Source organism: Pelophylax lessonae (assembly GCF_965119305.1).
Source record: "Pelophylax lessonae genome assembly, chromosome: 2".
Taxonomy (NCBI): Eukaryota; Metazoa; Chordata; class Amphibia; order Anura; family Ranidae; genus Pelophylax; species Pelophylax lessonae.
Window position 1 is genome coordinate 610,014,539 of NC_138769.1, and position 249,034 is coordinate 610,263,572.

Consider the following 249,034-nt stretch of genomic DNA (forward strand, 5'->3'; position numbering starts at 1 on the left):
TCTGCATAAAGGGGGTCTTGTGAGGAAAGGAAGTCCTCCTCTTCCTCCTGCTGTTCTGCCTCAAGTGCCCTGTCCATGATTCCATGAAGCGTGTGCTCCAGCAGGTAGACTAGAGGGATAGTGTCACTGATGCATGCATCGTACTGGCTCCCCATCCTTGTGGCCTCCTCAAATGGTGACAGGACGGTGCATGCATCCTTTATCAAAAGCCACTGGCGTGGCGGAAAAAAGCTAAGCTCCTCTGAGCCTGTCCTTGTGCCATACTCACACAGGTATTCATTGATGGCCCTCTGCTGCATGTGCAGCCACTGCAGCATTACCAATGTTGAGTTCCACCTGGTGGGCATGTCACAAATGAGGCAGGTGGTGGGCAGGTTGAATTCCCGTTGAACGTCAGATAGCCGAGCACTGGCATTGTATGAATGCTGGTAATGGCCACAGACTTTTCTGGCCTGCCTCAGGAGATCTTGGAAGCCCGGGTATTTGGTCAAGAAATGCTGCACCACCAGATTCAGGATATGTGCCAAGCATGGAACATGTGTCAAGTGTCCCTGTCAGAGGGCGGAGAGAAGGGTGGTGCCATTGTCACATACAATCATTCCTGGCTCAAGCTGTCATGGCATCAACCATGTCATCAACCATCTCTGAGCCTGCCCCTGCAGAGCTGACAGAATCTCTGCCTCGGTGTGACTCCTATCCCCTAGACAGACCAACTGAAGCACTACATGGCATATTTTAGCCTCACTGCTTGCGTAGCCCCTTGAATGCTTAGGGAGCACTGCTGCTTCAGAGGACAATTCAGCAGAAGTGGACATGGAGGAAGAAGAAGAGGAGGAGGTGGTGGAGTAGCCAGATGTGGCAGAACCAGCACCAGCTTTTTGGAAGCATGGTGGAAAAACAAGCTTCAGCACTGAACCCTGTCCTGCATCCTTCCCAGCTGCCAGCAGAGTTACCCAGTGTGCCGTGAATAAATGTAACGTCCCTGTCCATGCCTGCTGGACCAAGAGTCAGCAGTAATGTGAACCTTCCTGCTGACTGCTCTGTCCAACGAGGCCAAAACAATATCTTCCTCATGATGGTAGAGAGCTGGAATGGCCTTATGCGAAAAGAAATGCTTTTTTGGAACCCTTTCACTGTGGTATAGCATATTCCACTAATTTGCGAAAGGGAGCAGAGTCTACCAGATGAAAAGGCAGCAATTGTAGTGCTAGCAATTTGGCCAAGCTAACATTAAGATGCTGAGCATGTGGATGGCTGGGAAAGTATTTCTTTCTACGATTCAGCAACTGGGGTAGTGAAATTTGCCTGCTGCTCAAATCAAGCAGTGGTCTACTGCTAGCAGATTGGGTGCAAGTCTCTGTGGCACTCATTGCTATACCATTATCCCTCTCAATGCAGGTTTTTGAGAAGACATGAGGTATAGTAGGGTTAGAGATCCCAGATGAGGAGCAAGGTGAGGTATGCTTTTTTGATCTTGTGGCTCTTTCAGATGCTGTTGCCAACAGACTGCATGGCAGTTCCTAATATGTCTTGTCAAGCATGTGGTGCCTAAGCAGCTGGTGTTCTGGCCATGCTTGATCCGCCTCAGACAGATGTTGCAAACATCAATGCTGCGGTCTGCTGCACATGTGTCGAAAACAGCCTACACTAATGAACTTTTTAAGGTCCATGGGGAGTTTGCAACACCCTGCACCTGTGGAGCTCTGTGGTGTGATGCAATAGGTTGGCTACTCCTATGGCAGCCCCTGGAGCACATCCTGCCTCATTGGAGTTCTGCTAATATCTCCTCCTCCCCCTCACTTTCCTCCTCTCTCCTGTCAGGCACCCAAGTACAGTCAGTGACCTCATCATCCCCTCCCTCATCACCACTGGAGCAAACTTGCCAGTATGCTGTAGATGTGGGAACATGACTTCTCCGTCATTGTCACCCCCTCTCTCTAGGCTTACGTTATTCTCTTCATCAACCTGGGAACCAGCATCACAGTTTTCAAATTGCTGCACATCCTCCAGAAGCATGTCACTGACACTATGATTGAATAGTTCAGGTGACTCCTCCGTGCATGATGGTGGGGCGACAGAAGGAGTAGCTGTGGAGAAGGAGCCTGTGAAATGGGCTGCTTTGGCAGCTGCGATGGAAGGCAAACTAGTATGAGCCTGGGTGACAGAGGACGAGGAGGATGAGGACGGCACCATTATCCACTCCACAAACTCTTCTGCATGTTGTGGCTGAATAACTCGGCCAGCGCCATGTTTGTGACCACCACTTTTCACTGTGAACACAGAGGCTGCTTGCCCTCTTCTCGTGGCCTGTGAGGATCTGCCTCTCCTTGTTTGCCTTTCGGACATGATGTCAATTTTGTGTTTTTTTTTATTACTAGTTGATCAATATATATATATATATATATATATATATACACAGTATATATATATATATATATACACAAATAATGCACTGCTGATATGTACTGAACTGACCGATAGATACTGAATGGCCTGATATATACTCAAGTGGCATATATATATATATATATATATATATATATATATATATATATATATATATACATAGTGGTGATCGAAAGTTTGGGCACCCCAGGTAAAAAATTGTATTAATGTGCATAAAGAAGCCAAGGAAAGATGGAAAAATCTCCAAAAGGCATCAAATTACAGATTAGACATTCTTATAATATGTCAACAAAAGTTAGATTTTATTTCCATCATTTACACTTTCAAAATAACAGAAAACAAAAAAATGGTGTCTGCAAAAGTTTGGGCACCCTGTAGAGTTAATATCTTGTACTGCCCCCTTTGGCAAGTATAACAGCTTGTAAACGCTTTTTGTAGTCAGCTAAGAGTCTTTCAATTCTTGTTTGAGGTATCTTCCTTACAAAAGCCTTCCAGTTCTTTGAGATTTCTGGGCTGTCGGTCCCGTCATCCACCAGGCATTTTGGCAGCGGTCATCCTCATGTGCGGCTGTGAATACTATCCATATCTTGAGCTGGCTGGTGCCCTGACACTGATCACAGCTGCTTGGTCTCAGGTGTTCCCTATTCATGCTGTTTCATGCTAACTTCAATGTAAGTGTGCTGCCTATTTTAATAAAGTGATTTTTATTTGATACTAACCTAAGTGCCCTGCTGTTAGTTTTCTTCTGAATTGAGGGGATCCTACCCAGTTCTTCTGCGGGAGCTGCAGAGGTTCTCAGTCTCGGTCCCTTCTCCTGCTCATCCATCCAGTTGCCTCATTCTTTCCTCTACCCTGTTGATGGTCTACAGATACAGATGAAGGCTCCAATGGACTAAGTGACTCTGCACTTCTCCTTAGAGTGCGTACAGTGGGGATCGAAAGTTTGGGCACCCCAGGTAAAAATTTGTATTAATGTGCATAAAGAAGCCAAGGAAAGATGGAAAAATCTCCAAAAGGCATCAAATTACAGATTAGACATTCTTATAATATGTCAACAAAAGTTAGATTTTATTTCCATCATTGACACTTTCAAAATTACAGAAAACAAAAAAATGGCGTCTGCAAAAGTTTGGGCACCCTGCAGAGTTAATATCTTGTACTGCCCCCTTTGGCAAGTATCACAGCTTGTAAACGCTTTTTGTAGCCAGCTAAGAGTCTTTCAATTCTTGTTTGAGGTATCTTCCTTACAAAAGTCTTCCAGTTCTTTGAGATTTCTGGGCTGTCGGTCACGCACTGCTCTTTAAAGGTCTATCCCTAGATTTTCAATTATGTTGAGGTCAGGAGATTGTGAAGGACATGGCAAAACCTTCAGTTTACGCCTCTTGATGTAATCCCCCATGGATTTCGAGGTGTGTTTAGGTTCATTATCCATTTGTAGAAGCCATCCTCTCTAACTTCAGCTTTTTCACAGATGGCATCAAGTTACCATCCAAAATTTGCTGAAATTTTATTGAATCCATTTTCCCTTCTACTAGTGAGATGTTCCCTGTGCCACTGGCTGCAATACAACCCCAAAGCATGATTGATCCACCCCCCATGCTTAACAGTTGGACAGAGGTTCTTTTCATTAAATTCTGTGCCCCTCCTTCTCCAAACGTACCTTTGCTCATTCCGGCCAAAAAGTTCAATTTTAACCTCATCGGTCCACAAAACTTGTTTCCAAAATGCATCAGGCTTGTCTATATGTTCATTTGGAAAGTTCAAACGCTGAGTTTTGTGGTGAGGACGTAGAAGAGGTTTTCTTCTGATAACTTACATGAAGACCATATTTGTACAAGTATCTCTTTATAGTGGAATAGTGTACCACAACTCCAGTGTCTGCCAGATCTTTCTGGAGGGATCGTGTAGTCAAACGTGGGTTTTGAATTGTTTTTCTCACAATCCTGTGAGCTGTTCGGTCTGATATTTTTCTTGGTCTTCCAGATCTTGCTTTAACTTCCACTGTTCCTGATGACTGCCATTTCTTAATTACATTCCGAACAGAGGATATTGACATCTGAAAACGCTTTGCTTTCTTATAGCCTTCTCCAGATTTGTTAGCGTCAACTATTTTCAGTTTCAATTTTCTAGACAACTGCTTAGAAGATCCCATGGTGCTGATTGTTGGGACAAGGTCAGATGAGTCTGGGTATTTAAAACCTTTGAGATTGACATCAAATGGTCTTCCCAGATGATGATTCAGAACAATCCATGACACTGGCAGGTCTCAGCCTTGCCAAAGGGGGCAGTGCATGCTATAAATTCTGCTGGGTGCCCAAACTTTTGCTGACGCCATTTTTTTGTTTTCTGTAATTTTGAAAGTGTAAATGATGGAAATAAAATCTAACTTTTGTTGACATATTATAACAATCTCTAATCTGTAATTTGATGCCTTTTGGAGATGTTTCCATCTTTCCTTGGCTTCTTTATGCACATTAATACAAATGTTTACCTGGGGGTGCCCAAACTTTCGACTACCGTATATATATATATATAATGGAAAATTGTTACCAATACTTACCGTAATTTTCCTTTCCTGGCTCTGCGTCATGCCATCAGACTACGGGTCAACTCTGCCCCTTTGACCCCCATAGGACATCCCTGAAATAGCATAAAAGGCAGGCAGTACCTGGTGGAGGTGTTCTGTAAGAGCTTGTGATGGACCAGGGAGGGTTTGTGCTGGCATGACGCAGAGCCAGGAAAGGAAAATTATGGTAAGTATTGGTAACAATTTTCCATTTTCCTGGCTCTGCGTCATGCCATCAGACTACGGGACTTAACTAGCCAAAACACAGGGTGGGAAGAATAAATTACAAACACCAGGTACTGCTGCAAGAAAACTAATTTTAATATCTTGATAAAGCAGAAGACAATCCTGAAGCTCCCATCTGAGCATACTGGGATGACATCACATCCAGCTTATAGTGTTTTATGAAGGTATTAGGAGATCTCCAACCTGCTGCCTTGCAGACCACGTCTGCCGATACTTTGGACCAAGCTGCCCAGGAAGATGACACCGCTCTTGTGGAATGTGCTCGGATCTCCTGAGGAGGGGGGAGGCCTTCCAGGGAGTAAGCTGTTTGGATTGCTTTAACTATCCATGTCAAGAGGACTCTTGGAAGGGCCGGCATACCCATCCTGGGACCCTTTGGGAATACAAAAAAGAGCATCTGTTTACTGGAACGACACCGTTCTGGGCAGCTATGTCTGTAGGAGAGACTTCATATCTAAATCATGCCATCTAGGCTCCTCCAAGGCTGATTGAGAAGGTGAAAAGGCCGGGAGAACTGATCTCCAATTAAAATTAAATTCCAACGAGACTTTAGGAAGGGACTTCGGAGAAGGTCGTAACACCACGCTGTCTGGAAGGAAGGTGCAGAACGACTCTTTGTAGGAGAAGGCTGCAATGTCTGAGACTCGTCTGGCTGAGACCAAAACTGTCAAGAAAACAGTCTTTGTCAGGTACCATAAAGGACTGTCCGAATCTGGGAAAAAAAGGGTGCTTTTAGCAACCCCGTTAATATTAACGGTAAATCCCACTTTGGAAAGAAAAGGATGAAAAGGCTGGGATTATCTTGATACGGAGGAATCAAACTACAAGAGACTTCCTTGACCATGCGGTATTGGTAAGGACCGAAAGTGCTGAAATTTGTACTTTTAGCACGTTGAAGCTCAGTCCCGAGTCAAGGCCGTACTACAGAAAATCCAATATATTCGCCACTGAGGGGAAACGGAAAGAAAATCCCTGTTGGACTGAGAAAGCCTCGAACCTCTGCCACACTCTATAATAAGTGGCTTTAGTAGATTCTTTCCTGGATGACAGAATGGTGGACATTACTGAGTCAGAAAGATTCAGGTTCTGGAGCTTGCTCCTTTCAAATTCCATGCAGTCAAGGCCAGACAGGCCGAGTTGGGGTGAGTGTGGCCGTTGCAGATGAGAATGTCCCTGACCTGAGGGAGCCTTATTGGAGGACACCCTGCCAGACAACCAAGAAGGGGAAACCATGGCCTCCTCGGTCAGAATGGAGCTATCACAATAACGGGTACTCCCTCCTCCATGATCTTCACCAATGATTTGAGGATCAATAGGTAGAAATAGGTAGACCTGCTTGAAGCCCCACTTCTGATAGAGAGCATCCTGGGCCAGAGCTTGCGGGCAGAAGAAGTGGGAAAAAACTTGCAGAAATATGTCGCCATTAAGTCTAACTCGGGAACCCCCATTGCTCGACAAATATTTTGGATTTAGCATCCATCCTGTGTAGTTGGCGAAGTTCCTGCTCAACTGGTCTGCAAGGGTATTCTGAGGGCCCAGGAGACACGATGCTGAACAGTCAAGCAAGTGGGCTTCGGCCAAGAAGAAGAGCTCCGCAGTTACCTGGTGAAGTTACAGACTTCTTGTCCCCCCTTGTTTCACAATGTACTATACTGACGTCGTATTGTCCACGAGAAGTCTGACTCTCCTGCCTTGGATTACGGGGCAGAAAAGTCTTCAGCGCCTCCCTGGCCACTGTTAGTTCTAGGAGATTCGAGGAACATGGCAAACTCTGGTCCCACACTCCCTGCACTTTCAGTTGTAGGCAATGCACCCCCCAACTCTGGAGACTGGCATCCGAAGTAATCGTGATCCAGTCTCCAGGGCTGATGGGCCCGCCCAGGGAGAGGTTGCTCCTCTTGGTCCACCACAGAAGGTTGTTGGAAACTAAGCGAGGAACCTGGAATCTCTGGCTGAGAGAACTGTGGCACCACTGGCTTAGAGGGCAGAACTGAAACCTTCTCCTGTGCCACTGTGCCCAAGGCACTGCCAGGATACAGGCCATTAGGAGACCTAAAAAACGTATGCCCCGACGAACCATGATTTCCTTTGAGGACCTAATCCCCTTGGTCCCCGCACAGACTCAATCGATCTTCTGTCTTCACAGGAAAATCTTGTATTGGACTGTACTGAAACCCCTGCCCAGGTAGGTTAGGCATTGGGACGGAACAAGTTGGCTCTTCTGCACATTCACCATCCACCCAAATTCTGATAGGGTCTGCAAGACATGGTCCTGGTGGTCTTTGAGAAAATCCCTGGAGTGAGCCAACATCAGGATATAGTCCAGATAATGCTCAGGATCCCAGGCCCCAGAAAGATTGGCATGACCTTAACTAGCACTGAACAGCGATCTAGGAGTAAGTAGACTAAATTCACTTCTACTAAAACTTGACAAGAGGAAAGCTCTCGAGAGTCCTGCAGGCTAAGGCGTTAACTAGCAGCAGTGCTCCTACGTCGCTCTAAGCAGGATATCACTGAGGAAACGAATGCCCTAAGGATAGATAGTACCTCCAGAATGTTTTTGGGGCGGGTGCCGTGACCAAAAACATACCCAGACCCAGAAGGATGGACTTGACATTCGCTTGCAATGAACGGCGATCCAGGACTTAAGTAGACTGGATTTGAATCTACTAAAAATTGACAAGATACTCCAAGATCTAGAGGGTCCTGCAGGCTAAAACGTTACTTAGCAGCAGCACCCCTATTTCGCTATCAGCAAGATATCACTTGAGGAAATTAATGCCATAAAGATTGATAGTACCCTCAAGAGGGTTCTGGGGAGAATGCCAACCAAAAAACATACCATGACCTAGGCCAAGTCCTCGTCTGCTAAAAAAAAACCTGAGAAGTGCTGGCGAACCCAGACTATAGGACTATGTAGACTAGCATTTGCTAAGTCCAGAAAAGGGCACCAGCCTCCCTTCCTTACCACCAGAATAATGGTTTTCCAGGATTCTGTCAAAGACAGGAACCTTCATAAATACCTGCACGTGCTTAGCACTAAGATAAATCCAAAAGCCATCTGATATTTGCGACCCGAGAGAGGGAATGAATATTCGTGCTCCACCTCTGCGTCCGTATCGAAAGAATGCCCTGAGCCACAAATCACTCCTTAAAACTGTTGACAGATTGGTGGAGCATGGGAGCTATGGTAAGGAAGCAGGAAACTGCTGCAGGGATGAGAACATTAGCTATCATTGATCCTCAAACATTTAAAAAGGTCTTCCAGGGTATGGGAGGTAATGCAAACGGGTATATGTGCTGCTGTACAGAACCCAGTGTTCCCAGGTGGTCCCCCATTCATCCACTAACCAGGTCTAAACTTGCTTAGCTTCTGAGGTCAAGCACATACAGGGTGGTGTGGTGTGGCCATAGTCTAGATCCACTAAGGCAACTCTGATGCTGTAGTCCTGGGCCATCTCCCAGGCTTCCCAACCAGAGCCCTTTCTCCTCCACTCATGGAGAATCTTATATGCTCTAAGCAATAAGGGTTAATAGGATAGCCACATGCTGCATATAAAGTGCCAGCTTATGCTGTTGTCTGTCACCTGCAAACAGAAGTAACCCTGTTGTTGTCTCTGTAGCAGGTAACAACAGTATGGTAAAGCAGCGCAAGCTATACGCAAACACTTGGGAATGGTAACTACATCCAGCGTTCACAGTGACTTTGAGGCTATAAATAGTGGACAGAAGAACCTCTGACTACCCCATTAAGGCATAGACACATTCTCCTTCCAGACAACATATCCTCCCAGCACCTCATTGTGCTAAGCATAATGAGAGGAAGATCCTTGGACTTCCTCCTTAAGGTATTGCTGACATATCCTCCAAATTAGTGATAAGATGATGTGAAGCATTCGCCGTGTCAATATTTCAGTATATGATCTCCTGGGGAATTAAAATCAAAGTTGCAGGGTGCTTAGTTCGCATTCATCCCCACTACACTGTGGCTCCACACTCGATCAGATCTATTCGGAGTGACCAACTGAGGAAAATTTATTCCGTCCTGGCCACATACATTGCTCTCTCTTTTTTTTCTTTTTTTTCCAAAACAAGATAAAGAAAAACAAAAACGCATTCCTTCCCCAAAAATCTTCAGTGCTTTGAGGCTGGCAGCAGCTTTAGACAAAAATGTTCCAAGCTTCAACACAGGCAAAGTAGACCAGGATGTTCATGTACTCACAGTGAGGGCAGCAGAGACCCAGTTACACACAGTGTATTGGCCACAGAGGAAAAGGAAGCCAGCGGCTCCTGCAGACTGCCTCCACTGATTAACCAACAGCTGCATAGTGATCAGAGGAAGCCTGGGCTGGCCACCCCCCCCCCCCCCACGCTGGAGCATGCAAAACCACCATCCCTAGTGAACTACAAGAGCCTGCAAGCATGTTTAATGGGAGAAAAATACATTAAAAAAATCACCAGCCAGCTTCATCATTCATACTGTAACAAAAGCGAGAAAAGAACCTCCACTGGAATACAGCATCTGTGGCAGTTTTAACTGTCAAGTAATGGTATCAGTATGAAATGCAGCAATTTATACTGCAATGTAACTTACCCCCAGCACCAAGGGGAACCCACCATCGAGGGAGATTTACAGCCCATAAGAGGGGGTCTTTTTGCCCAGGAGAGAGGCTGAACCTGGGAAGGCCACAAGGAAGGATAACATTTTTTTTTTCAAGGTGTCCGGAGCGAGGACGAAAAAACACCTCCACCAGGTACTGCCTGCCTTTTATGCTATTTCAGGGATGTCCTATGGGGGTCAGAGGGGCGGAGTTGACCCGTAGTCTGATGGCATGACGCAGAGCCAGGAAATATATATATATATATATATATATATATATATCAAAGTATGGTCTATACTGAACTGACCGATTAATATCTATATCTATTTATCTATCTATCTATCTATCTATCTATCTATCTATCTATCTATCTATCTATCTATCTATCTATCTATATATATATATATATATATATAGCAATCAAGTATCTATCGGTCAGTTCAGTATAGACCATACATTGATATCTACATGTAAATATAGATAGGGCAATTGAGTGTCTATACTGAACTGACCGATAGATACTCAATTGCCCTATAGATATAGATATTAATCGATCAGTTCAGTATAGATCATACATTGATATCTACACATGGCAACAAAAGTGAGTTCATCCCCCAAAGTCAAAATGTCCAAATTGGGCCCAATTAGCCATTTTTCCTCCTCTGTGTCATGTGACTTGTTAGTGTTACAAGGGGAGCAGGTGTGTTAAATTTGGTGTTATCGCTCTCATTCTCTCATACTAGTCACTGGAAGTTCAACATGGCACCTTATGGCAAAGAATTCTCTGAGGATCTGCAAAAAAGAATTGTTGCTCTACATAAAGATGGCCTAGGCTATAAGAAGATTGCCAAGACCCTGAAACTGAGCTGTAGCATGGTGACTAAGACCTTACAGCGGTTTAACCTCCCTGGCGGTATGATTCTTTCCGATTTTAGGTGCTGAAAGCGGTACCATTATTTTGCATGTAATTCTTAAGAATGAGCAGCCCAAACCAACTATTTACATATGACTTTTTTTTTTACTGTGCGTTCTTCTTTACAACATCTTGGGTATGATAAAGTTTGAAACACAAAATCATAAATTATAATATAATAAAAAACTATAGATAAGCTAAAGTATGTATGTATATATATATATATATATATATATATATATATATATATATATTTTACATGTTTTACTGTACTTTTTATGTGTGTATATATATATATATATATATATACGTGTGTGTGTATATATATATATATATATATACACATGAAAACCACAGTAAAACTGCAGGAAAGGGCACTGGGGGGCAAACTAATTTGAATTTATTTTCTCTTGTAATGTATCAGTGTGTTTGGTGTGTTTTACATTTGAATTTGCCGCTGGTTCCACCCCCCTGCGAACGTCACGTCGCAGGAGACGGAAGTCGGGGCACACAGAGCATCGGGAGGAAGATCCACCGCCACACACCGCCGGGATACATCGCTGTATCCCGGTGACAAGGTAAGTAACCCCTCTACCAGGATCCAGCGATGCTTCTGGCGGTACCCCGAGTGTGGCTCAGGGTTACCGCTTTTGGCACTGAAATTTAACCCCAAGCCACACACGGGAATACCGCTCGGAAGGTTAACAGGACAGGTTTTACTCAGAACAGGCCTCGCCATGGTCGACTAAAGAAGTTAAGTGCATGTGCTCAGCATCATAACCAGAACTTGTCTTTGGAAAATTGATGTATGAGTGCTGCCAGCATTGTTGCAGAGGTTGAAGGGGTTGGGGGTCAGCCTGTCAGTGCTCAGACCATATGGCACACACTGCATCAAATTGGTATGCATGGCTGTTGTCCCAGAAGATAGTCTCTTCTAAAGATGATGAACAAGAAAGTCAACAAACAGTTTCCTGAAGACAAGAAGACTAAGGACATGGATTACTGGAGCCATGTCCTTTGGTCTGATGAGACCAAGATAAACGTATTTGGTTCAGATGGTGTCAAGCGTGTGTGGCAGCAACCAGGTGAGGAGTACAAAGACAAGTGTGTCTTGCCTACGGTCAAGCATGGTGGTGGGAGTGTCATGGTCTGGGGCTGCATGAGTGCTGCCGGCACTTGGGAGCTACAGTTCATTGAGGGAACCATGAATGCCAACATGTACTGTGACATACTGAAGCAGAGCATGCTCTCCTTCCTTCAGAGATTGGGCTGCAGGGCAGTATTCCAACATGATAATGAGCCTAAACACTCCTACAAGATGACCACTGCCTTGCTAAAGAAGCTGAGGGTAAAGGTGATGGACTGGCCAAGCATGACTCCTGACTCCAGACCTAAACCCTATTGAGCATCTGTGGGGCATCCTCAAATGGAAGGTGGAGGAGCGCAAGGTCTCTAACATCCACCAGCTCTGTGATGCCGTCATTGAGAAGTGGAAGAGGACTCCAGTGGAAACCTGTGAAGCTCAGATGAACTCCATGCCCAAGAGGGTTAAGGCAGTTCTGGAAAATAATGGTGGCCACACAAAATATTGAAACTTTGGGTCCAATTTTTTAATTTTTATTTAGGGGTGTACTTATATTTGTTGCCAGCGGTTTAGACATTAATGGCTGTGTGTTAAGTTATTTTGAGGGGACAGCTAATTTACACTGTTATACAAGCTGTACACTCACACTGGCAGGGAAGGAGTTAACACTATGAGTGATCAAGGGGTTAAATGTGTACCTAGGGCAATTGAGTAATCAAAGTATGGTCTATACTGAACTGACTGATCAATACTCAATTGCCCTATATATATATATATACATACAGTATACATATATATACAGTATACATATATACAGTGGGTACGGAAAGTATTCAGACCCCCTTAAATTTTTCACTCTTTGTTATATTGCAGCCATTTGCTAAAATCATTTAAGTTCATCCTTCTTCCTCATGAATGTACACATAGCACCCCATACTGACAGAAAAACACAGAATTGTTGACATTGTTGCAGATTTATTAAAAAAGAAAAACTGAAATATCACATGGTCCTAAGTATTCAGACCCTTTGCTCAGTATTTAGTAGAAGCCCCCTTTTGATCTAATACAGCCAGGAGTCTTTTTGGGAAAGATGCAACAAGTCTTTCACACCTGGATTTGGGGATCCTCTGCCATTCCTCCTTGCAGATCCTCTCCAGTTCTGTCAGGTTGGATGGTAAACGTTGGTGGACAGCCATTTTTAGGTCTCTCCAGAGATGCTCAATTGGGTTTAAGTCGGGGCTCTGGCTGGGCCATTCAAGAACAGTCACAGAGTTGTTGTGAAGCCACTCCTTCGTTATTTTAGCTGTGTGCTTAGGGTCATTGTCTTGTTGGAAGGTAAACCTTCGGCCCAGTCTGAGGTCCAGAGCACTCTGGAGAAGGTTTTTGTCCAGGATATCCCTGTACTTGGCCGAATTCATCTTTCCCTCGATTGCAACCAGTCGTCCTATCCCTGCAGCTGAAAAACACCCCCACAGCATGATGCTGCCACCACCATGCTTCACTGTTGGGACTGTATTGGACAGGTGATGAGCAGTGCCTTGTTTTCTCCACACATACCGCTTAGAATTAAGGCCAAAAAGTTCTATTTTGGTCTCATCAGACCAGAGAATCTTATTTCTCACCATCTTGGAGTCCTTCAGGTGTTTTTTAGCAAACTCCATGCGGGCTTTCATGTGTCTTACACTGAGGAGAGGCTTCCGTCGGGCCACTCTGCCATAAAGCCCCGACTGGTGGAGGGCTGCAGTGATGGTTGACTTTCTACAACTTTCTCCCATCTCCTGACTGCATCTCTGGAGCTCAGCCGCAGTGATCTTTGGGTTCTTCTTTACCTCTCTCACCAAGGCTCTTCTCCCCCGATAGCTCAGTTTGGCCGGACGGCCAGCTCTAGGAAGGGTTCTGGTTGTCCCAAACGTCTTCCATTTGAGGATTATGGAGGCCACTGTGCTCTTAGGAACCTTAAGTGCAGCAGAAATCTTTTTGTAACCTTGGCCAGATCTGTGCCTTGCCACAATTCTGTCTCTGAGCTCTTCAGGCAGTTTCTTTGACCTCATGATTCTCATTTGCTCTGACATGCATTGTGATCTGGAAGGTCTTATATAGACAGGTGTGTGGCTTTCCTAATCAAGTCCAATCAGTATAATCAAACACAGCTGGACTCAAATGAAGGTGTAGAACCATCTCAAGGATGATCAGAAGAAATGGAAAGCACCGGAGTTAAATATATGAGTGTCACAGCAAAGGGTCTGAATACTTAGGACCATGTGATATTTCAGTTTTTCCTTTTTAATAAATCTGCAACAATGTCAACAATTCTGTGTTTTTCTGTCAGTATGGGGTGCTATGTGTACATTCATGAGGAAGAAGAATGAACCTAAATGATTTTAGCAAATGGCTGCAATATAACAAAGAGTGAAAAATTTAAGGGGGTCTGAATACTTTCCGTACCCACTGTATGTAGATATCAATGTGTGGTCTATACTGAACTGACCGATAGATACTCAATTGCCCTATATATGTGTGTAGATATCAAAGTATGTGTCAGGGTCCGGACTAGCGGCAAGTAACGGCACTGGAGGTGGATCCTCTGTGTCAGTGAGGGATTGGCGTGGACCGTACCAGGGGACCGGTTCTAAGTTACTACCAGTTTTCACCAGAGCCCGCCGCAAGGCGGGATGGACTTGCTGCGGCGGTAGCAACCAGGTCGTATCCTCCGGTAATGGCTCAACCTCAAAGACAGCTGATTCAGGCGCGGTACAGAAGGACAAGGCAAAAGCAAGGTCAGACGGAGCAAAAGGTCAAGGCAGGCGGCAAGGTTCGTAGTCAGGGGCAACAGCAGGAGGTCAGATACACAGGCAGGGAACGATACACCAAAAGCTTTCTCAAGGCACAAAAGGCAACAAGATCCGGCAAGGACAGGAAGGGGAAGTGGGTTTTTATATGTTTTGGTACTGATTGGACCAGGCACCAATTAATGGTGCACTAGCCCTTTAAATTTCAATGCAGCGGCGCGCGCGCGCCCTAGCGTGTACCGAGCGGCCGGGATGACGGGACCCGGCGGGTAAGCACCGTAGATGCGGGGGAACAGCCCGCGGGACGCCTTGAGTGCTCCGGGGAAGCCACGGGACCCGGAGCACTCGGCGGCGTTACAGTACCCCCCCCCCCTTAGGTCTCCCCCTCTTTTTGGAACCCAGGTACCTGTGGATGAGCTCCTTGTCGAGAATATTGGACTCGGGCTCCCATGACCTCTCCTCAGGACCACAATTCTCCCAGTCAACTAAAAAATTTTTTTTACCTCTGACGACCTTGGAGCCGAGGATCTCTTTCACTGAGAAGACGTCAGAGGACCCAGAGACGGGAGCAGGAACGGTGACCTTGGGGGAAAACCGGTTAAGAATGAGGGGTTTGAGAAGGGATACATGAAAGGAGTTAGGAATACGGAGAGAGGGAGGAAGATGGAGTTTGTAAGAGACAGCATTAATTTGGCTTTTGATTTTAAAGGGCCCGAGATAACGCGGACCCAATTTGTAGCTGGGGACCCCGAAACCGGATGTATTTGGCAGAGAGCCACACTCTGTCCCCAGGGGAAAAGACAGGAGGAGTTCTTCTTTTTTTTATCTGCATGTCTCTTCATGCGAGAAGCGGCCAGGGTGAGCGACTTTTGAGTATCTTTCCAGATGGAGGAGAAGTCCAGAGTCAAGTCATCAACGGCAGGAACCCCAGAAGAAGTGGGAATGGGGAGGGGGGGCAGCGGGTGACGGCCGTACACCACAAAAAACGGAGATTTGGTGGATGACTCAGAGTCTCTAAAGTTATACGAAAATTCGGCCCAGGGCAACAGGTCGACCCAATCATCCTGACTGGAGGAGACGAAGTGTCGCAGATAGTCACCAAGGATCTGGTTAACCCTCTCCACTTGTCCATTGGACTGAGGGTGGTAGGCAGAAGAAAAGTTCAATTTGATTCCTAATTGGGTGCAGAGAGCTCTCCAAAACTTAGAGATAAACTGAACGCCTCTATCGGAGACGATGTGTGTTGGAAGGCCATGAAGACGAAAAATGTGCAAAAAGAATTGCTTCGCCAATTGTGGCGCAGAAGGGAGACCAGGAAGCGGGACAAAATGTGCCATTTTTGAAAACCTGTCAACAACCACCCATATGACTGTGTTACCATGGGATAAGGGAAGATCCGTGATGAAGTCCATTGCTATGTGGGACCAAGGCTGTTCAGGCACTGGCAGAGGAAGGAGAAGACCTGCAGGCTTCTGGCGGGGAGTTTTATCACGTGCGCAGACAGTACAGGCCCGAATGAACTCCGTTACATCTTTTTCAAAGGAAGGCCACCAATAGTGTTTGGCAATTAGCAGTGTCGTCTTTTTAATTCCAGCGTGACCCGCCAGGTGAGAGGAGTGACCCCATTTGAGAGTCCGTAGGCGAAGACGTGGGGGAACAAATGTTTTCCCTGGAGGGACTGGTGCCAGTGAAGCAGGAGCAGTTGAAATTAGACACTCAGGGGGAATGATGTGTTGAGGAACGGTTTCATCTTCGGAGGCATCGGTGGAACGTGATAGGGCATCCGCCCTAATGTTCTTATTAGCAGGACGAAAATGGATTTGGAACGTGAATCGGGCAAAGAACAATGACCACCTGGCCTGCCGCGGATTAAGGCGCTGGGCAGACTGAAGGTATGAGAGATTTTTGTGGTCAGTGAAGATGGTGATTGGATGAAGGGATCCTTCCAGAAGATGTCTCCATTCTTTTAGTGCCAACTTAATGGCTAGTAGTTCACGGTCCCCGATGGCATAGTTCTTTTCAGGAGGGGAAAACGTTTTTGAGAAGAAGCCGCAGGTGACGTTTTTCCCTTTAGCAGACTTTTGAAGAAGAACCGCTCCGGCTCCAACAGAGGAGGCATCTACCTCCAGAAAAAATGGTTTCAGAGGATCGGGCCTATTTAAGACTGGAGCGGAGGCGAAGGCGGTTTTAAGGCGAGTAAAGGCTTCTTCAGCTTGGGGAGGCCAGGATTTCGGATTTGCTTCTTTCTTGGTTAGTGCCACAATAGGTGCCACGATAGTGGAGAAGTGGGGAATAAACTGGCGGTAATAGTTGGCGAATCCAAGGAAGCGTTGAATGGAGCGAAGTCCTGAGGGGCGTGGCCAATCCAAGACTGCAGAGAGTTTGTCGGGGTCCATTTAAAGACCCAGTCCAGAAACTAGGTATCCCAGAAACGGAAGACAGCTACGCTCAAAAAGACATTTTTCCATTTTGGCATAAAGGTGGTTGACACGAAGGCGCTGGAGCACTTGACGAACATGGCGACGGTGTTCCTCCAGGTTGGGAGAGAAGATTAGAATGTCGTCAAGATAGACCACTACACAAGTATACAACATGTCCCGGAAGATCTCGTTGACAAAGTCTTGAAAGACTGCAGGAGCGTTGCACAGGCCAAAAGGCATGACGAGATACTCAAAGTGGCCATCTCTGGTATTAAAAGCGGTTTTCCACTCATCTCCTTCACGGATTCTGATGAGATTATAAGCGCCCCTGAGGTCAAGCTTAGTGAAGACCTTTGCTCCGCGCAGACGGTCAAAGAGCTCCGAGATGAGAGGCAAAGGGTAGCGATTCTTTACCGTGATCTTGTTAAGACCACGGTAGTCAATACATGGACTTAGTGACCCATCCTTTTCGGCGACAAAGAAAAATCCTGCTCCGGCAGGAGAAGAAGACTTCCTGATGAAACCTTTCTTGAGGTTTTCCTGAACGTACTCCGACATGGCCTTGGTTTCAGGAATGGAGAGGGGGTAAATCCTGCCATGGGGTGGTGTGGTACCGGGAAGCAAATCAATGGGACAGTCATAGGGTCTATGTGGTGGTAAGACCTCCGCCTGTTTCTTGCAAAAGACGTCAGTAAAGTCCTGATAGACCTTAGGAAGGCCGAACACTGGTGAGGAGATGGAGACTTGTCTAATAGGTACCGACTTGAGGCAATGAGTGTGGCAGGTAGACCCCCATGATTTAATATCCCCAGAGGTCCAGTCAAGGGTAGGAGAGTGGCGCTGGAGCCAGGGCAAGCCAAGAAGGACGTCAGACGTGCAATTCGGTAGAACAAAAAATTCAATGGTTTCTTGGTGGAGGACCCCTATGGTCATGAGCACGGGTTCTGTGCGATAACGCACGGTACAGTTCAGATTTTCTCCGTTAACAGTAGTAATGAAGAAGGGCTTGACGAGACGGATCACAGGAATGCAAAAGCGGTTGATGAAGGAGGCTTTAATGAAGTTTGCCGCAGAACCAGAGTCCAAGAAGGCGTCTGCCGGGAAGGAGACTTTAGCAGCAGAAGAAATCCGTACCGGAACAATCAAGCGTGGAGAGGAAGAATTCACACCCAGCGACGCCTCTCCCACGTTCACTAGGTGCGAGTGTTTCCCTGATGCTGAGGACGAACTGGACAGTCCTTTAAGAAGTGTTCGGAACTCGCACAGTATAAGCATAAATTCTCGTTCCTCCGGCGAGACCTTTCTTGCTGGGTCAGGCGAGCCCGATCCACTTGCATGGCCTCCTCGGCGGAAGGCGCAGCAACCGGCTGCAATGGTTGCTGGAAGAGAGGTGCCAGGCGTGGATAACGCCTGTTGCGAACAAGATTCTTTTCTTGGCGAAGTTCCTGGCGTCTTTCAATGAAGCGCATATCTATGCGAGTAGCCAACTGGATGAGTTCCGTCAGAGAATCAGGTATCTCTCGTGCGGCCAGAGCATCCTTGATATGGCTGGATAAACCTTTTTTAAAAGTTGCGCAGAGGGCGTCGTTGTTCCAGGTCAGTTCAGAGGCCAGAGTGCGAAACTGTATAGCATATTCGCCTACAGTAGCGTCTCCTTGGACGAGGTTTAGCAAGGCCGTTTCTGCTGACGAGGCACGGGCAGGTTCCTCGAAGACACTGCGGACTTCAGAAACGAAGGACTGGACGGAGGCAGTGGCAGGATCGTTGCGGTCCCAGAGCGGCGTGGCCCAGGCCAAGGCCTTCCCAGACAATAAGCTGACCATGAAGGCCACCTTAGATCGTTCCGTAGGAAACTGGTCGGCCAACATCTCCAGGTGCAGGGAACATTGGGACAAGAATCCCCGGCACATTTTAGAATCCCCATCAAACTTGTCCGGGAGAGACAAACGGATTCTAGCGGAGGTGGCGGCCACCGGCTGCGGAGGTGGAGCGGAAGCAGAAGCAGGCGGCTGCTGCCGTGCGCGAAGAAGCTGTTGCAGCATGGCAGTCAGCTGTGCCAACTGTTGACCTTGCTGAGCAATCTGCTGGGACTGCTGGGCAACCACGGTAGAGATGTCAGCGAGAGTAGGCAGGGGCACATCAGCGGGATCCATGGCCGGATCTACTGTCAGGGTCCGGACTAGCGGCAAGTGACGGCACTGGAGGTGGATCCTCTGTGTCAGTGAGGGATTGGCGTGGACCGTACCAGGGGACCGGTTCTAAGTTACTACCGGTTTTCACCAGAGCCCGCCGCAAGGCGGGATGGACTTGCTGTGGCAGTAGCAACCAGGTCGTATCCTCCGGTAACGGCTCAACCTCAAAGACAGCTGATTCAGGCGCGGTTCAGAAGGACAAGGCAAAAGCAAGGTCAGACGGAGCAAAAGGTCAAGGCAGGCGGCAAGGTTCGTAGTCAGGGGCAACAGCAGAAGGTCAGATACACAGGCAGGGAACGATACACCAAAAGCTTTCTCAAGGCACAAAAGGCAACAAGATCCGGCAAGGACAGGAAGGGGAAGTGGGTTTTTATATGTTTTGGTACTGATTGGACCAGGCACCAATTAATGGTGCACTGGCCCTTTAAATTTCAATGCAGCGGCGCGCGCGCGCCCTAGGGGGCGGGGCCGCGCGTGCCGGGAGGAGGAAGGCACCCGGCGTGTACCGAGCGGCCGGGATGACGGGACCCGGCGGGTAAGCACCGTAGATGCGGGGGAACAGCCCGCGGGACGCCTCGAGTGCTCCGGGGAAGCCACGGGACCCGGAGCACTCGGCGGCGTTACAGTATGGTCTACACTGAACTGACCGGTCGATACTCAATTGTTTTATATATATATATATTTATTTATTTTCGTACATCACGGGACACAGAGCCATAATCATAACATATGGGTTATATAGGCCACCTATATACTCCCACACAGGAAGTACCTCCGTTTTTTCGCCAGTGTCTAAAAGGTGAAGGTCGCTGTGGAGAGGTGCTCCACATGTTTGTTATGTTTCAAAGATGAAGAAAGAAGATTATGCTATCCTACCCCAATCAAAGATCAGTGAATCTAAGGGGTTTGCTATTGGATCCATCCAAAACAGTCAATGGACTGAAAGGATAGTGCCAGAGCCTCGGGAAGCAGATACAAGGTTTTGCCGGTAACGCTGTCCTTTTTAGGCGCTGGACCCTGGGATCCGGACCCTTGGAATACCAAACCCCAAAGGCGCTCCCTGCAGGGTGCTCCACAGGTCCAAGGTCGCGGCCCCTCAAATATAGGGGACCCTGTCCTTGAAGGTCTTTAAGACTATGCTCACCGTGAGTAGTGAAGATTGGAATCTTGCTTATAGCATTTCCCTGCGGCAGGACTGGTGAGTCCATTTTAAATATTTACACAGCCAACAAAAAACCTTCAAGGGTTAAAAATTGGAAAATTGTAAACATTTTATGCACTGTTACCTTTATTAAGATTACAGAGACTTGTGCCAAGTGTATTACTGCTTGTATTCACATTGTAGCAGATTGTTCAAAGTATGTTTAAAATTTGCTTAACCTCCCTGGCGGTATGATTCTTTTGGATTTTAGGTGCTGAAAGCGGTACCATTATTTTGCATGTAATTCTTGTGAATGAGCAGCCCAAACCAACTGTATACATTTATTATATATATTATATATATATATATATATATATATATATATATATATATATATATATATATATGTATGTATACATATATTATGTCTACATATATTTTATATATATATATACGTATATATATATATATATATATATATATATATATATATATATATATATATATATATGTATACAGTTGGTTTGGGCTGCTCATTCACAAGAATTACGTATATATATATATATATATATATATATATATATATATACTGTATATATATATATTTACATAAAAAGTACAGTAAAACTGCAGGAAAGGGCACTGGGGGGCAATGTAATGTGATTTTATTTTATTTTGAATGGTATCAGTGTGTTTGGTGTGTTTTACATTTGAATTTGCCGCTGGTTCCACACCCTAGCGGACGTCACGTCGCCGGAGACGGAAGCCGGGGCTCGCAGACGATCGGGAGAGAGCTCCGCCGCCGCATACCGCTCGCATTCTTCGCTGGATCCCGGAGAAAAGGTAAGTAAAACCTCTTCCAGGATCCAGCGATCTTCCTAGCGGTACCCCGAGTGTGGCTCGGGGTTACCGCTTTTGGCTCTAAAATCTAACCCCGAGTCACGCTCGGGAATACCGCTAGGGAGGTTAAACCATATTGTTACACTGTCTTTCTTACCCTGTGCTGATTATCTCAAAAGCTTCAGCTGTGACAAACAAGACTCAGCCTAAACTGCTCTCTCCCAATTTGTTTGTGTTAGCCCTGACACATAAGCGTTTGCATGGTCGCCTCTGCTGGACATTGTAGCAGGTTTATGCAGAGTATGTTTAAAGTATGTTTAACCACTTTAAGACCGCACACTGTGCTACTACTACGGCACTGCGGCTCCCCTTGGTCCAGCAAAGAAGACCTACGTCGCTGGACTCCTAGTGGTCTCGGTGGCGCGCGCATGCCGCCAGAGGCTCGCTGGCGCTGTGTTTAGACACAGCGGGAGTCGGGCCGGAGGAGGAGAGGCGGTGATCGCCGGGCGCTGAAGTTCTGGACACCCAGACTTCGGGGTCACCCTGTCAGGGTGCAATCCGACAATGCCACCGCCGTGGCTTATGTCAACCATCAAGGAGGCACAAGGAGTCTATCAGCCCAGAAAGAGGTGGATATCATCCTTTCCTGGGCAGAGAAGTTTGTGCCATGCCTGACAGCAGTATTCATTCCAGGAATAGAGAACTGGCAGGCAGATTACTTGAGCTGTCAACAGATGTTTCCGGGGGAATGGTCCTTACATCCCGAGATTTTTCAGTTGATCTGCCTACGCTGGGGGGTCCCAGATGTAGATCTGTTGGCATCCAGGTTCAACAACAAATTGGAGAGATTTGTGTCCAGGACCAGGGATCCACTGGCAGTCGGAGTGGGTGCTTTAGTGGCTCCTTGGGAGGAGTATTCCCTGATCTATGCCTTTCCTCTGGTACAGCTGATATCGCGTCTGGTTCACAGGATACAGCTGGAGGGCAAACCAGTAATCCTGGTAGCTCCTGCTTGGCCGAGAAGGATTTAGTATGCACAAATACAGAGGTTGGCAGTGACTATGCCCTGGGTCCTTCCACTGCGTCCGGACTTGCTCTCTCAAGGTCCAATATTCCACCCTGCTATACAGTGTCTAAATTTGACGGCTTGGCTATTGAAGCCTTAATCTTGGAAGAGCAGGGTGTGTCTGGCCCAGCAGTTCATGCACTGATAAACGCCAGGAAGCCAGTCTCTAGAAATATTTATTACAGGGTCTGGAATTCCTACATTGCCTGCTGTGAAGCTGGGAAATGGCATCCCCGCACATATATTATCGGGAGAGTTCTATCCTTCCTGCAAGCAGGGAAAGATATGAAATTAGCCCCAAGCACAATTAAACTGCAGATTTCAGCTTTATCATTTTTTTTCCCGGGAACCGATCGCTTCCCATTCGTTGGTTTAAACCTATAGATACTCAATTGCCATATATATATATATATATATATATATATATATATATATATATGTATATGTGAAATTGAAAATGATAAGGTGTGCTAAAACAAATATATGAATCCAACTCAAGCAAAATAAAATTGCAATCAAACATGTATATTGGATAATAGGTGAATGGTGTATTTTAAAAGTCCATAATAAATCAATCATAAGTGCCCATATGTGATGAATTCGAACTGGTGATCCACAAAATAAATAGTTTCTTCAACTTCAGTGTGAAAAACCCACCACCAAGTGAAATTCCTCCTTACCAGACAGGAATAAGGTGCACGCAAAAATACAAATCTACTGATGACCCCAAATCATAAGTGCTTCCAATCTCCAGGTGAAACACCCAAAATTGTCCCTTACCAGACAGCAGGTAATAAGTGCTTGTAATTCCACTGATATCCACTGCCTCCTCCTCCGTATCCAGCCTACAGCACGGTAACTCTCAGACCACAAAGTCAGTGATTTCCAAGCATAGGATGTAAAAGGATAAAGCAGCCAATAGTGTGATATCTTCTACACAGTTTATTTGAAAAAAAACAATATTGCACTTACAGGAGATGAATGGTAAATCAGCATAGATGGTGTTATTGCCGGAATTCCTTAAGCTAGGCTCGCGTCCGGGAGCAGCACGGACCACGAGCAATCTCTGACGCGTTTCTTCCTATTGGACTTCGACCGAGATAGGAGTCTTTTTTTAATATATATGTATATGTGTGTGTGTATGTATACATATATATACAGTATATATATATATACTGTATATATAAATCAGTTCAGTATAGACCATACATTGATATCTACATATATATATATATATATATATATATATATATATATACAGTACAGACCAAAAGTTTTGACACACCTTCTCATTCAAAGAGTTTTCTTTATTTTCATGACAATTCTGGAAGAAAACCTGATGGAGTCTGCAAAAGGCCTGAGACTGGGACGGAGATTTGTCTTCCAACAAGACAATGATCCAAAAGCAAAAGCAAAATCTACAATGGAATGGTTCACAAATAAACATATCCAGGTGTTAGAATGGCCAAGTCAAAGTCCAGACCTGAATCCAATCGAGAATCTGTGGAAAGAACTGAAAACTGCTGTTCACAAACGCTCTCCATCCAACCTCACTGAGCTTGAGCTGTTTTGCAAGGAGGAATGGGCAAAAATTTCAGTCTCTCGATGTGCAAAACTAATAGAGACATACCCCAAGCGACTTACAGCTGTAATCGCAACAAAAGGTGGCGCTACAAAGTATTAACTTAAGGGGGCTGAATAATTTTGCACGCCCAATTTTTCAGTTTATTATTTGTTAAAAAAGTTTGAAATATCCAATAAACTTCGTTCCACTTCATGATTGTGTCCCCCTTGTTGATTCTTCACAAAAAATTACAGTTTTATATCTTTATGTTTGAAGCCTGAAATGTGGCAAAAGGTCGAAAAGTTCAAGGGGGCTGAATACTTTCGCAAGGCACTGTATGTATAGATATCAATGTATGGTCTATACTGAACTGACCGATAGATACTAAATTTCCCTATATATATACCGTATTTTCCGGCGTATGCGACGACTTTTTAACCCCTGGAAATCTTCTCAAAAGTCAGGGGTCGTCTTATTAGCCGGGTATCGTCTTATAGGCCAAAACTGGAGAATATGCGGTGGAGGGGGGGCTCAAAAACATCCGCGGTATGCCAGGGGTATGGAAAAGAGAGAGCGGCGATGTGACCAGATGTGTCGGAAAAACATGCCTCTTTCACCCGTCTGACCCGCCTGCCCTTGTGTACTATTACTCTACCTTCTTCTCTGCGTCCCTGCGTCTCACTCCTGAGGCCAGCTAGGTCTCCTTGTGAGAGTTGGTATCCCTGCCGCAAATTCGCATGCGCTGGATTTTGGCAGAACAAGCCTAGCGCTGAGCCGATACAGCCGCATATTAACCCTTGGATGACGGAGCTGCATGGATGGATGGCTACAGCGGGCGGAGAGGAGAGGAAGGTGAGCGGTGTGGAGTACGGGGAGATGGACACTGGATCAGCATGCAGGGATAGCAGCTTTCAGATAGTAGCTTTCATGGGGATACATAGCTTCATGGCTACAGCAGGGCATAGAGGAAAGGAAGGTGAGCTGTATCGGCGCTCGGCTTGTAGTCTTATACAGCGAGTATATCCCAAACTCTATATTTTAACTGGAAAAGTTGGGGGTCGTCTTATACGCCCATTCATCTTATATGCCAGAAAATACGGTATGTAGATATCAATTGTAGCACCACCCCCGCAGGAGCTGCTGATTATATTATTGGGTCTACACCCTGCCTAACAACCCAATCAAATTGGCTCGATCCCTCCTCAGGCACAACTGACCCAGAATAGGACTGGACTATCAAATAGATACACAGGTTGGAATACAATACTTCACTATGCAACAATACCTTGTTACCTTCTTGAATAGTAGTCCTTCTGGGTGACACAATGGAACAACGCACAAGATTGTAATTAACCAAACTTAATTTACTATATATCAAATTGAATAGGGGAGATACAATACAATACAATACAAGTCCATAAAAGGTTATTTAAAACAGCTTTAAAAAGGTAAAAGAATACCCCCACACTCCTCCTGCATTAAGGCTAGACACAGTACCAGGTAGGTGGGCCTATCTGAGTCCCTCCCCCAGAGTTCTCTTCTTTCTTGTTGATCTTCGCTAGCAAGGTTATTGAATAGAGCTCATTTGTAATCCAGATTAGGAATAAAGATCAAGAGAGAGAAACCAACGAGCTGTTAGTTGTCACCGCAGGGTGTCTGCGTAACTGAGCAATAACTTCTGCGAGAGAGATAAGCCTCTGGCGACTCCTTTACAGACCTTATTGTTTGTCTATGAGTCTCCTGAGAGAGTATGGTGATAAACCCCGGGGTTTTATCACCTCCTGCTGCGCTACCGCTATCTGTAGATAAAACTGTCTCTTCAGCAGATAAAGTCAGTTATTGGGCATGTGCCCTCTCACCAACAGAAGTTTCTCCTTCGCGCGCTTCCACTGCGGTCTCAGTCCTTTGGCTATATGCCAGCCGCGCGGGGTCCTTCTGGCGGATGACTTCCGGTCTCGGCAAACAGCAGTATGACCTCCAGGAATGTGCCTCGTGCTTGAGATGGGACGGTTCCACGTCGTCCCTCCAGGCTAAAAGGCTCTGGCCCAATATCCAGTGTCAGTCCTTCACTCTCGCTCGCTGGTTCCTCAGAGTCCAGCGCAGAAAGGCCCCCCCCTTCGCGCGCTTCTCTCTTCCTTTAAATAACCTCCCCCATAGTGCCGTGCGGTGCAGCCGTGCACCCTGGATCTTGCAAAGCAGCCTGGGAGATGTAGTTTCTTCATCTTGTGAAAAGGAAGTCACAGCCCGGGAAATTCCATGCAGCTACCACTAGAGGGAGCCTAGTTCCTGGATCTTGCAAAGCAGCCTGGGAGATGTAGTTTCTTCATCTTGTGAAAAGGAAGTCACAGCCCGGGAAATTCCATGCAGCTACCACTAGAGGGAGCCTAGTTCCTTCCCACATATCAAACAGTGTCTTTAGGCATGTTTAACCCCGCTACACACTCCCCCCACTTGAGAAACTTTGGTCCCCAAAGAGGTCAACAGTATGTACCCTAGTGCATAGGTTGGCATTATACAACAAAAACATTAACATTTTGCTGAAATAAGTCAATCTGAATACATCCAATTTTGTATTCTAATAGCAGTGCAACAGTAAAACGATAAAGTGCAATTAATAAGCAAATAAGTGATTTCTACAGTGTTAATATAGTGCTGATTTCTAGTGCTTTTATATAGTGCTCCTTTAAAAAAGCACATGTGCCTTTTCAATTTCTTAAACACTTACATCTTAAAGTTTGTGTTGAAAAAAAAACATCAAAAGGTGAGAAAAAGAAAAAAACATATAGTGAGGTCAGAGCAACAAAATGTGCGCAAACATTAACTCACAAAGTAAACCAAATTGTGAACATCAAAAACTGTGCTTATTATAATGGCCAAACCCAATATCCTTATGTACAAACTTAAATGCAAACGTTTTCTACTTCAATACTTTGTTCTCATGATCTCTCACAGACCCCCCAAAACTTGGGTGGCTTGTACAGTTGTGCCTGGGGGTGAGCTAGGGTTGTCCCCCACCAAATCTACAGTGGAGGAACTAGGCTGGTCAGGAGATCTTTTGGAGGTAAAAACAGCTTCTTCCGAACATTCACCCAATTGATCATAGGTCAGTCTCTTAGGTGGGTGAATGACTCTCCTTTCCCTCTGTTCCCGTGGAGGCATGCTCTCAGAGGTGCTAGGATCAGGCACTTCTGAGGATTCTTCAATGTCCCCCTCCTCATGTTCCAACACAGAGGAACCTGATGGTTCAAGAGAGGTCAGTTCTTCTTCAGAGAAGGGTGCAACCTCCTCCTCAGGATCTTCATCCTCAGCTGCTTCTTCTGGAAGCATATGAAAGGGTATGAATTCAGGGGCTTCTGCCCGAAGGGCTCCTCTATCAGCCAAGTCAGATGAAGACAGGGAGGCAGGTGTGGGTTCTGGCAACTGAGATGACCACAACCAGTCGGGTACCTCCTCTTCATCTTCCAAATCTTCAGATGGAGAACTTCCCTCTCCCTCATCTGGGAGCGTCGTCTGAGATCTGGTAACTGGTCTGGACCGGCGAGAAGTCGAAGGGGCCTCTGACACGTCTTCCACAGGGGGCATACGAACCGCTTCAGAGAGAGGCAGCAAATGGTTCCGATGCCAAGCCTTCAATGGACCCACACTTCCTTCAGGCCGAATTTGGTACACAGGAAGGTTTGGCAGTTGCTTGCAGATAACATAAGGTTGGGACTTCCAGCGGTCTGCCAACTTGTGTTTTCCCGGGACACCCAAGTTTCTCAACAAAACCCTGTCCCCTGGTTGCAGGTCATGGATCCGAACTTTTAGGTCGAAATTTTTTTTATTCCGCAGTCCACGTTGATCAGATGTGGCCTGAGCCTTGTCATAGGCCGCTTTCAGACTCTTCCGCAGTCGGTCCACATATCCTCTATGCGATGCTGAAGAGGTATGATCAGGCGAAATGCCAAAGGCCAAATCCACTGGCAACCGAGCCTCCCTTCCAAACATCAGCCGATAAGGGGAATATCCAGTAGCATCACTGACAGTGCTGTTGTAGGCATGCACAATGGCAGCTACGTGCTTGCCCCAATGCTGTTTCTTCTCTGAGCTCAAAGTCCCCAACATATCCAAAAGAGTCCTGTTAAATCGTTCAGGCTGGGCATCCCCCTGTGGATGGTAGGGAGTGGTTCTAGTCTTTTGAATGCCTAACATATCTAACAGTCTCTTGATCAGTCTGCTTTCAAAGTCCCTTCCCTGATCAGAATGGAGGCGTTGTGGTAACCCATAATGTACAAAGAACTTCTCTACAAGAACTTTGGCTACCGTTGAGGCCTTCTGATCCCTTGTTGGGAATGCTTGAGCATATCTGGTAAAATGGTCTGTTACCACAAGGACATTCCCCTGGCCACTCAGATCAGGCTCTAAGCAAAGGAAATCAATGCACACCAGCTCCATGGGTCCCTGACTTTGTAGATGGCCCATTGGGGCTGCTTGACGTGGCAGAGTCTTCCTCTGTATACACCGGACACAAGAATGACAGTATCCTTCAACTTCGGCCCTCATACAAGGCCAGTAGAACCTGTCCCTGACAAGCTGAAAGGTTCTTTCGGGCCCCAGATGGCCATGATTATCATGAAGAGCGGCCAGAACTCCCTCTCTGTATTTAGCTGGTAAGAACAGTTGCCACTTCTCCTCCAGATCTTCAGATGGACCTCTCCGGTAGGCCACTCCTTCTCTGATCTGTAACCGGGTCCACTCTCTATGTAACAGACGGGCCCCCTGAGGGGAGTCAGTTAGAAGCAACTCAGGGCTCTGGATCTCCAAGGCTTCCAAAAGAAGTTTTCCCAAAGGGTCTTCCAACTGCTCCTTCCGCAAGTCCCTTTTGGACAGCCGGGGCAAACCCTCCCCTTCAACCTGGGTCACCTGGCAGTAGCATTTGGGTACTCCGATAGCCGAAACCCCAATCTCTTCTGCTCTTGACCCTCCTCGGGATCGAAATTCAGTTCCCTGATATAGGGCACGCACCCCTTCTGGAGCCAAATGAGTCCATTCTTCCGCAGGTTCCTGTGGAACATGCAACCTTCTGGATAGGGCATCTGCATCCCTATTTCCGATTCCTGGCCGATACTTCAGGCTAAAATTGAAGCTAGAGAGGGCAGCCAACCATCGATGTCCTGTTGCATCCAGCTTGGCCGTAGTCAACAGATAGGTGAGGGGATTATTATCTGTCTTGACAATGAATTCAGCTCCGTACAGGTAGTCTTTCAATTTGTCAACCACTGCCCACTTCAAGGCCAAGAATTCAAGTTTGTGAGTAGGATAATTCCTTTCAGCAGGCAGTAGGCTTCTGCTCACATAGGCAACAGGTCGCAGATGACCCTCATGCTCCTGATAAAGTACCCCCCCCCAGCCCATCTCGGCTGGCATCAACATGCAGTTCATATGGTTTTGTGGGGTCCGCATAGGCCAACACAGGGGCAGTGGTTAGGGTTTCCTTCAGCTGGACAAAGGCCCCTTCGCATTCCGGGGTCCACTGATCCTGGATGGATTCCTTAGCCTTCCGGGGGCCCATGGTGGACTTCGCCGGCTTTACCAACTCAGGGACATCATCTTCTTCATTCTTCAGGAGCTCATTTAGGGGTCGGGCAATCTGGGCGAACCCCTCCACAAACCTCCTGTAATAGGAGCAAAAGCCCAAAAATGACCGGAGTTCGGTCACATTTGTGGGTCTCGGCCAGGAAGCAACAGCATCCAGCTTGTCCGGGTCAGTGGCCACCCCTTCTTCAGACACGATATGGCCCAGGTAATGGACCGAGGACTGATAGAATTGGCACTTCTCAGGAGAAAGTTTCAGACCTTCTTCATGTAGCCTCTTCAAGACCTTTTCCAACCTCTCCTCATGTTCTTCCAAAGTTCTGCCAAACACGATAATATCATCCAAGTATACCAGTACCTCTATCAAATTCATATCTCCAACGGTCCTCTCCATCAGCCTTTGGAAGGTAGCAGGGGCCCCGGACAACCCCTGAGGCATGCGATTGAACTCAAAGAACCCCACAGGGGTGATGAAGGCTGTTTTCTCCCGATCTTCAGGGTGCATGGGGATCTGATAATACCCACTCTTTAAGTCCATCACACTGAACCACTTCGCCCCTGACAGACTCTGTAGGGCATCTTCGATTCGAGGAGTGGTATACTGGTCTGGGATGGTTCTTCTGTTCAGCGTTCGGTAGTCGATACAAAGCCTCAAAGATCCATTTTTCTTCCGGACTACCACTATCGGGGAAGCATACGGGCTCCTGGATTCTCGGATAATCCCGATCTTTTTGAGCTCTGCCAGCTGTTGACGTAGATCTTCTAAGTCACCTAAGGGGACTCGCCGGACTCTCTCCCTGAAAGGCTTGTCCTCACTCAGGCGGATCTTATGAGTGGCGCTCCTGGCACATCCCACGTCAAACTCGTCCTTAGAGAATATTTCCCTCCATCGAGCAAGTTGTGCCTTGGCCCTCTTCACCCATTCCGGCAGGAGGGCAGCGTTTCCAGAGCAAAGCTCCTCTATAACCGCTTCACCCTGTTCCTTTTCTTTGAAATCAATGGGGGCAACTGGGGTAGCCGGGTTGACTTGGCCCAGGAGCACTCTGGCCGGTACCTTCACTGGTGTAATAGAGGTGTTTCTGACACTCACTAAAACCCTTCCACGGTTTTCCTGTAACACCTTCAAAGGGATCACCTCAGGGATCACTTCTATCCCTCTCTGTCTCTCCTTTTGACCTGATTCAAAGATAATGAAGGGACCCGGCTGTTGCCATGTGAGTTTAACAGAAGCCTTAAAACAGGCCACCTCTCCTGGCTGTAAGACCTTTTCTGCTCTATCCAGCTTCCAGAGTCGTCCAACTCCTTCTGCGGGGGTCTCTTGCTCCAACACTAATCGTTGGTAGGCCTGCCGTAGCATGGGATGGATCCTTGGCGCCTGAGCATCTTGTCCCTGGACCAGTTGTATCAGAAGGCGCCTTACCAGGTCAGTGTTTGTTCCTACGATGAGAGAGCTTTTGTTGGCCCCTGGTGGACGAGGACAGACCACCGCTAAGGTGTCGAAGGTTTCCGCTTCACCAGCCACTGATGGATCAAAGGTCAACTTGATTGGCAGATACCCGTCATAGGGAAAACTTTGGGTCCCAATACCCCATATCTCCAGATCTTCCAACTTCTGCAAAGGTAGATGGGTAAGATATTTATCATAGAAGTCTCTATACAAAAGAGTCACCTGGGCCCCTGTGTCAAGGAGGGCTCTTGTGTAAATTCCTTCCACCTGAACCGAGACCACTGGGGAGGGCCCGACCAAGTTAGTTGGGAATTCTCTTGATGTAGCCTTGTTATCTGATTCAGTTCTCTGTACCCTGGCCCTCTTCTCCTTTTTCTTCCTTGATCTAGGCCCCCGCCGAATCCGGTGTGCATTGACTTTCCTTCCCTCAGTAACCCGGAGTCTAGAACTGGGGGTGTTATATTTGGGTCTGACCCCCTGACTCAGTTTCCCTGATCCTGCACCACTTCTGGAGTCCCTTAAGACTGGCGGACACCCGGTTGACTCCTTCACCGGTGTCCTCTGAAGTTTCCCGCTGGCTCGCGAGGTTTCGCGGCAGCATTTCCTGAGCTGGGACATACCCTTCTAACATGCCCAACTCCCCCGCAGTTGAAACAAGTTAACAATCTTGCAGGCCGTGGCTCTGGATCTGTGCTGAGACTAACAGGTTCATCTGGCCTCTCCGATATACTCCCCTTGGGTAGAGTGGATACCTGACCAGTCAGGATGGACACCATTTCTATCAACTGAGACACTTGGGTCTTTAGGAGTTCAACTTGAGAGTCACCCTCTTCCACACTTATCACTCCAACCCGGGCAGTTGAGTCAAACTGCCGACTTTTCTTCTTGTTGTCCAACATGACCTCTTCCTCTCTGACCATTCGAATCAGATCGGGGTATTCTAGAATGCCGCCATCTCGACGAGTTCGTAACAGTATGGCAATGGGATCTAAAGGTTGAGCCCCTTTCAGAACCTGTCGTGCACGAGTCTCATCTATTTTCCGGGGGTCTATTCCTTTCTTTAACAGAATCTGGTGGATAATCCTATCCAGACGTTTAATGAATTCGGACAACTTCTCCCCCTCTTCTTGATAACAGTGGTCCAACTGGTAGAGAAGTTCAGCCGCGTTCTCCGTCCGACCAAACACATCTTGCAGAATGTCCAAATAATCCTGTGCAGTGCAGTTCTTCTTGCTAAGCTTTAGATTACGTACAGCCTCTAATGCAGGTCCCCTTAAACTCTCTGTGATCCTCTGCTTCTTGTGCTGTTCTGGTACCTCCCATTCCTCCAAAGCCTGAGTGGCGGTATCTAGCCACTCTTCGAACCCATCTTCTGCTGAAGGCACAGGCTGTTTCCCAGAGAATGTCCGGAGCTTCCTATATCCAGTCATCAGATAGCTCGAGGAGTCCCTGCTACATTTTGCCACAATCTCCCCAAGAACAGCACACAGTTCTGAGCTAAAAGTCGACAAAGGTGATGACTCAGGATGCCCTTCTTGGACACCTTTTTCTTGGCTGGATACCCCAGGGGTGGTGGATGAGGGACCCGCAATAGGAACTCCTGGATGTATCAGGAAAAGTTCTGTTTGGTCAGTAGTTTTTACACTGTTTCCGTTGAAATAATCAGGGACCCCCTTCCTCCACTCACACAGTGCATACGTGTGTGGGGCAGTGGTGTCAGTTTTTATGTCAATCACCCAGAATTTCCTGTCTGTGGATAGTGCCCTTAAAACAGGGAGGAGCTTTTCTTCAGTCCAGGCTTCTCCCTTGATTTCAACCACCAGGCCATTTTCCACTATGACATTCTCTTCCTTGCACCACTCAGCAGCAGCGACAGGATCCATTTCTGCGTGGGAGGGGATTCTGGGGCTGAGAGGGTTGTGTTGCAGGACTGTAGAAATCCCGGACGAGCCCCCACGTGTAGCACCACCCCCGCAGGAGCTGCTGATTATATTATTGGGTCTACACCCTGCCTAACAACCCAATCAAATTGGCTCGATCCCTCCTCAGGCACAACTGACCCAGAATAGGACTGGACTATCAAATAGATACACAGGTTGGAATACAATACTTCACTATGCAACAATACCTTGTTACCTTCTTGAATAGTAGTCCTTCTGGGTGACACAATGGAACAACGCACAAGATTGTAATTAACCAAACTTAATTTACTATATATCAAATTGAATAGGGGAGATACAATACAATACAATACAAGTCCATAAAAGGTTATTTAAAACAGCTTTAAAAAGGTAAAAGAATACCCCCACACTCCTCCTGCATTAAGGCTAGACACAGTACCAGGTAGGTGGGCCTATCTGAGTCCCTCCCCCAGAGTTCTCTTCTTTCTTGTTGATCTTCGCTAGCAAGGTTATTGAATAGAGCTCATTTGTAATCCAGATTAGGAATAAAGATCAAGAGAGAGAAACCAACGAGCTGTTAGTTGTCACCGCAGGGTGTCTGCGTAACTGAGCAATAACTTCTGCGAGAGAGATAAGCCTCTGGCGACTCCTTTACAGACCTTATTGTTTGTCTATGAGTCTCCTGAGAGAGTATGGTGATAAACCCCGGGGTTTTATCACCTCCTGCTGCGCTACCGCTATCTGTAGATAAAACTGTCTCTTCAGCAGATAAAGTCAGTTATTGGGCATGTGCCCTCTCACCAACAGAAGTTTCTCCTTCGCGCGCTTCCACTGCGGTCTCAGTCCTTTGGCTATATGCCAGCCGCGCGGGGTCCTTCTGGCGGATGACTTCCGGTCTCGGCAAACAGCAGTATGACCTCCAGGAATGTGCCTCGTGCTTGAGATGGGACGGTTCCACGTCGTCCCTCCAGGCTAAAAGGCTCTGGCCCAATATCCAGTGTCAGTCCTTCACTCTCGCTCGCTGGTTCCTCAGAGTCCAGCGCAGAAAGGCCCCCCCTTCGCGCGCTTCTCTCTTCCTTTAAATAACCTCCCCCATAGTGCCGTGCGGTGCAGCCGTGCACCCTGGATCTTGCAAAGCAGCCTGGGAGATGTAGTTTCTTCATCTTGTGAAAAGGAAGTCACAGCCCGGGAAATTCCATGCAGCTACCACTAGAGGGAGCCTAGTTCCTGGATCTTGCAAAGCAGCCTGGGAGATGTAGTTTCTTCATCTTGTGAAAAGGAAGTCACAGCCCGGGAAATTCCATGCAGCTACCACTAGAGGGAGCCTAGTTCCTTCCCACATATCAAACAGTGTCTTTAGGCATGTTTAACCCCGCTACACAATGTATGGTCTATACTGAACTGACCAATAGATACTCAATTGCCCTATATATGTATAGATATTAATGTATGGTCTATGCTGAACTGACCTATATATATATATATATATATATATATATATATATATATATATATATATATATATATACAGTATATATATATATATATATATATATATATATATATGGCAATTGAGTATCTATCGGTCAGTTCAGCATAGACCATACATTGATATTAATACATATATAGGGCAATTGAGTATCTATCGGTCAGTTCAGTATAGACCATACATTGATATCTATATGTATATATAGATATCAATTGAATATCTAAGTATGGTCTATACTGAACTGACCGATAGCTACTCAATTGCCCTATATATGTATAACTATCGGTCAGTTCAGTATTGACAAAACATTTATATCTGTGTATATATGTATATATATATATATATATATATAGGGCAATTGAGTATCTATCGGTCAGTTCAGTATAGACCATGCCTAATGTCTAAGAACGCCGCAGAAACTGTCCCAGACTCCCAGTGCGTGGAAGCGCGTGTTGCAACATACGCAATGACATCACGGCAATATCGGTAACCGCCGGGGTTGATTCCGATATATCAGGGAAAGTGCATATTGGCCCCCGATATATCGGTGTTGCCGATAATCGGTCGATCCCTGGTATAGACCATACATTTGATACTCAATTGCCATATATATATATATCAAAGTATGATCTATACTGAACTAAACGATAGATACTCAATTGCCCTATACATATATATATATATACACAGATATCAAAGTATGGTCTATACTGAACTGACTGATAGATACTCAATTGCCCTATATATGTATAGATATCAATGTATGGTCTATACTGAACTGACCGATTGATATCTATATATATATTTATATATATATATAGGGCAATTAAGTATCTATCAGTCAGTTCAGTATAGACCATACATTGATATCTACATATACCGTATACATAGGGCAATTGAGTATCTATCGACCAGTTCAGTATAGACCATACATAGATATTTGATTGACATATATATATATATATATATATATATATATATATATATACTGTGTATAAATAAATAAATATATATATATATTTATAGCACCCTCCTAGACAGGTGCCAGGCAAAGCCTGATCTTTTAGTTATGCCTGCGCTCAGTGTGCATTCATTTGGTCTGAGGGAGTGTCCCCACTGCATCCAATAGGGAGGCCTGTTGAACAGTGGAGGAAACCTGGCCAATGATGCACAGGCTTTTGTGGAGTCCCAGTGGGAGAGAACCACTGCAGTGCATCCTGGGATTGACCTTAAAAGCCGAGAGCCTGAAATCTAATACTGTACTGTAGGAGATGACCTCATGTCGTTGTCGCTTAACCTTTTAACCGTGTAACTGTTTATTGCTTAATCGTTTAACCAACTGCTGTTCTACAACTGCAATTTGTCCAGTCCTTACTGCTGTATTTTCATTGTTTTATTTTGCCTATGTATCCACCTTGTATGTTCCAAAAGTTTGTATTTATTACCTTGTTTATACCAATAAAAATGATTGCAACAAAAAGCCGAGAGCCCATGAGGCAGGGGGTCTTTGGCGGGAAGCAGAGTCCCAGGAGGAGGGTGACGGCTGTCTCTCCTTCTGTATGCTGAGGAAAGTGGCCACAGGCAGTCGGCCTAGTGAGCCAGTTGTGGAGCTGAGCCATAGAGGTCCTGGAGAAGCTGACAGTGGAGCTGCAGGCAGAGCTACCTGGGAAAAACAGTGTCTGTGAGTACCAGGGGGCTTGCCAAGGGGTCTGCCCAGGAAAGGGACCACTCCAGTGAGGTCAGTGGACAGAAGGTCAGTGCACACAGTCAGTGAGTAAAGGGGGTGCCAAGTAGAACCCTGAAGAGTAATTTACCAAGTAAAACAAAATTGCAGCGCTCAAATATGATGCAGTGCAGACGAATTAAAGTGCATAACAATGTATATAACAATAAATATCGTGTCCCAATGGTGGGTATATCAAAAATAAATGTGCATAAAAAGTTCATTAGAAGTATCCCAGTGAGAGGATATATCTTAAAGGTCACACGTGTAGATGAGTCCACCACCGTGTAAGTGAATTTCAAACTCACCAGAGCCAAATGCTGTCTAAGTTATAGGACAGCAATAGGGTGTGTAACAGTCAACTCCATGATCACTTGAAACCTGGATTAATGGTGACACCCAGCCAAGAGGACATCCTCCAGCAGGTTTAACAGCTCAGCACATCATATAGGAGAAGGAGAGTTCAAATAAAAAGAAACGGCTCATGGTGTAGTATGAAATAAAAACTGATTTTAATTAAATGTCGTAACACTGAAAAAAACAGTACAGCGTACATAAGATAAAACGATAACATCAATAAAAAGACACACATCAAAAGCCACCCCTTCAAATTTGAAGCGATGGTTAAACCTTAGGTATAGAGGTAACAGCTCATTAGCTATGGTTGCTCATGGCAACGTGAACATTCCTGTCTAGGGTTGAGCGAACACCTAGATGTCCGTGTTCGACGGGTTCGGCCGAACTTTAAAAAAAAGTCCGGGTCCGTGTCCCGGACTTTTACCGAACTTTTCCCGGACACCGAACCCCATTGAAGTCAATGGGGACCCGAACTTTAAGGCACTAAAATGGCTCTAAAACACCAAAGGAAAGGGCTAGAGTGCTGCAAATGGCAGCAAAACGTAATTAAGAGCATGGCAAGTGCTCTGCAAACAAATGTGGATAGGGAAATAACTTAAAACAACAAAAAAAAAACAGAAAAATAAAACAATGTTCTTCTTCATCTCTGAAGGACGAGGCCCATATGGAGTAGGAGGGAGGTTGAGGTGGTGGTGGATGTGGCGGTGACATAGGCGTGCGCACAGGGTGTGCTGGGTGTGCCTGGGCACACCCTAATCACCTAGGGCACATAGCATTGCCAGTGAGGAGATGGGAAAGATCTCCCTGGGACCTGCTCTGCTCTATTTCTCCTTGCCTACAGGTACATGGCCCCGATACATTACTCTCCCTGCTGGCAAACACATGCATGTGTATTTCAACTTTGGGGTGCACACCTTAATGCAATAGGCTGCGCACACCTATGGGCGGTGTAGGTGGAAGCGGCGGTGGAGGAGGACCAGGGCCGGATTAACAGCATCATGGGCTTGGTGCTGAGGATTTTGAAGGGCCTTAAGGGCCGTGCCTTGCCATGCACCCAGAGGAGGAAGGGTGCAGCCATGCATGCCTAATTCAACATGGGATGCTGTCTCTGAAGCCCATAAACACATCCATGCATCGCCAACTGTCCCTCCTTGTCCGGCCTTCACGCTGTGTGGGGAGGTTCTGAGGGTGCTGCCTGGGGAAGCGAGCATAGAAGCCAGACTTCTGTGTTTACAAGTGACAGAAGAGCGGTAACAGTGAATATGGCCAACCCGGGGCCTATATAAAAGGTAGGGGCCTGGAGCTGCAGCTCCAATAGCCCCTACATTAATCTGGCCCTGAGGAGGAGGACGAGGTAGCCAACACTGCTTCTTTTCAAAAATTTTAAATGAGGGTACACCCCAAAAGAGTGAGAAAGAGCAAAAATGGAACAATGGGTGGGTAAGGTCGGTATCCATTGCTATTCTGCATAAGGTACGGAAAAGTCCCGTGGGATCCATGCCTGGTTCATTTTAATGAACGTGAGCTTGTCCACATTGTCTCTGGACAGGCGGCTGCGCTTGTCTGTTATAACGCCCCCAGCCGTGCTAAATACCCGTTCAGATAATACACTGGCTGCAGGGCACGCCAGCACCTCCAAGGCGTAAAGGGCAAGCTCAAGCCATGTGCCCAATTTGGAGACCCAGAAGTTGAAGGGGGCAGACCCGTCATTCACTACATGTAGGCGTGTGCACACATACTGCTCCACCATGTTGGTAAAATGCTGCCTCCTGCTAAGACGTTCCATCTGAGCTGCTGGTGCTGCTGTTTGTTGTGGCGTGCTGACAAAGCTTTTCCACATTTCGGCCATGCTAACCCTGCCTTCTGAGGTGCTGGCGGTGCCCTGGTTGCGTTGGCGACCTCCTCCTCCTCCTCCTCTGCCTTGTGCTTCCACTGTGGCCCCGCTGTCAGATGGGAATGCCAGCAGCATGGCGTCTACCAGCGTGCGCTTGTACTCGCGCATCTTGCGATCGCGCTCCAGTGAGTGAATTAAGGACGGTACGTTGTCCTTGTAACGGGGATCCAGCAGCGTGGCCACCCAGTAATCAGCACAAGTTAGAATGTGGGCAACTCGGCGGTCGTTGTGGAGACACTGCAGCATGTAATCGCTCATGTGTGCCAGGCTGCCCAGAGGCAACGAAAGGCTGTCCTCTGTGGGAGGTGTATCGTCCGTGTCCTCTGTATCCCCCCAGCCACGCACCAGTGATGGCCATGAGCTGGCCTGGGTGCCACCCTGCTGTGAACATGGTTCCATCTCCTCCTCCAGCTCCTCCTCCTCCTCATCCTCCTCATCCTCCAGAACTGTGCCCCTGCTGGACAATTGCGTCCCTGGCGTTTGCGTGTGCAGGAACCCACCCTCGGAGCCCCTTGCGAATGACTGCCCTGAAAGCCTTGGAAATGTTACCTCTTCATCCTCCTCCTCCTCCTCATCCTGTGCCACATCCTCTTCCATCATCGCCCGAATTGTTTTTTTAAGGAGGCATAGAAGTGGGATAGTTAAGCTGAGAACGGCGTCATTGCCACTGGCCATGTTGGTGGAGTACTCAAAACAGCGCAACAAGGCACACAGGTCTCGCATGGAGGCCCAGTTAAATTAAATAGCGGAATAGAAAATATGATCCAAAAAAAGTGTATGTATATCACACGTACACAACCACACTGGGCCCCAATTACTATTGTTTGTACCCCTAAAAGGCTAGATGAGGAGTAGGGGGAGTATGGAACAGGCAGCACCCTCAAACCTTCAGAAGTATGAGATGAACCCCAACAACTTGGAAAGGTGGATCTCTCTCACACGTACCGACACAGACTATCCCCCAATTTAACTGATCCCCAAAGGTTTTTGATTAAATAGCGGAATAGAAAATATGATCCCAAAAAAGTGTATGTATATCACACGTACACAACCACACTGGGCCCCAATTACTATTGTTTGTACCCCTAAAAGGCTAGATGAGGAGTAGGGGGAGTATGGAACAGGCAGCACCCTCAAACCTTCAGAAGTATGAGATGAACCCCAACAACTTGGAAAGGTGGATCTCTCTCACACGTACCAACACAGACTATCCCCCAATTTAACTGATCCCCAAAGGTTTTTGATTAAATAGCGGAATAGAAAATATGATCCAAAAAAAGTGTATGTATATCACACGTACACAACCACACTAGGCCCCAATTACTATTGTTTGTACCCCTAAAAGGCTAGATGAGGAGTAGGGGGAGTATGGAACAGGCAGCACCCTCAAACCTTCAGAAGTATGAGATGAACCCCAACAACTTGGAAAGGTGGATCTCTCTCACACGTACCGACACAGACTATCCCCCAATTTAACTGATCCCCAAAGGTTTTTGATTAAATAGCGGAATAGAAAATATGATCCAAAAAAAGTGTATGTATATCACACGTACACAACCACACTAGGCCCCAATTACTATTGTTTGTACCCCTAAAAGGCTAGATGAGGAGTAGGGGGAGTATGGAACAGGCAGCACCCTCAAACCTTCAGAAGTATGAGATGAACCCCAACAACTTGGAAAGGTGGATCTCTCTCACACGTACCGACACAGACTATCCCGCAATTCAATTGATCCTCAAAGGTTTTTATTGAATAGCGGAATAGGAAATATGATCAAAAAAAGTGTATGTATCTCGCACGTACACAACCACACTAGGCCCCAATTACTATTGTTTGTACCCCTAAAAGGCTAGATGAGGAGTAGGGGGGGTATGGAACAGGCAGCACCCTCAAACCTTCAGAAGTATGAGATGAACCCCAACAACTTGGAAAGGTGGATCTCTCTCACACGTACCGACACAGACTATCCCCCAATTTAACTGATCCCCAAAGGTTTTTGATTAAATAGCGGAATAGAAAATATGATCCAAAAAAAGTGTATGTATATCACACGTACACAACCACACTAGGCCCCAATTACTATTGTTTGTACCCCTAAAAGGCTAGATGAGGAGTAGGGGGGGTATGGAACAGGCAGCACCCTCAAACCTTCAGAAGTATGAGATGAACCCCAACAACTTGGAAAGGTGGATCTCTCTCACACGTACCGACACAGACTATCCCCCAATTTAACTGATCCCCAAAGGTTTTTGATTAAATAGCGGAATAGAAAATATGATCCCAAAAAAGTGTATGTATATCACACGTACACAACCACACTGGGCCCCAATTACTATTGTTTGTACCCCTAAAAGGCTAGATGAGGAGTAGGGGGAGTATGGAACAGGCAGCACCCTCAAACCTTCAGAAGTATGAGATGAACCCCAACAACTTGGAAAGGTGGATCTCTCTCACACGTACCAACACAGACTATCCCCCAATTTAACTGATCCCCAAAGGTTTTTGATTAAATAGCGGAATAGAAAATATGATCCAAAAAAAGTGTATGTATATCACACGTACACAACCACACTAGGCCCCAATTACTATTGTTTGTACCCCTAAAAGGCTAGATGAGGAGTAGGGGGAGTATGGAACAGGCAGCACCCTCAAACCTTCAGAAGTATGAGATGAACCCCAACAACTTGGAAAGGTGGATCTCTCTCACACGTACCGACACAGACTATCCCGCAATTCAATTGATCCTCAAAGGTTTTTATTGAATAGCGGAATAGGAAATATGATCAAAAAAAGTGTATGTATCTCGCACGTACACAACCACACTAGGCCCCAATTACTATTGTTTGTACCCCTAAAAGGCTAGATGAGGAGTAGGGGGGGGTATGGAACAGGCAGCACCCTCAAACCTTCAGAAGTATGAGATGAACCCCAACAACTTGGAAAGGTGGATCTCTCTCACACGTACCGACACAGACTATCCCCCAATTTAACTGATCCCCAAAGGTTTTTGATTAAATAGCGGAATAGAAAATATGATCCCAAAAAAGTGTATGTATATCACACGTACACAACCACACTAGGCCCCAATTACTATTGTTTGTACCCCTAAAAGGCTAGGAGTAGGGGGAGTATGGAACAGGCAGCACCCTCAAACCTTCAGAAGTATGAGATGAACCCCAACAACTTGGAAAGGTGGATCTCTCTCACACGTACCAACACAGACTATCCCCCAATTTAACTGATCCCCAAAGGTTTTTGATTAAATAGCGGAATAGAAAATATGATCCCAAAAAAGTGTATGTATATCACACGTACACAACCACACTAGGCCCCAATTACTATTGTTTGTACCCCTAAAAGGCTAGGAGTAGGGGGAGTATGGAACAGGCAGCACCCTCAAACCTTCAGAAGTATGAGATGAACCCCAACAACTTGGAAAGGTGGATCTCTCTCACACGTACCAACACAGACTATCCCCCAATTTAACTGATCCCCAAAGGTTTTTGATTAAATAGCGGAATAGAAAATATGATCCCAAAAAAGTGTATGTATATCACACGTACACAACCACACTAGGCCCCAATTACTATTGTTTGTACCCCTAAAAGGCTAGGAGTAGGGGGAGTATGGAACAGGCAGCACCCTCAAACCTTCAGAAGTATGAGATGAACCCCAACAACTTGGAAAGGTGGATCTCTCTCACACGTACCAACACAGACTATCCCCCAATTTAACTGATCCCCAAAGGTTTTTGATTAAATAGCGGAATAGAAAATATGATCCCAAAAAAGTGTATGTATATCACACGTACACAACCACACTAGGCCCCAATTACTATTGTTTGTACCCCTAAAAGGCTAGGAGTAGGGGGAGTATGGAACAGGCAGCACCCTCAAACCTTCAGAAGTATGAGATGAACCCCAACAACTTGGAAAGGTGGATCTCTCTCACACGTACCAACACAGACTATCCCCCAATTTAACTGATCCCCAAAGGTTTTTGATTAAATAGCGGAATAGAAAATATGATCCCAAAAAAGTGTATGTATATCACACGTACACAACCACACTAGGCCCCAATTACTATTGTTTGTACCCCTAAAAGGCTAGGAGTAGGGGGAGTATGGAACAGGCAGCACCCTCAAACCTTCAGAAGTATGAGATGAACCCCAACAACTTGGAAAGGTGGATCTCTCTCACACGTACCAACACAGACTATCCCCCAATTTAACTGATCCCCAAAGGTTTTTGATTAAATAGCGGAATAGAAAATATGATCCCAAAAAAGTGTATGTATATCACACGTACACAACCACACTAGGCCCCAATTACTATTGTTTGTACCCCTAAAAGGCTAGATGAGGAGTAGGGGGAGTATGGAACAGGCAGCACCCTCAAACCTTCAGAAGTATGAGATTGTGTTCACTGTACCCCACAAAGATTGAGTTCACTGCACCCCACAATGATTGTGTTCACTGCACCCCACAAAGATTGTGTTCACTGCACCTCACAAAGATTGTGTTCACTGTACCCCCCAAAGATTGTGTTCACTGCACCCCACAAAGATTCTGTTCACTGTACCCCACAAAGATTGTGTTCACTGCACCCCAAAAAGATTGTGTTCACTGCACCCCAAAATGGATGTTGTTCACTGCACCCCAAAAAGGATGTTGTTCACTCCACCCCAAAAAGATTGTGTTCACTGCACCCCACAAAGATTGTGTTCACTGCACCCCAAAAAGATTGTGTTCACTGCACCCCAAAAATGATTTTGTTCACTGCACCCCAAAAAGGATTTTGTTCACTGCACCCCAAAAAGGATGTTGTTCACTCCACCCCAAAAAGATTGTGTTCACTGCACCCCAAAAAGATTGTGTTCACTGCACCCCACAAAGGATTTTGTTCACTGCACCCCAAAAAGATTGTGTTCACTGCACCCCAAAAAGGATGTTGTTCACTGCACCCCAAAAAGGATTTTGTTCACTGCACCCCAAAAAGATTGTGTTCACTGCACCCCACAAAGGATTTTGTTCACTGCACCCCACAAAGATTGTGTTCACTGCACACCAAAAAGGATTGTGTTCACTGCACCCCAAAAAGATTTTGTTCACTGCACCCCAAAAAGATTGTGTTCACTGCAGCCCAAAAAGATTGTGTTCACTGCAGCCCAAAAAGATTGTGTTCACTGCAGCCCAAAAAGATTGTGTTCACTGCAGCTCACACACAGAAAAATGGATGTGGATCACTGACACCTGCCTATCTCCAATCCCACACCACACAGCAATATCGATTGTAGTTTGTAGAACACAGTTTCCCTAAAATTCAGCAGACTCTGTCCCTAACAGGATTGAGAAGAGATCGTAGATCAGGATTGAGTGCAGACCCCACCCCCCACACAGCAATATCGATTGTAGTTTGTAGAAGACACTGACCCTATAATTCAGCAGACTCTATCCCTAAAATGCCTACAACTCGCCCTGCCTAAACACTCCGACCTGTCCCTCAATTCTATCCGGACACAAATGGTTTTTTCCTGCCTATCTTTCCCTAATCAGCAGCCAGCACGTTGATGTGTGCTCTGTCCCTGAATCTAAGCAGCATAATGACGCCGCTGCGGCTGCCTCGAACTTATAAAGACTTGGTCACATGCTTCAGACGGCCAATCACAGCTACTGAGACATTTGCAGGCATGGCTGGGATGGCTTAAGGCACACCAGTTAAACGATTGTTGATTGGCTGTTGAAAGCCCGCCATGAAAAGAGCGCCAAAGCATGCAAAACCCGGAAATAAAACGACCGAACACGGATTTTTACCCGAACATACAGTAAAGTGTCCGTGTCCGTGTTCGGGTACAAAAAATCCAATTATTCGGTACGAACACGAATAATACAGTCCGTGTTCGCTCAACACTATTCCTGTCAGGATCGCAAGCTGTTAATTCAAGTGATGAAAAATTCCTGTCAGAATCGTAAGCTGTTTATTCCCGTGATGTGCTGAAAGGCGGGAGAAATGCATCTTTCTGTGAACATGGACTATATCTGCTTAACAGTAAATGGTGCAAGTGTGGACAGAGAAAATGGCGGCCCAGGGCACGTGGATCAGTATGCCGGGGGCCGTGTGTGTGCCAGAGCTATACAGAAAAGTGTTGACCGTGCATATGATGACAGCAGGACATTCTTTCAATATAGTGGCAATGTGGATGCTGTAAAGAATTCTGTTAGCCATGCATTTAATGACAGTGGGACATTTTTCAAATACAGTATGGTGAATCTTGCTTGTACAAGTGCTAAGAAGAGAAATGTTGGCCATGCATATGACAGCAGGACAATTCAACAGACTAGCAAAGAGGGTCAGCTGGCTCAGAGTGATGGAGGTGCAGTTGGAGCCCTGGTACAAGTAAAGAGAGCCGATGCGTGCAAGCTGAGAGGCACGGTCCGCTTTACAGTAACTTCCATGCAGGCTGAGCTGAGAGAGAGTGGCATCGAAGGTGTTACTGTACCACACGGGAAAGCGCACGCTGGAAAGTTCTGCCTAGCAGGAGGACCCAACGCCAATCTGGAGATGTGGGCAGAGACGCCGCTCACGCACAGCCAATTGAGAGCTGGAAGGAAAGTCTATATATTACTTCCGCCTCCGGGTGTGGCTGAGAGGGAGACCTGTGTGGAGGAGCAAGATGGTGAGTAACGGAGAGAGCCGGAGTGCAGAGGCTAATGCCCCATACACACGTGCAGATTATCTGCAGACTTTTGTCTGCAGACTTACCAAAACCATATAATATGAGGTCAAACCTAAACACTTTCAATTTGTATGCAATCCGGCAGGCCCTTGCACTACATAGAAAAGGTAAGTCTGCAGACAAAAGTCTGCAGATAATCTGCAGGTGTGTATGGGGCATAACTCACATGTTCACAGAGAACCTGCGGAGCAGACCAGAGAGCCAAAGATGTTCACCCTGTGGGATACAGGGGTGCGGATGGTGCCCGACGGAAGACTGGCGCTGTGCACTGGAGGAGGCGTGGAACATTTGTGCCTGGTATATCCTCAGTGTCTGAATGTGACCATGCGTGTGCAAGCTTGGAGCCAGTGTGGGCATTACGGCAATCTGCTGCTGTGGGCAGAGAGGAGTGAAGGTCGGCCCAAGAAGTTGAGTGTGATATGGGAGACCGGGGTCACTCGTGCCTTGTCGGCTGCGGAGTCTGGGCCTCTCCTGGGCCGTGGAAGAGGAATGCTGCGGCTCATGATGCAGCTGGAGACCATGCAGCCTGTCTGTTGTCCAACATGCACATGAAAGGAGGCCCGAATGTCCGAGTCAGGATGCATGCAGGTAGTGCGGGCCGGAGATTGGCCACCTGGTGCAATGAAGACTGCAGCGGCAGAGACCAAGTCTGCTCCTATACATGCAGAGAAAAGATGACCAGCGGTGACTGGGGCTGCTGGAGTGTGTGTCAGCAGCGAGGAAGAGGTAAGGGTCATCAATTTGTGGGGTCTCCTAGTTTTCAGAATTGATTCGGGTCCTTGGAGGAAGGACTAGATGTCTGGAAGTCTGAGGAGGAGACTGAATGGGACTGGGGGTCCGAAGAAGCCAGTCTTGATGTGCCAGATGAAGAGACTAGGGATTCTGTGGTGCGAGGAGAGTGCGCCAGAAATCTGGGGTTCTGTGAGGCCTATGTCAATCGGGTCCCAGCCTCAGAATGAGGCCTACAACTCTCTCATCAAAAGGGAAGAGACCCCATTTTCTCCAGCTGGGAGAGGAAACCAGAAAACCCTCCCCAGATTTTCAAGGATGCAACAGTGGTTGCAGAGGAAGGTGGCCTTGGAGTATGGGTATGATTATTGCTATGCTCCACAGGAGGTCATGCTCGAGATTGAGGCCAAGAGAGAGTCCTGGTGTGATGAGGCCATATGGGACTTCCTCTTTGTCCCCAAACCGCATTGGAACCAATCCAGGATGGATTTGTGGAAAACCTTTCTGTCCTTCAGGACTCAATGGAATCACGGGCAGTCCATCTACCTGGACCGAGTGGAGGTCCGCTGCCTAGATGGATTTGGCTAGGTTTGGTCAATCCGCATATGGGATCAGGATGGGAAGCTGGTTTGTATTCCCCATCCAGATGTCTACTGTTGAGGAAAATATCCAAATTCAAGTAAGGCTGGCTAGCCTGTGTTTGTGAACTGAACCAGAAGGAAGAAATTTCAAGCTCAGTTATTGTTAGGGCTTATGCCCCTTTCCATTACCCCTTCCCCTTCTATCCTTGTAGAAGGAGTTGGGAAACTAAGAGACATCCACAGTGAATGGACTTATATCAGAGGGCCGACCCTCTCAGAAAAACTTAGAAAAACTTCAGTTTGTTATATACATAGTTACATACATACATACATGTATGTACATAATACATACATTTGATATATATAAAGATATCAAAGTATGGTATTTACTGAACTGACTGATAGATACTGAATAGCCTAATATATACTCAATTGCCCTATATCTATATATACATATAAATGTATGGTCTATACTATGGTATATGGTCTATGGTATGTACTGCACTGCTGAATATACTTCACTATCTGATCTCTTAAATTGTAAAAAGCACAAATCTCTCTCCCTGCCTAACTGACTGCTACTAGCAATGTCTTAATTAGACTACTCTGCTGACTACACTGCCCTTTCCTCTCCCTGCCGCAACCACTTCCTATCTCGCCCGCACAGTCACACACTACACGCGGCTGCTGTGTGAGCATCCTTTATATAGTGTGAAGTGTATACTTAGCCCCTGAGCCATGATTGGCTAAAGACAGCCTGCCTTTGTCCAATCATGGCAGAGATAATTTGATTGGCCAAAACATGGAGGTCAGGGTGCATGCTTTGGGCAATCACATAATGCACTGCACGAATGCGCGCGCAGTGCATTATGGATGGGCGCTCAAATTTCCCGTGAAGAAGCACATTTGTTCGTCATTCTACAAACGAGCGAACAGCCAATGTTCGAGTCGAACTTACGTTCGACTCAGACTCTAAGCTCATCCCTAATTCTTATACGTAATCTTGCAATAATTTTTTCTTCTTGAGATCTGTCATGAATTAAATAATTTGGTGGTTGAATTCTCTATTTTGCTCCCACCTGTCTTCTGTGTGTCAATTCACAGTCTGCTCTGCATGTCCATTCAGACACGAAGCCATGGCTCGGCCCATCCCCTCTCTCTCCTGATTGGCGCACTGACTTTGACAGCAGGCGCTGTCTCAGCCAATAAAGAAGGGGGAGTGCCGGACAGCCAAGACTCTTGTGCGATAGCGCTGGATCGTGATGGAGCTCAGGTGAGTATTAGGGAGGCTCCTGCACACATGCTTTTTTCTTAATGAAAATAATGCATTGAGATAAAAAACCTTCTGACTTTAGAATCACTTTAATGCAACATATATATGGCAATGCAGCTGGGCATTTGCACATTGCCTAGGTGTAAAGTCAACTTTCAGATTGATGATTTACAATTTTGCACATTTTCAAATTTCACATGTAACCCTGTGGAGTTACACAGGCTGTATTATCTGAAATGCCCAGTAGATGGCAGATGGACTCAGTATGCTGTTAATAAAACATTGAGCATTGATCACAGGACTTGCTGCCTTTTCAGTCACATGGTTGTAACATCATCGCAGGTCCTGGAAGACTTCTAGAGGTTACCTCATTGCTCAGTCAGAGAAAGGACATGCTACTAGCTGGGAGAGACTGCAGCACAGAGATAGAATCCTGCTGAGAGAACTTGCTTCACCCAAGACCACACCAGCTGAGAGAGGGACCGCTGGCAAAGACAAGCACTGAGTCCAGACATCTGGTGAATCCAGTGAGAGGAGACTGCAGCGGACTGACCTGGTTAACCACTTTACCCCCAGCCCTATTTCGGACACTTTTTGTTCACAAGTTAAAACCAGTATTTTTTCCTAGAAAACTACTTAGAACCCCCAAACATTATATATATTTTTTTAGCAAAGACTCTGGAGAATAAAATGTCGGTCATTGCAAAATTTTTTGTCACGCGGTATTTGCGCAGCGGTCTTTAAAACGCCATTTTTTTGGAAAAAATTTGAAAAATCACATTTCACTAATTTTAAAAAATACTAAACAGTAAAGTTAGCCCATTTTTTTTGTATATTGTGAAAGAACATGTCACGCCGAGTAAATAGATACCAAACATGTTACGGTTTAAAATTGCGCCCCCCCGTGGGATGGCGACAAACTACGGTCAATAGAGATCTCAATCTGCGACGCTTTAAATTTATTTAACGGTTACCAGTTTAGAGTTAGAGTGTAGCTCTTTTTTTAAATTATTGCCCACGCTCTGGCGATCGCGGCGATACCTCACATGTGTGGTTTGAACAGCGATTTCATTTGCGGCTCGACTTGCATATACTTTTTTTTGTGCGCGAGCTAACGGTGACGGGGGCGGCTAAATTTCTTTTTTTTTTTTTTTCCTATTTATTTTTTCTTTTTTTTTAACTTTATTACAGGTTTTTAAAAAAAAAAAAAAAAAATCTGATCACTTTTATTGCTGTCACAAGCAATGTAAACATCCCTTGTGACAGCAATATGTGTGACAGGTACACTTTATGGAGGGATCGAGGGTCTAAAAGACCCTAGACCCCTCCACTACACTTCCCTGTATGCAAAATGCCAAAAACGGCATTTTTGCATACAGCCGTTTTTTAAATCTGCCGCCTTTTGCGGCACAGTAACCCGGATGTGACGTCATGGACGCTGCCTCCGGGTTACGTCATCGGAGATCCGATGAATGCCGTTTCCGGCATTCATCGGGACTCCATCCAGCCGGCGGACGTGCCGTCTGGGTGCTCGGGGCTCCCGGTGGGACGGGAGCCCCGAGCAAAGCCGCGGAAGGCGGCGGGAGGGGGGGGGACGTCCCCTCCCGCCCCCCCGGGTAACGATCGAGCGGCTCCCGAGCCGCATCGATCATTACCAACGGAAAGCCGACCGCCGGCTTCAAACAACGGTACCGGGATGATGCCTCTAGCTAGAGGCATCATCCCGGTATAACCACTCAAAGTCAGCCGACGTAGATCTACGTGGCTGGTCGTTAAGTGGTTAATTGCGTTGTGAGGGTAAGCCAAGCCTCTCCCTGTATCACCACAGGGAACCTGTCGCCTCACTCACAGTAAAGACTCTGAGGTCCAGAGTGGACATTGCACAGCTCAGGCTGCTTCAGTGACCCTGCGGAGCAGGACTTATAAGGGCCCCAACTCTCCTATGTGCACCAACGGCCACTAGGGCGAAGATAAGGGGGTGGGACGCAGGTGTGCTAGTGGGTGGGTGAGGAAAAATCCACATTGCATTGTTATCTGTGTTACTCTATTGTATTTTCCCATGCATGTTGGTTCATTTGCTACTTACTATATAAAGTTAGTTCCAGTTAGGCTGTGTCAGTCTCATTGCACCAAGTATGTTCCCAGTGGGACCCCACATCCCTACCCCGGATGCCCCACTGGGTGGAGGCACTGCTGCAGACATGTACTCCAGCTCCCAGATAGGCTCAGGATCCGCCTGTCAGGCATAGTGAGTTAACTAGGTTCAGGGACCCCAAAGACACTAGGGGGCGCCCTCAAAACCCCGTTACATATGGAGGCACTGCTGAGATTTATTGGGGTACAACCTGTGAGAATAGGTTAAGTCCTCAGGCCACTCCCTCCTTTGCAAAAGAGTGGGCCCAGCAAAGAAATGTACCATTACAGCAAGCTGTGATGTTATGCAAAGTCCCCTCCTGCTGTGAGATGAATCACGTCATCTTGTGTATAGAAATTCGACTGGGAATAGAAATGGCGACCATCAGGGATATCCTGCAGGATTCTGAAGGCTAAACTTACATGTTAATATATTGTCATACGGACTTGGGAGACCATGAGATGCCTACCAACGTTCATTTATATGGAGCCCCGGATGAAGAATGCTCCTTAGTGTATGCTCTCCTTGATAACAAAGAAAGGGTCTCACTGCAACCACCCTTTAAATTGGAACAGAAAGACTATGTCACAGAAAATTATTCTAAGCTCCTGACTCCCATCTCCGGAAAGGCCGGAGCCATTCCTAAACAAGCTGCCCATCCCATTACAGGACAGGGGATGATTACTCCTAAAGCAGAATCTCATCCATATACAGCATTACTGAAACCAGACAACCCTGAAGTACGCACCCTGCCTACAGGAGGTAGTGATGTATCGGACATACTACAGAAACTCTCAGAAGCCATAGTGATGGCAAACCACACCCATAGTTACCGCAAACTAAAGGTGTTTTCTGGGAATCAGCCTGTTCCTGCAGGAGAAGAGCCTTTTGAGGTCTGGAAGGATAATGCTATGCAGTTGTTGAAGGAATGGTCTTGTACGGATACCATAAAGAAACAGCGGTTGGTAGAGAGTCTTCGTTTTCCCGCTACAGACATGATAAGACTGTTCAAGGGAGTAAATGGGCAAGCTACTGTGCACGACTATCTACAAGTCTTACAGGATGCTTATGGGAAATCAGAAGATTTGGATGATCTGTTGGTTAAGTTCCTAGCCACTAAGCAGAAGGAGCATGAAAAAGCCACTGACTATATCAACCGGTTACAGCTATCGCTAGGAAAGTTATTCCATAAAGGAGCAGTCACTGCCTCTGAGTTGCATGCTCGGCTATCTAAGCAAATTCAGAGAGATGGTTTGACCAATAATCCAGTTATGATTCTGCTGAGAGCCAAGTTGGATGATAAAGTTCTGCCTTATTCCACATTAATAAATACAGCCAGGAGATTGGAAGACCAGACGTGTCCACCCCTACAGAAGGAGAAAGAGGATACAGAACTGTCAGCTCTTAGGAAGAAGGTGGCTGAATTGGAGCTCTTATGCAAATCACCACCAGAGAGAGCAGATCCTCCCCCTGGAAGTGGGGGGCAACACAGGAAGACTCAGAAAAATCTGTTTCCTGAGGATTCACCCCGCCGAGGGGACTGCTTTAAATGTGGAAAGTCAGGGCATTTTCAGCGGGAGTGCCCTGTGAATTCCATGGAGGTGGATGTGGAGGTGCTGGCAACCGAGCTCGAGGAGACTCAAATGACCAGGTCTTACAAGCGAAGGAAGACCCGGCCTACATATAGTCTATCTGTTGGGGCCAAGATTGGGCCTAAATCTTTGATACACGTGCAAGTAGAAGGAATTCATGCTTCAGCGTTGCTAGATACAGGTTCTCAAGTCATCATTATCTACAGAGACTTCTATGAACGTCATTTGAAACACATTCCTATGGAACCTGCAGGAGTAGAGGCGGCTCTTTAATTAGGCAGATTAGGCGGTCGCCTAAGGCCTCGCGCTCACAGGGGCCTCGCGGCCGCCTAATTTGCCTAGTTAAAGAGCCGCCTCTGAGGCTGGCAGCAGGGATCTCGCTGCCATCAGCACAGTCCCGAGTCCCAGGCGGTCTGTAAACGGTACAATCCGCTACGATTCGGGGCTGTGATCAGGAGCAGCTCACCGGGGGGATAGGAGCTCACTGACAGCTCTGGATCACAGCGATGCGCTGACAGCTTCCCCTCCCCCACAGACCACAGATGGGGGAGGAGAGAGAACTGCTTCTGCTCCTCCTCCTCCCACCCTCTCCTCCTGTGCTTGCCCCACCCACACTCCCCGGCAGTTTTCTCCTCAGAGAAGAGGATGCGTGGGCGGGAAGATTGAAGACCAGCAACAGGAAGAGGAAAGATGGTGCCTAATCCATCCATCCCATCCATCCCTTCTCTCTTCTGCCTCCCAGTGAGTACTCTGTGGTAAGGGGCACTCTTCCTTCCTTCCTCCATCTCTCTCCATTCCTTCCTTTCTCCATCTATCTCCATTTCTTTCTTTTTTCTTTCTTTCTTTCTTTCTTTTTCTTTTTTTCTTACTAGTGCAAAGGGGGTGAGTGGGGCCTCATGTCTAAATGTTGCCTAAGGTCTCACAAAGCCTAGAGCCGCCTCTGTGCAGGAGAGTTTCAGCTATGGGGCGTTGGGTCTCAAGCTTAACCTGTGGAGGGATGCATAAAAGTGACCATAACTATTCCCCAGTTAAACACCGGGATGATATGTCCTATGGAGCTGGAAGCTTTGATATGCCCTGCAGCCAAGAAAGTGTGTGCCCCAATAATATTGGGTACTAATGCAAAGATGGTACACGATGTATTCAGGGCCTATCTGACAGAAGTGGGAGATGTCTCCTTAGACCGATTGATGGAGGTTAGCCCTGTCCTAGGAAAAGAGTGTCAACGACTAGCCCTTGAAACAAAACCAGGGTTGTGCCACTATTCAGGAACAGAACCTGCATTTGTGAAGCCTGGTGAGACCAAAACTTTACAAGCCATAGCCTCAATGCACCACGAAATGTTGGGGGGAACTGGACAATACCTTATTGAGTCTCTGCCTGAAGAGGATCAGAAGAAGGGCTGGACTCTCATACCTGAGGTAAAAGATTGGCGAAAAAGGTGGTGTCGGAGCTTTCCTGTGATGGTACAGAATTTAACCCCCACAGAAATCCGGATTGATCGTCATCAGAAGATTGGTGTGATACACCTTTTAGATCAAGTTTTGTCCATCATGTCTGTGAGTGCAGAACAGAAGGATCATGTGAAAACACCTTTAGATTTTGATCTAGAAGATTCTCCTCTACCACAGCAGTGGAAAGACAGCCTTTGTTCAAAACTGGCCACCCGAGAGGGAGTGTTGTCCAGAGCAGAGATGGACGTGGGGTGTTCTAAGAGTGCCACCCATGCTATAAGACTTGCTGATTCTACTCCTTTCAGAGAAAGGTCAAGAAGAATACCCCCTCGAGATGTGGAAGATGTCTGGGACATACTCCAGCAGATGGAAGGTGCAGGCATCATCACAGAGTCCCGGAGCCCCTATGCCTCACCTATTGTGGTAGTGAGGAAAAAGAATGGTTCAGTTCGGCTATGTGTGGACTACCGTACTCTGAACAAGAGGACTGTGCCAGATCAGTACACTTTGCCCCGGATAGAGGATCTCCTGAACGCCCTATCTGGCAGCCAGTGGTTCAGTGTGCTTGACTTGAGGTCTGGATATTATCAGGTACCCATGAAGAAGGAGGATCAGGAAAAGACAGCTTTCATCTGCCCTTTGGGGTTCTTCCAGTTTACCAGAATGCCACAGGGAGTCACAGGAGCTCCTGCTACTTTTCAGAGGCTGATGGAGAAAACTGTGGGGGATATGAATCCCAAAGAGTGTTTAGTGTATCTAGATGACCTAATTGTTTTCGGGAAGACGCCAGAGGAGCATGAACAAAGGTTGCTAAAGGTGTTGGATCGACTTCAAGCTGAAGGCCTGAAGCTATCAGTGGACAAATGCCGATTTGCCCAAAACTCTGTCACTTATGTGGGGCACATAGTCTCCGCTGAAGGAGTAGCCACAGATCCTGCTAAAATTGAAGCAGTGTTGAATTGGCCAAGACCAAATAACATCAGTGAGTTGCGGTCCTTTCTCGGATTCTGTGGTTACTACCGAAGGTTCGTGAAAGACTACTCAAAGATTGCTCGAGAGTTACATGACCTGCTGAAGATTACCTCTGACGTAAGGGGTGCTAAGGCACCATATCCTAAAGACCCCTTTGGAGAGAAATGGACTTCAGAATGTGAAGACGCCTTTCTTACATTGAAGAAGAGACTTACAGAAGCTCCTGTCTTAGCCTATGCAGACCCTGAGAAACCATATATCCTCCATGTGGATGCCAGTATGGAAGGCCTAGGGGGTGTACTGCACCAAAGTTATCCAGAAGGATTGAGGCCGGTGGCTTACATAAGTAGAAGTCTTACAGGTACAGAGAAGAACTATCCAGTTCATAAATTGGAATATCTGGCACTCAAGTGGGCCATCGTGGATAAGCTGCATGACTATTTGTATGGAGCAACATTTGAAGTAAGGACTGACAACAATCCACTTACCTACATACAGACTACAGCTAAGCTGGATGCCACAAGACATAGGTGGTTGGCTGCCTTGTCAAGCTACAGTTTCAGCCTGAAGTACAAGCCTGGGCCCAGGAATGTCAGCGCAGATGCCCTGTCCCGCAGACCTAGACTCCCTCCTCACCGAGAAGAAGAGGAGTGGGAAGAGATCCCTGGGCCAGGGGTAGGAGCCTTTTGTCAGATGTATGTGGTGGCCGAGAGTCAAGAAGAATTTGCCGAGCTAAGAGGGATAGACTCCATTAGCCACTCTCCGGAAGCTGTGCCTGAGGTGTTCCATGCTCCAGTCATGCTTCAACAGTGGTCCAGTATAACCACAGAAGACAAGAGGAAGGCTCAAGCACAGGACTGGTATATTGGGATAGCTATCAGAGCAATAAAGACTAAGAATCCTAAATTGCTGACTTCTCTACTTGTGAGTCAAAGAGAATTATACCGAAGAGAATGGAGCCGACTACATCTCGAAGATGGAGTACTCTATAGGGTCGTGAAGTATCATGATCACCCTGACAGAAAACAATTGGTACTACCGCACAGATACCGTGGCATGGTCCTGAGAGCTCTCCACGATCAACATGGGCATCTCGGGGTGGACAAGACCTATGGCCTAGTACAAGATCGGTTCTATTGGCCTCGCATGAGGGAACATGTCGAGCAACATGTACAGACATGCAGGAGGTGTATCCAGAGGAAGACCCTGCCTGTGAGAGCTGCCCCTATGGGTCATCTGAAAAGTACGGGACCCATGGATCTTGTGTGCATGGACTATCTTTGCATTGAGAACGATACAGCGGGAATTGGAAATGTGCTGGTGGTAACGGACCATTTCACCAGATATGCTCAAGCCTTCCCCACTAAAGATCAAAAGGCTGTGACTGTAGCCAAAGTCCTTTGGCAGAAGTATTTCATTCACTATGGACTACCCAATCGGATACACTCTGATCAAGGTAGAAACTTTGAGAGTAAGTTGATCAAGGAGCTGTTGGACATGTTGCAGGTGCAGAAGTCCAGAACCACACCTTATCATCCGGAGGGCGATGCACAGCCAGAACGGTTCAATAGGACCCTCCTAGATATGCTAGGGACTCTCAAGCAAGTCGAGAAGCGGTCTTGGAGTAAACATGTGGAAGCCATGGTCCACGCATACAACTGTACAAGGCATGAATCTACAGGGTTCTCACCCTATTTCCTAATGTTCGGAAGAGAAGCTCGATTGCCGATAGATGTCCGTTTGGGAGTGTCTCCTGATGGAACAGATTCAACTTCACACTTTCAATATGTGAGGAACCTCAAACAAAACCTTCATCGGGCCTATGAGTTGGCCACCCAAGCTGCAGCAAAAATGGAAGAACAGAACAAAAGAAGGTATGATGCTAAGGTGAGATATCGGGAGATTCAAGCAGGGGATAAAGTTCTTCTCCAGAATCTAGGTGTGCCTGGAAAACACAAACTGGCTGACAGATGGAAAGATACCCTGTTTGAGGTTGTGTCCAAACTGGAAGGGCTGCCAGTGTACAACATTAGGGGCCCGGAGGGCCGAATAAAGGCTTGGCATAGAAACCATCTGCTTCCAGTTGTGTATGCTGATGAAGAGGAGGAGAGTAGTGAAGAACTGAGGGAAAACCCAGCAGAGAGTCCTGGAAATGGGGCAGAGGAGACCCCGGGAACTCCCAGTGCAGAGGATCAGTGGTGGTCATCACCCGCTAAAGAAACACAGCAATTGCCTCCTTTAACTCCTGTGGTTTCACAAAGTTCTCCAAGGTTGAATCCAGAAAGTCCATGTTTTGTGCCTGGAACTTCCCTTAGAGACTCTAGTTCGAGGGCAGGAGTCGAAGTTCCACAGTTGATGTCCCAAGATCCTCTCCCACAGCGAGAACTGAGACACAGCACCAGAGTGCGGCAAACCCCTAGGGCCCTAGTTTATGATAATATAGGAGAGCCCAGTTATGCCCCGCTGACACAAGCGGCATCTAAAATGGCCACTTTCCTACATGCACTAGCTGAAGTGGTAAATGTTAGTGACTCTTTACCCTAGATAACTAGCTAGCTAGGATGTTACTGTGCTAACTGTACTGTATGTATGCTAAACCTTTTTCTGTTGAATTTTTGTTAAGCCCCCTGGCTAGGACTTGCCAGTGGAAGGCAAGTATTTTTCAAGGGGGAGCATGTAACCCTGTGGAGTTACACAGGCTGTATTATCTGAAATGCCCAGTAGATGGCAGATGGACTCAGTATGCTGTTAATAAAACATTGAGCATTGATCACAGGACTTGCTGCCTTTTCAGTCACATGGTTGTGACATCATCGCAGGTCCTGGAAGACTTCTAGAGGTTACCTCATTGCTCAGCCAGAGAAAGGACATGCTACTAGCTGGGAGAGACTGCAGCACAGAGATAGAATCCTGCTGAGAGAACTTGCTTCACCCAAGACCACACCAGCTGAGAGAGGGACCGCTAGCAAAGACAAGCACTGAGTCAAGACGTCTGGTGAATTCAGTGAGAGGAGACTGCAGCGGACTGACCTGGTTATTGCGTTGTGAGGGTAAGCCAAGCCTCTCCCTGTATCACCACAGGGCACCTGTCGCCTCACTCACAGTAAAGACTCTGAGGTCCAGAGTGGACATTGCAAAGTTCAGGCTGCTTCAGTGACCCTGCGGAGCAGGACTTATAAGGGCCCCAACTCTCCTATGTGCACCAACAGCCACTAGGGCGAAGATAAAGGGGTGGGACGCAGGTGTGCTAGTGGGTGGGTGAGGAAAAATCCACATTGCATTGTTATCTGTGTTACTCTATTGTATTTTCCCATGCATGCTGGTTCATTTGCTACTTACTATATAAAGTTAGTTCCAGTTAGGCTGTGTCAGTCTCATTGCACCAAGTATGTTCCCAGTGGGACCCCACATGCCTACCCCGGATGCCCCACTGGGTGGAGGCACTGCTGCAGACATGTACCCCAGCTCCCAGATAGTGGAGGCTCAGGATCCGCCTATCAGGCATAGTGAGTTAACTAGGTTCAGGGACCCCAAAGACACTAGGGGGCGCCCTCAAAACCCCGTTACACACAAAAGGTACAATTTACAAAGCTGGTAACTCAATACAGGCTTTTAGTAGGAATCTGGTAGGTGGTGTCTGAGCACTATTTTTTTTTTATATAAAAAAAGATTTGTGCAGCTTTTATGGGACCTACAAATCAGTTGCACCTACTTTTGTTATAATCAAAACGCATTTACAAAAGTCTCTACATTTGAAGAGAATACATCTTTAGATCTTTTCTGGAATCCAAAGTGAATCTTGTGACTGCTTGTGCATATTGGTGATTAGTTAGGATTAGGGCAATATCATATTGAACCATCTTTTGAATTTCAGTTATCTCAAACCCCAGGAGAACATACTCCAGTCTTCCTGCCCAGTAACTTGAAATTTGATTGGTTACTGGGCAAGATTACTATGCTCCAGTTATGAATGAACACAGTGAGTGATCATTCAGAGAAGGAAGGGGATGGTAAATATGACATGTTTACCGCCGCCCCCCTTTTTTTTATCCTGAAACGATTTCCTGTAGCAGCTGGCTAAGGAGGAGAGGAAGCTGGCAAAGCTGTGGACTGGGTGAAGTTGCACACAAGGGCGCCCTAGCAGTATAGGATGGGGTGATTGGTCCTACCGGGGGGTGCATTTACCGGAACGTCACATGTTTTTATGCATGGTAAATTGCTAAAGGAACAAACAATGATGCTTTTTTTTTTTCAATAAACTTGCATTCATGTTTATTTATGTGTATTGTGTCGTGATAAAATGCATACATGTGCAGTGTGGTCCACTAAAATGCCACATGACACCAATGTTGTGGTGTGAACGAGACACACAGAAACAATTATTTTCTATATGTCCTCGCAGTGACCTGCAGTTTTCCCATGCTGTAAAAGGCAGATCACTGCAGTATGTGCGAAAGCCATGTAAAGGATTATCTGCAACATATTTTCCTGGTGCCTCCATGGCAGCATACCATTGATAGAGCTCTGCCTCTACTCCGTCTTCAGGACTAGTGAATAGCATAAAAGAAAGATGCCCCCTATTCCCAGCATTCTCCTGTAATATAGAATACCGAGGGAGGGAGCGGATGCTGCCATGGATAGGCACCAGGAAAGGAAAATTACGGTAAGTATGATACAATTTTCAATTTTTTCAGCATTCAGGACATCTGTCAATTAGTGGTTTTCATTTTTCAAAAGGGACCTGAGAATCTCATGTTGTGCATTTTATGCAATCAAACCACAAAAGTATCATCTTCCAGTTTCCAAACAACAGCTTTTTTATTGTGCTTTGCTTTATGTCCTTAGTTCTTCTATCTATCTATCTATCTATATATATACACATATACATATATATGTGTCCTTAGTTCTTCTATCTATCTATATATATACACACATATACATATATATACACATATACATATACACACACTCTGTGTTCTGCTTCTCCAATATAAACACTAAACTGTGATCTATTACTGATCCAGTTGTGGCAAGATAGCTGTACTAGTCTCAGTAAAACTCAGTACTAGTCTCAGTAAAATAGCAGTGACTCAATCCAAATGACATCTTGCAGATAGCAGAACGTTTTTATCCAAAACATGCAGATCTTAATAGATGAAAATCAGATATGGCAGAAAATCATAGTATGTCTAGCTCCAGCAATTCCATGTGCTCAGAACAAAAACGAAAGACACACTGAAAGCATACCCTGAATACCCTGCATTTGTATGTATTGCGGTGTATATATAGGTTTTCCTAACTGCTGTCATGTTCCATTTGCGAACCACACTGGTATACGGCTAAACAGAGACCCGGGAATACAACAGCGAAGAGATGGTAAATATTTTTACATAAAGATATTCACTGAGAAAGCCTTTATTCCTGAGATTATTTCATCTACATTTATCCTTAAATGTTATGATAGTCTGCACTGATACCATAACATGTAGAAAGGATGCAAAGAACAGTCAGAAAGCAGATCCATCATTATTACTATTAAATGGAGACACTGTTTTCTATTTCACGCGGGTCCAGGTAGGGATAAGGCAGACTCATGGTCTTGTTCCTCACCTGGATGCATTTGGAGATGTCAGACAGTTGATGTTGGAACTTCTTCATGAACTCTTGTGGGTCCTTCTCTGTAAAACGTTCATCAGGGTACTCTCCTAGACGCCTCTGTAAAGAAAAGAGACCTTGTTGTGATTTTCTTTACAATACATCTGTAGCACTGTAGGGATTGCTGTGTGATGACTTCTTGGGCCTCCACTGATTACCTGCAGCCAGTCACTTAAGGACAGTTCACACATCCATCCTTTCTCCCAATGGCTCAATATAATAAACAGTCCAGGGATTTTTGTTTTATATTTATTGTGGAACTTGGATGGGAGAAGGGAATAGTGGGATACTCCAACTGGAACTATTTGTAATTGATAAGGCCAACTCTCACTTGGCCTCACCAGGTTACCTGTGGAAGCAGTCACACTGCTTTAACCATACCGCCACTTGTATAGAAGGGGTTTAGTCTTCTTGCTCTCTCCAGCAGCAGACTTGATGCAACTACATTATCTTCAGGACACTCTCTAGCATCCCCTTGACTGACACCTGTCCATTGACTCTTCTAGCTGAAGGGATGGCCCTCTCAAGACAGGCCCCATGACACAGATCTGTACTCACTGTATGCAGAATCAGATCTTTCCAGTGTCTCCCTTCCAGTCAGCTCTGCACAAACCTCTGAGTTCAGTTCCTCTCTAGCTCTCAGGCCGACCACCTGAGGCCACATGGCAACTTCTACAGAGGAGGGGCAGCCGCCCCTTCCCTCCGGGACCCCGCTTTCCAGCTGGAAGACCCCGAGCACATGTGCCCTTGGCAGTTATACAGTATCCCAGAATGCACTGAGGCACATTCCTCTGCCAATCAACAGGGCTGTACTAAACAGCTGTGCACTCATTTGTCAGGTTTCCTCCCACTGTCCAATATGCCTCCCTATTGGATCAGCGTTAAACACTTCAGATAAAACTGAGCTGCACCTGAGCACCATGAGCAGACCTTTACTAGCGGATCCTGCTGTCTGGTAGGCAGAAAACAGTTTAGATTTACCTGGCAATCTTTCTAGTAAGCAGAAAAGATCCAAAACTATATTCTCTCTCTGTCACCTACTTTGGAGGGTGCTACACATCTATTCAGTATTAACCACTTTCCGACCGGTCACGTTGACCGTACTGCGGCAAAGTGGCTCGATTCCGTCCAGCGACGTAGACCTACGTCGCTGGACTTCTAGCCCTGTAGGCGGCGCTCACGCGCCGCCGGAGGTGCGCTCCCGCTGTTTTCAGTCACAGCGGGAGTCGGGCCAGGGGAGGAGCGGCGGTGATCACCGCTGCTCTTCCCCGATCGTCGGGGAATCCAGTTTGGAGATCCGCCCGCTTGTGTAAACAGAGCGGGCGGATCTCCTAAGTGACACAGAGTGACAGATTGCAGTGTTCAGCATAGCTGAACATGCGATCTGTCCCTGTGTCACTCAGTCACCTCCCCCCACACATGTCAGTAAGCACCAGGCATACATTAACCCCTCCCTCTCCAATAAAATTAACCCCTTCCCTGCCAGTATCATTTTTACAGTAACAGTGCATATTTATAGCACTGATTACTATAGAAATGTCACTGGTACCCCCAAAAGTGTCAAAAATGTCAGTCAAGGGTCCGATCTGTCCACCGCAATGTCGCAGTACCGCAAAAAAAATCGCAGATCGCCGCCATTACGCGTAAAAAAAAAACACCAAAAAGGACACAAATCTTTCCCTTAGTTATAGTTAGTAAACGCAATAACTTTTGCGCAAACCAATCAAAATACGCTTATTGTGATTTTTTTTTACCAAACATAGGTAGCAGAAAACAAATTGGCCAAAAATGTAAACAAATTTTGATTTTTACATTTTTGGGGGGGGGGGGAATTTAATATAAAAAAAATGTTAAAAATATTGTTATTTTTTCAAAATAAACACTCTTTTTTTGTTTATAGCGCAAAAAGTAAAAATCGCACAGGTGATCAAATACCACCAAAAGAAAGCTCTGTTTGTGGGAAAAAAAGGACATACATTTCGTTTGGGTACAGCATCGCACGACCGCGCAATTGTCAGTTAAAGTCGCACAGCGCCGAATCGCAAAAAGTGGCCTGGACGTAAGACAGCAAAATCCTCCGGTGGTAAAGTGGTTAAATAATCACTACATCCTATAGCAGACTCTGGAAATGCATTCGATTGACAGACTCTATTTGACATAGATCATGTGTTATACAGTTTTAAAGTCCAAGGCTTATTTATGTAATACTTCTCACTTCTCTTAATTCCAGGCACTCACCTTATCCACAGACTCGTTGCTGAGAACCCACACAGCACTTATACCAGTAGTTGTACTGTTTACATCCGGCAATGCTTCCAAAATAGTCTCCATTGTAGTGACACCTTTGGTGCTGGGTGGGGGGCTTTTCATGGTGGTGGGGCCATTAGGCATCCAGGAATAGAAGTTAAACTGCAGGGGAGGCAAACACAAATGAAAACATAACAGATTAGGATTCTACGAAGTGTACACCAAATACAGTATATATGGAAGCTGCCATTGCTTACTTCCTCATAAATGTTGCCTGCCTGTTTCACTGACCCTTTGGATTCAATACGTTTTAATGCACTCACCAATAACAAACTAATAGGGATAGTCATGAGTCCCTATATGCACACTTGCACTAGCAAAGTAACTTAAACATGTTGGCGAATTTGCGCACGCAAGAACAATGTTTGCGACATGGCGCATCATTAAAATAAATGAAAAACAGCTGCGACTTGTGCCGGATGCGCAGAATCATTTTGCGCACTAGCGCAGAAACATTCTTAGGCCCCTTTCACACATGCTGTCTGTTTGTCCGTTTTTCATCCATCCGTTGATGGATGAAAAACGGACATCAATGTATCTCTATGTAAAAACGGATGACAACGGATGATCATCAGTTAACATCCGTTTTCATCCACTTCCGTCTATGTCCGTTTTTTTTTAACGAAAGCAGCCATTCCTTCAGAGCGCATGCGCCGATTATGTCATCGGTGCATGCAATGTAAATATCTCCTGAACAGTGCAAGTTTAGGAGATATTTTCAGTACCTATAGGTAAGCCTTATTATAGGATTACCTATAGGTACAAACAATAAAGGTAATTTTACAACCACTTTAAAGAAAATCAAGGAACATCTATGAATTTCCAACTTAAAAATTAATATATTGACCACTTCAGCTCCAGAAGGTTTTACCCCCTTAATGACCAGGCCATTTTTTGCAATTTGGCATTGCGTCACGTTAACTAACAACTGCTCAGTCGTGTGACGCTGTGCCCAAACACAATGGATGTCCTTTTTTCCCCACAAATAGAGCTTTCTTTTGGTGGTATTTGATTACCTCTGCGGTTTTTAGATTTTGCGCTATAAACAAAAAATTGGTGACAGTTTTGAAAAAAAAAAACACAATATTTTTTACTTTCTGCTATAAAACATTCCCAATAAAAAAATGTAAAAAATCAAATCTTTTTTATCAGTTTAGGCCAATTTGTATTCTGCTACAGAGCCCGGAGCTCTGCATCGCCTCGGCACCTTAGCCCGCCACACAACGAACAACGGACACAGACCCGGGAGTCCTCGGCAGATTTTTACAGGGGGAAGGCTCCTGGAACCAGCGCATGTTAAAGAGACCTGGTCTGGAGGGACCTCCAGCGTCATTTCGCACACAATACCAGGCAGGCCTCACCTAAGATGGCGGCCGCGTCCCTCACAGGAGCTAAAATGGAGGAAGGAGAAGCGACACAGGGCCTCCATCTCACCATGGGCAGCAACCAGCTATATCCCCCGGTAACTGTAAGTAACCTCATCCCTCAGGACCCTTCTCCAGTATCCACAGAGTCACTTTTAGGCCAGGCGATGGAAGATTTCATGCTTTCCACTATGGCAGGCGCCCCAGCCAGCATTCATTATCACATAAACACAGAGAAGGCAAACCACAACGGGCAGCTAAATAGTGATGAGCTACTTCTAAAACTCTCTGCTTTATTAGACTGTGGACTCTCACAAATAGCTGCAAAAATCACGGGGGATCTAAAGGCAGACTTCCAGAATTTGGGATCCAGAATGGATGCTATTGAAAAGAAACTGGGCACTACAGTAGCTAAAACCAACCAAAATACAGGCCTTATCCAGACCCTACAGGATCAGCTGGATGCTGCACTTTTAAAATAGAGAATCTGGAGAACAGATCAAGAAGATATAACTTCAGACTATGGGGTCTCCCAGAATCAGTCACAGATGTACATAAAGCTGTACAAGATCTGATCAAAGATATGATCCCCAATATTCCATCACATAAACTTGAGCTAGATCGAGCCCATAGGGCTCTGCCCCACCCAGAAAAGGTGATCCCCAAGAAACGTGGTAATGAAACCTCACTTCTACCACAATTGTCCTGTCAAGGCCACCCAGTCCAGATTTTTGCTGATCTTTCCCCCTCCACCATCCAAAGGAGAAGAACCTTCAAACCTTTTCTATCAGTTCTATCGCAAAAAGAAATAAAATACTGGGGGGCCTTTCCATTTGCTCTCAAATTCACATTCAGAAATAAAACCTACGCTTTTTCCAACCTGCCTGAGGGGGAAAGAATCCTTCAACACCTGAAGCTCATTTCTCTCCCACCAGAGGCGACTTCTACTACTTCCAGCTCAGGATCAATAAAACACCCTAACCCAACCAGCCCTATCCCCCCGTGTTGAACAAGACCAATTACAAGCAATCCAAGGACAATATCCTCCTTGAACCTTTCTCGATCATTTATTACAGGAATTATCAGTACAAATGCTCCTCATCTGACATTCCTTTATGAACGCAGTTTTTCTTCAATTGCCCGTACTCCTGTACAATGCAATATAACCGGATCTGACTTCTTCAACATTTTAGGGATTCACCCTAAATGTTTCTTAAGACTATGTGGACCTCCCTGGACTGTCAAGGGTTAGAATAAGCATCCAGCAAACAATACAGGTCCTCCTTCTGAAGTCAGACTCAGGACAGTATCCCCTCACCTACTAAGACTCATCCTACCATTAATCCTCACCTTTTTCGAAGCACGTGGGACTCACAATTTGAATCCCTCCTTCTTCAACATCCAACCCCTTAATCCTCTCCACCCTCCCTACCCACCCCTCCCCCCTAACCCTTCCCATGTACCCCACCTTCCCCTCAGGCTCATCCATATATAGGGGACTCAAAATTTTTCAGTATTTGTCCATATTTGTCAATTTCACATTTGAAATTTATATCTGTTTACTCGCATGGGACAGGACAAATTGTGGTTTTGCAGTTGGGGAGGATCAGGCAACCCCCCAACCCCCAACTGAGTCCTGTTTGGACCATGGCCTATTTCTCCTCTATTTTCTCCTTACTTTAACATCTTTTCCCCTACCTTCTTTTTCAGCCAACCTCAAGCGAACCTTGAACCAGCAGCCTCTCCAAAGATGCCCATACCAGACTAAGTGCTCCTTATTGGCTCACTCTATGCGTTTTGGTGAGGTAAGTGATGATGGATTTAACATGCTTTCTTCCCCTAGGCTCCATGGCTCTAAAGCTCCCACACCATCCGAGAGTAGGTTACCACAATACCCAGGGACTAAACTCCTCTGTTGAAAGGCATAAAGCCTTTCAGGAATATCATAACCAGAAAGCAGATATTATCCTATTACAGGAAACACACTTTCCAAAGAAATACAACCCATCTTTTTTACATGCAAAATATCCCACTTTCTTTCTCGCAAGCGCGGAGGATAAAAAACACAGGGTGGCAATTCTCTTTTCTAAATCCTGAAAATTCTCTCCCCAAATGGTACATAGGGACCCGGAGGGAAGGTTTTCCTGGTCAAGGGTACTCTGGATGAACATTTATACACGTTCATCTCATATTATGCCCCCAACCAGGGCCAGGCTATATTTTTTTAAAACATGTTTAGCAGTATACTACCTCTTTAGAGGGCACTATAATTTGTGGAGGTGACTCCAGCATAACATTTGATCAGAGGGTTGATAGATCAAGGCCCCATGGCTCCCAAGTTATAAGACCGCCCAAGTGTAGCTCTAAAATAGCCAAATTAATCTATCGGTAAGGGCTGGTGGATGGTTGGAAAGAACTGAACCCCACCAAGAGAGACAATACTCACTACGCTCATGTAGACCACATCTTTGTCTCGAATAACTTGACCCATCTCTACTCAAAACCTCTATTAAAGATGTAGTATGGTCGGATCACTCCATGGTTTTACTCCCACTTACTAGATGTAGGAAGCACATGGGCTCCTAGCATTGGAGACTTAATGAGTCTATACTTAGTGACCCAATCAGAGTCATAGAGATTGAACGGGCAATAATAATAATAATAATAAAAGAATATTTTCAGCTGAACAATACAGGTGGAATCTCAGCAGAATCCCTTTGGGCGGCACACAAAGTAACGATTAGAGGGAAACTTATACAAACGGCCACTCAAATCAAGCGGAAAAGACGCATAGACATTGAACGCCTCAAAAAGAGTACACCTCCTTACGCGTTCAACATAAAAGAGACCCTAAAACAATATCAAATTCTCAGTTGGATGATGCCAGACTTCAATTAAACCTAGCTTTAACAGCTAAAGCAGAGAAAAATATACGTTGGAATGGGGCCACATTTTATCATCAGAGGGACCTTATAGGGCCCATGTTAGCAACAAAATCAAGGCCTCAATATTGAACCCATGCTCTCCCCAAAATCAAGATCCCTGGAGGCTCCCAGACACAAAATCCAAAATGCTTAATGCAAACTAACTTTTTATTCCTTTTTTAACAAACTTTACAGTGCTGACCAGGATAAGGTAGCTCCTCAAATAGACTCATTCCTAAAGGGTCTACCTATTCCTAGACTTGAGAAAGACCACAGAGACAGGGCTGGAAGCTCCCATCTCCTCTGAGGAGGTAATGCAAGTCATTAAAAATACTAAACAAGGCCCTGATGGTTTTTCTGCGATCTACTACAAAACATTTTCAGCTCTTTTAGCTCCCTATCTAGCCAATTGGGGCAACTCCAAAAGGAAAGGAACCCCTTTAAAAACACTTAAACTCAGCCTACATTACGGTGATACCTAAACCCAATAAAGACACAGGAAAGGTGGGCAAATATAGGCCTATTTGTTTTATAAACAATGACATGAAGATTCTGACCAAGATCCTAGCGAATCATATAGCATCCTTCATCAACTTATATATCCACTCAGCAGCCGCTCTGTCGTCATTCCAGCGAGCAGGAGGGGACGTCCCATCCCCCTCCCGCAGCTCTGCCCGGGTCTCCCAGGGGAAGCTAGCCGGCACGTCCGCTGGCTGGTTGGAGTCCCGAACAAAGCCAGATTTGGTTTCGATCGGCTCTCCGATGTAGTAACACGGAAGCGACGTACAAAAAAATTGGGCTAGCTTTACTGCTTATTTTTTTTTAAATCCGTGAAATGTACTTTTCCCCAAAAAATTGCGTTTGAAAGACTGCTGCGCAAATACCGCGTGACAAAAAATATTGCAACGACCGCCATTTTATTCTTCAGAGTCTTTGCTAAAAAAAAAATATATATATATATATTTACAGTATCTCACGAGTACACCCCTTACATTTTCGTAAATATTTTATTGTACCTTTTCATGTGAAGGAATGACACTTTGCTACAATGTAAAGTAGTGAGTGTACAGCTTGTATAACAGTGTAAATTTGCTGTCCCCTCAAAATAACTCAACACACAGCCATTAACGTCTAAACCGCTGGCAACAAAAGTGAGTATATATATATATATATATATATATATATATACACTATGTGGTTAAATTACTAGTTAACCCCTTGGAGTCGGGGGGTTCCGGCCCCTTAAGGGATTTTACATGCCTGGAGGCAATGCAGGGCTTATGGTCATATGACCGCCGTGATTGGCTGTCATGGCGCTCACGCGATCCGGAATTTCCAAATCGCATATAGTGATCGAGAGTTCTTCGAATCCCCTCTGTTCATAGACGTCCTGTCTTTGGTGGAGGCCATGCCAACTTTATTATGAAACTCACTCCTCCACCTAGCAAAGGATCTTTAGACACTTTAATCTGGTTGCTGTTTTGAATGGCAAAAATGTGGCCAAATGCTTGTAACTGGCTAAACTTATGTCATTCTGATTCTATCTTGGCAATTAATTTGCCTACACAATAAAGACCGTACCAATACTATTATACTCACCTGACCACTATTGACAGCTGCATGCTGAGCAGAACATCTGAAGATCACCATGGTCAGGTATTTGATCAGAGAAGCTCTGGTTCCGAAGGAATAGGGGACTTCTGTCATGAAAGAGAGAACCAAGTTTTAGTAGAAAGTGATTTCCTCTGCTTATTCAGCATGGATAGAAGGCAATGTGCCAAATACTTTGGAGAACAATTATATGTGCATGCATGATCTAACGATCTTTCAAAATTTTGCAGGCTCAGATTTTCCTCTAAACAGGAATGCTGTAGAGACATGAATGTTCCTCTTTAGGCAATGGCAAAAGGAATAGTGAACAGCTTATTAAGGAGCACCAACTTATCTCAGGGGGAACAATAGCATGCATAAAGGTTTTCTAACATGCTGATTTGCTAAAGCGGACCATGGAAGGGTAGAATTTCAAATGCAAATTCTTATGAAAAGAATGTTCTAAGAAAGTTTGTTCATTTTTCTAATCATTTGTGGGTCAACTTGGAACATATTGAGGAAACCCACAGGGACAACAACAAGATACCTCTTGCTCTGTGTTTACATTAGATAGAAGGCTGCTAGTAATAAACAGCTGGGAGGGAGAATGGGGTGGGAAGCGGTTAATGAGTCACTTCATTGAAAGGGTAGCAGGGTGAACTGAGCTTCTGAAAGAACCCCTTAATTGCAGTACTTCTGCTTTCTCCTGTGAAATTTGAAGATGAATTGCTCCATAGTGCCTAAGGCTACACATGTGATATTTATAGTCCCATTGCTGCTTTTTAATAAGGCCCCTTTCACACTAATGATCCGATCAGATCCACCTGTCAGTTTTTCAGGCGGACCTGATCGGATGCCCCATGCATCCCTATGGGGCAGTGGATGTAAGCGGAGACATGTCCGCTTACACCCGCTGCCATCCGATCCGATCCTGTCCGGGAAATGCGGACGGATGGAAACCCTATTTTCCATCCGTCTGGCGGATCGGATGGGATCAGATGAGAACGGACCGTTCTCATTCGATTCCCCTATAGAGGACAGCGGGGATCTGACAGCTCCATCTCCGCACACAGAGTAGAGACGGAGCTGTCATCCACCTGCTCAGCGGGGATCAGCGGATCGATCCCCCCTGAGCAGAACAGAGTCCGTCGGCGGAACGGACAGGTATGAAAGGACCCTAACGTATAAATATCTGAGTAGGCTGGTCGCAGGTTCAATTTAACATCAGTTAACATGCATTTACCACAAAACATGACAAAACATTACATATTTACTTTCATGTATAACACAGGTAAAGATGTTGCGCTTAGAAATATGAAGTTGCTACCTAAATGCAATGTAAATTCAAAAACATAGTGGTGGCATGTGCATTCATGTTCCACCTGCTCAACTTTTCTTCACCAGCAGATATGTAATGTAGGCAAGAGGCAAAAACAAGCAGCTCATCAATTTAGAATAATCAAAATAGTGCAAGTGAGAGGGGCAATTCACTATAAAAGTATGAAGCTTTCTACAATATTCTGTCATTTCAGCTAGCAAATAAGGATGATCGAACTTTTGAAAAGTTCGGTTCGACCAGAACACCCGAATTTTCCAAAAGTTCGGTTCGGATTTCAGAACCCCATTGAAATCAATGGGACCCGAACTTCGATAATCAAAAACACCATTTTGAAGCCCTAAATCCCAATAAATGCCCCTAAAAAGTGCCTAGGGTTCTGGGTCATGCCCCATTAACTATCAATCACACAAAAGAAAGTTCTTAAAAATTGTCATTTTTGATAAAAAAGCCAATTATTAAAAAAAAAAAAAAAAAAAAAAAGCGAGCGATTTTTTGATTTTTACTTTGGATTTAGTATATGGGGGGTCTAAAAGGTGTGCATGTGAAGTTTCAGCTCTGTAGCATGTCCAGAACCATGAAAAAACAAAAATTCAGTAGAACAGGGATGTGGGTCGGGACCCTCCCTTAACTTTAACACCTATATGATCTTTTTTTCTGGTTCTGGACATGCTACAGAGCTGAAACTTCACAGGTACACATTTTAGACCCCCAGACACAAAATCACACAAAAAAAGTTCTTAAAAATTGTCATTTTTGATAAAAAAGCCAATTATTGAAAAAATTAAAAAAAAAAAAAAAAAAAAAGAGATTTTTTGATTTTTACTTTGGATTTAGTATCTGGGGGGGGGGGGGTCTAAAAGGTGTGCATGTGAAGTTTCAGCTCTGTAGCATGTCCAGAACCATGAAAAAAAAAGATAATTTTTCAGTAGAACAGGGATGTGGGTCGGGACCCTCCTTTAACTTTAACACCTATATGATCTTTTTTTCTGGTTCTGGACATGCTACAGAGCTGAAACTTCACAGGTACACCTTTTAGACCCCCCAGACACAAAATCACACAAATTGTCATTTTTGATAAAAAAGCCAATTATTGAAAAATTTAAAAAAAAAAAGAGATTTTTTTTATTTAGTATCTGGGGGGTCTAAAAGGTGTACCTGGGTGTATCTGGGGGGTCTAAAAGGTGTACATGTGAAGTTTCAGCTCTGTAGCATGTCCAGAATCATGAAAAAAAAAGATCGTATTGTATTTCTGACAGGGGGTTTGCTTCGCTCCTGTAACACCTTGCCGGTTTAATAGAAGGCATTTTTTTGGGATATTTGCAGTCAGGAAAAACATCTGAACTTGTGTATAGTGGTACTGTGCACAAGTTCTGATGTTTTGCCTGCCTCCAAAAACCCCCAAAAAATGCCAGCAAAAACACACCTGGGCATTTTTTTTTTGACGCTAGCGTTTTTTTTGGCATTTTTTGGGGTTCTTTTGAGGCAGGCAAAACATCTGAACTTGTGTATAGTGGTGTATATACACACATCCATATATTTATATACACACCTAGACATATATAGGTGTGTTAGTAGCAGAAATATATGCTTGCGCTAATGAAATCATTTACAGTAATATATTTCTGCTACTATCACACCTATATATGTCTAGGTGTGTATATAAATATATGGATGTGTGTATATATACCACTATACACAAGTTCAGATGTTTTGCCTGCCTCAAAAGAACCCAAAAAAATGCCAAAAAAACGCTAGCGTCAAAAAAAAATGCCCAGGTGTGTTTTTGCTGGCATTTTTTGGGGGTTTTTGGAGGCAGGCAAAACATCAGAACTTGTGCACAGTACCACTATACACAAGTTCAGATGTTTTTCCTGACTGCAAAGATCCCAAAAAAATGCCTTCTATTAAACCGGCAAGGTGTTACAGGAGCGAAGCAAACCCCCTGTCAGAAAGTTTTCTAATACAAACGATCTTTTTTTTTTTATGGTTCTGGACATGCTACAGAGCTGAAACTTCACATGTACACTTTTTAGACCCCCCAGATCTGAAATCCAAATCAAAAAATCAAGTTCAGCTGTTTTGCCTGCCTCCAAAACCCCCTAAAAAATGCCAGCAAAAACACACCTGGGCATTTTTTTTGACACTAGCGTTTTTTTGGCATTGTTTTGGGTTCTTTTGAGGCAGGCAAAACATCTGAACATGTGTATAGGGGGTATATATAGACATATATGTCTGAATATATACCCTTAGACATATATAGGGGTGATAGTAGCAGAAATATATTACTGCAAATGATTTCATTAGCGCAAGCATTTATTTCTGCTACTATCACACCTATATATGTCTAGGGGTATATATTCAGACATATATGTCTATATATACCCCCTATACACATGTTCAGATGTCATGTCTGACATCAAACATCCTCAAAAAATCACTGGCAGTGGCAGCCCCTGCAGCATAAAAAATGCTTGGCTGGTGAGAAGCCATATGGGTGTGATGAAGCTTTTCAGAGAAAAGATCATTTCTCTATAGCAGTCACCCTGCCATAGCAGTCACTGCCAGTTAACCCTACACTACACTACGGTCCCCTTACACTTAACACTTTCCCTACAGAAACTGAATTTTTGAAGCTAACTAAAGTGTAAAGGAGCACTCTAACTACACTAGATATCCCTTTCCTCACACTAAAAATAGCTAAATGACACTTTTAAAGTAAAATTCACAGAACTGCTTCCGCTCTCTTCCATGTCCAGTATAACAATGCTAGGAATATGGCGGGGGCGATCTTATATACTGGGGGGCGTATTCACTAATGATTGGTCTAGGGACCCCCTAGTCACTCCAATCACATTCCTAGCATTCTCCTGCCCCCTCAATTGGCTTTTGCTAATGGTTCTGGTCCAATCACGGGCTTTTAAAGCCCATTTCCTGAAGCATTGCATTTTGGGCGGTTCTGGTTGCCGAATTCCGAACTTTTTGGGCAAAAAGTTCTAAATTCGGCCGAACCTCGAAACACCCAATGTTCGGGCCGAAACCGATGGTGGACCCGAACCGTTCGATCATCCCTACTAGCAAAAGAGTTTAAAACCTTTATTTTTACCAAACTCACAGAGACTGAATGGTTCTGTGTATCACATCTTTACTTGCACATAATATGACTAGAGAACACCGGATTGGAAATATACCTGAAGACTTATTTTGCAGGAATCCTTCCTTGAAAATCTCAGCTACCCAGGCCTGAAGTTCAGGGTCTTCCTTGACCATCTCATCACTTGTATAATAGTAATTAATTATTTTGGACACAAAGCTAAAGAAAAAAAAATAATAATGAAGAAAAGGCTACTGTCATGGAGGAGATGAACATCAAAACTTAAAGTGTTACTAAACCCAGGACCCTGAATTCACTATATCTGGTCTCCCAGAGTACACAGAACATGGTAATGTAACTATTTTAGCAAATATAAACTGCTAAATACCTTCTCATCAACAATATATAGCAGTCTTGTGATTCTATCAGTATCTGGTTAAAGCTTGTAGGCAGAGTTTTCATTCTACTCTTACGATCCTATGGGGCTGCAGGACCCCTGACTTTTGGTCTGGACAGTACTGATTGATCCTATGCTGATTCCCAAGAAAAAGAAAACACTATCTAGCAATATATATCAAACGGAGCATGTGCAGAGTGACTCCAAAGGCTCTGTCTTATCAGGAGATGGATTGGGGACAGTGGAAGGGAAAGATCAGAAAAGACAGGATCAAACAGCCTTTTTACACAATGCAAGAGTATTAACCCTTTAGGTTCCACAGTGAGTAGAACAAACATGCTTTACTGCATACTGTATTTATACAGACTGATTTTACTGTTGTGGGTTTAGTAACACTAAGTCCAAACAGATATAGATGAATGCAGAATTGTATTCATTAGTACATTACATTTTATTTTATTAAATTTTTTCAAATACATACAGTGTAAGATTTTTGGCACTTGTATCTTTATAGTGCCATAGACATGTGCAAAACAAAAACGTTTCACTTCGATTTGTTATTTAACTAATTTTGTTTTGTTAGATTCCTTAAGAGCCGGTTCACACGGAGGCGACACGACTTCGGGGGGCGACCTGTGAAGTCGCGTGCACCGCGACTTCGGAGCGACTTGCAGGGACTTCACATAGTGGAAGTCTATGCAAGTCGCTCCGAGGTCGCCCCAAAGTAGTACAGGACCCTTTTTCTAAGTCGGAGCGATTTGTGTCGCTTCCTATTAGAACGGGTCCTGTACTACTCAATGGACCGCGACCGACCGCGACTTGTCAGGCGGACAAGTCGCCTGACAAGTCGCGGCAGTGTGAATGGGCTCTTAATGAGTTTAATTTGTTTTCAGAATTTGTTTTGTTTACTCAAATGTGTTTCGAATTTTCTGAGTTCAACCAAATTAAAAAAAATGCAACCAAATTCAAAGTTTTCCAATTAAAAATTTTTTCTAATTTGAATTCAATTTTTTTTCGAAATTCGAAGTTGATTTTTTTCGGTTTTCACATATTTGAATGTTTTCAGCTTTCACGTCAGATGTTGATGGGACACCAGCATTACTGAGGTTTTTGTGCAATGGTACACTGACAGATGTTTTGGTGTGCACTGGTACACTGAGACAGATGTTAATGGGACACTAGTCTTATGGATGTTTTTGCACACTGGTACATGTCTGTGACAGCTGTTTCGTTCCACTGGTAAACACACTGGTAAACTGAAAGATGTTGAATGGACACTACTACTACTACTACATGTTTTTGGGCACAGGTACACTGACAGACAGGGACGTAGATAAGGGGGGTCAGCAGGGTTCAAACCACCCCAGAGAGTCCATCAACACCCCAGCAGCAAGGCTAGTGTTGCCTTTCAGCTGTAGAGCCTCTCTACCAGACACCAGCCTGTATTAACCACACTGCTGATAGGCATAAAGAACATAAGCCTCGAGGGGGGGCCCACTATGCTCTGGAGACAGACCATACATGGTGATGTCTCAGGCACTGCAGCTCCATCTGTCTCTACCCATTGCCGAGCTCCCTCAGGCTCGGTTCACACTATTGCGATGCGGGAAGGCTGCGAATTCGCAGCCTTTTCCCGCATCGCACACGCACCCCCGGCAGTTCACACTGCCATATGCGATCCGCTGGGGGTGTCAATGTAATCTTAACGACACCCCCAGTTTGATCGCATATCGCAGTGCGATCGTGCAGTTCGCACAGGATCGGATCGCACAAGTGTGAACCGCTGTGCGATCCGATCCTGATGCGGCAGCAAAAATGCCTCCTGTGCGTCTTTGCTGCGGGTGCGGTGCGAATTTAGCCATACAAACTGTATGGCTAAACTCGCACCGCACAGCTGATCGCATGTCATGTCGGAGCAGTGCGCTCCGACATTACATGCGAACCCGGCACACGCAGAAGTGTGAACCGGCTCTCAGGCTCAGACACAGATTCTCCCAGTACCCAGGAGCTGCAGGTGTGGGGCGATGATATCTTCCTCATCACAGGGAGCCCGGGTAAAAGGAAATGACTCATGCTGCTAAAGTATGTCTGAGGTGTGTGAATTTAGGGAGGAGGGAGGAAGGGGGGGGGGTGCACACTGAGAGACTGAGGGGGGAGGGAAGGTGTATTAAATGTGCTGGGAGATAGATTTCTGCCCCCCCCCCAAGTAAATTGCCATGCTGTGCCTGCATTTCTGTACCTTCCATGTAACCTGCATGGCTGTGCCTTCCATGTAACCTGCATTGCTGTGCCCTGCTACCCCCCATGTAATGTGCCTTCCTGCCCCCGCGTACTATGCCCCATGTACCTCCAATAGGCTGTTTTGCTGACTGCTATACTGGAGCGGGTCTGATGTAGAGAGAAGACTGCACTCTTGCTGCTGAAGTGCATACAGTGAAGCTGTTACAGTGATTGAGGTGAGGGAGGAAAGAACAGGAAAGTGTTGTACCACAACAAAAAACGAAAGGGAGCTGCTATAAGTGCCTGTGCCAAATTCATTCTATTAAAAATTTGAATATCTGAAGACAGTTAAATTCTACTTTACTCTATTCTATTGTTTTTTCTATTTTATACTTTTATGTTCTATGCTATTATTTTCTATTCTATTATAATTTATTCTATTCTTTTATGTTCCCAAAATGTGTATTCTATTTTTTTCTATCCTTTTATTTTCTATCCTATTCTGTTCTGTTTTACTCTATTTTCTTCTACTCTACTCTACTACTTATCCTTTAATATATTCTTTTCTATTCCAATCTATTCCATTCAAATTAGAATTTATTCTATTCGAAATTTTAAGAAGATAGTTAAATTCTTTCTATTTTATTGAATTCTAATCTATTCTTATCTATTCTAATCTAAGTTATTCTATTAGAAATTCAAAGTTTCGGAAGATGGTTTATTTTTGAAATTATTCATTTCTATTTTTTTTTTCAAGTCTAGTATTTTTGTCTATTCTATTCAAATTTATTCTTTTTGAAATTCCAATTTTGGAAGTTGGTTATATTCTAATTTATTCTATTCTATTGTTTTTTTTCTTTTCTACTATTTTTTATTCTATTTACTAATCTATTATTTTCAAATTCTAAATTATTCTATTTGAATTTCTAAAGATGGTTAAATTCTTTCTATTTTATCCTTTTCTAGTCTATTGTTTTTTCTATTCTATTCTTTTCTATTCTGTTCAATTTTATTTTCTGTTCTATTCTGTTCTGTTTTACGCTATTCTATTCTATTCTTTTATTTTCTATTCTTGTTTTCGATTTCAAATTTAAATTTATTTTCTAATTCGATTCAAATTTGAATTTTACCCAAATTTCAGCCGGATTTTGTTTCGTTATTTCATATTCCTTTAAATTCATTACTATTGTATTTCCGAAACTCGGATACATGCAAATCATGAAAAATTTGTCTGAATTTCGATTTGGAACGAAACTAACCATATATGTTTATAGTGCCAACAGTATGCACAGCACTGTACAACCTAAAGGGATACAGTACAGTTGTAATACAATAAAATACAAGAGAGTATTAAGGGCTCTGCCCTTTTAGCACTTACAATCTTATAGGGAGGGGCACATGGTACAAAAGGCAATAAATGTGGGTGATGAGCTTATGGAAGTGTTAAAAGTTCAGTTGTTCGTTATAGGCGTAATAAGCTTTCTTGAAGAGATGAGTTTTCAAGGTTCACGTAAATGTGGCAAGAGTAGGAGATAGCTGGACGGACAGATTGAGGTAGAGAGTTCCAGAGGATGGGCAAGGCTCTGGAGAAGGCCTCGAGACAAGCATGGGAGGAGGAGGAGGCAAAAAAGGTAGAGGGCAAGAGGTCTTGGAAGGAACAGAAAGTAAGGTTTGGGCTATATTTGCAGACAAGATTGGTGATGTAGCTCAAAGCAGAGTTGTGAATGGCTTTGTATGTTAGCATTTTGAATTTAATTGACTGGGTAATCGGAGGCTAGTGGAGGGATTGGCAGAGAGGGATGGCAGACACTGAGTGGTTAGTAAGGTAGATGACCCTGCCAGCAGTATTCATGAAAGACTGAAGATGGGATAGCCTATGGAGAGATAGGCCTGTGAGAAGGGTGTTGCAAGGGTCAAGGCGAGAGATAAGGCAGTGAATGAGTAGCTTGGTGGTTTCTTTAGTTAAAAAGGGGCAAATTTTAGTGATGTTATGGAGATGAAGTCTACAAGCGTTTGACAGCAATTGGAACTGGGGCAGAAAGGTCAGATCAGAGTCTAGAGGGAAGACAGCGCAGCGCCTTCTAAGTGCAGCAAGACATTTATTGAAGTATGTGCAGCAGTATTACACTCACATTTAGTCGGTGAATAAGATGCAGTTAGTCAAGTAATGTTGATCATCAGGAGCATCACTGGAGCGGGTCCTGGTGGTGGAGGGAGTGGATCCCGGTGAGAGCGGCAGGGGGTTCCTCCGTGTGTACAGGGATGGCCTCGGTGGTGTCCGTGGGCTCCTCATCAACTGGTGGAACGCTGGCACTCGTGGGTCCTGGGATCCTGAAGTCACTCCTGGCGGTGATGCGGGATGCTACGGCGACGCGTTATCGGAGCATGCGCTCCTTCCTCAGGCCGTGGATGCACCATGTTTGGACAGGGTATTTATGCAGTGATAAGGACGGTGGCTCAGGGGAGGCAAAAAGCATGGCTTGAAAGTCTGCAATAGGTGGAATATTGGTGTTTGGCCACTAGGTGGGGTGTGTGGGTACACAAACTGATGTGGTTAAATGCATGGGGAGGGGAATAACAGACCATGTGGGAAACTATAGTGTAATAGGACCGTAGTTGAAAACTGAGAAGAGGGGGGGGTTTGTTTTGGGGTTTTTTTCACTGGGAGGGATGGAGATGACAAGGGAGGGGGGGTTTTGGGGGGATTATGTGTATAAGTGTCACGGATATGTGTTGCTGTATGTATGGTGCTATGGGATAAGAATAGGGTACATGGTTTGGGCACGGGGACATATTGGGGGGGGGGGGGAGGGGAAGGACATGTAGGGTGTTGGGGGGGTGGAGGAGGAGAAGATGTGATGTAAAAAAAAAAAAAAACGCATGTACAATAACTGGGGATGGTTATGGTTGTAGCTGTTTTGGGGGGGGGGGGGGGGGTTTGTGGGGGTTTTTGTTTTCACGGGCAGTTTAATCCAGGGGGGGGGGATTGGAAGGGTGGTGTGTTGTCTTAACAAAAAAAAAAAAAACGCAAAAATCAATAAATATCAAATCCGAACTTTTGCAACAGGCGATGGGGGGGGGGGGGGGGTTTATGGCTGGGGATGGTTTTGGTTGTGGTTGTTTGGGGGGGAGGGAAGGGTTGTGGGGGTTTTTTGTTTTCACGGGCGGTTTAATCCGGGGGGGGGGTTGGGTTTAGTGGGGGGCGTGGAAAGAAGGTGGATGGGGTGCATGGAGAAGCATTACAGTAAGGTGTTGGTTTCTATTTCCTCGTTAAGGCCTCCAGGCGCGAGGGTGTCAAGTGTGTAGATCCAGAACGTTTCTCTGCGACAAAGTCGCTTGTAACGTTCAGTTTGTGGGAATGAGTTGGGAATGGACTCGATGACCCAGACACGCAGACCTGTGGACGATTTCTCATGGTGTTCGGCAAAATGTCTGAGCACACTATGTTTGTCTTTTCTGGCCTCGACTAGGCGGCGGTGTTCGCCAAACAACCCCCCCTCCCTTGTCATCTACATCCCTCCCAGTGAAAAAAACCCCCAAAACAAACCCCCCCCCTTCTCAGTTTTCAACTACGGTCCTATTACACTATAGTTTCCCACATGGTCTGTTATTCCCCTCCCCATGCATTTAACCACATCAGTTTGTGTACCCACACACCCCACCTAGTGGCCAAACACCGATATTCCACCTATTGCAGACTTTCAAAGCCATGCTTTTTGCCTCCCCTGAGCCACCGTCCTTATCACTGCATAAATACCCTGTCCAAACATGGTGCATCCACGGCCTGAGGAAGGAGCTCATGCTCCGATAACGCGTCGCCGTAGCATCCCGCATCACCGCCAGGAGTGACTTCAGGATCCCAGGACCCACGAGTGCCAGCGTTTCACCAGTTGATGAGGAGCCCACGGACACCACCGAGGCCATCCCTGTACACACGGAGGAACCCCCTGCCGCTCTCACCGGGATCCACTGCCTCCACCACCAGGACCCGCTCCAGTGATGCTCCTGATGATCAACATTACTTGACTAACTGCATCTTATTCACCGACTAAATGTGAGTGTAATACAGCTGCACATACTTCAATAAATGTCTTGCTGCACTTAGAAGGCGCTGCGCTGTCTTCCCTCTTGTCTCCCCCCAGAGATCTCTTCTGTCTCTTCCGCCGGCAGCCGCTACAGTGGACAGCTACCCCCTGAACTGTTTGGGGGTCCCCCCATCCCTGGTGTTTCCCTTCTCCCCCGGGTCCCAGGACCAGACTTTTTTTTTTTTTTTGAGACCTCTTCTTGCGCCAATTCACCACCAAACCAGAGTCTAGGACTGCACCTAGTACCCTGGCATGAGGGGAGGGACTGTTAGTCAAGTTAGTAATGTGAGAGGAGACTAAAGGAGTGAGGTGAGGAGTAGAGTTAGATTTGGATGTCGTTGTAGAGATGGTATTGGAAGCTGTGGGAGGTTATCAAGTGACCAAGAAAGATGGTGTATATAGAGAAGATAAGGGGTCAAAGAGCAAGGCCTTGGGGGGGCCCCTACAGAAAGAGGAAGTGGAGAAGAGTAGACTTGAGCGGACAACTGGATGTCCGTGTTCGGCGGGTTCGGCCGAACTTGAAAAAAATGTCCGGGTCCGTGTCCCAGACTTTTTCCGAACTTTACCCGGACACTGAACCCCATTGAAGTCAATGGGGACCCGAACTTTCAGGCACTAAAATGGCTCTAAAACACCAATGGAAAGGGCTAGAGTGCTGCAAATGGCAGCAAAACGTAGTTAAGAGCATGGTGAGTGCTCTGCAAACAAATGTGGATAGGGAAATAACTTAAAACAACAAAAAAAAAAAAACAGAAAAATAAAACAATGTTCTTCATCTGTGAAGGACGAGGCCCATATGGAGTAGGAGGGAGGTTGAGGTGGTGGTGGATGTGGCGGTGTCATAGGCGTGTGCACAGGGTGTGCCGGGTGTGCCTGGGCACACCCTAATCACCTAGGGCACATTAGCATTATCGCTCTGTTTGCCAGTGAGGAGATGGGAAAGATCTCCCTCGAACCTGCTCTGCCATAAGAGAAGTGCCACACACTTCTATTTCACTTTGCCAGCAGGGAGAGTAATGTACCGGGGCCATATACATGTAGGCAAACACATGCATGTGTATTTAAACTTTGGGGTGCACACCCTAATGCAATAGGCTGCGCACACCTATGGGCGGTGTAGGTGGAAGCGGCGGTGGAGGAGGACGAGGTAGCCAACACTGCTTTTTTTCAGTCATTTTAAATGAGGGTACACCCCAAAAGAGTGAGAAAGATCAAAAATAGAACAATGGCTGGGTAAGGTCGGTATCCATCTCTATTCTGCACAAGGTACGGAAAAGTCCTGTGGGATCCATGCCTGGTTCATTTTAATGAACGTGAGCTTGTCCACATTGTCTCTGGACAGGCGGCTGCGCTTGTCTGTGATAACGCCCCCAGCCGTGCTAAATACACGTTCAGATAATACACTGGCTGCAGGGCACGCCAGCACCTCCAAGACGTAAAGGACAAGCTCAGGCCATGTGCCCAATTTGGAGACCCAGAAGTTGAAGGGGGTAGACCCGTCATTCACTACATGTAGGCGTGTGCACACATACTGCTCCACCATGTTGGTGAAATGCTGCCTCCTGCTAAGACGTTCCATATGAGCTGCTGGTGCTGCTGTTTGTTGTGGCGTGCTGACAAAGCTTTTCCACATTTCGGCCATGCTAACCCTGCCTTCTGAGGTGCTGGCGGTGCCCTGGTTGCATTGGCGACCTATTCCTCCTCCTCCTCTGCCTTGGCCTTGTGCTTTCACTGTGGCCCCGCTGTCAGGTGGGAATGGCAGCAGCATCGCGTCTACCAGCGTGCGCTTGTACTCGCGCATCTTGCGATCGCGCTCCAGTGAGTGAATTAAGGACGGTACGTTGTCCTTGTAACGGGGATCCAGCAGCGTGGCCACCCAGTAATCAGCACAAGTTAGAATGTGGGCAACTCGGCGGTCGTTGTGGAGACACTGCAGCATGTAATCGCTCATGTGTGCCAGGCTGCCCAGAGGCAACGAAAGGCTGTCCTCTGTGGGAGGTGTATCGTCTGTGTCCTCTGTATCCCCCCAGCCACGCACCAGTGATGGCCATGAGCTGGCCTGGGTGCCACCCTGCTGTGAACATGGTTCCATCTCCTCCTCCATCTCCTCCTCCTCATCCTCCAGAACTGTGCCCCTGCTGGACAATTGTGTCCCTGGCGTTTGTGGGTGCAGGAACCCACCCTCGGAGTCACTTGCGAATGACTGCCCTGAAAGCCTTGGAAATGTTACCTCTTCATCGTCCTCCTCCTCATCCTGTGCCACATCCTCTTCCATCATCGCCCGAATCGTTTTTTGAAGGAGGCATAGAAGTGGGATAGTTAAGCTGACAACGGCGTCATCGGCACTGGCCATGTTGGTGGAGTACTCAAAACAGCGCAACAAGGCACACAGGTCTCGCATGGAGGCCCAGTTATTTGTGGTGAAGTGGTGCTGTTCCGTAGAGCGACTCACGCGTGCGTGCTGCAGCTGAAACTCCACTATGGCCTGCTGCTGCTCGCACAGTCTTTCCAGCATGTGCAAGGTGGAGTTCCACCTTGTGGGCACGTCACATAGGAGGCGGTGAGCGGGAAGGCCGAAGTTACGCTGCAGCGCTGACAGGCGAGCAGCAAGGTGAGAACGCCGAAAGTGCGCACAGATGGCCCGCACTTTCTGCAGCAGCTCTGACATATCGGGGTAATTTTTAAGGAACCTCTGCACCACCAAATTCAGCACATGCGCCAGGCAAGGGATGTGCGTCAAACCGGCTAGGCCCAGAGCTGCTGTTTTTCGCCCGTTATCGCACACCACCAGGCCGGGCCTGAGGCTCGCTGGCAGCAACCACTCATTTGTCTGCTGTTCCATGCTCCTCCACAACTCCTGCGCGGTGTGTGGTTTTTCCCCCAAACAGGCAAGTTTTAAAACTTCCTGCTGTCGTTTACCCCTGGCTGTGCTGAAGTTGGTGGTGAAGGTGTTACGCTGACCGGATGAGGAGGCGGTAGAGGATGAGGAAGCGGAGTAGGAGGAGTTAGGAACAGGAGGCAAACTGAAGCGCCCTGCAATCCTCGGTGGTGGAAGGACATGCGCCAAATTGCTATTCGCCTCAGGCCCATCCGCCACTGCATTTACCCAGTGTGCCTTTAGGGAGATATAACGCCCCTGACCGTGCTTATTGGTCCACCTATCGTTAGTTAGGTGGACCTTGGCACAGATGGCGTTGCGCAGTGCACACCTGATTTTTTTCCCCCACTTGGTTGTGCAGGGAAGGGATGGCTTGCCTGGAAAAGTAGTGGCGGCTGGGCACGACGTACTGTGGGACAGCCACCGACATAAGGCTTTTAAAACTGTGCGTCTCCACCAGACGGAATGACAGCATTTCAAAGGCCAAGAATTTTGAAATCCTGGCATTCAGGGCCAGGGATCCCAGGTGGGTAGGGGGGTACTTCCTCTTCCTCTGAAGTGTTTGGGAGATGGAAAGCTGAACGCTTCCACGGGACATTGTGGAGATGGTTGGTGACCCAGGTGGTGGTGTTGCTGACAGATCGTCTGTTTGCGGGGTGGCAGGTGCTGGTATCACTACAGAGGTGGATGGAGAGGCCGAGACTGCAGCAGAAGAGGAAGCAGGAGGAGCCAGAGACCTTTCTTGGTTTTGAAGGTGTCTACTCCACTGCAGCTCGTGCTTTGCACTTAGATGCCTGATCATGCAGGTTGTGCTCAGGTTGAGAAGGTTTATGCCTCGCTTCAGGCTCTGATTGCACAGGGTGCAAACCACTCGTGTCCTGTCAGCACATTTTCTGAAGAACTTCCACACTAGAGAACTCCTTTGAGCTGGCTTTGGTGTGCTCAGTCCCTTGCTGCGTTGGGCAGTAGCAGGCATAGTGTCTAGGGCACGGCCGCTCTGCTTCTGCACCCTGCTCCCTCTTCTGCTGTGCTGGTGGCTCTGTGCGACCACCGCCTCTTCCTCCAAACTACTCAGGTCACCTGCATGACCTTCATTCCATGTGGGGTCGAGGACCTCATCGTCCTCCACATCATCTTCCACCCAGTCTTCACCCCTGCCCTCCTTGTCGGTCTCCACAATTCTGAGTGCCGCAGCAGTTGGCACCTGCGTTTTGTCATCATCGGAGACATGCTGTGATGGTCCTTCCATGTACTCATCTTGAGAAATAAGTGGTTGGGCATCGCTGCACTCAATCTCTTCCACTTCTGGGGCAGGGCTAGGTGGATGGCCCTGGAAAACCCTGCTGACAGAGTCAGAGACTGCTGCATGACTTGGGGCTCAGACTGCTTGCCTGATTTGCAAGGGGGTGAGGTGAAAGACGGTTGGACATTGGCTGCAGGTGCCAACTCTGACCTTTCTGCAGTAGACTGGGTGGGAGACAATGTGAAGGAACTGGAGGCACTGTCAGCAACCCAATCTACTATCGCCTGTACTTCTGGCCTCATCACTTCTAGAGGCGCATGATGCCCTACCAAATACTGCTGCAGGTTCTGTCGCCTACTCACACTTGAGGAAAGTGTTTCACTTGTGCGTGTAGCTGGCACAGATCGACCACGTCCTCTCCTTGCAACAGGAGCTCTACCAGCAGCACCACGACCCAGGCCACGGCCCCTATTTGTCTCCTCATATTTCTGTAATTTATGATCTTGCCCTAGAAAGGTGTTTATTGAATAGCGGAACAAAACAACAGTATCGCACGGGTGTATCTCACAGTCAAATATGCAAACAATGCCGCAATTAAATTTTTTTTACCCCAAAAGGGTGTTTATTAAATAGCGGAATAGAAAAACCGTATACAAATACAACTGGTGTATCTCACAGTCAAATATGCAAAGTATGACACAAATTTAATTTTTTTCACCCCAAACGGGTGTATATTGAATAGCGGAATATAAAAAAGTATATAAAAACGGTGTATCTCACACGTACAAAACACAGACTAGGCCCTGATTACAATTTTTTGTACCCTAAAGGGAGGATGAGGAAGAGGAATAGGAGGTGTTCGGAACAGGAGGCAAACTGAAGCGCCCTGCAATCCTTGGCGGTGGAAGGAGATGCGCCAAACAAATTTAAAAGGTATATCTCACACGTACCGATACAGACTATGCCGTAATTTAATTTTTTACACTCCAAAAGGGTGTATATTGAATAGCGGAATAGGAAAAATGTGATAAAATGGTGTATCTCACACGTACAAACACAGACTAGGCCCCGATTACAATTTTTTGTACCCTAAAGGCAGGATGAGGATGAGGAAGAGGAGTAGGAGGAGTTCGGAACAGGAGGCAAACTGAGGCGCTCTGCAATCCTCGCGGTGGAAGGAGATGCTCCAAACAAATTTGAAAAGGTGTATCTCACACGTACCGATACAGACTATCCCGCAATTGAATTCTTTTTACCCCAAGGGCGTAGATTGAATAGCGGAATAGAATATATGATATCAAAAGGTGTATCTATCTCACACGTACAGACCCAGACTAGGCCCTGATTACTATTTTTTGTACCCCAAAGGCAGGATGAGGAGTAGGAGGAGTTCGGAACAGGCAGGAGGCAAACTGAAGCACCCTGCAATCCTCGGCGGTATAAGATGCGCCCCAAAAATTGGAAAGGTGTATCTCACACGTACCGATACAGATTATCCCGCAATTTAATTCTTTTTTCCCCAAAGGGTGTAGATTGAATAGCGGAAAAGAAAATATGATATCAAAAGGTGTATCTATCTCACACGTACAGACCCAGACTAGGCCCCGATTACTATTTTTTGTACCCCAAAGGCAGGATGAGGAGTAGGAGGAGTTCGGAACAGGCAGGAGGCAAACTGAAGCACCCTGCAATCCTCAGCGGTATAAGATGCGCCCCAAAAATTGGAAAGGTGTATCTCACACGTACCGATACAGATTATCCCGCAATTTAATTCTTTTTTCCCCAAAGGGTTTAGACTGAATAGCGGAAAAGAAAATATGATATCAAAAGGTGTATCTATCTCACACGTACAGACTCAGACTAGGCCCCGATTACTATTTTTTGTACCCCAAAGGCAGGATGAGGAGTAGGAGGAGTTCGGAACAGGCAGGAGGCAAACTGAAGCACCCTGCAATCCTCGGCGGTATAAGATGCGCCCCAAAAATTGGAAAGGTGTATCTCACACGTACCTATACAGATTATCCCGCAATTTAATTCTTTTTTCCCCAAAGGGTGTAGATTGAATAGCGGAAAAGAAAATATGATATCAAAAGGTGTATCTATCTCACACGTACAGACCCAGACTAGGCCCCGATTACTATTTTTTGTACCCCAAAGGCAGGATGAGGAGTAGGAGGAGTTCGGAACAGGCAGGAGGCAAACTGAAGCACCCTGCAATCCTCAGCGGTATGAGATGCGCCCCAAAAATTGTAAAGGTGTATCTCACACATACCGATACAGACTATCCCGCAATTTAATTGTTTTTACCCCAAGGGTGTAGATTGAATAGCGGAATAGAAAATATGATATAAAATTGGTGATTTTTCAATAGCACATGTGAACACAGCAGTATTGATTTGCAATATGGTCTGCCTCTGAAGGCATCCAGCATGCTGGCACTTTTTCCTCCATTTGAAGCACAGTGCACTCATTGTATTATTCAATGTCATTACATACGTATACTGAATGGTTATATTTTATGTGGATAACCAAGGCTTATAGCTGTACATATATATATACATATATATATACACACATATATATATATATATATACACACACACACACACACACACACACACACACACACACATTTTTGTACTGAGCCAATTTATACATACTCCCTCTGAACTGGTAGCGCCATACACCAACACCACACTGCATATCCTTCTGATCTATTGACAGCCCATCCCATTGACTAAGGAAGACAAATGCTGTCTCCAACACTTCGTACACAGATCTTCATTTCTGGAAATTTGGCGGTTTGAAAAACTGCTTGACTTATTCAGGTATAAAATACTACTCCAAGATACTTCATTGATTAAGGGGTTACCTGCTTTCATTGTTTGCTCACTAGTCAACTGAACTTGGACAAGGACTTCTAGGACAAGGTTGTGATGCTTTGCTGGCTCATTGCTCACACATGCGACAATCAAAAGTCATCCAAGTAGTGGTGGAGATTTATCCCCAAAGACGAATTACCACTGCCAACAAAATTTATGAAAAGATTCTTGGCACGAGTCTAAAAATGGAAGACACCTGAACTGTTAGTGACTTACGGTCACTGCAAATCTCAGATGTCTCTGGTGTTATGCACTGATTAATACATGAAAGTATACATCAGGCAGATCGATTGACACTAACCAGTCTTCATGCTGAACTATCCCCATGACTGCGCATGGACTCCATCTTAAACCTTTTGGTGTGTGTATGTACCCATTTGATTTCTTTTGGTGTGTATGTACCCATTTGATTTCTTCAAACCTAGACAGTGGAGAAAGCTCTTGATGCCTTGGGTACTAGAAGAATGAAGAAACCTTCAGATTCTGTTCTGGTAGCACCAGCACTCTGGACTCGTTGCAGTACAATTCTTATACATAATCTTGCAATAATTCTTCTTGAGATCTGTTGAGTGAAATTATTCCGTGGTCAAATTCGCTATTGTCCTCCCACCTGCCTTCTGTGTGTCAATTCACAGTCTGCTCTGCGTGTCCATTTAGACACAGAGCCATGGCTCGGCCCTGTCCCCTCTCTCTTCATTGGCTCACTGACTTTGATTTACAGCAGTGGGAGCCAATGGCGCTGTCCCAACCAGACAGGCAAGACTCTCGTGCAATAGCGTTGGTTCGTGATGGGGCTGCTGCACACAGGTTTTTCTTAATGAAAAGAATGCATTGAAATTAAAAACCTTCTGACTTTAGAATCACTTTAATGCAATACATACATGGCAATGCAGCTGGGCATTTGCACATTGCCTAGGTGGTAAGCCAACTTTCAGATTTCTGAAATTTTGAAAATATGCAAAATTGTAAATCATTAAAGGCACATTTACAAAGCTATTAACTCAATACAGGCTTCTAGTAGGAATCTAGTAGGGGGCGTCTGAGCACTATTTTGTTTTTAAAAAGAAAAAAAAAAAAAGTGTGCAACTTTTTTGGGACCTACAAATCAGCCACACCCACTTTTGTTATAATCCAAACACATTTACAAAAGTCTCTACATTTGAAGAGATCGTTAGATCTTTTCTGGAATCAAAAGTGAATCTTGTGACTACTTGTGCATATAGGTGATTAGTTAGGACTAGGGCAATATCTTGAACGAGCTTTTGAACTTTAGTTCTGTCAAACCCCAGGAGAACATACTCAAGTGTTCCTGCCCAGCAAATTGAAATTTGGTTGGTTACTGGCCAAGATGACTAGATGACTATGCTTCAGTTATGAACACAGTGAATAATCAGAAGGAAGGGGCCTGTAAATAGGACATGTTTACTGCCCCCTCCCTTTCCATCCTGAAAGCCAGCAGCTGGCCAAAGAGGGCCCCGGCAGTATAGAAAGGGGGATTGGTCCTGCTGGGGGGGGGGGGCGGTGCATTTACTCCAACGTCATGCTTTGACACGTTTTGTTGCATGGTAAATTGCTAAACAAAATAATGAAAAGATTTTTTTTTTATCCAATAAACTTGCATTCATGTTTATGTGCATTGCATCGTGATAAAATGCATACATGTGGCATTTTAGTGCACCGCACATGACACCAATGTTGTGGTGTGAACAAGACACTGAAAACAATTTTCTATATGTTCTCGCAGTGACCTGCAGTTTTCCCATGCTGTAAAATGCAGGTCGCTGCAGTATGTGTGAAAGCCATGTAAAGGATTATCTGCAACATTTTTTCAGCATTCAGGACATCTGTTAATTAGTGCTTTTCATTTTTCAAAAGGGGCCTGAGAATCTCAGGTTGTGCATTTTATGCAATCAAACCACAAAGTATCATCTTCCAGTTTCCAAACAGCTTTTTGATTGTGCTTTGCGTCCCTAGTTCTTATATGTACTGTATATACTCAGTTTTGCTTTTCCAATATAAGCACTGAACTGTGATCTCTATTACTGATCCAGTTGTGCCAAGATAGCTGTACTAGTCTCAGTAAAATAGCAGTGACTCGATCCAAATGACATCTTGCAGATTGTAGAAAGTTTTTATCCAAAACATGCAGTGACTCGATCCAAATGACATCTTGCAGATTGTAGAAAGTTTTTATCCAAAACATGCAGATCGTAACAGATGAAAATCAGATAGGTCAAAAAAAAAATAAAATCATAGTATAGCTAGCTCTGGAAACTCCTTGTGCTCTGAACGAAATCTAAAGACACACTGAAGGCAGGGTGGAACTAGCTATATGGAGCATCTCCTAGCTGTGGAGTGAGGAAGGGACAAAATAATTTAAAGGCAAACAAACAACGCATGTGTAATGATACCCTGAATTTGTATGTATTGCGGTGTATATATAGGTTTTCCTAACTGCTGTCGTGTTCAGTTGCGAACCACACTGGTATACGGCTAAAGAGACCCGGGAACAGTGAAGAGATGGTAAATAAATTTACATAAAAAGATATTCGCTGAGAAAGCCTTTATTCCTGATATTATTTCATCCACATTTATCCTTAAATTTGATAGTCTGCACTGATACCATCACATGTAGAAATAAAGATGCAAAAAACAGTCAGAAAGCAGATCCATCATTATCAATATTAAATGGAGACACTGTTTTCTATTTCACGCGGGTCCAGGTAGGGATAAGGCAGACTCATGGTCTTGTTCCTCTCTTGGATGCATTTGGAGATGTCAGACAGCTGATGTTGGAACTTCTTCATGAACTCTTGTGGGGCCTTCTCTGTAAAACGTTCATCAGGGTACTCTCCTAGATGCCTCTGTAAAGAAAAGAAACCTTGTCGTGATTTTCTTTACAATACATCTGTAGCACTGTCCCCGTAGGGCTTGTCCTGTGTGATGATTTCTTGGGCCTCCTCTGATTACCTGCAGCCAGTCAGTTAGGGACAGTTCACACATCCTTCCTTACTCCCAATGGCTCGTTACTCAACAGTCCAGGGATTTTGGTTTTATAATTATTGTGGAAATTGGATGGGAGAAGGGAATAGTGGGGTTCTCCAACTGGAACTATTTACAGTTAAGGCCAACTCTCACTTGGCCTCACCAGGTTACTTGTGGAAGCAGTCACACTGCTTTAACCATAACCCCACTTGTATGAAAGGGGTTAAGTCGTCTTGCTTTCTCCAGCAGCAGACTTAGTTAAAGGGATGCTAGAGTGTCCTAAAGATAATGTAGTTGCATTGACACCCATCCACTGACTCTAGCTGAAGGGATGGCTCTATCAATACATGCCCCATGACAGATCTGTACTCCGTATCAGGTCCTTTCCAGTGTCTCCCTTCCAGCCAGCTCTGCAGGACCTCCAAGTTCAGTTCCTCTCCAACCCTCAAGCCCTCAGGTTGACCACCTGAGGCCGCATGGCAACTTCTACAGAGAGGCAGCCGCCCTCTCCCGCTGGGACCCCACTCCCCAGCTGAAAGACCCCGAGCACATGTGTCCTTGGCATTTATACAGTATCCAAGCATGCACCGAGGCACTTTCCTCTGTCAATCATCAGGCCTGTACTAAACGCCTGTGAACTCATTCATCAGGTTTCCTCCCACTGTCCAATATGCCTCCCTATTGGATCAGAATTAAACACTTCAGACAAACTGAGCTGCACCTGAGCAGACCTTACTAGCAGATCCTGCTTTCTAGTAGGCAGAGAACAGTTTAGATTTACCTGGCAATCTTTTTAGTAAGCAGAAAAGATCCAAAACTATACCCTCTCTCTCTAGAACCTACCTAGGAGGTTGCTACACATCTATTCAGTATTAAATAATCACTACATGCTATAGCAGACTCTATAACACATGATCTATGTCAAATAAAACCTGCCAATCTAATGCATTTCCAGTTTTAAGGCCCAAGGCATATTTATGTATTACTTTTCATTACTTCCAGGCACTCACCTTATCCACGGGCTCATTGCTGAGAACCCACACAGCACCTATATTAGCAGTTGTACTGTTTACATCTGGCAATGCTTCCAAAATAGTCTCCATTGTAGTGACACCTTTGGTGCTGGGTGGGGGACTTTTCATGGTGGGGGGGCCATTAGGCATCCAGGAATAGAAGTCAAACTGCAGAGGCGGCAAACACAAAAGAACATAACAGATTAGGATTCTACGAAGTGTACACCAACTATACACAAGGTGCCATTGCTGACTGCCTCATAAATGTTGCCTGCCTGCCTTACTGACCCTTTGGCTTCAATACTTTTTAATGCACTCACCAACAAATAGGGGTAGTCAAGAGTCCCTATATGCACACGCGAGACCCTATCTGCACACTTGCACTGGCAAAGTAACTCCGTGTTGGAACAAAGCGTGACAGCCAGGAAACATTTCCAGAATTAAACCTTAATGGCAGCCTCAGTTTTACTCAGGAAAGGTTTCCTTAATACTAGTCTAAATAACTGACCTCAACGTATGCATTGAATAAAGACCAAATGCTTTTTATGCATAATTGCTTTGAGCCTGTGACTCAAACATTTAACTCTGAGGGGGTGTGGCTACTACCAAGAGGGCTGGATGTTTCTGAAGAGAGCTCTGCTCTCTGCCTTTAGCATCCAACTGCATCCTGCAACTTACCAGCAGCTCCTGCTCTCCTGAAAGAAATAACTTGCTTGACAAGAAAAATGGCGCTCGCCGCCCTCCACACATGAGCAGCAGCAGCAGCTATACGGCCTCCAATGCCCAGAGAACTAGCATGCCTGTGGACAAGCCTTACAAGCTGACACTGAAGCAAGTGAATACTTAGCTACTCAATGCTATCACCACCTGCAACACCACTCAATGCTATCACCACCTGCAACACCTCTCTAACTGGTAAAGCCCCGTACACACTTAGCGATTGTCGGCCGATTGTTGGCTTGTTAGTATGATGCTTCCGACAACCGACTCAGACTTTTCGGCCGAACGGAATCGGGTGTGCAGGCATTAAAATTTTTGTTGGCCAACACCAGAACGGCCGATTGTTCGCCAGTCAGTACAGAATTCGGCCGACAAACAGCCGATTAGCAAGACTGGGCATGCTCAGAAAAGAAAAAACACACAGAAAGTTAACCATCACATGACATCACTTCTGCAGTCGGATGTTGTTGGCCGACAAAATTCATGTGCAGTCTTTTGCACTTTTCAGCCGACAGCACAGCACCGGACAAAAGACGGCCGATCGTTCGGCTGACATTCGGTACGTGTGTACGGGGCTTAAGAGGGCCCTATCCAATCTGAGAATGTGGCAGTTTCACTTTTTCCTGATTTTAGGAAAGCTTAGACCAGCTGTTGAATGTGACTCCTCAAATTAGTTTACTCCTGCGACCTGCTATGGCATTACTCCTGCAGAACTGTGGACCCATATGCATCTTCGGCCATGTACCAGGAACCTATGTTGCTGTGACTTACCTTAGGCTGAGGTGTACAGAGGACAAATCGGTCCTGGAACCTTGAATTGATTTCAAATATTTTTATTAATTTTAGAATGATGAACAGTGCAGTGTGATAAAAGACGCATCACACTATCACACTGCTCTGTTCATCGTCTGTTTAAATGTGAGTTTTACTATTTTTTTAAATAAATTGATCAAATTACTACACCATGAGAGGCCTTGCATTTGTACCCCCATGCTGAGAGGTCCTCAGGAGTAGCGGAGAACACGGCCCCGTCCCTATCCATAGGACCCCAGGAGAGCCCCGATCACAGGACCCCAGGAGAGACCCATACCCCATAAGAGGTCATTCCAGTGCCAGAAACCTATAAGAAAGTGGCAGATAGCAAACGCCAGGAGAGGGAACTACCCAAGACCCCTGGAGACATAACCATACCCCAAGGCTTTTATACAAGAAAGTGACAAGTGAGAGGCCAACCACAGTCAGGGGACACCCCACTGTTCATCACCTGCACTTTCTTCTGTGATACCTGGTAATGCTTAAGCTGCATGCTTACCTTGGATAGCTATCACCAGAAGCACCCAGCATTCAGTTTAGAAAATACAAAAACCATCATAGGACTACATGTGAAGAGACCCATTTTGGAATCACCTATATCACCCCACCTTGCACCTTAGATAAATAAGCGGCCATTTTGTAGTGTTTTCACTGTATTAAGGCATATAGCTTTTGGCTCCTATCACTTGGGACTATATTTGTTCACAAGCCAAATTTGTGTATATTTTTTGGTCACTGACCACACCATTGCTTCTGCACTTTATATACCAGCACAGGTATTGGAATATTTTTTGGAATATATATTTTTTCATATTTATTAATGAGCCATCTTATTGCACTAGTCACCTTTGGTTCAATAGCAATTTGCACCTATTCTCCAGAACCTTATTGTAGCACATTTATTATTTTTGGATTATTTTGTATGTAATATTTATTTTCGTTTATTTGTATTACACTTTGCCAGATGTTTAAGCTCTATTTATTTATAAGGATTCTTTTGGCAATTATCTCTAAAAATACCTATTCGAGAAACACGTTTTACTGATTTCCCCATTCTATTTAATCGCACATTGCTCAAAGAGGTAGGGCAGCACTACCCCAAATCCAATGGCGGCCTGCCCATAGTGGGCCCCCCCCCCCCAAAGAAAAGAGGAAGTAAAAAAAGAATTAAAAAAAGTATATTTTTTGCCCACTAGGGGCGCCGGACTTCGTGCTGGGTATGGGGGGGTGGGGTTTTTGACCACACTCTCCGCTGACAGAGGCGCTGATTGGCGCTCTTCTGGGGGTCATCGGGGCGCAGAGCAATGCGCCCCGACACACCCCACTTTAATGATGTCCGGGCTGTGATTGGTCCAGAGTCCAGCCTGGACCAATCACAGGCGGACATGGACCTGGTGACGTGACGCCTGGGGGCGGTGCACCGCCCTGGCGTTACGATCACCTTGCGTTCCCGCCCGCGGCCCGGCGCAGAGAGAGAGGAGCGACAAGAACCGGCTGCTCGCTTGGCTGTGTAAGTTGTCGCTGAGTCCCGGGAGCAGTGCTGTACACCACGGAGAGGAGACTGAGGAGAGGACTACACCGGACACCTTCCACCCCCAGACATGCAGCCGCCCCCGTCCAGGCTGAGGAGCAGCAGGAGGAAGAGATGAGGCTCTGACCGCAATGGCACTTTCCTGACTCTGCTCGCCTTCTGCAACGTCCTCTCCCTGTCCTGGTACAAGGCGTTCAGCGGGCATAAAGGTGAGAACCCCCTGGACGATCTCTGCCACTGACTAGTGAGGTAAGTGACAGACAGTGTTCTGACACTGTCTGCTTTGAAGGGGACACGTACACTGGTCACTGCATTGAAAGGGGGCCTGTACTGTGGGGTTTGTGCTAGGGGGACCTGTACTGTGGGGTTTGTGCTTGAGAGGTTTGTGCTGGGGGGTTCTGTACTGTGGGGTTTGTGCCACTCAGTCTGTGTATCCCATAATAGGATGTCTCTCACAGTATATCCCATAATAGTAAATGGTGTAGCGCTTGTAATGTTGAATTGAACTCCACAGTCCATATAGAAAATAAATTCAACGGATGGAAATCAAGTCCTTTCAAGAAAAACGTGCTCCCAAAGGTATTGCCAAATATTCCACAATCTAAAAGCTCAGTGCATAGAGACCACCACCAAGAGAAAAGATGGCCCCTTACCGCAATATATTGATCCCCCACTACAGAGATCAATTCCAGCCCGTATCACACATCAACAGACCCCTGCAGACAGTATCCCGGCTTGTAGCGATCTCCAAATCAGCTCCACTCGGTATAGGTACAGGTATAGGTACATGTGTGAAAGAAGGGAACAACTCCCATAGTGAAGTACAGTAGTAAATTTCTTTATTGATGCACTAGCTAAAAATGGCAACTCACATTTAGTAGCAGACAATACAGCGTGTCTCTCTCAAGTATCGCCTTCGGGACCTGGTTTCCAACCTAGAAAATGGCCGCCGCGTCCCCTCCTGTATCCCAGCGTGGCGTGCCGCAGGCTCGGAGGAGCCTGCGGCACGCCACGCTGGGATACACGAGGGGACGCGGCGGCCATTTTCTAGGTTGGAAACCAGGTCCCGAAGGCGATACTTGAGAGAGACACGCTGTATTGTCTGCTACTAAATGTGAGTTGCCATTTTTAGCTAGTGCATCAATAAAGAAATTTACTACTGTACTTCACTATGGGAGTTGTTCCCTTCTTTCACACATGTACCTATACCGAGTGGAGCTGATTTGGAGATCGCTACAAGCCGGGATACTGTCTGCAGGGGTCTGTTGATGTGTGATACGGGCTGGAATTGATCTCTGTAGTGGGGATCAATATATTGCGGTAAGGGGCCATCTTTTCTCTTGGTGGTGGTCTCTATGCACTGAGCTTTTGGATTGTGGAATATTTGGCAATACCTTTGGGAGCTCGTTTTTCTTGAAAGGACTTGATTTCCATCCGTTGAATTTATTAATTTGTATATGGACTGTGGAGTTCAATTCAACATTACAAGCGCTACACCATTCACCATTACATGTTTTTCCCATGATCTGTATTTTCTAATTTAGGATGAGGTGTTGGCAGCTGTATTCAGATTTTCATGGTTTTAGCTGATGTGATTCATCTTCACACAGTAGTTCATGTATTGTAGAATACTTTTACTATTTATATTGAAATTAATGTTTTAGCGCAGCAATACCCCCATTTTTTATATCCCATAATAGGGCCCCTGCTCCCTATTATAAGATATACTAGTACTAATGGACCCCTTAATATGTGATCTATTGAGAGAATTTGTTCACGCAAGCAAAATACAGGGGACAAAATGGGTGGAGTCTATAAGGGATGGGGCTTCTGAGAAATGGGAGGGGTCAAAATGGAAGAACGGGGTCTTGCACCCCACCATCTTAAAACTTCACCAGCCGCCACTGCCCAAATCTCTATTTTCTGCTAGCTAGGTACTTTTTCCAATGAGACAAATTATTTTCATATCTGGGTCCCTTCCCATTTTTGTACGCCAGAATTTTTTCATATTCAGCTACAATATTGATCATGCGAGTGATAACTTCTCGGAGGCTAGGGGGTTCCTGTGTCTTCCATTTGTGCATGACGGCTGATCTTGCAGTAAATATGTGCATAGCTATGGATCTAGCTATTCTATTTATTTCCGACACACCAATACCCCTGGAACCCTGAATTTTGATGACATTTCACTTTCAGGGCTTCTAAGCTCTGTATAGCAGGGCAGTCTACTCCGCATAGCAGTCCTTCTCTTGAATGAGACTACTGCGACCAATACAGTTCAGTGACTTTATGCTACTATTCAGTTGTCTATTAATACAGCCCCAGGAATATGTTCGTTTTGGTGGGTATACTATATACCAGGATCTGCCTTATTTAGTCATCCGTTTCCAGGGAGCGTATAAGGCAGATGTACCTATGTATTGCCTCCTCATTTGCTGATGCGATGTGCGGGCAATGCCCTGTTGACACTACTTTGTTTTCATGTTTTTTGTTTAATTGTATATAGGTCAGCTGACCCCCTTTGTACTATGGTTGGACGCCAGTCAGTACACTGGATCTATTCAGTTATACCCTTCCTGGAATCAGAGTTGGATGCACCTAGGTCTAGATATACCCACTGAGTCCAAATTCTTGCCTGACTTTTCTTATGTAGCACTACTCCCTTGGGAGCTGCTGGTTAGATTCTCCTGGGTTACCCATAGCAACGACTAGACAAAATAGCATATTCTAAGTGAAGAATTTAATGAACTGCACTGTATTGTGAAGCACTCTTCAGAGTCCTACTTGGCACCCCCTTTGTCCCTATTCTTCAGGGTTCTACACGGCACCCCCTTTACTCTGCAACTGTGAGCTAGCCCCTTGATCCGCTGACTTCACTTGAGTGGTCCCCCTTTCTGGGCAGGCCCTTTGGCAAGTCCCCTGGTACTCATGGACACTTTCCCAGAAGACTGCCGGCAGCTCCACTTGATCTTCTGCAACTCAGCTCCACACCTGGTTCACCAGGCCGGCTGCCTAAGACCACTTTCCTCATACAGCAGGAGGAGAGACAAGCAGTCCGCCTCCTCCTGGAACTCTGCTTCCCACCAAAGACGCCCTGTCACATGTCCCCCCCCCCCCCCCCCGGCCTTTATGAGCAATCCCAGGATGCACTGCAAGAATGCCCTCCCACTGGGATTCTCACAAAAGCCAATGTGTCACTGGCCAGGTTTCCTCCACTGTCCAACAAGCTTCCCTATTGGATGCAGTGGGGACACCCCCTAAACCCAGTGAATCACACCTGGGAACATGTAACAGGCAAATAGATCAAGCTCCCCTGATAGGCAGATGGAGCATACAATGCTTTGAACCTAGCACCTAACTAGGAGGGTGCTACACTTATAATGGCTAGGAATGTTTAAGATCCCAGAGACCCAAGTGCTTTATCTCTGAAGTTTACTCACACATTATATACTACACACTGTAAAAAACCATTGGAAGTTCAGTATCAATGGCAGACACTAATACCCAACCTCTCAAACGAGGACTGGGAGGAAGTCAGTGTCTCATGTGGCTGTAAATACGTTCCTACAACTTTACATGCTTCATAAATCTTATCAGACCCCTGTTATGAGCATAGGTATGTGGTGCATTGCATAGTCCTGCTACAGTATGTGGTTATGTCAAGTGATTGCCAGGTATTGGAAGCAAATTGTGGATCTTCTGTCTGCAGTTTTGTCTTTACCTATTCCCCTCACTCCTCAGATATTTATGGGAGGTTCTAGGTGAAGTAGTGGCCTAGGTACACCAATTTTGCATCTCCCAGGGGCCATTGCATCTGGACTTTGCTGCAACATCAGGGCACATCTCCATTTATACCTACACTATATTACCAAAAGTATTGTGACGCCTGCCTTTACAAACGTGAACTTCATTGGCATCCACTCTTAGTCCATAGGGTTCACTATTGAGTTGGCCCACCCTTTGCAGCTTTACCAGCTTCAACTCTTCTGGGAAGGCTGTCCACGAGGTTTAGGAGTGTGTCTATGGGAATGTTTGACCATTCTTCCAGAAGAGCATTTGTGAGGTCAGGCACGGATGTTGGACAAGGTCTGGCTCGCAGTCTGCGCACTAATTCATCCCAAAGATGTTCTACCGGGTTAAGGTGGGACTCTGTACAGGCCAGTCAAGTTTCTCCACCTTAAACTTGCTCAGCCATGTTATGGACCTTGCTTTGTACACTAGTGCGCAATCATGTTGCAAAAGGACAGGGCCATCTCCAAACCGTTCCCACAAAGTTGGGAGCACAAAATTGTCCAAAATGTCTTGGTATGATGATGCCTTAAGAGTTCCCTTCACTGTAACAAAGGGGCCAAGCCCAACCCCTGAAAAACAACCCCACATCATAATCCCCCCTTCGCCAAATGAATTGGATCAGGGCACAAAGCAAGGTCTTTAAATATATGAATAAGCGAGTTTGGGGTGGAGGAACTAGACTGGCCTGCACAGAGTCCTGACTTCAACCCAAAAGAATGCCTTTGGGATGAATTAGAGCGGAGACTGCGAGCCAGGCCTGCTCATCCACATCTGTGCCTGACCTCACAAAAGCACTTCTGGAAGAATGGTCAAACATTCTCAGACACTCCAAATTCTTATGGACAGCCTTTCCAGAAGAGTTGAAGCCGTTTTAGCTGCATAGGATGGGCCAACTCAATACTGAACTCTACAGACTAAGACTGGGATGCCATTAAAGTTCATGTGCGTGTAAAGGCAGACGTCCCAATATATTTTTATCATAGCATATATTACACATATACACACATACCTGGCTAAAAATGTACTATTTCACTAGGACCCTTATCGGATCCCTTGCTGATAATATGTGTTTGTACATTGGATGTATGTACTGTTATTAATTTCTTTCTATATAAAGCTTGTGTTATTTATACACTGGTGTGCATCTATATGCTTATGGTTAATGTAATATGCTGATTGCAGTAGTTTTTCTGCTCTCATTTACTTTGTTTAAATTACTAGTTAACCCCTTAGAGCCAGGGAAGCTGGCCCCTTAAAGGGGTTTTACATGCCGGGAGGTGGGGCTGGACTTAAGGTCATGTGACCGCCGTGATAAGCTGTCACGGCATTCACGCGATAAGAAATCTCCTGACCGCATGGAGCAATCGGGAGTTTATCAGGCGCTGGTAACTGAGGCCCCAAGGAGTTTGATCAGAGGAGGATTTCCTTCCTAGGAAACTTAGAGGTCCTGTCTTTGGTGGAGGCCATGCCAACTTTGCTAGGTGGAAGAGTAGGTTTCATAATAAAGGATCTTGTTCGGTTATTTACCTGCAAGTTTAGTGCAAAATTCTGTTTAAGGAAGGCCTTTTCTTATAACTCCCCCAAAAAACAGGGCTAGACACTTTAATCTGGTTGCTGTTTTGAATAGCAAAATGTGGCCAAATGCTTGTAACTGGCTAAACTTATGTAATTCTGATTCATTTGCCTACACAATAAGACAGTGCCAGTACAATTATACTCACCTGACCACTATTGACAGCTGCATGCTGAGCAGAACATCTGAAGATCACCATGGTCAGGTATTTGATCAGAGAAGCTCTGGTTTCAAAGGAATAGGGGACTTCTGTCAAAGAGAGAACCACGTTTAGTAGAAAGTGATTTCCTCTGCTTATTCAGCATGGATAGAAGGTAATGTGCCACATACTTTGGAGAACAATTATATGTGCATGCATGTGACTATTTTTCAAAATTTTGCAGGCTCAGATTTTCCTCTAAACCGGAATACTGTAGAGACATGAATGTTCCTCTTTAAACAATGGCACAAGGAATAGTGAATAGCTCATCAAGGAGCACAAACTTATCTCAGGGGAAACAGCATGTATAATAAAGGTTTAACATGTTGGAATTGCTAAAGCGGACCATGGATGGGTAGAATTTCAAATGCTTAGGAAAAAGAATGTTCTAAGGAAGTTTGTTCATTTTTCTATTCATTTGTGGGTCAAATTGGAACACCGAGATAACCCACAGGGACAACAAAGATACCTCTTGCTCTGTGTTTACATTAGATAGAAGGCTGAAAGGCTGCAAATAAACAGCTGGGAAGGAGAATGGGGTGAGAAGCTAGCTGTTAAGAGTCACTTCATTTAAAGGAGTAGCAGGATGAACTGAGCTTCTGAGAGAACCACTTGATTAATTGCAGGAATTCTGCTTTCTCCTGTGAAATTTGAAGAAGATGAATTGCTCCATAGTGCCTGCAGCTACACATGTAAATTTTTATAGTCCCATTGTTGCTTGTTAATATATAAATATCTCAGTAGGCTGGTCGCAGGTTCAATTTAACATCAGTTAACATGCATTTACCACAAAACATGACTAAACATTACATATTTACATGTAGCGGGTGCCTCATCTCCTGCGCCATGCCAAGCTCACCGAGGCTCTCACTGGGATAGAATGCTTGTCAGTTTCTGTGGAGGATTTCTCCCCCCTCCTCCTCCCTGACACGGTTTGTTCGGCTACCTCATTGGCAGGGAGGAGAGGAACCACTCAGCAAAGCCTTCTGGGGCATGTAGTCCCCACCAGAAACGGCTCCATAGACTTATGACAGAACTACACACCCCAGAATTCTCTGGCAAGAGGAGAAGAGGCATCCATCTTATCTGCTAGGCAGTTCAGTTCACCATAAGGCAGGAGAAGAGACTGGATGCAAAAGAGGTGCTATCTTCCCAGTCAGCCCACTGCTGTGTTCCAGACATCCAGCCTGGGAATCCCAGGTGCATATCCAGGTGCACCTGCATCGGCTGTGTGAAATGTATCCAGGGTGATGTGGCCAGTTGAGTTACCAGAAGAGCCTGCCTATTCCAGGATGCTCGGTTTGGCCCCCTAAACTGCAGAATTGGTGAGGGCACCCACTTGATTAGAAGAATCTGAGGTTGATATGCTCTGTGGGGCAGTGATTATCTGCTTGATATAACTGATTACTCACACCATTCAAGAACCTTCTATTCATCAAGGCCTCTCTGGATGTACTCTGTCCTTTCACCCAAGAAAACCAGCAAGTGCGCCACCCTAAAGTAATCTAAAGTCTGAAGGGCCCTGTCTATACTTGGGACTCTAGTCTTTATACGATTAGGTTTAAGTTGCGGGCTAACTCAGTGCACCGAGTCAGGTACTATGTTCAAGCTGGTCATTTGGGACGGATTCTGGTGTGAAGGGAGAGAACTGACCTAGAAAGCAAGGTCATTCCTCCGCCCTCCTCCTGTCTGGACTCATATAGCCCACCCCTAGTAGAGTTGGCAGTCACTGAAGTAGTATTCACTATATACAATTTGTTGCCTTGTGTGTTTACCTCTGCTCTCAGGGTTATTTGACTTAAAGGAGTCCCCTGGAAGCAGACGCAGTTCATTTTTTCCTTGATAGCCTTTATTTCTTTTGTTTCATTTGTATTGTGCTGTTACACCAATATGCAAGATATAATGCATAGTTACAGTAATGTCTATATATTTGGTCATTACACTGCCATTTTGTGGTCATTTCAGTTGTTGCACTGCCTTTCCCATCTGTTCCTTCCTGTCCCCTCCCATTCAGGATGTATTTCTTGTTCCGGCTTATTTATTCTTGTGGGAATAGAGATGGCCACATCTGTCTAGGCCTTTCATACAATCCGCTTGCATCTGGTAACACATTACCATGTTTTAACCTGCAGATACCATCCTTCAATCTGCTACATTTTGTCTGCTATACCTACTGATTGCAATAAAACCTACATGGATGGAAAGAAACTGTCTGGGGAGTTCCGCTGATAACGATTTTCTGCAGTGATTGTATCTGTTTATACAGGCCAGAAATAGAGAATACAAAAAGCAGCGCTAAATCCTCAGAAAAATGATAGCGCTCTACTGTGACTCTCAATAAATGCACTTGGAAATTTAAATAGGGATAATGTCATTCCATAATATATAAATCAGAAACCATATTTGCAAAAGATAAAGGTTAGTGTATAATGGAATATATCCATAAATAGCTATATCCATAAATAAATCATGGCAAGTGCGAACAGTGCAAAAAGTGCTAATGTGCAAAGAGGTGCTGCAGTGCAAAAAAAGTAAGAATTATTATGAAAGTCCTGGCAAAATGTTCACAAAAACTAAGTCCAGAAATTAATCCCATGTGCAAAGTGCCAATAAAGGTAGCAACCAACTGGTATGACTTCTAAACGTGCAGTGATGGTGGCACCCTCCAAACACCGCCAAATAGGAGAAGTACAAACTCACTGGAAGGAGTTGATCTTTGTTGGCATATGTCAACAAAAGATCATAATGCGCTTTATGGGTCTTCGCGGTCTGGAAACATGGACCCTTGTGGATGAGGTTCCTGCAAACAGTCTCAGAGGACACAAACCAGATAAGTCAGACTCCTTATTGTGTAGTAAATTCGGATGATCCAAGTTTATTTCAAATTAAAACTTTGTACAAACATGCAAAATTGTTCAGATTAACAGACCCGCAATGTCTCCCATAGAACGATGGTCACCCGCAAAGTGTACAGAAAGCTGTGCCGCTTTAGGAAGGGTTTTCCAATCGGCATGCGTTCCAGAGCGGGTTCAGAACGAGCTTCCGATGACGTCCGATGTTGTGACGAAGCACGTCTAGCTGACACGCTGTCTCGTTCTGAACCCGCTCTGGAACGCATGCCGATCGGAAAACCCTTCCTAAAGCGGCACAGCTTTCTGTACACTTTGCGGGTGACCAGCGTTATACGGGAGACATTGCAGGTCTGTTAATCTGAACAATTTTGCATGTTTGTACAAAGTTTTAATTTGAAATAAACTTGGATCATCCGAATTTACTACACAATGAGGAGTCTGCCTTCTTATCTGGTTTGTGTCCTCTGAGACCGTTTGCAGAAACCTCATCCACAAGGGTCCATGTTTCCAGACTGCGAAGACCCATAAAGCACATTATGATCTTTTGTTGACATATGCCAGCAAAGATCAAGTCCTTCCGGTGAGTTTTTACTTCTATTTGGCGGTGTTGAGGGTGCCACCATCACTGTTTGCATGTTTAGAAGTCATGCAAGTTGGTTGCTACCTTTATTGGCACTTTGCACATAGGATTAATTTCTGGACTTTATATTGTTTTTGTGAACAGGAATAGGTATAATAGGAATAGGTCTCAGCAAGGGATATGTCACAATATTATATATATACACATATATATACACACATACATACATACATATATATATATATATATATATATATATATATATATATATATATATATATATATATATATATATATATATATATATATACATACACACACACACACACACACACATACACACACACATATACACACACATATATACACACACACACACACACACATACACACATACACATATACACACACACACACACACACACACACACATACACATACACACACACATATACACACATATACACACATATACACACATATACACACATATACACACATATACACACATATACACACATATACACACATATACACACACACACACATATACACACACACACACATACACACTCTATAGCTTCATTTTCCTCGTTAAGCAAACAGAGTAAAGATAACTTCTGTGTTCATTTTAACCTGTGTCCATTTTCTTCTGCAATTACTCTAACAGTTACCCAGGTGTGCCAGTGGGGTTGGAGAGGCAGAGTGTGGAACCCAACTTAAGCAACTCCTACGGGGGTAGCGCTACAACATATTTGCTTCCATGTACAACACAGGTAAAGATGTTGCACTTAGAAATATGAAGTTGCTACCTAAATGCATTGCAAATTCAAAAACACAGTGGTGGCATGTGCGTTCATGTTCCACCTGCTCAACTTTTCTTCACCAGTAGATAGGTCATGTAGGCAAGAGGTGTAGGTCATGTAGGCAAGAGGTGTAGGCAAGAGGCAAAAGCAAGCAGCTCAATTTATATCAAAATAGTGCAAGTGAGAGGGGCAATTCACTGTAAAAGTAGGAAATATTCTCTAGTATTCTGTCATTTCAGCTAGCAAAATAAATCCAATTTAACATTTTAACCAAACTCACAGACAGCTGAATAGTTGTGTGTATCACATCTTTACTTGCACATAACATGATTAAAGAACACCAGATCGAAAATATACCTGAAGACTTATTTTGCAGGAATCCTTCCTCGAAAATTTCAGCTACCCAGGCCTGAAGTTCAGGGTCTTCCTTGATCATCTCATCACTTGTATAATAGTAATTAATTATTTTGGACACAAAGCTAAAAAACAAAAAAACTGTCATGGAGGAGATGCACATAAAAACTTAAAGTGTTACGAAACCCAGGACCCCAAATTCACTATCTGGTCTCCCAGAGTACACAGAACATGGAAATGCAGCTATTTTAGTAAATATAAACTGCTAAATACCTATTCTCATCAATATATAGCAGTCTTGTGACCATCAGTGTCTGGTTAAAGCTAGGAGTTTTCATTCTACTCTGACTTCCTATGAGGCTACAGGACCCCTGGCTTTGTCTGGACAGTGCCGATTGGCCTAGTGTGGATTCCAAGAAAAAAAAAAAATCTATCTAGCAATACATACCTAACTGAGCATGTGCAGAGTGACTCCAAAGGCTTTGTCTCATCAGGAGATGGATTGGGGACAGTGGAAGGGAAGGATCAGAGAAGACCGGATCAAAGCCTTTTTACACAATGCGGGGTATTAACCCCTTAGGTTCCACATTGAGTATAACAAGCATGCTTTACTGCATACAGACTGATTTTACTGTTGTGGGTTTAGTAACACTTGGAAGTCCAAACAGATACAGATGAATGCAGAATTGTATGCAACACATTACATTTTTTTCAAATACAAGCAGTGTAAGATTTTTGGCACCTAAAATGGCTCCTATGTATTTATTATTATACACGATTGATATAGTGCCATAGACCTGTGCAAAACCAAAATTTTGTTTCCTTAGATTCATTAAATGATTTTAATTCGTTTTCAGGTTTCCTTTATTCAAATTCAATTCCAATTTTCTGAGTTCAACCAAATTCAAAAAAATTCAACTGAATCCAAAGTTTTCAAATTAAAACTTTCTATATTTGTATTCAAATTTTTTTCTAATTCGAAGTCAAATTTTTTTCGTTTTTCACATTTGAATGTTTTCAGCTTTCACATCAGATGTTCATGGGACATCAGTATTACTGATGTTTTTGTGCAATAGTACACTGACAGATGTTTTGGCGTGCACTGGTACACTAGTCGTACAGATGTCTTTGTACACTGGTACATGCCCGTGACAGCTGTTTGGTTCCACTGGTAAACTGACAGATGTTGAATGGACACTAATAGTATAGATTTTTTGGGGACAGGTACACAGACAGGGATGTAGATAAGGGGGGGGGGGGGGGGTCAGCAGGGTTCAAACCCGCCCAAAGTGTATCAACCCCACAGCAGCAAGGCTAGTTTAGCGTTTCAGCTGTGGAGCTTCTCTGCCACCACACTAGCCTGTATTATCCACACTGCTGATGGGCAGAAAGCACACCGGCCCCAAAGGGGGCCCACTATGCTCTGGAGACAGACCACACGGAGATGTCTCAGCCCATTGCTGAGCTCCCTCAGACATGGATTCTCCCAGTAGCCGGGAGCGGCAGGCATGGTTTGGGGGTGGGGCAATGACCACCTCCTCATTCATAGGTAGCCCGAGTGAAAGGAAATGTCTCATGCTGCTGAAGTTTGTCCAAGGCGTGTGAATTTAGGGAGGGAGGGGGGATGGTGCACACAGAGACAGAGGGAAGGGAAGGTGTATTAAATGTGCTGGGAGATAGACTGCTGCCTCCCCCAAGTGCTGTGCCCTCCACGCAACCTGCATGGCTGTGCCCTCCTGCCCCCCGCGTACTATACCCTATGTACTTTCAACAGGCTGCTTTGTTATACTGGAATGGCTCTGCTGCAGAGAGAAGACTGCACTCATGCTGCTGAAGTGCATGCAGTGAAGCCGTTACAGTGATTGAGGTGAAGGAGGAAAGAACAGGAAAGTGTTGTACCCCAACAGAAAATGAAAGGGAGCTACTTTAAGTGCCTGTGCCCAATACATTCTATTCGGAATTTGAATATCGATAGAGGGTTATAGTCTATTTAACGCTATTCTATTGCTTTTTCTTTTTTATACTTTTATGTTCTATTCTAATCCATTTTCTGTTCCTTAAATTTGTGTTCCATTTTATTCTATTCTTTCCCCTCATTTTATATTCCAATCTATTCTATTCCCTTATTTTATATTTTATTATTTTTGAAATTCCAATTTTGGAAGATGGTTATATTCTAAATTTAGTCTAAATGTATTCTATTCTATTTTTTCCATTCTATTTTCTATTCTATTAATCTATTCAAATTCTAATTTATTCTATTTGAATTTCTAAAGATGGTCACATTCTATTTTATTATTTTCTAGTCTATTGTTTTCCATTTTGTTCGATTTTATTTTTTATTCTATTCTTTTTTTTATTCTTAATTTCTATTCTATGTTTTTATTCTATTGTTATATATTCTATTTTATTCTATTCTTGTTTTCAAATTTAAATTTTTCTAATTTGATTCCAATTTGAATTTTGCCCAAATTTCAGCTTAATTTTGTTTCGTTATTTCGTGTTTTTAAAATTCATTACTATTGTATTTTGGAAATTTAGATACATCTGAATCTCCGAATAATTAAAATTTTTTCTGAATTTCAATTTGTTACGCAAATAATCATACATATCTATAGTGCCAACAGTATGCACAGCACAACCTAAAGGGATACAGTAAAGTTCTAATACAATAAAATAAGTATTAAGGGCTCTGTGCTTTTAGAGCTTACAATCTTTATAGGGAGGGGCATGTGGTACAAATGGTAATAAATGTGGGGGATGAGCTGATGGAAGAGGAAAAAGTTCAGTTTTTTGTAGGTGTGATAACCTTCCCTGAAGAGAGGAGTTTTCAAGGTTCACATAAAAAAGGTGGCCAGAGTAGGAGATAGCTGGACAGATTGAGGTAGAGAGTTCCAGAGGATGGATGAGAAGGCAAACCGGTAGAGAGCAGGTCTTGGGAGGAGGAGAGAGGAAGGTTTGGGTTATATTTGCAGACAAAGTTGGTGATGTAGCTCGAAGCAGAGTTGTTAATGAGCTTTGTATGTTAGTATTTTGAATTTAATTCACTGGGTAATCAGGGGTTAGTGGAGGGATTGGCAGAGAGGGGTGGCAGACACTGAGTGGTTTGTAAGGTAGATGAGCCTGACAGCAGCATTCATGATACAATGAAGAGGGGCTAGCCTATGGAGAGATAGGCCTGTGGGAAGGGTGTTGCAGGGGTCAAGGCGACAGACAAGCCTACCACTTTACTCCAGATGCGGTCGGACCAGAGTTTTATATTCTGTCCAGTTCTGGTCGCCAGTCCTCAGGAGGGATAAGTTGGAGCTGGAGAGAGTCCAGAGAAGGGCAACAAAACTAATTAGGGGATTGGAGGACCTTAATTATGAAGAGCGTCTGCAAGCGCTTGATTTATTCTCCCTGGAGAAGAGATGCCTGAGAGGGGACATGATAGCAATTTATAAATGCCTCAATGGTGATCTCAGCATAGAAAAAAAGCTATTCAGTCGAAAGGATTGCATGAGGACTCGAGGGCATACAAGACGATTAGAGGAGAAGTGTTTTAACCTCAGGCAACGCAGGGGGTTCTTTACTGTTAGGGCTACAAGCAGTGCTGTATTTTGGCCTAGGCCAACAAGGCCGAGGCCTAGGGCGGCACTTTGTAAGGGGGCAGCAAAAAAGCCGCCCCCCTCCACCTGAGACTCTTTTGGCCACTGGTTGCTAGAGCCTCCTCTCCCACCTCTCTCTCCCAACCCCCCTCCTCTCTCTCGGCTCTCCTTTGTCTCACCTCTCTCACACACCCCCCTCTCTCACCCCCCCCCCCTCACCCCCTCCCTCATCCACCCCCTTCTCTCTCTCTCCCACCCTCTCTTACCCCCCCCCCCCCGTGAGATCTCAGGGGTTCATGCTGGGACTTTGACTCCAATTTTGGAGGGAGTCATATCCGTTAAAAAGGAAGGAGTGGGGCAAATTTACATAGGAGTCGGAAAGGAGGGGCGCCCAATTTTAGTCTTGCCTAGGGCAGCACAAAACCAAAATACACCATTGGCTACAAGATTGTGGAATTCTCTACCACAGGAGGTGGTTTCTGCGGGAAGTATGGTTGCTTTCAAAAGACACTTGGATGTACATCTCAAGGATCAGAACATTCAGGGGTACGAGATGATTACGGCCACACACCTACACAGGTTGAACTGGATGGATTATTGTCTTTATTCAACCTCAACTACTATGTAACTATGCAAGATAAGGCAGTGATTGAGTAGCTTGGTGTTTTCTTTAGTTAAAAAAAGGGGCGAATTTTAGAGATGTTATTGAGGTGAAGTCTACAAGCTTTTAAAAGCAATTGGATTTGGGGCAGAAAGGTCAGATCAGAGTCTAGGATTACACCTAGTACCCTGGCATGAGGGGGGGGGGGAGGGGGAATAATAGTTAAATTATTGATCTTGATGGAAAAGTCGGGGGGGGGGCACACATGTGGGGTGGCTTATAAGCACTATTTTGGAAAGATTTTGTTTTAGGAAGTGGTGTGACATTCATGTTGATATGTTAGTCAGTTAGTAATGGAAGAGGAGACTGAAGGAGCAAGGTGAGGAGTAGAGCGATAGATTTGGGTGTCAGTTTAGAGATGGTATTGGAAGCTGTGGGAGGTTTTTAAGTGACCAAGAGAGGTGGTGTACATAAAGAGAAGGGGTCCAAGAACAGAGCCTTGGGGGGGCCCCTACAGAAAGAGGACGTGTAGAAGAGGAGACAGTTCTAGGAAACACGGAAGGTGTGCGGTATTAGATAGGAGAACCAAGAAAGGGCAGAATCTTGGAGGCCAAGAAAGTGGAGTCTATTAAGAAGGAGCAGGTGGTCAACAGTATCAAAGGATGAAGAGAGGTCTAGTAATAAAAGTATGGAGTAGTGGCCATTGGTTTCAGCAGTTAGTAAATAATTTGTGAATTTTATTAGGGCAGTTTCTGTGGAGTGCTGCAAGCAAAAGCCAGAATGTAAGAGGTTAAGGAGGATGTTTTCAATGAAGTAGGACCTCAAATGGTTGTAGACTAAGCATTCTAAAAGAATTTGTTTTGTCTTTGAATACGGAAGATCTTTACCTCTTTACAGCTGCCCAAATCTTCATGCCATCATCCCTATACAAGTAGTTGTGAATGTCCTCCATTCCTCTCCCCTTTATATCATCAGGGAGACAAAGGCTGCTATAAGTCATCTCAGCCGTTGCTTTCTTCAGAAGTACTGGGACCCCTCCTTTCCCAGTCACCAATGCCTTGTGAGAATACAGAAAAACAAAATGTAAAAACATCGTCACGTAATGAAATCTAACAAGAGTTGATGAAAAGGCTATAGAAGTGCATGAAGACCATATGTACTTAAAGTGGAACTTTAATGACAAAAATAAAACAAACCGACATGTCTCTTCTGCATTAAAGTTGCCTACCTACCTTTCCACCACTGTACACTGAGGTGCGTAGATTTTTGTAAATGCCAAGCTGACTGCACTCCTGTGTATGCATTGGAATATCATCATCTCGGCCAATTAAAACAGCCAGGATCAATACCCAGAAGCCACCAGGCAAGGTGCTCCGGGAGATCATGGTGCTGGAGTATAGGCGAGTATTGTTCTTTAAGGAACTCAGACTGGTACCAAGAGCAAAACTAAAGCATAGCATATGCTGTTTCCCAGTTTCTCTTTGGGGTGTGCTTTGTAGGAATCGCTGGACATTTAGAAAGATGCAGACTCAGATTATTATTTTTTTGTTTATATGATCCGTTTGGGATTGCTTTTTTTGTTAAAATTAAATTGCATGTTCGGCCAAAACTTTTTCCTTTTGGTTTTTTGGATGTAGTGGAGAAGAAGGAGTAGACTCCATCAGGTTTTAATCCTTTCTGGGAGCGCAGTTGGAGAGATCTTTAACTCATTGTCATAGTGTCACCAGCTTCAGCAGAGGGGGAAGTGGGGCAACATCTGCAACAGGAACCTTCTCCAACCTCAGTAAAAACCCAATGGGGTTCTAATCCTTCCTAGCTTTCCAAAAAGATTGGACAGGTCATATTCTCTAAAGAATTTATGCACTAATATAATACACTGGGTAAAGATGATATTTTTTTTTACATGGGGAAAGTGTCTGTAAACATTACATCTACATTTATTACACTTTTTTGGCCCTTTGCACATGGATGTCAATTTTCTAATGGTTATATTCAGGATCTTGGGAGAAGCGGCTCAGACACTGACCGCCAAGAGGGGCATAGACACTGACCGCCAAGGGGGGCACATTGCCACCCTCACCCCTTCCTGCTCCCACCAGGGTCCTTACAGCCGCCTCCTCTGGCTACCCTCCATGTAAAAAGCACCCGGCAACGCACCTGTGCTTTTTCTCACGTGTGCTTTTTCTCACCTGTACGTGTGAATCAACTAACAGGTGGCTCCAACCACATGAACAAACCAGTCATTCATGTGGCCAGAGTATCTGTAAGAATGAGCCCTTAGTGGGCACCTGGCTTTGGCTCACTTAATTCTTATTGATTGACCTAGAACACCTGCTTCTTAGCTTTCAATTTCCTGGTTTTCAGTTGTTTTCTGACCGTAGATTTCAACCTGTAGAGGTTTATTGTACCTATCCTGTCCGCATCCGTTACATGTATCCTTCAGTTACGTCTCTCGCCTGCGTTGCAGGGCTTTATGTGAATCTGACATCAATGGCCTACAACTGTATTGTTATCCTATTATACATATAAGTCGCGCTAAATATATTAGATGGAGATGTGAAGTCCATAAAAGTCCAAAACAATATTATTGATAAATTCCAGGACCAAACTCCCTTAAGGGTATGTGCTTACCAGATGAAGGTAAGGAAAAGGCAGTCTCGCTGCGTGGAAACTTGTCACCTTGACAGTAGATCCAAGCTTCTATGATCGATCAACTCAGTGGACATGGGATCATGAAAAGCAAAAAAAGTACCGCAATAGCGTAAAACCCAACAAACAAATTGTGACTATCACCATAGGTGTGGGTAAATGAAAATTGTGATGTGATATGACCTCCACCACAATAAATGAAATAAATAAATCATGCAAAAATATAGGGAACTTAGGGTGAATAACCCCTACCAGAGAGGTTAAGGGTTGATGCCTTGAGTGATTAATGTGTATCGGTTGGAGTAGCCTCTTACCAAACAGAAAAAATAATGACACAGTGAAGAAAACGTTGAAAAAAAGTAATCGTGCTGAACCACCACCAGCTGAATTCGCCTCTTACCCTGGATAGATATAGATTAGCCAAAGTGCACTAAACAAATCCAGTGTACCACTCAGGAGCCAGCAATTTCACACCTGTGAGAGTTGCCTCTTACCACATATGAAGTTGTATCAAGCCTGTAGGGTAAATCAAGTGGCCAAAGACCGACCCCAAATTGAATCCAAGCCTGTGTGTATACGAATAACCAGGGGATCCGACCAGAGGTGTAGGTAACTGGGTCTAGGTTGAGTTCATGGGACAGTCACCAACTGCTCCTAAATCCTGAATGATAATCTGAACTGAAGGGGTTCAGATTATCATTCAGGATTTAGGAGCAGTTGGTGACTGTCCCATGAACTCAACCTAGACCCAGTTACCTACACCTCTGGTCGGATCCCCTGGTTATTCGTATACACACAGGCTTGGATTCAATTTGGGGTCGGTCTTTGGCCACTTGATTTACCCTACAGGCTTGATACAACTTCATATGTGGTAAGAGGCAACTCTCACAGGTGTGAAATTGCTGGCTCCTGAGTGGTACACTGGATTTGTTTAGTGCACTTTGGCTAATCTATATCTATCCAGGGTAAGAGGCGAATTCAGCTGGTGGTGGTTCAGCACGATTACTTTTTTTCAACGTTTTCTTCACTGTGTCATTATTTTTTCTGTTTGGTAAGAGGCTACTCCAACCGATACACATTAATCACTCAAGGCATCAACCCTTAACCTCTCTGGTAGGGGTTATTCACCCTAAGTTCCCTATATTTTTGCATGATTTATTTATTTCATTTATTGTGGTGGAGGTCATATCACATCACAATTTTCATTTACCCACACCTATGGTGATAGTCACAATTTGTTTGTTGGGTTTTACGCTATTGCGGTACTTTTTTTGCTTTTCATGATCCCATGTCCACTGAGTTGATCGATCATAGAAGCTTGGATCTACTGTCAAGGTGACAAGTTTCCACGCAGCGAGACTGCCTTTTCCTTACCTTCATCTGGTAAGCACATACCCTTAAGGGAGTTTGGTCCTGGAATTTATCAATAATATTGTTTTGGACTTTTATGGACTTCACATCTCCATCTAATATATTTAGCGCGACTTATATGTATAATATTTATTAGGGTGTGGTCACACTTGAAGTTGCTGCTGTTCTAATTTATCTGTTCCTTTAGCGCGGTTATTATTCCCTTATTCCACATTGTTATCCTATTGTTCAAAACTTCATAAAACACAGACAGAACTTTACTCCCCTTCTCTCCAGTGCTGCGATGTCCCGCATCTCCCTGCTAGCCTCTGATATCTTGACACCAGCAACTTGTGGGTATCCGTCTCTGGCTGTTTTCATTGACCGGGCTGAGATGACATCACCCCCTTGTATGTGTGGGTTCAGTCATCTCGGCATTGGTAAAATTGTACACTGGGCTGCGAGTGTGGACAGACAGGTAGGAAAGAAACTTTAATGTAGAAGCCAGTAGTGCTGCAAGGGGGTGGAAATCGGAACTGCAGGAAGAGGAAGGTCAGAAAGTGAAAGTGGTGATCAGAGTGCAAGGAAGGGGTGTGGGTGGCACAATTATTGGAACCAATCCCCCTGCGGCTCTCCCTGCAGCAGCTGGCAGGAGAAAGGAGGAGAATCCAGCAGCACTGCGAGGAAAGGGAGCACACAGGGAGATCGGAGCTATGAGCCTCAAATATCAGAGGAGGCTGTGGCAGGAAACCTGACAGCCAGTGCTCTAATTTATGTCTATACACATGTACCCTCATGTGCATGTACTTGAGTATACAGGTTTATAGATTGTAGCTAAACTGTCAATTTTCCTTTTTTCTTGGCACTGTACTAAGCGCTACTGTACTGATCTTTACACAACAGTGAACATTGTGTCAAACAATGCATCTCTTTACAGATCCTTAAGAATGGCGGCGTTTTTTGCTCCCATGTGCAACTGACCTTATCTAGCGATCATGGTTAAGTGAGCATATATCTATTTGACAGCATTCAGTTAAAGCATGAAGATGACTGTACAATATACAATCTGATTGTACAATCTTTTAAATATACCAAGTACTAATACAGGGGCCTGCACAATTGGTTACAACTTGGATGGTTTAGATATGTGCTCATATTTCATAGTTTTGGTAAATTTAAGGTAGATTGTACAGATATTGTATTATCAGATTGTAATGTCCATGGCCACCACTAAAACAATTAATTTCATACATGTATTTTAGGAAGTAATGGCTTCAACTCTATAGATTTATCTATAGGGCCATTTTAAAATCTCTATACAGTAAATCTATATAAAAATTAGTAATTAGCTTTATTTTGCTGTAAGGAGATTGTACTGTGGTTCATTCAGGATATTTGTAACCTATGACTAATTTTTAGGCCTTTTGTCCAAAAACCCCACAAAAGACTGGGTTGGAAACTGATCATTACTTTAAAAAATGAATAGGGTGATCTCAACATACCCTTTTTATTTACTTTGTTTCTGTAGCGAGAAACAAACTTATTTCTGTGACATGGTTGCCAGGCTTATAAAATTCTGGCTGAAAAAAAAAATGCTTATAAAGGGTTAGCTGGAGTTTGGTGTGAATTTGTGTATAGTGTTGAGCGAACACGGACTGTATTATTCGTGTTCGTACCGAATAATTGGATTTTTTGTACCCGAACACGGACACGGACACTTTACTGTATGTTCGGGTAAAAATCCGTGTTCGGTCGTTTTATTTCCGGGTTTTGCATGCTTTGGCGCTCTTTTCATGGCGGGCTTTCAACAGCCAATCAACAATCGTTTAACTGGTGTGCCTTAAGCCATCCCAGCCATGCCTGCAAATGTCTTAGTAGCTGTGATTGGCCGTCTGAAGCATGTGACCAAGTCTTTATAAGTTCGAGGCAGCCGCAGCGGCGTCATTATGCTGCTTATATCAGGGACAGAGCACACATCAACGTGCTGGCTGCTGATTAGGGAAAGATAGGCAGGAAAAAACCATTTGTGTCCGGATAGAATTGAGGGACAGGTCGGAGTGTTTAGGCAGGGCGAGTTGTAGGCATTTTAGGGATAGAGTCTGCTGAATTATAGGGTCAGTGTCTTCTACAAACTACAATCGATATTGCTGTGTGGGGGGTGGGGTGAATCTGCACTCAATCCTGATCTACGATCTCTTCTCAATCCTGTTAGGGACAGAGTCTGCTGAATTTTAGGGAAACTGTGTTCTACAAACTACAATCGATATTGCTGTGTGGTGTGGGATTGGAGATAGGCAGGTGTCAGTGATCCACATCCATTTTTCTGTGTGTGAGCTGCAGTGAACACAATCTTTTTGGGGTGCAGTGAACAAAATCTTTTTGGGGTGCAGTGAACACAATCCTTTTTGGTGTGCAGTGAACACAATCTTTGTGGGGTGCAGTGAACAAAATCCTTTGTGGGGTGCAGTGAACACAATCTTTTTGGGGTGCAGTGAACAAAATCCTTTTTGGGGTGCAGTGAACAACATCCTTTTTGGGGTGCAGTGAACACAATCTTTTTGGGGTGCAGTGAACAAAATCCTTTGTGGGGTGCAGTGAACACAATCTTTTTGGGGTGCAGTGAACACAATCTTTTTGGGGTGGAGTGAACAACATCCTTTTTGGGGTGCAGTGAACAAAATCCTTTTTGGGGTGCAGTGAACAAAATCATTTTTGGGGTGCAGTGAACACAATCTTTTTGGGGTGCAGTGAACACAATCTTTGTGGGGTGCAGTGAACACAATCTTTTTGGGGTGGAGTGAACAACATCCTTTTTGGGGTGCAGTGAACAACATCCTTTTTGGGGTGCAGTGAACACAATCTTTTTGGGGTGCAGTGAACACAATCTTTGTGGGGTACAGTGAACAGAATCTTTGTGGGGTGCAGTGAACACAATCTTTGGGGGGTACAGTGAACACAATCTTTTTGGGGTGCAGTGAACACAATCTTTGTGGGGTGCAGTGAACACAATCTTTTTGGGGTGGAGTGAACAAAATCATTTTTGGGGTGCAGTGAACAACATCCTTTTTGGGGGTGCAGTGATCAAAATCCTTTTTGGGGTGCAGTGAACACAATCCTTTGTGGGGTGCAGTGAACAGAATCTTTGTGGGGTGCAGTGAACACAATCTTTGGGGGGGTACAGTGAACACAATCTTTTTGGGGTGCAGTGAACACAATCTTTGTGGGGTACAGTGAACAGAATCTTTGTGGGGTACAGTGAACACAATCTTTGGGGGGTACAGTGAACACAATCTTTTTGGGGTGCAGTGAACACAATCTTTGGGGGGTACAGTGAACACAATCTTTTTGGGGTGCAGTGAACACAATCTTTGTGGGGTGCAGTGAACACAATCTTTGGGGGGGTACAGTGAACACAATCTTTTTGGGGTGCAGTGAACAACATCCTTTTAGGGTGCAGTGAACACAATCTTTGTGGGGTGCAGTGAACAACATCCTTTTAGGGTGCAGTGAACACAATCTTTGTGGGGTACAGTGAACAGAATCTTTGTGGGGTGCAGTGAACACAATCATTGTGGGGTGCAGTGAACTCAATCTTTGTGGGGTGCAGTGAACACAATCTCATACTTCTGAAGATTTGAGGGTGCTGCCTGTTCCATACCCCCCCTACTCCTCATCTAGCCTTTTAGGGGTACAAACAATAGTAATTGGGGCCTAGTGTGGTTGTGTACGTGTGATATACATACACTTTTTTTGGATCATATTTTCTATTCCGCTATTTAATCAAAAACCTTTGGGGATCAGTTAAATTGGGGGATAGTCTGTGTTGGTACGTGTGAGAGAGATCCACCTTTCCAAGTTGTTGGGGTTCATCTCATACTTCTGAAGGTTTGAGGGTGCTGCCTGTTCCATACCCCCCCTACTCCTCATCTAGCCTTTTAGGGGTACAAACAATAGTAATTGGGGCCTAGTGTGGTTGTGTACGTGTGATATACATACACTTTTTTTGGATCATATTTTCTATTCCGCTATTTAATCAAAAACCTTTGGGGATCAGTTAAATTGGGGGATAGTCTGTGTTGGTACGTGTGAGAGAGATCCACCTTTCCAAGTTGTTGGGGTTCATCTCATACTTCTGAAGGTTTGAGGGTGCTGCCTGTTCCATACCCCCCCTACTCCTCATCTAGCCTTTTAGGGGTACAAACAATAGTAATTGGGGCCTAGTGTGGTTGTGTACGTGTGATATACATACACTTTTTTTGGATCATATTTTCTATTCCGCTATTTAATCAAAAACCTTTGGGGATCAGTTAAATTGGGGGATAGTCTGTGTTGGTACGTGTGAGAGAGATCCACCTTTCCAAGTTGTTGGGGTTCATCTCATACTTCTGAAGGTTTGAGGGTGCTGCCTGTTCCATACCCCCCCTACTCCTCATCTAGCCTTTTAGGGGTACAAACAATAGTAATTGGGGCCTAGTGTGGTTGTGTACGTGTGATATACATACACTTTTTTTGGATCATATTTTCTATTCCGCTATTTAATCAAAAACCTTTGGGGATCAGTTAAATTGGGGGATAGTCTGTGTTGGTACGTGTGAGAGAGATCCACCTTTCCAAGTTGTTGGGGTTCATCTCATACTTCTGAAGGTTTGAGGGTGCTGCCTGTTCCATACTCCCCCTACTCCTCATCTAGCCTTTTAGGGGTACAAACAATAGTAATTGGGGCCCAGTGTGGTTGTGTACGTGTGATATACATACACTTTTTTTGGATCATATTTTCTATTCCGCTATTTAATCAAAAACCTTTGGGGATCAGTTAAATTGGGGGATAGTCTGTGTTGGTACGTGTGAGAGAGATCCACCTTTCCAAGTTGTTGGGGTTCATCTCATACTTCTGAAGGTTTGAGGGTGCTGCCTGTTCCATACCCCCCCTACTCCTCATCTAGCCTTTTAGGGGTACAAACAATAGTAATTGGGGCCTAGTGTGGTTGTGTACGTGTGATATACATACACTTTTTTTGGATCATATTTTCTATTCCGCTATTTAATCAAAAACCTTTGGGGATCAGTTAAATTGGGGGATAGTCTGTGTTGGTACGTGTGAGAGAGATCCACCTTTCCAAGTTGTTGGGGTTCATCTCATACTTCTGAAGGTTTGAGGGTGCTGCCTGTTCCATACCCCCCCTACTCCTCATCTAGCCTTTTAGGGGTACAAACAATAGTAATTGGGGCCTAGTGTGGTTGTGTACGTGTGATATACATACACTTTTTTTGGATCATATTTTCTATTCCGCTATTTAATCAAAAACCTTTGGGGATCAGTTAAATTGGGGGATAGTCTGTGTTGGTACGTGTGAGAGAGATCCACCTTTCCAAGTTGTTGGGGTTCATCTCATACTTCTGAAGGTTTGAGGGTGCTGCCTGTTCCATACTCCCCCTACTCCTCATCTAGCCTTTTAGGGGTACAAACAATAGTAATTGGGGCCTAGTGTGGTTGTGTACGTGTGATATACATACACTTTTTTTGGATCATATTTTCTATTCCGCTATTTAATCAAAAACCTTTGGGGATCAGTTAAATTGGGGGATAGTCTGTGTTGGTACGTGTGAGAGAGATCCACCTTTCCAAGTTTTTGGGGTTCATCTCATACTTCTGAAGATTTGAGGGTGCTGCCTGTTCCATACTCCTCCTCCTACTGCTCAACCATCCTTTTAGGGGTACAAACAATAGTAGTTGGGGCCTAGTGTGGTGGTGTACGTGCGAGATACATACACTTTCTTTTTGATCATATTTTCTATTCCGCTATTCAATTAAAACCTTTGGGGATCAATTCAATTGCGAGATAGTCTGTGTCGGTACGTGTGAGATCCACCTTTCCAAGTTGTTGGGGTTCATCTCATACTTCTGAAGATTTGAGGGTGCTGCCTGTTCCATACTCCTGCTCCTACTGCTCAACCATCCTTTTAGGGGTACAAACAATAGTAATTGGGGCCTAGTGTGGTTGTGTACGTGCGAGATACATACACTTTTTTTGATCATATTTCCTATTCCGCTATTCAATAAAAACCTTTGAGGATCAATTGAATTGCGGGATAGTCTGTGTCGGTACGTGTGAGATCCACCTTTCCAAGTTTTTGGGGTTCATCTCATACTTCTGAAGATTTGAGGGTGCTGCCTGTTCCATACTCCTCCTCCTACTCCTCATCCATCCTTTTAGGGGTACAAACAATAGTAATTGGGGCCTAGTGTGGTTGTGTACGTGCGAGATACATACACTTTTTTTGATCATATTTCCTATTCCGCTATTCAATAAAAACCTTTGAGGATCAATTGAATTGCGGGATAGTCTGTGTCGGTACGTGTGAGATCCACCTTTCCAAGTTTTTGGGGTTCATCTCATACTTCTGAAGATTTGAGGGTGCTGTCTGTTCCATACTCCTCCTACTCCTCATCCATCCTTTTAGGGGTAGAAACAATAGTAATTGGGGCCTAGTGTGGTTTTGTACGTGCGAGATACATACACTTTTTTGGATCATATTTCCTATTCCGCTATTCAATAAAAACCTTTCTAGGGCAAGATCTTAAATTACAGAAATATGAGGAGACCGTCAAATAAGGGCCGTGGCCTGGGTCGTGGTGCTGCTGGTAGAGCTCCTGTTGCAAGGAGAGGACGTGGTCGATCTGTGCCAGCTACACGCACAAGTGAAACACCTTCCTCAAGTGTGAGTAGGCGACAGAACCTGCATCAGTATTTGGTAGGGCATCAAACGCCCCTAGAAGTGATGAGGCCAGAACAAGTTGAGGCGATAGTAGATTGGTTTGCTGCTGACAGTGCCTCCAGTTCCTTCACATTGTCTCCCACCCAGTCTACTGCAGAAAGGTCAGAGTTGGCACCTGCAGCCAATGTCCAACCGTCTTTCACCTCACCCCCTTGCAAATCAGGCCAGCAGTCTGAGCCCCAAGCCATACAGCAGTCTCTTATTCTTTTTGAGGACTCTGTCAGCAGGGTTTCCCAGGGCCATCCACCTAGCCCTGCCCCAGAAGTGGAAGAGATTGAGTGCAGCGATGCCCAACCACTTATTTCTCAAGATGAGTACATGCAAGGATCATCGCAGCACGTCTCCGATGATGACGAAACGCAGGTGCCAACTGCTGCGGCGTTCAGCATTGTGGAGACCGACAAGGAGGGCAGGGGTGAAGACTGGGTGGAAGATGATGTGGAGGACGATGAGGTCCTCGACCCCACATGGAATGAACGTCATGCAGGTGACCTGAGTAGTTTGGAGGAAGAGGCGGTGGTCGCACAGAGCCACCAGCACAGCAGAAGAGGGAGCAGGGTGCAGAAGCGGAGCGGCCGTGCCCTAGACACTACGCCCGCTACTGCCCAACGCAGCAAGGGAACGAGCGCACCAAAGTCAGCTCAAAGGAGTTCTCTAGCGTGGAAGTTCTTTAGAAAATGTGCTGATGACAGGACACGAGTGGTTTGCACCCTGTGCAATCAGAGCTTGAAGCGAGGCATAAACCTTCTCAACCTGAGCACAACCTGCATGATCAGGCATCTAAGTGCAAAGCACGAGCTGCAGTGGAGTACACACCTTCAAAACCAAGAAACGTCTCTGGCTCATCCTGCTTCCTCTTCTGCTGCAGTCTCGGCCGCTCCAGCCACATCTGTAGTGATACCGGCACCTGCCACCCCGCAAACAGACGATCTGTCAGCAACACCACCACCTGGGTCACCAACAACCATCTCCACAATGTCCCGTGGAAGCGTTCAGCTTTCCATCTCCCAAACACTTGAGAGGAAGAGGAAGTACCCCCCTACCCACCCGCGATCCCTGGCCCTGAATGCCAGCATTTCAAAATTATTGGCCTTTGAAATGCTGTCATTCCGTCTGGTGGAGACGCACAGTTTTAAAAACCTTATGTCGGTGGCTGTCCCACAGTACGTCGTGCCCAGCCGCCACTACTTTTCCAGGCAAGCCATCCCTTCCCTGCACAACCAAGTGGGGGAAAATATCAGGTGTGCACTGCGCAACGCCATCTGTGCCAAGGTCCACCTAACTACGGATACGTGGACCAGTAAGCACGGTCAGGGGCGTTATATCTCCCTAACGGCACACTGGGTAAATGCAGTGGCGGATGGGCCTGAGGCGGATAGCAATTTGGCGCATGTCCTTCCACCACCGAGGATTGCAGGGCGCTTCAGTTTGCCTCCTGTTCCTAACTCCTCCTACTCCGCTTCCTCATCCTCTACCGCCTCCTCATCCGGACAGCGTAACACCTTCACCACCAACTTCAGCACGGCCAGGGGTAAACGACAGCAGGCAGTTTTACAACTTGCCTGTTTGGGGGACAAACCACACACCGCGCAGGAGTTGTGGAGGAGCATGGAACAGCAGACAAATGAGTGGTTGCTGCCAGCGAGCCTCAAGCCCGGCCTGGTGGTGTGCGATAACGGGCGAAATCTCATAGCAGCTCTGGGCCTAGCCGGTTTGACGCACATCCCTTGCCTGGCGCATGTGCTGAATTTGGTGGTGCAGAGGTTCCTTAAAAACTACCCCGATATGTCAGAGCTGCTGCAGAAAGTGCGGGCCGTTTGTGCGCACTTTCGGCGTTCTCACCCTGCTGCTGCTCGCCTGGCAGCGCTGCAGCGTAACTTCGGCCTTCCCGCTCACCGCCTCATATGTGACGTGCCCACAAGGTGGAACTCCACCTTGCACATGCTGGAAAGACTGTGCGAGCAGCAGCAGGCCATAGTGGAGTTTCAGCTGCAGCACGCACGCGTGAGTCGCTCTGCGGAACAGCACCACTTCACCACCAACTGGGCCTCCATGCGAGACCTGTGTGCCTTGTTGCGCTGTTTTGAGTACTCCACCAACATGGCCAGTGGCAATGACACCGTTCTCAGCTTAACTATCCCACTTCTATGCCTCCTTGAAAAAACAATTCGGGCGATGATGGAAGAGGATGTGGCACAGGATGAGGAGGAGGAGGAGGATGAAGAGGTAACATTTCCAAGGCTTTCAGGGCAGTCATTCGCAAGGGGCTCCGAGGGTGGGTTCCTGCACACGCAAACGCCAGGGACGCAATTGTCCAGCAGGGGCACAGTTCTGGAGGATGAGGAGGATGAGGAGGAGGAGGAGCTGGAGGAGGAGATGGAACCATGTTCACAGCAGGGTGGCACCCAGGCCAGCTCATGGCCATCACTGGTGCGTGGCTGGGGGGATACAGAGGACACGGACGATACACCTCCCACAGAGGACAGCCTTTCGTCGCCTCTGGGCAGCCTGGCACACATGAGCGATTACATGCTGCAGTGTCTCCACAACGACCGCCGAGTTGCCCACATTCTAACTTGTGCTGATTACTGGGTGGCCACGCTGCTGGATCCCCGTTACAAGGACAACGTACCGTCCTTAATTCACTCACTGGAGCGCGATCGCAAGATGCGCGAGTACAAGCGCACGCTGGTAGACGCCATGCTGCTGGCATTCCCATCTGACAGCGGGGCCACAGTGGAAGCACAAGGCAGAGGAGGAGGAGGAGGAGGTCGCCAACGCAACCAGGGCACCGCCAGCACCTCAGAAGGCAGGGTTAGCATGGCCGAAATGTGGAAAAGCTTTGTCAGCACGCCACAACAAACAGCAGCACCAGCAGCTCAGATGGAACGTCTTAGCAGGAGGCAGCATTTTACCAACATGGTGGAGCAGTATGTGTGCACACGCCTACATGTAGTGAATGACGGGTCTGCCCCCTTCAACTTCTGGGTCTCCAGATTGGGCACATGGCCTGAGCTTGCCCTTTACGCCTTGGAGGTGCTGGCGTGCCCTGCAGCCAGTGTATTATCTGAACGGGTATTTAGCACGGCTGGGGGCGTTATAACAGACAAGCGCAGCCGCCTGTCCAGAGACAATGTGGACAAGCTCACGTTCATTAAAATGAACCAGGCATGGATCCCACGGGACTTTTCCGTACCTTATGCAGAATAGCAATGGATACCGACCTTACCCACCCATTGTTCCATTTTTGCTCTTTCTCACTCTTTTGGGGTGTACCCTCATTTAAAATTTTTGAAAAGAAGCAGTGTTGGCTACCTCGTCCTCCTCCTCAGGGCCAGATTAATGTAGGGGCTATTGGAGCTGCAGCTCCAGGCCCCTACCTTTTATATAGGCCCCGGGTTGGCCATATTCACTGTTACCGCTCTTCTGTCACTTGTAAACACAGAAGTCTGGCTTCTATGCTCGCTTCCCCAGGCAGCACCCTCAGAACCTCCCCACACAGCGTGAAGGCCGGACAAGGAGGGACAGTTGGCGATGCATGGATGTGTTTATGGGCTTCAGAGACAGCATCCCATGTTGAATTAGGCATGCATGGCTGCACCCTTCCTCCTCTGGGTGCATGGCAAGGCACGGCCCTTAAGGCCCTTCAAAATCCTCAGCACCAAGCCCATGATGCTGTTAATCCGGCCCTGGTCCTCCTCCACCGCCGCTTCCACCTACACCGCCCATAGGTGTGCGCAGCCTATTGCATTAAGGTGTGCACCCCAAAGTTGAAATACACATGCATGTGTTTGCCAGCAGGGAGAGTAATGTATCGGGGCCATGTACCTGTAGGCAAGGAGAAATAGAGCAGAGCAGGTCCCAGGGAGATCTTTCCCATCTCCTCACTGGCAATGCTATGTGCCCTAGGTGATTAGGGTGTGCCCAGGCACACCCAGTGCGCACGCCTATGTCACCGCCACATCCACCACCACCTCAACCTCCCTCCTACTCCATATGGGCCTCGTCCTTCAGAGATGAAGAAGAACATTGTTTTATTTTTCTGTTTTTTTTTGTTGTTTTAAGTTATTTCCCTATCCACATTTGTTTGCAGAGCACTTGCCATGCTCTTAATTACGTTTTGCTGCCATTTGCAGCACTCTAGCCCTTTCCTTTGGTGTTTTAGAGCCATTTTAGTGCCTTAAAGTTCGGGTCCCCATTGACTTCAATGGGGTTCGGTGTCCGGGAAAAGTTCGGTAAAAGTCCGGGACACGGACCCGGACTTTTTTTTAAAGTTCGGCCGAACCCGTCGAACACGGACATCTAGGTGTCCGCTCAACCCTATTTGTGTATCTAAATCTGCTAGTTCATCTAACACTCCTCCTCCTAGACTGAATGCAGCTGACTGACAATGCTGCTGTCCAAATGTGCCCCTTCATCCAGAGTGTTTATTTTAAGAATCCAAACCCTTTGGGGAGTTTTTCTCTACCTGTAAGCTCATATACATGTAAACTCCTGAAAATGCCTATAGTGTGCATGGACACATCAGCTAACATTAAGAGGAGTTTCCAGGCAGAGTGCTTTCAGGCGTTTAAGCTTTTTTGAGCTTTTATTACAGTTTCTTTAAGCTTCTTTAAGCTGCAATGTGCATGAGCTCTTAGGGACTCCTGCACACTGCAGCTCAAAAGCTGCTCCTACAGGCTTTTGAGCTCTTTTTTTCTGCCTGGAAACTCCCCTCCATGTTAGCCAATGTGTCCATGCACGCTATGGCTTTTTCAAGAGTTTACAAGCAGAAAAAATCCCCAAACTCATTTATGACAGGAGCTTTCGAGCAGAGAGACACCCAAGTGCCCAAAAAAGCACAAAAAAGCATTAAAAAGCTAAAAAAAAAATTAATAAATTAAAAATAAGCTTAGGAGAGGGTTTGTAAAAAAAAAAAAAAAATGCTCATGCTCAAAAAAGCTCAAAAGAGCTCAAAGAAGCTCTATAAAAACATGGAAAGGAGCCCAGAAAAGTACAAGCTTCTTCAAACTGAAATAAAAGCTCAAATGCCGGTAAAAGCAGGTGCGTTACTGGCCAGATCACCAGGTGAGAACAGGGAAAAAAGCCTAAAGAAGAAACCAATGCAGCCACCACATCTAATAATTTGTAAGCTGCAATATATGAAATCTTTGTTTTAGGGTTTATTACAATTTTAAGAGAGGGGAGGTACAAATAAGACTGAGGAAGCTTGTTTGGCAGTATGTATGTGATGTAGATTGCAATCATTTTATTTAGTTCTGTTCAGTAACTATTGTGTACAATTGTTTAAAACAAAAGGGATAGAACATAGTCTTACATGTGCCTAGGCAGAATGGACTGAAAATAAAGCCCTAAATATACTGTAAGTTCATTAAAAAAATAGTTCTGGACAGACATTGGTGCAAAGAGCAAGGATTGCTAGTCTATCCACAAACCCTTCTGTACCCCTACCCCATCCCCCAACCACCACTTTTACAGTTTTAGCGATAAGAATAATTTCCAGAATAGTAAAGTTTTTTTTCGTATTTTCCATTTCAATATTAGCTTTAATCAATTGAGTGCTTTATTCTTGGAGAACAAAAGGGAATTGTGTATTTTACTGATTGTGATCCGTTATTGACATCACTTTGCTCGGTCAATAATGGAATAGGCTGACAAGCAAAATGTAGCCTCTGATTTGGTTCTTACTTGATCAAAGACACCATTAGGTCCAATGAGCTTCGTCCTTGCAAAGGCATTTATTTCTAGAGAATAGCGAAGATGTGGAATAATCAGCTAGGAAAAAAAAAAAATCATTAGCCTCATGTATCAAGGCACATGGAGCAATCTACTCATACAATGTAACACTTCTCATATTATGTATTATTGTACCCATAGGATACACTAATTCCAAAGGATTGTACACTGGTAGGGCAGCAGTGTACAATTCTATGGGCAGTGTAACACTGCCCATAGGACTGGCTTTACTTCCATAGGTTTGTACACAGAGATCAACTGATCATCGGCAACACCAATATATGGAGGGCCGATATGCACTTTCCCCGATGTATCTGTAGCGACCTTTGGATTTACCGATATTTTCGTGACCTCATTCCGTATGTTGCGCGCAAACGTTCTGCCTTCTAACACCCCCTCCCATGCCTGCGCGGCCCGTACGCGATGCCATTTCACAGCGCACACTGCACTTAAGACCGCCTCACACAGCCTCGTGTTACAGCCAGCTGCAGTCCGGTCGCGCTGCCAGCCATCCACCCACAGGCCCTGGCCTCAGCCACCCACCACAACAGGGTGCCAGCCCAGTGAGCAAGACAGGCCAGGGTGAGTGACCCCAAGCAAGCCCCCCCCCACCACAGTGTTCCAGCAAGCCACCAGTGTTCCTGCAAGCCAGCCACCCATCACAGTGTTCCTGCAAGCCAGCCACCCATCACAGTGTTCCTGCAAGCCAGCCACCCATCACAGTGTTCCTGCAAGCCAGCCACCCATAACAGGGTGACACCAATCCAGCCACCCACCAAAGTGCTCCTGCAAGCCAGCCACCCATAAGCAGTATTGCACTGACTGCAGTAGTTGCAGTGAGTGCCATACTGCAGACAGAGGTAGTCCTCCACTGTCTCCAGTCCATCCAATCCACTGTGTATTGTGTAGCTGTTGCCTAGCTTTTTTTCTAGCTGTTTTGCACTGACTGCAGTAACATATTGCAGTGTGTGAGTCCACTAGTGCAGCACTTTATTATGCATTAATGCACAATCAGATGTGAAATGCAAAGCAAATGTCCCTGCAATTTAAGTTTTCATATTAGTTTTTATGCAGTTGTGTGAAGAACGAGCACTTAATGTTAAAAAAGTTAATAAAGATTAACATGTTTATTAAGAGATTTGTCGAATTGTGTTTTTTTGGGTAATTTTTACATGTGTGAAAATATCGGCCGATACCGATATGCGATCGGCAAAATATCGGTATCAGCTACGAAATGATATCGGTTGATCACTAGGACACAGGCTGTAACCTCTCATTCGACCATGTCAACTCCATTACTCACCTGTGGAGGCGGCAGAAACACGCCCCCACTCACAGGACGCCATGGAAACCCAGTGCTGGGCCCCTCCCACCTACGTAGCACCGTCCTCCGGGCCCCTCCAGCCACCTATGTAGCGCCATCCACTGGGCCCTGATGTCTCAGACATCAGGCAAACACTTTAGGTGATTTCATTCTGTACTGGATGGTGGGCCCCCCTTCCCGGCCGGGCCCTCGGACCATGTCTGAATTGGCTGACCGCTTAGTCCGCCCCTGGCGGCCGGTGAATCATGGGCTCCTCCCACCCCTATAATGGGTGAGGGCAGACCTTCATGCTGAAGTAGTCTTGTCTGCTGGTCCGGGGAAGATACGTCTAGGCTTACCAGACCAAGGTTGCTTGGAACCTCCCAGGGAGGATTAAAAAGATTTTCCCTTATTCTCCGTCCCAGAAGCATGAAAGAATTTTCTCCATCCCAGAAGCATGAAATAATTTTCTATGGGCTGAGAAGGGAGGGTCCCAGTCTGTGGCGAGGCTCCTTGCCTTTCCTTAACTGTGGCAGGAAGGTACTCTTCCCACCTGTGATACCCTTAATGTCGTCATCAAGTGTAGCCCCAAACAAGTGATAGCCTTGAAATGGCAGGTCAATGAGAGCTTCCTAGAGGCTTGGTCTATGGACCAATTCTTAAGCCACAGCATGTGCCTAGTCTACACTGCTGAAACAAAGCACAGGAGCTGTAATCTCCTGCATCACAAATAAACTGCAGCCCATGGATCAACTGGTCCACTAAATCGACATAAGCAGCAAGGACCTGCTCACCCCCCCCCCCCCCCCCCCAGGCCCTGGTGCAAAAGCTTGCCCCATTCAGTTAGGGTCTGAGACAATGGGGCTGAGGCAAAGAACCAGCCATAGTAAACATGCTGCGGACCGCAGCCTCTGCTTTCTTGTTAGCGAGGTCCTTAAAGGATGGGGATTCCCCTACTGGGGTGATGTTTGCTTTATTCAACCTGGAATCAGGAGGGTCAACCACTGGTGGACTAGTCCCCTTTTTTAAAAGGGACTCCTCAAAAAGGGTAACGTACAGCAAAGTGTTTGGGGACCACAAAAGGGTAATTTTGGTTGTTCCCATTCCTTACAGGAAAACCGGTCAAAATAAGGCACATAAGGAAACCCCTTTGGAGTACGATGAGACTTCTGCGTACCAAGCGGCACAGTCACGTGGCTATATCAGCCGCATCCTCCATTTTTAAATTCTCATGCACTGCAGTGATAAGTGCATCTACCAGCGTTTTTTTTCATTGGCTGCTGTGACCATGGAGGAATCATCCTCCCCATCGGATGGATCAGGGGGTGTGATATTAAGTCCCCCTAGACGGCCCGCGTCCACGGAAGCATCAGGCTCAGAATCAAATGAGACTGAGCAGGGGAAGGCGGGGGGACGCTTCCTCCAGGGCCTTTGCCCACACGCCACTTCCACCCAGGACACTAAGGACCGCAGGACCGCCATCAATGGGAATCTGGGGTTTCCGAGGGACCTGCCACCTCCATAAGGTGGGTCAGTGGGGGAGATGTCCATAAAGGAAAGGAAGACCTTCAAGTACAAAAATTATCTTTTGGCACCACTAAAGGATCCCCTCAAGGCTCAGGGTACCTATTAGCAGAGAGTTAACAGTGACCCCCACAGACTCTACCGACCGGGGGGGGGGGGGGGGGAGCGCCAAGAATTGGAACCCAGCATCATGGACGCTATCCCTAGACATTTGTCCCAGGCACAGGAAGAATAGAACTATAGAACTGAATAGCAGTTGCTGTGCTGTGTCCCTCAGACTAAAAGTCATACCTCATCTCATGTCATTGCAGGTGCTGCCAAAAGGAGAGTGGAGGTGGTAACAAGATTCCCTATTTAATCCTTGAAGTCTCAGCCTATGCGGGTATATATATCCTTGAGGAAATGTATCCATGCTCAATACCTATTTCCATCTGGTAAGAGGCTTGTTTAATATGTTTCACCCGAGTGCAGTGGAGCACCAAATCACTGTCACAACATAGGTCACTCGAGAGGAGCTATTTGCACTTAACCACTTCCGTCTGGTAAGAGTATAACTTGGAAGGTGGTGGGATTTAAGCACCAGCCACATGGATAAATGGATTTTATTTTTTAATTAATATCACGTTCATCCTTATTTACTTTTGAAGATTCACTGAATCATATGGACTTTGGGATTTATCACTTTGTACATATGTCATCATGGTGTGTATCACATATATTATGATTTGTGTTTTTGCACATCAGGATTATTTATTTTAATTTAGCACACCGGATCATTTTTCACATATATTTATTATCCAATCAGTTTATTGGACCTTTGGTAGCAGCTTTATTTTATTCAATCAGCTCACCTTTTTTCTATTCACCAGGAAGTAGCTAAGGAGGAAGAGGAGGAGCTTAGGCATCCCTACAAGGCTTCAGTTGTCGCCAGCATCTCCCAGACTAAGGGAAAATGGCACCTGTGACATCATCCGGCTACACAAACATGGCTGCCAAATGGAGACCAGCCAGACTAAAGCCCCGTACACACATTCCGATTGTCGGCCGTAAATATTCGGCCGACGACCGATCGGCCGATTGTAGGCTTGTTAGTATGATGCTTCCGACAGCGCACTTTCGGCCGAAAAGAATCTGTCGTGTAGGCATTAAAATTTTTGTTGGCCAACACCAGACCGGCCGATTGTTCGCCAGTCAGTACAGAATTCGGCCGACAATCAGCAGATTTGCAAGACTGGGCATGCTCAGAAAAGAAAAAACACATGGAAAGTTAACCATCACATGACATCACTTCTGCAGTCGGCTGTTATTGGCCGACAAAATTCGTGTGCAGTCTTTTGCAGTTTTCAACAGACAACAGCCCTGGACAAAAGATGGCCGATTGTCCGGCCGACGATCGGTACGTGTGTACGAGGCATAAGGGAAAATGGCCACCATCAGCTAAAAACACTGAGGCATGCTGCCAGGATCTTTCCTGCACCCTCTGCAAGGTGACCCCCCCGGAGTAATAACACAATTAGGGGAGACTCCACTGTTAACTCTGTACTGGGACCCCCCTGCACTATACCCACACTGCAAACAGCAGGGCAAGCACCTAGGGGTCTCCTACACTGGGACCCCTTCAGACTACCAGGGTGGGACACTATCCTAGAACCCTTAGAGTGGAGATAGCGGGGCAGTCCCCATGGGTCCCTGCTGCATCCTCTGCCCTGGGACTCCCACCAGACTCCAGGTCCAGACGGGGGGGGGGGGGGAGCCCAGCTCAGTGAGGGATTTACGGATGTGGAGCCTGTCCTGCCGTCACCGTCCCTGGAGAAAACCACAAAAAAAAAAAAAAAAAAAATGGGGGGGGGGGGGGGACTGTACTTACCCTTCCATGGTGTGGGTAACGCTCCAGACAGAACTCCGCCACTGAAGTAGGGGAGCTGTTTAACTCGCGGGCCAGCCTCTGTCCATGAGGCTATGTTGTGGCCGACCTAGCGTGTGGCTGCTGACTGCACGCTCTCACTTGCTTGGCTGGGGGACCACTGGATCTAGATTATCCAGCCCATCGCCCAGCAGTTGATTGTAGATCGCCCCAGAGAAAAAACAAAAAAGATGTTCTGAAGGAGAAAATTGCTAGGACCAGAGATCCCAGCCGGGAGCCTAGGTCCTTACTCCTGACTAGACAGATTAAAATACGGATTACCTAGTGCAGAGAGGGGTGTTATATACCAGCTGAGGACAGCCCATGGGCATAGCCAGGTGTTTTTTGTTCTGCCTAGTCCTACTCCTGGAGGCGGCAATATTACTCACTAGTTATAATTTATGGAGCGATGTGTCCGTCAAGCGAAAGAAATGTTTAAATTGTAGTGTGTGAGATATAGGACAATGATAAATATATCTATGACATGGTATCCAAACTATAGAACATGAAGACCATAATGAAAGATTTGAGACTTTCTGTAAAGTCTTAAATTATTGCATAGTTCTCTCAGCTCAAGACAATCTGGGAATGCAATTCAAACACCACTACTTAATGCGGTCAAATGAAAAATGCATTTCTGCCACTAGGGGGCATTGCAGGGGAAAGGCTCCAGTTTAGTTTGCTTTCGGCTCCATCTTGCACCTCCTACAGTTGGGTGATTGTTGCGATACAGTAGATAGTTTGTCCTCTTGTGCCTTAGTTGACAGGTAAGAGGGTACATGTGTCTTAATTGACAGGTAAGAGGGTACATTTTTCAAAGTGGTCTTTATCTTTATAACCTTTAAATTATTCCATTTCATGTTCACCACCATCACAGTAGAAGGTTAACCTATACACTTTAGTCTGGTCGGTAAATTGTTTTTTCCTCCTCTCAGTAAAACTGAGACCAACATCTAGGGGTTTGGGAACATTTCCACAGGACAAAGCTGCAATATGCAAATCCTTCTCCACAGCTACTCTTCTGTCGGCCCCACCATCATGCACGGAGGAGTCACCTGAACTATTCGATGGTGTCAGTGACATGCTGCTGGAGGATGTGCAGCAATTTGAAAGCTGTGATGTTGGTTCGAAGGTTGATGAAGGGACTAACGTGAGCCTAGAGAGGGGGTGACAATGACTGACAAGAAACCAGAAGTCATGTTGCCACAGCTGAAGCATATTGCCAAGTTTGCTCCAGTGACGAGAAGGGAGGGGATGAGGTCACTGACTGTACTTGGGTGCCTGACAGGATGGAGGAGGGGGGAGGGGGAGGACGAGGAGGACGCACAACTCCAACGAGGCAAGATGTGCACCAGGGACCGCCATAGCCGTAGCCAACCTATTGCGTCACAGCACACAGCTCCACTGGTGCGGCAAACCCCCTGCAGACTCCCAAAAGTTCAATAGTGTGGGTTTTTTTCAGCACATGTGCAGTAGACTGCAGAGTTACTGTTTGCAACATCTGTCTGAAGCGGATCAAGCGTGGCCAGAACACCAGCCACTTGGGCACCACTGCCATGCAGTCTGTTGGAAACAGCACCTGAAAGGCCAACCAGATCAAAACAAGCATACATCACCTTGCTCCTCATCTGTGATCTCTAACCCTACTATACCTCATGCCTTCCCAAATAGCACCATTGAGAGGGATGATGGTATAGCAATGAGTGCCACAGACTTGCACCCAATCTGCTAGCAATACAGCACCGCTTGATTTGAGCAGCAGGCAAATTTCACTACCCCAGTTGCTGAATCATAGAATGAATGATACTGTCCCAGCCATACACATGCTCAACGTCTTCATGCTAGCATGGCCAAATTGCTAGCATTACAATTGCTGCCTTTTCACCTGGTAGACTCTGCACCCTTTCACAAATTCGTGGAATGTGCGGCACCACAGTGGCAGGTCCCAAAAATGCATTTATTTTCATGTAAGGCCATTCCGGCTCTCTACCATCATGTGTAAGGTAGTGTTTTGGCCTTGTTGGACAGAGCGGTCAGCAGGAAGGTGCACATTACTGCTGACTTTGTCCAGCAGGCATGGCCAGGGACATTACATTTCGTTCATGGCGCACTGGGTAACTGCTGGCAGCTGGGAAGGATGCAGAACAGGGTTCGGTGTTGCAGCTTGTTTTGCTACCATGCCTCCAAAAACCTGGTGCTGGTTCTGCCACATCTGGCTACTCTACCACCTCCTCCATGTCCTCTTCTGTTCAATTGTCCTCTGAAGCAGTTGTGCTCCCTAAGCATGCAAGGGGCTACGCGAGCAGTCAAGCTAAAGATGCCATGCCGTGCTTCAGTTGGTCTGTCTAGGGGATAGGAGTCACACCGGTGCAGAGATTGTCAGCTCTGCAGGGGCAGGCTCAGAAATGGTTGACGCCACGACAGCTTGAGCCAGGAAAGGTTGTATGCGACAATGGTACCAACCTTCTCTCCACCCTCCGACAGGGACACTTGACACATGTTCCATGCTTGGCATATGTTCTGAATCTGGTGGTGCAGCGTATCTTGAGCAGATACCCAGGCTTCAAAGATCTGAGGCAGGCCAGAAAAGCCTGTGGCCATTTCTGGCTTTCATACAATGCCAGTGCTTGCTTATCTGATATTCAAGAATTCAACCTGCCCAACAACCACCTCATTTGTGACATGCTCACCAGGTGTAACTCAACGTTGGCAATGCTGCAGCACACGCAGCAGAGGGCCATCAATGAGTACCTCTGCGAGTATGGCACAAGGACAGGGTCAGGGGAAATTGGCTTTTTTTTGCCATGCCAGTGGCTTTTGATAAAGGATGCATGCATCATTCTGTCACCATCTGAGGCCGCCACAAGGATGGTGAGCTGGGACGATGCATGCATCAGTGACACTAGCCCTCTAGTCTACCTGCTGGAGCACACGCTGCGTGGAATCATGGACATGGTACTTGAGGCAGAACAGCGGGATGAAGAGGAGGACTTCCTTGCCTCACAAGGTCCCCTTTATGCAGATATTCCTGCAGGGCTACAAAACACACAGGAGGAAGAGAAGGAGGATTTTGGCAGCATGGGTGTAGAGGATAGCATACAGCAGTCAAGGGATTGTTTTGATTCCCCAGAAACCCCAGAAGTTGTACGTGGTTGGGGAGAGGTTGCTCCAGCTGACAATGTCATCCTTAGTGACCCAGAGGACTCAGAAGCTCATGCCTCCTCCAACTTGCATTGCATGGGCTCCCTGATTCTGCAAAGCCTGCGAAAGGAACCGAGAATTCGTGCTATCAAGGAGAGGGATAATTACTGGTTGGCAACCCTTCTTGATCCACCTTACAAGGGTAAAGTTGCAGAGCTCATCCTGCCTTCGCAGAGGGAGCAGAGGATAAAACCTCTTGAGGCGGCCTTGAAAAAAAATTTGTGTACCACCTTTCCAGACACTGGGAGGTCAACATTCTCTGGACATGTTTCTGAGGCATCGTTTAGCCAAAGGAGGAGCGGTGGAGAAGGCGGCCAGCTGACCGATGCCTTTAAACAGTTCTTTTGTCCTCAGCAGCGCTCAGGACTGTTAGGTTTAAGCAATTGGCAGTGTCTCCATCATATGGTGCATGATTATCTAGGTGCAAGAGCAGACTTGGAGACCTTTCCAGCTTAGCATCCACTGGGTTTTGAAGATGGACCAGCGCTTTCAGCGGACGTTCAGTGCTGCTGGAGGTTTTGTGATGGACAAAAGAGTGCGCCCGTCCACAGACGGTTGACCAGCTGACTTATCAAAATGAACCAGTCCTGGATCAACTAGAGCTATCAAGCCCCTGATGCTGATGTAACAGATTGAATTTGCTAGGGGTCTGCCATCCCTTGAAGACTGTATATGCTGCCTATCCTATTCCTCTACCATAATTCTGCTAGCTTCCAACAATGTTTTTGGTTTAGGTCACTACCAACCCCCAAGGCCTAATTTTTCTGCACTTGTAAGACATGTGCATACAATTTAAATGTCATATGTAAATTTTTAACAGCAGGCCCTGTCCCTGTGCCCTGCTGAGGGGTTACAGTGTTCAGGCACCAACACCAAAGGCCCAGTTTTTCTGCACCTGTATGACAAGTACATGCGATTTCAAATTTGTATGGATTTTTTAGCAGCAGTGTCCCGTTCCTGCACCCAGCGAGAGTAGCTACGAGGGGATACGGTGTTCAGGCACCAACAACCAAGACCCAATTTTCTGCACCTGAATGATAAGTACATGCCATTTGAAATTTGTATATTTGTACATGACATTTTTTGCTTTAGAAATGTCAGTATTGCTGCAGCAGGCTACATACATTGTAGAGATGCACTACTTTACAGGCACATTCAGGGGACCCCCCAGGCACGATATTTGAAGGAATTTTTCATTTTTACACTTTTGGAGCAATAACTTGCTCTTCAAAATGAGGCCGTTTGATTTGAGGTTCGAGTCCCATAGACTTCAATGTGGTTCGTTTGTTCGACCAAACTTTACCTCTGTTCGCGGTGTTCTGGGGCGAACCGAACCGGGGGGTGTTCGGCTCATCACTACTGTTGAGGTGGTGGTATTGTAAAAAAAAAAAAAAAATATGCACCAAAACAAATCTGTTTTACCTATACACAATGAAAAAAAAAGATTGGAGCCTCTAAACCTTTACCAATATTTCTGCGACCAAATTGGATGATCTGCCTCATTTGCTGGCAATTCTAACAGCAAAATATCAAGTCATTCTCCATAAACAGAATAATTTCAGACTCTACCTTGTACACCGGGTGTCCCATTGGAAGTTGCCTGGTAGTTGCAATCGAGAAGACCTCGGCTAAGAGATGGGTACGGAGAAGGTGAGTGTCAACTTCATGTACCTGAAAGTCAGCACTACGCACCCAGATCTTGGCCAATATCCAATCATATTCCGAATCACTGGGCAGGAAGATGGGAACATTTTTTCCAGGGGCCTGAGATATCTGGAATATAAAACAGATCATGGGATTTATTTATTGGCCATACAATTTACCAAAAGTATGGTACAGCTTTAATCTGGTTTTATTATATTGCATGAATGGCTTTTATAATGGTTCAGACATCACAACCTCCGAAAACTTGTTTTCCTTAACAAAGGCGAGTCATGCTGCTTTTCCTCTTAAGTGCTTGCAAAGCATGCACGTGTAATTGAATGCACAGTCTGTCCTGGGAAGAAGGGGAGTATGGAACTAAATGTGAGGAGGCGTCTGGAACAGGGTAGCCTGGGTAAAAGGTGGATAAACCATGAGTCTGGAGCAGAGCAGCCCAGAACAGCCTTGGGGAGGGGGGGGGGGTTAAAGAGAGCAGCCTGGGAAAAGGGGAGCCTAGAACAGATCAGCCTTGGTAAAGCAGGGCCTGGAACAAGAGGGGGCTCAGGAAAGTATTAGAGGGGCTTCTGCACACAGGTTTTTTACCTTCATGCATAGAATACATAAAGGTAAAAAAATAAATAAAAATTGTGTGCCTATACAACCACTTTATATTTGCTCCTCCTGACTGTATTTAACTCTGTATGCTACTTCTGTGCTGTGGTTGGGGTGCACCTACTGTGTCCCTCCCTGCTACCCAGCACATGTAAGTACAATTCCCACCACACACCTTTCAATAAAGGAGGTAGGGCAAGAGGACAAGACAACTTGAACTATAAGTTTAGAGCTGGGACTTTTGAGGGGAGGGAGGATGAGGGAGAAGGTTTGTTTATTCCACCTGTAACAAAAAGCAAACTCTTCACTAAAAAAACAACTTGAGTTAAAAAAAAAAATATGGAGGTAAAAAACCCCCAAAGCTGCATACTTTTTTATACTAAGTGGTATATTAAATTGAGTAGGATTTCTGACATTTAACAGTTTATGCTTTTGCTGGCTTATCAATGTTCGTTGATTTCTCTTATTTTCCAGAATTGCTTTTTAACAAGAAATGCCCCTCATTACTTCAGGCTGTATGACATGTAAAAGAAAAAAACTGTTTCCAGTTCTGAGATTTACACAACTGCCACAGCACAGTCCTGCCTGGCAAGGAAGGGAAAGGGATCTGATCTTTCTCTGCTTCACTTTCACTTCCAGGTCTCCTCCCTACCCACGCCCCGTGACTAATGCCTCGTACACACGTACTGATCGTCGGCCGACCGATCGGCCGTCTTTTGTCCAGGGCTGTCCTGTCCGCTGAAAAGTGCAAAAGACTGCACACGAATTTTGTTGGCCAACAACAGCCGACTGCAGAAGTGATGTCATGTGATGGTTACCTTTCCCTGTGTTTTTTCTTTTCTGAGCATGCCCAGTCTTGCAAATCTGCTGTCTGTCGGCCGAATTCTGTACTGACTGGCGAACAATCGGCCGTTCTGGTGTCGGCCTACAAAAATTTTAATGCTTGCACGACAGATTGTTCGGCCGAAAGTGCGCTGTCGGCTGTCGGAAGCATCATACTAACAATCCTACAATCGGCCGGTCATCGGCCGAATCTTTTCAGCCGACAATCTGCACGTGTGTACGGGGCATAAACCATGAGAGGAGTAGCAGCACACTGTTGCGTTAATCTCTGTCCCTCTCATTTACCCCTATCAGCATGCCCCTTGTACTGTTCAACTTATTGGCTCCTTGAGCCGCTTCTGCCACCATTCTGAGCTATGCTGTAGAGAAAGAGGCAGAGTTCCATTAAAAAATACATTAGGGTTGTATTAAAGTGTATGTAAACCCAAAATCCATTTTAAATATGTTTGGCTTCAAAGTATTTTTTTTGTAAATCTGTTGCAGACATCCTTACCTGGAGATCATATTAGTAACAGCACTTTATATTGCAGGCTTGTAATGCTTAGCCACTGTTTCATAATCAGCAGCAGCATTGTCACTTTACATTGTGTACTCCTACAATTAGCCATTGGGCTGCCTATCAGGTCTAACAAATAGGTATCCCAGTTGCCAAGTGAAGGAGTGCACACAGCAGGCTGACAATGCTGCTGCGAATTACAAGTCAGTGACTGAATGTTGTCAGCCATCTAACGCATTTGTCACACCAATACTCTATTCCTGATATGTGCCTGCTTTACCATGTACTTGTATGACAGTCTCCTGTACACTCTGTATTCTTCCAGCCTGTGGAGTCTTGAGTAAGCCAAACAAAAAGTTGGGCTCCTGTGGCTACAGCAGAAGCCCCATACTAAAATTTACCTCAATATATGTAGGCGGGCGCTACTTCTGACCCCTAAAAAAAATATAAATATAGGCCCTGTCCTCATGGGCTGGGACACGAAAAGAGCTCTTGAACAAGAGTGGAGTATCCTGCGATTATCAAGGTCGAGTAGGGAACATCATAACAATTTTTATATGTGGCATTCCAACATAGTAAAGGATTACTCAAACAATGTAGCATTTGAACGCAAAGCACATACAGCGCAAGTCGAGACTGGTGCCAAGTTGTATCAGGACCAAATCAGATGTCAGGATGTGTATTCATGTATTTAGATGTCAGAGCTCTAACTGGGTAGAGCCCTACTTCTAGTCAAAAACATGATTAATGTATTCAGATATGTATCCAAAAATGCTAACGTTGATTGCTATTCACCTGCAAGAGAACAGAGTTAATAAAGCACAGACTTTACTTGCATTTGTATTTCCCCTAGTGGCCAACTACCAAATTGCCCCTAGTGGGCCTAAATGCAACAGACGTGTAATATTCTCAACACCGGTTGATTTACTAAAACTGGAGAGTGCAAAATCTGGTGCAGCTATGCATAGTGGCCAATTAGCTTTTAACTTCAACTTGTTCAATTAAGATTTGGTGAAAAAACCTGGAGGGGCCGATTTGTTTCTTTGCACAGCAGCACAACATTTTGCACTCTCCTGTTTTAATAAATCAACCTCTTTGCTTTCTTCCAGAGCCCTGGAATGAAACTAAACAAAACATAGTTCTAACTATTCTAATCCCTATCCAACACATATCCTGCTAGGATAAAGCAATGATAGCAGCAGAAGAGCCAGACATTCCCGACTCCCAATTCCCTTAGTACATGGCTGGTGGAATGTTATTGGGTAAAACATGCTGTACTAACCCTGCATGGACTGCTGAATTTTAGAACAGGTTCTCAAATCAGTGCAGGGCAGCCAGGCACAGCAGTCATCCACCCACTATGGTTCAGTAAACAGCCTAGGAGTTTTCTTATTGTAAATGTATTGCTAGTAGAACTATGGAGGGGATCTGGGAGTAATGCAGGATACCCCAAAACAAAGCAGATTGCTAATGGAGGACACTTCTATCATAATAGCACTAGTAATTCTCAAGGTAATAATCAGCTAAGGCATTCTATTTATGCACACCTGTGGACCATGCATCAAAAAAGTAGCACAAATAATGGAAGAATGAGGTAGTCCAAGTTTCAATGCCTGAGGGCAAGAGAACTCCAGTTTAGAAGAAATTTTAATCACAGGGTCCAAAGAGCGTACACAAAAGTGCTCCAGGGCAAAACAATCTAAACCCTCACATGAGAAAGAACCGTTTCCTCTGCACTGCAACCTATTTAACAAGAACCAATCCACCATCTGTGTACACCTCCCCAGGGTTTGCAAGGGCCCTACTAAATATTCAGGCCAGGTATTTGCATCCTCTTGCCCTAATCCTCAGAAGCTTCTCTTACAGTCTGGGGAAGGTAATCAAATTCCCAGCCTGTAGAGTCTTGAGCAGACCAAAACGACATTCTGGCTCCTGTGGCTACAGCAGAAACCTCGTAATAAATTTACCTCACAGTTAGGGTTGAGCGGACACCTAGATGTCCGTGTTCGACGGGTTCGGCCGAACTTTAAAAAAAAGTCCGGGTCCGTGTCCCGGACTTTTACCGAACTTTTCCCGGACACCGAACCCCATTGAAGTCAATGGGGACCCGAACTTTAAGGCACTAAAATGGCTCTAAAACACCAAAGGAAAGGGCTAGAGTGCTGCAAATGGCAGCAAAACGTAATTAAGAGCATGGCAAGTGCTCTGCAAACAAATGTGGATAGGGAAATAACTTAAAACAACAAAAAAAAACAGAAAAATAAAACAATGTTCTTCTTCATCTCTGAAGGACGAGGCCCATATGGAGTAGGAGGGAGGTTGAGGTGGTGGTGGATGTGGCGGTGACATAGGCGTGCGCACAGGGTGTGCTGGGTGTGCCTGGGCACACCCTAATCACCTAGGGCACATAGCATTGCCAGTGAGGAGATGGGAAAGATCTCCCTGGGACCTGCTCTGCTCTATTTCTCCTTGCCTACAGGTACATGGCCCCGATACATTACTCTCCCTGCTGGCAAACACATGCATGTGTATTTCAACTTTGGGGTGCACACCTTAATGCAATAGGCTGCGCACACCTATGGGCGGTGTAGGTGGAAGCGGCGGTGGAGGAGGACCAGGGCCGGATTAACAGCATCATGGGCTTGGTGCTGAGGATTTTGAAGGGCCTTAAGGGCCGTGCCTTGCCATGCACCCAGAGGAGGAAGGGTGCAGCCATGCATGCCTAATTCAACATGGGATGCTGTCTCTGAAGCCCATAAACACATCCATGCATCGCCAACTGTCCCTCCTTGTCCGGCCTTCACGCTGTGTGGGGAGGTTCTGAGGGTGCTGCCTGGGGAAGCGAGCATAGAAGCCAGACTTCTGTGTTTACAAGTGACAGAAGAGCGGTAACAGTGAATATGGCCAACCCGGGGCCTATATAAAAGGTAGGGGCCTGGAGCTGCAGCTCCAATAGCCCCTACATTAATCTGGCCCTGATGGAGGAGGACGAGGTAGCCAACACTGCTTCTTTTCAAAAATTTTAAATGAGGGTACACCCCAAAAGAGTGAGAAAGAGCAAAAATGGAACAATGGGTGGGTAAGGTCAGTATCCATTGCTATTCTGCATAAGGTACGGAAAAGTCCCGTGGGATCCATGCCTGGTTCATTTTAATGAACGTGAGCTTGTCCACATTGTCTCTGGACAGGCGGCTGCGCTTGTCTGTTATAACGCCCCCAGCCGTGCTAAATACCCGTTCAGATAATACACTGGCTGCAGGGCACGCCAGCACCTCCAAGGCGTAAAGGGCAAGCTCAGGCCATGTGCCCAATTTGGAGACCCAGAAGTTGAAGGGGGCAGACCCGTCATTCACTACATGTAGGCGTGTGCACACATACTGCTCCACCATGTTGGTAAAATGCTGCCTCCTGCTAAGACGTTCCATCTGAGCTGCTGGTGCTGCTGTTTGTTGTGGCGTGCTGACAAAGCTTTTCCACATTTCGGCCATGCTAACCCTGCCTTCTGAGGTGCTGGCGGTGCCCTGGTTGCGTTGGCGACCTCCTCCTCCTCCTCCTCTGCCTTGTGCTTCCACTGTGGCCCCGCTGTCAGATGGGAATGCCAGCAGCATGGCGTCTACCAGCGTGCGCTTGTACTCGCGCATCTTGCGATCGCGCTCCAGTGAGTGAATTAAGGACGGTACGTTGTCCTTGTAATGGGGATCCAGCAGCGTGGCCACCCAGTAATCAGCACAAGTTAGAATGTGGGCAACTCGGCGGTCGTTGTGGAGACACTGCAGCATGTAATCGCTCATGTGTGCCAGGCTGCCCAGAGGCGACGAAAGGCTGTCCTCTGTGGGAGGTGTATCGTCCGTGTCCTCTGTATCCCCCCAGCCACGCACCAGTGATGGCCATGAGCTGGCCTGGGTGCCACCCTGTTGTGAACATGGTTCCATCTCCTCCTCCAGCTCCTCCTCCTCCTCATCCTCCTCATCCTCCAGAACTGTGCCCCTGCTGGACAATTGCGTCCCTGGCGTTTGCGTGTGCAGGAACCCACCCTCGGAGCCCCTTGCGAATGACTGCCCTGAAAGCCTTGGAAATGTTACCTCTTCATCCTCCTCCTCCTCCTCATCCTGTGCCACATCCTCTTCCATCATCGCCCGAATTGTTTTTTCAAGGAGGCATAGAAGTGGGATAGTTAAGCTGAGAACGGCGTCATTGCCACTGGCCATGTTGGTGGAGTACTCAAAACAGCGCAACAAGGCACACAGGTCTCGCATGGAGGCCCAGTTAAATTAAATAGCGGAATAGAAAATATGATCCAAAAAAAGTGTATGTATATCACACGTACACAACCACACTGGGCCCCAATTACTATTGTTTGTACCCCTAAAAGGCTAGATGAGGAGTAGGGGGAGTATGGAACAGGCAGCACCCTCAAACCTTCAGAAGTATGAGATGAACCCCAACAACTTGGAAAGGTGGATCTCTCTCACACGTACCGACACAGACTATCCCGCAATTCAATTGATCCTCAAAGGTTTTTATTGAATAGCGGAATAGGAAATATGATCAAAAAAAGTGTATGTATCTCGCACGTACACAACCACACTAGGCCCCAATTACTATTGTTTGTACCCCTAAAAGGCTAGATGAGGAGTAGGGGGGGTATGGAACAGGCAGCACCCTCAAACCTTCAGAAGTATGAGATGAACCCCAACAACTTGGAAAGGTGGATCTCTCTCACACGTACCAACACAGACTATCCCCCAATTTAACTGATCCCCAAAGGTTTTTGATTAAATAGCGGAATAGAAAATATGATCCCAAAAAAGTGTATGTATATCACACGTACACAACCACACTAGGCCCCAATTACTATTGTTTGTACCCCTAAAAGGCTAGGAGTAGGGGGGAGTATGGAACAGGCAGCACCCTCAAACCTTCAGAAGTATGAGATGAACCCCAACAACTTGGAAAGGTGGATCTCTCTCACACGTACCAACACAGACTATCCCCCAATTTAACTGATCCCCAGAGGTTTTTGATTAAATAGCGGAATAGAAAATATGATCCCAAAAAAGTGTATGTATATCACACGTACACAACCACACTAGGCCCCAATTACTATTGTTTGTACCCCTAAAAGGCTAGGAGTAGGGGGAGTATGGAACAGGCAGCACCCTCAAACCTTCAGAAGTATGAGATGAACCCCAACAACTTGGAAAGGTGGATCTCTCTCACACGTACCAACACAGACTATCCCCCAATTTAACTGATCCCCAAAGGTTTTTGATTAAATAGCGGAATAGAAAATATGATCCCAAAAAAGTGTATGTATATCACACGTACACAACCACACTAGGCCCCAATTACTATTGTTTGTACCCCTAAAAGGCTAGGAGTAGGGGGGAGTATGGAACAGGCAGCACCCTCAAACCTTCAGAAGTATGAGATGAACCCCAACAACTTGGAAAGGTGGATCTCTCTCACACGTACCAACACAGACTATCCCCCAATTTAACTGATCCCCAAAGGTTTTTGATTAAATAGCGGAATAGAAAATATGATCCCAAAAAAGTGTATGTATATCACACGTACACAACCACACTAGGCCCCAATTACTATTGTTTGTACCCCTAAAAGGCTAGGAGTAGGGGGAGTATGGAACAGGCAGCACCCTCAAACCTTCAGAAGTATGAGATGAACCCCAACAACTTGGAAAGGTGGATCTCTCTCACACGTACCAACACAGACTATCCCCCAATTTAACTGATCCCCAGAGGTTTTTGATTAAATAGCGGAATAGAAAATATGATCCCAAAAAAGTGTATGTATATCACACGTACACAACCACACTAGGCCCCAATTACTATTGTTTGTACCCCTAAAAGGCTAGGAGTAGGGGGAGTATGGAACAGGCAGCACCCTCAAACCTTCAGAAGTATGAGATGAACCCCAACAACTTGGAAAGGTGGATCTCTCTCACACGTACCAACACAGACTATCCCCCAATTTAACTGATCCCCAAAGGTTTTTGATTAAATAGCGGAATAGAAAATATGATCCCAAAAAAGTGTATGTATATCACACGTACACAACCACACTAGGCCCCAATTACTATTGTTTGTACCCCTAAAAGGCTAGGAGTAGGGGGAGTATGGAACAGGCAGCACCCTCAAACCTTCAGAAGTATGAGATGAACCCCAACAACTTGGAAAGGTGGATCTCTCTCACACGTACCAACACAGACTATCCCCCAATTTAACTGATCCCCAGAGGTTTTTGATTAAATAGCGGAATAGAAAATATGATCCCAAAAAAGTGTATGTATATCACACGTACACAACCACACTAGGCCCCAATTACTATTGTTTGTACCCCTAAAAGGCTAGGAGTAGGGGGAGTATGGAACAGGCAGCACCCTCAAACCTTCAGAAGTATGAGATGAACCCCAACAACTTGGAAAGGTGGATCTCTCTCACACGTACCAACACAGACTATCCCCCAATTTAACTGATCCCCAAAGGTTTTTGATTAAATAGCGGAATAGAAAATATGATCCCAAAAAAGTGTATGTATATCACACGTACACAACCACACTAGGCCCCAATTACTATTGTTTGTACCCCTAAAAGGCTAGGAGTAGGGGGAGTATGGAACAGGCAGCACCCTCAAACCTTCAGAAGTATGAGATGAACCCCAACAACTTGGAAAGGTGGATCTCTCTCACACGTACCAACACAGACTATCCCCCAATTTAACTGATCCCCAGAGGTTTTTGATTAAATAGCGGAATAGAAAATATGATCCCAAAAAAGTGTATGTATATCACACGTACACAACCACACTAGGCCCCAATTACTATTGTTTGTACCCCTAAAAGGCTAGGAGTAGGGGGAGTATGGAACAGGCAGCACCCTCAAACCTTCAGAAGTATGAGATGAACCCCAACAACTTGGAAAGGTGGATCTCTCTCACACGTACCAACACAGACTATCCCCCAATTTAACTGATCCCCAGAGGTTTTTGATTAAATAGCGGAATAGAAAATATGATCCCAAAAAAGTGTATGTATATCACACGTACACAACCACACTAGGCCCCAATTACTATTGTTTGTACCCCTAAAAGGCTAGGAGTAGGGGGGAGTATGGAACAGGCAGCACCCTCAAACCTTCAGAAGTATGAGATGAACCCCAACAACTTGGAAAGGTGGATCTCTCTCACACGTACCAACACAGACTATCCCCCAATTTAACTGATCCCCAAAGGTTTTTGATTAAATAGCGGAATAGAAAATATGATCCCAAAAAAGTGTATGTATATCACACGTACACAACCACACTAGGCCCCAATTACTATTGTTTGTACCCCTAAAAGGCTAGGAGTAGGGGGAGTATGGAACAGGCAGCACCCTCAAACCTTCAGAAGTATGAGATGAACCCCAACAACTTGGAAAGGTGGATCTCTCTCACACGTACCAACACAGACTATCCCCCAATTTAACTGATCCCCAGAGGTTTTTGATTAAATAGCGGAATAGAAAATATGATCCCAAAAAAGTGTATGTATATCACACGTACACAACCACACTAGGCCCCAATTACTATTGTTTGTACCCCTAAAAGGCTAGGAGTAGGGGGGAGTATGGAACAGGCAGCACCCTCAAACCTTCAGAAGTATGAGATGAACCCCAACAACTTGGAAAGGTGGATCTCTCTCACACGTACCAACACAGACTATCCCCCAATTTAACTGATCCCCAAAGGTTTTTGATTAAATAGCGGAATAGAAAATATGATCCCAAAAAAGTGTATGTATATCACACGTACACAACCACACTAGGCCCCAATTACTATTGTTTGTACCCCTAAAAGGCTAGATGAGGAGTAGGGGGAGTATGGAACAGGCAGCACCCTCAAACCTTCAGTATGAGATTGTGTTCACTGTACCCCACAAAGATTGAGTTCACTGCACCCCACAATGATTGTGTTCACTGCACCCCACAAAGATTGTGTTCACTGCACCTCACAAAGATTGTGTTCACTGTACCCCCCAAAGATTTTGTTCACTGCACCCCACAAAGATTCTGTTCACTGTATCCCACAAAGATTGTGTTCACTGCACCCCAAAAAGATTGTGTTCACTGCACCCCAAAAAGGATGTTGTTCACTGCACCCCAAAAAGGATGTTGTTCACTCCACCCCAAAAAGATTGTGTTCACTGCACCCCACAAAGATTGTGTTCACTGCACCCCACAAAGGATTTTGTTCACTGCACCCCAAAAAGATTGTGTTCACTGCACCCCAAAAAGGATGTTGTTCACTGCACCCCAAAAAGGATTTTGTTCACTGCACCCCAAAAAGATTGTGTTCACTGCACCCCACAAATGATTTTGTTCACTGCACCCCACAAAGATTGTGTTCACTGCACACCAAAAAGGATTGTGTTCACTGCACCCCAAAAAGATTTTGTTCACTGCACCCCAAAAAGATTGTGTTCACTGCAGCCCAAAAAGATTGTGTTCACTGCAGCCCAAAAAGATTGTGTTCACTGCAGCCCAAAAAGATTGTGTTCACTGCAGCCCAAAAAGATTGTGTTCACTGCAGCCCAAAAAGATTGTGTTCACTGCAGCTCACACACAGAAAAATGGATGTGGATCACTGACACCTGCCTATCTCCAATCCCACACCACACAGCAATATCGATTGTAGTTTGTAGAACACAGTTTCCCTAAAATTCAGCAGACTCTGTCCCTAACAGGATTGAGAAGAGATCGTAGATCAGGATTGAGTGCAGATTCACCCCACCCCCCACACAGCAATATCGATTGTAGTTTGTAGAACACAGTTTCCCTAAAATTCAGCAGACTCTGTCCCTAACAGGATTGAGAAGAGATCGTAGATCAGGATTGAGTGCAGATTCACCCCACCCCCCACACAGCAATATCGATTGTAGTTTGTAGAAGACACTGACCCTATATAATTCAGCAGACTCTATCCCTAAAATGCCTACAACTCGCCCTGCCTAAACACTCCGACCTGTCCCTCAATTCTATCCGGACACAAATGGTTTTTTCCTGCCTATCTTTCCCTAATCAGCAGCCAGCACGTTGATGTGTGCTCTCTGTCCCTGAATCTAAGCAGCATAATGACGCCGCTGCGGCTGCCTCGAACTTATAAAGACTTGGTCACATGCTTCAGACGGCCAATCACAGCTACTGAGACATTTGCAGGCATGGCTGGGATGGCTTAAGGCACACCAGTTAAACGATTGTTGATTGGCTGTTGAAAGCCCGCCATGAAAAGAGCGCCAAAGCATGCAAAACCCGGAAATAAAACGACCGAACACGGATTTTTACCCGAACATACAGTAAAGTGTCCGTGTCCGTGTTCGGGTACAAAAAATCCAATTATTCGGTACGAACACGAATAATACAGTCCGTGTTCGCTCAACACTACTCACAGTCTATGTAGGAGGGTGCTACTATCATAAATATACAAGTGAAAATACCTGGATGGCAATTGGGACAAGCTGATCCTGAGGATTCTTCCACAGTAGACACATAGGGGCTGCAATGTATTGAGGCTTTCCATTGATAGTATTAGCAGGAACACCCTGGAGAATTTCATAATCTGCCAGGAAAATGTGACCATTCTGAAAGGTAACAATTATGAAATCTGATCAGCTATTAAATGAATTTAGTCTAGTCATACAGAAAAGAATGTTTATTTTGTTACATCGGACCAAACCACTGAGCTAATTTAAAGTGGATGTAAAGCCAAAACATTTTTATTTTGGATAAAATTCACATTGAATAGAACCTCTATGAAGTTTCAGCTTTCTTCTCACTTTGAGCAAATCTCCCCATTGGTACACAGCAAAAAGTAAACAAAGGTTTCAACCCTTCCCTATTGTATTCAAAACTTAAAAAGTGTTGGCTGCACATACACTTAATACCAGTTCATTTTACAACCCCAATTCCAAAAAAGTTGGGGCTCTAAAATCTACATAAAAACAGAATGCAATGATTTGCAAATCTCGAACGCATATTTTATTCACAATAAAAAAATAGAAAACATCAAATGTTTAAACTGAAAAAATTTACCATTTTAGGAAAAAAAGGGAATTTTAAAATTGATGGCAGCAACATGTCTCAAAAAAGTTGAAAGACCAGGTTTCATGCACCAACATTGCCTCTTATAGCACTCTGCAGCAACTGGTCTCCTTAGTTCCCAGGTATTTTCAGTTTTGGCAAAAGGAAAATTGCCCCATTCTTGCTGGATATAGGATTCTAACTGCTTAACAGTCCTCAGTCTTATCAAATTTTTTCTTTCAAGATGCGTCAACTATTTTCAGTTAGTGAAAGGTCTGGGCTGCAGGCAGGCCAGTTAAGCAGCCAGATTTTTCTACTAGAAAGCCATGCTGAATTATCCAAGACCTTCCCTGAAAAAGATAACATCTAGATGGAAGCATGTGCTGCTCTAAAACCTGGATATATCTTTCAGCATTGATGGTGCCTTTTTAGAAGTACAAGCTGTCAATTCCATATGTACCAATGCACCCCCATACCATCAGAGATGCAGGCTTTTGAACCCTGTGCTGATAAGCCAAAAAGGTCCCTCTCCTCTTTAGTCCAGTAGGCGCACCACCCATGGTTGCCAAAATGAATGTCAGATTTTTATACATCTGCCAACAGAACAGTTTTCACTTTGCAACAGTACAATGGAATTGGACAGAGGGGCCCCAAACTTCCTTTCCCCAGGTCCCCTCAGCAGATTGTGGGTGCAATTTCAGGCTCCTGCAGAAACTCAGTACAGCGTCTGCCTATATCTCCCATAAAGGCAGATCAATGAACTTTGAGAGTGCACACCAGCGCCCTCCAGGTTAAGAGCTAGAAGCAAACTGCCGCGGCAGCTGACAGAACTCTGAATGAATGACAACTGTGGGCGGAGCCCTGCACAGCCATGCTGTTTTTGAATTGTGACAGTGGATACAGGGAGAAGATCTCTCGCTTGTTGACACAATTGGGGGGGGGGATCAGGTCGAGGTGTGGCCAGTTGCTTTGATGACATGTTACACCCTGAATATGGGTGTAACATGTTACCAGAGATGAACTTCTTTAATGCAGTGCTGTCTGAGGGCCCAAAGATCACAGTATTGTGTTTTGGCCTTGTCCCTTATGCACAGAGATATCTCAGAAGCTTGATATTATGTACTGTAGATATTTAAATCTTTCACAATTTTAGGTTGAGGAACATTCTGAAATTGTTTGACAACTTTTAGACGCAGCTTTTCACAGATTGGTGAACCTCTGCCCAGCTTTACTCCTGAGACAGTGACTCTCAACATGCTTTTTATACCCAATCATGTTACTGACCTTTTGCAAATGTTCTTCCAGCTCTTCCTTAGAACCACTTTTGATGCCTTGCCTCAACTTTGAGATGTGTTGCTGCCATCAATTTCAAAATTACCTTATTGTTTCTTAAAATATTATATTTTCTCAGTTTAAACATTTGATGGGTTTTCTATTGTGAATAAATTGTTTTTATGTAGATTTTACACAGCGTTCCAACCATTTTGGAATTGGTATTGAATGATTAAGATCCATATTTCCACACCAGATAACTTCACCTGCAGTTCTTTCTGTAGGTTTGTGCAAGCCCCCAGGGATGTGGCCACCATGTGGTCAGTAACTGGGAAGTTCTCTGGAACGTTCACACATTTCTTGATCAGTGTGGGGTTAATTCCATTCAGATATTGGCTTCCAAAGAAAGAATCCTCCTTCCATAGGTTACTCACTATAGCTGAAATACAAGAGTTTTAAAAAAATTAAGATATGCTTTATTAAAGAAGTAGCTACAGAGAGTGGGTGGTTAAGTATACAAGTGGCTTAATGTAGAATTCCCATCAATGCTCGAACAGTCCAATGCCTGCGAGGTCCCTCGCTGGCACAGGCATTTTCTCCCTGGCTTTCTGAATGCCAGTCTACAACCATCTTGATTGACTGTTGGGAAATGAGGTCACTCCTGTGCATGCGTGGAATGCAATCATCCTGGCACACAATGTGCCAGAATTCAAACTAAGCTGCACATGTGCAGCTTCGTGTACATTCTACAGAGGATCGTAAACAGGGAGGTATTACTGAAGAGATATTCAATGTTTCTTCTGAAAAACCTGACCCCCTTAGGACATACTGCAGCAGCCTGATGTTCCTGCAAATCTGGTCAATTTGTGTGAGTTAATATGTTATGGCCATTTGCCTTCATACACCGAAAATAAAGTACATGTATTTGGCCTGTATACTCTTCTCTACTTTTACTTTAATTATTTAGGCATGCTTCACCAGAAATCCCCTGAAGATTGTTCACAATTGAAATGAGTTAGAAAGATCAGTGGCAACACAAATTTCCATTTATGGTGTTTGTAATTGTTTCCTTCCAAGAGGAAAGCTGATCACAATTTGCACTTGGGAGACCCGAGCATTTTATGTATATTGCTTTTAACCATTTTTTGTACTAAAACTGTCTACTTTAAAAAAAAAATATTGTTTAGAACATAAATTTTATGGCTGCAATAACATCCCATGGGAGATGCAATCATACATATACTCACCTTAATTCACAAATGTTATTAGGGTGATTAAAACACCCATTCTCCCACCTGGTGATTCAGGATGTTAATCTTCAGAATGAAGTCAAGATTATGATGCAATGAAAATGTGTATGAAACAATATACCTCATCTCCCCCCCCCCCCCCGTGGGTTTTTCTGACTGGCAGGATACCACTGAGTGTGTTTCAAGGACAGGAAAGGGTGAATCCAATGACCCCCCTATGAAACAGGATTTGGTGAAAAAACAGGTAGAAACTGACATTTCTTTATTCTTTACAATGGATAACATTTTGGAGAAAAAAAAATAAATAATCATACCTTTGGCATATCAAGACATTCGAGAAATATTCTAAGAACAAAATAAAATCCTATAGGTCTACAGATTCAAATTTTGCTCAATATAGAGCAGGTATTGATTGTAAAAAAGAATGGGAGGACAATTTATGTGCCTGTTTACATACAATGATGTGCATCTTAAGCTGGGTTCACAATGTGTGTGGACACGGCTCACAGCAGGGGATCTGGGGCATCCCTGTTCTTAGTTTTAGAGATGAATCTGGCCCGAATTTTTGCCTGAATTCGGACCTGACATGGAGCCAAAGATGCACAGGATCCTTGCGCAATGCGCTTCGCAGCTGCCCTGGAGATGTGAACCGGCTCCATTTAGAGCCAGTCTGTCATACGAATTGGATGCGGAGGAAATCCGTATCCAATTCGCATTAGTGTGAACCCAGCCTCAAGTACAGAATACAATAGACAAACAAAATTCGACAATGACAGTGGCTTTGGAGAGAACTTCATTCAACAGGTATCCCTTTTATAAGGAATGTGAAACTAAATTGAAGTCAGTCTAACCGTGTATAATTAAACATTTTACAAATTAAGGAGAACAAATTCTGGAGGGATAAGCTAGCTTTCGATGAGGGTCGTGCCTATAAATTGTTAACCAGAAAAAACCAGGGCAAATCCATTAAAAACGTACACATTACAATGGAATCACTTTGTTCTGGTTTTCCTCCACATTTAACTCTGGTCAAAGGCCCTCCAAAGCAAGGCCATTATCGTATTAAATTAAGCTATCACATTGGAACAGAAAAAGCACTTGGTTACTTCAGAATACTCGGGACATAGTTTGCACGTGGTGATTTGCACTACTCTCCCACAACAGGGTATGGACAAGGTGAGGTGATGGGTCACTGACTCCTCTTTGACACCATTAGTATTAACACTCAAGACACATTTAGGTCTTCGGATCAACACGCATAATCTTACGCCATTCAAGCCATCAGATCAAAAGAATCCTTAAACATTGACCCATTTGGGTAGATGACATGCTGCTAAAACAATTTGCCAATGACAAACCAGCTATTACGTGCAAAAGAGCAGCTTTACTGAGAGAAAGTGAATTTCTTGGTGACAGGAAAGGAGACTCTTGCCGATAATTAGGCACTTAGTCATGCGGTGGATGTTCTTATTGTGTCTACATATTGGGAAGCAATATTATGCTCCCCAATGGTGAACATTATAGCTTTAAACATTTTGTGAACTGCCGCACCAAGGGTGTGGTCTACAGTAAACCCCCCTCCGTTGCAGGGGTTACGTTTCGGACCCAGCCGCGAAACTCTGCCCACAAACAAATTTCCCAAGATTAAATTCACAGCAATTAATTTGCATTCCAAATAGCAAGCAATTGAGCTGCAAGTTGGAAAATGACTTGCCCAGCTATCGCTAGACTTGTCAGGCTTCACATGGTTGCACAATTACAGCAAGTCTGCATTGCATGACTCCAGATCAGCTTTCTTTGCAAACATTTACAAGTCTGCTGCAAGTTCTGGTTCAGTTATGTTGTGCAATAGTCATCCCACCACAGGGGTCACTGTGGCTGAATTTTCAGGCTATAGACTCACCACCTCAACTTTGCTCTTGCTAGAGACTTGCCATGCAAAGTTCCTACAAATTGGAAAAGTGTCAACTATAACTTGTTCTTCAAGTGCTCTGTAGGTATATAACTTACCAGTGAAAATGTGCAGCAAGTAAACAAGACATACAATTCAACACTGCCACAAATTTGTGGCAAGTTATCCTTGCCATCTGGGAAAGTTGATCTTAATGGCAAAATTCTATGGCTATCATTTGGAGTATTTAGAAACGAAACTCAAGCAGGCTCTTGTGACTTGAGAGGAAAGCAGAATTAGTTGGCATAAAAATTAACACTGTCCTGGAGATGCCAAACTTTCCACACTGTCCTGGAGTTCACAAACTTTCCACGGCCTTATGCTGTCCCCTACTTTGAACTGTACAGACTGTAAAATGTTTTGCCAGTTAGTAGTGTATCTTGTGGGAAAAGATTTCCAGCACTGAAATAAAATCCTATTTGCGTACAATTACAGAGGAAAGGCTGTCGGATCTTGCCACTCTAGCAAACGAGTTTAAGCTTGCTTACAAGATAAACATGGATCAAGTCATTGTTAGGCTTACATCAATGCATAAAAAAAATGTATAAATCTATATTAAGCTACAGTATACAGTGCATCCGGAAAGTATTTACAGCGCTTTACTTTCACATTTTGTTATGTTAGAGCCTTATTCCAAAATGGAATAAGGAAACCATATACATTGGTTTCCTCAAAATTCTACAAATACCCCATAATGACGTGAAAGTTATTTATTTTTTATTTTTTTATAAATTTGCAAAGATTTCAAAGAAAATGGAAAAAAGACATGTACATAAATATTCAGTCTGCCATGACACTCAAAATTTACCTCCTTGAGTTTCTACAACTTGATTGGAGTCCACTTGTGGTAAATTCAGTTGATTGGACATGATTTTGGAAATGCACACACCTGTCTATATTAAGGTCCCACAGTTAACAGTGCGCATCAGAGCACAAACCAAGCCATGAAGTCCAAGGAATTGTCTGTAGACCTCGGAGACCGGATTTTATAAAGGCACAGAAGAATTTCTGCAGCATTGAAGGTCCCAATTAGCACAATGGCCTCCATCATCCATAAATGGAAGTTTGGAACCAAAAAGGACTCTTCCTAGAGTGGGCCACGCGGCCAAACTGAGCATTCTGGGGAGAATGGTCTTAGTCAGGGAGGTGACCAAAAATCCAATGGTCACTCTGACAGAGCTCCAGTGTTTTCTGTGGAGAGAGGAGAACCTTCCAGAACCACCATCTCTGCAGCGCTCAACCAATAAGGCCCATATGGTAGAGTGGCCAGACAAAAGCCACTCTAAAAAAAAAGGCACATGGCAGCCTACCTGTAGTTTGGCAAAAAGGCACCTGAAGGACTGCTACCATGAGAAACAAAATTCTCTGGTCTGATTTAACAAAGATTAAACTCTTTGGCCTGAAAGGCCAGCATCATGTCTCAAGGAAACCAGGCACCGCTCGTCACCTGGTAAATACCATCCCTACAGTGAAGCATGGTTTACATTTTCCCCTGTAGCTTCAGAGGTCATGTACATTTTAATCGTCCCGGGGCTTGCACATTTTTGCAGGTTTTCTACCCCCAGCTTTAGCAGATTTTTCCATTTTAAATCTACTTTCCTCCTCACTGCCCACACCACTAGTATACACCAATATATTTCAAGATGTGGCTACCGCAGGTTTGCAAATAATTCTATCTCCACTGCCTTTATTTCACTCCAGATACTGCCTTGGTTTTTTTATAGCAGGTTATGGCAGATTATAACAGACAAACAGGTTATAGCAGATATATATCAGATAATCTTTTATGGAATAGTCCTGTGTCTGCACTCTTCCTGTAACTCCTTTATTTTCAACAGTCTCTGGATATCTTAGTACTTCTCTATACAGAGTCTCACAATAGGGGTATTACTTCACTTTTGTTCGGCATTTGAGTATATTTGAACCTTTACGGGGGGGGGGGGGTTCCCCTCTCACCTCGTCCTTCCAGGCGGCTCTGGCACTCTCCCACACTGCTTACTCTTCGGCCTCCCTACTGACCGACACGCTGTTTGGGAGGGGGTGTCTTCCTGGAGGCTGTGGCTCTGTGTACTAGGCACCGGGCTCACGTTTCCTCCTGGCATCTAACAGCCACTGCTCCCGCTCTCCTCTCCTCCCTCTTCCTGGAGCCTGTAGCTGTCACGAGCGATCCGGCTTCTGACGAGAGGTAGAGCTGAGGCTGGTGGGGGCTGGTGCAGGGGTGGACGGGTTAGCTGCTTGCGGTCGATCGGGTCATTATCTCCTGGGTTCGAGCTCCCTGGAGATCAGCGTTCACTCTCTGGCTGGTTCCATAGTCAGGCTCCTCCCCCTTCACTCGGCTCCTGATCCGACAGGTGTCAGCAGACACCTGTCCTTTGACATCCGCTGCTCCATGCAGAGCTATGGATGGTGCGATTAGGTCCGCCTGTAATACTGACAGGTGGACCTGATCGGTCTGCCAGTATGAAGTGGGCCTTATAAATGCTCTTTGACAATCCCATTTTGAAATTTTTTTTTTTTTTTTAAACAAAAATGTATTTGAGTATAATGCTACAAGCTTGGTACACCTATTTTTGGGCAGTTTCTCCCATTCGTCTTTTCAGGACCTCTCAAGCTCTATCAGGTTGGATGGAAAGCATCAGTGTACAGCCATTTTCAGATTTCTCCAGAGATGTTCAGTCAGATTCAAGTCTGGACTTTGGCTGGGCCACTCGAAGACATTTACAGAGTTGTCCCGTAGCTACTACTTTGTTATCTTGGCTGTGTGCTTAAGGTAGTTGTCCTGTTGGAAGATGAACCTTTGCCCCAGTTTCAGGTCCAGAGCTCTCTGTAGTGGGTTTTCTTCGTGGACGTCTCTTTACATTGCTGCATTCATCAATGACTAGACTCCCAGTTTCTGCCACTGAAAACATCCTGAGCATGATGCTGCCACCACCATGCTTAATTGTAGGGATGATATTGGCCAGGTGATGAGGGGTGTCTGGTTTCCTCCAGACATGACACTTGCCATTTAGGCCAAAAAGTTCAATCTTTGCTTCATCAGGCCAGAGAATGTTTCTCTCTCATGGTCTGAGAGTCTTTCAGGTGCCTTTTGCAAGCTCCAGGAGGGCTGTAATGTGCCTTTAACTGAGTTGATTCCGTCTGGCCACTCTACCATACAGGTCTGACTGGTGGAGTGCTGCAGAGATGCTGGTTTTTCTGGAAGGTTCTCTCATCGCCATGGGGAGCCATCTACATCCAAACCATCCTCTGTGAATCAAAGCTCTGGACCATCCTGGCCTCTTTAGGTGATGCTGTAATAAATCCTTGATACCCATTATTTGGCAGGGCCAATGAATGAGAGCCACTTTAGGCAAGCCATCGGCACCCAGCTGGCAAGGATCTCCAGCAATCGGTGATATCTGAAAAAAGGGAGTATAGCACGACAGACAACGAGCCCATGGCAAAAAGTCAGTGGAATGACAGTTGCAGGTACCACACACAGCCCATAGGGTATCCTGACCATCTATGCAGCAGTGTCTCAGGTGCCTCAGACCAGATCAGTTTTCCATACCCTACTTCAGAAGCTGCTTCTTCAGACCCATATACGTATCTTCCTCTAACCCAGTCCCCTTGTGTGTTTGTTCTGATACGCTGTGGGTGCACCTATTTAGGAGCCTTCACATCAGGCAAAGTAAACAAAAAAGGTATTCTCCAGAAATGGTAGTTTCTGAAGTACAGTTCTCAAAAGTCATTCTCAACATAGTTTCTAAACATTCTAGATTCCCATAAAGTGTGTGTGTGTATGTTGGGCTGGAGTCCATACAGCAATCGCTTTTAACGCAAGAGAACATTTAGGCAATAACCCGCTAGAGGTAGTGCAAGTCCCTTAGAGTCAATGATTGGCAGTAAACCATAAGAGAAGTCCATGATTAACAGCTACAGGTCCATGAGGGTCTCCAGACTCAGGACCCTCATCAGGTACCTTGATTGGGCTCCAATCACCCCCCCCCCCAAAGGGGGTGATCACCCCAGCAGAGAAACAGGTTACATTCACTTAGGGGCTTGGAGTCAGCCCCTTTTACGTTGTTTAACCTGTAGGAGGGGAGCCTTGCTGAAAATGGCAGGAAAAACATTAACCTTTACAGCATGGCTACCTCCAGCTCACAGGTCGGCCTGAGAACACACTGCAACATCAAGACGTTTTAACATTGTGCATCCGGCAGACTCCATTAACATGAGTGCATGAGCCAGGACAGGGAAAAAAAAAAAAAAAAAAAAAAAAAAAAAAACTTACACAAGACATTTTAACCCTCTTGTATGCACCTGCCTTTAGATCCTTTAGAAAAAAAAAAACACTGAATTTTACTCGTGTAGGCTGCTTTGATTAGCTTGCAGGCAAAAGCTTGAAAAAAGGAATCTAAAAACAGAAGCTACTGAAAGAATCTGTAGCCTATCTCTTAATGTACTTACCACCTCCATTTTACTTTATACAATATTGACCTTTGCAGGCACACCTTCCATATCCCACATCCAGACATGGAACTTATGGGAGCAGTGCAAGTCAGACACAGAACGATGCACTATTCTATTTTCCGGTACTTCTGGCTGGTCGGTACTTCTGTCGAAGTGTGAGGAGCGGCGCAGAGCCGATGCTTCCTGTAGCTCATCTCTCCTCTCCCGGGCAAAGTGCATTTGATATCACTCTGCCTGTGACAGAACAGAGCCAGAACTACACAGGAAGCATCAGTCCCATTCTGTCAGCTTATCTGGGACACAGAGCGCTGCAATAGACAGACATCCCAAGTCTCTGGCATGCGGGCTGCAGTGTGTCAGACACATAGAACACTGAGAATCGTAAACACTCTGGATTGAGATCATGGGGGGTTAAATCGAGATTGCGATTCCCATACGATCAATTGTGCAAGCTCTACACCAATCCCTCTCCCACTCAGGAGCTAAGTGATAGCAAATGGTACCACAGCAAAGGTATACATTACTTGTTAAAATGAATAGTCTGGCATATTTCCAAAGATCATTTTAACCTGTAGTAGAAAGCGTCGCCAATGCTTTAAAATCAGTATGATAAAGGGGATGGTTACTATTAGTCATTGATAAAAAGGGTCAAAGAATATCAGCATTTGTGTAAATAGAGGCTACATTTTCAGCTTAACCAATAAAAGTTACAAATTCACAGACTACACATGGGCTTGTTCTTATCTAAATGGTCTATTCTAAAACCCCAATCAGCACAGTACATCTGGGGAATTACATGAAAAGGCACTAATTGATTTCTCTCATTTTCTGACACTTCTGAAACTCACTTGGGGTGTTTTGGGTTTGGGGCTTAGATATGCTCTAAGTGAATCTTCCCCAGGTGTAAAGATCTGATAATTCTGAGAATGCGGTAGCATACAACTCATTCCCTTTGCCTGAATTTGGCTGGTGGTCTTTGCTGGTTGGTTTGGTCTTCAGCCCAATCCTGTCCCAGGGGTTTTGGGAGTAAATCATCAGCAATGTTTGAACTTAAAGACGCAAGATTAAGCTGGCTAAAGATGGATCAACATTTGGTCAGTTGAGCAAGGACAGGCTGAATTTTGATCCATGTGTAGCCCTTCCCATTCGACAGTCGATAGTTGGATTAACTTCTGTTGGAACGTGAATGTTGGAAAACTTTTCCCAAGCAGCAGCTGCAGCTACTGATCAGTGTATTCAGATGACAGAGTCCTCCTGTCAGAATATAATGACCTGGTGGAGAAATCCTTCGCCCACCTCTCTTGGGAGGATGCAAGTGGACAAAAAACAAATCTATAGCAAGCTTTCCACAAGGCTAACTCTTTGCTCCTGTTGGCTAAAAAGGGTGGTTAGGGAGAGCGATGGTGAAGGTGAAGGTGAATGTGTGGGGGGGAGGATGAGTGAACTTGTTGCTTTGCCCTCAAGAGCAATGCAAGTTTAGGGATATGTTTTTACAGACTAAGTTTGAATGAATTTGTTTGAACTTCATACCATAGATTCCGAAGCAAATTTTACACACCTGAATATTGTGATCTTCGAAGAGAGGACACTAGTTTGATGTCTTCCAGGTTATGCCATGAATCAGTGTTGGATGCATATCCATTCAGCTTTACTTCTAAGCCACTAAGAGAAGAGAAAATAGGACAATTATTATTAATATCCATGTTATGGATGGTTAATGCTGTTACACAAGTCTGTACCCATTAAATTCCACACAATGCCCAGCCTTTCCCTACAGATCATTTAAAGGGTCAGAACTACCAAGCTATAGACTACAGACCATTAACCAAACATGCCATGCAACAGCCACCCTGAGGATTAGACAAGGGAAATTAAACACTTTTCAACCACCCAATAGCACATTTACTGCTACAGGGCAGCCACGCTGCGTAGGATCACAATATATATATTATATATACACACACACACACACATATACATATACATATACACACACATACACACATGATCCTGCACTTCCAGGTATAGGGCAAAAGTGCTACACAGCAGGAGCTGATCCCCGGGACCCCCCGATCGTTCAGTACACAGGCAGAACAGCAGTCTGCCTATGTCAACAAGGCAGTTTGTTGCTCTGTCAGTACAGAAGACATGGATATTGTCAAGCATGAATGCAGATCCATGCCTTCCAGTAGTACAAGCTCCTCCCCACTACACTGAATCACCAGGCTAGGCACACATTTAACCATTTGATTGCCCCTGATGTTAACCCCTTCCCAGCCAGTGTCAGTACAGTGAGTGCATATTTTTAGCGCTGATCACTGTATTCGTGTCACTGGTCCCCAAAAAGTTTCAAAAGTGTCAGGTGTCCAACTTGTCCGCATGTTTATAGCGCAAAAAAAAAAGTGATCAAATACCACCAAAAGAAAGCGATTTGTGGGAAAAATCGTATCATCAGTGTCGCACAACCCTACTATTGTCACTTAAAGTAATGCAGTGCCGTATCACCACAAATTGTCTAGTCATGAAGGAGAGAAAACATTCCAGAGTTGAAGTGGTTAGGAAGAAACCTTGCTTTGGGCAAAAATATTGGCTTGTTGTGGTCCTAAAATTCCTCAGTGAGAAGCACCAAACTGTATGCCAACTGTATTTTTAGAAAAAAGTACACTCCAAAACAACTATTATGGATTGTAAACTTAGGATGCATTTGTTTTATGGTTATCTACAGCATCATATTTGTTTATGTAGTCCAGCACATGGCTACACTACAATATCTAAGGAGACCTTGTCCATTATTCCCTCCAGTCGGCAGGGGGAGAACTATAGCCAGGAAAGTCCAGAACATCAAATTTAGCACAAGACTCATGAACCCTGGCCCTACTGTTCCAGATGACACTGAAGCAGGGGGAGTGGTGGAATAGCTTTTACCAGACTTCTACCTCTTTGCAGCGCGGGAGTCCATGTGAGCACAACAGCCTGTGTGCCCAGCTGGGACTGGAGATTGAGGTCTGAGACTGGAGGTACAGGCAGTAGCGCTGCACAGACCATCTCATTCATCTTGCCCTTGCTGCAGGGAGAGTGGAATGTCTTTCCACTCTCCCCTCTTTCACGTTTAATCACTGGATCCATTAGCACAAGCCAAGAGGCCCCTTTCCTACAGTAGGAATCTACCACTGCAGCGCAGATAGTAATGAGGGCTCACTGGCCACCATTCACGTACTGAAAGCAGTACATTACATAGCACTTACACTGCATGCCAATTCATCAAGACTGCTGATAAGTGCACCAATGCTACTTTTGGGCCTAACTATAGCCGGCAGAAGAACACAGAGCTGCCCCCCTACAAAGCCATTCTAATAGCCTCTATTTAAAGGGTACCTCCACCCAATTAGCCTATGAATATTTAAGAAGCTGTGAATGGTCATAAAATCAAAGAGTTCCATGTATGATTATTAGTTACATTGATCCATACCTGAAATTCTTTAAACCCTTGTTTTGTGAAACTCAAATCATCATGTAATAACTGGTTTGAGCAATCCAATTTACGATAATCCTTCCTGTTTGGCATAAGACTGCGTGGAATTTCTTTGAGTTGACTTTTATGCTGGACCCACCAATAATATGGCTCTTCAGTGTACATACCACATGAGTGGATATTAGCTGGATTTTCCTGGTGACAACAGTGGCTTAGCATAACATTTGGATATTTACCACATGCAGCAAACTGAGACCCCACTGCAAACATTAAACATCAGTGTATGATCAGCTTGATTGGTTCATGGGCCGTGATAAGGGAGTGAACATTTCACATGTTTGCCCACATAAGGTACACGATAAAATATTACTCACAATGTTTATTTACCTTTTTAAATTTAGCAAACGAGCCTCACCATCTTTCTGGGGGGAGGGGGGTTAGTGCTCTTCCTCTAAAATACAGTTGTCCATTTTAATTTCCACCAGTCCACAGTGACATCTTTTGTAAAAGAAAGTAGCACTGCTTCACAGTGAATGTGGTCTTTGTTTAGTGAAAAAGGTAAAGTTGTGAAAAAGGTAAAGTTGTGAAAAAGGTAAAGTTGTGAAAAAGGTAAAGTTGTGAAAAAGGTAAAGTTGTGAAAAAGGTAAAGTTGTGAAAAAGGTAAAGTTGTGAAAAAGGTAAAGTTGTGAAAAAGGTAAAGTTGTGAAAAAGGTAAAGGTGTTTCCCTCAAAGCAAACATTTTTAAACTTCCCTTGTAATTATTGCATATTGTTAGAGAACATATGCCTCAAAATATTTACAAGGTTAATGTAATAATGTCAATCATACCTTCCAACTTTTTAAAATTGGAAAGAGGCGATACCTGTTCTACCTTATAAGCATGTCAGACCACTCATTCAGGGGGCCAATATCCATTTGCCAATACGATCTGCACCTCAGAATTTGATTTTGATCTTTTTTGTAGCAGTGTATTATAAAGCCTTATTTGTCCCTTCTTGGATGTTGCTGTTGGACTTCGGTTAAGAATTGTGAATGTAATAAACCCAAGGCAACTGTCTAAACTGGTCTTCGATGGCATGCATGAGCTGTAAATATTGGAAAAAACTTCCTGCAGAGTTTGAAAAGTTTTCAAATGCTGACCCTGATATGGTTGCGAGGATGGAACAAAGGTTTTTTTGTTTTGCATTTTTTGTGTGGTAGACAATATTGTAGGTAGTACACCAGTAGTTGAGGAACTAAAGTTAGTGGGAATTAATGGAGGGGGTTGTCACAGATATAAATGGGGCAAAAGGACATATTGCACTGGGAAAGTTGAATAATTCATCAATAAGTACATGGAATGTTGTGAAAAATATGGAGAATATCTCGGATGTTTGGAGAGTCTTAAAAAAATTGTGCATTTAGTTCATGGGGAAAACTAAATTTGTTGTACTATAATTTAAGAAGTTTGAAGGGATTGGGTCTCAATAAGCCAAATGGAACCTGTGTTTGTTGATAAAGATATATGTATTTATTGTAGGCTATGAAATATTTTAAAACTAAGAACTGGGGGAAAATTTTGGTGAATGTGAATTGTGCGTTTTGCAAAAATGGAAAAGAAAATAAAGAGGATAAAAAAAAAAAAATGGTACTGAGGGACACCTATTTTTTACCACTGCTATTCCTTTAGATTGGCTTTTAAAATTTACAAATGCAGCAATTTAAAAATTGGATGAAAGGTTTAGCACTAAGAAACACTTCTTGAAAGTGCATTTTATATACAACTATATGGATCAGACCAAAATGAGGGACAAATTAGGTATTAGGGACAGATGGACTTTGTTCCAAATCAGGGACAGTCCCTCAAAATAAGGGACAGTTGGGAGCTATGATGTTAGTGTGTAAAGTCTAGTCAAATTGGAAGCCTTAAGCTACTCCCACCCCCAATCTAAGACCATTGTATCTACCCTGTAAAATAAAATATATGTCTATACTTACCTATTCTGAGGGCACTCTGATCCAGTCACAAGATCGGGTCCCAGTGCCGGCTTCATTGTAGAGGATAATATTAATATTGAAGTCTTGTTTATACCACCTGCACAAGAAAATTAGCAGTTCTCTGCAGACTGGAGTCTGGGCCATACGGGCTTTGGGGGTTGTCTAGCATTTTTATAAACGTGAAGCACTGTTTCCTAACTAATTTCACTAAGTGATGTTTTATTCATACCCATGTACCACAGCTCTGCTGCCAGTGGCGAAACTACCAGGGTCACAGAAGTCACACTTGTGACCGGGCTCTGGAGTTCCTAAAGGAGTGTTGCTAGCCTCCCATTCTCTCATTGACAATTATCTCGGTGTGGTGCAGAAAAATGCAGACATTCTTCAGATTTACACACCACACTGCTTCACACCTGCCGCCTTCATTCTAATGTGAACAGGACACAGAAAACAATTTTCTGTTTGAGATTGCAGAGACTGAAAAAAAATGTAGCTCTCCGCAAGTGAACGAGCTCTTAGGACTCGTTCTTATCAGATTAGGGAATCATGTGTTTAGTGTTGGGTTAGGAAGCAACACAAACTGGACTAGAAGCATTTTTTTTTTTTAAATAATTTCATCAGTTAAAGAAAATGTCAATACAAAAATCATTGATAGTGCACACAGCATTGGCATAGAACAGTACAGATTGACATTCCCTACTTAAAAATAATGGAAGAGCCCAACACTTCTACATCCTTCAGAAAGTTGATGAGACGAGCAGTGATCACATTTACAGAAAACAGAGCTAATGTGTGTTTCCACAGGTTGTGTGGCAGGTTTTCACCATTAATGAACATTCTTCCTACCACTCAGTTATGTAAATTTGGATGGCATGCATACAGTCTGAAAAAATTCAAATTCCTGCAACTGATGTCTCCCTGTTGTGTACCTTTTTGATTGGATACAAGGCCCCTTTCACACGGAGCAGTGGAGCTCAGTGGGGGATATGTCCGCTGATCCCCACTGAACAGAGGGATGACAGGTGTATGCTCTGCTATGCAAAGCAGACACGGACACAGCATGCTCTTCTCTAGGGGGGGGGGGGGTCGGATGGAAACTGACAATCCGTTTCCATCCAATGGCCAGTTGATCTGCCGGATGTATCCCCATCCGTCTGTTTTTAGCAGACCGGATGCGGGTGGGTGACAGCAGACACGTCCGCTGACATCTGCTACGCCATAGAGTACAATGGGCGGTCCGATCATGAAAATGGCCAGGGGGACCCGATCATTCCGTTTGTGTAAATGGGGCCCAATGGTTATAGATAAAAAGGAAGCAAAAAAAGAAGAGGCATAGTAAGTTTGTGAGGAGGGTGGGACTGATGAGTAGGGGTGGCTTGTAGAGAAAAAAAAATTAAAGTTTACTTACTGGTAACGTCTTTTCCAGTAGTCTTTCAGGACAGGCACTTCTGAGAGAACCTGGCTCCTCCCTTCATAGGAAATACCGCCCCAATCAAATAGATTTAAGCCTCCGTCTAGCTGGCTGCCTCAGTTCAAGAGTACCTCCGGCCACTGGGGAGAAAGATATATCATACTTACCTCCATCCTCTGATCTTCCATTCAGACCTTCTTCGGGTGGGTATTAGTGCTGTCCTGAAAGACTACTGGAAAAGACGTTACCAGTAAGTAACTTTAATTTTCCATTGTCTTTCAGGACAGGCACTTCTGAGAGGATAAGCGAGTACTTACTTTCAAGGTGGGACTACCGCTTGCAGGACTTCGCCCAAAAGCCTTGTCCTTAGTGGATAGTAGGTCCAGTCTGTAGTTTTTGGAAAAAGTTGTATAGCTGGACCAGGTTGCTGCCTGACAGATCTGCTCCGGGGTAGCCCCAGCTCTTTCCGCCTGAGAGGCCGCCATTGCTCTAGTAGAATGTGCCTTGATACCCATAGGAACCTCCTTCCCGGAAAACCTATAAGCCTCACTAATAGCTAGTCTAAGCCATCTGGCTATTGAGCGTCTGGACGCTTTAGTACCCTTATTTGAACTAGTAAACAAAACAAAGAAGGAATTTGACTTTCTGAACTCCCTCGTGATGGCTAAACATTGCAGAACACATCTGACATCCAACTTGTGGAAATTTCCTGTTCCTTCACAGGGTTCGAACAAAAAGTAGGTAACACTATTTCCTGGTCTCTATGGAATTTAGAGACCACCTTAGGAAGAAACGCTGGATCAGTCTTAAAAATAATTTGATCTGCAAATACCTGTAAAAACGGTGCTTTAACTGAAAGGGCCTCTAGCTCATTGACCCGTCTAGTGGTAGTGATTGCCACAAAAAAAAAAAAAAAAAACAGGCGTAAGGGTTAAGGTTCTCACCGAACAAGACTCCAATGGCTCAAATGGTTCTCCAATGAGAGCCTGCAAAACTACAGACAAATCCCACATTGGAAAAGGGAGATTTCCTGCCGGTCTTTGTCTATTCAAGGCTTTAAAGAAATTGATCACCCAGGGATCCTTTGCTAAAGGAATTTCTAGGAACACACTAATGGCCGAAACTTGGCTTTTTAGGGTGCTGACGGCTAACCCCTTGTTTGCCCCCTCTTGCAGAAACTCAAGTACTGACGTTGGGCTACTTGAGTCTAAAGAGCTTGCTTTGCACCAACCCTTGAACTTCCAAGTTGTTAGGTAAATGCTCTGTTTTTCTGCTTTTTAGCAGAGTTAGCACCAGCTAGTCCGAGAAACCCTTGCTCCTTAACAGTTCTTCAGAAGCAAGGCTGCAAGGCTCCAAAGTTGCCCCCGAGGACAGAGTACTGGGCCCTGATGGAGAAGATCTTCCCTCACTGGTAATAACCAAGGGGGTTCCACCGCTAGATGTTTTAGGATCGAGAACCACGGTCTCTTTGGCCAGTGTGGTGCTATGAGGATTAGCGTAGTACTTTCCTCCTGAACTTCCTCAGGACTATTGGTATTGGCACCGGCGGCGGGAAAGCATAAGATCTGGGGAAAACCCAAGGTTGAGCCAGAGCGTCTACTCCTAGAGCTCCATCCCATCTGCTCAGGGAAAAGAATTGAGGTGACTGTTTTGCCACGAGGCAAAGAGATCGATGTTTGGTATTCCCCATCTCTGGGTAATCCAATCGAACACTTCCTAGTTCAGAGTCCAGTCGCCCTCCCTTACAGTTCTCCTGCTGAGAAAGGTCGGCATGTTGGTTTAACTCTCCTTTGAGATGAACCACCGAAATAGAGAACCTGGACTTCGGCCCATTGAAGGATCCTTTCTGCCAATACCCACAGGAGATTGCTCCTGGTTCCACCCTGCCTATTGACATATGCCACCACTGTGGCATTGTCCGACTGAACCTGGATTCAGCGTCCCTGGAAGGCTCTGAGGGCCAGCTCTACTGCTCAGTTCCCTCCAGTTTGAGGATTCGCCTCTTCAGATCCCCAAGCCCCCTGAGCTAGCTTGGATCCCAGAAGGGCCCCCCAGCCTGTGCCAATTGCGTCCGTGGTGATAATGGTGGAAGCTATCTGGACCCAATAGAGGCCTTGAGATGGCCTTTCTCCACCACCACAGAGATCTCTTCACTCCTGTTGGGATGCGGATTAGAGCATCCAGGGAGTCCTGACTGTGATCCCAAGCTTCCAGGATGAACAGCTGTAAGGGACAGGAGTCTATTTCATAGCCCAGGAACAATATCCTTTGCATGGTACTAGGGAGCATTTTTCTAGATTAGTAGCCAACCTAGACTTTCCAGAATCAGTGTTGCGTCTCGGAGGTCCCTGGACAATTGTTTCCGAGAATGGGCGAAAAGTAGCAGGTCGTCTAGGTAGGCGATGACCAACAAAACCTGTAGGCGCATGAATGCCAAGGTCTCTGCCATGACCTTGGTAAATATTCGGGGGGGGGGGGGGAAGAGGATAGACCAAATGGGAGGGCCTGAAATTGCCAATGCTGTATGCCCTCCCTTGTTTTTACGGCTAACCTCAGGAACTTTTGGCCCCCCTCTGCGATGGGAATGTGCAGGTAGGCGTCCTTGAGCTCTATCGAGATCCATCTATCAATTCCTCTTGGGAATTGGGGGGTCTGCTGTCGCATTCTTCCCCCTGATATTCAGAGCCCAATGGTGCTTCCCCACTTGAGGGTAGTACCTGCGGGATTGGAGCAATTTCCTGCCATGCCGACTGGGGGGGGGGGGGGGGGGAAACTCTGCGGAAGCAGAATGTTAGCGAACAAATCCTTAAAGGACTGAAAAGTGCTAGCAAGCTCCTTAACAGATGTGGGCAAGTCTGAGTTTTGACTTTGTGTGCTCCCTGACTAAACTATCCAAACAATCCTTGCATAAGGGTTTAGTCCAGGATTCCCCCATATTAGCTTTGCAGGAAGGGCATCTCTTTGCATTATGGGCTGCCTTTGCTTTTTCAGAGGCCTTATTCTGAAAAAATAAAAAACTTTGTAAAATATACACTCTCACTAGTGCCCACAGCCCACACAGCTTGCTCCAACAGAGGGTGTTACTAGGGATGACCATCTCCAAAGGATCCCACAGTGTAACCCTCAAGCCTCCCTAATCCCCTTAATAGAACCTCTAGGGGAAATAAAGTGGAGCTAGTGGGAGAAGATAAGGAAGTACCACCCCAGGTTTCCTTACCTTATGGTGGCTGGTGCTGTTCTCCCCTGGAGCAGTCCCTGAGGCCTGTGCCTCTGACATGGCTCTTGGAGTGGCTCATGAAGCTCTTTCCAGCAGCTGTCTCCCAGCAGTTGAATGCACCAGCTCCTTTATCTGGCCCGCTCACCGCTGCGACCCGGAACCGGAAGTCGCGGTTGCCGATGGAAGTGCCCACCCCTACCGGAAGTGACGTCCCCCGTCATCCGACCCGGCTGCTCCATACCGGCCGTACAGCGGGGGCAGTGCACGATCGTCAAACGCTCTCCGAGTGTAGAGAGCAGGCCCCCCAGCCTGAAAGATACCCTGAGCGGGGCTGGGGTGATAGTGATGTCCTCGCGGCCGACAGGTAGGCGGGTCCCCCCCAGCGTTCTTTCCGGCCGCTTCAGAGACCACCTGACTTCCCTGTAGCTTCAGCCTCGCAGCCTCAGCTATGGCTCCTCTTAGACCGTCTCCCCACTGGAGGAAACACCAGAACTGAGGCAGCCAGCTGGAGGGAGGCTTAAATCTATTTGATTGGGGCGTGTTTCCAATTAAGGAAGGAGCCATGTTCTCTCAGAAGTGCCTGTCCTGAAAGGCAAAGGTGGACTGGGAAGGAGGGCAACCCCTCTCTGCAAGAGTTTTATGGGTCCTAGCAAAAGCCTAACATATCATTGGGTAATAATGCAGCTTTCAATTTACAAGATGCCAAGAGGTCCAGATTTGTAATTTTTAGTCTCCCTGGTTCTTTATGGCCAGGGTAAGATCACTTTAGTTCTAGGGAACCATTGTGTTTTTGTAAAGCCTTTTCAGTGCAGCTTACCAGAACGCACAGGTTTTTACATCTGTGGAATGTGGTGCACTACAACACAAGTGCATTGTGTAGGTGCTTTGGGATACCATTCAAAATGTATGGCACTGTGCCACATCATACTGTACTTGATTTGTTACCATGCACAAGATGTGCAGGTGACTCGTACATTGGTATAAATCCACCCCAAATCCCCTTTGTATTTTTTCTGAATTGTTTAGCTGTATTTGTGAAGTCGGCACTTTGTTAATGATTGACCTTACAGTCCTCTACCGATCCCCTGCCGAACTGTACATTGGCACTGTGCGGGAGCTCTGTCAGCTTCAAAAGGGAAAGTAAAGTAAGGAGGAATGTGCTGTGCTCTATTTCCCTCTACAATGCAGTACCCAGCTGAACGAGAAAAAAGGTACTGTGCTAGAACGTTTTAAAAGGGCTTTATACATGTGCTCACTTATGTGCCTGTATTTGTGTGTACATGTGTCTGTATATGTGCATATATTCATGTGCGTGTATATGTGCCACTTTTAATCCTGATCCCCCCTATTCCTGTACCATTAGAAATGCTTTAGGGCTTGTTTGTGATAGCAGCATCCATGGAAAGCATCCATGCTCAGATTGCTTTTCAGAGGCATTTGGTAGGCGCTAAAGAGGCAATATGTTGCCTCCTCGCCACCCGTTTAAAGCCTGTAAATGCGGCATCACTACACAAAACCGTGCAATGCTCACAGTTGGAGAAATTTCAGTGCAGCCCCATTCACCTTGGGCATACCTCCATCTGCAGCCAGTGTGTGTACACCCCCAGCCGCTACCTCTGCAGCTAAAGGGAGAGAAGTTGGGGGTGGTAAAAACAGCTCAACCATGTGGTTTTACCACCCCTCCAACCTGACATGTGAACAAGCCCTTGGTTCACATCTGCATGGCTACATGCAGGGAAGCCTATTAATTTCAATGGGCTTCCCTACCTGCAGAAATGCAGGGAAGGAAGTCCGACTTTTTTTACAAAAAACGCAGCACCAAAAGCACCCCATGTTTTTCAATGTGTGGGGTACCATTAAGAATTTTTTGCACCCCCTAAAGAGCAGAGCATTTGTCTATCAGGAGCGAGTGCGATTTTGCTTGCATTCAGTGACATACAGTAACGTAAACTGAACCTTGGACAGGGGTGCCTCAAGACTGAAAATACTTTCCAAGGGTGCCCTGACTGAAAAAAGGTTGAGCAACACTGATTTAGACAGTATTAGACAGTAATAATTAGCTGGAAATATTTCTGAAACAAATTATTGAAGAGCATGACGCTAAACTGAAGAATTAGCATATTTTTTTATCACAAGAGTTAAGCAGGCCATAGATGATGCGATCTTTCCTGCGAATACAGGTTTCAGGAAAGAATTGCTAAATTCCCCCATCAACACAGTCAGTGTTCATGGTGGAACGCCTCCCACTGGGCCATTTTGTTCTCCCAGCAGGGGGGCACAGGGAGCCGTCCCTGCCCAGAGAACACAGTGAATATTGCTAGCAGCTATAGCCACTCGCAATAATCGCATGTAAAAATCTGGCACGCTTGTTTTATCCAAATTGATCAATGGATCAACTTGGATACAATCGCCTACTCATTGATGGTTCGAATCTCAGCCAGTCCGTGCTGAACAGGTCGAGAGTCAAACCATCTATGGCCGGCTTTAGGGGATTGGAAAAGCAGACAGCCTATAATGTGTCAGTAATCCCCAATTTTTTGTGATCACTAGCGCTTTTCCTAACCTTTAATCAATGTACATTACCATTATTAGTAATTACCTGATTGATCCTGCCTTTGCCATGCACTTCTGTTGTTCATGTCAATGCTGTAGCAACTAATCCTCTAGCTTCTGCATTGCCGCTCAGTGTGCATGCTCCCCCAGTTCCCTGTAAAGAACCTGGTTTCGCTTTTAGAAGTGACTTTTCATGGGCTTGTGGGGTGACTCCAGTATTACGAGTGACATGGGCTCCCTCTCCCCTGTATCTGTCCACATGTGTGGGATTGCAAGTGGCTTACAAGTGTGACAGGGGCTGTCAATCAGAAATAAAATGTACCTTCTCCATTGTAAACAGGATTTTTGTCTTTTTAACATTTAAAAAATTGCTCATGTTTATTAAGTATCATTTCAAGGTTTTTCTTCCCTACCAACCCACATGACCACAACCGCGCCAATCAGCCCTGTGCAGGCACAGGAAAACGAAGGAGCTTTCCTGCAGTGGTGTCTGCTGTATGCATCAGATATTTACAGATCTCCGCTCATTGATCTCACAGGATGATACGCAACAAGTCACATGACTGCAGTATATGTATACTGCAGAAAATAAGTTACTAGACAAATATTTTCATGTTTTCTACAGACTGTAGCTTATATTGTACCAAATCAATGGCAGTGGGTTTACTGAAACATTAGAAAAGTCAATTAGACATCAATGTTAATTTTGTATTGTCTGGTGTTTCTTTGCAGGTCAATAGATGCTTGATACATACGTGGAATATGATGCAGAACCAAAACTGGCCTGCTTCTGGAAGGAGTAATGGTCATTAGGAGGCAGATTCTGTGGATCATCATTGGCTAAATCAATGCAGCGAGGGACACCATCTGCATAAACTTTCCACCTACAAAATAAAATTATTTTACTAGAACCAAGTGTTTTGTTATATAAACACAGGACCTTACAAATGTACACAGGACTTTGCAAGTAACTATATCTAACATTTCTAATTTCAAATCCTGATGAGATCTGCTAGCACCGTACACATTCCCATACAAATGTGCATAAATATACAGTATAATTCAATACATTTGCTGTGATGTCCTCCCCAAATAAATGTATGTTCCTGGTGTAATAAATGATATACCTTCCGTGCATATTACATCAGTAATGTAGCCATTACATTAACCACTTCCATACAGGGCAGTTACACCCCCTTTCTGCCCAGACCAATTTTCAGCTTTTAGCGCTCACACTTTGATTGGGTACAGCGTTGCATGACTTATTATTCCAATTTTTTCTCCTTTTTCCACACCAATAGAGCTTTCTTTTGGTAGTATTTAATCACCACTGGGTTTTCTTTTTTGCGATATAAGTGAAAAAAAAGTGAAAATTTTGAAAAAAAAAAAAAAAAAAATCATTGTTTTAGTTTCCATTATAAAATTTTGCAAATAAGTAATTTTTTTATAAATTTGGGCCAAAATTTATACCGCTACATGTCTTTGGTAAAAACCCAAATTAGTGGATATTTAGTCTGTGAAAGTTAAGAGTCTACAAGCTATGGTGCCAATCATTGAAAGTTACACTCAACACGCCTCTCATTTGAGGCCCTGAAATGTCAGGACAATACAAACACACCCCAAATGACCCCTTTTTGGAAAGTAGACATTCCAGGGTATTTAGTAAGAGGCATGGTGAGTTTTTTGAAGTTGTAATTTTTCCCAACAATTCTTGGGAAAATAATTTTTTTTGTTTTACACAAAATTGTCATAAGTTATTTCTCCCACACAGTATATGCATACTTGCAATTACACCCCAAAATATATTCTGCTCCTGAGTAAGGCAATACCATGTGTGAGACTTTTACACAGCCTGGCCACATACAGAGGCCCAACATGCAAGGAGCACTGTCAGGTGTTCTAGGAGCATAAATTACACATTTCTTAAAGACCTATCACTAGGCATGCCCTTACGGTTCACCAGGTGGTCAGTTCGCAGCGAACTTTGCATGTTCGCAGTCCGCCGGTTTTGCAAACATAAGGCGTTCGCGACGGCCATATTAGTTTACACTTTGACCCATGACATCAGGTGGTACAGGACAGCCAATTGAGACATTTCAGCACATGGACATATCCCCTACCTTATAAATAGACCTGACGGCCATTTCAAATTCTGCTTTTTGTCAGTGTAGGGGGAGGTTGGCTGTGTGCACCAGGGACAGATTGTCAAGAGACACAAATCGCTGTTAAGGTCCACAAAAGTCCTTAGTCCTAAGGACTGGTATTTGGTATAGGTGTACTATTCTTTGATGTGCAGTGCACTATATAGGGGTGTAATACACTTCTAATATACTTTCTAATATACAAAAGCATATTATAGTAGATTTGTATTGTGCACTGTGCAGCATTGTGACTGGTGTGGTGAGCGTTTCTGAAGCAATACCACAAACAGTGACAAAAGCACTTTTAAAAAAGTATTACTGGTGTGATAGACCAGTGGCCCCCCAATACCACAGATTGAAGTGGGGTGTTCTTTAACAGTATACTTTTATAACCGTGTATTTTAGTCCTGCAAAAATTTGGCCTTTTTTGCTGCGTTAACTGTGCTACACAGTGACAACAGTTACTGGCCAATTTTTTATAGAACTGGTGTGATAAACCAGTGGCCCCTGAATACCACAGATTGAAGCGGGGTGTTATATACCTTGTTCCACATATACTGCGCTTATCTAGAGGCTGTCACAGGGTAATTTAAAAAATGATAAGCAGAGGAAGAGGCAGGCCCTTACGCAGGGGTGGTAGGGGTAGGGCAGGAGCAGTAGGCCGGAGCCAAAGTGTGAAGTTTCAGAAGGTGTGTTCGATTACGTCAAAGGAAGCACCAGACATGGTGGAGAGCTCACTCAGCCTTCCTCTTCTGCCCCCTCATCCTCAGTCTGCACCCTCTTCCCTCTCTGCTGTGTGCACCCCCAAAGACACCACCACCACTATATACCCTCCGCTTGAGTCACTGGATTTTCCGACCACCACAAGACATTTATGATGCACAGCCATTCTTGGCATCGGATTAGGAAGGAGGTAGCAACAACCGCCACCCAGTCTGGCAACCGTACCCAGATCAGCCCAAGGAGGTTGGTCCCGGCTGTTGCTGCCTACTCAGAGATCGCAAATGTTAGTGGTTGGGAAGGTGATGTCGATGAGGACGTGTCTATGGACGTCATATAGGTGCCCACAAGAGAGGAAGAGGGGAGTTCAAAGGGAGAGACGGACCAGCAGATAGGGAGAAGAACCAGGCGGAACTTGCATTGCACAGGAGGTACAAAGCAGATTGCAAATGTATTAGGAGCAAGCCATCAACCATGTACAGTCACATCTGGCGCTCCCAGGACGCCGACACATAGCTCCATAGTGTGGGATTTTTTTAAAGTGTCCGCTGCTGACAATAGTGTTGCCATCTGCAGCCTTTGCAGTCAACGCATAAGTCGCGGTAAGCCCACTCACCTAGGGACGACTGTCTTAAGAAGGCACCTGGACTCCCATTACTGAGCCCAGTGGAAGCCACGCCATCAGAACCCACAAAGCAACACTCCAGGCTCACAGCCCAGCCTCTTCTCTCTCCTCACAACTGTCTTACACTCCACCTTCCATCATGCTGTCCTCACATTCTGGAAAAAAGCAGGCTTCCATGGCCCAAATGTTGGAGCGTAAAAAAATGATTACGCCGAATAACCCTCTTGCCCAATGTTTGACTGCTGGCTTTCGGAACTGATGGCCTGCCAACTACTGCCATATCAACTGGTGGACTCTGATGCCTTTCAGAAGTGTGTGGCTATTGGACCACCACAATGGAAGGTCCCAGGCAAGAAATATTTCTTGCAGAAGGGCATTCCAGAGCTGTATGGCCATGTTCAGTGGCAAGTGAATGTATCTCTGGCACAGGGTCTGTGCCAAGATGCATCTGACCGGGGGCGTGACCGAGCAGCGGATGTAGCCGGACATGTGTAGCTCCCGCTCCACCAAACATCCTGTAGGACACCCGATCGGCTTGCAATTTCTTCGGCACTAGCTGCTCCGTAGCCTCCTGACCGCCCGGATCACCCGGTGAGTCAGTCATCCTCCCCCGCTGATCCATGTCTTCGTCAGACGACCAGCCGCCAGGCTTCGGACAGGCAGATCCAAGATGGCGCCCAGCCGCAGCGTGGCTCGCAGAAGCCATCCTACAAAGAAGCTGCCCAGAAACTCTTCTCCAAGCCTGCCGCTAAATCTGCTCCGGTTGTGGCGACCACTTCTGCTGCCTCCCCTGCTCCCCAGTCGGATGCTGATGACACTGCCCCGCTGGGTGACATTTCTGCACAGCTCTCTGCCTGGGACACTGCAGGTAATCCTCAGCCCCCCTCTCCTGTGATTGATGCTGAGCCCACCCTGAGGGACATCATGGCCGCTGTTACTGCCTGCAACACTTCTATTGCTGCACTCACTGTGGAAATGAAGGGAGTTAAATCTGAAATCACCTTCCTTAGGCATGACATGCAAAAACTTAAGAGAACGTACTGTGGCTGTGGAAGGCAGGGTTGGCTCCATTGAGGATGATATGCCCCCTCTTCAGACTGAGGTTAAACCTACTGCGCTCCTGGCTGCTCAGCAGGCAGCCAGGTTGGAGGATCTCGAGAACAGGATGAGACGCAATCATTTTAGAGCTATTGGCATCCCGGAGCGGGCTGAGGGGAAAAACCCTGTTAGCTTTATTGAGAAATGGTTGCTAGAGACTTTGTCAGGAATCCTTTACTCCCATGTTCTCTGTGGAGAGGGCGCATCGAGTTCCCATGCGCCCCCTTCCCCGAGGAGCGCCTCCCTGCACTGTCATCTTCAAATTGCTCAATTACAAAGACAGCGATACTATCCTGACCAAGGCCCGGGTCCTGCAAGACAAATTGGTGATGGACAACTCAAAAATTCCCCTTTTTCCAGACTACTCGGCGGAAGTGCAGAGGCAGAGGGCGAAGTTTGGGGAGGTGGGTTTTTGAAGCCATGCTTTATCCTTCTAAGCTTCGAGTGGTATCTCGGGATGGTGTGAAATTCTTTGATAACCCGACAGCTGCGGCGCAGTGGGTGGAAGTGGAGGTTAGGGCGCAGTGCCCCCGACCTGTCTCCACGACCGGGGATCCCTGAAATTTACCTTTTGGCATAACTTTGCGCTGTTGCCATCGTTGCTGATCGGGTGTCCCCTGTGGCACCCTTTTATGGGCGGAAGCTGCCCTATATGCACAGACTACCATTATTACCCTTGTTGTTTCTGCACGCTGTTCCTGTGGAGACTGCTGAGACAGCTGCGTCTCCCACTGTTTTCCCCCCTATGGGTCCTGGTTGGACGAACTTTGGAGATAACTGACTCTCACCTGACCATGTTGGCGGTGTTTTCTGTTGCCCTCTGGCACCCCTGTTCTTCCTTATTTCCACCCTCTTCCTATCCACTGGAGACGACTGCTGCGACCTTGCTGTCCCATGGAGGGCCTGCTTTACAGACAACTGAAATTTCTTCTATGCCTGCTGGAGCCTTGGATTGCCCCTCTCTTTTCGAAGTACCTGGCTGGTGCCCTTTTTTGGATGTGCCTTTTTGCCCCTCTGTGGGTTAATGGGAGGCTGTGCCCTCCATTATTCTGAACTCCTTCACTGTCCCTTTTGCCCTCTGATCTACCATGGCTGATACTTTGTGCATCATTTCCTGGAATGTGCGTGGACTTAATCCATTGAAGAGAACTGCTGTCCTTCAGAACCTGGAAAGACTACAGGCGGACGTGGTTTGCCTGCAGGAGACCCACTTGTCCTCCGATTCCCCCCCCCCCCCCAGTATAGCCCCTGCCTTGTACCCCCACAAAGTATCATTCTATCTTTTCTACTTATTCCAGAGGTGTAAGTCTGTTGGTACGGCGGGGGGGTCAATTTTACCTGCTCATCTAATTATGTGGATCTGAAGGGTAGATATGTGCTCTTATTGTGTAATGTTGGGGAACTGTCATGTGCGATACTTGCAGTATATGTGCCCCCGCCTTTTTCAGATGGGGTAATTTGATTGCTGGCAGCAAGGATCGCTGGCCTTTCCGGCGGTTCCTCTGTTGGTAATTGGTGATTTTAACGCCACCCTGGATCCCCATTGGGACAGGTTCACCCCTCGCTCCAAGCCCCCTCCGCCGACCGGCAATGGGTCTCCCTTTGCTTGGTTGGTGGGGGATGGGGCATCCGGGCGACCGGGTGTATTCTTGCTACTCGGCTGCACGATCGGGCCTCTCCCGTATCGATTTGGGGTTTGGTAACAAGGCCCTCTTACCTCTGGCGGTTGGTGCCGAGTACGGGCCGAGACTGGTCTCGGACCATGCTCCGCCCCGGATAAGACTGTCCCTGCCGGCTAAATTGGTGAGACCCCTCTGGAAATTGAATCCTTTTTGGTTCACCCCTTTTCCTAGTCCCGACCCCATACACGATTTACTAACTTCCTTCTTTGCAACCAATTTGAACACGGCTGAACTGGGGGTGGTGTGGGACGCTGCGAAAGCCTTTCTGCGAGGGCAGTTTAGCTACCCGATTAATAACATTAAATCCTCTCCTAAGGTGTGGGAAACTACTGTAATGGCTGAGGTGACAAAGACGGAGGCGGCTTATGTTAGTAACCCTTCTGAGGAATCTCAACGCTCTTGGTTAGCAGCTCAGTCCCTCTCCAAGACAGTGGCGTTGCAGCTAGCTGGAAACAAACGGTTTTTCCTTCAACAAACATTGAGGAGGGGGAAGAGTACGGGTCACGTGCTGGCTATGTTGGTTCATTCACAGCAGCTTTTATAACAGCACTTCGGGACCCTTTGGGTGTCCTGTGGAGTACCACTCCTGAGATCTCTGGGGCTCTGCGGGAGTTCTACTCGGATGTGTACTCGTCCAAGGTGTCAGCCCCCCCGCAAGTGGTGGAGGAGGACTTGGACGCATGTGACCTGCCGGTGCTCTCTGCCCGGGAGGCGGAGGGCCTGGATGCTCCTTTGACTGAGGATGAGCTCCTCACAGCATTGAAGGCCGCTCCGCGGGGTAAGTCCCCGGGAGTGGATGGCTTGCCATCAGAGGTGTATGGGCGGTATTCTGAACAGCTGGTCCCCGTCCTCTTGCAGGTGTTTAATGACGCTATGTAGAAAGGGTCCTTGCCTGATTCTATGAGTGAGGCAATCGTAGTCCTGATCCCTAAACCTGGTAAGGATCCACTGCTAGCTGACTCGTATAGGCCCATCTCCCTGTTGACATCGGACATTAAACTCTTAGCCAAAAAATGTTAGCCTCTAGACCAGTGGTTCTTAACCTTGTTGGAGGTACTGAACCCCACCAGTTTCATATGCGCATTCACCGAACCCTTCTTAATTGAAAAAATAAAATATGATTTTTTCAAATTCAAAAATTCCATAGCTCAGGGGTTAGAGCACTGGTCTTGTAAACCAGGGGTCGCGAGTTCAAATCTCGCTGGGGCCTCCCTGCAAGTGTTGGCGACTGTATCTCAAAAAACAAAACCATTAAGAACAAAGAACAAAACCATTAAAACATGGGGTGTCAGGAGGGCACACACTGGGGTGGGGGGGTTGGGAGGGCATACCATGGGGTGTCAGGAGAGAACACACTGAGGGGGGAGGTGTTGGGAGGGCATACTATGGGGTATCAGGAGGGCACACACTGGGGGGGGGGGGCTGGGAGGACATACCATGGGCTGTCAGGAGGCAACACACTGGGGGGAGGTGTTGGGAGGGCATGCCATGGGGTATCAGGACATACACTGGGGGGGGGGTTTGGGAGGGCATACCATGGGGTATCAGGAGGGCACACACTGGGGGGGTTGGGAGGACATAGCATGGGGTGTCAAGAGGGAACACTTTGGGGAGGTGTTTGGAGGGCATACCATGGGGTGTTCGGAGGGCACACATTGGGGGGAGGTGTTGGGAGAGCATTCCATGGGGTATCAGAAGGGCACACACCAGGGGGTATTCACAATGCTTTATTGAGCTAAATGAAAAGGACATGCATTTCCATCTGTCAGCTAACAGCACCTCTATGCTAAGCTGCAGTAACTCAGCAGACGTAGCATAGAGGTGCTTGTAAACTAATCCACCATGTACAGCTAGCTGAGCCTACCTCCAGGAACATTCACTCGGCTCCCTCTGCTCAGCTGCTCACACTTCCCTCTTCCAGGCGGGCGCGATCTCCGTGGTCAGGTACATCCCCATCCCGCCCACTCACGCAGCAAGCAGCCTGCAGGAGATAGGCTGGAAACCTGCTGGGGGAGGTACAGGGGGCGGAGTGTCAAGTGTCTATGTAATGGCTGTGAGTTGTCCCGACCGCAGCTCTGATTTCCCGGGGTGCGCTCGGCCTCACAATCAGTAATATTTTCTCGGGGGGAGCAATTGCCCCTTTGTCCCCCCCCCCCCGCCGAACCCCGGAGACTGACTCACCGAACCCCTGGGGTTCGATCGAACCCAGGTTAAGAACCACTGCTCTGGACTGTCCACGGATGTTCAGAGCATTATCCATAGGGTAAATAAACAGTAATAACCGCGCTAATGGTACAGGAGAACAGCAGCAACTTCAAGTGTGACCACACCCCAAGCAATATTTCTATAAAAAGTCGCGCTAACTTGAGTAATGAAAAATAAAGTCCATAAAGTCCATATAAATCAGGAACACAGTATCCAAACAAGCTCCCTATGGGTAGACGCTTACCAGAGCTGGTAAATCAAAAGGCAGGTTCTCAGAAGCAAATCTCGTCCCTTTGATAGTAGACTGGAACCAATATCTCGCGTAGACTCAATAAATTGGAGGAAAGATAAAAACGCAATAGCGTAAAACCCAACAAAAACGGATGAACAAATACACCAGAGTGAGTGACTAACAACTGGATGAATAGTGTGAACTCCACCAGTGTATGAAAATCAGAAAAAAGAAGAATGCTCTAAAAAGGGACACCTATAGGTACCCCTTACCAAAGGTAGCTGAAAAACATGCAGTCATAATTTGTGTGCAATCCTGTGACAGCCGGTGTCGCCTCTTACCACAGTGTAGAAATATGTTTGCCAATGTGAATGGAAAATCCTAAATAGGTGTCTTCTATGTAGATAACCACCACCAATATCACTCGCCTCTTACCAGATAAAAAAATCAGATTGAGCCAAATAAAGCAAGAGAGTCAAGACAGGACGCCAGCCTTCACCAATAGGATTTGCCTCTTACCCTAAGGAGATGGTAAATGAGCCTATGGGAATGATGAGCTTCACGGAACCTGCAGTGGACTCCAGGGCGAGTGACTCCAATATAACCAGGGTAATCACCACCAAATGAAAGAAAAGACCTCCATAGTGTAAAACCATACGATTTATTTGAAGAGAAAAGAATAAAACTTACAGAAAACGAGGAAATGGGGAGCATGTATATCAAGGCCGCCGGCCGGACGGTCTCCGCTCGTCCACACTTCCTGGTGGCGATCAGATGACGTCAGTACGCCGTGTCCTTACGACGTTTCGTCACAGATGACGTTTTCAAAGGTGAAAACGTCATCTGTGACGAAACGTCGTAAGGACACGGCGTACTGACGTCATCTGATCGCAACCAGGAAGTGCGGACGAGCGGAGACCGTCCGGCCGGCGGCCTTGATATACATGCTCCCCATTTTCTCGTTTTCTGTAAGTTTTATTCTTTTCTCTTCAAATAAATCGTATGGTTTTACACTATGGGAGGTCTTCTTTCATTTGGTGGTGATTACCCTGGTTATATTGGAGTCACTCGCCCTGGAGTCCACTGCAGGTTCCGTGAAGCTCATCATTCCCATAGACTCATTTACCATCTCCTTAGGGTAAGAGGCAAATCCTATTGGTGAAGGCTGGCGTCCTGTCTTACTTGACTCTTGCTTTATTTGGCTCAATCTGATTTTTTATCTGGTAAGAGGCGAGTGATATTGGTGGTGGTTATCTACATAGAAGACACCTATTTAGGATTTTCCATTCACATTGGCAAACATATTTCTACACTGTGGTAAGAGGCGACACCGGCTGTCAAAGGATTGCACACAAATTATGACTGCATGTTTTTCAGCTACCTTTGGTAAGGGGTACCTATAGGTGTCCCTTTTAGAGCATTCTTTTTTCTGATTTTCATACACTGGTGGAGTTCACACTATTCATCCAGTTGTTAGTCACTCACTCTGGTGTATTTGTTCATCCGTTTTTGTTGGGTTTTACGCTATTGCGTTTTTATCTTTCCTCCAATTTATTGAGTCTATGCGAGATATTGGTTCCAGTCTACTATCAAAGGGACGAGATTTGCTTCTGAGAACCTGCCTTTTGATTTACCAGCTCTGGTAAGCGTATACCCATAGGGAGCTTGTTTGGATACTGTGTTCCTGATTTATATGGACTTTATTTTCCATTACTCAAGTTAGCGCGACTTTTTATAGAAATAAATTATCCATAGGGACCAGTCGGGCTTTACACCTACGCGAGCTACAGCCTTAAACCTACAGCGCCTGTTCCTTAACCTCCAGCTTCCCGTAGATAATCCTGGTAATAGAGCGATATTGTCCATAGATGCAGCGAAGGCCTTCGACAGTGTCGAGTGGCCTCATCTCTGGGCGGTGTTGAAGCGCTTGAGTGGGGGACACCTTTATCAGTTGGGTTAAATTATATGCCAACCCACAAGCCAGACTTGGGGTCAACGGTGACCCGTCGGAACCCTTCTGTTTGTTCCGGGGCACTCGGCAGGGGTGTCCGCTCTCGCCCGTTTGCCATGGCACTGGAGCCGCTCGCAGCGCGTATCCGGGCCCATCCGGAGATTGGCGGCTTCCGACGGGGCCCCAATGTGGATGTTGTTTCATTATATGCCGATGATACCCTGCTTTATTTGGGGGACACGGGGAGGTCTTTGAGTGAGGTCATGACTCAGAGAACCCGGAGAAGGAGCCGAAAGTCAATATCAACTGGGATAAGTCAGTTCTTATGCCTCTAGATTCTATCACTGCCCCCCTACCGGAGAGGGCTAGGGATGTGCGTGTGGTAGACCAATTTAGATAGTTGGGTGTTCAGGTGACCCTGGATGTTGGCAGTTATCTGGAAGTTAACCTGGTGCTTCTGCTTCATAAATTTCAGCTTAAATGTACGGCTTGGTGTAGACTGCCTCTGTCGGTGGCAGGGCGGGTTAACCTGGTTAAGACGATTTGGGCACCTCAACTCCTTTATGTGCTACACAATGCCCCTCACTGGATCCCAAGACGCTGGTTCCCTCGTGTGGAATCCTTGTTTCGCAATCCAATTTGGAAAAAAAGGGTAGCTTATATTAGACTGAATACACTTCAGATGAGCAAAGACTGTGGGGGACTTGCGGTCCCCAATCCTAGGGTGTATTTTCTCGCCTCCCAGGTTCAGCACCTGGGTGTTTGGGAATTGCCTGACCCGTCGGACCCCATCCGTGCTCTCCTGGTCCCCCCAGACACGCACTTGCAGGCCTCGCTCCGACGATCAGACTTCTCCTTACATTATGGCAATGCGTGCAGAGAATGCTCCAAAGGGGTTCTTCCATGGTACTTCGCTGTGGCGGAACTCCAACTATCGGGAGTTGTCTCGGTTAGAGGGAGTGGGGTGCTGGGAGTCGCGGGGCCTGGCATTCTTTGTACAGATTTGACGCAGGGAGGGGTGCTGAAGTTCTTTCAGGAACTCCAGCAGGAGTTTGACATCCCTAGGCATTTTTTCTTGATATCTTCAGTTGGGCCATGCTATAGATGTCCAGTCACGGTCTGTCCCCCCTTAGACTGACGGAACACAGACGACAGATGTTTTTAAGTCTGACAGACGAGGCATGATCTCTCGGGTTTACCTTACCTTGTTGGCTGCCCTACAGGACCCGGCCGGCCTCTCTTCCGGCCCAGGCTGGCTGGGAGAGGGACCTGGGCCCCATTGATGGAGAGATGTGGGAGCTGTGTCTTTCCTCTATACCGTTGGTCTCAGTGTCGGCATCGCAGAAGGTTTCCCATTTATTTTTGTTTCATAGGGCATATCGCACCCCAGTTCAGCTGTTCAAATGGGGGCGTAGGGACAGTGATACCTGCCCCAAATGTAAATGAGACCAGGGCACGCTTGTTCATATGCTTTGGAGATGTCACAAATTATTTCGCTATTGGAACAAGGTTATTGACTATATACAGAGTTTCATTTTACATTGCCCAGAGATCCGGTTGTGTGTCTACTTGGGGCACTGGAGGACGAGACCTTGACCCCTCATGCCCATACGGCGGTCCTTAGACTGCTGTATGTGGCACGCAAATTGATAGCTAGATATTGGATTACCTCCAGTGTGCCAACGACTGCGCAATGGATTGAACAAGTCAATAATTTGCTGATTAGGGAAAAAAAAAAAAAAAAAAAAGTTACCTACCAACATCGTAAGGCACATAAAAAAAAAGTTTTATTCCTTGTGGTAGCCATGGTTGGACGATCCGTCCCGGGCCCCTCCCCGGCTGGTGATGGACAGGCTCTTGATGGGATAAGTGCGGTTTGTCTATCGAATGCTATGTGTGTTACATATAGTTACATAGTTAGTGAGGTTGAAAAAAAGACACAAGTCCATCCAGTTCAACCCATGATTAGTGATGTCGCGAACCTAAAATTCGCGGTTCGCGAACGGCGAACGCGAACATCGGCAAATGTTCGCGAACCGGGCGAACCGCCATAGACTTCAATAGGCAGGCGAATTTTAAAACACACAGGGACTCTTTCTGGCCACAATAGTGATGGAAAAGTTGTTTCAAGGGGACTAACACCTGGACTGTGGCATGCCGGAGAGGGATCACGCAAAAAAAAGTTCTTAAAAATTATAATTTTTTGATAGAGAGCCAATTATTGGAAAAATTAAAAAAAAATAAAAATAAAAAATTTCTTTGGATTTAGCATCTAGGGGGTCTAAAAAGTGTACCTGTGAAGTTTCAGCTCTGTAGCATGTCCAGAACCCCTAAAAAACAGCATTTTTCTTATATTTTCAGGAATACGGCTTCTCTGCGGCTGGCTTTTTCTCTTGCAGGCATTTATCGGGCATTTTTTTAGGCAGGCATGTCATTTTTTGTATTTAGTGTCTGGGGGGTCTAAAAAGTGTACCTGTCAAGTTTCAGCTCTGTAGCATGTCCAGAACCCCTAAAAAACAGCATTTTTCTTATATTTTCAGGAATACGGCTTCTCTGCGGCTGGCTTTTTCTCTTGCAGGCATTTATCGGGCATTTTTTTAGGCAGGCATGTCATTTTTTGTATTTAGTGTCTGGGGGGTCACAAAAGTGTACCTGTCAAGTTTCAGCTCTGTAGTATGTCCACAACCCAAAAAAAACAGCATTTTTCTTATGATTTTTAGTAGAAAACTAATGCAGTGTCTTTCCAGCTGTCTTTTTTTCTTTCTGGCAAGCTGAAATATGATATGCCAAGGCAAACATGCCTATCAGTTGAGCTATGACACAGACAACACTGCACACATGGGGAAATATGTAAAACATAAAACAGGAAAAGGAAATTAGGTGACGGTAACAAAACATGATATTGTGATTGGCCAAATAAAAAGTCACCTCGCGATGAGGTCGCGCCAAAGTCGCGCTAAGTCGCGCCAAAGTCGCACTGGAAGCGACGCTACTTTAGTGGTAGCGGCAGTGTAAACCAGCACTAAAACATCCAGTGTGTGAATACGATCAGGTATGATGTTTTATCGGTCAAGTAGTGTAAGGGTTACGCCCGTTGCCCGCTTCACAGTGACAGACCAAACTCTGACAGACCAAACTCCCCGTTTAACAGTCAGTCAGTCCATTTGCACAACCGCAAACTCCCAATTTGCACAAGGTTGGATACCAAGCTAGCCATGTCCCGTTCCTTGTCCTCACTGACATCATTGAAGGTCTCTTCCTCCACCCAGCCACATACAACACCAAGGGTCCCCGAAAGGTGAGAACAAGCCCCCTGGGACGCCTGCTGTGGCTGGTATTCCACCTCCTCAAAGCCACCTTCCTCCTCTGACTTCTCTTCTTCAGACTCCTCTCTCTGCGTTGCCACAGGTCCAGCAATTGACAACGACAAGGCTGCTTCTGGTGGTGATGAGGACCACAACTCTTCCTCTTCATGCTCATCTACAGCCTGATCCAGTACTCTTCGCAGGGCACGCTCCAGAAAAAACGCATATGGGATGAGGTCGATGATGTTGCCTTGGGTTCGACTGACCACCAGGGTTGTCATCTCCGCAAAAGGACGCATGAGCCTACAGCCATTGTTCATGAGCATTCAGTAACGCGGCCAAAAAATACCCAGCTCCGCAGAAAGAATGAAAGAAAATGAATGTTTTTTTTTTATGAAAAATTATCCTGCGGATCGCTTTTGGTCTGTACACAATGAAGCAACGACCTTATCATCTGGGGTGTGCCAACACAATCCTAGAGGTGATCGCTTCATTGTGATACGCAAGCCCCTTCACCACGACAAGGTAACGATCACGAAGGGGAATTGACACATGTATGTGCCTTTTTTTTTGTTTTTTGTTTTTTTGCAGCCACAGTGTAGCACCAGAGGCCAGAAAAATTAGGCATGTACACATGCATGAAAAAGTAGGTATTGTTGCAGCCGCTGCTGTAGCAGCGGCCTGAAAAATTGAGGTTTTAAGGCAGAAAGTGCACTAAAACATTGCTGCTTGAACCGTAGTTGGTGGCGGAGACGTCACGTAAGTCATCCGGCATGCAGAGAATGATTATATACAGCAGCGTGTGGACCATTTTTAGGCCAAGGCATCTCAGTCATCACCAGGCCTTTTTTAGTCAAATGCATCCCCCACTGTCAGTCCCTTCGGGATCCATGCCTCATTCATCTTAATAAACGTGAGGTAATCAAGACTTTTTTGACCTAGGCGACTTCTCTTCTCAGTGACAATACCTCCTGCTGCGCTGAAGGTCCTTTCTGACAGCACACTTGAAGCGGGGCAGGCCAGAAGTTCAATGGCAAACTGGGATAGCTCAGGCCACAGGTCAAGCCTGCACACCCAGTAGTCAAGGGGTTCATCGCTCCTCAGAGTGTCGATATCTGCAGTTAAGGCAAGGTAGTCTGCTACCTGTCGGTCGAGTCGTTCTCTGAGGGTGGACCCCGAAGGGCTGTGGCGATGCATAGGACTAAAAAAGCTCCGCATGTCCTCCATCAACAAGACGTCTGTAAAGCGTCCTGTCCTTGCCGGCGTGGTTGTGGTGGTAGGAGGAGGATTACTTTCACCTCTTCCCCTGTTGGATTCCCGTTGTGCTGTGACATCACCCTTATACGCTGTGTAGAGCATAGTTTTTAACTTATTTTGTAGCTGCTGCATCCTTTGCGACTGCCGGTAATTGGGTAACATGTCACAGACTTTCTGCTTATACCGGGGGTCTAGTAGCGTGGCCACCCAGTACAGGTCGTTCTCCTTCAGCCTTTTTATACGAGGGTCTCTCAACAGGCATGACAGCATGAAAGACCCCATTTGCACAAGGTTGGATGCCGAGCTACTCATGTCCAATTCCTCGTCCTCACTGATGTCATTGAAGGTGTGTTCTTCCCCCCAGCCACGTACAACACCACGGGTACCAGATAGGTGACAACGAGCACCCTGGGATGCCTGCTGTGGTTGGTGTTCCTCCTCCTCAAAGCCACATTCCTCCTCTGACTCCTCTTCCTCACACTCCTCTTCCAGTGTTGCCGCAGGTCCAGCAATCGATGGTAAGGCTGTTTCTGGTGGTGGTGATGGTGACCACAACTCTTCCTCTTCCTCTTCACGCTCATCTACGGCCTGATCCAGCACTCTTCGCAGGGCACGCTCCAGGAAAAAAACATATGGGATGATGTCGCTGATGGTGCCTTCAGTGCGACTCACTAGGTTTGTCACCTCCTCAAAAGGACGCATGAGCCTACAGGCATTGCGCATGAGCGTCCAGTAGCGTGGCAAAAAAATACCCAGCTCCGCAGAGGCTGTCCTAGCACCCCGGTCATACAAATACTCGTTGACCGCTTTTTCTTGTTGGAGCAGGCGGTCGAACATTAGCAGTGTTGAATTCCAACGTGTCGGGCTGTCGCAAATCAAGCGCCTCACTGGCATGTTGTTTCGCCGCTGAATATCTGCAAAGTGCGCCATGGCCGTGTAGGAACGCCTGAAATGGCCACACACCTTCCTGGCCTGCTTGAGGACGTCCTGTAAGCCTGGGTACTTCTGCACAAAACGTTGCACAATCAGATTCAACACATGTGCCATGCACGGCACATGTGTCAACTTGCCCAAATTCAATGCCGCCAACAAATTGCTCCCGTTGTCACACACCACTTTGCCGATCTCCAGTTGGTGCGGGGTCAGCCACTGATCCACCTGTGCATTCAGGGCGGACAGTAGTGCTGGTCCGGTGTGACTCTCTGCTTTCAGGCAAGTCAACCCCAAGACAGCGTGACACTGTCGTATCCGGCATGTGGAATAGCCCCTGGGGAGCTGGGGGGGTGCAGTTGGTGTGGAGCAAGACGCAACAGCAGAAGAGGACTCAGCCGAGGAGGTTAGCAAAGAGGATGGAGTAGGAGGAGTAGAGGAGGTGGCAGCAGGCCTGCCTGCAAGTCGTGGCGGTGTCACCAACTCCTCTGCAGCAGAGCCACGCATTCCATGCTTGGCAGCCGCCAGCAGGTTTACCCAATGCGCAGTGTACGTTATATACCTGCCCTGACCGTGCTTTGCAGACCAGCTATCAGTGGTCAGATGGACCCTTGCCCCAACACTGTGTGCCAGACGTGACATGATTTCTTTTTCCACAATAGAGTACAGGTTGGGGATTGCCTTTTGTGAAAAATAATTTCAGCCGGGTACCTTCCACTGCGGTGTCCCAATAGCGACAAATTTTTTGAAGGCCTCAGACTCCACCAGCTTGTATGGTAAAAGCTGGTGGGCTAAGAGTTCCAACAAGCCAGCTGTCAGACGCCGGGCAAGGGGGTGACTCTGCGAGATTGGCTTTTTGCGCTCAAACATTTCCTTCACAGACACCTGACTGTGGGCAGGTGACGAGCAGGAACTGCTGAAGGTGAGAGGCGGAGGGGCGGGTTGTTGATAGGGGGCATGGAGGACAGCAGTGGTTGACGTGGCTGAAGATGCTGGACCAGGAGGAGGATGGTGGCTTTCAGTTTGTGTGCTGCTTTTACTCATGTGTTGATCCCATAGGCGTTTGTGATGTGAGATCATGTGCCTTCGCAAAGCAGTTGTACCTAGGTGGGTGTTGGACTTCCCACGACTCAGTTTCTTTTGGCACAGGTTACAAATGGCATCGCTGATATCAGAGGCAGACACACAAAAAAAATGCCACACTGCTGAGCTTTGCAAGGACGGCATTCTGGTGGTGGCAACAGCTTGCGTTGATTGGCGTGCTGTCTGGCTGACCCCGGGTGCCGAATCTACATGCTGTCTGACTGCGCCACTAGCTCCTTGCGATGACCTCCTCCCCCTGCTTCCAACTCGTCTCCTCCTCCTCTCTGTCTCCCCATCTGAACTTTCCCCCTCTTCTTCTGCTCTTCGAGCAGGCACCCAGGTGACATCCACAGACACATCGTCATCATCAGCCGCTTCACTTGACAACTCAGCAAAGGCAGCAGCAGCAGGTACAACATCATCATCATCACAATGTACGTCCATGTGTATAATGCTGCCTGACTGAGACATATCCCCGTTATCTACATCCTCTGGCACTAATAGTTGCGCATCACTTATTTCTTCAAACTGATGTGAAAATAACTCCTCTGACGGATCAAGTGAAGCGGCTGTGGTGCTAGTGTTGGTGGTGGTGCCGGCGGGCTGGCGAGTGGTAAATTGAGAGGTGCCCGAAGCTGAGCTGGAGGAGGATGGTGCATTAAGGTTCCGAGCGGAAGCTGTAGACGATTGGGTGTCCTGTGTAAGCCAGTCAACTATGGCCTCAGAATTTTTTGAGTTCAGGGGCTGTGGTGGCCTCTGAACACTGGGCATTATTCTAGAGCCTAAGGAAATCACAGCACCACGACCACGACGGCCCTTGCGGGGTGGCCTGCCTCTGCCTGTCATTTTTTTTTTAATGTGTTGTTACTGTTGTACTATGAGTGCAAGCTGCTGTCCCACCTTATATATCAGTGGTGGGTGGGCAGTGGCACAGTACACTCTCTGTGGACCTGACAGCAGTCACTGGCACCCAGGCAACTGCAATTTAAAAAATATATATATTTTTTTTTACTTTGCAAGCTGCTGTGCCACCTTATATATCAGTGGTGGGTGGGCAGTGGCACAGTACACTCTCTGTGGACCTGACAGCAGTCACTGGCACCCAGACAACTGCAATTTAAAAAATATATATATATTTTTTTACTTTGCAAGCTGCTGTGCCACCTTATATATCAGTGGTGGGTGGGCAGTGGCACAGTACACTCTCTGTGGACCTGACAGCAGTCACTGGCACCCAGGCAACTGCAATTTAAAAAAATATATATATATTTTTTACTTTGCAAGCTGCTGTGCCACCTTATATATCAGTGGTGGGTGGGTGGGCAGTGGCACAGTACACTCTCTGTGGACCTGACAGCAGTCACTGGCACCCAGGCAACTGCAATTTAAAAAAATATATATATTTTTTTTACTTTGCAAGCTGCTGTGCCACCTTATATATCAGTGGTGGGTGGGCAGTGGCACAGTACACTCTCTGTGGACCTGACAGCAGTCACTGGCACCCAGGCAACTGCAATTTAAAAAAATATATATTTTTTTTTTACTTTGCAAGCTGCTGTGCCACCTTATATATCAGTGGTGGGTGGGCACACAGTGGCACTGCAGTGGGCACAGTACACTGTGGACCTGACAGTCACTGGCAGCCCAGGCAACTGCAATAATAAAAAATATTTTTTTTTTCAATTTATTGCAACAAGATGCTGTGCCAACGTATATATATCAGTGGTGGGCAGTGCACTGCAGTGGGTACAGTGCACTCTGTGGACCTGACACAGCACTCACTGCAATTATGACAGAGAAAAAAAAAATATTTTTTAAAATGCCAGGTACTGTGCCTGTGCCACCCGAAATGAGTGTGGTGTGCACACAGTACAGTCTGTGGTAGGTCTGTGGCCTCTCACACACAGCGGGCAGGCAACTGCAGTGTACAATAGATATATATATATATATATATATAAAGAAAAAAATCTATTACCTTACCAGCCCTTGAAAGGGCTTTTGGGGACACTATATATATATATATATATATATATGTATATATATAAAAATAAAAAAATCCTCAATTACCAGCCCTTAAAAGGGCTTTTGGGGACACTAGATAGATATAGATATATATATATATATGAAGAAACAACTCAATTACCAGCCCTTAAAAGGGCTTTTGGGGACGCTAGGTATATATATATATATATATATATATATATATATATATATATATATATATATATATATATATATATATATATATATATATATATATAAAAAAAAAAAAAAACACAAATACCAGCCCTTAGAAGGGCTTTTTGGGGTGCTGATATTACAGCAGTAGTGGACCAAGAACACTGCAAGACCAGGAACACTGACTAACTGTCCCTAGCTTAACAGCAGCAGCAGCAGCAGCAGCTCTCTCCCTATTCTCACTACACACACTGCTTCAGAATGATCTAAGATGGATGCTGCCCTTGCTTATTTATAGGAGGTGGGAGGGTGTGGGAGGGAGGTACGCTGATTGGCTGGAAATGTGTCTGCTGACTGTAAAGTTCAGGGTCAAAGTTTGCCTCAATGATGTCTTATGGGGGGCGGACCGAACATCGCATATGTTCGCCGGCAGCGGCGAACGCGAACATGCTAAGTTCGCCGGGAACTGTTCGCCGGCGAACAGTTCTATACATCTCTACCCATGATGTGTGTGTGTGTTTGCTTTTAACCGTACATTGTGTACCCCTGTATGTTGTGGTCTTTAAGGTGTACATCTAATAGTTTTTTGAAACTATCTATGCTCCCCGCTGATACGACTGCTTGTGGAAGAGAATTCCACATCCTTACCGCTCTTACAGTGAAGAACCCCTTACGCACTTTAAGGTTAAACCGCCTTTCCTCAAGTTTTAGTGAGTGGCCACGTGTCTTATTGTATTCCCTTTCTCTGAATAGTTTGTTCCTTATGCTAGGGTCGCCAGTACAGTATTTGTACATTGATGTCATATCCCCCCTCAATCGTCTCTTCTCCAGAGAGAATAAGTTCAGTGCTTGTAGTCTTTCCTCATAGCCGATGTCCTCCATTCCCCTAATTATTTTTGTTGCCCTCCTCTGGACTTTCTCCAGTTCCAGCACATCCTTCCTGCGGACCGGTGCCCAGAACTGGACAGCATACTCCAGATGTGGCCGGACCAGAGTCTTGTAGAGCGGGAGAATAATCTCTTTATTTCTGGAGTGAATCCCCTTTTTTATACATCCCAGTATTCTGTTGGCTTTGCTTGCGGCGGCTTGGCATTGCATGCCACTGCCAAGCCTGTTGTCTACCAGTACCCCCAAGTCCTTTTCCATCCTAGACTCACCCAGAGGTTCACCCCCTAGTGAATAGCTTGCTTTCTGGTTTCTGGCACCCAAGTGCATTACTTTACATTTTTCTACATTAAACCTCATCTGCCATGTGGTTGCCCACCCCGTTATTTTGTTCAGGTCTGCTTGCAAGATTTCCACATCCTGCATAGAAGATATTGGCATGCCTAATTTAGTATCATCTGCAAATACTGAGATTGTACTAGATATCCCCTCCTCTAGATCATTTATGAATAAATTAAACAGGATTGGTCCCAGGACAGAACCCTGGGGGACCCCACTTTCCACACCCGCCCAATCCGAGTACTCCCCATTAATCACCACCCTCTGTACTCTCCCCTGGAGCCAGGTCTCTATCCAGGTACTCACCTTATGATCCATACCTACCTTCCTTAGTTTGTACAGTAAGCGTTTGTGAGGAACGGTGTCAAAGGCCTTTTCAAAGTCCAGATACACCACATCCACAGGCTTACCTTTATCTAGGTGGCAGCTCACTTCATCGTAGAAGGTTAACAGATTGGTTTGGCACGAACGATTTTTCATGAATCCATGCTGATTTCTACTAATACCATTTTCATTACTAAAGTCTTGTATGTGGTCCCTTATCATCCCCTCCAAAATTTTGCAGACTACAGATGTTAGGCTGACCGGCCTATAGTTACCCGGGATATATCTCGGCCCCTTTTTAAATATTGGTACCACGTTGGCTTTTTTCCAATCAGCTGGCACCATACCCGTCTGTAAACTATCCTTAAAGATCAAGAATAATGGTCTGGCAATCACCTGGCTGAGCTCATTAAGAACCCTTGGGTGCAAGCCATCCGGTCCCAGGGATTTATTTATGTTAAGTTTCTCTAGTTTAGCTCTAAGTCTATCCTCTGTTAGCCATGGCGGCACTTCCTGAGGTGTATTATTTAGTTCGGCCTTACAAGCGGGTTTCGTGTAGCCCCCCGATTCCTTTGTGAAGACTGAAGAAAAGAAATTATTTAACACTTCCGCCTTTTCTCTGTCCTCTGTGGCCATTTTTCCTTTATCATCTTTTATGGGGCCAATGTGCTCTGGCCTGGCTTTCTTACTGTTTATATACTTAAAGAACTTCTTGGGGTTCTTTTTGCTCTCCTCCGCTATATGTCTCTCGTGTTCTATTTTAGCCGCCCTGATTTCGTCTTTACATTTCTTATTACACTCTTTGTAGTGCTTAAATGCTGCCAATGACCCCTCAGTCTTGTATTTTTTGAAGGCCTTTTCTTTAGCTCTAATATACATTTTAATGTTGGAGTTTAGCCACCCAGGGTTTAGTTTTGCTCTTTTAAATTTATTTCCCTGTGGAATGCACTGGCCCACTCCCTTGTTAAGTATGCTCTTGAAGCACTCCCATTTTTCCTCCGTGTTCTTTGTTCCCAGGGTTCTATCCCATTTGATATTTTCTAGCAGCGAGCGCAGTTTAGGGAAATTGGCTCTTGTGAAATTCAGCGTCCTTATATTACCCTTGTGTTTCCTATTACTGTAATTAATACTGAAACCAATTGACCTATGGTCACTGTTCCCTAAGTTGTCCCGTATTTCTATATCCGTGATCAGGTCTGTATTGTTGGTAATCAGTAGGTCAAGTACCGCATTGCTTCTTGTCGGTGCATTCACCATCTGACCCATGAAATTGTCCTGCAAAACATTTAGGAACTGCCGAGCCTTGGCTGAGTGTGCGGTTCCTTCTGCCCAGTCTATATCTGGATAATTAAAGTCCCCCATTATAATGACATTTCCCATCCTTGCTGCCAATCCTATCTGTAACATGAGGTCCGCCTCACCCTCCTCCCTCTGGTTGGGGGGCCTATAGCATACGCCCAATATTACCTTCCCCGCCGTGCCTTCCCTTTGAAGCTCTACCCATAGGGATTCTGCCTCGTCCATAGCTCCATTATTAATATCATCCCTCATATTTACCTGTATACTGTTCTTAATATACAAACATACCCCTCCCCCTTTTTTACTTTCTCTATCTCTGCGATAAAGGGAATACCCCTGAATGGACGCCATCCAGTCATGAGAGCTGTCAAACCAAGTCTCAGTTATCCATTAAGTGTTAAGTTTCCATTTCTCTCCAGTGGAATAGTCTTCCCCTTTCCACTTCTCTGGTTTACTGTTCCTTAAACAAAAAAGTTGTATTTTATGTATTATGGCTACCTCAACAGTTTTGCTGTGATTGAGCTCCGATCTTTATACTGTGTTTGCTCTTATACTGTTGCAATTTCAGCTACCTGTGTCCTGACTGTGTTGCTCAATATTTTGGATGTTATTGCATTGGGCTATATATTATGTAACAGTTGTACTTTATACCTTCTTTATGCTACTGCTGTTTGCACTTTGGAAATATTTATGAACTCAATTTTTTTTTTTTTTTTTTTTTTTTTTTCCAAGAAAATAAAATAAGATACATCTGACCACTGACCTGGTCTAGCAAACATGGGCAGGGAAGGTATATAAAAAACTTTTACTGCCCACTGGGTGAACCAACGGCCGTCAAGCATGTAACCCATGGCACCCGTGTAGATTTGGGCCTGCCTCTTCTCCTCCTCCTCCCTCTCCTCCTCGGCTGACTCCTTTTCCGCTGCCACCGTCTCTTCCGCTGCGCCACCCAAGATCCCCAGAACCTATTCCACGTGCCAGGTGAGACGTTGCCATGCTGTGCTGCGTCTGTTTTGCCTGGAAGCCAAGAGCCACACTGGTCCTGCACTCCTTTCAGCTTTGCAATCACAGGCAAATCAGTGGCTGACACCGCTCAATAGACAAGTTGGTAAAGTGGTGAGTGACAATGGTGCCAATCTGCTGAGCGCGCTGAAACAGGGCAAAATTACACGTGCCATGCATGGCAGACGTCCTGAACTTGGTCATTCAGCGATTCGTTGTCAAATACCCTGGGGTCCAGGACGTCTTGCAGCAGGCTAGGAAAATCTCAGGCCATTTCAGAAGATCTTACACAGCCATGGCTCATCTTGCTGACATTCAGCAGCGACACAACCTGCCCGTCAGGCATCCAATTTGTAACTGCCCAAACGTGATGGAACTCAACGTTGCATAGGCTTGATAACTGCACGTTTCTGCTGGAGCATCCTAACAACTACCTGTACGAACTCTGCGGTAGGACAGGTTCTGGGGAGCCACCTCACCAGTGGCTGCTCAGGCGTGACGCAGGCAGACTTCTGAGGCCATTTGAGGAGATAACCAAACTGGTCAGTCACGGCCAGGGCGCCATCAGTGACATCGTACCTTACGCCTTTCTGGAGCGTGCATTGCGTCGTGTCATTGATCCTGCTCCTCGACAGCTTGAGCAGGAAGATGAGGAAGTCGCAATGTTGGATGAATTCACAGGGGGCGCTACTCCATCTAAGACAAGTCAACAGGAGTCTGAAGAGTAGTCAGGATGGTGCCAGGGTGGATAAGGAGGAGCAAGAAGAGCATGCTTTAAACCTTTCTGGGATCCCTGGTGTTGTCCGTGGATGGGGGGGGGGGGGGAGGGGGTAGGAGAACGAGGACAACATTATCCTGGATGATGAGCTGGAGCCAGGCCACTACACCATGTCCAGTTTAGTGCAAATGGGGGGCCTTCATGCTCCAGTGTTTTAAGGGGGACCCCCATATAAAAAGCATAAAGGGCAAAGACCAGTATTGGGTGGCAACGTACTTAGACCCCCGATACAAACAAAAAATGGCGGAAATGTTACCATCACAGAGGGCGGTCAGAATGCAGCACTTCCAGGCCTTGCTGCGAGAAATGCTGCATTCTGCTTCTGCGTGCGCTGGCAGAGGAATTTCCACTCGCAAAAAGACAGTTGCGGGTAGCAATCCAACAGCGCCTGCAAGAAGAGGGCAGTTTGAAGATGTGTTGGTCACTTCTGATACAAGATCCTTCTTTCAGCCGACCCATCGACAGCTGTACTCCGGATCCAGCATCAGGGAAAGCCTAGACCGACAGGTGTCCGACTACATCGGGTTAACGGCCGATGTGGACACTGAGGAGTGATGAACCCCTGGGCTACTGGGTGGGCAGGCTTGACCTCTTGCCAGAGCTTGCACAATTTGCAATGGAACTGTTGGCTTGCCCCCCATCCAGTGACCTGTCCGAAAGGACGTTCAGCGCAGCAGGGTCCTAACCTAATTTATCTTCGCTAAATTTAAAAGGCATTTAATGTCGGTTGAATGCCTAATTTTTGGGGCCTTTCTTGGCTGACTATTTTTTCTGTCAATGCCTAATGTCCCCCCAGCCACAGAATACAACATTAGCTGTCAGGTAAACCCATGTGGGCTAATTTTTGGGGTCTGTACTGGCCGACACTTCTGTATCCTGTCAATGCCTAATGTACCTTCAGCCACAGAATACAACATTCTTAGCTGTCAGGTAAACCCATGTGGGCTAATTTTTGGGGCTTGGAATGGCCTACACTTTATCCTGTGAATGCCTAATTTTTCAGACTAATTGAAAATCAATGGGTCTGTAAACGTTCCGCCAAATTGTGGAAGGGATGCAGACCCATTTTACAGACGTGTGAATGGACCCTATATGGATTGGACATATATTTAACGGCTGTCAGTTCTGGCTGATTTAGGAAAAAAAAAAAAACTTTTTTGCTGTGAAAAAAAAATATATATTTTTTTAGGGCAACTTTTCCAATAGCAATACTTCTGTTATGACAGTGTCCATGTGGTGGGACTATTTGTGCACAGCTAGTAAGTATTTTGTGGCTGCAAATATGACCTAAAAGGTTTTTAAAGTTCTCCTCCCATTAAAGTCAATGGGGCCCGCCGCAAACATTTGAGAAAGTTTGTGGCCAACGTTCACGAACCGCCCCGGCCGATGTTCGTCCATCACTACCTATCGCACTTTTGAAGGCTCTGGAGCACCGGAACAAGGGAATTACCCACAAAATGACCCCATTTTGGAAAGTAAACACCTTAACGTATATTCTAGGAGGCATAATGAGTCTTTTGAACATGTCTTTTTTCCACAAGTTTTTGGAAAATGTGGAAAGAAAATAAAACTTTTTTTTTTTTTTTTTACGCAAAGTCGTCAATTTATAAGATATTTCTAACTTCATACTGGGCAAGTCCTAGCCAGTGGTCTATTCTTATGACCCTGTAATCTAGTGGACCACACACTGGAAAACTCTCAATGTTGGTTTTCACCCCTAAATCATTTTCCTCAATATAATGCAGATGCTGCCGATGGGATGCTGAAGCTGAGCCCTGGGCACCGAGGACTAAAATTTTTTCTTAATGCATCACTTAGGCGGCCCCCCTCCCCACCGCTCTTCCTTTTGACCAATAGAAGCCTCAAAAATACCTTTCCCATGGGACTGTAACCTACCAGTCTGGAAAGGTGTTCCATAAACTCCTCAAGATATTTTATTTTGTGCTCCCTCTGCGAGGGCAGGGTGAGTTCCGAGACTTTCCCCTTGTAACAATAGTCGAGGGTTGCCAATAATGATCCTTCTCTGTGATGCCACAAATTCGCACGTCCTTTTGCAGGCTTTGAAGAATACTGCAAGTTTGCGGAGGCATGGGAAGCCTAGTCCTCTGGGTCACAGAGGATACCATCTTGAACTGCCTCCTGCCAGCCACGTACTACTCAAGGATTCTGAGGACTGAAAACCATCTCTTTTAAGGGCTGATGTAGGTCGATGTAGGTCTCTTTGCTTCAGTGCCTCCAAAACTGCGAGAATCCGCCTCCCTCTCTCGTGTGATGGTGTCGCAAGAGCGGTGTCTGCATAAAGCAGGCCTTGAGAGGAGAGAGTTCTCTTCCTCCCACTGCTTTGCCTTGAGTGCCTTCTCTATAACTCCACGCAAAGTCTGCTCCAGCAGGAACCCAAGAGGGGTAATGTCACTGATTCATGCATTGTTGTGGATCACCATCCTTGTTGCCACCTCAAATGGTGACCGTACAGTGCTTGCATCTTATCAGAAGCCATTGGCACGAGGGGAAAAAAAAAGCCAAGTTCCCCTGAGCCTGTCCTTGTGCCATACTCACAGGTACTTGATGGCCCTCTGCTGCATGTGCAGCCACTGCAGCATTTTCAAAGTTGAGTTCCACCTGGTGGTCACAAAATCAGGCATTTTACAGGCAGGTGCAATTCCTGCTGAATTTCAGCCAACCTAACACTGGCTGTGTATGACTGCCTGAAATGGCTACAGACTCTTCTGGCCTGCCTTAGAAGATATTGCATCCCTGGGTACATGTTTAAGAAACATTGCACCATTAAATGAAGGAATGCCAGGCATGATGTGTGTGTCAACTTTCCCGGTCAAAGGGTGGACAGAAGGATAGTGCCATTATCGCACACCACTATTCCTGGGCTCAGGCTGCCATGGAGTGAACCACCTCCGGGCCTGCCCCTACAGAGCTTAAAATCTCTGCTCTGGTGTGGTTCCTGTCCCCTAGACAGAGCAGCTGAAGCATTGCATGGCATCTTTTAGCCTGGCTCGTATAATCCCTTGAGTGCTTTGGGAGTACTTTGAGTTCATAGTACAATTCAACAGAGGGCATAGAGGGGGGTGGAGCTGACCGATGTCGCATCACCACCAGCTGTATGGAGACGTGGAGGCATCCTGCATCCCTCCAGTTGCAAGCAGAGTTACCCAGTGTGCTGTGAACAAACTGTGTTCCTTGACCATGCTTGCTGGACCAGGTGTCAGCAGTATTGTGGACCTTGCTGCTGACTGCCTTGCCCAATAATGCAAAAACATTGCCTTCCACGTGACGGTACAGTGCTGGAATGCCCTTACGTGCATAGAAAAATCTTCTGTAGGGTCCCCTCCCCCCAGCCCATCCCTCCCCCTTATCTTACCGGAGCATCATCCAGTAAGAAAAATTGGCTCCCACTCCTGTCAATCAAAAGCTGGGACATAGGAGCGGGGGCAGGCCTGAGTTCCACTGTGTGTTAATGGAAGCAGCAGCGGGACTCGTGAGTGAGCATGTATGGCTGACCCTAGAGAAAGCAGCTTTCTGTGGGGGCATCTGCCGAAGAGGGGCCTGGAACGCCGGCAGGGGATCCCAGAAGAAGAGGATCTGGGCTGCTTTGTGCAAAAGCATTGCAGAGCAGGTAAAGTATAGGCATGTTTAATACCACTTTGATCTAGCTGGTTTTTTGTTTTTAACATACAGGGCACAATTCACTAAACAATATTTTACTGCATCCAAGTATGAGGTAAAAGAATGCATAGAGTTTTTGATAAAAAATCTCCCTAAAATCTTGCATGTATTCCGAGTTTTGCTTTAAATGACGCATGAAAACGTGCAGTAAGTTATCGCAAGCATCTTGAAAATGGAGATGGGCCAAACACTTCTCCCTGTTTGGTTCACAGCATCTGTAGCATGTGTAAAGCAGCAAAACTGAAATTCTTAAGAAAAAAAATGAGTCAAATCCCCATTTAAAATGGTCTCGCAGTTTCAATTGCTGTCATCCGGCTATTAAGAAAAAAAAAAAAAAATGAAAGCAAGAAACCGCACGGGGTTCCTCCTCCAGTCCATATCACCCCCTTTGGGTCTGGTATAGATTTTTAAGAGGAACCCCATGCCAAAATTAAAAGGTACGTGTGTGCCCCAAAAGCCATACCGGACCCTTATCCGAGCATGCAGCCCTGCAGGTCAGGAAGGGGGGGGGGGCTTTGTCCCTCCACCCCAAAGCACCTTGTCACCATGTTGATGGGGACAAGAACCTCATCCCCACAACCCTGACCGGTGTTTGTGGGGGTATGCTGGCAGGGAGTTTATCAGAATCTGGAAGCCCCTTTTAACAATCATTAAAATCACTGCTCCGTAAAAATCCTTTCAAACTTTTGCATTGATACATGTCCCCAGGGCAGTACCTGAACCCCCATACCCCTTTTATGGCTAACTTGCATGTAAGCTTTTTTTAAACCAATCACTTGGGAGTCTTGCCATAGTTATTGCAAGCATGAACCAGTACTTAATTACCACATGCATTCATCTCCTTTTGGGAATTGACCAATGCCTTTTTCTGCGGTATTTAACCACTTGCTGACCACCCCCCCACAAATATACTGCAGCAGGCTGGCTCGGCTGCACGAATCGCTGTACCAGTACAGTGATCCGTGGGAGCGATCCTGGGGGCGCGTGTGCCCCCCCCCATTAGCCAGCGGGCAGCTGATTCACGGGGTCGGTGGCCACGATTGCCGCCGGGCACCCGCGATCACTCCCCATGGAGAGAGAACAGTGGTCTGCTATTGTAAACCTCAGACCGGTCTCTCAGGAATCCACACAGAGCACCTGCTGTGATCCTCCTATTTAGGATCACAGGTCTGTTTATTGCACAAGCCCATACACCCCCCTGGGTATACATACACTTAACCCTTTGATCGCTAGTTAACCTAAGTTAACCCTTCCCTGCCAGTGTCATTACAGTAACAGTGCATATTTTTAGCACTGATTAATGTAGTAATGTCACTGGTCCCCCCAAAAATGTCAGGGGTCCGATGTAATGTCGCAATCCCACAAAAAAAAAAAAAAAAAAAAAAAAAATCGCTGATCACCGCCATTACTAGTAAAACAAATAAAATCTTTTCCCTAGTTTGTAGACACGACTTGTGCAATCCAATCAAAATACACTTATTGGGATATTTTTTTTAGCAAAAATATGTAGCAGAATACAAATTGGCCTAAAATGATGAAAAAATGTTATATAGCAGAATGTGAAAAATATTTTTTCAGAATTGTCACCCTTTCCCCCCCCCGCTATAAACAAAGGGTGCCATGTATTAATCCCAACAAAAGAAAGCCCTTTTTGTTGGGAAAAAGGAAATCAATTTTATTTGGGTGCAGCGTCACACGACCGCACAATTGTCCGTTAAAGTAACGCAGTGCCGAATCGCAAAAAATGGCCTGGTCATTAAGGGGGTAAAACCTTCCGTTCCAGAAGTCGTTAAGGAACGTTTTTGGCGTTTCTGCTAAATACCGCATGCAAGCAATAGTGAATTGACATTTTCATCACCACATGCGTTAAGTGGTCACATGACCGTCATAACGCATGTGATAACCTTTAGTGACTTGTGCCCACAGTTCTTTGCTTTGTTTACACTTTTTCTAGCAAGGTGAAGGAGATACAATATCTTTCTCCAGTCAAGGGGAGGAAAAAAAAAAAAACAGGGACAGGCTACACAGACTGATCAGTATGATAGCTAATCAGAGGCTATCACAACAATCAGGTGTGTTTTAGGGCGTCACTGTCGGTGTCTTCAATTGTGCTCCTGTATCACCCTGTCACATGGTCTTCTGATGGGCACAAGTGGCCATTTTTACACACATTATGCAGATATGGTCCACTAATGTTATCACGTTACCCTAAGAAATGCCAAAAAGCCATCATTAGAACGAGTGCATCTACACTAGACATGTGCGATTCGTTTAGTTAGGAATAGAAATTCAGCCAAAATTTTCATTCAGAGGTATATAAATTTCTAATTTATATCATTAGTACAGCACCCCTCAGATGTAATTCCTATTTGTGAATTTGTGCTGAGCTGCTGCCATCAATTTTTGGTTGTTCCAAAATTAGTGTATTAGTGTTGAGGCGCTAGCTTGATAATACAAATGTGTCAACAATTTCCATAAAACGTGCAAAAAGAAATAAGTGCTACCAACTATGCTATGCAAACTGTTCAAAAAATTCAAAGCATATGAAAAAATATGCATGCAAAAAGTCCATGCAGACAAGATAATCTATTCCACTTTTCCAACCATTTGTGAATTAGTGATGCATGCTCCACTTCTATACTGTGCTCCATTACCTAGTATATAAGGGGACTCTCACCAAAAGGCTGTGCGCCACCAGGACCCTCACTCACCACTTATATGCCGATTGCTATAATGGTTTGTAGTATAAATCCACTTCCTTATTACTTGTATCTAGCAATAACCGCAGGTTTAACCCAGAATAAAAAAAAAAAAAAAAAAGAACAGTGATCGTGCAATACGTGTATTTAAGTGAAAGCCGATAAACACGTGAGTGTATGTGCTCTAAAACAGCACCCACTATGCAGAGCCTGTTTGAATATAATCCTCACCACCGCTCATCTCTGAGCCAGTGTGTGTTCCACCTGAGCCAGGTGTGACATCAGAAAAAGACCCAGGACTACTGTCACTAGTCACCCCTTCTGCAAACTTGTTGGCAATTAATAATTCTGAATAGTTTTTTCACTTTCCCATTTGAACTCCAGCATCTCAATATAGGATGTGTTATTTTGTTAAGGATATTTAGCCTAAGCCATTGAAAACTGGCTCCCTCTAGTGGCTATACCTCCCCTAAATGCATATAAACATAAGGGCAATACTTTGTTTATATTAGTTTAAAATTATATTTGACAAAATATTCTAAAAAAGTAGGATATGAAGAACATGTAATAAGTGGATCATTTTTAGGTCTATATTCAGGTTCTCAGCCTATATCTATATCTATATCTCTCAAATATTTTAACCTCCAGAAAGGGCAATACGTGGGATAGATTATTTTCACGAGTGTGGGAGTATCTAGATGTATATCTAAAACCATGGGTATGCAATGGCAAGGCTTTTTTGAAGGATAGCAAAGATGCCATTACATCTTTCCAATCGATTAGAGAGTGATTCCACTATACTGGCAACGGTAGAAGTGGAATCACTCTATACAAGCATAAAACAAGGCGATGCATTGGCGACGGTCAGGTGGGCGCTGGAGGGGACAAACTGACCTCAAACAGGCCCAAATAGAATTTCTGGTGGGAGGCTTATTAGCCATGTCAAACAATTATTTTTGGTACAATAAAATAATATTTTAATCAAAGTAGCTATGGGGGCTAGATATGCCGCCAGCGTTGCTAACTTATTTCTCAATAAAATGGGAAGAGGAAGTCATTTACCCACAGTATATCCTGTCTCTAGGACACAGCGCTAAACCTTCCTGCTCCATAAACTTCAGATACCATATTTCTTTGATCTCAAATTTATTAGAACAAGCCAGGTGAAATTACAAATTGTATGCAAGTTTGTACTGATTGTTTATTTTTATCAAAGAAAATGCTCTAAAATACGGGAAGAGGTAACAAGAACTCACTTTTTCTCAGGGGTGATGGCAAGAGATTGAGAAAAAAAAAAAGTGTTAGAACTTACCGGTAACTGTTTCCAGGAGTCTTCCAGGACAGCCCTTGAGATATGGAGCTCCTCCTACTGGACCGGAAACACATTGCCATCAGCTCTTTAAAAGGTGGTCCCTCAGGCACCTGGTCAGTTTTATCCAAGAACCGAAGGACGGAGCTGAAAAATGGTTTAAAAAACATAGTACGGAACAGTACATCAATTCATTTTATTAATGTAGAAAAAAGGGTGGGGACCTGCTGTCCTGGAAGACTCCTGGAAACAGTTACCGGTAAGTTCCAACTGATTTTTCCCCAGTCGTCTTCCAGGAAAGCCCTTGAGAGGATTAACAAGTACTCACCCAGTTCCTTTTAGGGGGGGGGGGGAACCACTGCTTGGAGGACCTTTCTTCCAAACGCCTGATCCTGGCTACCCAAAATATCCAGACGGTAGTGTTGAATGAATGTTGAGATGCTTGACCACGTTGCTGCCTTGCAAATCTGTTCAGGGGGTAGCACCGGCTCTTTCTGCCCAAGATGTGGCTAATGCCCTTGTGGAGTGCGCCTTAAGTCCCTCTGGTGGATTAAAGTGCAAGATTTTGTATCCCTCTGAAATAGCCATCTTAATCCATCTGGCTATGGTTGCTTTCGAAGCCTGCTTCCCTTTGCGTTTCCCTGAGAACAGGATAAACAGGGTCTCTGATGTTCTGAAGCATCTTGTTGCTTCTAAGTAGGCTATACGGCACCTTATGACATCCAAATGGTGTAGTTCTTCCATTTCATTGGATGGTCTATTGCAGAAGGAGGGTAGTATGTCCCGGCTTCTGTGAAAGGTAGAAGCTACCTTGGGTATAAAAAAGTCTGGTCGGTCCTGAGAATAACCCTATCCTCAAGAATCTGTAGGAAGGGTTCTCTAACGGAAAGGGCTTGTAGTTCGCCAACTCTGCGAGCAGAAGTTATAGCGACAAGAAAAAACGGGTCTTTAGGGTAATCGATCTTAAGGAGGCCTCTGATAATGGCTCAAAGGGTTCCTTAATACGGTAGACAAGTCCCAAGTCGGAAATTTATGACAAGGTACTGGTCTAAGTCTAGAGACTGCCTTGCAGAATCTGCTAATGAGGGGATCCTGTTGTAAGGAAAACTGTAAATAAACTGATAGGGCAGCAATCTGTACCTTAATAGTACTTAAGGACAGGCCCTTGTCAATACCCTCCTGTAGAAATTCTAAAATTGTAGGAGAGACTGACTTTTTTTAGATTGTGCTAGCCACAAGTTGAACCTCCTCCAGACCTTCTGGTAGATGGCTCTTGTGACCGGCTTTCGGCTCTGTAGCAAGGTCTTGATTACCTTGTCCGAGAGCCCTTTAGATCTTAAGATCTGATTCAGATTCCAAGCTTAGCATAGCTGGCTTGGGATGAAGTACTGGTCCCTGCAATAGTAGGTTCCTGTTGGGGGGTAACATCCAGGGTTGTTGATCCGTCAGGGGTAGTAGCAGTGAGAACCAGGCCCTTTTTGGCCAAAATGGGGCGATCAGGATTAAGGCAGATTCTTGGGATTAGAAAAAAAAGAGGGGGGGGGGGGGGAAGGCATAGCATAGCCTGAAAGTCTATGCGGTCTGAAACGCATCTACTGCCATCGGCTGATCGAGGATTGAGCGAGCAAAAAGCTGGTAGCTTGGTGTTCGCTCTGTTGGCAAATAAATCGATCTCTGGATAACCCCATCTGGATGTTATCTGTGAGAAGACTCCAGGGTCTAAGGACCACTCCTGTGAGATCAGTTGTCTGCTCAAAAAATCTGCAAAATTGTTCTGAGTGCCCTTGAGGTGTACAGCGGAGAGGGACTCCAAATTCTGCTCTGCCCAGTGAAAGATTTCCTGTGCTACAGTCATCAAGGTGGGACTTCTGGTCCCTCCCTGCTTGTTTAGGTATGCCACGGAAGTTATATTATCTGACCTCACTCGCTGGCCCTTGAGTTGCTCCTGGAAGGCTGCGATTCCCATCGCTACGGCCTTCAATTCCTTGAAATTGGACGAATTGTGTCTCTCTGAACAAGACCAGACTCCTTGTGTCCACTGACTCCATAAATGGGCTCCCCATCCCCAGCTGCTGGCATCCGTTAGGATGCATGAAATCTGGACTGTCCATGATAGTCCCTTATTTAGGTTGTTCTGGTTTCTCCACCACCATAGCTCTTGTTTTACCCCTGCTGGGAGAAAAACCCTGTCTTCTAGGTCTCTCTTCCCGAGGTTCTTTAGGAGAAAAGACTGAAGTGGTCTTTGATGGAATCTGGCCCACTTCACTGCTGGAATGGAAGCTGTCATGAGTCCTAGGACCGACATAATTTCTCTTATCGATTTTGGAAGGTTGGTCTGCATTTCTGCTGTCCTTTGGTCTGTGTGCTTGATCTTCTCTTCTGGCAGTATCATCACTTGTTCTCTGGAGCGGATGATATATCCCAGGAACACTATGTCCTATGAGGGTATGAGGCTTGACTTCTTGATATTGACTATCCAACCTAGATGGGTAAGCCATTCTTGAGCCACCACTAGATCCTTGATCAGTTTCTTCTTGGTAGGAGCCATGAACAGTAGGTCATCTAGATAAGGTATTATGGTTATGGCCCCGAGTCTTAGGGGAGCCAGAGCCTCTGCTAGGATTTTTGAAAAAATCCTTGGGGACGAAGAGAGTCCGAACGGAAGAGCTCTTTGGAAATGGTGGATCTTTTACCCAATTTCTATTGCTATGCGTGGATGTTTTTGGGATCCCTCCCTTATGGGGATGTGGAGATAGGAATCTTTTAGATCCATAGTTGCTATAAAACAATCCTTTGAGCAAATTCCTTACAGAGTAAATTGACTCCATGCGGAACTTCTTGTACCTTATGGCGGTGTTTAGAGGCTTTAGGTTCATTATTAATCGGAATTTTCCTGAGGGTTTCTGCACTAGGAATACACGCGAGTAGAAACCCTTTCCCTCTTGCTTTGGCACAGGAATTTGGACCTTCTGGTCTACCATTTCCCCTATAAGTAGTGGCAGGGCCTGTGCCTTCGCTGGGTCTCTGGGTAGCTTGGTAATAGTCATTCTTGAGGGGGGTTTCTTGCTGAATTCCAAGGCGTAACCCTTCTCGATGACTCCCCTGACGAATTCGTTGGAGGTTAGCTTCTGCCATTGGGGGAGGAATCTCTCCAACCTCCCTCCCACCTGGCATCCAGCGTCACTTTTTGGGATTTTGGCCAGGAGGGTTAAAGAGCACATTTGCCCTTGGTTTCCCTTTTTGGCCTGTCCAGTGCTTTTTCAGTCTTCCCCTATCCGGTTGACCTCGGTCCTCCCTGGTTTGTCCCCTATAGGGACGAAAAGTCTCTCTGAAAGGGTCTCTTCTTGAATGGGAAGGTATTCTTTCTATCTGCCGTCCATTCCAGGGCTTCGTCCAATTGTGGACCAAAAAGGAATTTTCCCAAAAAAGGGACGCTGCATAACCGTAGCTTTGAGGCAGTGTCTCCAGGCCATATCTTGAGCCATAGTGCTCTTCTGGCTGAGACAATGTGCCGCTGATCTGGCTGACAGTTTTTACTGCTTCTGCTGAAGCATTGGAGATAAAACCTACTGTCTTAAATAGCATAGGAAATGATTTTAGCAGTTCTTCCCTAGAGGTACCTGCCATCAGGTGTTCCTGCAGCTGCTTTAGCCAGAATTCAAAATTTCTTGCTACGCAAGTGGTGGCTAATGCTGGTCTTAAATTGGCTATAGCAGTGTCCCATGAGCGTTTCAAGATGACATCGCTTCTCTTATCCATGGGATCCCCTAGGTGTCCCATATCTTCAAAGGCTAAGTCCGAATGCTTGGAAACTTTAGCCAGTGGGGCATCTAGCTTTGGTGACTGGTTCCACACTGATTCAGAGTCCTCGTCAAAGGGAAATCTTCTCTTTAAAGGAACCTGAAAAGAATGGTCTCTTTTCTGGTTCTGACCATTCTTTCAGTACCAAATCTGACATGATTTGATGTACTGGGAATACCCTAGCCCTCTTTTTGTTAAGCCCCTGGTACATCTTATTGTGTCTAGACAAGGGGGCCTCCTCTTCCTTTATTTCCAGAGTATCATAAGTGGCCCCAAGTAGGTCATCCACTTCCTCTATGGAGAGCCTGTATCTGGTAGATCTAACGGCTTCTCCCTGTCCCTCTTCCTGACTAGAACCTGACTGAGGAGTCTGGGTCCGTAACCCTAGAGGGGTCTTCCCTGCTTCCCGTTTGTTCCCCTGAACCTGAAGCCAAGGGGATAGGTGGAGGGGATGGGTCTGGCGGAGTAGTGGTGGGTATCTGCACCTCCGCAATTAGCTTCCAGAAGGATGAAAAAGTAGACTGTACTTCATCCTTAAATGAGGAAAGAAATTTTGAAAAAGGTGACTCCTCCTCGGCCTTTAAAACAGCCGAGATGCATGCTGGGCATAGGGTTTTTGAGTAATTGGAGGAAAGCCTGGTGGCGCAGGAGGGGCACTTTTTCTTTTCAGTCTTAGAAGTAACTTTAGAGGGCTCCTTCTAAGAAAGGGGTACATAGGCAAAAATTTACTAACATGATACACCAAACAAAAAAACATTTTTTTAAATAAAAAAACTTTTGTGCCTCCCTGCTTCACTGAAAAGTCCTTAAGGACTCTTCAGTGCTTCACCCTCTCCAACCAACCCACTATGCTGCTTAAAATCCACAGGAAAAGGATACTGGCAAGTGCCAGCCTACCTGTGATGAGCCGGTGTTTCTCCCCTTTGGTGTGTGGAGCCTCCATCGTTGTGTAGGATCACGCTCTGCTGTCGGCATCTTGCAGCCCCTGCTGTCTCCTTTTACACCAGCTCCGGCCCTCCCCTTCCTCTCTGCGCCAGGAGGCCGGAACCGTGACCTCCGGCGCACAGCAATGACGTCACAGCCGCCTGAAGTGACGCCCCGCGTCTTCCGGTTCACGTCTGCATACAGCAAGGCCGCCAAGCGGCTCCGCTGAATTCACCGCTTGATGTGCGGTCATCGCTGCCCTCTCCCTTGCCGGGCACTGTAGAGAGGGGGAACTCTCTCTCTCTCATTTTTTTTTTTAGCTGTGGCAGGTTAAAGGGATGTAAACCAGCGGATAAGAAAAGACAGGTAGGTCCTCATCTGATGGAACGGAATCATTCAAAATTAAACTCATTACATGCACCATAAAATAGGTCACTTATTTGCCAATTTGTCCACTTGGTTTAAGATGTGGGTAAGACAACTAGACATATACGAACATGTGTAGGACATTAAAAAGGGCTATGGACACCAAAGTGTGTCAAACCACTTTCGACACACAATAGGGACCTCCACCAAATTAAAATTACATGGGATTGATAAGGCCCGATATGATTGGCGAGATGGTGATATGCGAAACGAGTTTACAAAAATGAGACCCAATGGATCCATAGGCTGAATTCTTAGTCCTATGGGCCTAAATATAGACCGATTTGAATATTTTTTATGTTTTAGTGTGTATACACATACATACACTCACTTGCACTGAATAAGGATTCCAAGGTACACCATGAAAAATTCAAGATTGTTTTTATATCCATTTAATTGGAGGGGAGGCACATAAGTTGTATCAGTAGTAGGAACTAAAGACAATATTGAATATCTGGGCTGAGAACCTGAATATAGACCTAAACATTTTCCACTTATACTTTATATTTAAAGTCATAATTGACAAAAAAATTCTAAACAGTATTTTCCTTATGGTTACATGAATTTAGGTAACTAGAGTTTTCAATATGGCATAGGCTAATTATATTGCAATTTTAAAGAATGTTCAATAAGTAATTTATTATGTTAATTTGCATAATGTATAGTTTTTAAACAAAATCGCTGATCCACATGCGAGGTTAAATATTGCAATGGGCCACGTGAATTCAACGTTGAGACATAATAAATGTTAGGTCGTGCATTTTACTAAAACTTATTATCCTTCGCGAAATAACACATCCTTTATAGAGATGCTGGAGTTCAAATGGGGAAGTGAAAAAGCAATCCAAAATGATTAGATTAATTGCCAACTAGTTTGCATAAGGGATGACACCAAGGCAGATTGGTTGACCAATTGGCTATCATTAGAAAGTATAAAGGACTTCAAGAAAATGGCCGCCACTCGACTTCCTGATGCCTACTGGTAAAATGCATCGAGGTTTTACTAGTGGCAGTAGTTCCGGGTCTTTGATGCCACATTTGGCTCCGGTGCAACGTACGCTGGCTCAGACAAGCAGCGGCAAGGAATGCATTTAAAAACAGACTCTGCATAGTGGGTGCCGTTTTAGAGCACATAAAAACATGAGTATCGGCTTTTATTTTAAATACCATTTTTAATCAACATATTGCCCGATTACCGAGTTATTGTTTTTTATTCTGATTTAAACCTGTGGTTATTACTGGAAACAATAAGTGAAAGTATTCTACAAACCCCAATTATAGGAATCCGTATACAAGCTGGGAGGGTCCTGTTGGCCCAAAGCCTTCTGGTGAGTGGCCCCTTCTATACTAGGTGTTGGGAGCACAGTATTAAAGTGGAGCATGCATCACTAATTCAAAAATGGTGGAAAAAGTGGAATAGGTTTCCCTTTTTTCTGCATTGGCTTTTTGCACATATGTTTCATATGCTTTGAATATTTTTGAACAGTTTGCATAGCATAGTTGGTAGATGGCTCTTATTTCTTTTTGCACATTTTATGGAAATTTTAGACATTTGTATCAAGCTATTGCCTCAACACTAATATAAGTGTATAAATCCCAATAGAATTTCAACAAACCCAAAATAAATGTGTTTCATTCGGATATTTGAAGCATCCGAAATAACACATGACATTGTTCGGAACAGTTTTGGTTCTGTTGCATTAACATTTTTCATAAAAAAATGCACTACAAATGAAATCGAAACATATTGCAATAAATACACCAAGGTATAAAAGTGAAATAAAATGATGATTCCTACTTATTGTGTTTGGATACGAGGTGGTGGTGAATCCATCTCTAAAAACATAATGAATCCAATAATTTTGTTACATTAGTGAATTCAGATCCATTTCATTTTCATTTTGCATTAACATTTTTTTACTATAAAAAAAAAAAAAATCAGCTCATTCCATTTTTCTTTGTAGATTGGTCTAACAGGAATGGTCTAGCAGGAATAAAGTGCATAAGTAATCTCCCGCAAAAAAAAAAAAAAAAAAAAAAATGTAAAATGCCAATAGCCAATCTTGCAAAATATACAAAACTATACAAAATGAAAAACCTGAATTTTCAAAAATTTTTTATAATGAATACGAAACAAAACAAATTTTAACATCATGCATATCTTGAACACTTCCTTACTGCTGGACATCATATGATGTCCTGGGCTTTAAGTGGGGATATCTGAATGATGCCATCATATTTTTCAGGTGGCGATTCCCTTCGCCATAATAATAGTGGCTGTTTCAGGCTTTCTAGCCTGTAGGAGAGATCTGAGGTCTTCTTGACCTCAGATCGCCCCATAAAGAGGACTATTGTTATTACAAGGGATGTTTAAATTGCTTGCAATAGGAATAAAAGTGATCCAAAAAAAAATTGAATTTGTCTTTTTTTTAACTTTCCCTTTTTCATTTTAAGTGTCTCCACGTGCTTGCACGCGGAAGCGAACGCATGAGTTAGTCGCGGCCACATATGTAACCGACTTTTAATCCATACATGTGAGGTATCGCCATGAATGTTAGAGCGAGAGCAACAAACCTAGCTCAAGACCTCCACTGCAACTCTAAACTGGTAACCTGTAAAAAATGTTAAAGTGTTGCCTATAGAGATTTTTAGGTACCAAAGTTCAGCATCATTCCATGAGTGTGCGCAATTTTCAAGTGTGACATGTTAGGTATTAAAATCGGTGTAACATCTTTCACAAACAAAAAAATTGGGCTAATTTTAGGGTTTTGCTTTTTTTTTTTTTAATTCATAAAACAGTTTAAAAAAAAAAAGTTTGAAAAATGTGACATAAAAAGTTGCAATGACCGCCATTTTATTCCCTAGGGTCTCTGCTTAAAAAAAAAAAAAAAAAAAAAAATCTATATATATGTTTGGGGGTTCCAAGTAATTTTCTAGCAAAAAACCTGATATTTACATGTAGGAGCGGAGTGCCAGAAATCGCACGGTATGGAAGTGGTCAATATATTCAGAAAGTGTCAAAGGTTAGCAAGGTTTTTTAAAAAAAAAAATGAATAAGGACAATTGCTTATGATACAGGGTGCTTTAACAAGCTATATGTCATTCACTGATCTATGGTTTGGTATCCGTTTATCAAATTCTTCATATCAGATTCACTGTATTCTTGTACAATTTCTCCAGACTAAAATCAGCAATAACTTGGATAAAATGGATAGCAAAGGGTTAAAAATGAAAGAATTCTAGGTATGGTATATTTTTACATAGTTACATTGGTCCAGCTTGTATATACCATGCCTGGCCAATGGCCCTGGAAGCTGGAAATCACTGAATTAGACACCACCACTCCAGTGATCTCCAATTGCTTCCAAGTCTCTTGCTAAATGGCTGGCCTGATGTCTTGTGAACACAGGAGGTTGGGCTGCTCAGCATGCTTGCGATTCAGAAAAGGTTTTGTAATTTCTACTTGAATGCAAAGCATTGTCTGATTGGATGAGGTGGAGAGGCATGGCAGTGATGTCATGCTCTCCACCTTGCTCAGAGAATGCTTTGCATTGGCACCCGTGCTAAGCAGCCAACCTCCTGTGTTCAGAGTGCATTAAGCCATTGATCAAACCTGTACACAATCAACAAGGATAACGTAGAAGACCGCTTTATCATAAGCAAGATGAGTAAAAATGAATCCTATATTGGACAGCCCCCTCTCACCATACAGAGGTAGAATGTATGTGCTGATCACTCACTTGTGGGTTTCTCTTTTAATCTCCAATTCCAATTTTCTTTGTTGCTGCAGAACAGGGTGAATATTCTTAGTTATCACAACACCTGAAACAGAACAGGTTATAAATTCACATATTTGCTACCACAATATTTTAGCACATAAACCTGAGAGCAAGTGTCAAATAAAAGGCCTACTGGCGAAAGCTGGTCCTCCAGGCCATTCCATGTGGCCCTTGCATCCAGGGCTTTTTCACCTGGAACGTGGCAGAAGTCCGTTCCACCACCTCCAGCTCTTGCCCTCCACTTGAAAACATAGAAGCCTTCCACTTGAAAACATAGAAGCCTTCTGTGTTTACAAGGACAACTTTGCTTGCAGCAGCTCACAGATCTGTCTGCACTCACGGCAGGGACAAGGGAGATGCAGGTGCAGTGTGGAATGGGGCCTCACATGGTAAGCTGAACTGTGATCCTGGTGCACAGGTGCTGACCAATGTACTGAAGAAAGGAAAGACACTGCTCCAGGTGTATAGTGTGTGGTGATTGCCAGGAGATAGGATATCCAATAGAGTGCTGGCCGCCTCCGTGGGAACACTTGTAGGAAAAGAAATAGCCGCACATCCAGGGATTCCAATAGGTTTCAAATACCTTTATTTCCAAAAAGTTGCAAGTGATGACACCAAAGACACCAACATGAAGTCTCGTAGACGCGTTTCACACATCTTGTGCTTAATCATTACGTAAGAAATAAGCACAAGATGTGTGTGAAACGCGTCTACGAGACTTCATGGTGTCTTTGGTGTCATCACTTGCAACTTTTTGGAAATAAAGGTATTTGAAACCTATTGGAATCCCTGGATGTGCGGCTATTTCTTTTCCTACAGGTGCTGACCAATGATCTCCCTTGCAAGTGAGAGGCGTAGTCGCCTACACTGCCGGGAGGTACTTGTGCCAGGAAGGGAGGAAGCGGGGGGGGGGGTGGGAAGTGGAGAGAGATTTGTGCAGGTGACAAATGGGTGAGAGTGGTGCAGAGTTCAGGGCTGAGGAGGAGTGGAAGGGAGATGTGACAGCCTGTGAAAAAGCTTAACCCTGCACACTAGTTATAACTAACCCCTAAACCTGCACTTTGTATGCAGCACACAACGCACCGCTGAAACTGCACTCTGCATAGAGCACCCCTAAATTTACTATTTTTTGCCCCTTTAAGAACTTCCAACTGTTACTGCAAATTAGCCACACCCACAGTTCAATGTGGTTCAGCGGTGAAGGTGGGGCTGAGCACCTATTTAAGAAAACCAGGCTTGGGTAAATATTTTTAGTCTTCTAGATACAACAGGCCCTTTGAGGGCAACCATAATGCTGATTCGGCCAGCGATGAAATTGCGTTTGACACCTTTGTGTACCAAACAGCCAATCCCAATGAACACTGAGGTCTATAGTGCTATTGAGTAAAGTTTGGGCTCCGCAGCATCAGTACCTGGTAGCAGCAGAGCCTGAAATGATGAGGAAGGCCTCTCTAACACCTGACTCGGGCCCCTGGTAGTGTGGACAGGAGGCGCAGGAGAGCAGAGTGGCACTAGTGCCTGCAAGTCTTGTAAGTAGCAGAGCGGGTATCCATGCCAGGCAGGAGAATCAGTCTTCAGTGAAGCAGGCAGGTTGGTAGACCGGTGGGTGGCAGACAAGCAGGCTGGTACTAACGACAGCGGGCAGGTATACACCGGTAGCGGACTGTAGAACAGCAGGGACAGCAGGATGTAAGGCAAGTACTGGAAACCACAGGAGGATTAGCAGAGTCAGGCAGGCTGGGTCATGCACTGGCAGGACAGATCAGGTACACAGGAGCTGGCAAGAGCGTGGTCAGGGTACAAGCCAGGTCAGGAGCCAGTCAGTAAAACTAAAGCAAATTAAGCAGGCAGAAGCAGTGGTTATGGACAAGCTGGGGGGGGGGGGGTCGATGCACACGGAGTTTGGAGAGAAATGTCAGACTAGCTGGGTCAGCAACTGGAATGATACAGAATGACAGTTCACATGGTAGGCTGAAGACCAAGCAGCACTAATTTAAATGGCACCTTTGGCACCAACATCTGACATTGACACGTCAATGCGCATGTGTACACGCACCTATGCATGTTTATAAGTATTAGCCAAATTCCTATGTCTACGAGAGGAAGCATTAGCCTGCGAAGAGGCACAGAAGTAGGTCCAGAGGGACCATGACTGAATCAGATACTCAAAAGCCTACATTTCACTGAACCCCATAGCAGCTTGGCATTAGATATTCCCAGTCTGGTGCAGTTATTAACATAAAGAGGACTTATTATAACTGGTTGTTGTGTTAAACTACAGTACTATGTCATGGGTAGAACAATAAATATACTATTAAAAAAAAATATTTTAGTACAGTTATTAACACCGCCCTTCCCTCCAACAAACCTCCAAGTCTCCACTCTTCTCATATAGCCTAGTTTCCAAAATCCTCAAAGCCAGGCTCTGCTTTTTCTACTTTTTCCTCTTTTGCACAAAAGAATCTCCAAATATTACTGTAGAAAAGCTGTCCATTGTTGAACAATGGAGGATGGTAAAAGAGGACAAAGCCAATAGAAGCACAGTACACCACACCAATGGGTGGGGGAGGCAAAACGGCACTGTGAGGGGCTTAAATGGGTATAGATAAATAAAACCTGTGCATAGACTGCTCTAGGTTAAAAGTTCATAATGCCCAAGTGCAGGGGTCAAGAGTGGATAATGTACATAATGCAGGAGTCCAGATTACAAGATAATAGGTAAAGCTCGCTACCTTCCATTTTCTTCCCCCCCCCCCCCCCCCCATTTCCCAAAGTCACATCCAGCCAAATTTGCACCCTCCCTTAATTGAAAGTGAAATGCATGTGCAAAAGTTTGAATGCAAAGAAAAAAAAAAAAAAAGTGAAGTATATGGCAAAAATTAGCGCATAACGCCTCCAGGGCCCTAATCAATACCTCTATCACCAAGGCAAACTAAGGTTCTTTTACTGTGGTACATGGTCCCAGCCAGACTGGCCTCATGTCTTGAGGGCTTCTCCGCTCTGCTTCCATGGCTGTGGCCAGAGGGGGAACGGCATTTCACATTTGGTGGCAATGCCCCAAAATGAGACCGTACTTGATTAGGGTGTACAATTTTGTTTATTCTTTGACCCAGGTAAACCTACAAAAATCCCCAAAACAGGCGCTGCTGGGAGATGTGGTGGAAGGGGCCCTGAGACATGACAAGAGGATAATCCGATTCATATTTGTGGCAGCAAAAATATAGTGATTGCGAGGTCATGGAAGTCGGCTGTTATACCCTTTGAATTACTTAATGCTAAATTATCTTCGATAGTGGTCAACGAATGCCTTTCTGCAATATTGAATTACAGTGAGGCTTTTTGAAAAGGTTTGAAGCCCGTGGATTGCGCATCTGGAAGGGGACCCCCGAGCTGGACTGTTATAGGTCACATGTAGGCCTACTCCAAGCGTGCTGGTAATGTAATGCAATATAATTTACATTACCCTAATCTAACCTGATTTTCACTAATCTACACTATCATACACTCACGCCATTTTCACCATTCCCCCCCCCCCCCCTTCGCTCTTACTTTAGGTTTGTCTTTCCCAACATAATCTCTTTGGTATTTCCTTTATGGTTTAAACATATTTTAAAATTAAAGAATGTTTCAGTTGACGGGGTGGGGAAGGCAGGAAAAATTGATCATAACATTTACTAATGCTTATCCCCATCAAGGTCAACCTATACATGTTCCTTCAATGCTACGTACATTGTTTTGTCGCATGATAGCCATGTTCATTTATCACATTGTCTGTACAATATTGTTAATTTGTTTTCCCATATTGAATATTCAATAAAACATTAAAGAGAAATAAAGTATGAATGTTTTAAAAGTGCACATATTGCTGTGAACAAGCTGCTATGGGCTGTTAATGAGGTAAGACTAATTTATCTTTTGCAGGGAGCTTTTTTGGAGTTTTGTAGAACTACAACTCATAATGATGTTTGGTAATATTTCACATCTGCTCGGAAAATGAACTACATAGAGATGGTTAAAAAGAATTCTTATTTAATAATAAAATCATCTCTCACCCTTCCCTTCTGGGATCTCCACAGATTTTAATATCCACTGATACAATGGGAATTGGTAGAGGTTGTCTTTGGGGCAGGTAACAGTGACATAATTGCAGTACCAGGCATCCAGAGGGAAATTTCGGTAGCGATCCATGGACAGCCTAACCAGCAGGAGCTCTCCAAGGTCTTGGCTTGCAGTGATATTAAACTCGGTCACCTGGAAAAACCAAAACGTGGAATCTTAAGAGGTCTGCACACACCAGAAATATAAGAACAGGTCATGAATAATTCAAAGAGCATGTGGGTAGAAATAGACTTTCAAAAAAGTTTTGTACTGTGAAAATGCAACTAAAGTGCTGCACTTCAACATATGCATAAATACTGTGCTCATTTAAATAACAGTTAATCTTGTTAAAAATCACTATAAATGATTATTCAGTGTAACAAACATTTAGCGAAAGCCACAAAAAAAAACCTTAATTGGTGAAGTTTTAATAGGTCTTCCCACTATTTCTCAAATGTTTTTAGGTTTCATTGGTAGCCTTTATATTTTTTTAATTCTAGCTGAAATGTACTTGTATGGACTTCTATTTCCCTTTCACATTTTTTTATATGTTTTGAGAATAACTTTCCACGACCGAGGAACAATATTCCCATATTCTCCAAAGTCAGGCTTTTAAGAGTGAATTGATTTATGTGGTGGAAAAGCAAGGAGTTGTGTTTTCTGTAATACTGGATAGTCACGGTGCAATACAACAGACACAAGATGGTACTAAAGAGTACTAAGATTCTGGAAATAGTAAACACCGATTAAATGAGGGCATAGGTGTGCGCAGCCTAATGCATTAGGGTGTACACACCAAAGCTCAAACACACACTACCGATCACTCCCGATGTTCATTCAGAAAGGGAGGGGGCCGACAAATTATATATTTACTGGCCCCTTTCCCCACTCTTCCTAAAACATCCCCACAGCAACAGCCAGCTGGAGAGGAGAGGAGGGAAGCTGGAAGAGCTGTGGGGGTAAGGGGGAGGGGAGCCAGGGCAGTAGGGGGAATCTGTGCTGCACAGGGCGATTAGGGTGTGCCTGGGCACACCTGGCACACACCTATGAATGAGGGCAGTATATACAATGCATTCAGAAAGTATTCACAACGCTTCACTTATTCGACATTTTACAAGTTTGCTTGAAATCTTTGCAAATTGAAAATTAAATGTAAAGAAAATGAAATGTGTTTTTTTTTTTTTTTTTACGTGTACACAAGTCTTCACAGCCTTTGCCATGACACCCAAATCGAGCTCAGGTGCATCCTGTTTACACAACTTGATTGGATTCCTTCTGATAAATTTAGTTTGTTGGGCATGATTTTAAAAAGGACCACAGCTCTCCCACAGTTAACAGTGCATGTCAGAGCACAAATCAAGCCATGAAGTCCATGGAATTGTCTGTGGACCTCCGAAACAGGATTGGATCAAGGCACAGAAAAATACAGTTCTAATCAAAATTATTCGTTTTGGCCAGTTTGACATTGATTTTGATCATTCAGTCATCCTGCTTACAATTAAATCAAAGAGGCACGTGTAGGTCAGACTAATACAACATAACATTTATAATGAAAACCACAAATTTCTTTTCTGTGCTCACATTATCAGTTTTATTCAACCCCCAAGTGACATTCAAAGTACTTAGTACAACATCCTTTTACAGTTATAACAGCTTTTAAACATGAAGCATAGCTTGACACAAGTGTCTTGCAGCGATCTATGGGTATCTTCGCCCATTCATCATGGGCAAAAGCCTCCAGTTCAGTCACATTCCTAGGCTTGTGCACGGCAACTGCTTGCTTGTGCACTGCAACTGCTTTATTCAAGTCCCACCAGAAGTTCTCAATCGGATTTTAAATCTGGTGACTGATGGCCACTCCAAAATGTTCCAGCCTTTAATCTGCAACCATACTCTAGTGGACTTGGAGGTATGCTTGAGATCATTGTCCTGTTGAAAGGTCCGTCTCCCAAGCCTCAGGTTTGTGACGGACTGCATCACATTGTCATCCACCATCTCCTGGTACTGAAGAGAATTCATGGTAACTTGCACACGCTGAAGCTTCCCTGTACCTGCAGAAGCAAAACAGCCCCAAAGCATGATTGACCCCCCGCCATGCTTCACAGTAGGCAAGGCGTTCTTTTCTTCATAGGCCTTGTTCCTCCTCCTCCAAACATAGCGTTGATCCATGGGCCCAAACAGTTCTAATTTTGTTTCTTCAGTCCACAGAACACTATCCCAAAACTTCTGTGGTTTGTCCACATGACTTGGCATACTGCAGTCGACTCTTATTCTTTGGAGACAGCAAGGGGGTGCACCTGGGAGTTCTGGCATGGAGGCCTTCATTACGCAGTGTGCGCCATATTGTCTGAGCAGAAACTTCAGTACCCACATCTGACAAATCTCAGTTCCTAAGCAGTCACACGGGGACTTTTCTCCACTCTACGCTTCAGGTAGCGCACAGCAGTCGAAGTCAGCATCTTCTTTCTGCCACGACCAGGTAGCATTTCAAGTGCCCTTTGCCTTGAATTTGCGAATGCTTCCTATGGTGTCTCTTGGTATGTTTAACATCTTTGCAATCTTCTTATAGCCATTGCCCATGTGAAGAGTAATCACCTCTTCTCTTGTCTTCCTGGACCATTCTCTTGACTTCACCATGTTTGTAACCACACCATCAAATGTCTAGAAGGAGCTGAGTATCACAGTCATTTTGAAGCTGCCTAATTGGTGCTCATTAGGCTTTATTGCTGCTCCCTGACATCCACAGGTGTTTTCAATACCGGATTGAAAACACTTCAATGAACCTCTGTTCTTCAGAGTGGTAGTCTTTAAGGGGTTGAATAATTGTGTCAATGAAGAATTCACAAAATAAACATTTACTACTGTATTACAAAACCAGTTGATGTCATTTTAGTTGCATATGGTTATTTAAGAAGTCATTGTAGGATTTCATTCTGAATACAATTACAAATGTACACTAAATTCCCTAAAACCCTTTACAGCATTGGGGGGGGGGGTTTGAATAATTTTGAATACAACTGTATATGCAGCATTGAGGGTCCCAATGAGGACAGTGGCCTCCATCATCCGTAAATTAAAAGTTTGGAACCACCAGGACTCCTAGAGCAGGCAAATCTGAGCAATATCAAGGGAGAAGGGAGGTGATCAAGAACCGGATGGTGTGACAGAACTCCAGCGATTCTCTGGACAGAGGAGAACCTTCCAGAAGAACCATCTCTGCAGCACTCCACCAATCAGGCCTGTATGGTACAGTGGCCAGACAGAAGCAACTCCTCAGTAAAAAGGCATACGATTGCCCCTTTGAAGTACTGAAGGAATCTCAGACCATGAGAAAATTCTCTGGTCTGATTAAACAAAGATTGAACTCTTTGACCTGAATGGCAAGTGTCATGTCTGGAGAAAACCAGGCACTGCTTATTACCTGCCAAATACTACCCCTACAGTGAAGCATGGTGGTGGCAGTAATGCTCAATGTAGAGACTTCCTTGATGAAAACCTGCTCCAGAGCGCTCTGGACCTCAGACCGGGGGGGGGGGGGTCATCTTCCAACAGGAGTGGTTATAAGACAAAAACACTGAATGTCCTTAAATGGCCCAACCAGAGCCCAGACTTAATCCTGATTGAACATCTGTTGAGGTCTGAAAATGTACCAACACTCCCCATCCAACCTGATGGAGCTTGAGAGGTCTTGCAAAGAATGGGGGAAAACTGCACAAAAATAGGTGTGCCAAGCTTGTAGCATCATACTCAAAAGACTTGAGGCTGTAATTTGGACATCTGACGTCCAAGGTTTCGAACATTTCCTCCCTTGGTTGGCAGGATTTTGGCAGAAAGATGGCAAACAACCTCTTGTGCCCAATGAAAGGCTGATGAAGCTTTTGGGAAGGAACAGCAGGTCTGTCCCGTGTACCATTTTGTCTGGCAAGACAGTGAAAAATGTTTTGTTTTTTTGGAGAGGGCCTGAAGTTCGCTAACCTGTCAAGCAGACGTAATCGTGATTAGGAAGGCTGTTATAATTTCAGGTTTTTTAATGAAGATTCTGCAATTGGTTCAAAAGGGGCTTGAGTTAATGCTCTGAGCACTAGGGAAAGGTCCCAAGGGGCTACCTTCATGCTCTTGGCCAGACGTTTCCTTGAGATCGCTTTGAAAAATAGTTTACCCAGAGAGTTTTCACTAAGCTGAGTGTCCGAAAATCCTGAAGGTGCTGCGGTATGTACTTTAAGAGTGCTTACTGTCAAGCCAGCTCCTGCCCACGTTTTGCAAATCTCGGTTTTTCAGTCGCATGTTTGCGGAGTATTTATTACAAATCTTCCTGTAAACTTCCCTTGTAATAGGTTTTCTGCTTTTTAGAAGTGTTTCTATGACTCTTGCAGAGAGGCCTTTTCTCTGCAAGACACCGTTCCAGATCCATGCTGTCATTATTAAGGTCTGAAGCTGAGGATGGTGGGCTCCGGACTGCAGGAGAAGGCTGTCCTGGATCGGTAGAGTCCAGGGGTCTTCCTCTGCCCTTTTCCTCAGAGCCGAGAACCAGGCTCTTGTCAGCCAGAAGGGTGCCACAAGGATCACTATTGCCTTTCCCGCCTGAATCTTTCTGGGGAGCAGCTGTATCGGAGGAAATGCATACCTCAGACTGAACGACCATGGGAAGCTATCCTCAGTGAGTGTCTTTAGAGAGAAAAATCTGTCACAGAGGCAAAGAGATCGACCTCCGAAATCCCTACCTTACGATGAGCATAGAAAAAATTCTGGTATAGTTCCCGTTCTGTCGGGTCCACTTTATGTGTACCGCCAGAGATCGTAGGTGTGCTTCTGCCCCAAAGAGAAACCCATGCGCTGTCCTCATAAGGGTTCTTGTCCTAGTACCCCCTTGTCTGTTGATGTATGTCACTGTTGCGACATTGTCTGACAGAATCTGCACATGCTTTCCCCCTACTGTTTCCTGGAAGGCTTTCCCCCTAATGTTTCCTGGAAGGCTAAGAGGGCCTTCAGTACCGCAGTCAATTCCCTCAAGTTGTAGGATGCTTCTGTTATCTCTGGATCCTAGGTACTTTGCCTGACCTGTTGTCCAATGTGCGCCCCCCCCCCCCCCCCCACACATTCAGATGCACTTGCATCCATGGTGACTCGGACTTGAGTCTGCGGCAGCTATAGTTTACCTCTCCTCAGCGTGTGTCCACCAAGACAGGGTTTTCCCGACTGCTCTGGGAATCAGAATGGTTTCCAAGCTTTTGTCCCAGTCATTCAACAGGTGGCACTGTGGGGCCCTCAAGAGAAGCTGGCTATACTGTACTGCCGGAATTGAAGCAGACATGAGTCCCAAGAGACATAATGGCTTTCCTTGTCCCTTGTTCTGCTAATTTTAGCTGGTTTGCTAGGTTGCTTAATTTCGCTACTTTTTCCTCTGGGAGAATGATTTTTTTTTCCCCCCATCGTGTTGATGTAACCCAGGGATGTAGCCTTCTGGGATAGAGTTCTGCAAGTTTTTTGTCCCCTCCGGAACGGCAAAAAAAAAAAAATCACAGGAACCTTTGGTGGCTGGGATGAATTGGGATGTGGAGGTATGCGTCCTTCAGGTCGAGAGTCAACAGAAAAGCTGCTGGAAGTTAAGTTTGGACCGAGAAAATGGTCTCCATTTTGAACTTCCTGTAACATAGAGATTAGGTTTTTCTTCTTTTCCTCCCAGGTTCAAGATAAGGTGGGATCTGCCAGAGGGTTTTGCCCTCTGGGATACCTGGGAGTAGTGTCCCAGAGAGAGAAGAGTTGGATGTACTTCCGCTATCACTTCTTCCCTTAGTAATTCCCTGGTTGCCGTATTCATGGGCATTTTGTCTTGAACCGGTTGGCACCTTCGTAGACCTGAACCTGATTGAAGGCTTCGCTACAAATTCTATTTTGAGCTAAAATCTATAAAATAAAGTGGCTCGAGCAGAACGTTTCTCCATTGCGGGAGGAAATTAAGCAACCTGCCCCCCCTCCCAGCCCTGCTGGTTTAAACAAGGAAGCCAGACAACTTCTGAATTTATGCAAGTAGAACCACAGAGAAAGATGTAGGTAGGGGATCCGAACCCTCAATGCCAGCTGCAAAGAAGACGTGCTAACCACTTAGCCACTTGTTGGGCATCGTTATTGTGGTTTGCTGGAAGATGTTGAGTTTGGGAACAAGACATTAGGCTTGCCCTTGTTCCTATTGAAGACCCATCTATGCTGTGTCTGAGGCTTTGTTTCTAGTCAAGTTCAATGCTTATGCTGACGAAAACCTTTTCCTAAGGGAAAACCCTTTTGTTTTGTCCGTTGACCTCTCGAACACCTTTTCGAGTTCAGAGCCAACCAGTAAGTTGCCCTTGAAAAGGAACGTTGCACATTTTGTTCTTGGAGGCGTAGTCCCCCTACCAGGTCTTGAGTCACCAGGCCTTCTAGCTGCGTTAACCAGGCCTGTGGTGCAAGCAGAGAATCTTACTGCCTCAGCCGAAGCATTGGCCATGCAAGCCACTCCCTTTTTCTATGAGGAGGGAATCCAGAGATTTCCCTGTCCCCGGAAATTTTCCCAGGTGTCCCCCAAGTTGTTCCAGCCAAAACACCAGGTTAATGACTGCGACTGTTAGCTATGTTGGGCTGAAAACCCCCTGCCTCATATGCCCGACGTAGGGTGACGTCCATTTTGTTGTCAAAGGGGTTTAGTCGGCTCATGTCGAACGAGAGATGCAATTTATTTTTTTGACACCTTAGTCAAGAATGTGTCCAATTTCCAGCATTTTGTTCATCGAATGGGAACCTCCTTTTTAAAGCTTTTGGGAAAAATTTGTTTTCGGGGGTCTTCCATCCTTGTCTGCAAAGCCCTTGGTAGACTGATTGAAAATGATTTGCGCTTCTCTTCTTCAGCCCTCTATACAGTTAATCCCTGATGGAATCCATAGACTGCGATTCTTGGATCTGTAATATAGATCGCTTTTAAAAGTTCTTCCGCTTTCTCTGCTGGGAAAAGAGGTTTGGGAATCTGAGATTCAACCAAGCCTGAATCGCAGTCGGAGTCTGAGCTATCTTGCTATAGTAGTTCACCTTCCTCTTCCAAGTCTAATCTGAAGGGCTTGGCTGTGGCTAGTGTGAAGGTTTTCTGGATTTCCCCTTTGGTTTAGAGGTTTACCTAGAGATGAGGTAGATGGGCGGTCTTCGCCGTTCATCTCATTGATTTGTTCTCGTTCTCCCCTCCCCACCGGGGAGCAGGCGGCCACCATCGGTTCATGCTCTCGGCCGGAAGTCGTGAGGGCCCATCGGGCTCTGAGAAACCACCCTCCCAAGAGAGGGGAGGGGGGAGAGAAAAAAAAAAAAAGTCAGCATAGGGGACCCACCTGCCGAGAATACCACCTCTCCCCTCCTAAGAATATATATACGTCAACCACAAGACACAAAAAAAAAAAAAAAACAGGAGTGCAGACCAACTTGGAGAGCCCCTCCTGCTTCCTCCCCTCACTGAGTGAGCGCTGGGACCTGGCTCTGCAGCTTCCAGTAAATGGCCTTGGTCCTCCGCCATTGGACCACCTGGAGGGGAGGGATGATGCTTTAGTGTGTTGCCAAACACTGCGGTTCTGTCATTTGAATTTAGCGCTTTAAAAAAAAAAAAAAAGGCCGCCCATGTCCAAAGGAGGGCAACCAACCTGATCACGCTGCTTGCCCACAACCAAAATGGCCACCTGCCCGCTTTCTGTAGTGGCGCCATTTTGATTGTCACTTCTGCTCCCGGCAGTCACTAAAGAAGATGTGCCAGGAAAAAAAAAAAAAAACCACCATGGCGTGAGCAGGAGGAAAGTGAGGATGCCAAAACCCCTTTCTCCCGTGCGAGCCTACCCAAGGCTGGAGGAACGTGGCGGGATACCGCAGAGGGACAGCACCGCTGGTCTGGCAGTAAGTCATTCCAGGCACTTCCCAAACTTCACCTAAAGCAAGGGTGGGAGAAAAAAAAAAAAAAAAAAATAAAACACAGAACCCCCCTTCTCTATATTGTCAAAACACCCTGTGGCCTGGCCTACCTGTCTTGACCTGAAGTCCATTAAAAAACTGGGGAGTTCCTCTCCTCCCCTCCAGCCCTGTGACTGATTGCCTCAGCTTTCCACAGGGGGTGAGGGAGATATCCAGGGACGCCTGCCATGGATAAATCGCTGGAGTTAAGCAAAATAAACTGAAGGATCCCCTCCAGTGCTGTTTGCAGGACGCAGCCTAGGGTGGCTTGTTTTAAACTTGTGTGTGCTTGTGTTTCCTGTAGGAGGTGGAGCCTATCATGTGGCCATCCTGGAGGATGACTGGGGAAAAAAAGTTTCTGAATAATGGAGCTACACAGCGAGTGACCCACTCTGATCACTGTTCTATAGTCAAAACTGTTAGTGTTACCACCAGAACCTCAGAGGCTGCGTGTAAGCAGGTTAGGACTGGGCCAGAGGGGCAACTGCCCCCCAGGCCGTTCTGATGCCCTATAAAAAGGCTGCACCTCTTCTGCCACAGACATGCCTAAAGGATTCCCTTTGAGAAGTAATATGTCCCCACCGCTGACCTACTGAGTGTGGGATGAAGACAAGGACAGAGCTCAGGCCTCCCCCGCAGCATGGATAGTGTAAACTGAGCAAAGGCCGGTTCTATGCCCCCACTGGAGACCCCTGACCAAGTTGTCCCGGCTCCCCCCAACCACCCCCCCCCCCCCCCCAGTAGCCAGGTCAGGAACCTATATTTGGTCAGTAACAGCGGAGCTTCGGCCTGGAATGGGGGTCAGGAGGCAGCCAGGAAGAGGGAGAGTGGGAGGAGGGACAAGTCACTGCACCATGGGCCTCTGGTTTGCACCCTGGGCCAAAAGTTGCCAGTCAGCCCCTGTGTGTAAGTAACATTTTCAAAGAAAAAAAGCAGCTACTGGCAAGCACACATTAGAGATACCTTATTGGTACCTAGCTAATGATCCAATAAAGTTTTTGCCCACACCTCTGCTTTATTTTTTAGCTAACTTCTCTGCCCACAGTAGCTCCCAGAATTGTTAAGCATCTCAGATCTCAAGGCTTAAATGTAAATTCGTAATCCTTCCACCTTTACCATAGCAAGAAAGTTTTGGAAGAGGTGGTCTATTCGTAAAAAAGACAAGATATAGTAGTAATAATGACCACAGCAATATTTTATATTCGGTAATTGTAGGAAGGTTATAGAGTTAGTGTGCAGGAATAGTAATCTTCTTAAAACTGTGGGGAGGGGGGTGGGGGATTGTTGCAGAACTACAAACCTCAGCTGCCTCATTAGATTTTATCTGATGAAACACTGTTAGCTAAACAAATTCTCCTTACTGCACCATCTTCAAAGGGGAATCTGACTAACAATTATGACTGGAGTCCTAAAAAAAAAAAATTTCCTCCAGTCTGTTCCTATTGATTGGAAATGTCACTTGGTTTACAGGGTCAGTGATAGCAGAAACCTCTCCACTTCTTGATACAATACTGGATTTGCATCTACACATTCACAACGTTTTTCTTTTTCTTGTTTAATTTCCAATACCAGCCTCCCTAATGGGTCCCTCTCCCACCCCCAGACCTATAGCAGCTGGGTTGGCTTCTATGGCTGTTGCAATGCCATTACTATGCTATTACCAGTGTTGGGGGTAACGAGTTACAAAGTAACGGATTACAGTAACTACATTACTTTTTTGGTAAAGTAGTAACGTAACTAGTTACAATACTAATATTGGTAACTACACTACTTTACTAGGCTATAGGAATGTGCTTCCCTGCGTTACCCAAGCCGTGCGATACAATCGTTATTTCGAAGAATAGAGCGGGATGAAGTTTAAGACTTTGTTGCTCTTTATGTTTTATTCTGTTTTTTTCAGGTTTTGTTCTCAGGTTTCCCAAAGCCTGTGTTTATACAATAAACTCTATGCAGAAAGAGTGTCATGCAACTTCTACACGGTCAATTAGAAAGAGGAGAGTAAAGTTGTGACGAGACCAATCTCGCCACTGGGCGTTGGAGAAGCCTGGTTGCTTGCCTCCTGCAATATGACTATGGACCTAGGGGCTTTTACCCCTTTAAGACTGTATTTGGGCATTAAAACGTGCCTGCGGTCGGTCAGAAAAGGACTTCCATCTAACTTTTTAACCCCTGGAGGGATTTCTATGATTTTTGGTTATGTTTGCATTTGAAGTATGCCGATTCTGAAAATGTAAGTTTTATTTGAATGTGATGCATATTTTAGAAGTTATGAAAATGTTGCTTTTGGCCTGAGGTGGCTTTTCATTCACCTATTGTCGGGTGTGCTAAGTATTCCTGTTCCATTCTTACATGCTAATGACCTTGCATTGTTCTGGCCAGGTGGCTAGATAATTAGTTTAGTGTTATTTTGTGCCTGTTTACAAATCTATCTGCATATGCTAATGCAATGAGACTCATTACCTGATCGTGTATATAATGTGTTTGTGTGGATTTAATAAACAGTTCTAAGTCAGACCACTGCTTGAACCTCACACGGAGCCTTGTCTCGTTCTTGGGGGGATTCGCTGTATGCTGTTGGAGACTGATTGCTAGGAGTGTAAGCGGATGTATGCTTTTCCTGTTCGTCTGCTAGCAGCTATTCGTGAGGTTCCAGGTTGGAGTGCTATTTTGTATCCAGTTCGGGAGTTTGGTGTCCTGCAAGTAGCTGTGCCTGTCTCTCAGAAAGGGGCATATCGCCTAAACGGATTTTAACCCCTTGTCTGCTGAAACGGTCCGTTACAAAAGTAATTAGTGAAGTTACTTTTCAAATGCAGTAACTAGTAAAGTAATCACGTTACAATTTACATAAACTAGTAATTAGTTAAATTTTTTGGGTAAAACCCCAACACTGGCTATTACTATGTAGTGATACTCACAGCTCCAGATATGAAGTTGCACCATTGATGGGGCAATTGGTGTACTTCACTTTCTCCATGCTCCCCCACAAGGACAATAGAGACATTATTGCAGGTGCCAGCAGCCAGGTCAGTCCCCGTCGCTACCTTTAACTTGTACATCTTCAGGATTTCAGGAGATGACTCAAGGAAGCAGCTCTGCAAGACACAAGTATGAACAGTCAGCTATATCTTCCCCTTATGCAATTTACAAGTTCACACTTCAACTAATTACAAGATCAGTAGCATGAACCAATCCTGTTTGGACATAGGCTGTATATTTAGATTGAATTATATATACACTAGCAGGCATGTGATTCTAATGAGATTAGTGTTTTTTTGTTAACTGTTTTGGTAAATATGTACTACTGAAATACTCAGACAAGGAAGTCCCTATACTTCCAGGATTTTTTTTTTTCGGCCCTGAAACAATCAGTCTTGAGTGGGTTAATGTACTATTTCACATTTAGGTTGGCCAAAAACCCTATTTAGTGTGCTTTGCAGTGCTCTAGCTGATGGGGGTTCTGGGCATGATGTACCGACATGCAGCAGCACCACTCTTTACATTTACTAACCCCCCCGTAGAGGGGCATTAGCTAAAAAAAAAGGTTAAGATTCTTTTAATGGGCCTGAAGGTGCATCACTGTCTAAACAAGAGTTAAGCTGCTGATAATGCATTTAAAATACTGGAGTAGACAGAACTACATAAAAGAACAAACATGTCAACTAGATGGGTTTCCATGAGTTCACCTAGTCACTGTAGATAGAAGGGACAGTTTTCCATTCATGTTTGTCTTGTTTCTTGTGTAATACTGTTTTTTGTGATATTGATTTTACCCATTTTTTTGTATACTGCACGGTAGTGAATTTTCACGTCACATTTAATAAATAATCTGCTATGATTAACACTAAACAGTGTCCTGATTCATACTTTGCCGACCATTTACCCCATCTTTTGTTCTGACCTCTGTGCAGAATAACCTTTACTTATCAACTCTAGATGTAACAGATTGAATTTGCTAGGGGTCTGCCATCCCTTGAAGACTGAATGCTGCCTAGTCTATTCCTCTACCTGGATTCTGCTAGCTTCCAACCATGTTTTTGGTTTAGGTCACTACCAACCCCCAAGGCCTAATTTTTCTGCACTTGTATGACAGGTGCATACAATTTAATGTTGTATGTCATTTTTAACAGCAGGCCCTGTCCCTGTGCCCTGCTAACTGAGGGTTTATGGTGTTCAGGCACCACCAACACCAAAGGCCCACTTTTTGGCACCTGTGTAGTACATGCAATTTTAAATTTGTATGGAATTCTTACCAGCAGGTTCCATTCCTGCACCCAGCAAGTGTAACTGCGAGGCCTTGGCTACGGTGTTCAGGCACCATCAACAATCAAGGCCCAATTTTTCTGCACCCGTATGACAAGTACATGCGATTTGAAATTTGTATGTATATTTGTATAGGACATTCTTTGCTTTAGAAATTGTCAGTATAGCTGTAGCAGGCTGCATACATTGTAGAGATGCACTACTTTACAGGCACATTCAGGGAAGCCCCCCCCCCCAGGCACGATATTTGAAGGAATTTTTCATTTTTATAGTTTCCCTTTAAGCCTCAATAAAATCAGTAAATAAGTGCTCCTTTAAAAACGATCGTTTTTAAAAAGGTTTTTTTCATTGCTACATGTTCCCCAGGTCAGGACCTGGACCCCCCATACACTTTTCTGGGGCAATAACTTGCATGCAAGCCTTCAAAATGAGGCAGTTTGATTTTTGAGGTTCGAGTCCCATAGACTTCAATGGGGTTAGTTTGTTCGAACAAACTTTTCCTCTGTTCGCGATGTTCTGGTGTGAACCAAACCGGGGGTGTTCGGCTTGTCACTAGCAGTGGGCAGTGCCGGCTTCCTGGCAGGCTTGATCCGAACACGCCTGAGCCCATTGCTAATCCTATCTGTCTCATTTGGAACCAAATCATTTCAGCACCAGTTTTCCTTTTCAGTCTGAAATAAAGACCTCTATAAAGAAAAGGGCACTACTAGTTACTGAAAGTGTTCTAACTAAACAGACCTCTCAATGATTACATTTATTATTTTGAAAAACCACTATAAAGGAAAGTTAGCAGTGAAAAAAATGAACAGTCTACTTAACGGAGTATAGCAGGAGTGTTCCTTGCCTTCATACTTTATGCCAAAAGGTATAACTACAATTATAAAGCCCCCCCGTCGACCCCCATCCCGGGGCCCTCATGTTTTGCAGCGGGCCCCCTCCTGCTGTCTTGAGGACCCCACATGGTGGTGGAATGCCAGGGCCCATTCGCAAGTGCGACCTTTAAGACCCTGTTAGTTCTGCCACTGACCTTACTATTACTAGCAGGCATTTTGTAGGATGTAAGAGCACTCTGGAAGATACAAGGTGGCACTCTGGAGGTACTAACAGTACTTGGAGAGTTTCCCGTTACATCCTCAATGCCCCCTTGGGATCAGTGGTAGTAGTGGTTGTGGAGGGGATGGAAATGGCGGTGGTGGGAAGGAGAGATGGGATCAGCGGCAGGGGAATGAAGTGGCGGTGGTGGGAATCAATGGCGGAGGGAGGATCAGTGGCTGGATAGTGGTATCGGGATGTGCTCAGTGGCAGAGGGATTGATGTGGAGGGATGGGATCAATAGCAGAGGGATGATGGGGGGGGATAGGATGGTGGGGGAGGGATGAAATCAGTGGCAGAGGGATAGCGGTGGGGATGGGATCAGTGGCAGAGGGACGGTGGGGGGAAGGGATCAGTGGCAGAGGGATGGAGAGGGGTTGGGATAGAATCTGTGGCAGAGGGATGGTGGGGGGGATGGGATGGAGGGATGGATCAGTGACAGAGGGATGTTTGGGGGTGGAATGGTGAGAGAGAAATGGGATCAGCGGCAGAGGGAGGGTGGGATGGAATCAGTTCATGAGGGATGGGATCAGGGGCAGAGGGATGGTGGGGGGATGGTATGGAGGCATGGGATCAGTGGCAGAGGGATAGTGGGGGGATGGGAACAGCTGCAGAGCGATTGAGGGAGGGATGGGATCAGTGGCAGAGGGATGATGGGGGCATGGGATGGTGGGGGAAGGGATGGGATCCATGGCAGAGGGATGGCGGTGGGGATGGGATCAGTGGCAGAGGGATGTTAGGGAAAGGGATCAGTGGCAGAGGGATGTTGGGGGGACAGGAGAATCTGTGTCAGAGGAATGGTGGGGGAGGGATGGGATCAATGGCAGAGGGATAGCAGTGGGGATGGGATCAGTGGCAGAGGGATGTTGGGAGGAAGGGATCAGTGGCAGAGGGATAGTGGGGGGATGGGATCAGTGGCAGAGGTATGGTGGGGATGGGATCAGTGGCAGAGGGATGGTGGGGGGATGGGATCAGTTGCAGAGGGATGGTGGGGGGATGGGATCAGGGGCAGAGGGATGGTGGGATGGGATCAGTGGCAGAGGGATGGTGGGATGGGATCAGTGGCAGAGGGATGGTGGGGGGATGGTATGGGATCAGTGGCAGAGGGATGGTGGGGGGTTGGGATGGTGGTGTAAGGATGGGATCAGGAACAGAGGGATGGGGGTGTTATGGAGGCACGGGATCAGTGGCAGAGGGATAGTGGGGGGATGGGATGTGGTGGAGGGGTGGGATCAGGGGCAGAGAGATAGGATCAGTGGCAGAGGGATGGAGGGATGGGATCAGTGGCAGAGGGATGGTTGGTGGGGTGGAATGGTGGTATAGAGATGGGATCAGTGGCAGAGGGAGGATCGGATGGAATCCGTTGCAGAGGGATGGTGGGGGGATGGGATCAGGGGCAGAGGGATGGTGGGGGGATGGGATCAGTGGCAGAAGGATGGTGGGGGATGGGATAAAATCCGTAGCAGAGGGATGGAGGGGCGGGTGGAGGGATGGATCAGTGGCAGAGGAATGTTTGGGGGGTAGAATGGTGGTAGAAAAATGGGATTAGTGGCAGAGGGAGGGTGGGATGGAATCAGTTGCTGAGGGATGGTGGGGGATGAGATTGAGGGATGGGATCAGGGCAGAGGGATGGTGGGGGGATGGTATGGAGGCATGGGATCAGTAGCAGAGGGATAGAGGGGGAATGGGATCAGCTGCAAAGCGAGGGAGGGATGGGATCAGTGGCAGAGGGATGTTGAGGGAAGGGATCAGTGGCAGAGGGATGGTGGGGGATGGGAGAATCTGTGTCAGAGGAATGGTGGGGGATGGGATGGTGGGGGAGGGATGTGATCAGTGGTAGAGGGATAGAGGTGGGGATGGGATCAGTGGCAGAGGGATGGTTAGGGGGGTGAAATGGTGGTAGAGATGGGATCAGTGGCAGAGGGAGGATGGGATGGGATCAGTTGCAGAGGGATGGTGGGGGATGGGATCAGTGGCAGAGGGATGGTGGGAGGGATAGGATCAGTAGCAGAGGGATGGTGGGAGGGATAGGATCAGTGGCAGAGGGATGGTGGGGGGATGGGATGGATCAGTGGCAGAGGGATGTTTGGGGGTTGGAATGGTGGTAGAGAAATGGGATCAGTTGCAGAGGGATGGTGGGGGATGAGATTGAGGGATGGGATCAGGGGCAGAGTGATGTTGGGGGGATGGTATGGAGGCATTGGATCAGTGGCAGAGGGATAGTGGTGGGATGGGATCAGCTGCAGAGCAATTGAGGGAGGGATGGGATCAATGGCAGAGGGATGATGGGGGAATGGGATGGTGGGGGAGGGATGGGATCAGTGGCAGAGGGATGGCGGTGGGGATGGGATCAGTGGCAGAGGGATGGTGGGGGAAGGGATCAGTGGCAGAGGGATGGTGGGAGGATAGGATAAGTGGCAGAGGGATGGTGGGAGGATAGGATGTGGTGGAGGCATGGGATCAGTGGCAGGGGATGGGATGTGGTGGATGGATCGGATCAGGGGCAGAGGGATGGGATCAGTGGCAAAGGATAGCTGGGGGGATGGGATGGAAGGATGGGATCAGTGGCAGAGGGATGGTGGGGGGGTGGAATGGTGGTAGAGAGATGGGATCAGTGGCAGAGGGAGGGTGGGATGGGATCAGTTGCAGAGGGATGGTGGGGGGATGGGATGGGATCAGGGGCAGAGGGATGGTGGGATGGGATCAGTGGCAGAGGGATGGTGGGATGGGATTAGTGGCAGAGGGATGGTGGGGAGATGGGATGGGATCAGTGGCAGAGAGATGGTGGGATAGGATCAGTGGCAGAGGGATGGTGGGGAGATGGGATGGTGGTGGAAGGATAGGATCAAGAGCAGAGGGATGGGAGGGGTTGTTATGGAGGCATGGGATCAGTGGCAGAGGGATAGTGGGAGAATGGGATGTGGTGGAGGGTTGGGATCAGTGGCAGGGGGATGGGATGTGGTGGATGGATGGGATCAGGGGCAGAGGGATGGGATCAGGGGCAGAGGGATGGTTTGGGGGGGTGGAATGGTGGTAGAGAGATGGGATCAGTGGCAGAGGGAGGATGGGATGGGATCAGTTGCTGAGGGATGGTGGGGGATGAGATTGAGGGATGGGATCAGGGGCAGAGGGATGGTAGGGGGATGGTATGGAGGCATGGGATCAGTGGCAGAGGGATAGTGGGGGGATGGGATCAGCTGCAGAGTGATTGAGGGAGGGATGGGATCAGTGGCAGAGGGATGATGGGGGCATGGGATGGTGGGGGAAGGGATGGGATCAGTGGCATAGGGATGGCGGTGGGGATGGGATCAGTGGCAGAGGGATGGTGGGGGAAGGGATCAGTGGCAGAGGGATGGTGGGGGGAAGGGATCAGTGGCAGAGGGATGGTGGGGGGAAGGGATCAGTGGCAGAGGGATGGTATCAGTGGCAGGGGATGGGATGTGGTGGATGGATGGGATCAGGGGAAGAGGGATGGGATCAGGGGCAGAAGATGGTGGGGGGATGGGATGGAGGGATGGATCAGTGGCAGAAGGATGGTTGGGGGGTGGAATGGTGGCCGAGAGATGGGATCAGTGGCAGAGGGAGGGTGGGATGGGATCAGTTGCAGAAGGATGGTGGGGGGATGGGATGGGATCAGGGGCAGAGGGATAGTGGGATGGGATCAGGGGCAGAGGGATGGTGGGATGGGATCAGTGGCAGAGGGATGGTGGGATGGGATCAGTGGCAGAGGGATGGTGGGATGATGGGTTGGAATCAGTGGCAGAGGGATGGTGGGGGGGACAGGATGGTGGTGGAAGCATTGGATCAGGAGCAGAGGGATGGGAGGGGGGTGTTATGGAGGCATGAGATCAGTGGCAGAGGGATAGTGGGAGGATGGAATGTGGTGGAGGGTTGGGATCAGTGGCAGGGGGATGGGATGTGGTGGATGGATAGGATCAGGGGCAGAGGGATGGTTGGGGGGGTGGAATGGTGGTATAGAGATGGGATCAGTGGCAGAGGGAGGATGGGATCAGTTGCTGAGGGGTGGTGGGGGATGAGATTGAGGGATGGGATCAGGGGCAGAGGGATGGTGGTGGGATGGTATGGAGGCATGGGATCAGTGGCAGAGGGATAGTGGGGGGATGGGATCAGCTGTAGAGTGATTGAGGGAGGGATGGGATCAGTGGCAGAGGGATGATGGGGGAAAGGATGGGATCAGTGGCAGAGGGATGGCGGCAGGGATGGGATCAGTGGCAAAAGGATGTTGGGGGATAGGATCAGTGGCAGAGGGATGTTGGGGGAAGGGATCAGTGGCAGAGGGATGTTGGGGGGAAGGGATCAGTGGGGGGGTGGTGTGTGGTGGAGGGATTGGATCAGTGTTAGGGGATGGGATGTGGTGGATGGGATCAGGGGAAGAGGGATGGGATCAGTGGCAGAGGATGGCGGGGGGATGGGATGGAGGGATGGGATCAGTGGCAGAAGGATGGTTGGGGTGGAATGGTGGCAGAGAGATGGGATCAGTGGCAGAGGGAGGGTGGGATGGGATCAGTGGCAGAGGGATGTTGGGAGGAAGGGATCAGTGGCAGAGGGATAGTGGGGGGATGGGATCAGTGGCAGAGGGATAGTGGGGGATGGGATCAGTGGCAGAGGGATAGTGGGGGATGGGATCAGTGGCAGAGGTATGGTGGGGGGATGGGATCAGTGGCAGAGGTATGGTGGGGGGGATGGGATCAGTGGCAGAGGGATGGTGGGGGGAAGGGATCAGGGGCAGAGGGATAGTGGGATGGGATCAGTTTCAGAGGGATGGTGGGATGGGATCAGTTTCAGAGGGATGGTGGGGAGATGGGATGGGATCAGTGGCAGAGGGATGGTGAGGGGGACGGGATGGTGGTGGAAGGATGGGATCAGGAGAAGATGGATGGGGGGTGTTATGGAGACATGGGATCAGTGGCAGAGGGATGGAGGCATGGGATCAGTCGCAGAGGGATAGTGGGGGGATGGGATGTGGTGGATGGGATCAGTGGCAGAGGGATGGAGGGATGGGATCAGTGGCAGAGGGATGGTGGGGGGGGTGGTATGGTGGCAGAGATATGGGATCAGTGGCAGAGTGAGGGAGGGATGGTATCAATTGCAGAGGGATGGTGGGGGGATGGGATGGGATCAGGGGCAGAGGGATGGTGGGGGTATGGGATGCGATCAGTGGCAGAGGGATGGTGGGGGTATGGGATGGAAGGATGGGATCAGTGGCAGAGGGATGGTGGGATGGGATTTGTGGCAGAGGGATGGTGGGATGGGATGGTGGTGGAAGGATGAGATCAGGGGCAGAGAGATGGTAGGAGGGAGGGATGGGATCAGCGGCAGGGGAATTGAACCAGTGGCAGTGGTGAGATCAATGGCGTTGGGGAGGATAGGATCAGTGGCAGAGGGATGGTGGTACGAGGGATGGGATCAGTGGCAGGGGGATGGTGGCGGAGGAATGGTGGCGGGATGAGATCTGTGGCAAAGGGATGGTGGGGGGGATCAGGGGCAGATGGATGATGTTGAAGGGATGGACTAGTGGCAGAGGGATGGTGGGATGAAGGGATGGGATCAGGCGCAGCGTGATGGGATCAGTGGCAGAAGGATGGTGGGGGGAATAGGATGGAGGGATGGGATCAGGGGCAGAGAGATTGAGGGATGGCAGAGGGATGGTTGGGGGGAGATGGTATGTGGTGGAGGGATGGGATCAGTGGCAGAGGGATGGTGGGGGGATGGGATCAGGGGCCGAGGGATTGGGGGGATGGGATCAGGGGCAGGGGAATGGAACCAGTGGCAGTGGTGAGATCACCACCGGGAATGTGTAACCCCCCCCCCCCCTTGCCAGGACCTGGCAGTGGAAGGGTTAAAGTAGAAATAAAAGCAAAAAAGGGAATTTGGATCCTCAACTTCCCAGGACCCTGTGATCACAAGACAAAGTAATGTCACGCAAAGGTAAGCCAGTCAGAAGCCAGAGAGCAGGGCAAGCATATTTTCTTAATTGTACATTAAAGTAGAACCAATAGCAATTTAAGTTTTGGATAGAGCAGAGGGATTATACCATCTGTCAGGTTTTTATTGCTGTGTGCCCCGATAGGGAGATTTATCCTCCCGATTTATCTTGGTGCCCTATCCCACCTAGAGTGAAAGTGAATGAAAAGTAAAAATGTTGGGTTCTCACCAGAACAGGAATAGAGGAGAAATCTTCCAATGGGGATGCTAGCTCTGTTGACAGATTCTCTCACTTTGGAGGGATTTCATATAACTTACGGTTTTATATAATATGAAAGGGCATAAAGGAAAATCTCCCCAATGCGACTTAGATGGCAAAGTCACGTACTCTATCCAAAATAGAGTAAAAGAAAAAAAAAAAAAAAGTTTGGGTTTAGTTCTACTTTAACCCTTTTGGCAATTGAGCCATTTTCTTCAATATTTCACACAGGCTAAATCTTCTCTTTTTAAATAAATAAAATGGATTTAAAAAAACTAAGTTTAGGAAAAGACATTTCAAGCAATGGTATAAGTTTAACATTCCAGTACAAGCCAAGATTTTAAAAAAATTGTGTGTACATGCATGCATGAAATGCATTTAAATCTTAAAAACATTACACATTTTTTTAAAAGCCAAGGCCCTGTAGAATAAAATGAAGGTAGCTGAATTGTTTATCTGCATTACTGTTCCTATCAGATACTTCACCCACCTCCCTCTGACCCGCTCCTCTTGAGGCACATTGCATTCATCTATTTTCCCCCATTTCTCTGAGAATTGCTGTGATCTAGCAGCTCCCTGGACAGGTATGTTTCTACTTTATGTCCACCCAAAACAGACTAATTGCTTTATGGTGTCCTTGGCATGTTCCAGCCTTTACCATCCGTATCAATATGTTCATGTTGCTCTGTAGCACCTTACCTAAATTATGAGCTCCTTCTCTTGCCAGCTCTGCTCTGCTACAAGCCTGATTCAGATGTGATCAGTTTGTGCTGCTAGCCAGTCACCATTTTATTAACTCCTGATTAATTAATTGACAACCAATCACCCACGCCCTCCACAGTATAAAACTAGAGCCCCTGCGCTTGGGGAGAAAGTGTTTTGATGGGAGGATTGGTGTTGTAGGGGGGTGGCTACAGGTGATTATGCATGCGTTGCAAGAAGTGGAAATACATAGTAGATTGTAGGTGGCCTTGTTTCAGTGCTCTTTATAAAATGCACTCCCTACTACTCCTGACTGTTTCCTCTCTCCTTAACCACAGGACTAGGCTTTTTCTGGCACTTTTTGTTCACATGTAACCATCAGTTTTATTTGCTAGCAAATTACTTTGAACCCCCAAACATTTATTGTTTAAAGCAATTTTTTTATGATGTGTTATTTTGGGAAAAAATACTTTTTTTAATTTTAATGCAAAAAAACACAATACATAATTCAATGTTTTTGTAAAATATAAAAGAGGTTACGCTGAGTAAATAGATATCAAATATGTCATGCTTTAAAATTGCACACACCCGTGCAATAGTGACAAATGATGTAAATCTTACTATCCATAGGTGACACTTACAGGTTACCACTTTAGATTTACAGAGGAAGTCTGGTGGTAGAATTACTACACATGATCTGATGTTTGCAGGTGATACCTCAAATATGGAGAACGATTGCTGTTTGTGTGCATGTTGGACCAATGTGCGAGCAGGAGGGCACTTTATATATTTCTTTTTTGTTTACACTGGTTCTTAATTTTTTTTGTTATCACTTTTTTTGCTGTCACAAGGAATATAAACATCCTTGGAAAAGCAATAGGTATGCGACAGGTACTCTTTATAGAGGGACCTGGGGTCAATAAGACCCCAATATCAGTGTTTTTAAATGTTTTTGATTTTTTTTTTAAAATGGTGCAGATGACATCCGTGTAAACAGGAAGTGATTTCACATCATTGCTTCCGGGTTACCATAGTGGGGAACCGATCAAAGCTGATCTGGCTGGTAGTTTGGATCTCCTAGTTGGACAGAAGAGGCCAAGCAAGCGGCGGCAGGGATGTGCAATTTGTATCACCTGATGCCGAGACATGCAGTTTTGGGCGCCGAGCAGGTAGTTATTTTCTACATTTAGCCCTCCTGCGGGCAAGGAGGCAGGGCTTACTTGTCAGATGTCAGCAATCGGGCATCTTTGATGCCACCTGATTGCTTCCACATGGGTTTCGGTAAAGTGCATAACCCCAACATAGGGAGTGGAGGGGTGGGAGGAGAATGGACACATGTCCGCTCTCCTTCCTATCTTGTTCTTGACCTGGAAGTGACGTGTATGCCGTCACTTCCGGGTCTCTGTTGTCAGTGTCCCTGGCCATCGAGGCCAGGAAATAATGTAATGATATGTGATCTGCACTGAATTCAATTCAGTAGAGCTCAGGGGAGACATGCAGGACCCTGGATGTCTCATTAAAGAGAACCTGTCACCAAAAAAATCATCACATAGACCACTTTTTGTCCCCTATGTGATGGAAAAAGTGTTTTTAATTGTAAACAATTAAAGTTACACCCAAGCACATAAAATCCCCCCCTCAAAAAACACATTAAAACGTCAATTGGGATACATGTTACATATCGCCGCACGTGCTGGAATGAGAACAAAAATTCTAGCACCAGATGTCCTCCCTAAGACTAAACTGATATAGGGGGCTTTTAAAGCATCGCCAATGGAAAACATAGGGTACTAAAGTTGGTCGCCATTTTACAGGTGCACGCAAACTTAAAGTTTGACATGCTGGATATCTATTTACTTGATGCAACCTTATCTTTTTTATTTTACCAAAAAATTGGTTAATTTTTTGTGCCCTAAAATAAACTTAAGCATACATTGTACTGAAATTTACACTAGTATCGTGTGACATAAAATTGGAATTACAACTATTTTAATCTCTAGGGTGTCGTTTTCAGAAAATATATGTAGCACCTCCTAGGTAGGTGCTGGTGAGAAAGTATACTTTTGAGCTCTGTCTGCTTACCAGAGGGGCTGCAGGTAAATCTATATTGTTCTCTGCCTACCAGAGAGCAGGATCTGTTAGTGAGGTCTGTTCATTGTGCTCAGTATGCGATTCATTCAGTTTGGAGAATGCATAAATACATATTGCTAACAGTCCCAAAGGGTAAATTAATTAAAAGTCCCACAAGGATCTCCTCTTCAGAAATCCAAAGTGCTCAATGTAAACATGGCATATATTGCTGACAGTTCCACACACAGGTGCACTAGTGCTAAAGCGCCCTCCTCATGTGCTCCCCTCTTAGGAACACATTTAAAGGGATGCAGGCCCAGCAGCTTTCCTCATTAATGCCCTGCAGCTGCTACAGCTGATTAATAGTTATGAAACCACTCCCATTAGACCCACTCAGTACAGAGGCACAGAGAAACAAGCATTGATTTCTTCAGACTAACAAAATACCTTCTCTCTTTATATGGCTACACCTGTGGGGGAGCTGTATAGAATCCAGAGCCACGCTGCCACGCACATCTGAATGTGTATACCCCAAACCAGCCAGTTTCCATTTCCAGACCGTGAGGAGGAGGTGTGTGGAACTGTCAGCAATATATTCCATGTTTACATTGAGCACTGAGCGCTTTGGATTTCCGAAGAGGAGATCCTTGTGGGACTTTTAATCAATTTACCCTTTGGGACTGTTAGCAATATTTATTTATGCACTGAGCACTTTTTGTTTATATGTAGGAGATCTGGGATCTCTTTGGTTACAAGTTTACATATTGTGCACTGTATATAACACTAGATAATTGTTTAATTTGATATATTTAATAATTTAATAATGATTTGGTTGTTCTTGTAATAATTTATTATACGTATTTCACTATATGTCGCAATTTAGTTTCACACTTTATTAAGCAGCGCTGATATATTTTCACACATATTTTAAAAGGTTCCTCCTTTTTAATCTAGCAGCAGCTTGAACACATAAGTGTGCTATATTTAGCCTAAGCGCAGGTACCCCCATTACCATTAAGTCTGGAGAGTGTGTCACGCTGGTCCAATAGGGGAGGCATGTTGGACAGTGGGAGGAAACCTGACGAATCGCTGCATAGGCTTTTGATACAGTCCTGATGATTGTCAGAGGGCAGGTCGCCTCTGTGCATTCTGGGATACTGTATAAAAGCCAGGAGCACATGTGCTGCAGGGTCTTTCGTTGGAGAGCGGAGTCCCAGGGGGAGAGGGTGGCTGCCTCCTCCTCCTCTGTAGAGTTGCCATGCGGTCGCAGGAGGTCGTTCTGAGGGCCAGATGAGCTGAACCCAGAAGTCCAGGGAAGCTGACTGAGAGGGGAAACACTGGGGACCCTGTGGCTGCAGTATCGTGAGTACAGGGACTCGTGTCAAGGGGCCTGACCTGAGGGGGGTCACCCCTGCTCATAGGATAGTCAGTGGACGGGTGTCAGCAGAGAGAGAGAGGATACTAGGGAGAGTGTCCTGAAGATAACAGATTGTTCACCAAGTCGTCTTGAAGATAAAAGACTTAATTCCTATTCATCCAAAGTGGCAGGAGGAATCAACAGCCTGGCTGTTCCATACCTAAAGCAAAGTAGAGAAGATAAGAGTCCTCCAATCCTGTAAATAGTTAAATCGGAGTATCCCACTATTCCCTTCTCCTATATCATTATACAATAAACAACAAAACAACCAAATACCCCTGGACTGATTATTTAAGTGAGAGCCAAGAAGAATTAAGAAATTGTATTGCTTTAGCCGTGTGCTGGTAAGCAGGGGGACCTGCAGAGTGAATATCTAGCAGTGCTCACGGGGGAAGTGCTACATATATAATGTTTTTGGGGGTTTTGTGTAATCTTCAAGCCTAAAATTAATTTTTAAACATGTGTAAAAAAACACAAAAACTGTCCTGGCAGTGAAAGGGTTAAAGGATAAGTTCACCTTCAGGGTACATGTTACATGTTCCACCCATTTTTGGAGTGGAACATGTACCATGTTCCCGATCCTGCGATCCAAGCCCTCTGTGTGACAGCAGTACAGGGAGAAGTTCCCTGTACCAGCTGTCACTTTTTGAAAAGAGTGCGTCCGAGCAGGGCTCCACCCACACGGCCGCATGATCAACTAATTATTCAGTGTATTAACATTTACATTCCAACCGTCCCGGAATCCGTGGGGCTGTCCCGCAATTTGAAGTAAGTCCCGCGGAGCTGGGCTGAAGTCCCAGAATATCTTGCCGGCCATCTCTGCTGCCCCCTCCTCCTCCCAGCTCCGCCCCTGCCTTCGCCTCTCGATCAGATAAGGGTGGAATGAAAATTCGCTATTGTCACACGAATCCTCCTCCTGGCCAATCAGGAAGCGGTTCCCAGACCCACTTCCTGATTGGCCAAAAGGCAAATCCATGCCATTGGCCAAGGAGGAGGCGGGAGGACTCGAGGAGACGCCCGGGGACTGAGGAGAAGCTGCTGCTGCAGGTATGCACACTGGTCTTGGGAGGGGGGGCACGGCACGCTGGTCATTCTGCATTGAAAGGGGGCACGCTGGTCTGTCTGCATTGAAAGGGGGTACGCTGGTCTGTCTGCATTGAAAGGGTGCACGCTGGTCACTCTGCATTGAAAGGGGACACGCTGGTCATTTTAAATTGAAAGGGGGCACGCTGGTCATTTCGCATTGAAAGGGGGCACGCTGGTCTCTCTGCATTGAAAGGAGGCACACTGGTTATTCTGCATTGAAAGGGGGCACACTGGTCATTCTGCATTGAAAGGGGGCACGCTGGTCATTCTGCATTGAAAAGGGCACGTTGGTCTCTCTGCAATGAAGGGGGCATGCTGGTCTCTCTGCATTGAAGGGGGCGCGCTGGTCTCTCTGCATTGAAAGGGGGCATGCTGGTCATTCTGCATTAAAAGGGGGCACGCTGGTCATTCTGCATTTAAAGGGGGCACGCTGTTCATTCTGCATTGAAAGGGGGCACGCTGTTCATTCTGCATTGAAAGGGGGCACGCTGGTCATTCTGCATTGAAGGGGGCACGCTGGTCTCTCTGCATTGAAAGGCGGCACGCTGGTCATTCTGCATTGAAAGGGGGAACGCTGGTCATTCTGCATTGAAAGGGGGCGCGCTGGTCTCTCGGCATTAATGGGGGGCACACTGGTCTCTCTGCATTGAAAGGAGGCACGCTGGTCTCTCTGCATTGAAGGGGGGCACGGCATGCTGGTCATTCTGCATTGAAAGGGGGCACAATGATCTCTCTGCGTTGAAGGGGGGCACGCTGGTCATTCTGCATTGAAAGGGGGCACGCTGGTCTCCCTGCATTGAAAGGGGCATGCTGGTCTCTCTGCATTGAAGGGGGCACGCTGGTCTCTCTGCATTGAAGGGGGCACGCTGGTCATTCTGCATTGAAAAGGGGCATGCTGGTCACTCTGCATTGAAAAGGGGCACGATGATCTCTCTGCATTGAACGGGGGCATGGCATGCTGGTCATTCTGCATTGAAAGGGGGCACGCTGGTCATTCTGCATTGAAAGGAGGCACGCTGGTCTCTCTGCATTCAAAGAGGGCACTCTGGTCTCTCTGCATTGAAAGAGGGCAAGCTGGTCTCTCTGCATTGAAAGGGGGCACACTGGTCATTCTGCATTGAAAGGGGGCACGCTGGTCTCCCTGCATTCATGGGGGAACACTGGTCTCTCTGCATTGAAAGGGGGCACGCTGGTCATTCTGCATTGAAAGGGGGCACGCTGGTCTCTCTGCATTGAAAGGGGGTGTCGTGGCATACCTATCTCACATTTTCTGGATACCTTATTGGCCTTTACAAGATACCTTGCTGGATATGCAGGATGCCTTGACTGGCATTTAGAATGGTTATCTTAAACAAAATGTCTTTTGAGTTAATCTCATTTTACTTTGATTTCTTTACATGTGTCACTGAGCTTGCAAAGGCTAAGAATATATCAGATGACCGAAACAGTGGAAATTCCCTATCTCTCAGAATATCAACTATGTCTGGACAGCTGACCACAAAGCCAATAATATCTTCTAAAAAGCCCCTTTGGAACTTTTATTGAACGTCACCAAGGAATTTCCCATATGACAGAGAATCACGATCTAGATTAACATAATGCTTACTATAATTAGTTGTTAACATCTTTTATCCAATCAAAGTTAATAACAACCCATTTCTTGTACGTCAGATTGTAATGACAAACCCATCTTTGAGTATATATAAACTCCGGAAACGCTGTAATAAATCAGGTCACTATGATTCAGCCATCTTGAGTCTTGTCTGATCTCATTATATATAGCTATATATTGTCTGATTTGGTATCACTGACTAACAGGTATTTTGTACCTGAGGAAAAATTCCACAACAATTTGGCGAGCTTGAGCCCAGGAGAGGTGACGTCATCTGCGGACGGAGTGCGACATCTGGACTGCATTGGATACACTGAAAATGTCTGGCCAGGTAAGCCCATTGCCTGCTTACAATGTTTTTCAGTCCATCCAATGACATCCAGGTAACTGTTTTATTTTTGACGTAATACCCTCTTAAAGAACCTAAACCCTTAGTCGGTGTATATATTGCTACTAACATTTGTTGCGAAAGGTGAGGTTGGGTCAACCCTCACCGCTGTGGGTGTCTTGGACACGCAGGAACGTGACCCCCAGTTGTTTTCTGGTAAAGCGGTCTCATTTCGGAGTGTCCATTTGAGACGTAGCAAGCATTGAATGTATATGACTGTTTTAGCCTGACATTTCATATACATGTAAAGGTTTCTATCTCTATGTTATAGTATATATGTAAACATATGCATATGGTAATATGGAAGTTAGAGTTATCGGCTGTGTGAGGGCCGAAGTCCAGGTCACAGAGAACTTGGAAGTTAGAGTTATCGGCTGTGTGAGGGCCGAAGTCCAGGTCACAGAGAACTTGGAAGTTAGAGGTAGTTATTCTATTTTTTGGATAACAGTGAAATGGGAAACTGGGTTTCCGGAGATACCGACCAGGGGTCGATGAGAAAGGTCATTAGGACCATGGCCTTAGAGTGTATGGGTAACAGGGTTACCAGATAAATGGGGCAGACCAGGGAGTTTGCTTTCAAAGATTAAATGCTCTGGGAGCATAGTTTTTGGGCTACACAGCCAATTAAAGTGTTCTGTAGTTGGACAGCTAATAATCCTAGTTGTAGGATAAGATAGGATAGGATATGGCAGGTTTTTGTAAAGTGTATGAAACAGATTTGGCAAGAACAAACTTAAAATCAGTTGCAGAAATATGGAAGCAGGAGAGTATGAAGTTGAATGAGTATTGATATATTATAAATGAGTTGGTGTGTGTTGAATTGTTTCATGAGAAAACACAGCAATCTTGTATTCATAAGAAGAAAGTAAGGATGATCGTTGCCCTTTAATTCATAAGCCTGTCGTGGTTTCTTTTAAGACAGGAGGAAAAAAAAAAAAACAGGCTCTGTCTTTGATATAAAAAATTGGATTTTTGTAAGATCTTACCGTAAAATCCTTTTCTCTTAGCTCATTGACAGACGTAGTCCTCTTTGATTCACATCAATTGGGTTATGCTGCCTCCGCAGGAGTAGGACTAGGCAGAAAGAAAAAACGTTCTGGCTCCACCCTAGGGGCAGTCCCAGAGGGTATATCCTCTTCCTGTCTGCTACAGAGAATCAGTTCTGTTACGAAGCAGTGTCAGAGAATTTAACCCAACCCAACTCAATGATAGAGGGGCGGGTACTACGTCTGTCAATGAGCTAAGAGAAAAGGATTTTACGGTAAGATCTTACAAAAATCCAATTTTCTCTGTCACTCATTGACAGACGTAGTCTTCTTTGATTCACATCATTTGGGACATCCAGAAGCAGTGCCACAAATGAGGGGTGGGATTGACAGAAATCAAAATCCAATCTAGAAGGCCCAACCGGAGCCAACCAGAAGTATCAAGGGACTCATCGAGCAAACAGATGAGACCTACCCAACAAACCCTCGAGGTAGACCAACAGTCTCCTCAAACAGCGGCCTGCAGGAACCTTGCGGCCAGAAGAGGCATCTGACGATGCCCTCACATAAACCTTATACAATCTTGTAAAGGTATGAACCCACGACTAGGTAGTCGCCTTGAAAACCTGAACCACTGACGTCTGATGGCGGAAGGTCCAGGAAACACAAGGAATGCAACGCAATTCTCGAGGATGATAGGGCTTAGGACATAGGAAAGACAATACAATGTCCTCATTCAAATGAAACTTTGAAACCACCCTAGGAAGGATGGATTCGGATGAAGAACAACCTTATCCCTATGAACCAACAGATCTGGGGAACAACAGGATAATGCAGCCAGTTCTGACACCCTGCGTGCAGAAGTGATAGCCACCAAGAAGGCCACCTTCTGGGATAAAGTAAGCAAGGGAATCTCCCTGATATTTTCAAAGGGAGGTGTCTGAAGAACCGACAGCACCAAATTAAGATCCCAGGATGGTAACGGCGCGTGCACTGGCGGAGCCAGGTGTCGCACCCCCTGGATGAAATTACGCACCAAGGAATGAGTAGCCAAAACCTTCTGAAAGAAGATAGCTAATGCTGAAAACAGACCCTTGATAACACTCAAGGCCAGCTTCTGCTCAACTCCCTGTTGCAGAAAAGCCAATATTCGGGCTACCGAATAAAGACATGGAGGGAACCCAAGGGATTCACACCACGCAATATAAGACTTTCATGTACGATGACAAATCTTTCTGGAAGTCGCTTTCCTTGCTTTAACTAGAGTAGGAATAACTGAAGCTGACAATCCCTTGTCCTTCAGCACCTGGGTCTCAATAACCAGGCCGTTAAAGCCAGCGAACGTAAAGCAGGATGAAAGATCGGTACCTGCGACAGCAGATCCTCCGTAAGAGGAAGTCGCCAAGGAACGTCTGTGACCAGCCTGACCAGGTCGGCGTACCAGGCCGACTAGGCCAGTCCTGATCTACCAGGATAATTGGAATTCCCTCCACCTCTATCCTGCGAAGAAGCGTCGGCAGTAACTTGAGAGGAGGGAAGTAGCTGATACTGCCCCCACGGGGCGATCAGCATGTCTGCGGTGTCTGCTAGAAGATCGTGGGAACGAACCACAAACCTCCGCACTTTCCTGTTGAGCTGAGATGCCAACAGCTCCCATTCGGAGTGCCCCAACGGGGGCACAGTTGGTGGAATATCCCTGGATGAAGAGATCATACCCCTTGATCCAGAATCTGACGGCTGAGATAATCTGCCTGCCAATTCACCCCCGGAATGAATACCGCAGAGAGCTGGAACATTTGTTCCGCCCAACGAAGAATGCTGGCCACTTCTATGGCCGCCAGGACACTCCTGGTGCCCCTTTGATGATTGACATAAGCCACTGCTGTGGCATTGTCCGACTGGATCTGAACCGGGCTGCCCTGGAGCTGCTCGGTCCAGTGAATCAGACAAAGTCTGATCGCTCTCAGTTTCAATACATTTATCGGTAACCTGGACTCTTCCAGGGACCAAAGCCCCTGAGCCGAGAATTTCTCCTCACCCGGATAGACCTCACCATACCGAACCGACAGGCACCCTCTCTTCACAATACCCTCTCCACCGAAGTGGGGGGTTGTTGACCAATACGGACGCCTTGACTCTCTGGTTCTTGGCATCCAAGCGAGACGTTTAACTCGCAGGGTCAGTCCCCGTCCAATGGGACTATGTCGCGGCCGACCCAGCGCGGAGCTCTGGTCTGCACGCGCTCGTAGTCTGAACCGGGGTGACCACTGGATCTCAACATCCAGCCCGTCGCCCCGTCCCGCATACTTACTTGAATGTGTCGCGGCCGACCAAGCGCGATGCAATGGTCTGCGCGCACTCGTAGGCCGGCTGGGGGTGACCACTGGATCTCAACATCCAGCCCGTCGCCCAGATCCGGCGTGATTTGCTTGAAGATCTCACAGGAAAACTGGAGACAAAAAAAACTACCTAAAAGAAAAAAAATTTTCTAAAAAATCTTGCCAGGACCAGAGATCCCAGCAAGGAACTTAGGTCCTTACTCCTGACTAGACAGAAAAAAACTGATTCTCTGTAGCAGACAGGAAGAGGATATACCCTCTGGGACTGCCCCTAGGGTGGAGCCAGAACGTTTTTTCTTTCTGCCTAGTCCTACTCCTGCGGAGGCAGCATAACCCAATTGATGTGAATCAAAGAGGACTACGTCTGTCAATGAGCGACAGAGAAAGAGGAAGTAGTTTATAAGCTGGGATTTTGTAGCACGGAGAAAAAGATTGTTTCTTTATATGATAAATGAACAGCATATGATATTTTTGGGGTTATTCTGTATTAAATTAAACTAAGATGAAAAATAATATGTTGCCTTTTAAACCAGGAATCTTTGTTTAGACATTAAGGGTTACCGCAATTAACATGACCATTGAACCCTATTTGGCACTGAGCCAAAAGTTTTAAAATAGAATAACTTTTTATATAATTATGGTATATTAAGTGGTATTTCAGGGGTACCCTCCGTAACCAAAAGGGAGCCTCTGATAAGATTTTTGAAATTCGGGACAAAGTTTTAGAGGATATTTGTTTGAAAGATAAAAGTACATTACTTCCTGTCATTATGGGCGTATAAAAAGGGACCTATTACAAATAGTGTAAAGACAGGACATTAGAGCAAAGAATTGCAGCCACCCCCTCTTCCCCAGAAGATAGACAGGAAATAAGGTATACAGCTAACCTGTGTCCGCATGTTCCATCAGAAGCGTCCGAGAGGTTTACAGTAGGAATAACAGTAGCAGGGGTGAGAGTGGTTTCCTGCCCGGCTTCAAAGGAAAAGGGAAGTCATTTAAAAAAAAAAAAAAAAAAATGGTTTGTGCTGAGTTAAAATTTCAGTGTTCAGTTTCAGATGAAGTGCCCATTAATCCAGTATGTAGCATATGTCTCTTGCCAGCTTGACCCAGTGATAAAAGGCTCCTCTCTAAAGCCCTGATGAGACCCTTTATGTAGATGGATCATGTTTATAAACAGAGGAGGGTAAGCCTGTAACTGGGTATGCAGTAGTAACAGCAATAAATAAACAAAAGGAATGCAGAGGCATTCAATCTAAAGTTCTAAGCACAAGCAGCTGGTGGTTTTGGCAAAGGCCTGTGAATTTTAAAGAGTTAACATTCACATTGACATGATTTTGGTCAGATTTTTGAAAGCTTGTAGCTTTTTGACCTCAGCCAGTAAGTCAATAAACATGCAGATATAATAGAGACTGTTCTTAGTCTTCCAGTGTTTCACCAAGGTGGCCATTTATTAACAAAAACCAAGGCACATGCAAGAGAGGACACAGAAGAAGCTGCAGGAAAACGCAAGGGCCGACAGAGCAGCGAAGAAGGCTGCACTGGAACAGGTCCCTATCCGGGTACTGACACTCGTAGGAAAGCAACCAACTCCTGTAAGTATGGCAATCTTGATATCATTGCAGAAAAAGCCCCCTCACAGGAGCGTGAGAAGTGGCGGAAGAACAGTGCAACACAGGATGTAACTGGTTGCTGGAGGATGGAGGAGCATTTCTGTCTGATCTCAGGCCCTATACCCGAGGGTGGCAGCCGCAGCTCACGGATCGTGTCATATCTCAAAGACTCTAATGACCACCTTGGTAATGCAACACTGGTTAGCACCAGGTTTTCCTGGAGTAGCTGCAAAATATACTGCTTCTTGTCTTACCTGTGCTAGGTAGAATGTTGGTAGAGCTGTAAGCACCCCATAAAAAGCACCGCCTAAGTCAGACTGTCCTTTCCAAGGAGTTCAAATAGATTACATTGATTTCCCACAGTCTGGTCCCGATGCACATGTTTTAGTTTGTATAGACATTTTTCAGGATGGCCTAAGGCCTGGCCAGTCTCTAGGGGTACAGTACAAACCACAGGAAAAAGGCCTTTGCCCCAGGTAATGTGCAGGTATAGAATCCCAGAAACTATGGAAAGTGACAGGGGTACTCTAAAGGAAAGGTTCTACAAGAGGTCCTATCCACACTAAATATAGAGAAAGCCTTTCACACTCCATATCACTCACAGAGTAGTGGAAAGGTACAAAAGGTTGTATTAAAAAAAAAAAAAAAAAACAAGTTGAGTAAAATAGCAGAAACAGGTAGATTGTTTTTCGTTTTTTTTCCTTTGTCAGGAACACTCCCAAGAGAGGTGTGAAGCAGGTCTCTATTTACCACAGCAATTGCAAGCTGCACACTGAAAATACAAAGCAAAAGAAGGGCGCACCAGCCTAGCGCATTATCCTCAGCAAGTTTATTTGGATAAAATTGTTTAAAATCAAATACTCACAAACAAACAAGAAGTTTCAGGCACATCAATTCCATACACCTGCCTCCTACCAGAGGATCAACGTCTTTACTGGAAGCAGAGGGCTGACGCGTTTTGAGCCCTCTGCTTCCAGTAAAGACGTTGATCCTCTGGTAGGAGGCAGGTGTATGGAATTGATGTGCCTGAAACTTCTTGTTTGTTTGTGAGTATTTGATTTTAAACAATTTTATCCAAATAAACTTGCTGAGGATAATGCGCTAGGCTGGTGCGCCCTTCTTTTGCTTTGTATTTTCAGTGTCTGGTCGACCACCCTGGTCATAAGGGGCAGCAAAGCCTAGCCATCATGGATGCCTAATACCAGTACGAGTTCCAGGATTGAAACAGCCTGAGGACCAGGTTCCGAGCGCAGGAAAGGGGGTGCTGTCCAGCACTTATCTTTTTTGGAATATTGCAAGCTGCACACTCAGATCTCACTAGATGTGTTGCAGCGCTTTAAAAGCAATTGACAAAAATGCATAATAGTGTGTTTTCATTCCTACCAGATCCAAATGAGGATACTAAGTCATAAAGTAAGGCTACTAAGAGTGAAATTGGTTACACCAACATCCCTCAAGGTAGAAGGGATACATGGATTCACGCCAGTCATTGAATAAAGGTGGTACAATGATTTTCTTTTAAATTTTTGATATGTATGGGAATGTTGGGTATAAAAGAGACAGACAACCTAAGGCCCAATGTACTGTTAAGTTTAAATACCAGGTAGCCAGGGTGCTAGATATGTCCACAATTACACCCAGAGTCCCAGACTATACCTGTGCTAGTAAACCCACTTGCATTAGAGGATCTAAATCAGACAGTTTTCAAAATCCTATAGAAACATTACCAGTGCACAGAAGGACAAAATCCTATAGAAACATTACCAGTGCACAGAAGGACATGTTAATTCCCCCAAAAGTCGCAGGTTTCAAGAATCCTACAGTGTGTATAGTGTTCTATGGAAATAAAACTGATGTAGGGAGGCTGGACTGTTCACAAGCACCGATAAACATATCCTGCCTACAGCTGACTGAACAGCCCATGAAATGAAACTTGCAAGCATTACAGAAATGAAACTGTTAAAACATAAAATATGAGCCATATTAAATGACAATATGGACATTTCTCACCTAGGAGAAGCCCTCAGGTTTCTGTTCAGACAGAGACTGGGGTATTATGCAGAAAAGTGATTAATACCCATTTTCACCCCAGGGTGGTCACATTCAGGGTTGGGAATCTATTATGTCTGTGTCAATAAGGCCCATAGTTGACTTTCTCAGTGTGTCACAGTAACAGGTACTACAACTTCTTTACTTCCAATGGTGTCCGCCCATCCTAATGAACACAGTCTTTTGGAGGTTGTGCCTCATCTCCTAAAATGATGAAAGTGGTGTATTTATATTAATGTTTATGATAATTATGATCTCTAGTTATCTGTTGAATTAAAATAATTATGTGTTTGGTTGATAAGGTTACCAAGGCCAAGGAGACAACCTATTTCAACTCTATACGGAAATAAGAAGGGATTGATGATGCTGAGTATGCTGTAATGAGACATCTGTCACCTCAAACCCCCATGTATGAAGTAATCTCCGCCTCAGAACCTTACCAAGACTCGGACACCCCCCACTGAGGTTTGCCCTCTGGGCCAGTGTTCCAAGCGTAAGGGGCTGCTCCCTTGGAGGAATCTGATAAGCGGAATAGGTAGTTAGTTAGCCTGATCAATAAATTCTCAAGAGGGGGGGAGATGTCGTGGCATACCTATCTCGCATTTTCTGGATACCTTATTGGCCTTTACAAGATACCTTGCTGGATATGCAGGATGCCTTGACTGGCATTTAGAATGGTTATCTTAAACAAAATGTCTTTTGAGTTAATCTCATTTTACTTTGATTTCTTTACATGTGTCACTGAGCTTGCAAAGGCTAAGAATATATCAGATGACCGAAACAGTGGAAATTCCCTATCTCTCAGAATATCAACTCTGTCTGGACAGCTGACCACAAAGCCAATAATATCTTCTAAAAAGCCCCTTTGGAACTTTTATTGAACGTCACCAAGAAATTTCCCATATGACAGAGAATCACGATCTAGATTAACATAATGCTTACTATAATTAGTTAACTTTGATTGGATAAAAGATGTTAATAACAACCCATTTCTTGTACGTCAGATTGTAATGACAAACCCATCTTTGAGTATATATAAACTCCGGAAACGCTGTAATAAATCAGGTCACTATGATTCAGCCATCTTGAGTCTTGTCTGATCTCATTATATATAGCTATATATTGTCTGATTTGGTATCACTGACTAACAGGTAACAGGTATTTTGTACCTGAGGAAAGATTCCACAACAGGGGCACGCTGGTCATTCTGCATTGAAAGGGGGGCACGCTGGTCTCTCTGCATTGAAAGGGGGGCACGCTGGTCTCTCTGCATTGAAAGGGGGGCACGCTGGTCTCTCTGCATTGAAAGGGGGGCACGCTGGTCTCTCTGCATTGAAAGGGGGGCACGCTGGTCTCTCTGCATTGAAAGGGGGGCACGCTGGTCTCTCTGCATTGAAAGGGGGGCACGCTGGTCTCTCTGCATTGAAAGGGGGGCACGCTGGTCTCTCTGCATTGAAAGGGGGGCACGCTGGTCTCTCTGCATTGAAAGGGGGGCACGCTGGTCTCTCTGCATTGAAAGGGGGGCACGCTGGTCTCTCTGCATTGAAAGGGGGGCACGCTGGTCTCTCTGCATTGAAAGGGGGGCACGCTGGTCTCTCTGCATTGAAAGGGGGGCACGCTGGTCTCTCTGCATTGAAAGGGGGGCACGCTGGTCTCTCTGCATTGAAAGGGGGGCACGCTGGTCTCTCTGCATTGAAAGGGGGGCACGCTGGTCTCTCTGCATTGAAAGGGGGGCACGCCGGTCTCTCTGCATTGAAAGGGGGGCACGCCGGTCTCTCTGCATTGAAAGGGGGGCACGCCGGTCTCTCTGCATTGAAAGGGGGGCACGCCGGTCTCTCTGCATTGAAAGGGGGGCACGCCGGTCTCTCTGCATTGAAAGGGGGGCACGCCGGTCTCTCTGCATTGAAAGGGGGGCACGCCGGTCTCTCTGCATTGAAAGGGGGGCACGCCGGTCTCTCTGCATTGAAAGGGGCATACTATACCTTGATTACTGAAGGCCCCTTTCACACTTTTGTGACCTCAAAGTCACAATTTTTTTTTACAGCGTTTTTCGCAATAAAGCAATGTCCATTACATTTTTCTGTTTGCGCGCCCCCCCCCAAAAAAAAAAATTTTGAGCACCAGCCAACACTGGCCCTGATGTAGGCTCTCAGAGACTCGTAAAAGGTAAGAGGAATCATGCCAGGCACCCAGGGGGCACATGGCCCATATTTGCTGCTGGGTTTACTGGATCCCGGGGACGCCACAACTTCCCACATCCCTGTTTAATTGGGGACTGGAGGGGTCTTCTTTCCCACCTGTCAGGACTGTAGCATGGAGCCGAGTGAAGTGCTATGAACCTCCTCCCCAGCTCCATGCTACAGTCCCGACACTTGGAGCTTCAGCAGCACAGGAATTCAAATCAATCTGCATTTGTGAGAGAGCTGGGGGGGGGGGCACTAGTAAGTGAGAAGGGGGAACTGGTGAGAGCTGGGGGGGCATTAGTAAAAGAGGAGGGGGAACTGGTGAGAGCTGGGGGGGGCATTAGTAAGTATTGTCAGCAAAATCTCCATTTAGGAATATAAAGATTTCCATTTGCCATGAAATCTAATTCCTAAATGCTGTGTATATTACATATCTTTCAATGCCAGACAGGTATTTCTTTTGTTGTGTATTGGGAGGTAATGTGGATTGCCCTTTTGCATTGTTACGTGTTAATGACCTCCCATTGTTCTGTCTGCCTTAAGAGAAACTTATAGGTATTTGGATTGGATGCTAAGGGAGAGGGGGGATTGTCCCACATTGTATATTTTGTACACTGTATGAGAGTGTAAAACTCTGTCCCTATTGGATGGTGAATATTATGTTCAGTCTTCAACAAGGTCCATCTGGGTGGTAACCTTGTAGGTGAAACTGTATACAAGTCTTGTTCAATAAAGTTGTTCTAGAGTTCCTTCACCTCAATCTAGAGTTCCGTCTCTTATTGGGGGAATCTGCTACAAGGGATTGCAATGTCCTCCATACTCCCTTGGATATCACAGAGCTCGTGTAAGAGCTCGTGTAAGAGCTCGTGTAAGAGCTCGTGTAAGAGCTCGTGTAAGAGCTCGTGTAAGAGCTCGTGTAAGAGCTCGTGTAAGAGCTCGTGTAAGAGCTCGTGTAAGAGCTCGTGTAAGAGCTCGTGTAAGAGCTCGTTCGTGCTGCACTCTGGGGAAAGAGGTTCACCCACATGAACCTGGAGCCTTGTCGCAGGTCCAGGGTGGGTAGTAGATGCCAAGACCCTAACCAAGCTGCGGCGGTTCGTGGAGTCTGAAGTGCTTGGAGCCCTCGGGAAGCACTAGGAGCATCTGTCAACGGAGGTGCCCAGTACAGGGGTGCCCTGGTCCGTTACATTGGTGGCAAGCGGTGGGATGGTGTCCTAGTCTGAGGAGAAGCAGCTCGGAGACACCGGTAATGTTATGGAGCGAGATAACACCCGTGCAGCGTCCCCATATGAGGAGGAGTTTCTCTGGAGGTTGCAGCAACACTTGGTCCAACAGGATGGGCCTGTATCAGAGGAAGCCATACTGGACTGGAGAGATTTCACTCGAAAGGAAATGTGGCATGAGGCCTTAGAGGATATGCAGTGGAGGCGGAGAGAGAACCTTCCCAGCAAAGAACAACGGTTCTAGGGATACGTTGCCCTGCGGTTACCTTTTCTAGGAGAGCAACCCCTGGATAAGTGGGTGAAGGAGCTGTGGAACCCAATTTGGAAGGAGTTGTGGCTGGATGAAGCTTACCGGGCACTAAAGTGGTACGCCACTCAGCGTGA

General features: G+C 45.6%; 2 protein-coding genes across 2 annotated transcripts; both read right to left on the reverse strand.

Annotated features, from left to right (window-relative positions):
• Nucleotides 1-59,187: 59,187 nt before the first annotated feature.
• On the reverse strand, nt 59,188-72,169 carry LOC309545307 (hydroperoxide isomerase ALOXE3-like). Its single transcript, XM_082244449.1, has 4 exons — nt 72,052-72,169; nt 67,534-67,634; nt 61,578-61,748; nt 59,188-59,399 (listed from the first exon to the last, which is right to left on the reverse strand). The coding sequence occupies exons 1-4, from the start codon at nt 72,128-72,130 to the stop codon at nt 59,220-59,222; spliced, it is 531 nt and encodes a 176-aa protein (XP_082100575.1). The 5' UTR covers nt 72,131-72,169; the 3' UTR covers nt 59,188-59,219.
• A 16,134-nt stretch (nt 72,170-88,303) lies between these two features.
• On the reverse strand, nt 88,304-222,495 carry LOC309545290 (polyunsaturated fatty acid lipoxygenase ALOX8-like). The gene is made up of 14 exons (XM_082244432.1): nt 222,347-222,495; nt 211,433-211,631; nt 207,342-207,423; nt 167,486-167,614; nt 155,659-155,762; nt 146,714-146,886; nt 144,593-144,736; nt 133,078-133,281; nt 123,530-123,616; nt 107,953-108,122; nt 102,881-103,002; nt 98,235-98,335; nt 89,655-89,825; nt 88,304-88,523 (listed from the first exon to the last, which is right to left on the reverse strand). The coding sequence occupies exons 1-14, from the start codon at nt 222,485-222,487 to the stop codon at nt 88,344-88,346; spliced, it is 2,007 nt and encodes a 668-aa protein (XP_082100558.1). The 5' UTR covers nt 222,488-222,495; the 3' UTR covers nt 88,304-88,343.
• Nucleotides 222,496-249,034: the final 26,539 nt, after the last annotated feature.

What these genes read in the sequence shown, in the direction of transcription:
- LOC309545307 (XM_082244449.1), bottom strand. Translation starts at nt 72,130, where the DNA reads ATGGTCAAGGAAGACCCTGAACTTCAGGCCTGGGTAGCTGAGATTTTC. An exon ending in CAGCTGTCAATAGTGGTCAG is followed by an intron (nt 61,749 to 67,533) that starts GTGAGTATAATA and finishes CCTCCCCTGCAG; the next exon opens with TTTAACTTCTATTCCTGGAT. An exon ending in GCAACGAGTCTGTGGATAAG is followed by an intron (nt 59,400 to 61,577) that starts GTGAGTGCCTGG and finishes TTTTCTTTACAG; the next exon opens with AGGCGTCTAGGAGAGTACCC.
- LOC309545290 (XM_082244432.1), bottom strand. Translation starts at nt 222,487, where the DNA reads ATGTACAAGTTAAAGGTAGCGACGGGGACTGACCTGGCTGCTGGCACC. An exon ending in GCAACTTCATATCTGGAGCT is followed by an intron (nt 211,632 to 222,346) that starts GTGAGTATCACT and finishes TGGTTTTTCCAG; the next exon opens with GTGACCGAGTTTAATATCAC. An exon ending in GGAGATCCCAGAAGGGAAGG is followed by an intron (nt 207,424 to 211,432) that starts GTGAGAGATGAT and finishes GTTCTGTTTCAG; the next exon opens with GTGTTGTGATAACTAAGAAT.